A 280,281-nucleotide genomic window follows, 5' to 3' on the forward strand; every position below is an offset into this window, starting at 1 on the left:
TTGGGCATGCATTTTGTTAGCATTCAGCACAACGCTTATTGAAGGAAGAGTAACTTACATTTTATGTTGCTTTATTACAAAAACAGAATAATATCTAATCCATTTTCAGCTGTGTATTTCCAGTCAGGTTAGGTAAGTTCAAAAGCTTGTTTGCTTATCTCTGAGGGTTAAAACTCACTAGCCGATTGTTTAATCTCCATATATGTATTGCAGCTAGCTTCAATAGATCACAGCTACAAAGTCACAGCTATTTAGAGCTTCCCCATAATATCAGGGACAAACACGCATGATGAGTAACTAACTATGCCTATGGTGATGAAAAATCAGAATGCTCCTCCTAGGCTAAACAGCCAAACAAACACCCCCTCAGCCTAGATGACTTCCAAAACAGCCCTGGGAATGAATAACGGCAAGATAATCTTGCCCCAGGTCCAGCCAAGATACTTCCAAAATGCCCCAGGATGGCAGCAAAACTCAGGATTCAACCAGTCGGAAATGTTCAAGCTCATTAAAGAGGTACATGTTCTAGTATATGGTGGCTTTGAATGATTAGAAATACCAATCCTTGCACTCTCCAATCTGAGAGGTTTATTTTTTGTAGGCGCAAGTCAAAGCTAGAGTGGGCCATGATACCATGAAGAATCAGGTAACCCCAAAAAAAAAAAAAAGCCCCTAATATAAGAGACGACATGTGAAACACATTTAACAGAAAACGGAGGAAATCATTTGATAAATTGAATTAAATCATTGACCCATCATCACATCTCTCCGTCTATCATTTCTATCCATGCGTCACTGCATCTTACCTCTGTATCAGCATTTTAGTGACAAAAACTAAGGCTTTACAGTTTAAATTATTCCCTTGATTCAATGGTCGCCAACAGGCACATTGCTGGGCAGCACTTAAATGGCAATTTTCCATCCATCAAACTACAGTTATAGCATGAAGAATTATAGGATTCTTCGAGATTTTAACACATTACTAGGAGGAAGGGGGGTGGGGAGGCATTAAATTCAACAAACCCTAATAAAGATTTTAGCCTAATAAGCAAGAGCATAAAACAGAAACACAGAGAAAGGTGGATGAAAGAACATGTGCGGCACTTACCAATCCAACAAGACAAGCATTTCTTGAAAATCAGTATTATCCTTAATGATTTGATTTATAAGCTGGAGTACAGAACATATGACCTGCAATAATGTAGCATGTAAGACGTCTGTGCAGCGCCCACCAAGTACGCAAGTGTCATACATACAGTAATAATAGTCATATGAGGTAACATGAGAAACTTACACGAGTTTTAGGAACTTCTAGCAAGTCCGTAAGTGGAAGTAAACCATGCTGGGTAACAAAACCAATCTTCTGCTCTGGACGTTGGTGAAAGATAGTGATAAGCTTCTGACATGCAGTGACAATCACATCTTCAGATTCCTCTGGTCGCAATGACCCAACTAATTTGCTGAACTCAACAGCCTACAAAAGAATTATTACAGTAAATACATCAAATTCTGAGTCAAAAACTATGAAGCACTGGGGAACCATTTCAAATTTTGCCAATATTGAAGCACCCGTTAAAGGACAATTGTTAAAGATTGTAGGCTCAAATGAACAGAAATAGACAGATAATTACCTTGAAAAAAAAAAACTTAAATACTGAAGACTAAAAGCATGAGACACTTTGTTAAACACAATTGGGGACCCTATAGGTAAAGTTTACGAATATTGTTGGATAAGATGCCACTCAAAGGTTAAAGATGATGAACTCAAGGAGTTCTCCCATCATTAAAATTTGCTGATGATCGTTGTCCTTATGATATTGCATATTATCCTCTGCTTTGTATTCATTTACCAAACATACACAAAGCATGACAGATAAGGAAGAAAGATTTAGCATCGCCAAACATGACAGCTGGTCCAATATGTTTAAGTTCAAGACCTCCAATAGTGATAAGAGATTATCAAAAAAGTTCAAAACAATCAGTTGGATAAATTTGTTAAGACTCTGCCCAAGATAAAGTCAGTTTATCTTAAACGAAAATCAACAATGTGATCTTTACAAATTATATGAGGGAGTAGTTCTAACATAAGCAGTTAACAAGTTGAGTGATACGTAGTTGTTAGTTGAGCAAAGGAATAACATGCAATAAGGAGGCTTGACGTAAGTGCTTTTCCTACTTTCTCATGTATCAGTTTCAATTACTTCCTATCTTTTCTTTTTTCTTTTTAACTACTCTCACGGTGCTTGAGTAAACCACTACGGTCATGAACAAGTGCCATGTCACCAATTTTGAAGCAAAGATTTTTCCTACATATCCTCATTTCAACAATTATGTTTACCAACAACAAGTACACCTCCTCAAGTGAAAACCCAATGGGCATGAAGCACGGATGAAGCACAAGTCTGCCACACATTGTGTGGAAGTTTAACATAATTTTTGGACAAGTAGGACATCTTCTGCTGGTCCATCATAAAGGATTTAGTATCATGTTAAGGAACATTCATCTCAAAATCTTGTGAGAAAGAAGGTCCGAAAATAATATTACTAATATCTCTAACATTACTAGCAGGAAAATAAATCTTGTCAAAACATTCAAGAACATCCAAAACCAAAATTTAACCGAAGAGAACATACTGGCAGCCACAGACTAGGCATAACAGAGTATTTCATGCTGAAAAGGTATACCATTGTAAGAAGAAATATCGACATCATATTATCACAAAAAGATAGCTCAAAATATAACATTGCTCAGTACCTGAAAAGGGAAAAGGTTTTCTCCAGGCAATTTTTCATCAAAAACCTGATTGAAAGAATATAGCAAGTGCAAGGGTCAAAGGAATGAAAAAATGAATTATAAAGAAAGAACTTGATAGTCTAAACTGAATATCATACCAGACCATCTATATCAATTACATCATCTTTTATGACTCCCATCATTAAGGCTAAAAGATTCCCACCACTAGTATTCTTCCCATTTCATTCTCCTTCTCCCACGGCTTCCTAGCAATAGTTTCCCTCAACTCTTTCGCCAAATCACTTTTCCCACCATTATTCATAGATGCATTATCATTTGTCCTGTGTGATGTGGATGTAGATGTGGAAGCCTCAGCTGCAGAGTCTCTAGGGGTTTATCTAATGGATGAAATAAATCATCCAAAGAGGCATCTCCAGGAGGATCGCTAAATCTGCTCAGCTCATTCCCTTCCAAAGAGGGAAGCATCTTCATAGCCTTCAAACAGAAATCAGACAAGTCCAAGACTCTATCATTCACAGAAAACCAAAAACAAAATACATTTTCTTGCAGAATTATAGCAAATAATCAAGGCATATTGAATCTTGTAAGCTCTTCAGTGGACTTGAGCTCCAATCTAGGGACTATGATAGACCGACAAAGTTATGGCTATAATAATTCATACCGACCAACACGTCTTTTACCATAAATAGACTACAATGGCTGAGGCTTGGTTTGTCAATTCCATGGAACCACTTCTTTTTAGCACCTATCTACCCCCCAAAAGTGCCAAAGAAATATGAAATGCAGTAAAAGAACTGCACATAGACATGGGAGAACACCGGTTTTAAGATTTGTTCAGCAATCGAAAAGCACAAAGCAAGGGACACTATTGGTCACTGGCAATTATAAAAGACTCACCGAATTTCAGCAAGACCAATTCTATGAAATGAATTTGGTTGCTCAGGGAGAAGATTTTATGTATAAAAAATTAATAGAAAAAGGGAGAGCTTTCCACTTTCTCTTAGGCTTCAGCAAGAACCTTGATGAAGTGAGGGTTGTAGACCAAAACTTGTCCAGACTCCAGATATCAATAAACCATTTGACACTGTTTGGAGAGAGGAGATTTTAAATAAAAATAAAAAAAAAGTGATAATTCAAGAGCCAAAGGAATCACATCAGGAAATAACCAAAGTTCTGCTTTTGCCACCCAACATGCTTCTTGATCTAGTAATATAGGAATCATATCTGTTCCTTTCTTTCTTTTTGAATCCCTTGTATTATGCAATTATATGGTACTAGCGTTTACTTCCCTTCTTGCTAGACATTTGCACATATTCGAGTATCAGTTAACCAGAAAAATGAAAGTGAGAATCCAATTTGATCTCCTAGATTTTCATGATTCATGCAACCCACACCACCTCAAATGCAGCTGCATCAGCTGCTTCTGACAACACTGACCCTGAGGAATGCAAACTTCACCTCAAAGTGAAAAATAAAAGGTGCGTCAGAAGAACTTGCAGATTTTCTAACTCAGAGCACCCTATTATTGAATCAAAACGAAAAACATTTGAACGAAAGGGGGAAAAAAACAAATGGCAATGCAACATTTTTTTTTTTTTTTGTTACAAAGGAGGCATCAGACTGACAGTAGGAGGCTGGAAAAGAGACAGGGTAAGAATTGAACCGTTGCCATCACTGAGGCTGCTGCCATCTCTGGTATAAGCTCATTAGCGACATTTTAATACAGAACAATTACAAATTTCTTCTCTGACTTGATGAGCACATAGCATACACATCTTTAAAAGGGCAAACATGAAGAAATAACAGCAGTAAACAAGGCAACATAATACTAGAGAATTAGAAATGATATTCAATTAATTCTTAAAGTACCAGAGATGATTAAGCTTTATAGCTGACTCCTGGCAACATTTAAAATCAAGTAGCTACTTCAGTTAACCCTCTTTACCTTTAGGGAACCATTGTCCTGACTTCTTGGTCCAAAACAGAATGATATACTGCCACTGGTGACAGAACTACCCTTTCCCCCAGGCTTTCTATCAATCCCTCGTGATTCTGGAGATCCAACTTCTCCATGCATCATGACTTCATTATGGTCTTTTGTATTGGGAATGTCATGATCTGTACTCATCTCTGTGATAGCAACTTCTCCATTAGAACAGGGCTTACTAGATCCAGTTTGTAGAGACAGCTTCTCATGAATAGCTAAAGTGAGAACTTGATCTGAAAACACATCATCCTGCTTCTCTATTTTCTCATTCAGAAAATCAGAATCTGAACCTAAGTCCTCATGACGTTTGCTGCCACCAACAACCTCAATTGACAGCTCTTTCAGTGGGTTCTAAAAAACAACAAAATTGAAACCAGTAACATAGGCAAATATAACCAGACTGCTTCAATCACTGAAGTAAAGACACTAACCACTTTCTCCACAGATGAGCCTTCACCAGCACTCTTCTGATCATCACCAGAAGCTGCTACATCTGTGGAATCATCTTCCTCTATATTTCTGCATGAGGTAACTTACTAACTTTTTTGCACAACTCACAAAACTACAACAATTATATGAACTGGAAGTGAAAAACATTTTGTTATTATTCAAAGACAAACAAGTGCATAGTCATATGCACTGACATTAACACGTAAACTAAGAAAACTCCTGGTTCTAGAAAAAGTTCTATTCAGAAATATTACATATTTCAACAGAGCTGAAACAAATAGAACACGATCCACCGTACCCGCATTCATCTATAAGAATGAAGATCAAGAAAGTTTCAAAAATTTATTAGTAGCTAACCATTGATGTAACGTGATCATTACAAAGCAAGAATACTACGGCTAGGCTCAAAATCAGAATAAAATGATCCAACGCAATAGAAAGGAACATTCAAGAATCTTCGCATTTAAAATCAGCATTGCATTGAAAGGGGGGAAAAAAGAAAGTAGTATAAAAAAGAGCATTATATACTCTATGAAAAGTGAAGAGGCAATGATGAACAGCAAAATTTGGTCAAAAATGATGAACAGAAAAGAACATCAATACAATGAATGAAATTTTGAGTCTGACTTGCAGCTCAAACTTCTGGGGTAACCTGTCGTTACATATTGTAAATGCCAGTTTTCTTCTTCATAACTATTATGCTAGATCCATAGGGGTACCATAATTGCTTTTGGACGGCCTCCAACTGGGATGGGAACCACAAACCCCCCAAAAACAAATAAATAAAAAATAAAAGCTAGCCAATAAGGCAAAGAATCAACCACCAAAGCATCCTATAGAAAACACACACTACTCAGTGTTAGACTAGGAATCTTAAACTAGCTTGGTCTCCATCAAAAGTGAACGTCCTCAGAGAGCAACATACAGTTGCACTTTCTGCCACTTCACTTGAGTTCCTCAAGATCAAAAACTTTTACAAGTAGCCTTTCCTAGAGTCAACAACCACCAGCTTCGATACCAATAGAAGGGTAGCTTAGTGGGGTGAGGAACCTCCCCAGAAATTAAGATTTTTTTTTTTTTGGGGGGGGGGGGGGGGATTAACTACTTCATAAAGCAACCCACATTCTTTATATGGGACTGCAGATCCCGCTTGTTGGTCTCCACCAGTTTCCTACATATAGTGAAATTTGATCTAAGAATTATTGCATATTTGCATTCCAGATTGAATTTGGTTTGGTCTTGAAACCAGGTATATCGTACTTCTTTATACTTCTTCAACAGTTCAATGTGACTTTTCTTGAAATACTATTCAATCTTTTGCACTTATCACTTAGTTATTGACGTTGATTCACAATTAAGCTATTCTCTGTGCATGCAACAGTACAGATTCTTTTCTGATGACTCTGATTTCAACCAAGGTTTGATTGCAAAGGGCTTCTAAAGATTATCCTTCAATTTCTGAACATCTAAGTTCGAAGTCCACCCTGCCACCACAATGCTCCATACCTTTTCTTCGCACCATAAACTCATTTTTTCTGCCTTAGAGAACTTTCGCACGGAACCAACCGAGGATTGGGATTCAACTTCGCAGCTTCAATGAAAATCTGATGATAAGAAGCATGCCCAGAATATTCTAAGAAAAGTCATCACAAACATGTGTTGGCTTCCATTTTGTTACATATAATTGCTACTAGCTGGTATTATTTAGACAACTACAGTGGCCCCTCATACATGAAGTCAAAGATGAGCAACGATGTTTGTGATTGATGATTGATATAGCTCCCAATAAAATTTATATTACATATTGTTATTGGCATTAATTATATAATTTGCAAGAAGACTCCCAATCATTAGAGATGTTTAGGCCATAGCAAAGCCTTTCTAATTGTTTTCTCAATAGATATAATCATGCTTATCCCTTTTGGCTTCTTGTTGTGATCGCTTTTCCCTTTTGCATTGACTACTTAGGTGTATCAAAGCATTAACTGCATCCACTTATGTTTTCCTTCAAAATCACAGTAAAAAAATGCCACGTAATGAGCTGGTATAAAACTAAATGGCACACGCAAGTAAAACCTTTGGATAAACTACGAAGGAATCAATTAGCCTGAAATCATGGCTACCAACAACAACAAGAAGTCTTATCCCGCAAAGTAGAGTAAGTTATATGGATCGCACAACACCATTATGTTCTATAAGAAATCAATTCCTCTGGTAAGTCATTAATAAAAAAGATCTTGGTTAATGACTTCTTTAAGTGTCCTTCTTGGTCTCCCTCTAAATTGTAGGTACGATTGTTCCAAATTTGCCAAAGGCATCAAGCCTAACCTATTGCAAATGGAAGATTTTGCCCTTCTAATTCCAAAAAAAATAAAATTGACACAGATCTCAACCTGCAGGCTACTGTGTACTCCAAATCTCCAAGTAGAAATACACAACTAAGAAAGGTACCATTTTCAGCAATGAAAAATGAAAATTAAAACAGGAAAATAGAAAAAGCTTATCCAGCGAGAAAATAATCAATTTGTTAAAACTGATTCATTAAGCTGAAAGTCAGACGCCTTAAACCATGGAAGTCTACACAAGAATCCATGCATAGGCATTGCTCCAGACAGACTTCAAATTCCGATACAACAAAAATGTCAGCCGTAAGTTACTTTCAAAACACAGATAAAACTAGCAAAGTGATTTTACGGATCAAAACATTGGAGAAAGATTATGTAGCTTGCACCAAAAGAAATCCCAGAGTAACAGCATGATAAGGTCTCAAACTATCTACCTTAACGTTCCACTGTGTCGAAGAGATGACTGCAGCGCCCGCCTACAATTTTGTATCCATGGGTGCGATAACAGAGCCTTAGCATCAGGCCTTTGTCTAGCATCCTGAGATAAGCAACAGAGCCTTATGTGAATTCGAGATTTAGTTACCAACCAGATGTAAGCCCCCCTGGCTTTGAATGGAGTCTAAGAAATAAGTTGCATTATTCATAACTTAGGAGTAGAGTGGCTTCCTGTAAATTTTACATATCAGTGTTATGAATGTCGAATTTATCATTGAACCAGTAGGCAACAATTCAAAAATTCACTAATTGAACTATAGTCAAATGGTGGTCAAACTGATCATAATTAGATTAAATATTTTTAATTATATATATGCATAGTAATACCGATGGAAATTCATATTAATATACTAAATATATTATCTAAAAAAGAGAAGAAAACATCTCATCTTAAATTGAATTTCAAATAAATCCAATTCCCTTAAGCTTAACCTCTAATTTTTAATTGAGCTGGAGTTTTAAGCCAGTAGAGATATGTTATATCATTATGATCTCCCATGCGATATATCTTCCACCACAACAACTCTTCAATGTAATGGGTTTTCATAAATTTATAAAACAGCTTCAAGTTCTCTTCTATCAAAGCCTATGCTTTCCAATTCCACCTGCAACTCACTACAAAGCGAAGGAACCTACAATTCCATGCATGTCAACCTCTAGTTCAGCACACCTCCTACCGGCTACCATTTCTTCTTAAACCTTCATCCTGCCAACTCTCGCCCATAGCCCAACTCCAACGTTCAATTGCACTTCTCTGTACTATATCTCAACTTCCAATTTCTCTGTCCATGGAAATTCACGGCTTCACATTCAGGCTCAACTTTAAATACGACTTCTCATGGATGTTGTTTCTACTGATTTACAAGGAGGGCATGAAGCTGCAAATAGAGTTTGAAGGTTCTTGTTGTTGGATTTAACCAATGAAATCCATAGAAGTCATTAAGACAACTGTGCGAAAGGGCTAGACTTTTGGGTAAGCTTATGTCCCACATTCATTTAGAGAAGCGCAAACTGTTGTTTATAAAACATAACGTAGGCTGAGAGGCTGTCTGTTGATAGGTTTTGACTGTTTATTTTTAAAATAAAATGATTTAGTAACCCCAAGTTTTGCTTTTTCTTGACTGATTTTATCATCCTATTTCCTTTTTTCCCGCCCATTTTTTAGCTGGACCGGCCAGTCCGGTTCAGTTCTTATAACCATCTTATATATTGATATATTGATAAATAAATGAATACAATGAAATAAAATTTACAATAACTACCGGAAATCAACTATACTTTCATTTGCTACATACATTTATCTTTCTGATGTAATTTTTTATTTTTTTTAGCTTTTATACAATTGTTTGTGGATGCAACTGGTAAATAGGAAACAAACATATGCACCCCGGAAAATGGCCTCATGCAAGGCCAGCATAAGCTATGCAAAACTCCATTTGTTACATACCTTTCAAACAACATGACACATGCAAGTAAGGTAACCGGCAAGGTGCCCAATATGGCCAAAATTATCTTCAGGAAACATAATACAAAAATTTTTCTGGACATCCCTAGTTTCCAAAAGCTTTGTAAAGTTTGATTCAATGAAATCAAATATGTGTAGCGATAGCTTGAAGCCTTTGATGCAAAATAAAGTGTGAAACCAAAGCCATTTCAGTGCTGAAATTGAGGCAATAAAAGGGGGTAAGATTTAAAAACGATGATGGCCCTCTATGTTTTATCAAAAGGGATCGCACTGCATTGAGAAAAGGCCTCTAATTCTGATGTTGAAACCATAATGTGCTAAGATGTTGACGCTCTAAATCACAAAGTACTATAATGCATACTTTCCAAGCACAAAATACCTGAACAGAAACAGAACAAACAGAGTATTAAAATGTAATTTAGCAATTAAAGAAAAAGCAAAAGCAGGAAATGGAAGCATTTTTGTACCCGTTTTCTTCATTTTTATTGATAGACACTCAATAGAAATTTTTTATATCACTCCAAGTACGTATGATTTAAAAGAGGGGGTGTGTGTCCCAAATTATACCTACCTAAGTAGCTTGACTAACAATTCCTATTTCCAATAGGAAACAGGCATATTGTATAGTTAGTTCTCCATTCACAAATTTTAACAGTTGAATAATTTCTCAATTTTCCCATTTTATGCTAAAGGTATATTCAAGAAATTCCTAAAACAAACAATAGCAGCTAAATACTACAAGGTTTTGGAGTAGGCAATGGGATATGGAAACCAAAGACCCAAAAAAACAGGAAAAGTAATATGCAACCAGCAACAATCCCTTGATTACACAGCGCACACATTAAGAATCACCAACGAACCACTAAGATAAAAAACACTTACCTTCTTAAAGCATTGACGCAGAAAATCGGTAATATCAGGAGAAAGGCTATTAGGAATTGGAGGATGCTCATCCTGGAGGAACAGCGGAAGGGTAAGAGCAAGTTCGATTTCCTCACAGAAAATATTTGGAACCATGAATTCATTATTGATTTTTTTTTTTGGGTGTTTGGATAGAAACCAAACCATAGTTTCAGAAGTGCTTTTACGGATTACGAAGTAAATATGTGGAGGAGGTTACCTCATTTTGCGGAAAAGTGATTCTGAAACCATGGTTTTGGTTTTACCAAACACCCCCTAATGTTTATTCAATTTTCTTCATTACTTTAGCATTGCTTGGGAGGATTACTTGACCTCCATTGAGTCCTTCTATCTCATCTCATCAATCAATCATTTCTTCATTAAAAAATTGAGTATTTCAACAATACAAGGAAACTTTTGCTCAGAAAAATAAATAAAGCAAGAAAACCGCAAATGATCAAGTTCACAAATTAGACAATCAAGCGTCAAACTTTATTGATCAAATCAACGTGAGAAATCAAGGTTAGTGGAGGCACACCTGAACAATACGAAAGAGAGCTGGCATAGGCTGTAGATCATAATACGGAGGAACGCATGTAAGAAGTTCAATAACAGTACAGCCAACACTCCAAATGTCAGAAGCAGCACAAACCCCAGACATTTCTATAACCTGAAAAAGTAAATAAGATCCATCAATTGAGCTATCATATTCAAGCCATATGCTTCACAAACATGAGTTGCTCCTATGAGCAACCGATTAACAACTTTAAATAATGATAAAAACTGAAATAGATAACACAGTTGACCAAACACAGTGTGTAAAAAGCAACGCGCATATACATTGCAGATTGATAGTACAAAGTACACGAGTCAAGATAAGTAATTATCCATTGAATCAATGCCCAAAAATCAATTAAAAACAACCAGTTTTGTCTATTAAGAGGGAATAATACAAAAAAAAAAGAATAAGAGATAGTCCTCAATCAAAAGAAGACAACAGGAAAAGGAAAACAGCCGGTCAACCAAACCAGTGAATTTCATTTATGTTTTTAGAGAAGTGAAAATTTCAAGCTAATCCATTACTTTGACAGGTTAAAAGGTAAGAAACAGATGCATTATGCAAAGCAGATAATCGGTAACAATGAGGAAAAGGATCCAGAAAAGAAGAATTCCCAGTCTAACGGTCCTCCTCAAGCCCAAACCAAGTTTTGAATAACACCAGATGGAATAAAAAACATTGGCAGCATGTGCGTGTGCGTGTGTGTATAAGAACAAAATGATCAGTTAAGCATATAAGAAACAAATGCATAAATGTGTAGGATAAACCCTTAAAATGCTGGCACACCACTAAAGATAATTTAAAAGGCATCAAAATAACAAGGCATACAAAACAAGCAATTCAGGAACAGAATTGTGGTCAATAAGGAAATATTTCAATATCACCGAAATACTAGAAGGGTTAAGGGGGATCAGTTTTTTATTTTGAATTATTCTTAATATATCTCTCCCTAATCTCTCATGTAATCTTCATGATTTACCTCAATCCTATATATCACCTGTACAGTACACAAATCAATACATATGAGAATTATTCAAGGTTTACGAGTTCTATATGGTATCAGAGCCAGTGGACTCTCATCCTTCATCCTGTTCGGCCAAAACATCCTCATCGTCCTCCACATCGGAGGAAGCTCGAGTGGGGTCAAACCCCAAGGGAGACTTGGTCGCAATAGACTCCTCTCTTGGTGGCTCCCCAATGAATTCAACCCAGACTGGAGGTCCCCTCAGGTCGACCTCTAGTCACGATGGATCTCCTATCATCACGTCCCGGAGAAGTTGATTGGCTCTAACTACCAGGAGTGGGCCCAAGCCATGCGTTTGGCCGTTGGCGGTCGTGAAAAAATGGGACTTCTTACCGGCGAGTCGAAGGAGCCCAGCAACCCAGCATCTCCAGCTATGCAACAGTGACTAACCGAGAATGCATTGGTTTCGTCGTGGCTGATCAACGCTATGTCTCTGCAACTTAAGCGCAGCTTCATGTACCTTCCATCAGCTAAAGCCATCTAGGATGTCGTGCGTGATTCTTATTCCAACGGCGAAGACTTGTCTCAACTCTATGAGATTAAAACTCATATTTGGCAGTTAAAACAAGTACTCGTTCTTTTACTAAACATTGGTTGGACCTCGTTGCTCTGTGGCAGGAACTGGATTTGATTACCCAAGAGGAGTGGTCCTCTTCTGTTGATGCTACCCGTTATCGATAGAATGTTGAGAAAGAACAAGTCTTCCAATTTCTTGCTAGTCTCAACCTTGAGTTCGATTAGATACGAAGTCGTATACTGAGTCAATCAACACTCCCAACCACTCGTGGGGCGTTCTTGGAGGTCAGACGGGAAGCCTCCGTCGTCAGGTTATGTTATCTACTCCGTCTCATTTTGTTTCTGAGTCCTCTGCTCTTGTCAGTAAGGGTGCCACTTCTTCATCATCTAATAAGACTAAGGTCTCTTGTGATCACTACGAAAAGCCAGGTCACACCCGTGACTGTTGTTGGGAAATCCACAATAAACCAGCTGATTTGAAACCCCGTAAGGGTAAGCCCCATGGCTATTACGTGTCTCAAGACTCTTACTCATCTCCTCTGACAGCTGCATCAATTGCTCACTGCACTAAAAGGTCTTCAAACGCAGCAACAACCACCTACTGCCTCTGCCTCCATAGCCACAACAGGTAATACTCCATTTGCTCTCCATACCGTGTTGCCATCCAACAAATGGATTGTTAACACAGGTGCCACTGATCATATGACATCTGATGCTCGTATGTTTATTACTTACTTCCCCCATGCTGGCAATGAGAAAATCACCACCACTACTAGCACTGGTTCTACTATTGCTGGGAAAGGAATGGTTAATATTTCTGATTCTCTTCGCCTTGACTCAGTTTTACATGTCCCACACCAAGCTTGCAATCTTCTCTCTATTAGCAAGTTGACTAAACACACAAATTGTGGCTCTTATTTTTTTCCTACCTTCTGTATTTTTCAAGATCTCTCATCGGGGAGGATGATTGGCACAGCTAGGGAACATGATGGACTCTATTATCTTGACGTCTCCACGAGTGCCTTGTGTGCTCGAATAAGTGGTTTTGTCTCTGCCTCTGACAATAATAATATTTTATTATGGCATAAAAGGATGGGTCATCCTAGTTTTTCTTATTTGTAAAGTTTGTTTCCTCAATTTACCATTAATAAAAATTCTGTTCTGCATTGTGATTCTTGTGAGCTTGCCAAACACCACCGTACATCTTTTCCACCATCACATTACAAAACCACTCGTCCATTTTCTATAATTTTTCTATAATTCATAGCGATGTTTAGGGTTCGTCTCGTGTTTCAAATCGTTCTCATGCCAAGTGGTTTGTCATGTTTATTGATGATCATACATGCATGTCTCGGATCTACTTACTTAAAGAAAGATCCGTTGTTCCCGTTGTCTTTATCGAATTTTTCAACCTTGTCAAAAATCAGTTCAGCACCACCATTCAAGTTTTATTCACTGATAATGGCATCAAATATTTTAATCACCAATTAGCCACTTTTCTAAAAACCAATGGCATCATTCAATCCTCCTAGTCCACAACAAAATGGGGTGGTTGAGTGTAAGAATAGGCATCTACTTGAGGTCACTAGAGCACTTCTTTATACTTGTAATATGCCTAAACATTTTTGGGGCAACGCACTCCTTACCACTACTCACTTTATCAATCACATGCATAGTCGTGTTCTCTCTCTTGTCTCCCCCTCGGACAAACTCCGGGAAACTCATCTTGTTGCTCATCTTGATCATCACCTTCCGCTTCGTGTCTTTGGTTGTTCTGTCTTTGTTCATCTTCATCAAACTCCATCCAAATTTGATCCTCGTGATGTTAAGTGCATTTTCTTGGGGTGTTCCTCTCGTCAAAAGGGATATAAGTGTTATGATCCTGTTTCCAAGCGTCTATATGTTAGTCGCGATGTCACTTTCTCCGAACATGATCCTTATTTTCCTACGTCTTCAATTCAAGAGGAGAGTTTGAGTGAATTTCAGCCTATGGAACCCATACCTGAACCCATACCACCACCACTTCTTGAGTCTGCTCCATCTGTTGAGTCTGTCCCACAAATTGAACCTACTCCCTCCACCGTTGCAGAAGTGCCAGAGGCAAAGGGAGAGAAAACCAACAATGAATATCACAAGGTTTAGTCACAACGGGATAAAGAGACTATAGAGCTCAACAGGCCCAAAGCCTTGCCAGAATCTGACCAGATGAAAGATCCTAAACCCACAGAGGCAGTAAACGAAGACAATCTACCCATTGCCTTAAGAAAGAAGAGTTGTTCTTGCACCAGGCATCCTATCCAAAAGTATGTATCATATGCAACTCTTTCTCATGATTATCGTGCTTTTGTTACTGAACCTGATAACATCAGAATCCCTAACAATGTGTATGAAGCACTTGACCATCCTGAGTGGAAAAAGACCGTGATGGAAGAAATGAGGGCACTAGAAAAGAATGAAACATGGGAAGTGGTTGACCTACCAAAAGAGAAGAAAACAGTAGGATGCAAGTGGGTCTTTACTCCAAAGTATAATGCTGATAGTACACTCAACAAGTTTAAGGCACGCCTAGTCGCTAAGGGTTTCACCCAAACCTATGGGATAGACTACAATGAGACATTTGCCCTAGCAGCGAAGTTAAATACAATCAAGGTTCTGCTATCTATTGCAGCCAATTTAGACTGGTCTCTACAACAACTAGACATCAAAAATGCCTTTTCAAACGGTGAATTAAAAGAAGTGTACATGACGCTTCCTCCTAGTTTTGATAAAGAAAAACAAAATAAACTGTGTAAATTGAAGAGATCTTTGTATGGCTTAAAGCAATCTCCTCGTACACGGTTTGATACGTTCTCCAAGGTCCTAAAGAGTGAGGGCTATAAGCAAAGTCTGTCTAACCATAAAATGTTTGTTAGGAAAAATAGAGCACTAACAACTATCTTTATTGTTTATATGGATGACATTGTTCTTACAGGTGATGATGTGAATGAGATAAATAGAATAAAGACTGCCTTGAATCAAGAGTTTGAGGTCAAGGACCTAGGAAAACTCAAGTATTTTCTAGGCATGGAGGTTGCTCAATCAAAAAGGGGAATTTATGTTTCTCATAGAAAATATACCCTTAATTTGCTTAAAGAGACTGGCATGCATGGTTGCAAGCCAAGTAAAACTCCAATAAGTGTTTAGAAGTATTGTACCAAACAAAGCAAGAAGAAACCAACCTCCAAAGAAGAGGCAGAAAAAGAAAAGAAACGGCAGAAAGATGAAGAACCAGTGGACATTGGAAGATACCAAAGATTAGGTGGAAAATTGATATATTTATCACATACAAGGCCGGACATTGCCTTCGCAGTTAGTGTGGCAAGTCAGCATATGCATTCACCAAGAAAGAAACATATGGATGCAACCTATAGAATTCTAAAATATCAGAAAGGGACACCGGGAAGAGGACCCTAGTTCAAAAAATGTGACTCTAGAATGGTGGACATCTATACTGATACTAATTGGGCAGGTGATCAGGAAGACAGTAGATCAACATCTGGGTATTGTACCTTCTTGTGGGGCAATCTAGTAACATGGCAAAGTAAAAAACAGAAAGTTGTATCCAAAAGTGGTGCAGAATCGGAATTGAGAGCTTTGGCACAAGGCCTAATGGAAGGTCTCTAATTGAAAAGAGTAGCAGAAGAGGCACAAGTTCCTATCAATGAACTGATTAAACTATTTTGTGACAACAAGCCAGCTCTAAACATGGCGCTTAACCAAGTACAACATAGCAGAACCAAACATGTCAAAGTTGACCGACACTTCATTAGAGAAAAAGTAGAAGATGGGATTGTATGCTTATCCTATGACTTCAAAGCAGCAACTTGCAGACATGCTCACCAAAAGGCTTCCTGAAGATCTGTTCAAAAATTTCACAAGCAAGTTGGATATGATTAACATCTAGGATCCAACTTGAGGGGGAGTGTGGTCAATAAGGAAATATTTCAATATCACCGAAATACTAGGCGGCTTAGGGGGGATCAGTTTTTATTTTGAATTATTCCTAATATCTCTCCTTAATCTCTCATTTAATCTTCACGATTTACCTCAGTCCTATATATCACCTGTACAGTACACGAATCAATACATATGGGAATTATTCAAGGTATACGAGTTCTATAAGAATATCTTGCAATAAATACCTCTGGAGCCATCCAATATGGAGTTCCAACAACTGAATGCGTATTAACATCAGCCTCTGTCAACTTCGTTGCAACACCAAAATCAGCAAGTTTGACTAGACCCTACAAGCAGAAATTTGAAGAGTTTAGGAGAAGTAGGAATTGCAGGGAAATGCATGCAGTTAGGTAAAATTGCAGGGACTATGTAAATTTGCAGTGACTTTGTTTTAGCTTTGATATTTATATTGATAAGCCAAAAAGTAGACGATGTAACTGTGTCAAGTATAAGGGTGAAGTACAAGGAAACCGAAAGTGACAAAATACAAATTTACATCAAGTACTGAAATTATAGGCCAATAGCTAACAGCCATGATATGCTCACTGACACAGTGAAAACTTGTATACAAATTGCAGGGAGCTAACAACCATGTTATGCATAATATTCAATAACAGAACAACTCAAATACAGGACACGGACTTCCTCAACTTCTCTTCTATTTTTCACATTGTGCTATAAGAAACAACATGTAGCACAACGTTACGTTAATCCATAGAGATTGAATCATTTTGGCAGCTTGTCTATAACGGAACCAGCAGCCAAGATTGGGTAGTTGACTGAACCTTATTTTAAGTCTCAAGGCTACAAACAGAAATCACCAAGAAAAGCAAAAGGAATGTCAAAAAGGATAAAGAAATGCAACAATATGCAATATGCACTTTTGCAATCATGATAAAGAGGATAGAGTTAGAATTCAGTCACCAAGAACAACTAAATATAAACACAATAGCCCAGCAAAATCTTAAACTGAACAATTAAATTTAACTATGAAGGATTTTTTTTTTCCCTTTTTTGTTTAATCAATCTTCTGTACGTATTGTGGAATAAAGCATATTGATCAAATCACAAAGAAACAAAAAACATCACAAAAGCACAGCCTTTAAACATGAAGAACAAAGCAAGTAGGGTAAGTCAAGGAGGGAAGGGGGCCTTGCCTCTTTGGTTGTCAATATATTTGCACCCTTGATATCCCGATGGATGACACCCTGTTCATGTAGGTAAACCAAGCCTTCCAATACCTGTCTCATCTTAGAATTAATTCAGCCTATATTCCCTAAATTGTTAAACCCTACACAAATAGCAGAAATCAGTAATATTTGCACAAACCTGAGCGATATAAACAGCGACCAGTGATTCAGGAAAAGGTCCAAATTTATTTGGCTTGATAATATTAGCTAGTGAACCATTTTCCACATACCTATCAGTTGTAAACATATCAAATCCATTAATAGGTTTAGATAAACATCATATGACGTAACAATGATAGCTTTGAAAATAGAGTTGAGCTAACTTACTCAAGAATAATGTGAAGGTGAGTCTTTGTCTTCAAGGATCCAAGATATTTTACAATGTTTTTGTGGTTCAAATTCTGCAAAACAATAATTTCCAAAATGAGATTCCATAGATGCTATCCACCAAGAACGCATCAACAATTATGGAATGGTTGACATCAGTTTAATTCTCCCATTCAAAAAATTTAAGACTTGGTAGCCAGTACAATGCTTTATTAGCTGTAACTATTTGCCACAATTTTATCCCATGACATATTTAGAGGCAAAGGTAGGTCCCTGAAGATACACACATTCCCCTCCAGCCAGATTGAACAATCTTGAGAATGGATTGTGTGTCTGTTGCTAGAAAAGAACAAGCCAATATGTAGGGGAAGATGGGCAACGTTTCTGCCATTCAGTCCCTGTATATCAGCAAGAATACATTTGACAAATAATGCTGATAGAGATTTTAAGACATCAGGGATGATATGGTCAGAATACACCATAAATATAGGATAAAAACCAGAATAATATTTGAGGAATATTAACATTAATATTCCGCCAACACAGACAAACCAAAGAATCCCATAAACAATAAACCACACAGGACACATAGTCTTGTTATTCATAAGCAAAACATGCATGCGAGCAAATAAAAGATTTACTAACTAATGAAAAGCGTCACCTCAAAAACAAGGATAATAATGATGGAGAGAAAATATAATAATCAGAAAAAGAAAAAATACCTTTAATAAATCGATCTCTTGCTGAATATCACGCATCCACCCAATGATAGAGTAACCAAAGGCAAAAGAACAGTCAATCAGTGAAAATCAAAGTATGTCATAAAAGCAACAATATGACATTCATAATCAAAAGAAATTATGTTGACCACTAAGCATTGAACTCATATAACCGCTCTTCAGCCAGATTTATATTTGAAATAACTCAGTGAAAACTCAGAATTCATAAACCTCAAGCACCACAGGTATTACTTCTGATGACAAAGGAGTAATTGTAGGAAGTGACAGAGCTACACTTGAGATTTTCTAACATTAATAATCAAACAATAATTATGAAAAAATAAAGAAATATGAGCACAGTAAATTAGCATGAATTATTTGGGAGCTGAGACCCAATACTGAAGGAAAACAAAATTGCTTCCCGGCCTGCTTTGTAGTAGAAATACCCTTTTAAATACTTAATTATCTGTCAAGAATTGAACAGCCTCCAGCACTACTTACTTGTGATGATGAACGAGTAATAGTAGGAAAGGAGCAGAGGCAAAGCAACACTTGAAATTGTCTGACTTTAATGAGTAAGGATTAAATGAAATTTATTTTTGAAAAAGCCAAGAAAGATGGGCAGATAAGTCAGCAACAACTCCAATAATCAAATTTGCTTGCATCTATAAGTTATTATGGTAAATTAGCATCAATCATTCGATACCCAATGCTGAAGCCAAAAAAGTTAAAATGAAAGAAGTGAATTATTCAGTCTTAATAATCAACACGAATGAACTTGCCAGCTTGTCAAACATATTCTTGAGAGGCTACAATAGTTTCATTTTCTTGGCAGCTGGTGCAGAACCAATTACAAAGAAAAAGGACAAGAATCCTCGATATTGCATTACTTCAGCAAAACATTGAACATCCAAGAATAAGCGAAATTCATATTTAACAATGTAATTATTCATGGCTTAACCGTTCTTGTAACTACTTCTGTTAAAAGTTGGAAAACACCACAAAGTGTCTAAGTGGTAATTGAACAAACTACAACTCTTCAAGAAGTGAAGAATTAAATAAAGGTTAACTACAACTCCAGAAATTAGTCAAAAATTCCAATCAGAATCTTAAAGCAAGGTGCAAATGAAGATGCAACTCTAGTGCAAATGTGCATGTTTAGGTGTTGCTTTTGAGTTTCTCAGGCTCTCAATTCACTGCCAAGGTTTTTTCTTATTCTGCATAATTTTTTTTGGCCAAACTTATTCTGCATAATTTATGTTCATTATTTACAGTTTTATAATGGTCACAGTCACTTCTGCTCATATCAGGGGCCTCTCATCCCAAATCTCGCTTTGACAGACTCAAAAAATTTTCAGAGCCTTCAAGTTTTCCACAATTCGACACATACACAGACAACAAAGTAATGCAGGTTTAACCAGAACGGCAAGACAAAATCATCAAAAAAGCACAAGCACAAACAGCAACAAAAATAAAGTCTCAGCTCCCTGCCCCTATATCCCTCACTCCTACTGACCCTCTCATTTTCATCTAGAAAGGAGCTACTGCCTTCTCCCAAAGATGCTACCGGACAGTTCTTTTTTTATTTTATTTTTGTTATTAGCTCCAATACACACATACCACAATGGGAGAAAGGAGAGAAAAACAATTGAAACGTTCAAAAGTCACTTTTTTTACCATGATGATGTTGAGATCCTCCTGAGCAATATTCTCCAAAGAAACTTGCTTAATTGCAACAAAGTCTCCATTTTCTAGGTCCAAACCTTTGTAAACTCGACCGTATGCTCCTTTTCCTATCTCATCTCCAAGCATCTGCTCCAATTTTCACATGCAAATCAAAGATCATTTAAAAGAAAATTGAAGAACTACAACAAGCCAAGCGTTGATTGCAGCAGACTAAACTGACACAAGAGGCACAGTAGAAAGAACCAGTCAATTGATACAAAAGACATAGATATTTACCCATATAAATTATAGGTCGAAATGAAACTTCCTCTTTTTGAAATAGGCAATTGAAAACGGATATGCAATGTCAACCATCAATTTTCAGACTGAAGAACCAATGTCCCAAACTTCCTTAGATTGTATTGGTATCAGAAAAAATATATATATTATCAAATAACTTTGCAGTCGACCATATAATTGAAACAAACTAAAAGTAAGTCCATCGCTTGATTCAAGATGAAGGTAAAAATTTACAGCACATGATCCTTCTAACCACATTGCACAATGCCATACTACTAGCATGACTGAGACTAAAATTTAAACAATATTTGCCAACACAAGAAAGCTCAGCACTGATCACAAGAACTGAAAGTATCCAATAGCCTGTTCCCTGAAGAAAGCATCTCTGAACTGCCACCGTCGAAACAGGCAATAGCCTCTTTCACCTTTGAGTACTGACACAACTATCCGCATTGCCAATCAAATCGCACAACCTAGTGCCACGAAAATTATCACAGCAGCTGATGCCACCTCATTATTCGCCTAGAGCAATTAATCACACTATCAATATTCTAACCACCAAGTTCATAAAAACTTCGAGCCACCTCTTCCTACCCATCTCCTACCATCAACTCCATTTCCAATCACTACCGGCCAATTACCCACCAGCTTTCCACAATACCGCCACATGCTAATTCTGCCATGATTCCACTGTCAGATTTTTATTGTTGCATGATAGTAGTCAGAGTTCCAAACCAGTACTACCAAACAGCACGTGAATCCAAGACCATTCTGCATTCTGGACTCGGATAAAGAAGCAATGTCCCCTCAAAAGTTGTTGCATGATCGATTCACTAAATTCACTCTTGGTTTTGCTTGCCAATTTCCCACGAAAGAGATATAAATGCATATAATAGATACAAAAAGTGGGGAGAAGAGAGAGCGCGGACACGGGGGGAGTGAGATTTTCACTAGAATGACACTAGAACTAGAGTGCAGAAGCAAAAACAAAGATTACGCGAGACAGCCGCTAGACTGAAGCAGAATGAAAATCAGAATGCAGCTTAAAATACTCATTAAACAATATTCTTCAGGCCTCGAAGTTTATTGAACGACAGGAAGATACACAGCTGAAACTTTTACAGTGCTTTCTAACGCCACATTTAATTAAGATGAAAACAGAGGCTAAATCAATTCAGATCGGTGAAATCCAAAAGCAGATATGGAGAATAAAAGGCACAAAAGAATCAAATAAACAGAGATGTTAGAGGCACAGTGGTCGCGCTTACATATTTGTTGTCGAGGGTCTTGGATTTAAGAAAGGCGGAGGTGGGAGTCTGACGTGACATGACTGGGAAAGTGGAGCAGCTCCGCGAAACCCTAAGAGTAGTGCATGGGAGGAGGAGAGAGCAAGAGAGCAAGATTCCGGCGGGGAGAGAAAGCGGGAGCAGGGAGCCAGAGATGGAGGCTCCGATTGGTAGGAATGAGGTGGGAGCTTTGGAGAAGGAATTTTGAAAAAGAAAAAGAAATGATAATGAGGCCCCAAAGAGCGCCCCAACTCAGCAGCGCATGAGGATACTTTCGTGCCAAAATGGTCAAAATCGAATGTTCTTCCTGTGCCATGAGCTATATACAGCTGTTAATAATAGGCGCGACCGCGAGATCATACTTCCAAGTTCCAAATATCCATCAATTCTATTACACTGCAACATTCTCCTACTCGCGAAACTTGTGGCACCATTTCTCTTTTCTTTTTATCCTTCCTCCGTAATTCCTTCTCGTTTTTTATACGTTCCCGGGATAATCATAGTAATTAGGCAAGATGGCGGGTGTAAAAATATAGGACAAGTACTCAAAAGCATTCATATAAATTTGTTGGCGTACGATCATCGATTTCAATGGCAACTGAGCCCTTTTTCGGTGGGTAATGTGGTAACATTTAACTTTTCAATTATGGTACAATGTTAGTCGTTTGACATTTTTCAATTGTGGTATGTGGCATTTAATTTAAAAATACAATGTTTAATCGTCAAACTTTTCAATTATGGTATCATTTAGTCAACTTTGACATGAGAGTATTTGGATAAAACTAAACCATGATTTTAAAAATAATTTTACAGTATATGAAGTAAATAAATAATTTTAAAAACTTGCCTCAATTTACAAAAGAAAGTGTCTTTTTAAAGCACTTGTATCGTTTTTGAGACACCCCTTTAATTCCAGTGACTTGCTCACCAAATTAATCACCTTAAATAAATAATTCAAAAAGTGTTTAAGGACAAAATTTTATATAATCTTTTTTAATTTTTAATTAAGGGATTAAAGTGAAAAATTAATTAATTAATAACTATTTTTTAAAAAATAATAACATATTCTCAAAACTATCCTCCTTAAAAAGTGGTAAGCTGTTTTTCAAGTATTTTTAATAAATTAAATAGCGCTATTCTCGGTAATGTATATTGTAGAAAATATGGTGTTCTATTTTCCCATAAACACTTTTAAAAAAATACCACATCTGATATTTCATATAAGATCTCGTTTGAATTTTATTTTAATCTTAAATATAAAATCCCAATTTACTTTATCTCTCATATTTATATTTTTTTTCAAATGTCCTTCTAATAATGGTAATTATAACCAATATACTTGATTAGCAAGAAAATTTTAAAAAAAATAATACTTATTTATTACTCCTTCGTTCCTTATTATAAGAAACATTTGATGCTTATGGCATGTTCCTATATATAAGAGACATTTAAAAGTTGTCTCTACTTTTTTGTGTTGATTTCCTATTTTACCCATATTTATTGTCTCCAATTCACACTCTCTCTCCCTCCCACTTCTCTTTCTTTCAATAATTTAATTGTTCTCTCTCATGCTCTCTCTCCTTATTAATGAGGGTATTTTTGGAAAAAAGATTATATTTTTTACACATTGATTGTTCTTAACTAATTTTAACTGCTTTTTTGATCAACGTAATTCGGTTATTCGTCTCTTATAATAAGGAACGGAGGGAGTACAAATAACTAACTTAACTTATGTTATTAATCTATTCAAATTAGTCAATTAGCTCTTATATTTATGACTGAATATAATATTAAGCTGATATAAAACTTCTTTCTTATAAAATTACTTTTAAAATCATGGTTAATCCAAATAAACCAATGAATCAATCATAAATCAAGCTGGAATATTTTTGTAAAATTCTAATTATTATACATTGTGTACATTGTTTTTTTTTTATTTTTAACATTGTGAAATTGACCTTTCAACATACCATCAAACAAATTTATGTCAAGCTAGCTTTTTATTTTTATAAAAATACATTTAAATATAAATTATATTATATTTATTGATTTGGGTTAAAATGTAAATTTATCCTCGAATGTTAGGCACTCGAAAGTTTTTTTTAATATAAATTTGCCTTAAAAATTTAAAATAACATGTAAAAGAGAATATTATTATAATTTTAATCTTTTAGGACAAATTTATACCCAGAAAAGCTATTAGATGAAAATTTTTACAAATTTATATCTTCACCATGTCGATTTGGACATTAATTTCAGTATGGAAAAGATAAAAGTCAAGTTTGCAAATTATCAATTCGGCTCTAAGGAATGGAAGCCCTACCACTAATCTCAATTTAAACTAGTTCTTATGCAATTTTTAATGCATTGGCCGCAGAAAATTTTCAACTCTTAAAGTTATACTAGCTCCGATCTTTAATATAAGAGCTAGTTGACTAATATAAGTAAATTAAAAAATCAATTGGGTCAGTTATTTATAATAAATACGTGTTATCTTTCCTAAAATATTATTACTAATCAAGTGTATTGGTTAGAATTACAGTTATTACCAAGATTATCTTGAAAAAAATGAATAAATTTAAGATGCAAAGTGGATTGGGGTTTTATATTTATAATCAAAATAAAAGTCAAACAAACTTTTATATTAAGGATCAGAGGTACTAATTATATATGGTTATGTAAATGATTACTGTTAGTTATAACTTTTTTTTTTTAACCAAAATAGTTATAACTATATTTACCCCAAGTCTTTTTGGATAAATATTTAGAAAATGTTTTTATAAAAATACAAACAAAGTGAAATTATCAGAAAATCTTTTTGGATTATTAATAAATATACATTTGACTAACCAAACTAAAAGAATAGATTAAGAATTATCGCTTTGTTTCTTAACTATCAACAACTTAATTTTAACACAAGATTGTATAATAGTCCAGCGTCAGGGGTTTGAGTATACGTAGAAGAGATGTACAATATAAATTAGCAGAATAATGAACGTTAAATAATCGCATTTTGACTAATTATTGATACAAGACATTAATTTGAAAAAATGATAAATATAAATATTTTAAAGTAACTGAGTAATTTTTGTAACCTCTTCAAATTAATCAATAAGTAGTATTAATATTGAAAATGATGATGTGAATCTTATTTATCCAAACGTGGATTTTGGAGTAAGTGTTATTCTTGATCAAGAATAAAAAAAATTTCTGGGATCAGTTCAAGAAATGATCATGTATTCTAGGTAAATATTTTTTTTTCCCTCATTATTACATAATTTACTTTTTTTAGTACAAAAATTTTTTTATCCAGGCCTTTGGTCCTATTTAGAAATTGATTCTTTAAGTTGTTTTTTTAAATTAATAAAAGAGAGTTTTTTTTTTTTTGGTTGTGAAGAGAGACATTTTTATTTGCACCATTTCAAGGAAAGTTGATGAACTAGATGGATGCACAAAAGATATCCAATAAAGACCTAAAATTTTCAATAATAAATACAAATCTACTACTCAGAGTGTGTTTGGGATCACGGGGAAGGATCCCAGACTGACTTTTTTACTGGAAAAAACTTTAAAAAGTAACTTTTTATTTAAAAGAGATGTTTGGATTCACCATGAAGAGAGATAGACTTATACCAGAAACAGATTTTTTTTCAAAAGCTCCTGCCTTCAACTTCTTCACTGCTGGTCAAAAGAAGCTTCTCCACTACACACTTCGTGGGGCCCATGAGTGAGGGAGGAGAGACAATGCATGATGTGAGTTCTTTTTTTTTTTTAATCCAGCTAATTGGTTTTTTTTTTAAAATAAATTTATTATTCTTAAAAAATAACTATTTTAATTTTTTTGACAATTATTACATTATAAACATATAATATAAATATATTCTATTTAATAAAATTTATGTCTTTTTCAGTCATTTTATATCTAAACTTATTTTTTAATTAATCATCCAGACAAGTTTCAACTTCTTAAACTGATTTTTTTTTATAAAAATCAATTCAAATATAAATCACATTACACTACCTGATTTTTACCTATCTAACTTTTATAAAAATCAAATTGAAAAAAAGTAACTTCTCCCACCGCTAATTCAAACACAACCTCAATTAGTCACAAATGCTTTTTGACAAGCATCTGCCGCAATACGAGTCTTGCACTAAGGCCCTGTTTGGACGACACTGGAAACCATGGTTTGGAAGGCCAAACCATGGTTTGCACAAAATGTCATCCAAACATACAGGCATTTTGCATAAACCGTGGTCCTGCTTGAAACCATGGTTTCCACCGGTGAAACCATGGTTTCATCAGAAGCAAGAAATTCTCGCTTCTGGCTGAATATATGAAGGCAACGGCATTTGACCCAAAAAGACCCTTGTAATCTGCAGCTGGTCGACACCCAATAATTGAAGGCAACGGCATTTCACTACTCTGCTCGCACATTCTCTTCGCTCTGCTGTGCTCACGATTCTCTTCGCTGTGCTCTGCTCGCGTCGCGATCACTCTTCCGCTATAAGAAAAGAAGAGAAAAGAGAGGGAGAGAGGGAGAGATAATAAACCCGTTTTACGGATGCTATAAGAAAAGAGTAGTGGGAAATCCAATCACCGGAAACGGTCTGAGTCTGAAGGTTCCGTTGACGGAGAAGATGGCTCCGTTTTGTGCAACAAGTGCCGGGCGCACGGGCGGGAGAAAAACTCCGTCATTCCTTTCGATAACAACGGACCAAACAAGCACTTGTCGTTGTTGGCAAGTCCGAATGGGATTTTCAAGTCCATTCTCTTCATGTTGACGCGGAAGAGTCCCAAGCCCACCGGGGCTCCATCGACGACGACGGCGATGACGAGAGAAGAGCAGTGGAAAATTGCGGTGGCGGAGCTATCTCACAAACTGATTCAGGCAACTTGAAAGAGGGACGAGGCTCTTCTAGAAGCTTCGACGCTCAAACACTCCGTGCTTGAATTAGAGAAGAAACTCAACAAACTAGAGCTGTATTGCCTGAATTTGAAATCTGGACTTGAAGAATGCAGCAACTTGTCGCCTTACAGAATGGAGAATCCTCAAAACTCTCGTCAAATCAGCCACCAAAACACCGTCGTCGAACGTTTCTTGTGCTCTGTCTCTGAATCTCGGTCTTCAGTCCGGCTTCTCAGCCGTTCTCTCACTCTGCAGCTCCGGCACATGGGAGCTAAAGTTCACGAGAGAGTCTCCGTTCTTCTTCAACCTTATGATATAAAAATCTCATCCGCCAAGAACCCCAGAAGCTTGCTTTTCTACCTAGAAGCACTCTTGAAAAAAACTTTATTTGAGGACTTTGAATCTGTGGGGTTCCAAAAGAACTCGTCAAATCGCATACTGAACCCAATGGAACGATGCGAGGCGAACTTCACATCTTATAACATGCTTCATGGATTAACCTAGGAGGAAGTATTGAACAAAGGAACGAGGCATTTCAGTGAAGAGTTTAGTAGATTCTGCGATAGAAAAATGAGTGACATTAAAAAAAAAAAAGAGTAGTCATGTTTTATTTATTTTCTTTTATCATAGATTGTAATATGTAGTTAAAAAAAACCTATTACAAATACTCTGTATCGATACATCATCTTAATTATTATGACACTTCTTTATTTATATTCCTTTTATTAACATTAAATCTTATATTCTCATGCCAATTATTACTTATTTTAATAATTCATCTTCTCCAAAAATATTGTTACTATTATGTTTTATGAATATATATATATATATATGTGGTGACAATTAATTAATTAATTATATTAAACATCGGAGGTACTTTGTTATTACAAAAATTAGTTGTGAAAAAATGTTATGGGATTTCATGTTTAAAATCTTAAAAAAAATTTATTATTTTTCTGTTAGCCAAAAAAAATCATTTTTTCTATAAATATATTTAATATTATGTTTTATAAATATATATACACATATTAATTATTTATTAATTATATTATCTTATAAATTATTAATTATGTGAGTAAAAATTATTTCATTAACAATTTTACTTCTTCAAATCAAAATATATTATAAAAATATCCCTTATATAAGTATTATATTAACTTATACCCTTTTTGGTAATTTTCATATATAAAAAGTGTTTCTGGTAAAATGTCATCCAAACACTCTCACTTCTCAGAATCACTTTTTCACAAAATCTATTTTTCAAAAACTATTCTCCAAACCACGGTTTGGTTTTATCCAAACACACCCTAAGTAACGGATAATGCACGTGCTGACTTTATAATACGTATTACTTTCGACCTTCTCAGAGACAAATCAACACATGCGAAATTGTGAATTATATTAAAATTCCTTACCACAATCACAATCACAACCACTCAATATAAAGTTATAAAAGTTACACTATATTTCTAAATTGTAAAATACAAACGTCTAGAAGCAATATACAGAAAAAAACAGCGTCCAGTTAATTTAAAAATTAATTTGTTAGGACAAAATTAAGAAATTAACGATAATACTACAATTTTAACTCGACTTCAACTTCTTTAATTTTTAATCACAAAGCTTGAAAATTTTTGAAGATTGAAAAAACAATATATCTTCAAGTGCAATTTTGTACATTAAATATTTTCATTTATATAATGCTTATTATTCAGAATTTATGAAAAAAATTGAGCTGATATTATTAAACAATGTTGATTCCGAATGATTAATCAAATAACTAAGGAAGATGCCGAAATAAAACTCCTAATAGAAATCAAGTTACGAACTATAGTATCCATAGAGCAACATGAAAACGAAACCGATCGATTAATCACCCGAATAAGAAGCTAGAAATGGTAGAGTTCTAAGTTGCAAACACAATAAACTAGCGAGCACTTTTGGTCAAAAAAGAAAACCTAGCGAGCACCATCTAAGAAGGCCTGAACCTTGCCATTCACAGGGGCAGAGAGAAACTTCATGCAAATAGGAGCCCTAACTCCAGCAAGTGCCAGGATAGCCGCGGGAATACCCCACAAAGATTCACCACAGATGAGTCCAGAAGCCAAGGCAGGACCAAAATCTTTGGCCTTCTGCTTGTTCTTCCTCTCCCACAAGTAGAGTATTAAGCTGCCAATGCACATGTCAATGGCAAAGTAACCACCAAGATAAAATGGGATAGCCATGCTCATGGCATTGGGAATAAACCTATGTATCTTGTACTTGGTCTCGTAACGCGCCAACAGATCATGTATTATGTTTATGAGAATGGCGAGAAAGAAGAATATGATAGCCAGTTTAAGGCAGTTCTTAGGAAGGGAAGAGAAACCCTCTACTCCGAGAAGGGAAATCCCACGGTAGACTTGCCCAAAGGGTGCAGGGTAGGAGCCATCTGGGTCACCGATGGTATAAGCTTTGTAGAAGAACCAAAAAACCAGAGGCGTCGCGAAGCAACCCATGGCTGTACCTATTACTTGACTGAAGAACATGGAGCGAGGAGAAGCGAGCGTGAGATAGCCAGTTTTGAAGTCCTGCATGAGATCAGAAGCTGTGGAAACAATGCTCATCATAACACCGCAGGAAGCAAGGCCAGCAATTACACCACCCTTGTCAAGGCCAACCCAACCGCTGAAGATGAGGATGGCAATCTTGCCGTAGTTAGAGGCCAGAGACCAGTCAGTGAGACCGCAGCCATAGGCATTGCAGAAGGCCAGAACTGGAGCAATTAGATAGGCCACAAGTATATGGTACCATTTGAGCTGGGGGAAGATATGGGACACTGATATGATGGATACAACTGCAAGCACTACATAACCAGTTCCAGCAACCCACATGGGAATCTGGTCTTTCAAGAAGTAATCTTTTCGAATTTTGTCGTCGTTGTCTTCATTCTCGGTATCACTATCTCTTCCTTGTGGGGAATATGACACTTTCTTCTTCGTGAACTGTGCTACAAGGCTGCAACCTGTTTGGGTTAGCATGGAGACGCAGTGGTAAATACCATCACCAAGTATCATGGCAATTGCTACAAATACCTGTCAAGTTGCAATTCTGATTAGAAATCCTGGACTCCCTCCTTCAGGAATCATTAATTTGGCCTAGCTGCTATGCGTATCTTTAGCATTTTCACGGTGTTTTGATATTGATCCTATAGTTATTTTATAAAAGCCAAGAGAAACTACAACTTCGGCCTGTGATGTGAGATATCTATGGTTTTCATACGCCTGGCATATAACCATGCCTCTCCTAATATTTTAATTAAGCATCATATACATACTGATGCATCTAAAATGTTATAGGATCAAGATAATAGTGTAACCGGAAAATTTTCAATTGTTGTTATAATGTGTAATCTACCTTGTACCCTTGGAGGCCATGCAGACTTGAAGCCGGTAGATCTGTGCTATACCATATTCCTTTCTTTTGCTCAATTAAAGGCCACAAAATACCCCATGAGATTATGGATCCAATGAGCAAAGATATGTTGATGATGTGAGGGCAGATCATTCCAACACCCACATAAGTAGATGAGAAATCAAAGTAGAACCTGCAATATCACTTCAAATTATATCTTCATGTTGATGCATGCATTGATGACAGGATCGGATTTATTAAGCAAATGGCATATGCTAGCATTTTCAGTAATGGTGAACATTTATACATATATTCTTATGGGACTTGTGCGCGGAAGGGGTGTGTGTGTGTGTGTACGCATACTTTTGCTTATAGGCTTGGAGTCCAAATGTCGGAAAACTGGAAAACCCACATTCATCAGCCGTAGCAAAGAACCACTGGAAGAAGGCAAAAAGAAAGCTGCCACAAAAGCTTTTGAAGAGTAGAGAGACTTGTTTCCTGTATCCATATATGTACAAGATTGACAGGATTAATGTTTATGCTAGTGATATCAAATAACTGGATGACTCAAATGAATAAACTTCTTATAATTCGTTTTTATTACAATGAAGTTTCTTCTTTATGAACTTACTTTGCTAGCTTTGCTCCTTTTGGAGTGTGGAAGCTATTGATGAGAAGAGCTGTGGCAGTTCCACTTGGATACGTGAGCTTGTACTTCAAAATCATCATCTGGGAAAAGTACCCAATTCAATGTTAATTTTAAAAAGTCGCCATGCTTTTTAATATTCCAATTCTAGCACTTCAAAACTTTTTACAGGCAAACAGGTAAATCAATGTCAATGTAAAATGTAAAATTTATTGCAAGTTGTACTATTTAGTCAATTCAACAATACCTTTCGTATTAAACTATAATATCCAAGAAATAGAGAAGTCTCTAGTTTTATTAAAAACTGTCAGAGAATTATATTGTTTGTTTCTGGTATATATAAAATAGCACAAACCTTTCGTAGAGGGACAATGGAGAACAAGCCAACAAAGCTAACGGCAAAGAGGAAACCAAACATCCAACCAAGGCTGATAGTCTTTGTATTGATTGGCGTATTCTGTGCTGCACCTCCTTGAGCCGCAATATATGGACTCATCCCAAGTATGTAACTTGCCGTGCCACCTTTAATTTTTACAACTCCGATATTAAACTAAAAAAAAATTGGATAGCCAAAATGAATGTATATCAAATTTGAATGCTCTTAACGAAAGAGAGAGAGACACACACACAAATGATAGCCTCAACTAAGATTGTTTTGTTTTTCCTTTAAATAACCCATCATGTTCATATATAATTGTAACTTTGAAAGAGTGACGCATATCATTTTCTGAAGTTAAGAAATCAATCAAGTAAGTCTCAATGCACGTAATAAAATCCATAGTAAGTAATTGCGTGCGTTCGTCATTTTTGTATTCAGAAGCCATAAGTACATTCATATCACACGAAGAATAGGTTACTTAATTGCCTGAATGAAATCCTATTTATCTTGGCAATCAACTAAATTGTTGTATACATCAAACATAGATCTTTTTGATGTTTTGAAATTGACGCACACTGCGCTAACCGTGACATACATATGAAAAACATGCGATGATCAAGTGAAACGTTTTCAGAAATTAAGAAATCTAGAGAATCTAAGCCGCGGAGAAATTGATTATACACAGATAGAATGCGGAGAGAGACATAAAACTAATAAAGGGAGCAAGGCAGAGAAACGAAGATACGGACCGCTAAAGGCGATGCCGGAGGAGGCAACGACGCAGGTCTGGATAACAGTGTTCTCCTGGCGAGTGAAGGGCTGTTTGAGGAGGCCGAACTTGGAGAGAAGCGCAGTGTAGGACTTCAAGACGGCGAAGCCTAACAAGCCGGCGGCGACATTGAGGGACGGAATGACGCCGGTGGTGAGGTTGAGTTTGCAGACAATGAAGTTGAAGACGATGCTGAGCACAAAACTCGTCACCAGAGACCTAAGCGTTATCTGCTTCCGCCATGGCGGCACCTTGGTGGTCTTGAACGCCTCTTCTCCCTTCAACATATCGTCTTCTTCCTCGTATTCCTTGGGAACTACCGCAGGGCTAGGATCTCCGGCGGCCATCTCTTGCAGGGATCACTCTACGTCGAAATCTGTGGAAGCAATGTAATTATATATGCATATATATTCAGAATTATTATTAATGAGCGAAATAAAAATCAAGTGCGTGCATGAACATATATTAACTCTTAAACTGTTTTGCACTAGGAACCAAAAACAGGTCAGGCGCGACTGGACGGCGCAAAAAGCAAGGGTCAGTTGAAACGAAACACCTATACTGCAAATTAAAAGCTGGCTTGCTCAGAATAGGAATAGGACTAGGAATGTTCTCTCTTGCCTGATTGTATTCGCTTCCTTTTTTATTTTAAATTAATCCTGTACACAGTTTTTTTCAGAGTTATTATAAAAATAAGCGGGTTTTACAATTTTTATCTGTATATATCCTGCGATTAGTTAGATTTAAATTTAAATGATCACGATAATTGAAATTGTCAACCCTTTTTATCGAAAGTAAATCACATTTTCGTATCTTAATTTTGACCTCAATTAAATTATTTTGATAGGGTAGTTAATGCAAATAAAGTTTTTGACTTTTGACCTATGAAACAGCATTTATTAAGGTGATGGGGCCATTTTGCTTCAATATTTTATTCTCCTCCAAGCGGTAAAAAGCTTTTTTATTTGTATAAAGCATTTGTGAGGCTCTGGCATTGATGCTGAACCAGAATAATCTAAAATGGAAGAGCTCTTGGAAAATAGTACAATCAATCTAGCCCGATTATTAAAATATAGGCAGAAAAAGAATAAATACGGGAAATAAAATCTTATGTCATTGTTTATATCCTATCGTTAGTTTGTTTCCTTATTATTTAGCCAACAGTGCTTAATATCCGTTATTAATATAATTATAATTATAATTTTTGATGATGTTTGATAATTATTGTTATACTACCTCCGCTCCTTAATATAAAATCTTGTTTGATTTTTATTTTAGTTATAAATATAAGAACACAATCCACTTTGTCTCTTATATTTATACTTTTTTTTTCAGAGTAATTCTTTTAACAATGGTAATTCTAGCCAATACACTTAATTAGCAAGGATATTTTAGGAAAGACAACATTTATTTAGGACAAATAACTAACTCAACTTACTTCTTTAATCTCCTCAAATTAGTTAACTAGCTCTTATAATTAGGATCGAAAGTAGTATTATACTATAATGTGATTATACTTATTCATAAACTCTTTTACCGGTGGTGTGGTTATACTTACTTAAAAGTATAAATATTTATGTTGTTTGACCTCGTTAGTGTGGGTCTAATATTTTCATGACGTTGTTATATCATAAGAGAATTACAATGAGGTTTTAAGTAAGGAATACAATTGAAAAACAAGTCTCAGAGGTTGTCATTTTCACTATAGAACTTGTCATTATAAACTATTGAGATTGTTATTAAGACATTTTAGTAATTATTTTTTTTCTATGGGACTTGATTGTAATTTCCCCTTATATCATTGTCCATGCAAATATTTTGTTGCTCTCCTTTTGGATCAAACATCGCAATCACTTTTATAGGAATCCATTTTGATCTCAATATTCAAATATTTAAGAATAATTTTAGAAATTAGACGAGCATATAAATGACTGATTAATAAATTTTATATCGTTTTTTTTTTCTTTTTGTCATTCTCTAATTCTTTGCACTATAAATCGATAAAGCCCGGGTAGTGAAACTCTACCGAAAAAGTAGTTACTATTAATTTAAGTAAATTAAAAAAATTTATTAAGTTGATTATTTGTAATAAATATGTATTATCTTTTTTAAAATACCCGTGTTAATCATATGCATTAACTAAAGAATTACTATAAAGACTATTTTAAAATAAAGAAATAAATATGAGAAACAAAATTGATTAGAATATCTTATTTAAAACTAAATTAAAAGTTAATTAGCTCTTATATTAAGAATCATAAATAGTACTAATATCAAGGATAGTGATATTTTGTAATTTGAATTTTGAAAATGTGAATCAAAATTAATAGTTCTTGTTTAACATTAAAAATGCTTTTTAAAATTACTTTTCTACAAATCAAAATAAACTTATTCACATATTTATTTTGTATATTATAAAATTATTTTTAAAATCATAGTTTGATTTCCATTTAAATACTCCTAAGAAGGATAGTTGACCAAGATGAAGGGTTTTACTACCTTTGATTTTTAATACAAAACCTTATTTGACTTTTATTTTAATTCTAAATATAAAATCCTAATCTACTTTTATCCATCATGTTTTTTTTTAAAATACCCGTGTTAATCATATGCATTAACTAAAGAATTACTATAAAGACTATTTAAAATAAAGAAATAAATATGAGAAACAAAATTGATTAGAATATCTTATTTAAAACTAAATAAAAGTTAAATTAGCTCTTATATTAAGAATCATAAATAGTACTAAATATCAAGGATAGTGATATTTTGTAATTTGAATTTTGAAAATGTGAATCAAAAATTAATAGTTCTTGTTTAACATTAAAATGCTTTTTAAAATTACTTTTCTACAAATCAAAATAAACTTATTCACATATTTATTTTGTATATTATAAAATTATTTTTAAAATCATAGTTTGATTTCCATTTAAATACTCCTAAGAAGGATAGTTGACCAAGATGAAGGGTTTTACTACCTTTGATTTTTAATACAAAACCTTATTGACTTTTATTTTAATTCTAAATATAAAATCCTAATCTACTTTATCCATCATATTTATGTATTTTTTTCAATATAATTCTTTTAACAATAGTAGTTCTAACCAATATACTTGATTAGTAAGGATATTTTAAAAACACACCTATTTATTACAAATAACTAACTTAACTTTTTTCTTTAATCTCTTCAAATTAGTTAACTAACTCTTATAAATAAGACTAAAAGTAATATAATTTATTGGTTTGGATTTGTGCCGTAACGTTGTTTTAAACCTCAAACTCCTCTAGGATGGCCATTGGCCATTGACATGAAGAAAGCAAAATACTGGTGATATATTTTTATATGATATTTTATATAATTATCTTTCTATCATTTAATTTTGTATTGATTTATTGTTAACAATTATTTATTGATAATTACAAAACCCTCATCTTCTTCCCTGATTTCCCTTGACGAAATTTCCATCCCCCCTGCCTAATGAAGCAAATATCGTATTAATAGAATTTTCCCCCTCTCCTTTAAAAGTAAGCGGTTTGGAAGAATCATTAAAATCTCTCCAATATCCACCATCCACTCCATCAAACTGAACACTGTACGAGACAAGCCCAAGCAAAATTCGTCCAACCAACAAACCTCAAATTACGACTTAAGAAACTACGAAGAGCTGCATAGTCACAAGAGGCAAAACGTTATGAACAGATGCTATTTGCTCATGATTCATGTCAGCCAACAAGTGGAAGGCTGGAATTATGATCTGCAAAAGTCTATGGATATTTGAGTTGACTGATGACGACCGCGTGACCCTTCCTACATATAAACAGTGCCGACAGTCAATTATTATATATTAATGGGGTGAAAAACACTGGCTGATCACCAAAAGCTAAAAGCGAAAAACAAAAAAAACACTAACACTAACTTAAGCCCGTAGTTATTAGTTGATTTTGGGACTGGAGTAAAATGTTGGGTCCCTAAAAAACCTGGAAATAATCTCGGCCTTGTCAGTCGAAAGATCCGTGTTCTCTAGAATTTGCTCTTTTGATGCTTTGGCAATTGCTTGGACAGAACCAATGGCTTGACAAAGCTGAATCGAGCGACCAGAATAAGAAATAGGAAACAACTGAAGGTCTAATCTATGACTAAGTACGATTTAATCAGTGATAACATAACCTTGTCTCCTGGTTGCGAATATCGGTTTCAAAAAGAAAGCAATCTGTGATTTTTGCACCATCCTAAGCAAGTTCGATAACTCTACTTAACCAAGAGTCCTGCGCTTTAGCAAAGTGGGATAAGTTAGATATTTACCGCATTTGCATCATGACTGTCAATGCCGGGAATTGATGTAATCACTTTAAGGTATTGGTCCACTCCTTGTACTAATTGCCTCCTCTTCATGAACAAACAGAAGAGTCAGACATCAGCTGATAGCCTGATAGTTACGGACTTCCGTTAAGTAAATGAGTCGGGCAAGTGCAACTGACCTCAGCCTTCAATTTTTCTATAATTTTCTGCTGCTTGCACACTGCACTCCGTTTGCCATGCATGAAATAAGAAATAAGAAATACAAATATAAATTGGATCAACACACCGTGATTAGTTCCGGTAATGAGATCAAACCTCCCGAAGCATGAGCTACTTTGACCATCTTTTCAAAGCCCATCTCCAAGTCTTGAACTGGCACAAAAGTTGGCTTGGCAATCACCATATCGAATCTTCAAATTCCCACCAGCCATCCCATGATAGTTATATCATAATTAGGAGCTTGTTTGGTTTAAACACTGCCTGGTTTTTTCATATTAAAAAAAATACTGTTTGATTTTACTTCCATGTCCCCCCCCTTTCTGGGATAAAGCCTCTTTACCCTCTAAGACCACGCCAGGATTTGGTAAAAGTGTCCTTTATTTTGCCGGTAATTTTAAAATTTAAAAATTAAAAAATTAATATGTAATTATAATTATTTAATTTTAATTTTAGAATAATTTTTTAAAAATATAATTTAATAATTATTATTTATTTCGTTGTATTTCGAATTAAAAAATTTAACATCAAAATATAAAATCTAACCAAATCTCTCTAACAATCCTCAAAGTGTAACTATCATATCATATCCTTTTTGGTAATCACATATCCAAAAATAGTTAAAATATATAGAATCAGAACAAAATTATTTCTACCAAAATCACTTATTTGGGGGGAAAAAAAATCTCCAGATAGAAATCGCATTTAGCCAGACTTTTTAAAATCACGTTTATTCAAATGGACACTAAAGCCATAGTAAAACCCATGGTCAATTGTAGCAATATATTTCGGAACTCACTTGAAGTATGCTCGAAAAAATGATTCAATTTGCTCCTTCTCTGGGAGGATGATGACGACATAAAAACGTGCGAATTGCATCTAAATTTAATGAATATCAGCATCAATCTACCGCTGTAGAGGACACGGTGAAGACAACTTCAGTTAAGGATCGGAGCGTATGTGATATGCATCAAAAGCATCAGGGTGAAAAAAGGGCTAAGCAGAAGAGGTAGTTCATATTGCACCATGAAGACAATGAATAAATCCATGAATGCATACAAATGAATAGCTAGAATCCATTCCGTTTCCCTCATTTTAGTAAGGAAAGCACTCCGTTGAAAGTTGGAAGCACAGGATTGAAAGTTGGAAGCACAGGATCTTCAGTAAAGATGATTTGAATTGTAATCTTAATCCTAATAAACAGAATGCATGCAACCAAGAAATTACACACTGTTCACCTTTCGCATTTATTTTCCTTCCAAGTTCGAAGGAAGTACAGATAAACTTCATTCCGGAAAAGAGACAAGCTAAAACACTTTATAAAAATTTTTTGAAAGCAACCTTGATCAATCTGGAAATGATAAGAAGTTCTGCGTCTTGTTTTTCTAAACCAACTGACGGAGAATAGATGCATTGTCATTTACCTGTTATGTAAAAGGTTTCAATTCAAAATCATGTAGTTAATGGTTATTATAGTGTCCAGTTTTTCTTTTTTAATTTCTATTACTCTTATGTGCTGGGCAACTCTCCCACTCGTTCCCGTGTGTGTACATGATTGTTCGCGAATATCCGAGAGAGAGAGAGAGAGTGCCTCTATTTTGGACAGACTGAGACCCAAATTTTTGGTGTTTTAACATTGCTAAGTGGTAATCTTGTGTGTCTGTCTACACACACACACACACACACACACATATATATATGTTGCAAATCTCAGGTAAGTGCTATAAACTCTGTCACTAAACATGACAGGATGCAGGTCCCTCAGGAATTAACCCCATCCAAACACACATACTTAGTCATGATCTTAGTTTAGCCAAAGAGAAAGTTTAAAAGCAACAGATTCAGAACAATCAGAAGTCAAATAAAGATGAAGAGCAAAGAGCGGCAAACAGCTTTATGACTCTTTCAATCTTCGGGGCCAGAAAATAAGTGGATTAATAATCTTTCCTTTGTTAAAAGAGACATATACCGGATTGTGTCATATGGGGCGGTGTTGCAATGGTTGAAGCTTTGTAGCTAAATTGCAAATCCTTCATATCCGTATGCAAATCGTAGAGACCTGAAAGACAGCTGAAAAGTGAGAACTAACCATAGGCGGACCTACATTACACTTGCCCATTGTTTGGTTGAATTTTTTTTTGGGAGGCGAAGTGAGGTTTGGCGGAGGAAAAGCGCGTTTGGTTCAGTCCCCTTTGCTCTCCCCTGAAAATGGGCGAGAGAAAATATTCTCCAATCGTGACAAAATTATCCATGCCATATTTTTAATATTCCAGTGTTACCCTTCAGTCTTTGAAAACCCCTTTCGATCATTCTCGTCACCCGCGCCTGTGCTTGGTCGCATTTCCTCCTCCAGTCGTCTCGTCACGGGCGTCCCCTGGTTCTGCAGCTGCCTCCATCGCCTGGCTCTGTCACTCACTCTGGTCGCCGTATTCGGTCCATCCAGGTGAGTGTCTGAGTTCGTTCTCTGGATCCGATCATTCTTGTGTTCTTGATTCTTGTTCTTCATCTGGCTAAATCATCCTTTTTTGGTCCATTCTTGTTCTTCTAATCTACATGACAGCATCTGTCCATTCTTCAGTACCAGTCCTTCATTCTTGTTCTTCATTTGTTCACTCTCTGCATGCCAATAATCCTGTTCTCTTCAAACCGTGCCTTCCTTTCCTTCCATTAAAATCCCTCCCTTCCCTCCCTCGGCCGAACCAAACACTATTGAAACCTTTGAAATATGCGGAGTTAATATCATGCCCTTTTAACTTCTGTTCCAGGATTTAACGAAGATGCCTTAGTAAGCCAACTGATTCAGGCGACTCCTCCAAGCTACTGAAGAATGACAATGATAACACTCTTGCGATTTATGATCTTCCAATTGATTAAAATGAAAACAAAAAAGCAAAGCAGGAGAGCGACGGCGTCCGACGCAGGGTTGACAACCTCGCAGGAACAGATGGTGCGGGGAACTAATTCAAATATAGATTCAAAGCTTGGATTGAACAAATCAATATCACCGCATTTTGGGAGAAGATAAAGCCCAAGGGTTCGTACCTTCTTCAATAGTTATCTGAGGATAACCACGTAGGACTGATAACGGTGGAAGGCGTCCGACGGCGAGCTCGACCAAGTGAAGAATGCTTGTTCGTCGACGAAGAAAATTGAATTTGCTGCTGCTGCTGGGTACAGTGGCGTGTGGCGGCAATTATGTCTCTGGCGAAGGGCGGGGTGTCTAGTGGCATAGGCTGTTGGTGATGAAGTGAAGTCGGGACTTCTGCTCCGCAGAAGTTTAAATTTTTATGGGAAAACATCCGCGCACGAATGCCCGCGTGTGAATATTTGAAAAATCGGATGTTCATTAATATAATGATGAATATTTGAAAAATCAAAATTATTACTCGTATTTATGAATCATACTGATTGGCTATTTTACTGCCTTCTTAAAATTTACTTTTAGGCTAATTTGTCTTTTTGTGAGGATATTTTAGTTTTTTTTTTAAATATAATTTTTTAATTATGATATTTAATTTGATATATATTTGATATATTCTCCGGCCCACTGCGCCTCCCCTCCTCTCGGGCCGATTTGTGCGCAATCAGTTGGTAAGTGCTTGGGTAGTTGGGTTGAAATCGTGGTCTCGTCGCGGTCTGTTGCCTGTGAGATCGTGTTCCTAACTGATCTCGTCTGCTCGCTGGGCATACCCTGCGTCTTGTGTCCATTTGTCTGGGTTGCTTCCGTTTCCCATCTGATATGTAGGCTACCTGTTTGTCTTAACTTCTCGACAAGTCATGTGCTACTTGTAGACAAGCTAGTGACTCTAACTATTTCCAGTCTCATAATATGTGCTAGTTGACACTTTTTTTTTTTTGTTTCTTTATATATCGTTCATATTTTCTTTAATATGAGTATGATTAAGAGTAAATTAAGCCATGGGTGTAAATATTTTGTAACATGTGATTAACCAATGCTGCTCTATCATAAATACTTGCATACCCTTTTTTGGTCAGAGTGCACCTTCTTTTTCATCCATAGATGGACACAATATATTAGTAGTTTGGTAATGCATTTGTGCAGAAATGGCATACAGAGGACGAGGACGGGGACGGGGTTATGGAGTTTGGGGCAGCCCTTCATTTTCCAAACCTGAGGCATTTGTGCTTTTTCCTGAGGTAATTTGACCTATCTTTGAGACATTGACTATTCAGGTTTTCTTTCATTATCAAAGGCCAAGAATTTTTGCAGAAATTGAACTTAATAAATAAGGCGGACTTTATTAAATCTGGATTCTGGTGTGTCCTTGACTAAACAAGCATATTAGTGCAGATGACAGTTAACTTAACTGGGCCTGGCTGATTGGGCAGGGATGGATATTGTAACCAATAGTTTGACAGTGTGTGCTTTTGGTCATTTATGTATTTTTTGACTTGTTGATTGAAATCTCGACAATTATGATGAACTCAGTTTATACTTAACAAGTCATTCCAATGGCAGTAGACAGAAACCAAAAATTAAAACAAAACTCTAGTCTCTTCTTCCAGTCCTGTGTTTTATTATGGATTGAATATGTTATGGAGCAATACTGTTAAAAGTTGTGGGCATATTTATTTATACTGTCATCAATTGTTAGAACTAATAACTTACATGACTGTTCATCACTGTACTCATGAAACTGCAGGATGTTGTCTTGCCTGATGGTAAAGTGGATGATATCGATGCCAGCACGAAAAGGTTGCTTAACTGGAATAACAAGTTGAAGAATTACTGGAAAGCCTCTCCTTACTTTCTGGAGGACACTAACTCAAAGAGTAAGCATTAAAATTCCTTTTAAACAGTTTATGTATCATAGGAAGTCAATTATCAGTTAGATATGTAAAAGCCATGTTGACGACGATGACGATGATGACAAGCCTTATCCCATTATGGGGTCGGCTATATGGATCGTACGATGTCATTGTGTTCTATTAACAACCAAGTTTTTAGATAGATTGTTAACTAAAAAGTCTCGTTCAATGATCTCATTGAGCATTTTTCTCGGTCTTCCTTTGTCTCTTTTCAAAAGACTTTGAACTGTCTGATATACTTTTTCCACATTGCGCCTCCGATGGTCTTTTCTGCATGTGCTCAAACTGTCTCAAACTATGTTCAACTATTTTTTCTTCGATAGGTGTCACATCTACTCTTGTTCTGATATTTTTATTTCGAATCTTATCTTTTTTTGTATGACCACATATCCCATCTCAACATTCTCATTTCTGTTACCCCAACTTTATGCTCTTGTTTTCCCTTTTGAGCCCAACATTCACTGCCATGTAATAGAGCTGGTCTTATAGTAATCCAATAGAATTTTCCCTTATGCTTTGCAAGTACTTTCTTATCGCAAATAACTCTAATAGCATTTCTCCACTTTAACCACCCAACTTGTATTCTATGAGAAATGTCTTCATTAATTTCACCATCCTTATGTGTAATGAATCGTAGATATTTGAACTTTGACAATGTACCCTAATTGAAGTGAGAGGTGGTAGGTGACTAAAGCACCAGATTTCAGGTTGTGGACGTCTTCCAGAGTTCTCTTGCCTGAACTTTGCACTCTTGTTGCACCATAACTGTGGCACTCGCTTGACAAACTATGCTTATGCAGACTATTCTCGTGTCAAATTCTTGAAATGAATTTTAATTTCTTACACATATATGGCAAATGCAGGATGCCTCTCAAGCAGAACTGATGCTTCATTTTATAGATATAGAAGCAGTAAGCCAAGTAAATATAGTCTTACAACAGGAGAGTGAGAAGTGAGGCTAGATGCTTTGGACTTAGGGTTTACCATCTCTTCTGTCTGTATTGTATCTATCAGAACCTAAATTGCATTCCATTGTGATGTATAAGATAAATTCTTTTACCTAAGGAAGTGAATTAGTGCCACATATCGCATCAGATGGGGTTAAAGAGGTCTTGATATGTAATCGGGTTTGAGGTGCAACCAGATAGACCAGACATAGAGTTTTCAAAACATATTTATTGTCTATCGCATATTTGCTCCGTATTTGGCTCCAAAGATATGAAAATTTTCCTTCCTCAACTGTGCGCTAGCTTTTTTGTGCTAAGCTTCATTTGCACTATTCTAATATCTGTCCAAATGTCAGAGAGGAAAAGGTTAGACGTGGAAAGATTTTCTGACAGGCAAAAGGCTGTGTTTACTCGTGATTCTCTATCACAAGTTTTAGAGTTCAAAGATTTTCCCAAAGAGTTGATTCAAGGTGCGTGCAATGGAATACAAGACAATAGTCATATTTTAAATTCCACAAATATATTATGCTTTTAACCTTTTAGGTTCTTTTTGACAAAGATTCTCCAAATCTCCATATGGTATTTTCAGGTACGACACGACGTATACCAAAGCGGAAAAGTTTCCGGTGGAACCCAGAGTCAGGTTTGATGATTTCACATGCCTTTTATTTATTTGTTAAATTTGTCAGTTTTGTGCTAATTTGAGCCTGGTATTCAGTTTAATGTTTGGCTCCGAAGTTAACCTTTAAAGTGCAAATAGATCTCTCCCTCTTAAAAAATCTTTTTGAAACTTCTGTTGCCAGTTATATCCCATAGATCATTGGTTCATTCTGATAATAAACAGTATATTTTCATGGCTATTTTTCCATTAAAGATGCAACAAGATTACATGAATGTTGGAAAGCTTCACCTGCTGCCAAAATTGGTTTCTATTGAATGGATTTTGTCACATTGTGAAGGACTTGCATTTGGTGTGAACTTTAGTTTTGAGGCATATCCTTCTTAACTCATGATAGAATTATACGATACAGACTTGTGATATTGCACAAGACTTATTTAAGATGTTTGTGTGACAGATTTGAAGACGCTAGATTTATTTGAACAACTTGAGAAAAAGGCTCAGGTAAAATGCCTCTGCCTAAAATATCATGCCATCATTTTTCCATGGTAACATTACAGTGGTCACACTTCTGGTCCAACTTTCCTGGATTCCTTAATTTGGCATCAGTGGAGTCTATACTACTGGGAGGTGGTTTTGTAGTTTTCTGAATACTTTTTTCTAATATAATTTTGGTTTAATAAATGAAGGGGGACGGTTCACCGTGAAATGTAAACTTAGCTGAGTAATGTTCCGTTGACCACTATTGTAAGAATTAGCGGGTCTCATTAATGTAATATTATATTTGCATTTTTCGATATGGATAGTATAGGGCTACTTGCACTCATGTAATGGTTCCCAAATCATTTGTCAACGTTCTTTTTCCTGCAGGGCCAGGAAGGTAAAGGTGAGAAAGAAAAGAAAGAAGGGGAAGATGAAGATGAAGATGAAAATGCAGAAAATGAGGAGGTTGAGGAAGAACTTAGCGATGACGACTATAATCAGGTTCCACAATGCCTTCAACTGTGATGTCATAATTTTCTTACATGTTATCTTATTGACTCACTCAAAATTAGTCCGCTCTCTTGTTGCAAAAGTCATTCATCAGCAGTCACCTCAAACCCCCCATTCTCTTCTATATTGATCCTTGGGGTGACTTCTTGTTCCTTTCCATTAATTGACGGGCAGTATAAACTTGAAGTTTTTAACAATTATATGAGAGTGCTTGGCACTAATAGCATGTGTTTTACAATTTTCCTAATATGATATACGAGAGGCTTAACAACTTCCAGTAGTCTGTGGTTTATAATAGAAGACTGATGATTCAAGTCACTAATTTTCCTTCTTTTCTTCTTCTCGTTGTGTCACTGTGTTTTGCAAGATAAATTGTAAAATTGCGGAATCTATTATTTATGGTTGTGTTTTAAACTCGAACTAATTCCTTGCACTTCCAGAATGAATATTTTGACGATGATGAAGATGATTACAATGATGTAGATGAGGGGGAAGGTACTGTCCGCTTGGCATCACCGCATGTGCCATTTTTTATACGCTTTGATCATCTTCTATTTGAATATTTGGCCATGGCGTGGTTCAATGTAGTCAATTTCTAAATTATCATGCTAACCTCTCCTTTTCACTTATTGCAGATGAAGGCATCTACTAAGAGTCTCTGGAGAATGATTTTCTGCCCTTTGTCTGCCAGATTTTATGTACAGAGCATGCGGGCATGTGGGTTGGGAGATTATTTGATTGAGCAGGGGCTATAGGGAAAGTATTAATAGAGAATATCTGATTTTTCTCGGAATTTCTTCATTTGGAGAAGGCCACAGTGGAGATCATCAGATGCGTTTTGGTATTACAATAATTGCTGCATGAAAACACGAATCGCCCACTTTTCAAAATACGCGCACCATTACTCTGGATCTTGTTTCACGGTCATATTGTTCTCCCCCCCCCCCCCCCCAAAAATTTTTTTTCTGAACTACTGTTGTTTATCTGAAAAACGTGAGCTTACTCAGCAACACATTTTATACAAAATGTTAACAAGATAAGTGCGTAAACATAGCCGTAGCCCGCAATATTGTTCCGTCTTTTACAGTAAAATGCTTGAATCATTTTTTTTAAAATAATTATTGTCTTAATTACACAGGTTTTCCCTTCCATTTTAAAAAAACATTTTATTCCAAACTTTGTTGACAAGATTTTTGAAGTATTTCTATTAATTGAAAACTGCGCCAGAATAAATCTTATATATTAATTTGTTTTTCATATTAAATTTTTAATTTTTTTTGGGTAAAAAAATTTTTAATTATCTTTTGATAGTTATTTTAACATTTACTAGCTATCAGTTTAATATTCTAGTAAATTTAGAAAAATTTGAGCAAAATTTTACTTTTAAAAAATCTTAAATTAACTTAAGAGTGACTCGTTCACAAATGCATTCAACAAAATATATCTTAAAAAATTAACTCATATGGAACAAATCCGTTTATAATATTATTAATGTCAATATAATATTTTCACAATCACTATATCATTTGGTAATCTTGAAAAATAACTGAGTATATATTCTTGCATTACAAGACATTTTTGCTAATGCATGTATTTAAAGGATTGTCACAAAAATTAAATAAACAAAATTAAATAGGAAAAATTGCAATTAAAAAACCTGAAATTTAAAAAATATAAATAGGAACCCTTAACAACTTTACTATAACTTTTGACAATAATAATAGGCTATAAAGTTATTAATACCTATAGTAAAGTTGCCACAAATCCCTATCTACATTTTTCAAATTCCAGGATCTTTTTTAGTGATTTTTCCAATTAAATATTTCAAATTATTCAAAAAAATAAAATTTAGAATTATAAAATTTAACTAACTTCATGTAATATAATCCAAACTGATTATTAGTTCACCCTCATCAAACGCTCTATTTGTGTCGTAATAGCTTGAATATTGCCGTATGCGGGCAAGACAAGTGAATAACTAAAATGTTTTTTTCTTTTTTTTTGGGTGACGAGTTAAATTATGAAATATCAGCAAATAAATACGGTAAAGAACCAATCGTGATACAAGGCATTTGTTATACATGAAATTTATCAACGCTAAGACCAGCTTAAGGGGCTACCTATTGCATTAAAAATTACTACACTATATTACTCTCAGCTCAACATGGGGGTTAAAAAGAACCACCAAGGAAATATCCAAGCCCCCAAAGGAAGACCGTTTGAATTGCTAAAAAGTAGACAACATACTGGGGCGCCGGATGAGGTGGCAGACAACCGGCAGCAATATGGGGATTAAAATATGTTTCCTCGACGTGAAGTTCAGAGATTGGAAGAGAACGGGCAAAGTCTCTGTCTCTGAACTTTCCACCAATTTTGCTATCCCTGGGCTATTTTCCACTTCTCTGGTATGTTGCTTTGCAGTGTAACCTAGCTCATAAAATTAGTTAGGAAAATCAGCTTCAAAATCCAAATGGAGATTTTGTCCTGCTTCCACCTTCTCCGTACATTTCATTCCACTTCCTCAACTCATTCATGCTTGCCGCATCATAGGCAACTGATGGGCCAACCTACACGTTTCATCAGACCCGTTTAACATTTCAACTGAATATTTGGCATTAGTCCCAAAACCGAGATTGAACAAACTTTTCTACTTCGTATAAACATAACAATTAGAAAAAATGAAAATATATCACACACCTTTGATTTTGCCTGAATAAAATCATCCAATTTTAGAGGCCTTAATACGGATGTTGGACCACTGGAGCTCGCCTGTATAAACCAAAAAGATACATTATGTAACCTGGCAAAGTAATTCGATAAAAACCAAACATAAAATCCAACTGAATTTTAACTTTCCACCATGAAGCAAGGTGACCAAGGAAAAAATTGCACGACAGAGTAGACCAACTGGAGATCAACATGACAAGTAAGAGCAGCACTTGGCACGTGAATTTCATTCGACAAAGCAAAATTTTTGCACCAAGGCCAAATAGGCGTAACATAGTTTATAAGCTCTGTACCTTCTTTTCGTTCTCTAGCAGCTCTTGAACAGGTCTATATGCCGCAGCAATGCAAAGGTTCTTCCAAACAAAGTCATGAAGGAGTGTGAGATATATGGCAAACTGTTTATCCTTAAAATTGCTTTACATACAAGTTAAAGAAGAATTAGAAATATAACCGACACTACTCACCTTCAAATCACTGCCAGAGTATCCCTCAGTTAAGTTAGCAAGTTTGTCAAAGTGAAAATCATGATCAAGATTTTCTTGTGCAAGAAAGATTCTTAAGATCTTCATCCGATTTTCAGCATCTGGCAAATCCACATATATCCTGGACGGTGTAATAACATAATAAAGCTTAGCCAAAAAGTTTTTCCCCTAATTGATTAGAAGCTATAATATTGAAGCATAATTCTTAAGAAAAGTAGGGTAACTTATCACTAGGTCTATTAGAACATCAACTTTCATGCAGTGACCGGATAGCTATATATTTGCCCCATGAGAAGCCCAGAACAAGATTCAGAACCAAAAACATGATAATTGGATGAAGAAAAGGATGGTAAGCCTTCAGCAAATAATTATTACTCCGTGAAAGAAATCTAGTCATTTACCTTCTTGGTAAGCGGCGTATAACAGCATCATCAAGATCAAAAGGCCTGTTTGTTGCACCAAGAATGAGAATTCTTTGACTCTCTTTTGTCCTCAATCCATCCCAAGCCGCCATGAACTCATTCCTCATTCTTCTAGTGGCTTCATGCTCAAAAGCACCCCCTCGAGCACCAAGCAAACTATCAACCTAGAACACAGATTCAAGTCAGAAGCAATTTATAGAGCCTCTGGAGGATAGCTTGATGCCCTCACACAAATTGACACATTTTAAGGTAGCAAACGTGGCCCAAAACTTTGAGATTCAACGGTACAATTATGCTTAACTTTTTCATATTGATTAATCAATTAAAATGCACAACCAAGGTCACTGCAGAGAAGATACATTATTACACTTCTTACTTCCATTTCAAGAAATCATCTGACTTCCTAAGATATACTCTCTGTCAGTGGCATCAACATACAAAACACAAGAGAAACGTGGTTTACTATATCAGAATATAATACACCTTCTCCATTATAAAATGCTTGTTTCAAAAGCAGAATTTAAGTTAATGATATGCACTCAAGCACTCACTTCATCAACAAATATAATGACAGGAGCAAGCTTGCTAGCAAAGGAGAAAAGGGCCTTGGTAAGTTTCTCAGCATCTCCAAACCACTGCATCAACAAAGAACCAAATATGTCAGACATTGCATTGTGGACACACTTGTACAAACGAAAATAATCAAAGAATGTTAAACAACATAATCCTTCCATAAAACCACCGTCAAATTTATGATTGTCCGAGTATCCATGGCACTGATTAAAATGGCAAAAGTTCCAGGACTTATATATCACCTTTGATGTTAGAGTAGAACCAGTTATGCTGATAAAATTTGCGCCTGCTTCTGTTGCAAGTGCCTTGGCCAGAAGTGTTTTCCCCGTACCAGGAGGACCAAAAAGTAGTATTCCTTTGCAAGGCTGACAGAAGCATCTTCAATATCAGATAAATGAAGGAAAAAAGCAAGTTATATGTTTTAGTTGAAATTGCATACAGGAAACAAGAATCACTACCCGCAACAAGTTTCCACGAGAGAAAAGCTCTGGCCTCCTCATCGGAAGGATGACAAGTTCATTAAGTGCCATCTTCACATCTTCAAGAGCACCTATGTCATCAAACTGCACCCCAATTTCACCAGGAGGTACTACAGCCGAAATGAAGTTGCTCTCATACTCATCCTTTGCAAGGTTCTGTTGCATTTTTTCACAATATAAGGAACATATAAAATGGACAATGCAATAATAGAGAACTTTCAGAAAATAGCATAAATCACATGCCTTCAGACCCTGAGAGGGCTTCCGTGACATGGTTTCTTGATCCCTCAATCTTGAGATTGCAATTTCAAGACTTCAATCATGGAAAAAGAACAAAAACAATCAGCTCCAAAATATTGCCAAGACCGAGAAATAAGAGGATTTATGGTTTACCTTTCACGAGGCAAGCACAATCGTTCTCCTTTAACATATGGAAGTGGGCAAGATGACAAGTAATTATTTTTTGCCCATCCCACCACCTTTTCAGCCTCTGAAAGCAAAAGTAAATAAAGATCAAAACCAAAGCAGTGCGCTATAAAGAATTGCTACCTTGGCATTTCTATAGTAAAACCAGTAAAAACTGAAGAGTTGATTTTCTTCTGAAATTATTTTATTTGATAGAAGCAATGTTACATTTATAGACAATAAAAGGAAAAAGTTGACTTCTACTCCAACTATACAAGATATTGACGTCCCATACATAATGCTCAACTCCATAGCAACTACCTCTTGTGAGTTTACTTAATATTTCCATTAATTTATTTTTGACTTGAGCCATTCTCTGGCAGATTTTAGACAGGATAGGCAGCGGACCGTTGTAGCCCACCTGCACAGGACTAGGATGGCTTCATATAACGTGTCAAATGAAAACAAGCCTTGCAGTTTTACAGACATTGATTTAGTAACTAATCTACATATGTGTGTGTGTGTGTTCTTCCTGGAATTTGAGCCAAATAAACACCATTCTCTTTTTTTTTTTTTGGGGGGGGGGGTTCCAACTAGATTTGGTCCTTAATAACTTGATTTTGCATTCCCCCTCGCCAAAACACCCACTTCATTCAGTAAGTTAAAATCATGTGCATCTGCAGGGAAATAAATAGAAGGTACATATAGAAGGATGAAGGAACAAAGGATTATGGCATAGAGGATAAGTGGAATAACTTAGATGCGCATTCTTACTTTGCTTTGTCAGAATAACACCATCAGTATTTACTTGCAAGAGGTCCAAGCATGATAGCTCATGTTCTTCAAGAACCTGCAACGTGAAAATCCAACTATTATTGCCTGATATCAATGATGCAAATTGCATTAAGTGGAAGCATACCTGAAAGGAAAGATACATAATCCAAAGAAAGCATATCATCATTCATTCCAGAGTTACTGAAAAGTGCCACAAAATAAATTTTTTACCTTGTGTAATTCATTCAAACTACTACGTGAAATCACAATTTTCCTGTCTTCCTCAAGTTGTTTTTTAAAAGTTCCAAGCTGATCGTCCTCCTGCAAAGTGTCATAGAATGTCATGTATAACCACAACATAAATTATCAGGACTGAAAGGCCAATAGCTGGAGAAAACACTTCCCAAAATAATAATAAAAATAAAAAGATGGATAAAATGAAACGGTAAAAAAATGAAGTATTGGGAAAGAAGAAAAGAAAACTAAGGCTTACGAAAAAGAACTAGCATCTGAAGAAACAAACATAGAAACGAGAAAGGACTCTAGAATGGCGAGCATGTCATTTGTCAAACACAGTTCTTTTAATCGTCAAGAAGCAAAGATGAGAACAAAACAGAACCATAAATTTTTGTCATAATTAATTAATAAGAAAACATACTTTAGGCGGATGTATGCACAAAACATTAGTGAAAAGCTTGTGGAGTTCATCATCATCCGATCTCTTTGTTGCTCCAAGTCCCTCAGTCAAGTGTTTCAGAGAAAGAGGCTGTAAAAAATTACAAAAATCAAATTCATAATCGAATATAATAACAGTGATACAGGTGCACCAAACCCTGCCCTGTTGCCAGTTTATTGATTGCTGAGTTCTGTATCCAGAATCTAGATTCTGTTTCTTTATAAAAGGAGACAAAATCCAGATTCAATTTATAACTGGCAACAGGTAGGGTATAGTTGCTGTTGGGTGCCATAAACTGGACAAGTAATTTAAATTGAAAAGAAAAAAGACCAATCAGACCACTTGACATCGCAATTTATGGCCATCAAGAAAAGACCCTTTTACTATATCTAACTGAAAAAAACTCTACTCAACTACAAGAATGAGACAAGAAAAGGCCAGAGAACAATAAAACAGAAAATAGACATAAAAATGGCAACTTAAATTGAATGACCTAAAGGCCCCAAAAAAAAAAAAATCATTATAAAATGAATCATATAGAGTGATAGCATGAATTACCAGCTTACCAACGCGTCCAAAGTTTGGAAGTATCATTGTCTGTCAAGTATCACATGTGGTCAGAGGAAAATACGGTTACTACTTGCCGTAAGATAATTGAATGCAAATCACAATCGTGCAGTTAACAAGAAAATGTAACCAAAATAGCTGTTGATGCTTACAAATTGCTTTTTCTCTTTTGACCCTGATTGAATTTTGTTTTGTCCACAAATCAACACAACTGGACCAGACAACTTGTCAAACATTTCTTGAACCTTACGAAAGAACTCTTTTCTGTTTGACTTCAGGATTGATTTATGAAACCACTGTGTACTGTCTGGAAAATAGACAATAAGAGGTTGTTTGGAATCCAAAACCTGCAGAAGTCATGATTCATTGTTCTAGCTATGATCCATCTTACTTTAAGATCCAATGGAAGGGAAAAAAACTATTTCAGCATTCACCTCGCATAGAGCCTCCATAGCTATGTAGCAATCCTGTACTTGAGCATCAGGGTCATGCTCAATGTCCTTAACTGCAGGCAAATTTTTTTTTTTAAAAAAAATCTTGTCATGTGAAGAACATAAAGCATACTCCTTTTCACATACTTGCATAGAATCTTGCACCTTAACAACATTAATTATGTGCAAAGCTTTTTATTTCAAGTCCTACCAGAGAAACTACTTTACCTACAGAAGGAAAAATATAATTTCAATATCTGTGCGTTACAACATGGTACAATTTTCTCTTCTTTTGAAGGCAGCATTTGATTAATAGAGAGATTTTATGAGAGGGAAAGCGACAGGAGATCACATATAAATATATACACACAGCATGTTTCTGGAAATATAGGTTCAAGCTGATAAACTAAAGTTTAAAAGACAAAATCTTCAAGCAAAATCACCTAATCATAGAAATTCTAAAGACTGAGATTTAAGACTTCGAGGTTGCGTAATTCTATTCTAATAATTTGAGTAAGAAAACTGTACCATGTATCCAACAAAGTCGTGAATCCGTATGTTCATTAGATTTCTCCAACTCTCCCTCCTTTGTATCATCTTCGCTAATGTCCATGATGACAGCAGCTTGATCCCCCTCCACCTCATATACCTCTCCCCGTTGACCATTGGACAAAGATCTACAGAAATTTCAGATTTTGTTAAAACCGAATTTCAAAATCTTTATATGTGAGCTATTAGCACTTCCGAGACATGTATCTACTGCTACAAAACACCAAACTACATTGCATATATCCCCACAAACGGTTTCATAGGATAGAACTAAGTTAATCCAATACAATTTTAGACATTATCTTTGTACCGAAGCTCCAGCAAGTACATTAATGAGCCGTACAATATAACATAAAATACACGCAAACAAGATATATCAGGAAACTGCCCATGCAACATATCAGATCCATCACACAAAAATAATAAGGAAAAAAATAGATTGGTATGCAACCTTTCATTTGGGCACTGCTTAGTCATTAATTTCCAAAGAAAAGTAGAAGTGCTCAAGGCCCAGTCTAATAATCATCCCACAACCTAAGCCTAGAATCATCGCTAATTTGAGAAGTAATCAAAGGTCTAAAGGAGAGATACAACATAGAAAAACACTTCAAAAGGCTAGCATGAGTAGCCATGCCTCCAATGTTAACAACCACATCCTTTTTGATGCACACCATAGTTTCTATTTGTTCACAATCACTATATGGCACCATAAACTAGGTTCTAAAGGAAATTGCCAAAGCCATCCGCCCCAACCATTAAGTAAACCGATCTGTTCATGATGGACTCACGCTTTACTGCCTAAAAGGGAGGCAATGCTTCACAGTCCTCCAAAATCTCTCGTTCAAAGAACTATAAATGACTTGTTACCAACTACGCATACAATAGTTTAAAACCAAGCCACAATACCAAAGAATCATCCCAAAACTTGACCATAAGGTTCGACATCTTTTGGCCCAGAAGCTTCTTTTATTGAAATGACAGCCCCAAGCCCTTCTATATGAACTAATTTTCCTTTTTCATGTAACTGATAACTTTGTCCATAACTTTGTAACAACAATTAAATGGCAATTTTTCTTATACTTGATTATTTTCACTAAGAAAATTGAAAATCATTTACGCATGGCTATTGGGTACCAAAAGGTGGATGATAGAGACATCCCCATTCCATTCAATATCAACATAGACGGGACCCAAAATAATTTTTAGTAGTTGACTTAGATGCAATGATCTAAGAACCTGCCTATGGATCATGGATTGCCCATGGGTTAGAAAGAAGTTGACTTCAATTTGCAGGGAGCAAAAGTCAAAAAAGCAGTTTCAAGATAATGGCCCGAGGTGAGAGGCATTTATCCAATTGTTTACTACACATAGGGATGACTTACCAACCCACCTGCCATGGATGTTAGTGTAAGCATTAGTTGGGCCATCAGATGTCATTATCTTCCCCAGTATGATCCTGCTATAAATTACGTTGCCAATGTCAAATCAGTGCTCAGTCCAGGGGGATAATCACAAAAAGGGTTTAAAAGAAAGAGCAAGGGTGGCTGCCCTAGAATCACTCCAGCATCCTCAAAATACATGATAATCAGCCGGATCAAATATCTCATACCACTTTCTTCCGATTAATGAACTTTCTATTATTCTATATTTTCAAAACAGAAGTTCTAGAATCGTTTTCATTTTTCTAGACAAAGCCCACCCTTCAGCATTACTTAGATTCTAATTCAAGATGCAAAGAATTATAAGGCCCTAAATCCACATCATGCGAATGAAATATGTTCAAGATCACATGATCAACAACTTAAGCCCCATCCTAACAACCGTATCGAACACCCACCTAAAATTAAAACCCAAACAGCCACATGTATCTTTGGTTATTACCCAGTCAGTCACCATTTCTTGATCTTTCTCACATCCCATGATCCCACTTTATTCCTCTCTCACATGCCTTAATAGCTCACATCCCGTCAGATAAGAATCAGCTTTTGGCCTCTCTATGGTGCCTTCTGTTCAAGACTGTTCTGAATGAACTTCTTCAGAAATGCCAAGAAATTTGACAGCTTTGTCAGATTCTAAGCTTCCTTACCTCTCATTGTTTTGATTTTCCTTTTGTTTAGAACAATCATGAACTTCATTAACTCTTTGATTCCTACTTCCTCACATAATTTCTTCTCTATCATGTAAATAATTAGATGAGCAATACACTTTTTTTTCCTGTTGGATTGGTTAAGCTTCTCTTCACTTCGTCATATTTATAACAACTGGCTTAAAAATTTAGGGATCATATGATGTGAACAATAACCTTCACACGTTTCACAAAAAGGGTCATCTTAACCCAGCTTTTTAGAACAGGCCAGCACAATATTGTACACTAACATTATATTCATATGCCGAACAACCTCATATCCAACTCTCATATTAGTTTTGTAATGTATAAGAACAAAGCACAACCAATATCTTTCAAGCTGTACACTAAGCAAGAGTATCATGAAATTTGACACTAATGAAAGAAGAAAAATCATATGATTCAGGATGAAACACCAAATACTCACAACGTGGAACCATTGTAGGCACACCAATATATGCTTTTGAAAGATATGATTACAAGAAAAAGAAAAAAATAAATCAACTGAAACATAACGTATTGTACAGTTTAGCAGATAATTTCTCCCACAAGATTATTAATGTTCTCTCCACCAAATTTAGAGTTATTTCCTTACGTACAGAAGCACAGTGGCAGGCATATAACAAGAGTACCATGAAGCTTAGATTCAATGTATCAAAGTTCAAAGTAACAAAAAAGATGAACGTAATTTATGGAACATACAGAGAACAGAGAAACACGTTACCTATTGTTGACTTTCATTTGAACAGATGGCCCAATGTATTTCACACGGTCACCTAAGGATTTTAACAACACATTAACTTATATATTGAACAAAAATTTTAATACCAATTGGTCATTAATAAATAAGCAAGCAATACGATAAAAAAGCAATACAGACAGACAGATAGGCAGAGAGAGGGAGAGAAGGAAAAAGATGAATTATCAAAATTTAGCATACAGCCACATAGCTTACTCCAACATCACAGGCACAGCCAACGGCAATTTCAGTATTTTCCACAACAGAAACCAATAGAGAACTGAAATGCATGGGCAACCTCTTCCATGCCAAGGGTGATGAAAGTTTTGCCAATGGAATTAGTGCTTACTCAGATGAGAACTGAGAATAATTGATACCTTAATCTGCTTATATGCACATAAAGTAGGCTTCCATGTAAGAAAAGTTTCAGCTAAAGAAATAGTTAACCTTTCTTCAATTGGCATCCAGATGGGTCAGAAGGCTTCACAACTTCAGATTTGGTTGACTCAGAATTTTCTGACTCTTCAGATGACCTCTGGTCAGAACAAAGGAAACAAATAGACATGAAAGATCTGTAGTAACAAAATGAGTTCAAAAGTTGACTAAGAGGTTACACTTAGATATTCATGTACGTTTAAAATTCTTCAGAGAAGATCTATACAAGAGTTTCAATCATGATAATTCCCAGAAGGCATATTATAGCATAGCACTCTACTCCAATTCAGCTAAGGCTATTATGTTACCCTCATGAGGTAAACCATATAGACACCTTTTCAAAGTCTTCAACGTTGTAAGGAACAAGTTTCTGAACAGCTGCTTTCACCTTCTTTAGGGCTGCTTCAGCAGTTGCTATCGCATCATGTTCTTCGTTATCACTGGCATCTGACTTTGCCTCAGCACTACTAGTCCACTCTTCTTCGTTGTTATCATCTTCATTCTCGGACTCCAGAGAAGCCTCCTCCCCAGATTCTGCATTATCATCATCAGACTCGCATTCTGATGAAGATATGTCATCATCGATATACTGCATGACAGTAGGAAGAAAATATGAGTATTAGTAACCTTGCCTTGGAACCCCAAAAGCATTAAATCAATAATTAAATTGCAATTTAACTTCATCCAGAACTTACATAAGGAGCAAGGATATTGCTATCAAGCACCAGTAGGGGGACTTTTAGATCTTGTGCAAGTGCTCTAACTAATCTCTCTCGATATAGCTCAGTACCTGAAGAGAACAAGACAGCATGAACGTTCAGGAGAAAAAAATATGACTTAGGCAAAACAGATGCCAGATAAGCAATGAAATGTGATATATGTAAATAAAATAATAATGACTAAAACTGAACGAAAAAGATGGCATACCAGGCACGCTCTGAAGCAATATTCTCCCACTTGAAGATGAGAGGCGAGTCCCATAAGAAGAAGCAACCTTATTATGTCTCAAATGGGAAGCGGCACATTCCAAGAGAAGATTTTTGGTATTCTCACTATGAACGGAAACAGAAAATCAAGTCATAAATCTACATTAGAAAACCAAATAAGAGTAGACATTAAAGCCTACAAGAATGAGAAAGGATAGTAAGTAATTACTGAATATAGTAAGGAAATGTGTCCCATGAAATGTTTATTTTCTCCCAAGGAACAACCCTTCTCAGAAACTCATTTTTGAACTTATCCTTTCTGGTTAAAAAGGGTGATTCTCTCTTTTTATTTTCAATGGCAATCTTCTCATTCTTGAGCCACTCCTCTTGATCATGTTTCCCAAGTTGAGCATGAGCATTACAGAGTTTGGCATCTTCCCCAAACTTATCTTGCCAGTTCTTTTGCTTATCACAGCGAGCTCCATCATTTGCGTTTACATGGTTGCCCTCACTAGCATTCCTTCCATCACTTTCAGAACTGTAGAAGCGTAACTGAGTACTTCTCAAATATGAACTAGGCCTTCTGTTCAGATCAGTACAACTCCTATTAGATGATCCGACCCTAGATAAAAAAGATTCCAATAGACGTCTCTTTACTATAATATCATGTGAAACACATTCTTCCACGGTAGTCTTAGGGCACAGAGATTGAAAGCATGCATGACCATAGCGTCTTGGCCTAATTAAGTATTTGAGTGGCTGAAGTGAAACGCCCCACCTCCAATCTCGACATTGTATTCTCCTCAAGTACATTGAAATTACAGTTTTTCTCCTACTCTTCTAATGCTGCAGCAAGAGAACCCTTTCATCAGACTATATGCACGCAAAACCATTAATAGTTATGGTAACTACATTACCCAATAACTTTATGGTTCAGACTGCAACCAAAAGTGAGGATAAGCAAAATTAAATTCATTCATATAGACTATGCTAAGAAATTTTATAACATTCGACCAAAAAAATGGAACTCATGAGAAATCATATCTTGATGGAACTCCTAATGAATTTGAAGTTTATCTTTATCTAGCATGTGAGTTTATTGTTGTCTTAAGTCTTGAGTTCATTATTTTAGAGCTTAGCACCAACAGTTTGAGATGTATTATATCATGGAATTCCTTGTCAGTGCCAGCCTCCTCATTCAATGTATTTCTGCTCTTAACTTGAATTCACGGGATATACCAATATAGTTTACCATTTCAACAGAAATAAATACAACTGATTAATTCAGAAGTATCCTTCAAGAACAAGGTACACTAATGAATGAGACAAATATGTTAAATGATAGTGGATGAGAGAGGTAAAATATGATTTCCCTGAGTTTTTAAAAATAATTTTAGGTGAAATTCTTGAGGAGATTTTCCAAGAACACAAAGGATGAAACCCACGTATGGCTGATCATTCTCATGTCACTCCTAACTATTTTAGTCTTTGATATTAAGATTTAGATAGTCAGTCAGGTTTAGGCCTTGGAATATCATTTCACACAGTTCACATTCATGCAAATGGTAGGAAACGGGAACCGTGTCCCTGTCACACAATGTGTGCATTCCAACTGCATCCTTCACATAACTCGATAAGAACGATATGAACAAATTGAGATTAATATTCTGTTCATCATTAGTCATTAGAATAAAGTCACCTGACCAACATTATGCGAAACAATATATATCACTCCCTTCATGTATGGCTGGCCTAAATAGCAATATAAGAGACCGGATGCGATTTGTTCAAATACTGACATCATAACCTGAATATTAAGCATACACACACAAAGTATAGAATGGTACTTTCGTGATCAAAATGCACCGTACATAAGAAAACAGGTTAAAAAAAGGCGATTACTATGTATATTGGATTATGTGAAGGAGGGAACCGTTCAATTTAGCACTTTGCAATGAACAAATCCAGAACTGATCTACCAGAAAGGAGAGATGAGGACCTTACGAAGGTCATCCTAGAATTGCCAGCAAGCATGCTTATTTATTTACGCTTCATATCAGATGATATATATTCATCGTGCACCATTATGCAAACATTCGAACATGTGCATCGAAAGGATGAGTCTTCAAATTAGCGAGACCGGGGGGGGGGGGGGAAGGATCCCCCTGAACACTAGTCCCCAAGACGATAAACAGAAAAACGCAGATAACATAAAACCACAACAGATTGAAGAAAAACTCCTTTTTGTTAATAACTAAAAGTCCAGATTGTTATGCTTTCCCGTGGTCGGTTTGATCCAATCACATGTAGAATCATTCGCTCTGGTGCGATATACAGAATCAAATGATGATAGAGGGAGAAAGCACACCGTTTGCAAGTAAATATCCGCTGTACAATTTTAGGTGTTAGCCTGTGGCCATAAAAGAATGTGCGGAAGGAGCGCCCAGAAGAAGAGAAGGATGCGGGTGCTGTGAGGGACGAGGAGGCAAGTTATCAACTCAGATGGTGCAGCAGAACAACAGGAACATTGTTGGACACTTCGGGAACTAGCATCCGTCCTCGGACCTTGGTTCGTGCTTCTTAGGTTTTCTGGTTTCGCTGCTAAGGCCCATCGGAGGGCTGGTCCACTACGGCCCAAACAAGCCCATTTAATTAGAGTTTTAATAAGATAATGAAAGGCAATAATTAACTTGAAATTCTTTTTTCTTTTTGAAATTTATTTTAATTCGTCATAGATTCCAGCCAACCTTTTCGTTAGCTGGAACGTTTTGAGAAAATAAATAAAGAAAGTAATTTTTAACCGCACCAGTTTCTTGTATATCTTAGAGTTGATATCCAAAATTTATTCCTTTTAGCTAGTCCTCAAGAATCACTGTCCAACAACAGTAGCTCAAGATTACACATATAGCTTAGGAAAAGGGGAGCCTTATTGAAATGCTAATTAAGATGACGCATGTCTGCCATTATATATAACGGTGCTTAGTTATTTCTGAATAACGAATGCAGAGGGGTCATACTTAATATGGAATGAAGAAGCTTCCAACAGAGCGAAGCTGGATAGATCTTATTGCGAGAGGGGGTAGAGTGGATGGGATGTTCTATGTCATCTCAACTTGTGCAGCTGCGCGCTTCTTTCTGGCCTGATCTGCAGCCTCAATATCGTCGTACAAGGAACTCCCGTACTTGGAAACGGAATTGTCAAGCTTATCACCCTGACCCCATATGGCATACGCCTCTTCCCCGTGAGCAGCCTCGTCCCCTACCTCCATATCCTCTTCCGACATCCTCAAAGGCATCAACAGCCGAATGAAGAGACATATCAAGCTGGTGGCGACCACATTGAGCAGCGTCACAAACAAGATCCCCAGCAGCTGGACCCCCATCTGTCGGAGGCCGGTTTTGGCGTCTCTCATTTGGAGACCATAGAAGAGGCCCACATATTTGTTGTAGGCGCCATAGAACAGAAAGTTGAGCTTCGGCTCCGCAAAGAGGCCCGAGAGGATGCCTCCCAGAGATCCGGCGACGGCATGAGTGTGGAACACGGCCATAGTGTCGTCCACCTTCTGAAGCAGCTTAGATCTCTTGTGCACTACCATCATTGTGACCCAGGGAATGGAGCCCGAGCACATCCCCATGATGATGGCGGCCCATCCCTGCACAACACCTGCAGCAGGAGTGATGCAGACCAAGCCGGTGATCATGCCCTGAACCGCGCCGATCACGGAAGGCTTGCGGAAGAAGATGACGTCGAGGACGACCCAGGTGAGCAGGCTGGTGGCGGTGCATGCGTGCGTGTTCAGCACAGCCAAGGACGCGTCCATGCTTACCGAGTAAGGGTCTCCTCCGTTGAAGCCCGTCCATCCCATCCACAGCAATCCCGCTCCTGCCAACATCAGCAGTATGTTGTTCGGAGGAAACCTTTCTCTGTCCTTGTTCAGCCTCGGACCAACCTGCATGCAAGGCAAGCCACCAACCCACTTCATTATTATTCTTCATCCCTCACCTTCATCATATTTGTTAATCAATTAGGTGCTTACCCAATATGCTGCAGTGAATCCAGCAACCCCGGACGAGAGATGAATTACGTATCCTCCAGAGTAATCTATTAAGCCCATCTTGGACAGAAAGCCGTCAGGACACCAGATGCTGAAAGCTGTGAAGGTGTAGGAGAAAGTGAGCCAAAGAGGCACGAACAGCATCCAGGCGTAGAAGTTCATGCGGCCCAACACGGCCCCGGCGACGAGAATGAGGGTGATGCAAGCAAACACGCCCTGGAAATACATCATTGTGGCGTTTGGGAACAGGCCAAGAAAAGCCTGCTTGAAGAGGTAATTCTCGTCCACTGACAGAGCAGGCTTTCCCCAGAATGGCAGCAGCTTATCCCCAAACGACAGTCGGTAACCCCATGTCACCCAGCAGACGAAAACACAAGCAAAAGCATAGAGCGACATGAAGGCTGAGTTCACCGCCCATTTCTTCTTCACTGCCCCTCCATATAAGATTATGAGTCCGGGCACGCTTTGAATCCCAACTAGTGTCGCCGCCGTGAGCTGCCATGCATTGTCTGCTTTGCTCATCCAGTCGGGGCTTGCTGGGGAGGATGCGAGGTTTGACGGATATGACATTTTTATTAATTTATTCCCCCAGTCACCTATACTATTAAGACCAGCAGTACGCTGCGAAATAATCTGACTAGTGCAAGAATGGTTCATAAGAAGCGGGGTTTTATATGGAGGACTTCACTTTTAATTTGATTCTCACGCCTAGCTGTTCTCATCATGCTAGCTTTCTCCAATTGTCGTCCAGCTGCTTTGTCTTAGGCCACTTCGCTGCTAATACTATTGTTTACATGCAGACGGGTATTCCAACCATGTTTCTTAACGCTATATTCTATGCACGCTCATTGGTGAATTCATGTTATGATCGTCAATTTCAGCTAAAAAGCCCGTCATCCGTTATTGTCAATGTCATACCGACCTATTTTATATTTTATCTTACCTCTGATTCTTAATATAAGAGTTAGTTTAGTATCCGGTTTAATTCTAAATATAAAAGCCTAATCCATTTCGTTTTTCATGTTTATCCGGTTTTTTCAAAATAATTATTGTTAGGGGTGTTCACGGGACGGATCGGGACCGGGACAGGCCCGTCCCGGTTCCGTCCCGATGAACAGTAACAGGACAGATTTTCTGCCCCGTGTCCCGGCTCGTCCCGGGGTTGTCCCGGTCCCGGTCGGGACGGGACGGATCCGGGACGTCCCGAAATATTTTTTTTTATTTTTTTTATTTTTTTAAATTTTTTTAAATTTTTTTAAAAAAAATCTAATTTTTTTAATTATATTTTTTTGAGCTTAAATCTTATAAAAACATCTTTTTTATTTGTTTGGGCACTCTTAAACAAAAGCTCAAAATATTACATATAATAGTTATTAAAAACTCTAAACAAAAGCTTTTAACACAATAAAAACTTGCTAAAAATTCTAATCATCAATAATCTCAAATCATTAACAAATATAAAAACTCTAAATAAATATATCCATAGTTCCATACAATAGTCTCAAATCTTAAAAAAATATGAAAAAAATGATATTATATAAAAAATTAAAAAAATTAAAATTTTTTTTTAAAAAAAAAAGGAACCGGGACGGGACCGGGACGGGACGACCCCGTCCCGTGTCCCGTCCCGTCCTGGTCCCTTTTTTGTCCCGTCCCAATAAGACCGGGACCGGAACGGGCCGGCCTTGAACACCCCTAATTATTGTAGTAGTTGCACATGTTAAATGTTTCATCAAATGGTTATTTTACCAAGTACATATGACTAGAAAGAATATTTTAAGAAACATAACATCTATTTACCGTAAATAACTAACTTAATAAACTTTTTAAATTTACTTAAATTAATTAATTAGCTTTTATATTAAGTACCACGTAGTGTATAAGTTGTCCCCTCTGTTCCAGATTCAGTGCAGTACGTAAATTCTCTTCCCAATTGCAATATGTTTGTATGTACGGACGCATGTTGTCTCGTGATGCATTGACGAGGCCCCCCACTTCTTAATATTGGAGAATCAAACCCTTGTCAAACGAAAATTCATTTGATCTCAATTTTTAATTGACAAAAAAGAAACCCTTTACAGTTATATGATTTTTCCTCTCAAATCTCTAATTAACCCAATAAATATATTATTGTTACATATAAACATATATCTTTTATAAGTAATTCCAAATGATTTTCCCCCCTCAAAATCCGAATAATAAATATTGAGAAAATAGCCCCACGATGAATAAATATGTTTTATATTGGAGGCACTCTTATTTAAAATACCGTCAAGTACTAAACATGAGTATTTTTTTTCCAATAAAGATTCAAACCTTAATTCGCCTATCATATTTATTAATAATTTATGTTGAATAATAAATGTCTTCTGTAGGTTAGCTTAAATTTTTTTTTTGGCCAAAAGAATTGAGGTTAGCTTAAATTTGAGTTCAAATTCTTGCCCATTATATTTCATCAGGTTTAATGATTTATATATTTATTATACGTAATATAAAAATTCTAATATAACGCGTCACTCATGAGACATAAACAATATAGTCCTAATAGTAAATCATGATCAGTGCGATTCATTTATTATATTGCACGAGACACACATTAGTTTAACCCAAAATCAGAAAGTATTTTTGTATAGAGGACTAAATTTTGTGCATTACACGAGACATACATTAATTTAACCCAAAATCAGAAAGTATTTTTGTACAGAGGACACCAATGGCCTTTGACAATTTCCAATTTCAACATCATAATATCATCCACTAGATACTGTACACAATAATTATGGGGCTACAACATACTAGTTCTTTAACAACATTGCCAGGTTTATATAACTACAAAACTTCCCAAATCCAGCTGTAGCTTATGGTGCTCCCTTTGATTCTCATGAGAAGCAACAGAACTCGAGCAAAAGTATTCTCCTGCGCCGCTCGTCATCAGCAAAAGTAATCCAGATCCCCAGAATCGTATCCAACAGAATAAAATCATCTGAGAATGAAAAGGCACTTTGGCATAAGGCGGTGCAGGCACAAATATGCTAATCATACGTTATTTATACAAGGCAGACAACAAATACATACATGGAATTATTAACCTTTTTCGCATGAAATAGAATCTTCTGAGGCAAAGAAGTTAATTCGAGGTAAGGGCAAACTTTCATTTTTAATTCTTGAAGTAATACTCGAACTACCCAGAATTTATTTTTTTGGTGGGCAGCTATACCACGGACCCTTGTGCTTCATAATTTTCCAAAGGGTTTCTTTACAGTCCCTTGCATCTTCCAAATGGTTTCACGTTAGTCTCTAACGTTTTGTAATGTTTAGAATGTAATTCCTGTTGTTTCAACAGTCCCAAAATCTTCAACCGGGATTCTCCACCATTTGAGATGTCATTGACGCTGTGGAATCACCGCAATCACAGTATGCTTGAGAAGCACTGACCCTTTTGTTTCATGAAATTACAGAAGATGTGAAAGATTGAACTACCAAATCCAAATCTCAACTCTCCACTTTGAAGGTGTGAGTGAGGGATGAACCCCAAACTGTGACTGGGGATTACATGAGGGAAAGACAAAAGATGGTTAAGAAATAAATTATGATATAATTTTCATGTCAGTTCTGCTGCCATTCTGTCCGTAAGCAATGCCTGAGTCGGGTCAGACAATTCCTTAAATGGAGTTAACAAAAAAGAATGATATTGAACCTTGTTTGACGTTGAGAATTGCTATAATCAATCATTGAACCAAAATAAAGGTTGAAGGGCTAGTTCGAAATTTGAATAGAACTTCAAGGATCGGACTAACTTTTGCTAGAGATGAACAATATTAAAAAGAACTTCCTGACATCTGCAAAAGACCTGCTCTAAATTATTACTATCAACCAAATGACGCCATTATAGCTTCACAAACCAATGTGATTTAAATCAAATGATGCAGATACAAGAAAATTTAAAAACTCCAAAATAATAAGAGAGTAAATAAATTGAGGCAAACATGTTATCTGGCACCTCGTGATTGAGAGCCAATGGTGGCAGTAACTTATCTGCATACAACGGGGACAATGGAGGATTTGGAGGACACTACACAAGCAGAGATTTATTTAAGTTTTTGTCCAAATTCCACTAAAGATCCTTAGGACACACCTATAAATCAGAAGGAAGAATAACGAAGTTATACCTGAAGACAGGAGGCAGGACACGAGTCTTGCTTGTTGAATCATTGCGAGGGAATAGTCATATTACCTCAATGGCATCTACAGGGGTGGTTGGACCTCCCCTCCTCACCTCTGCCAGAAGAAACCTCAGCTGGCATGCCCAAGATTCTCTCCCACCCTCTCTTAAGTGATTTGACAGCAAGCAGGGTGTATATAATTTCTAGCTTCGCTAATTAATTAAACTCAATGTAATGTAATATAACTTTCTCGAGCTTTAATTTTTGGCCCATTGTTATTGTAGCTAATAATTAAAGCCAAGATTATTAAATATAATTCCACGGAACTTCAGTTACTAGCCTAGTCTGGCCGCGATTAATAATGAAACCCATATTTAAGCCCAACACTAAATATGATATTCTTTAAACTTAGTTCAATACTAAATAGTGACAATGAAATTATATTATGCATGCCATTAATCCCAATTACGTAATTAATTCCTGGTCTACGTCTACTCTTTTGTGGGACTATGAAGGTTCTTATTACATCAGCAATGATCTTTAGATTACAATGGGCGACAGCTAGCGGTATATTTCTGTTACCGAAGTGCTAGGAATGTCCATGATTCAACAAATCTAGTCCATCATTAGTAAACCATGTTCCTTATTCCCCCTTATTCAAGTATCCAGATTAAACTTGAGGCATGGAATGTGTCGTCTTTATGATTCAAGCTACATTTTTTGATCCCCAAGTAGACTGATCAAAACCAAATGAATCAATATCACTATTTCATTCATCTGAGCACAATCACGCATGTCTTTTCTTTCTTTTAAAAACTTTTTATAACCCACAATCATGCATTTCTTAGCTCTGCTAATTCATGGAACCCACAGATATCATTCTACATGATTTGTGATACATTCAAGTTCAACCACTGCCTTTTGGCCATGTCTATCACTTGATAACGTGACGCCAAAGTGTACAACTCCTATTGCAGCGAGTCATAGTGACTTCAACTCTAAGGTGACCACATGCATTATAGTTACTATAAGTATCATTGATGACACTTTCCATCAATCCATGCAGCATTATCATAGCGGATCAGCTCATCATCCTTGTTCTCCAACCAGCACCCATGTATTGATTTGATATCTCTCATATCCATGACTACAGTCATCAGCCAGCATATATTGATGCTACTAAGAATATATTCTAGGGGCAGTCATATGTTGATGGGACAATTGCAGTAAGGTCCCATGGAAGGAACATGTTCACAAAATGTGTCCCATAACAAGTGAGCAACTTGTAATAACAAGTTTCAGAACAAGAAATAATAACTGGTTTCAACTACTCACTCATCATTAGGACTTTCATAATAATCTTTCTTCTTTAGGACCTCACTATAATTCTCCCTGTATTGATTTTTATTGCACAAATATAACAGAACATAATAACTCGATTTTGCTTCTTAACAAATCTTAGTACAATGCATGTTATAACAATCATCTCATGATTGCTTTTTAGGACGTACGCTAACAGATAAATCGGAGGAGTTTCAACCCCCCCCCTTAAAAAAAAAAAAAAAAAGTTTGAATTCACGTTAGAGAGACTCTGGAGTTGGCATAGAAATCAATCAATTAATAATTCAGGGTACATAAACTATACCTGGGCCTCCTGCTACGAGGCTTAATTTATAGGACGTTCAATGCCACCTCCTGCCATAACCTCTTCCCTGATCCCATTGTCCAACTCCACGCCACCCACCAAATTGATCACCACCACGCCATCCACCAAATTGATCGCCACCACGCCATCCACCTAACTGATCACCACCACCTCTACCATCATGAATATAACGCCGAGGTCTTCTTTTCTCCACTGACAATACATAACCTCCAACCTCAGTTCCATCAAGTTCTAGTGCTTTGTTTAAGCCATCAATGTCCATGAAGTCTACCCAAGCATACCTGTAACGAGCACGCATTTACAACCAAGGTGGGCAATAATTATATATACTGATGATGATTATTCAAATTGACCAAGAATACAGAAAAATACTTCCGTATTCTAGTCAAATACTAAATTTTATATCATTATATTGCTGTTATGCTTTCTATATTGCCACTTCTATTTATCATTTTTCATTGCAATTCTTCACCAACACAACTTATATTATCATATTTTCATGTTTGCCAACACATAACTATGTCAAGTAATAAAAAATGTGAATACCACTCTTACTCTCGCCATGAAATTTATTCTTCTAAAACTATTCAGTAAAAAAAATTGATCATAAATTATAGGATTTCCTCTGACTCGGTTAGCAGTACAAAATAAAGCTCATTCAATTATAAAAGCATCTTATATAGCATGTAAGCTGTTATCTCTATTATTGTCATTTTATATGTTCGCACAGAATTTTGAAAATTATTAACAAACCTTTCAATGATCAATTCAACTACGATAAGTATGTCTTCATAAAAAAAAAAATATTAAAAGAGAATTTCACCATGATCGAACTCACCTCCAAAATTGATATTAAAACATAGATAATAATCCACAGAGTGATTAAGCTACAGACAGTGATAAAATAGAAGGCAATAGCCTGGACAATACCAACAGAAACATAAAACCACCTCTAGCATTCGAGTTCAAGAGCCTAGGGAATCTCCAACATTCAACTCACGTATTGCCTAACCTCCACGAAACTCTTCTCCCCAAGCACATACAGCAAACAAACCCCTCTATCTCCCACAGACCTTAAACAATCCACATGGATCAGCCTTGCCTATTAGACAAGGGCCCACTAGCTATGGGTCCCACACAATTTTTTTTACCAAACATTATTTTTACTCCATTTTTAACATCCGCAACATTCTTAGATTGATACCAAATTGTTTTTGTTCCCTTTATGCAATGTCAAGACAGCAAGACTGAAAGGCATATGCAAAAAATAACAGCACCCACTTATATGAGATAAAACTATAGAGGCTTGTTAAAAATTTTCAGAGTTTATTACTACATATTATCGAGTTAACTAAGACATTGGCCATTATAAACAATGAACAATGAAAGAAACATGCCCCTTAGTAGAACCAGTGTCATAATCTCTTGCAATTGATATCCTCGAAATTAGTCCACAAGAACTGAAATGCTCTCCCAGACTGGTCCTTATCTGAAAGAACAGAATTGGAGTCATTAGCAACTAAGAAATAAGAATACAAATTATGCCTTAAATAATGAGACGTGCATGCAATATTGTCCACAAGAAAAATAACAACATCAAGCCTTATCACACTAAGTGGGGTCGATTACAAGGATCGCACGATGCTATTATGCTCTCTGAACAACCAAATCCTTAGATAGGTTGTTAACCAAAAGGTCCCCTTCAATTGGAATCATTCTTATCCACAAGAAATAAAGCAAGAAATATGGTTGAGATAGAATTACCTCATCTTCTCTTAAAGATGTATCAAAACCCCTTACAAACACTGTTTGAGACTCAACACTTCCAGAGTTTTCCGTGTTCCCATGAATGCTAACAAGTAAACAGAGAAGTGAAGATGTGGATGTAAGGCAGAGAATGAGATGAAATATTAAGATAGGAAGGTATTGGTGAATACCCGCTATTGAAAGAATGCACAATCTTTTCATGAGCCAAATCAAGCCTTATATATTGTCTCAACAGTTCGCTTCCATTCAACTTAAGGGCCTAGCATTACATGATAAAAATTCTTCAGCTCAAAATGGTCTACAAATCAATGAAGCACACCATCTTTGAACATTAATAAACCTCAGCAGAAGTAGGGACAGAACAAGCTTAGAGGTATAGCAGCTCAGAAGCACAAAGGAGAGAAGTACCGACTTGTACCCTCTATATTCGTAATGGTCAACCCTTGCTCAAAGAAGACAGACTTGTAATGATATTAAATCCTATGACAAACATTTCCATAGAATAGACTCTATGATGGAATATGATATCAATGAGGTTGGAACATAAATGTTAGTTATGTTCAACTAGTTATTGCAAGCTGCTTTGTTGTCAACGAGATTTTTTAGTAATTATATTTCTTCTTGGGAACTTTATAGCAATTCTCCCTAATAATAATAACAATCTAAACCCCCATCATATGATTTTTAAAGGGTTCTGAATGATGAGCGAACTAGACATTATGAGGTAAGAGCTTACAGTTTGTGCCGCTTCATAAGTGGCAAACTCAATATGTCCGAATCCTTTAAACCTCCCTTCACGATCTGTAGCTAAACGGATATCAATAATTTCTCCACAATCTTTAAACAAATTTTCCCTGAACAATGGTGAAATCATAAGTAAACAATAAACATACAAACATACAATAGCAGGCCTTAACCCCATAGGTAGGGTTAGCTATAAAAATTACATGACACCGTATGAAATAACTACCGAGAACTTGCATATCAAATAGTACGTACAAATCAGCCCTTTCCACGCTATACGACAGGTTTCCAACAAATACTGTCTTTGATGTGGCATTTTGTTCTTTTGGAGCAGCTGGCATTTTAGCCTGTAACATTTCATAGAATCAAGCATGAGATCACTGACTGAAAGACAAGTCACAATTATTTCATGCCCTCATCATAAGATAAAGAAATAAACATTTATGTCAAAAATTTCCTCCTTGTACATGCGGCAAAACATTTAAGCCACCAAAACTGACCATCCAACGCCTAAAAGATTTTCAACCTATAGGTCCTAAGAAGCAAGGTTAGTTTAGTTTCTATGCACGAATTGAACTAAAGTAGTAGGAAGAAAAACAACATAAACCAATTGAACTAGATGCTACCACCCATCTAGCGGTTTATGAATCACAAATAAGCTAATAAAATTGATTAATTTTTATATGCATGAATAATATCCCATCAGAAAACAGGCAACTGAATAAGATAAAATTACCTCATTCCCTCCTAACGATTTATCCTCCTGGGATGATTCATTCCTGTTGCTACAATCATTAACAAACCAACAGAATAAGGAAATCATGGATACAAGGTAGAAATGGGGAAAAATTAAGGCAATCAAAAGGGCGTTTCACAAATACTTGCTACTGTGGGAATATACACCCCTTTCATGAGCTAGATCAAGCCTGAGAGAACGTCTCAACAGTTCTTTCCCGTTCAACATAAGGGCCTGATATTACATGATGAAATTCTTCAGCATAATGTACTTTAGGTACAAACAAATTAATGAAGCATGCCATCTTCGCACTTTATGAGTTCTCAGCGAAAATAACGAAAGACCAAACTAAAGCATAGCTGCACAGCCAACATTATAAATGAAAACCTGCTATGCAAAAATCAGGACAGAAATATCAACTTATACCCTTTATCATTAATATTTGAAAGGAATTATGTATAGATAAAGAGCTAAATATGATAGACACTACTAAAGCTATCATCCATGACAAGTGGTAATGGGAGATATTGATGTAAAGCAGCATGGGAAAGGAGGAGAAAAGAAAGGAGGAAGAAAAGGACAACTCAGGGGAGAGAGAGTAACTGAAATCTCAAATTTATTCAATTCATCAAAGAGGTATAAGAAAGAGCTTTCCTATAAGGATTGGCCTCTATCAAGAATCTTCTTTGAGACCTTGTTTAACCTAATTTTAGATGTTTTAACTAAGCTTATACAAGAAGAAATCTCTAAGTGTATGCTTTTTCATAATGATATAGTTCTTATGACTGAGTCAAAAGAAAAGATTAACTCTATACTTGAATTATGGAGTCGAAAGGTTTTCACCTAAATAGAAGTAAGACAGAATATATGTACTACAAATTTGACAAGAGGCAAGTTAGAAGTGATTTTGAAGTTAAAATGAGGAATCAAATCATTCCACAAGTGGCAAAGTTATATTTCAGATTAATTATACAAAAAGATAGTGAAGTTGATCTAGATATTAGACATAGAATACAAGTTGAGTGGTTCAAATGGAAAAAGGCTACCAAAGTTATTTGTAATTGAAAAATACCTAATAAGCATAAAGAGAAGTTTTATCAAACTGCTATAAGACCAACAATGCTTCATGGTAGCGCATGTTGGGCTTTAAAGGGCTAAGAGCAAAAAATTAGGGCAACAGCGATGAGAATGCTAAGATGGATGTGTGATCATAGATGAAAAAGGTAAGATTCATAATGAACATATATGAGGAAGTGTTGGTGTGGCTTCTATTAAAGAAATAAGGGTAAAAAATTTATTTTGAGATGATTCAGACATATACAAAGAAGATCATTAGAGATGTTAATGAGAAGGATAGATTAAATATTATAGAGTTCTCTAAAAAGGGAGCAGAGGAATATAGAAATAAACACTCAATGAAGCTGTTCAATGAGACTTTTTGGTTAACAACATATACGAAGATTTGATTCTTGATAGAGCATAATAGTGTTTTGCGATCCATGTAGCTGACACTACCAAGTAACTTTAAGGCTTGTTGTTATATATCCTTGTTCATAATCCTAGTTAAACTACCACAATCCTAAACAATAGGATTAAATTTCATTCAAATTTTGAGAGTAGGGAGGCAAATTTGGAGAATTCTATATTCTTATTCATAAAGCATATTGTACAGAGGTATACATACACTGAGTTAGAGAAGCATAAAAGGAAAACTAATGAAGGCCCTAACAGTAAAGAATCAAGATATCAAAAAATCAAATATAATGAAATAAAGTCTATTAAATTTTCCTGATTCCTAGGAGTTAATCTCGGGATTTTCCACACTCTTCCTCAAGTTGGATAATAGATATTAATCACGTCCAACTTGCCCACAAACTCTTCAAATTTCTCTTTGTGGAGTCTTTTTGTAAAGATATCAGCTATTTGTCTCCATGTGGGCACATGAATAAGGGTAACCAGTCCGTTATCAATCTTTTCTCTAATGAAGTGTCTGTCCACCTCTACATGTTTGGTTCTGTCATGTTGAACCGGATTGTGGGATAGATTTATAGCAGCCATGCTCTCAGTGTACAATTTCATGGGGAACTCTATTTGAATCTTCTGTTCTTCTAAGATTCTTTCTATCCAGATTATTTCACATGTCACTTGCGCTATAACTCGATACTCTGATTCTACACTGCTTCGTGATACCACATTTTGTTTCTTCCTTCTCTAGGTTACTAGAATTCCCCAAATATAGGCACAATATCCTATCGTGGATCTCCTATTCCCATGAGACCTGCATGGTCAACATCTGTGAATGTCTCAACACTTTGCTTATTGGATTTTTTTTTTTTTTTTTTGGTGAATGCTTATTGGATTTTTCATACAATATACCTTTGCCTAGAGTGCCTTTCAAATATTTTAGGATTTTATAGACTGCCTTGAGATGTTTCTCTTTTGGGGCATGTTGAGTGTTGGCTTACTACACTGACTACAAACGCAATGTTAGGCCTTATGTGGTAGAGATAGATGGGTTTCACCACAAGCCTTTAGTACCGCCTTTATCAATATCATCCCCTTCACTTTCGTCTTCTTCTTCTTATTCTTCATCTTTCCTCTTGGATTCATCCTTCTTCTTCTTCAATATTTGCTGGTGTTTCAGTGTTGTCTAGGCTACTAACAAATGCTCCATATTGAGGTGATAAAGCCTTGTAGGAAATATAGCTTTCAATTGGGTGTTTCGTGCAGCTTCTTGGCTTCTTCCTCAAGGCAATTAGAAGGTCCAGATCTACTCCTGTACTTTCTTCATAATCTGCATCATTTGCAGCAGACTCATCAAATGCCTTGGGGACAAGATCTGCCAACATCTCAAATTCCTGGTGATGCTCAGAACTTGAAGACTTGTTAGTTTTATTTCGTCCACTACAAAATTTGTTAAAGTCTTTATTGACCTTGGTTTTGTTTTGAGGTTGTCTATCCCCCTTGTTTTGGGTCTGTTTCTCATTTTGAAAGGTTTCAAAAGAGAGAGGAGGTTCTTATTCTAAGTAAGGTTGGGTGCTATTGTTCTCCCTTTTTGGAGACTGCAATTCCCTCACATTCTCCCCTTGAATTGTGGTCTAGTAAAAAGGTTCAAACTCATGGAAAGTAACATCACTGGTGATAAATAATTGTTTTCTTTTAGTGTCATAGCATTTGTATCCCTTACGAGAGCTCGAGTAGCCTATGAAGATACATTTGACTACTCATGGATCCAATTTTCATTGGTTATGCAGATGAACATAAATAGTGTAACCAAAAACTTTTAAAGGAAGGTTGTTTTGAAGATAGGGAACATAGTGCTTTTTTTGTAATACTTCAAGAGGTGTTTGAAAGGACAAGGGTCTACTAGGCATTCTATTGATGAGAAAAGTGGCAGTGAGGACGGCATCGCCCTAGTAGAATTGTGGTACGTCGTGTCTGAGGAGGAGGGTGCGTGCTACTTCCAAAATGTGGAGGTTTTTTCTTTCAACAATGCCGTTTTGTTGAGTAGTATAGGGGTAGGAATGTTTATGAATAATGCCATTTCGTTGTAAAAAGGTACCAAGAGTTTTGTTAATATATTCTGAACCATTATCTGTATGAAGGATTTTTATAGAAGTTTGAAATTGGTTTTTGATCATTTGAAAGAAATTTATAAAAACATAATAGACCTCGGTTTTTTCTTTTAACAAGTTCGTCCAACACACTCTAGAGTGATCATCAATGAAGGTTATAAACCATTTGTGATGAGTTCGATCAGGAATACAGCTAGGTCCCCACAAATCACTGTGAATGGTTGAAAAAGGAGTAGATGGTCGATAAATATTCCCATGATAAGTAGTACGTTGGTGCTTTGCAACTTCACAAACTTTGTAGTAAATTTTAGAAATGTCTTTATTTGAAAAATTTGAAGGAAACATTTAAACCAGATATTGAAAATTTGGGTGCCTAAGGCGTTTATGCAGCAAAAGTAGGCCACTATCACTAGAAAGGGAAACTTTAGTACTAGTATTGGGATGCATAGAAGCTTTATCACAATAGCATAGACCATCAAATTCCTTAGCATAACCAATCGTCTTCCTTGTTGATAGGTCCTAAAATAGGCAATAAGAATCATAAAAATCAGCATGACACTTCTTGGTTTTAGTGAGTTTATGAATTGAGAGCAAGTTACATTTCAGATTTAGGACATGTAAAATAGCAGAGTGTAATCTGGTCTGAAATTTTAATATTTCCTATACCCACTACTAGGGACATAGAGGCGTTAGCTCTCTTAACTTTAAGGGGCTCATCACAAGGAGTATAATCATTAAATGAAGCACGATTATCAGTCATATAGTCAGAAGCACTAGAGTCAACTATCCAGCACCTACCAGAGCATAGGCTTTGGATAACATTCAAAGCGTACATAAAGTTACCTCTATAGACCATAGTAGCAGTAGGTTGAGATTGACTGGGTGTTGCTTGTCCCGTGGGTTGAAGGTTAGAGAGAATCTCTATCAGCTTTGAGATTTGCTCGCTGGGTATGCTTTGGGACGTTAAAGGTCTATCATCATTTTTTTCGGTGACATAGCCTCTTCCTTTCCTTCTTCTGGGCTTCCAGCCTGCTTGTTTCCCATGAATATCCTAACAAGTATCTTTAGTATGGCCTGTCTTCATACAATGCTCAAACACAGGTTTAGTTTTCTAACTCTTTTGATTAGTGCCATGAGAGAAAAGAGCAGAGGAAGATCCAGGGTTCAGTGGAGAATCTGAGAGGGGTTTAAGCATAACCTTTTTTAGTGAGTCTTCCCTCCTTACTTCAGCAAAGGCTTCTCGGACAGTAGGAAGAGGGATTTGGCTGAAAATACATCCCCTTACAGCATCAAGATCATCATTAACTCCAACGAGGAATTCAAACAACTGTTCCTTCTCCACCTTCTTCTTATACTGTGCAGTATCCTCTAGGCATTTCCAAGACTCTTCACTCTAAAGGTCTAGCTCCTACCACAATGCAAACATGTTTAAGTAATACTCATTGAGATTTCCCGTACCTTGTTTCATCTACCACAATTTAGTCTTAATTTCAAAGACTTGTAAAACATTTTCTCCGTCTGAGTAGGCTTCGTTGACAGCGTCCCAGATTTCCTTAGCCATAAGGAGGAACATGAAGTTGCATTTGATAGTGAAAATCATTGCATTTATGAGCCAACATGCCACCATCAAATTTTTGGTTTCCCAGAGTCATGCGAGTTGTGAGTTGGCGAAAGTTAGTGAGTCGCTAGTGAGGTAGCCGATTTTGCCTCTTTCTTCGACTGTGAGTTGAAGTAATTGTGCCCATTCCCCATAATTGTCGCCAATCACCTTCTCTAGAACGATCAGAACGGCGTTCCCTTCAAAATTTAGTGTCGTTGTTGGTATCCTAGAATTCGATGGGTTCGAGTGCTCAGTCTCCATGTTCAACTAAGTCGACCCAGTGGGTATGTCTTTAGGCATCGTGTGTCAGGTCGGCAATTACTAAACAAAGTAATCTCCCCCCTCGTACTCTGATACCATGAGAGTAGGGAGGCAGATTTAGAAAATTCTATATTCTTATTCATAAAGCATATTGTACAGAAGTATATATACGCTGAGTCAGAGAATTATAGAAGGAAAACTAATAAAAGCCCTAACGGTAAAGAATCAAGGTATGAAAGAATCAAATATAATGAAATAAAATCTATTAAAGTTTCTTGATTCCTGGAAGTTAATCTCAGGATTTTCCACAAATTTAAAATAAACCAAATATTAAATAAGATAAGATAGGATAAGATAATAGGATAAATCCAATTCCAACTAAATTTATTTAAAAGAATATATATCCTAATTCAAAATAAATCAATATCCCAACTTTTAAAAAAAGATAACATAAATTTAATATTAGATTTTCCTAATCCTAGGATAGATCTTCCATTTTCCATCACAAATGCTTACAATTTGTGCTGCTGCCTCTGTGGCAAACAAAACGTGTGCGAAGCCTTTAAACCTCCCTTCACGGTCTGTAGCAAATCGAATATCAACAATTTCTCCACAATCTTTAAATAAATTTTCCCTGAACAAGAGTCAGGATCAGACTATATATATCTCTGCGTGTGCATGCGCAAAAAATATATGTGAAGCATTTGATAGAGAAATAATACATACAAATCCGCCCTTTCCACGCTATATGACAAGTTTCCAACAAATAGCATCTTTGATGTGGCATTTTGTTCTTTTGAAGTAGCTAACATTGTAGGCTGCAAAAGTTCATGGAATGAAATATCATATCAATGAGTCAACATTTTCATTCATGAAACGCAAGCAGTAATTATTGCAGCCCTCAATATAATGAAGCGAGGTTAGTTTAGTTTCTATTAAATTTATGGGGACACAGATTACATGAGTACCCCACAACTATATGTGACCATTTTCTGCTATATGAATTATTGATGGCTAAAAACACCCCTAATTATTCTATGCATGGCTACCATAATCATCACAAAACCAAACATATTTATTCATTTCGCTATTAAAAAAGTTTAATTCACATTTTTCATCATAATTTTTGAACAGTGCAATTATCTTAGAATTTATGCCCTGTCTATTTTATGTCTGTGTTGCCAAGGTAAGAAGGAATAACATCTGCCAATATATCAATATCCACTGACACTTCCAAAAGGAATCTTGCCAAATGCAATTTAGCCAGTAAGATATTATACATTAATGAACCTCCAATTGTTTTTAGGGAAGTTATATCTTGTAATCGCTAGAATTATGCTAAGAGGTGGAAATCCATCTCAAAATCGTCATGAACAATTTAACCACCATTATTGATCCGTACAAAATATTGAAGTGGGTTTGGAATTTTAAAAAAGGAAAAATACTTATTTATTAACCTTCAAAAAACACAAACCTAGTTATGGCATCGTAAAGAAGAAAATAGTTATAGCTTGTTGCATCTTGCGTCACTATTTGATGGGTGTAGATCCTGGTGAGAACTTATCACAAACATGGCACAGAGTACAATTTACTCATAATATCATTCAATACCATAATCACATCAGTTCACCCCTTATTTATAGGCAAGTACAAGTCATCTAATTCCTTTAACCAGAATCCTTTCTAATAGAAAAGAATCGCTAAGAAATTGTACTAACTACTGATCTTGCTTAACAATAATTCCTCCTAAAAAGTAAGAAAGTTCCAACCAGCAACCCTTGGGCCCATTGCCAATCTGCAGCAGCTGATAAGAAACCATATACCTGTTGTATAGTGACCAAAATACCCCAGAGACCAACACCCTGCTGCAACATGCCAATAGATGATTCTGGATTAAACCAATCCCCTCCCACTAACAACAGTATACCCTCAGCCATGGGGTGAAAAACCCTCCTTGAGATGTAGACCTTTCAACCTTCTTCTCTTGTATTTGACTTCGACAGTATATTGGAGACTCATCCCAAAAATGACAGCTGCAAGGATTGATTGAGAGGTCTAAATAAATGTGAAGGGCAACAGCAATAGCGGTGGACTTTTTAATCTTGCAAATAATCAAGGACAAAGTCCTCTGTAATAATGATTAAGCCATCACGGAATCACAGCTCTTCACCAGCAGAGCCTTTATGAGGCAGAGCAAAGCATGCTCCACATGAGTCTACATTCCCTGCCCCTCCATTTGATCATCTCATTTGAGTCAATAACCTTAAGGTTACAAGAAAAATTCTCAAACAAAAGACTGCATCAGGTCTGTCCTTGATGTTCCCAAATACTACAGTTCTGCAGATCAGTCACGATGCTGGATGATCCTGGAAAGTGCAATACTGTTTTCCAATGTTCAAGGGAGATCCCTTTCAAGCTGTGTTTCTGTGGTGATGCGCCACAGTGACCACTTAGACTGCTCAAGTTCCGTAACACTTCAAATGAAGTGTCTGTTCTCGTTTTTAGAACTTGCCACCAATAATTGTGCTCTAATGAATGCAAAGTGAGTAGAAATGAAGGAAAAAGAACTCATCAACGACACAGAAGCCAATCTTGTTAGTTGTGATTAATGAACAAAGACTGAAGAAAATGCCTTAAACTTATTTGAAACATTTTGTCAATTTATATACAAGGTTGAGGCTCCTGGTTTTGTTTTTACCTTTCTTTTCTTTTCTAAAACGAGGCTCCTGGGAGTTAATACTACTAATTACAAACCACTACTACAATTAAGCCAATAAATATGGCTATTAGTTATAGACTATTCTAACATACAAATTAGATATGTACAGAACACTGCCCCTCAAACTGGAGCATAAATATTAGTCGTGTCCAACTTGTTATAAACATAATCCACTAAATTTTTCTTGGAAAAAAACAGAATGTGCTAAGCCCAATTACAAGAGGGAATGGATCCCAAGCATAAGAAAGCACAGAGTCACCCATGAAAATGGAAGCAGTCTCATTAGACCAAAAATGATCATAAAGAGCACCTTATCTAGCAAGAGCGTCCACAACTCTATTTGCCTCACATGGTTCATAGCTAAAAATGGCTTCCCAGTTCTGAGACCTTGTTTAAAAGACCAGAAGCTTCAGTAAAAAGAGTACCAACATTAGGGCTGAAATTATTTCGTCAACTAATCTCCACAAGACTTTTTGCATCTTTTTTATCCACTTGAAGTTCACTCAAAGCTTTGGCAAAAATATACTTGAATTGATCATTGGTCCTCACATATCATGTAGAGGTAAACTTTCCTTGGATCTTATAAAGAACAAAATGACAATCAATCCCAATATAATCAGTTCATCCATGGAGCACTAGGTTGGAAGCAGTACATGATGTGATTAATTGTCACATCGCAGCTTTGCAAGTACTTAGGTCTTAAGATCAATCTCATTCAATAGTTGATACATCCACCCATCTTCAATAATGACTATACCATGCCACTATATGCAGACTGCACTCAATACAATTGGTTCATCCATGAAGCAATAGCTGGGAAGCAATACATAATGCGTTGATTAATAGTCACACCGCAGCTTTGCAAGTAATGAGGCCTTTCTTTCGGGAGATGTCCCTTGTGAGTCTTCAAAGTGATTGCCAGGCTCCTCTAAGTTAGAGACTGAAATGTTTTATTTCCTATTAGCGTTTTCTTGTAGAGGATTTATATCCTCTGTCTTAGTAACTTTTTTTTGCATTATTTTTTCCTCTCATCAATAGAGGAACCAGGAACATAGATGAGGTGCTGATATTTAGCTGGAATGGACAAGCCTATACAAAAATTACAACATGCCATTGAGAACTAGACACGCATGGAAAAGCAACAACCATATTTGCAAGAGATAAAATTACCTCACCATCTCCAGAGAATGCTTGAAAACCCTTCAATGTGTTGTTCCTGTTCATACAATTAAAAATTTATACCAAAAATACTATTAAAAATTAAAAAGTAAGATGTGCGAGCAAGATATAAAAAATTTAGACATGGAAAAAAAAAAAAGCAGTCAAATCATAAATACCTGCTATTAGGGGTATATGCAAACTTTTCACGGGCTATCTCAATTCTGACAAAACGTCTTAACAGCTCACTCCCATTCAACATAAGGGCCTAACATTATGTAAAGGTTCTTTAACTCAATAAGGTTTGGATACAAACAAATAGAAGAAGCTTGTCATCTTTGCACACTAATACAAGGACTCAACAAAAATAAGAACAGACCAGTCTAAAAGGTATGACAGCTTAGGCAAGATTATAAGTGAAAACTTACAGCATACAGCAAGAAAGAGATACCAACTTAAACCGTTATCATTTACTATTAATCTTTGTATAGGCTTGTCCATTTCACCAAAATAGCTTAAGCTATTTAGCTAGGATTGCCACAAATTTATGTAACATTCATTTTTCTTATTGTTTTTAGACGTCGGAATCCTTTCAAAGTTTGTCTTTGACATCAAGCAATATGACAAATGCCAACATGAAAAATGCTTACATTCTGTGCAGCTTCTTCAGTGGCAAACTCAACATGAGCAAAGCCTCTAAAAGTCCCATCACGATATAAACCAAACGAGACATCAACAATTTCTCCACAACCCTTAAATAGATTTTCCCTGAACAATGTTGGAATCAGAGAAAGAAATACAGAAAATATGTGAAGCATTTGCACAGGAAATTATACATACAAATTGGCCCTTTTCATCTCTAATGATAAGTTCCCAACAAATATCTTTTTCGATGTGGCATTTTGTTTTTCTAAAGTCAACGCTGTTTTAGGCTGCAAAATTTGAGGGAATGACATATCATATCACTGGTTGATCATTTTGATATACAAAGGGAAATAAGAAAAGAGATCTGTCAATTACAACTCCCTTTCTAGTTGCTCCCATTGAGGTAACATCAACCATTTCTTCATCTTTCACCTGATCCATACCAGCATCCATTATATCTACAAGTGATCATGAAGTTAAATAAATTTAGCTTTTAGCAGACACAGACAAATACAATGATACACATACATCTTTCTGAGTTGTACAAGGTTTCTCCTCGATCTCTTCGTTTCCTTCTGAAACCTGTAATTAACAAAAGCCACAGTCACTGCATGGCCTCAACATATAGCGAATTAGCTAGCATTATTACCAATTCTCAAAGTTTCATCCCTGTCAAAAGCAAAACATTTGAACCATCAAGACTGACTACCCAATATCAAAACCTTTACAATCTAGAACTAAGTCATGAAAAAGTGACATTAGTTCAGCTTTTATTAAATTATTGGGAAGATGAACAACAGCAGTACAGCATGAATTAAATGACATGTACCACTTTCTACATTGTAATTTACAAATAAACCAATGGAACTCTTCCCCCCCCCCCGGAGCATGTCTACTCTTTCATCCCTGTAAAGACATTTATTTAGTTTCTGCTTAAAAAATTGATTCTTATTGAGACAAGAAAGCATGTACAATACAATAAACGAAGGACCTTAGGTTTTGTATCCTAAATACACAAGCATCCAGCGACAACTACAAGAAGGCAGGAGCACCAAAATGGTTACTATGACTCACGGCTAATTACCCTGTAGAACTCAGGATTAGAACAGAAATATGACACGTGGGAAGACTTGTACACACATTTGTCATGTTGTAGCAGCCCCTCTTTTAAAACAATTCAGCTTTCAACGAACGAGAATCAGAGACCTATTAAACTCTAACATCTTCAGAAATGAATACATAATTGTACACAAGACAGTGTACCATCACTAAAGGGTCAAACGCTTATACTCAACTACAACAAATCTATCACAGCTAGTACTTCCTCTAATGACATCCTTGGTTGACAAACAACAAATTCCCAGATTCTTGACCTACTTTTCATGAGAGGCCTCCTCAAATTCTTTCAACTGCTCTCCTTGACCATGTTGTCTAATCACAATGACACAACTCTGATATGACTTTGATTTTTTACTCCTTAATAGTTTTCTTGACCATCTCTCAACTAGTTTTCCTCTAGGGTTTCTCACAAGGGCACCCATTAACACAATTCTTGGATTTCTATCATGTTAAAATGCTCATAAAATTTACTTGTGGCAGAATGATGATCATAACACTTCTTATTATATTTGAATAGGGAGCCAAAAGCCTAAACTTAAGACAACTTGCCTCATACTTGGACCAGAAATATGAAAAGCTGTATTCAAACAAGGACCAGTCACTAAATAGCTCATTAAACCATGATGAGCTTAACCAATAAACAACTTTAAACATAACAATGATGACCCAGAATCCAATAAAGATATTTTCTTGGGGTATTCATCAACTTCATTAAAGAGAATACTGATACAGGTGTTATTAACTCATTCATACTCCTACACAATACAACGTTTGAAAAATTGCAATCCAAGTTGGGCGGGATCGATATCTAGAATGCAAAACTTGAGGGGGAGTGTTGAGAGTTAGGATATTTCAACCATTATTTTGAGTAGTTTAGACACTGGAATATTTATTTATCTTATTCTTTTGTTGGATATAATTTCCCTCATCAGTGATTGAATAGTTTAAGCGCTGACATGTACCTCTCACCTGTTTTCCTGTTTTATAGATATGTCTTTATCTTCCCTGTATTTTCCGTAAAATAAGGCAGATCTGTGGTCTTCTACATAGGTTATTTATGTAAACCTAATTCCACAAATAAGATTATCACTGAGGTGCAATTTCATCAGCTGATTCTTCAATAACTACAGGAATCCTAAACAATAATAAATTCACAACTTAGATAACAACAGGCCCAAGACTCTACATAATAATTAACTCCAAAACAAAGGAATTCCATTTAGATAAATTTCTCAACAAAGCCCGAATTTACATTGCACTCATCAAATCCTTCTCTTGATCCATAGCAGGGGTTCTCATTTTTCCCAATTCCCTCCCTTTGAACAACTGCAGAAGCAAGCAGCTTCTTAGATGATGACGTTACGCGTGTCTTCTGAACCTGACAAGACAGTAAGAGCAAAGATTATACAACAAGTCAATCAATTGGACAAGAACGATCAGAGAAAAGCCCAATATAAGACTTACATCATCCTCATCTAAGCCACTATCCAGGGATGAGTCATTGCTTGACACAAACTTATGAGTGGATTTATTATTACCTGCAGCAGAAGTAGCAAGCGACTTCTTCGATGATGTGGTTACCTGGGATTTTAACCACTAATTCGTAAATACTAAATTGCAGTCAAAACATCCAACTATTAAACAGAATTCAGTAACCCTGAATTTACATTGTCCATATCCTCATTAGTTTTGCTGTCAGAATCTAAGCCTGAGGGTTTGCTTGAATCAACTTTCTTAGCAGGCTCTTTCTCACCAGCATTAGGCAATTTCTCACGCACTATGGTTGCTTCTATTTTTATATCCTAAAAACCATCAGCCAAATATCATCATTAGGATAAAATATTTGAAAAAATTAAAAATGAGTAGCCCAGAGGATCTCATTATTTACATCTTTATCAACTGAGCTACTCCCGGTATCTGATCTTGATTCGCCTTTCTTCCGTACAGCACTGGGCCCACTCTTACCTTCAGCAGGGGCTACGTTGGACTACGGAGCATAAAAAACAATGCCCAGAAAGTATCAGAAGTTTGAAAGGCGGCATTCAAGGGAATCCAATCAACATAAGAATATCTCCTTGCTATTTTGAAAACAGTCACTATTTATAGTGTCATAACTCATAAGCAACTTGCTCACTCACATCATTCAAAGCAGAATCTTCATCTGAGTTTGCAGAATCTAAAAAGGAGTCATCTGAACTACTTTCCTTCTTTTGATTTTCAGCATCCCAGTCTCTCTTCTGCTTCTTTGCAGTCACTTGCTTCTCAGGTTCATCTTCACTTTCTCTCTTTCCTATATCAATATCAAAGTACGGAAACAACCACATGAAAGTTTCTATCAAAAGAAAAAAATTAAAATAAGCTAAACTTACACCATTTCAAATCAAATCTTCAAAACAATTGAATCATTGAGACTTGAGAAAATTATAATCCTATCGTGTCAGGATCTCACACCAAAAGTTGGATTTATCAATTAAATACACCATAGCAGCAACGGTGTGGGCTCACTACGGTCATGGAAACGAAAGGAGAACAATACACACAGTTGAAAAGAAAAAAATTTCCCAAGAAATAATGTCGAAATACAAAATTGACGAAAAGAGCATCGAAGCACAAGAGTAGACGAATTCTCCATACCAATCATGGCAGACTTCGATGGTGAGACTCCAGCAACAGCAGCGTCAAACTATAAGTCATTGAAAACAATTAGCAGACAAGTTTCTCATCCTAAACCATAATTGACATTTCTGCAAACAAGTCATCCAATGGGGAAAAATGAACCAGTTCGCCAAATTTCATACACCGAGATCTGATTTCTTGCCAGACTCGCCCATGCTGGAGGCAGATACCGCAGAGACGAGAAGAGTAATGAAATACAGGGGTTTAAGGGTTTTTGGCCCGTGGGAATTTCGATCACTGACTGCCAGAGCCGCTCATGCTCCAAGTTTGCCTGGCTAAAAACCAAAAAGAAAAAGACCTAACAAAACAAAACAAATTCTTGATCATCGGACGCCAGGTAGACTCCACCTGGTTATCACCGCAGGATACATAAAAAAGAGTGCATAGAAAATGCTCCACCAGGTAGACAACAAAGGCGCAGGGCGTTGGGACCGGGGGACTTCAAAAAAAGTTTCAGTGTTAATAAAAAGAAAACTAGTTAAAGTTAGTTAAAAAAATTATATACCCCAGCCAGATGGGGTTTTTTGCAAGCTAGAAAATAGCTTGATACAAAATATAAGTCATTTAATAAGTAATTCATAATAAGGGTCCGTTTGGTATCATGGAATTGATTTTGATGGAAATTGAAATGGAGATGAAGATGGGTATAGAAATGGAAATGGAGATGGATATGAGGTTTGAAAATATGTTTGCTATAAGTATGGAAATCTAATTTAAATTTTAATTAAAATATATATTAAAATGTGTAAATACTAAAACACCCTCAAGAATTCAAAAAGAAAAAGCAGCTCCTCCGCCACTCGAATCTAACATCAAGGAGTCTTTGCCCAACATCATCAACAATGTGGCGTAAATAATCAATCCACAAGCATCGATTATCACCAGGAAAAAGAAACGCACATGTAGAAGCAAAAATCATGGTTCTTCTAACATGCAAAAATTGATGGAACTTCAACCAAAGAAGTAAAAATCATTTTTCTTCACAGATACAAAAATTGATCAAGTTTCAGAACAAACGATTTTTTTAGAACTGACGACCCATGTTTTCAAAGGTTAATTTTTCAATGATTTTGTCCATTTTGTTAGATTTGAAACTATAAAATCAGAGCTTACTTTGAAGATTAGGTGAACAGAGTTTGGGTCAAAAGATAAAGACTTCTAAAAGGTAGCCGTTGCTATCGCCTTCAGGCTGTCAGAACAAAGGTCGATAGTCGCCGGTGATGAGCTTAAAGGTCGTTGGAGCAAAGGTGGGTAGTCGCTGGCGATAAGCTTGAAGGCCTTCGAACTTTCGCTTACATCTAGTTAAGGAGGGTAAAAACAAAAGCAGGGAGATGGAATTACAGATCTTGGGGTGTGAGGGTGGAGGCCAATTCCATCACTTTTGGTGGAAATGGAATTGGAAAATTTTCCAATTCCATCATACCAAACAAACATCTTGATGGAAATCAATTCCATTTCCATTTCCATACCTCCCAATTCCATCATATCAAACGTGGCATAACTCTTTCAGCTTGTATTTATAAGTTTTAAATTTAAGAAAGAGTGTGACTCATTTTATAAGTTTCAATTTAGATTTGTCTTAGTATTTAATTTTTTTTTAATATTATCTTTAATTATTTTTTTCTTAACATATTTTTCTATACATTCTTTTTCATTTTATTTTCTATTTATTCTAAGAGTATATTTAGAAACAAAAATATATTTTAAAGTTATTTATTGCTTTTAACTAATTATTAGTTATTCCTAAATTAGTTATTTAAAGGTTATAATAAGGACTTAATAAAGTATTTATCAATTTTATTTCTATAATTAATATTTAAATATATCTTTTTGTATTAATTTTTTATGCCATCCGGATTTCAAAACTAAAGATACGGCCATACCGGCACTCTAGAAACCCTTTTGACTTTTTTTTTATTAACATTTTTTATGGTTGGCAAAAAAAATTAACATTTTTCATGTTAGCTCCTTTTATGATTAGAATTTGATAAAACTTATGCATTGGATGCTTAATATAATAGTTAGTTGTAGGTTCGATTTTTTTTTTTCAAAATACCTCTATTAATAGTAAAGATTCAAACAAATAAGTAATTTTAATATATATTATTAATAATATTAGTTTAAATTTACCCATTTTTTAAAATAACTAATTTAAGTCTTTTTAAATATTTTTAAATTAGTTACCTAATTATTACATTAAATAAGTATTTAATAGCTTTAGTACTACATGCATGATTTTAAATTTTGTGATCTTTCCCGAAAGGGGGAAAAAAATAGTTAACGAGTATGAAAGATTCAAGAGAAAATGACATTGAGGTCTTACAAAAGATAAAATATTGTAAAAAAAGTCTCTTTAAACTTGATAATTGCATGAAAGTCCCAAAGGGACTTGATTGCATTAATGAGAATATGAGTAGACACTATTGCCCTTCCTAATGAAGAGGCAAAAAACAAAGGCATAATTAATTTCCTTCATCTTTTTCATAAAGCTCCTGTATGAGAAAGAAAAGCTTGACAACAAAAGAAGCAAAGTGGTGGAGCACCTTCCCTATCACCACTATTAAAGTCAAGGCACCTTTCGCTTTATCCTCTTAGTTGATTTTGAGGTTCAAAACTTTCTTTCCTGTTTTCTCCTAAAATATTTTGGTTAGCATATTGGGTTTTTGTGTAGCGTATGTAGAAAATTGTTTCTCCCTTTAGCTATTGCTAAGCTTTTGTTTTTGGTCTATTATGAATAAGGTAACCAATTGCAGGGCTTATGGTTTTGGTTCGGTATATGTTGGTAATTTAATTTGGGGTTTCATCATGGGTTGGTAGGGTAATGATGGATGCTTTGTTTTTGGGCATATTATGAGTAGATTGATTGTGGGTTTGCTCTATTTGATCATGATTTAGTGGGAGTGGATGAAAAAGATGAAAATTCGTATGAATAGAAATCCTTACTACAAAAATAGGAGAATGCGTTTTCAATCCAAATCATGATAGTTGTCAATATAACTATTTGACTTATTATATAGATTTACATTAAAGATAATGAGTATGTCTTAAAAACATCTATTTTCTATTTTCATATAGGGAAAAGTTTGTAAATAATGGAAAAGATAATATGCGGTATATTGGGGATAGTGTGAGAATAAGAAACATAAAAGAAAACACAAGTGATGAAGAGTTAAAGACAACGGCACCTCTTTTTTTTTAAAAAAAAAGGTCTCCAAAGTTCAAGCACACTTGAAATTAAATTTTTGTTAAACTTATATCAGTGGATATATTAACAAGTGACAGTTCCAATATTAACAAGTAAGGAAAGGTGTATTGACAAGAGAGAGTGCAAATAATGACAACTAAATACATATCAAAATGTAACATTTTGGATTATACCAATCTCAATTGCATTGCATGGTGTTATTGTTGCCATTTGATTTTGTCTTACCCTGTCTTCTTTGTTATGTTTTTTTTTTTTTTGCAAAGTAATTGTTTAACTATAACTTGTTGCGTGTTATTAAGCCAAAATTATTTGAGAATGAGGGTAAAATCGACAATAAAGTGAAATCGGCCAAAGTTTATATCTAGTCTGATGCGTGAGTTTATTTGCTGTACTGAATTAATTTGTTTATTGTGGTTTTCAATAAGATTCGCATGATCCTTATATGTTAAATTTTGTTTACAGTGATTCGTGTAACATTCATGTCCTCTCATGACTACATGAGCAGAATGGCACTGTTCGTGATAATGCAGGATTTACTATGCCATGGTACTCGAAGAATGAACAACAAAAGCTTGAGGTCGGATGCCTATGATAGTTGGTTACTCATAAAAACGACAAACATAGGGATAAAGTGCTATCAGTGCTACTAGATTTCAACCAAAGCAAAAGGAGATAAAACCATTAACAATTATGGGTGTTAGAAATGAATAGAGCCCTCTGGTTAACAACCCATTTTATAGTAGGAATGAATTCAATGATATTAAATTATATATAATATGATTTAATACTCTCTTTTTTCGTATGTTAATCTTTTCATATGTTACGTGTAGAAGAACCAGTCCAATTACGTTGAATTTCATTTATTTCCTTACATTTTAAAAAAAAACATAATATATATCAGTAGAAAACTTAACAAGTAATAGTGCAATTACTAATAAATCAGGGTATAGATATTAATAACTAGTACAAGAAACATTGACAACTAAAGTATTCTTAATTTCAAATTTGTTATTGAATTATATATATATATCTTAAAATATAAATATCATGACACATTATAACTAATTATAACTAAAGTGTATTACTGAAAGTTATATTAATTGAATGCTATTAAAAAAAGACAGTTCCAACCATTGGCAAATGATGGTGAAGTCATTGACAAATCTAATAACAACCAGTGATAAGTTAAGGTGTAATAAATGACAAGCAATTATATAATTTCATATCAGTGATGATAAGCATGTTATCAGGGATTTTATATAACATCGTAGCCAACCTTATATCATATTATAGCTAACTTTATATCATATGACATTATAACTAACTTGATATCATCAGATAAATTGACAAGTGATAATGCAACGATTGACAAGCAGGGAAGCATATATCGACAATATAAGGTGTAAATAATTACAACTAATTACACATCAGAATCGAACATACCATTTCATAGCTAACTTTCATTCACATACGGCTTCATATACGTGTAATTTTGCTAATTTCACAACCCATCCCAAAAAACATATGGATTGCAAATATCCAATATCAAACTAATTGTTGGTGTGTATTGTCATATATATATATATATATATATATAATTCCATTCAAACCATTTACCAAAAAAAAGAAAAAAAGCTTCCATAACATGTTCTTAATTGAGATTTGGGTTCTTATATGTCTTGACAGTATGTTCAGCCTCATTGCATCTTTCGTAGCACATGAAATTGACAGTGGCCCTCCAATCTCATTAAACAAGGTAAGTAAAGACATAGACAATCCATTCATACCTCTAAAATATTGATTAATCTTATGGTAAATGACAAATTAGAGTGTATATAATAACAACTTAGCAGTGCATCAGTAACAACTTACATAGCAAAAAACGGTTCAGACTAAACCTACACATCTTACTCCTTCATTGCTCATCCCTTACTGCTTCTATATGGCCACTATTTTCATTCTCTTCTATATATATATGACTATTTTCTCCATTAAACTTTATTAAATGCTCCACCCCTCCATCATCTATTAACTCCATAAATGTATTCTTATGAAACATAACAAAGAATTTCAAATCAAAAGAATTACTTTTTTTTAAGAAATGATAATGATATAATTTTCTTCGATTCTTCATAACTTGTTTCTTTTTTTATACTTATTGTTTTTACACTACCCCCAATATATTACAAATCATATTCTCCATCATTTATAAATTTACCCTATATATGGGAAAAAAAACAAAATAGATACTTTCCGGACGTGCTTGCCTTCTTTAATGTAAACTTGCATCATATAGCCGTTATTAACAAGTGAATCAGCAATATTGACAACTATCATGGCCTCGTTTTTTTCATTTATTCTCACTAACCCATGCTCAAACAGAGTAACCCATTATCAACCCACCCACAATATATTCAAAAACATAGTATCCATCATCATCGTACCCACCTATAGTGAAATCCCAACTTAAATTGCTAATACATACCAAACGAAAAATACAAACGCTGATTTGCTTAACTGGTTCATATCGGACCAAAAACAAAAGCTTTGCAACAACTAAAGAGCAAACTAATTTTCAACATACCTATGCCCAAACCTAATTTGTCCATCAAAATGTTTTAAGAGAGGAGATGAAAGAAACTTTCAAACCTCAAAATTGGTCAAGAAGATAAAGATGAAATGTAAATGGCAGAATGATTTTTAACATACTCATACCCAAACCTAATTTATTAACCAAGATGTTCTAAGAGAGGAGAGAAAAGAAACTTTTGAACCTAAAACTCGACTGAGACAATAAAAAAAAAAAAGGTGCTTGAACTTCACTAACACGGATGGAGAAAATGCTCCATCAATGACTTTTTGCTTCTTTCTCATGCACAAGGTTCCAAGATGCACAGTTCTCCCTTTTTTTTTCCAGTGTTTTTTCTGTCTATATTACAAAGGGCAAAGAAGTCTACCCACATTTTATTAAATTGCACTACATCTCTTCGGGACTTGTGATTAATTAGAAGGTTTTTAGAAACTCTTTTGCTGTATTTTTTTCTTTTTCCGAAGACGTCAATGCAATTTTCTCAAGATTCAACGGGCAATGCACGTGCCGTTGAAATGCGCCTTCCCTGCATTTCGGCACTTGCAAAGCATCCCAACTATTGTTGCTCTAGTCCAGCCGGCCGCTGCTTCACTTATCGATCCCACAACCTTCACTCTCTGGTCGTTCTCCATCAAAACCTCTCATTCTTGGGATCTTCCTCTGTTCAACAAATTCCTGATAAGAACGACGATAGCCAACTTGGATAATCCATTACTCTCTACACCCAAGGCCCAACCCTCACTTTTCCTTCCACATTGGCGTTTATCGTTACCAAAAGGTAACAACCAACCTTCACTGGCAGCGTTATGTCTTCTGGTTGTCGAATTTCTGGATTCCCTTGTAAACTTTGTTCTGGGTTTTAGTAAGGAATGAACATTTTTAAGTATGCACGAGCCTTTTATTGCCTTTTCTCGATCGATGGCATGCGAACTTTCTTTCTGTACTTTGATGGATATTCGGTACATTTGCGTACTGGACCAAGTCCTTGTTACAAGTCTGTCTGCTGAAGATTTGCAGTGCCCAATGATTTGGCAGAAAGGTGCCCAAAGTAATTATGGGCTTGAATAATCACCCTTACGGGTTCTTTTTTCTTGTTTCTTCTTAACTTTTAGTGCTGTGTAAATAATGTGAGGCTGCTGCTTGATTGCAATGTAGCGTTGCGCTTGTGATTGAGTATAAGCAGATCTACGGAGTAAATTTGACAACTTTAACCAGATGAGTGCAATTAATTGCGGACGTCTTGTGAACTGATCATTGCGGGTTTGTTGATTGTCGTGAATCCTTGGGTACTTGCTCAGATTTTAATTATTCGCTGGAAGCTACTGAATTGCAGTGTTTCATGACGATTGATTCTTCTGTCCAGATGCCACAAATTTTTTAGATTTGTTTAATCATTTTCCTCACGAAAGTAAAACGTAATCATAACTAAGGATCTGTATAGATGATAGCAGCAGCAACAACAACAAGTCTTATCCCACTAGGTGGGGTCGGCTACGTGAATCACACGACGCTATCATGCTCTGTCAACAACCCAGTCCTTAGATATGTTATTGACCAGGAGGTCTTATTCAATGACCTCATTGAGCGTTCTTCTCAGTCTTCCTCTGCTCCTTTTTATGGGACTCCATATTGTCTGATCGACCCTCTTCATCGGGGACTCTAATGGCCTTCTCTGCATATGTCAAAACTATCTTAAGCGATGTTTAATCTTTTTCTCTTGGATTGGTGCTACACTGACTCTTGTTCTGATATTTTCATTTTGAATCTTATTTTTTCTCATATGACCACACATCTATCTCAACATCCTCATTTCTGCTACCCCAATTTTGTGCTTTTGTTTTTTCTTTATCTCCCAACATTCACTATCATACAACATAGCTGGTCTTATAACTGTCTGACAAAATTTTCCCTTAAGCTTCTTAGGTACTTTCTTATCATAAATAACTCCGGTAGCCTTCCTCTACTTTAACCAGCCAGCTTGTATTCTATAAGAAATGTCTCCATCAATTTCACCATCCTTATGTACAATGGATCCTAGGTATTTAAACTTTGATACTTGAGGAATGATCTGTATAGATGACGCGTTCCTTTTTTCCTGTACATTTTCCCTTTATGGCTTCCACAAGGCAGTATAAATCACGGCACAGCAGTAAATTTAGAATTTATTTAGTCATAAGTTCGTTAAGAACTGCTTATACAGCTAATTTAATTCAATAGAATTACCCTTGAGCGTCCTTAACTGTCCAAGCTCCTAAAATGTATGTAAAACTGGTATTTCCTGTTATTGTATTCTCTGTATAGTGTCTCAGTATTCAATTCAAAGAGGTGTAATTGACAATTATTGATACTAGTTATCATTTTTTAAATGTAGCTTTAGTTTTTCTTCTGCCATACTACATTCCCTGAAGATGGTGGCGACAGCATTTTCTGGCTTGCAATTGGCAATACCTACAGCCTGTTTTTGTTCATCACAAAGATTTGCGGATGCAGGCGCTGTGGTTCTTGGTGGCAAGTCCAAGGTGGGATCATGGAATAAACTGGCAAGCGCATGTCATATCGCATCATTGCATCCTTTCCGGCGAAGCTTTACATCATCTTCCATAAGATTTGACAAAACATGTACAAGGGCAATGGCTGAGTCTAGTGAAAACAAGCCAGTGTCAGGACTGCCAATTGATTTAAAAGGTTATTCTTCTTTTTGCTGAAAAATCCTTCTGTTAAGTATTTTGTTTCTGCATACATGTCTCCTTGAAGTCTAAATTTATATTGTGACAGCATGAACTGCCCTTTCCTCTATTATCTATTTCATGTATTCCTAAGAATGTTGAACATTGGTCTGCAAGTTGCTCAGAACAAAAGCAGTAACCTCTCATCGATGTAACAAATTGTTCTTGCTGAATGCTGATGTAGAAGTTATTGAAAGATGCTCTTTGCCCCTAAGGATGGTGTGGTATACGTTGCTTTGTTTTCTGTCATATTTATTGCCTGTAAATGGCTCTTGGTCTTTTTGTCATAGTTTTTCTTTCACACAACTTAACTAGGAACCCCATTTTTTTTTCCCATTTAGATGATATAAGTAATTTTCCACTGAAAGTAGTTATAATTATAGGTAAAAGGGCTTTTATTGCTGGCGTGGCTGATGACAATGGATATGGTTGGGCGATTGCAAAATCCCTTGCTGCTGCTGGAGCTGAAATTCTTGTAGGCACGTGGGTACCTGTAAGTCCATATGCAAATATGAAGGCTTTGTTTCTTTTTTTTTTTTTTTTGGGACATTTTTTTCTGTTTTCCAGTCCTTGTTTAATGATGTAATTACTGACCATAAAATGTTCTATAGGCTTTGAACATTTTTGAGTCTAGCTTGCGACGTGGAAAATTTGACGACTCACGCTTGTATGATGCCAACTGCTGTTGTTGAGTTAATGGTTGGTTATCTGAAGTCGGTGTACTTTGCTCATACTCAGTTTTTCAGATTACCCGGTGGTTCGATGATGGAGATCACTAAAGTTTATCCCTTAGATGCAGTTTTTGACAACCCTGCGGATGTACCAGAAGACGTGAGGGAGAAATACATAGTTCTTTTTCAAACTTCCAGACGCAAACTTTTATACGGTGTTATTTTATAAAAAAAATTGAATATTCTGATGCTTTGTCTGTTTTTGAACACTTGTGCAGATAAAATCAAACAAGCGTTATGCTGGATCCTCTAATTGGACTGTTCAGGTATACACCTTTGCATTGTCAAGATAATATTTTGACTGCCAACTTGATCTCTGGCCTTAATTATTCAAAAGTACAACTTACTATAAGTATGAGGATGAGCATTGTAATTTTGCCCCGCAAAATGATTTTCAAGATGTTTGCACGGCCTTTAACTCACCTTACATAGTTGAACATCTTGAAATTGCAGTGAAGGGAAGCCCTAACTTGCTAAAGTGACATTTTTCTCTCACATTTTATTTTTATCTTTCATCTTTTCCATGCTTACATCATAGGTGACTTTCTTTTGGGAAATGGATGTCATTGCGAAAATATGCTGTGCTGGGCTTGAATAATTGAATTGCATCTTTTGAGATAATATAAAAGTTTCACAATTTTTCAGTCACTCTAATGTATCGTTTCAGCTACTCTGCCCAATAAATTGTGAATTTTTTGTCATCTACTATGCTTTCTTTCTCCTTTACTTTTTTGTGTGGTCAAGCATCAAGCCTTTCTTTCTAACTTCATTTTCAAGTTATTTTTTCAAATTTAATTATATGAATTAATTCATCATATTACTTTTTTTTTAAAATATTTTGCTGTATACATTTAATTTTTCGTACTTGAGTGAAATGAACTCTTGTTCTATATTTCTCAGAGCAGGGAACTTTATCTTTAGTAAAGCATTCAGCCAATTAGTGATTTATGTACTGTCTTAATTTCCTGCATGACTGAATTGCAAGGTTTTGTTATGTGTCATGCGCGTCATTCTTATTTGCAGGAAGTGGCTGAATCTGTTAAAAAAGACTTTGGCAGTATAGATGTCCTCGTGCACTCACTTGCCAATGGACCTGAGGTACGGTAGATGCTCTAACAAAGTTTCTTTATGCTTTTTATCTCTGCGTTTAACAAGCAGTCAATACTCAATTTTGTTATAGGTGAGCAAACCATTACTGGAGACATCTCGAAAAGGATATCTTGCTGCATTATCTGCATCTAGCTACTCTTATGTCTCTTTACTCAAGCATTTCCTTCCCATTATTAGCCCAGGCATGTATCTTATTTAACATGGCTGCCATTATATTGCTTCTTGCTTTGGTATATCATTTTCTTACCTTTCTGTTTTGGTTGTAGGTGGATCTTCAATCTCTCTTACATACATTGCTTCAGAGAGGATTATTCCTGGGTGTGTTAATTATGCCTTGAAGAGTCTGTAATTATTATTGTCCTGATTTTGGTGTGACTCTATCGTTCTTGAACTAATTAATAGTAATATGCAGATATGGTGGGGGTATGAGTTCTGCAAAAGCTGCATTGGAAAGTGATACACGAGTAAGTGTGTAATCTATTTTTGGTATTTTTTGTTTGTTTGTTTGTTTTTTCCTTGCCTCTGGATGTTTGAACTTTTATATAATTGTATGTTCTTTCAGGTGCTTGCTTTTGAGGCGGGCAGAAAGCACAAAATCAGAGTCAATACGATATCTGCTGGTACTTGGGACAATATTTTTAGCGTGATATAGTTTTTCCTTTTCTATATCTAATGGGTCTTAAGATTGCTATAATTTGTCAGCCTCAAGTGAGTCAAAGATTAAATAGCAGCGGGCGTCTTGCTTTCTACATGAGCTATTTCATGAAAGGGCCTATGTTAAAGAATTTGATTTTATATTGCATGGACTTGCCAGATTCTATTATATGCTCACAATCTCCCATATATGTTTGGACTTGATTTGCATTAAGATACAGGCGCCTAACTTACTGGCAACATTTGTCACAACTGTATTTTTTGCTTCAATGAATACATATCGAGTGTTATATGAAACTGAATCCTTACAGAAAAGCATGAATTAAGCCCTCATGAAGTTTATTTCCATTCATACTATTGTATATGTCGCTCCCCTGCTGATGTAGAACTACATTTAGGTCCTTTGAGAAGTCGTGCTGCAAAAGCAATTGGATTCATTGACATGATGATTGATTACTCAATAGCGAATGCACCCCTACAGAAAGAACTATCAGCAGGTAATATTTTCATTTCCCTTCAATACTCTTCCTCATCGCATTGTACAATGTCTTTTTCCTGTCACGACTGAGTTAAAATTTCATATGACAGACGAGGTGGGCAACACAGCTGCCTTTCTAGCATCCCCTTTGGCATCTGCCATCACTGGTGCTGTTATATATGTGGACAATGGCCTCAATGCGATGGGCGTTGGAGTTGACAGTCCAATTTTCAAAGACTTGGATATTCCCAAGGACCAACACTAAATCCCTCAACTAGGAATCCAGGAGTTGATACTAGCTCCCCCTTTCTATTTTCCCCACCCCCAGATGTCGTTAGCACCGCCCCCCAAAAACAAAAATGAGTATTTGCTCTTTTTTAGGCTCCTTTGTTATTTTTCTCCCATAAGATTTCTCCCCCACCTGTATTGTGTTGCTCAGCTGCGCAAGTCCCGCAATTATGACCATCATAATCTATACATTGATTCCATCTGTTAGTGCAATTTGTGTTGGCTGAATGCCTGAATCTGTATATTTGTTTTCATCGAATAAAGTTAGCTGCTGTAATACGATCTTTGCCAGCCCAAAACTGTCATGCCGTAGTTCGTCATAAATTTATTAAATCTTTAAAAAAATATATAAATAAAAATGTATTCCAAATAAATTTTATTCCCATTATAGTCTATACATTGCAGGTTTGTTTCCGTCGAATCATTTACATGACAGAAACAAATAAACCCACGGGAGACAGGAGCTAAGCAGCAAAGATGCTATGGTCGGAAAATTCGAATGGTTTTAGTAACCTGGAGCCTACAAAATGGACACTTTGATACTGCAGAACAGCATCTATGACAAAGCACATGACCGCAAGGCACTATTGTGATATTAACTTCAGCAGTCAGACAAACCCGACACAGCCATGCTGCCTTTGCTGTATCAGCCTCTTTTGTCGCCGCTTCAACCCTTTCCTGTACAATTATCATAATATAACATGTCATCTCAGAAATGAAATGCGGTTTTACACTTTAGAAGAAAACAATTGAGCCAGGTATCACTTTATTTTCACACGAGTGAAGACATGACATGCATGTAATGAAAGCATTTATTCCATTAAAAAATTACACCAAAAAGGAAACCATTGACGAGTTCTCCCAAGTACTAACAAGTTCCCTCTGAATCCTCCCAAACTTGGGTAGATTATTTCAGTCCAAATATTCAACAAATACGTGATACCACAAACGGACCAAACAACTGCAACTAACTTTCATTAACTTCATTCCAAATCCCCTAACTGTAAACAGAAAAAGCGAACAAGTTAAACCATTCATTCCCAAAAGCATAGGGACAGGCAATAATTAAGACAGCCTGTGATATGATAAACCTTTTGACTGCTGAAGTTTCGCCGTATGTGTCCATTTTAAATGGTCAATTCATTCCACAGAATTGTAATTGATATGAAAGTTTAATGGAAACACTTTTTAGCACTAGTCGAGAGGACTAGGTTTGCAGAGATGTCTGGTAGAAGATTCGACATCTTTTAGATCGATCTGTTATATGTCGCAGATCATTTTTTTGCGTAGGGGCATGCCCCTTTTTATATAATTTTTTATTAGAGGAATAGAATTCTTTAAACTTTTTTTTCCCAAAAAAACAAAGGGTCAATTCACTCAAAAACAAACATAATATTACAAATTACAAAAGACCAACCTGCTCCAATAGGAGTGCTGCTTGAGATTCTCTGAGATTTTCTTGCAAAGCTATTGTTCTCTGAAGTAAAGCCTGCTTCTCCACATCAATATTCATTCCAGCAGCAGAGAGTATCTCATTAACCGCCTGCACCAGTTCTACGGCTGAAACTTTGCCATGCTGGACTTCTCTCGTTGGCTGCAGTATTCAGTTAAAGCATATCAAGACACGCAAGCAAGACAGAAGATGTCACAACACATCAAATACAAATAGGATATGAATTATGAAACAGTTAGTTCTTGACAAAATTCTAGATTTCCAAAGAGAGGATTCCATACAATTCAAGAAGTTGAAAAGCTTGATCTGGCTTATTTGTTTCTCTCTTTTTTTCCTCCAGTTTTATATTTTAAATACTTTACGTTTACATATACCTAAACAAATAAAAAAGAAACTACTTCCAGTATATTGATCAGAGAAATCCCAATCAAGCCTCTGGAGAAGTCTTCCACACAACATACATGAAAAATGGGTTGCAGAAGTAGGCAATCCATAAGAAAAAAACAATAATAAGCAGCAAGCCCATAGAGCTGAACCTGAGAGATGCTTCTGCCCCTTTGCGCACTCTCTGAAACCTCAACATGAGGCCTGTTACTGCTTACTACAAGGCTATCACCTACCAAGGTTTCTGACAGAGGACTGCTTGCTGCTATACTTTTAAATGAAAAAACTTGAGAAGAAAGTAGAACTTGGGTAACGCCTGGAGCAATTTCAATCTTAAATCTGTATAAAGCTTGGCCTGCTGATGGTCTGACATCCTCAGGAACTTTGCCATATTTTAGCTTCTCTCCATTTTGAGAACGCCAAGCCACTATTTCACCTGAATAAAAAGGCCTCAACGGATGGAACTGAATAAGACGAGCATCTTGAGGCAATATTTCTTTTCCCACCAAATTACTGCTTCCCCTTCCGGATTCAACTTCTTTCTTGTCAAAGCACAGGTTTAAAGCATTAACAACTGAAATCTCAGATCCTTCAGGACAAACAAATAAAGGTCCAATAGGCAATACAGTAGGAGAGCCTAAAACCTGGCTGACAACAATGGCAATGAGATCAAAAATCGATACATAAGCTGGTGGTTCTGCAATTAGAATACGGGTTTTTGATTTTTTCACAAAATAAAGAGTCTGATGTACAGATTCACCCTTCCAGTCTGGTATGATAAAGTCTTTACCAACACGAGTAATATCAACTAACTTGGGCAAGAGCAAAAACCTCGTTTTAAGATTTGCAACAAATTGCAGATTTTCTGCAGTTGATTTGAGTAAGGATTGTATTGTATCCAAAGCTAAGTTGTTAACCGCAGGAATGTAACAGCCCATGCTGTTAACAATGGTCCATACAGCAACCTGAAGCGAAGTGCTTGATAATTTCTGTTTGATAGTCACTAGTGAAACGCACCCCACAGAATCTAAAGTCTGCAACTGCTCATTCTCATCAAGTTCCTAAAAGCCCAAGCAGAAACTTTTCCGGTAAGTAACAACTCTGTTAACAAACTTGGCAACAAATAAAATTTAATAAAATTAAGAAAGCATGATAGCGAATTAACTTGAAAAGCAAATCAATATTTGAAATCATGCTACCTCTAGAACAACTTCGGACAACTTTTTAATGCCCAGCACACTACATACTTGCTCAGAGAGGTCTGGGTGGACAAATCTTATCTTGGAAATATCAATACATTTGATGTATCGAGAACCACAGGAATCAATATAGACACATGATGTTGAATGAACAAGCCTGCAGCCATCATCAGGAACTATGGCTTCAGATTTCCAGTTAGACCTATCGAGTGTGTTTCCCTCAATAATCTGATCACATATAAAATTCAAAATTTCCATCACAGCCCGTAGCTCATTTGGATTTAAATGCTGATATCCACAAGCTTTCTGAAGATTTAGGAGAAGATCCATTGCAGAAGAAAGGGTCAGTGTCTCCTGAAGACCCAAATCTTTTAAAATCTTCACAAATGGTAGATATACTGTAGGGAGCTCAAAAGCAAATGGAGATAAATTGATAATCAAACGCACAAAAAGAGCACTAGCAGTCACCAGGCGTGTTCCATTTGCAACAGGCAGAAATGCCACTTTCTGTAGCTCCAATAGATCTGCGGAAAAAAGTATTAGAACTTTGACAATCAAGTTAGGTCACTATAACATTAACACCGTTCATGTTGAAGCATCAATTTGATTCTGCAAGTTTTTCTGAAGATTGGTTTATAAAATTTGCAGTGATAAAAATATTTAAAGAAACAAATATTGGGGATCTCAGTAGCTCAGCATTAAACATGTTAAGCACCAAGAGCATAGCAGCAATACGTAGCAAATGGAAACCAATCTGCGTCAGACTTTGTGTAAAACCAATAATGCTTTTTTCACCCACCCTGGCCCACCAGATAAAAGCCCAAGGACACTTAATCAAAATGAGAAGTCCATGACAGAAGGAAGCCAAGGGAGTCACCTGAGGAAGAAAGGGAACCCCAAAGTTTCTCTAGATATTTCAAGATCTGACAAGTACATTGCTCAATGTTCATTCCTGATGCAATGGGCCAGTGAGCTAGGGTATCTTCACCTCCATTTTTCCCAATTTCCTGGGGCAATGACAAATATTTAGATAAATAATGCAGTTAAATAATTAAAATAGAAGTGTCATTTTTTACCTTCAGGTGCTTTAAAACCATGGAAAAGGGCGGAGGACTCCTTAAATGGAGAGCTCCCCAAGAATACTCTGGAAGAACAATCTGTGGTCTAGAAAGAATGGGAGCACAACTCCAAGCAAGAGGCCAATCTTTAGACAAAATAGCTTCACTATATGAAGCAAGTACCCTCTTGCAATGGACACTTGGAAACCCCAGCTCAGCAGGTACACATGCAATCCTGCCAAGAATGTCACAGAAGTTGTTGCTAAAATAGCGAGCAAAGTTTGAGGAAATAAATTCAATAACAGATCCTGCCAGCATCCAGACTTCCCTTGAAACTTCCTTATTTGTATTGCTCGAGTCTGATTCAAAATCATCCATATCACTTGATTTCAAGCACTCATTTCCAAGAAACTCAACTCTTCTAGCACAATCAAGTATTACATCTACTTCAATAGCAGTTCGAAGGCCAAGTTTCCTTAATATTCGAAGCCACCCATCTGTACTAAACCTTTCTCCTGGAAATTTCGTTCTCTCACCAGAGAAAATAGAGATCAACAGAGCATCACCAGGATCAAAAAGGTCTTTGGGTTTTAGGAGATCTGTTGAAAATTCATCTGAATTTTGCACAAATTTAGTTTCCATTAAAGTTTCAACAACTGACTGATTGGCTTGAAGATCATGCCAATTCGTATAAAGATGTAACAATATGCTCTCCTGCTCATTTTGAGGTTTCCTGTCAAAGCCAGGCAAGCCAAAGCGTACTAAGATCTGTTTGTCATGCAACTCCAGCACCCCAAGGGCTAGAAGAAATGAACTTTCAATTGAATCTGTGGCATAAGCAAGACAATGCTCATCATATGGTTTAAGAAACGAATGTGAAGGGATTATACATTGATCTTGACCCTGCAACTTAGTATAAGATCCAACAACTGTTTTATATATAGGCAGAGAACGTAAAACCTCAATTTCTTCTCGAGTAAAGCTGGAACCATTTGAGAACTCACTAGAAAAAAGGGAAAAAAGATCATCACAACATGAAGTGGAAAGATTAGTAGGTTCAGAGAGATATCCAGCTTGCTTAACTGCCACGAGTTTGGATGCAATAACTTGGCCAAGTGATTGACCAGGCATAGGAAAACAATTGCATGAAGCAGCACAGTCCATGAATGCTACGTCAAATATGGGTATATTACACTGGTTTAACCAAGGAAATAACCAAGGATACCTAGTTTTGGATCTTTCAAAAGCAGAAGTGTAGGATTCAATTAACTGAGCTTCAACAGTATTACCATCAGATGCTTCACCCAGATAACTGACGGCTGCTTCTCTTTCTAAAACACCACTTGTCAATGGTGGATGTTCCAAGGGTGGAATGAAGACCAGTTGTCGCTCCCTTACCCGGCATAAAACTGGCCTACCGAGAAAGGCAGGAATTAAGGGCCAACTTGAAAAAAGAGATAAATCTTCTTGTGAACCACTTAAAGTTTTCCAGAATGTTCTAATCCATTCAGGGGAAGGACCGCCTTGATCCACAGAACATGGTAGTTTCTTCCATGAAAGCCATGGAACCATATTTGATCCTGTTACATGATTCACCCAATCTTTGTGGAAAATTAGCTTCATATGATGGGCCAGAAGGTGAAGAGAGAAATTCTGTAACTTCAGAAGTGCCTGGATAGTGAGATTAGAGAAAAGTTCGCCGAATATTGGTTTGTCTAATAGTTTAGGATGCATAAACTTTGCTCCCAAGGGAACCATCAATGATTGCTGCTCCTTATTCCCAACCCAAAGTTCAGTAAAGCCCAATTTTATCAGATGGTTAGTAGCAGTTGGACATGGTAAACCTTTGAGCTCTGTAACAATGGATATAATTTTCTGGTCCCTATTTTGACCGTCTCCTGTCACAGCGTTCTTGTGAACCAGGGGTCCTCCTGCTCTACCAATATCTTCAACAACACCCCGCCCAAAATCAAATAAAGCCTTCCCTAAACTTGTCATCATTTCAAGTGCATCTCCTGAGCTGGCTGCACCTTGGGTGGCAGAGCTAAAGGAGTTAGGCATATTAGACTCTGGATGAGAACTGCTTCTGACATCAGTTTGTCTGGAACCGATTGTGACATCATCGGTTTGCAGAGAATCTGACAAGCAGTATTCAAGAACATCTATATACATGTCAACTGACCGTAACACAATTGATGTTGAAGTAATTTTTAGGAGATCACGAACCATTTTAGGTCTAATTTCACGAACAGGAAAACCCACAGCTCGGATTTCACTTACCAATTCCCATGGTACTGAAAATACAGGATAATGCTCTTTTACAAAGCTACAAACTGTAGCCGGAAGTATACTACCAATCATCCCATTCCCAGGTTGTGAAAGGAACATACCTTCTTCAGCCTTGACTAAATTTCCTGAATATAGTTGCCATACTGGAAGGTCAACAATACGGGAATAAAACGGATGCATCACCCGTTCTTTAAGGCATTCCCAATCTGCTTTGAGAATGGCTGCTGAACTTGCAGGAGTCGTGCTGCAATCACTAGGTTGATCACTCAGAACACCAGCCTTAGAACATGGCCAGAAGGAATAGATCTGATCTCCATAAGCCTTCATAGAGAGATTGATTGCAGGATAGGCACTGGAGTCAATAAAAGAACTCGGAACATCTTTTCTTAACTTCTGCATTTCTAAAACCATCTCAACGTAGGAGTCACAAACACAGGACATCAGCTCTCTGTTCCAAGATTCAACCAACTGATTTCCAGCATCGACATGTACATCAGCTAATGTTTCCCTGTCTTGATACTTAAAGAGGAAACGACCTCTGTTGTGACATACAAGGAAACACCCTAGGACCGTAACAGGCATGTTTATACAACCAGACAAAGGAAGAGGAGACATAATGGAGCTCAAGGAGAAAGGATTGGAGTGATGGCCATTTCTTGATATAAGTGCAGCAATTCCAGCAACAGGAGTCAAGTTATAGGCAAGATATCGCCTGAGAAGAAAAAAGTGGATGCTTAAATGATAAGTATAATTTGGCCGAAAAAAAAATTAGTGTAATTTATGAGGCACTGAAGTTTAAAAAAAAAAAAAAACGAAATTTGTTGTCTCAGACATTTATCAAACATTCATATCAGACATGACATGCCCTGCACGGCACTCCGTATTAAATGGGAGTCATGTCCCATGTCTCCGTCAGCATCCATACTTCCTAGGATGTTATCAAACAAACCACATCAGATCAAATAATTCATTACACGAGAAAGAACATTACAAGAAGGCAGACAAAGTATCCCATAGACAGGTATAATGAAAAAGAAAACAAGACCAAAAAGTTGAAACCAGAGTTTCCCTTTCCGTCAACAAGCCGCCTTGTTCCAGGCACTAGGTAAAAGCTTAGATGAATTGATGTGAATGAGATGGCATCTGCCTTTGAAAATTGTGGCACTCCTGTGAACTTGAATAATTACCAAAGTGTAGAAAGCATCATGCATCTGTGAAATTTCTTCCCCTTGTTTTCTTCTTCCGTCCTTAGCCTATGGAACTAGTCAAAATGACCTCAGCGAAGCTTAATTTGTTTGGCAATCGTGATAGTCAATGTAATAGCATAACATTTTTTATTTTGGCAAAGGAGAATTTAAATCCTTTTTTGTAAAAAACTGGTTCCTTTTTACGAACAAGTGACCATAACTTGTCACATTATTAGCAGACAATGATGTTATTGAAAAAATGACGCACATGGCTTATTTTCATTGGAGAATCTAATAGCAAAGATACAAAGAATCGAGTTTTTAAGTTTTTTCTTCCTAAATCAAAAATTATGGAGCAAGTCATTATAAGACATGAACAAGATAATGTCCACTACATACTTTGCATAGAATAATACCTATCAAGAGCCATATTTCTTGTTTGTCCAGAACCCAGGCAGAGTACAAGAAGCCACCGATCGATGGTTGTAACTCCTTCAGAATATGAAGTCACATCTATTATATGCATCTTAATAGCAGCATTAGAGCTGCTAAATAATCGTGATATTTGGAACTTCCTCCATTTATTTTCAGAAAAAGGATTTCTCATAAGAGCAGATGATGAGTCAATGCAAACTGAATAATTCTGGCATGGACGTGAACTTCCATCTTCCCATGTCAGTATTGATACCTGAGAGCATGAAAATTTTAAAAGATCATTAGAAGTCTGATGCTGACAGAACAGGTTTTATCATTGACCATAGGTCAACCACAGCTACTGCACATGTTTGGAGAAATCATATAAGAGAAGCAAAACAAGAAAAAAGGAGGAAAAAGTTGTTCAAAACTTGCCACGACCTAAATTTTTAGATTTATAATCTTGTGATTGTTTCAAAACTATTCATATAACTTCTAGCTGGAACAGTCTCAAAAGTTACCAGAGGAATCCAAAACCCAAATCCTCCTTATAGATTAGAATTTAAAGCACAGACCAAGACAAATCAAAATAAAAATCAAATCCATTTAAAATTCCCTCAGTTATCAAATCTCTCATAAAAGTGAAAATTCCATAAAACATTTGTCTTGTGAAATCTAGATCCTAGGATGGAGAATCAAACCTACAACTTGGGAAAACCTTGAAAGGAATGTTAACCACTCACAGGTCCTCCCCAAGATGGACAGCAAACCATCACCTAGATTCAAAGCAAGTGATTGCCAGCGCACACCAGTATATCATAGAGAATGAATTTCAAGTAACATGAATAAGGGGTAGAAATCACTAGATTGGCATCCCACCCATTCTATTGCAAGTTCTACACACACTGAAATGTCCAGTCTTGTAGTTAATTTGACTCCCAGTGAAGGATCATAACCATTTTTTTCCACTCAGTGAATTGTACTTTCTAAAAACACCTTTTGAACAAAGTAGGCAAATGAGAAAATGTTTTTCAAAAGACACTTTCGGATGAAGTGGTATCCAGGATATTATAAACTCTTCGTGTCGAGAGCAACTTTAACCCAAAAGTATAAAATATCAGGAGAGGGCCCATGAATATTTTTATTTCAATGTATATATCAAAAGAAGTACCGCATATGAAAGCCCTCTGGGGAGAAAAGGCACAAGTTTCCACCCAGAGTAAAACTATAATTCTGATTAAGAGAGTGGAGTAGCAAAACCAAACCCATTACCATTTGGTCATGAAAAACTGATAAAATGCTGACAGTCATTTATCCTAAAATCTTGAGCTATTGTGGGAAGAACCCTTCATGGTTTTGATGTGTATTTCTAGCCCAGCAAGGTCAAACGCACTAAATATATCCTCAACAGAAAATCATTACCTGCAAAACTGACTTCAAAAGAAGAAGTGCTCTTGATCCATGCTCTATAAATTTGTCAATGATTTGCCTTAACCTGTTTGATCCCAGGTTGGATCCATTCTTCAGACATTCAGATGATAGAGGCATTCGGATGATGGTAGAATCTGATGATGACCATAATTCATTCTCATTGATGAGCATTGGACTAAACTGATCACTAAATCGTCGTGTGAGGTCAGTACCTAAAAGCTCAATAATAAAGATGTCAAAACTCTATAATTCTAGACAAGAGGTGAACATTGCATTTCAAATTAATGAAACATCAAATATTTTCACATTTTCAAAATCAACCAGAAAAATGCCCTTTTCTTTCATAGACAAACTATCAAGAAAAGCGACAAATTTTTTAAGAAAAATGAACATGACAACCTCCAAGAAACACAGTAGGAAACAGAACTCCAAAGGAAAATATCAATACCAAAAAATTTCAAATTTTCTAGAATATCTAACAAAAGCACCTCTTGTGAACAACCATTAACTAAGAAACTTAAACCCAAAAAACAAGTATATGCTCCATATAATTTACTGGAAAAGTTCTTTGCGTATCCCACACCAACCAACGAGCATAGTAGCTGAAAGCAAACACTGAATTTATGATAGAACAAGTTTGCATAGAAGAGGCACAGAGAAAGCAAAACATTCTAATAGACTTCTGAGTACTAACTACGCAGCTAATGTGAAGTTGGAAACTTTGTTTGTAATGCATTAGCAGCTCAAGACTCAACTCTCTCATTAATAATATTAATAACTATAAGATCAAACAAGAAATATTGATTTCCATGTTTCCTTGCTGAGTCTAGTCAATTCCGTCTCTTAGCATTTGTTCCCTTATTTTTCTCTGGAGATATGATTAGTTGAGTTTTCTCAATGCCTGATTTTGTGGTATTTGATTGATCAATCTTCTATGGACATCTTCCCGTTGGTCTAAACTTATTTCGAAGGGGACATTAAGCTCATTGCTTCCCCATGAAAAACTTAATCTAAATAAGAAGGAATTGAACGGGGCTAACGCCATATATTAAGAATACTTAATTTCAATATGCATCGCAAAGAATAACAATCAACTTAATCTAATGAAAAATTTAAAACATCTTTACGTTTTTGTAATTATCATAAAACGTGCTACCAAATTTTACCCCTGTTTATGCAAAAGAACAAACGGACATAAACAAAATTTTAGCTCTTAGTAAGAGTGAGTTGCCCTAAACTACTATTAGAACCATCAGGCCCTGCCATCCAAGAGTGTTGGAATGTTTTTCCATAAGCAAAGATCCATATACAACTATGAATAAACTAAGAGTAACAGCAAAATTGCAAGCAATAATCCAGTAAAAATTCAAAAGGAGGTTGAAAAAGAATATAAAGGAAGCTCATTTAAATGAATTTACACGATGAGGAATATGTTGGATACCTATTAAGGAAAACATTTTAGCTGAAGGGAGAGATGTCGAAGGTGCAGCAAGTGACAAACCACGAGGATCAAACATGTAAAAGTAGCCACCAGATATGATTGAGAGGAGGACGCATATGGAATAGCAACAAACCAACCCTAAACCATAATTAAGTGTGTTGCCCCGTATTCTCCATGGAGGAAGGAGCTGGAGGTTACTAATTTCATCTCTGCTCAAGCAGGCTCCTTCAAAGATTGCTACAAGAGCAGGCCCTTGGAATTCCCCTGCATAAATCACACCATATAAAACAAAAGAACAAATTAGCTGCTCAGTATGCTATGAAATGTTTCATGAACCCTAAAACTTATTCTACAACGCACAGCATGAGTAATTAACATCTGAGCAACTGCAGAGACATTTTATTGCCTTTGGTTGCAACTGAACTATAGAAAGGTGTTCAATTAAAAGTTTCAACAGTTTGCCAAATAATATGAATGTTGTGGTTATCCGGTAATCAATATTAATTGTAATAATCAAATGTGATTAATTTAGGATTGAGTCAGGTAATGATCTTCAGAGATCAGATGGCCATTGTTAGGGAATTTTGCGTGACTGATTTTATTCTAATTGCATGAATCTTTCTTGGAATTCATGTTTCAAGTGTATGTAAGTCTTGACTCACTGTACAGCATCAACGTCAATAGATTTGGCTCTTTGATTGCAAAACTGTAATTAAGTTTAAAATATGTTTTTTGAGGAAAAGCTAAACTAATGGGAGAGAAAGTTAAGAATCCACCAAGGACGAATAATATTTTTTGGAAAAGCATGGCATCAGGTAAAAAATAAAGCCAATAGGTCCAAAATTATGAAACTTCAATTATGTTTTCTCATACAATTAAAAAAAAAAAAACAGTGTGCAATAGTATTACCGGCCCCTAAAGATCCCAAAAACCAATCATGTGCACCTTACTACCACCGCCATGTTATCTGACAAAATCTAATTGAAGGGAGGTGTTCGTTCATCAATTATCGTACTAGAAATTGGAGAAAAATTCATACAAGAAACTTGAGCTGTCCAAATATTGAGACCAATAAGGACACAATAAACATCAATAACGAAAATTACCTAAGTTGTGTTGCAGCAAAGACTGGCAGGGATGTTCCCTCTTATCATAAATCAGATGCAATTTCTTGGCTTTGCAACAATCTGCCAACTCAAGAAGGTCAAACAACAAAAACTCCTCATTTCCATACAAGGCCAACAGCTCATTTACTTTATCATAGTCCATGCACGGCATGTCTTCGGTCATATCTTCACTGACTAAAGAAAGGCATCGAATAGACAGTATGCCCAGCCTGCTAGCCAAATCATTGCTGATACTGGGATGTATAAAATGTTTTCCAACGAGAGAATTATTTTCCAGCCAAGGTGCATCATTATAAACAAGATCCCCCGAAGGCATCAGAAGTCCATGAGCATCTGGAATCAACAATGGACTGTCAAACGGCTCAATAAGTGGCTTCTCCGAGCAACATTCTACTATGGCTTCAAGGACACGATGGACAAAATTTAACTGATCTAATGAAAGAGGAACCCCTTTTACATCGTTCTGCAGCCGTTGTAATACATGAAGATAGTCCCTAATACCAAAACTCAGTCTGACACCCAGTTTTATCAGCAAATCTTTATATTCTGATAGTTCAGATGGAACAACATATAAATATGGAGTGAATTTTACAGGCGAGTCAAATGCAAGTGCATTTGGTGAGACAAATTCATCTCCAATCCAGACCCATGGAATATCATCCAATTCTGCTTCCAGTTCAACAAAGTCATCAGTATTTATATATTCTTGCAACCTTGAATAAAGGGACGGTATTTCCTTTTGCAACTGTACATCAAAATCAGGTTCCAGCAATGAATCAATCTTAAGCTGCCTATGGGATTTAGATAGTTCAATTAATTGTCTTGACAAAACACCCACTTCTGGGCAATCCATCCAACCCAGCTTTGCTTGCAGATATGGCAAGTGGCAATCACCATCTAATATATGCATCGAGGATGATACCATCCACGTCTGTGATTTAGGTCTAACAATTGAGGGGGATACCACTTTATTACTGGAATTTAACCATGGAAGTCCCAAAACAGGTGAATCAGACATTATTGGGCACCAAGATATTACCTTCATTTCAGACCAAAATTCTTCTTCTGAAATATCATCAATCAAGCTGCTTACAAATGAATCAATTTCATTATCAACTGTTTGGAAGTTCTCATCTGTTTTATGAAAGCTATCGTACATAACAGGACCATCCATCATGCTATTTTTTCTCAAAGAAACGTCGCTTTGTGGATGACCATAATTATTTTCAGCTTTACTTGAAAGCTTCAGTGATATTGAATCTAAAAAAATCAATAACTCTCTTCCATACTGCAATGCCTCAGCATCCCCCAAATCATGCAATAGAGAGATTGATCTAGCGCAATCAAGCAAACCAGTAAACCCCAGAGTTCTCCTAAGTCCAAGATTCACTAAAATATCCAGAATTGCAGGATCTGAGAATTTTTCAGAGGGAAAGAATGAATTTCCATGCAGCATCTTTTGTAGCAGTGGAACCCGAGGATCATAAAGCCTGGCATGATATTCTAATCAGCAACAAGAGCAATACTTGTCTATAAACATGTACGGCAGTTTTATTAATCACCAAATTGTAAATGAGCGTAACTCTTGGGAGAGATTGTCAATAATACATGACACATTAGCATGCATATTATTAAGAAAGTTCCTTATATGTATAAATAAAAGTTAGCCCAAAAACCAAAACTGCAATAATAATAATAAATGCTTCTGTGGGGCCTAGCAAACAAAATGTGCTATAAAAAGACTCAATGATGGACTGTAGAATTGCATACAAGACATAAATTTTACAACCCAAAAAAATGTTAAGCCATATTGTCCCATACCTGGAGGGCTGCTGCCAAGATCCATTGGCTGCCAGAACAAATGATGAAGACGAAAGCACAGACTTCATCGAGATATCCTCTTGAAGCAAATTCTGCACATCATGTAGAATGGCTGACACAGCTTCTTCCTTCAGAATAAACTCTGACATGTGGTTGAAAATGTGATATTTGTAGAATTCCACCTTGGTTGGTTCTTTTATCTCTATAGATTTTCCCATAATGACTCTTTCCATTTCAGATTCAGTTCTTATGAAGCTATCACTCAAAAGATCTTCACGGACACCACTGGGGCCAAGCCATTTCATAGGATTACTCAAATTTACTAGTTTTCTGCTTTTGTATGACTCAAATACTGGTAGGTGCTTGATGATTTCAATATGTTTGTCATCCATTTGCCCCTCTGAGAACCACTTAGACTGGAGAACAAAACTCCGAAGTTCATGAAGCTCTCCTTCCGATGCATTTGCAAAGATCCCCTCAACTTTCTGAGGCTCCCCAGCAATTGCCAAAAACACATTTAGTACACCTCTTGCTGTCGGTGGCTGAACAAAGTATTCCAGCTGCGGGTGATCTAGTTGCAGATCATGTCTCAAGAATAAGCACCCAACCTTCAATAACAAAGAAGACATCTTCTCACTCCATCCATCATTTTTTATCACATTCAAGTTCGGAGTCAACTGCATCAGACAATTGTTTCCAACAGGTAATATAGGCCACTTACAAAACACAGAGAGGTCATCACAATACGATTTCAGATAGTTCCACAGTAGTTGCAACCATTCTAAACTTGGGTGACCATGAACACCAGGAGTCCAACTAACTTGTCTTGCATGCTGCCACTGTATGGGGAGTAATTTCACCAGAAGCTTCTCAAGTAATTGGCATGATAAAAAGGAAACATTTGTGCTTTCACTTTGGGCAATGTAACAAAGTTTTTTGTGAACTTCTTTGGGAATTTCAAAGTCTACAAGTTGATGGGGAACAAAATCCTTGAGAAGGCCATACTCATCACCCCGTGCAATGTACACTCTTTCTCCAACCCCCTTCTTATCAATTGTTGTAAAGGAACCATCTGCAAGTGGCAGCAAGGGCAGACCAAAAAAAGTATCAAACTGCATAGACATTTGCAAATCAAGTAAGCAATATTCAAGAGTCAATATCATTGCGTTCCTGTCCTTGAATTCCCGTTTCCTTCTAATTAACAATGTCCTCAAGAACTTAGGTGACAGAAAATGCAATGATGGGCATATTTCTGTAAACCTTTCTACAAGTGACTGTGGAACCGTGACCACAGGTAGACAAGCACCTGATAATGCTTGTATAAGCTCAACTGCCTTGGGGAAGGTAAAATCAGGAAATATAGCATACTTGGAGGAAATCCACTGACCTCCTCTAGCTTCTGTATATAATACTCGGATACCAGATTCTGCAACAAACTGGTAAAGTCTTCGTACTACTGATGCCCAAGGCTCTAATCCTATTACCTTTGGCCAAAATGAAAAGAACAAATCACATGGACCAATCTCCAAGGCTACTTTCTCAAGCAACCGGCCATATGCAGGCGCAACAACATCATCAAGGAGGTAAATATTCCACTCTGAACGTTTTCTTCCACCCCCGGCCATATCTGAACCAAACCAGATGTCCCTGCGATTTGATGATAATTCAAAGTAGGCATTTACATGCACAGGAAGGCCAGTGCTAATTGGTAAGGGTAAGAAGCAGAATGCATGTCCTTCAAAAACATCCCATGCATGGGTAGGAGAACTGACAACTTGAAATAAATCAGGAGAGACTAACTGATCATCCTGCATTGCTGAAATGTGACTTGAATTTGTATCAAGCTTAACAGAATTCAAATATGCAGCAACACATGCCCATGGAATAAAATATTGCGAGTTATTATTGGAATCAGTAGATCTGCTTTTCTGAGCATTCCCGCCACCTATACATTCAGTGGTTATCCAACAGTGTAAATTACTACCAGTTGTGCCTTTCTCTGATATCAAAATCTTCTGGCATTTATAAGGCAAATCTCTGTCAATAGATTTGTTTAGTTTCTTCAGAAACTGATCTCTATTCAATCCTACTTGTTGATTTTTATTAAATAAGTTGAACATTTCTTGGGATGCAGTCGATCCAATATTAGGCTCACCAATACAAGTCCTGCGTACATGATGTAGAAGGTGCATTTCATGTCCTATTCCTTCTTTCACAAAAATAGAGATGCTTTTCACATTGTGCAGGAAGAGGAGTGTTTCAGAAACAACCTCTGAAAAAGCAGCAAAAAGAGATACAACATCTTCCGGTGCATATACTTCTTTCTTGATTTGGCTCCGGGAGGCAACAGATGCAGTTCTCAGCGGGAACCGGAATAGCGTACCAGGAAAAGAGTGTTGCAAGTCACACCCAAAATGAAGTAATGAAGAGAATTGATCAGGAAATTGCTCCAAAATCTGTCTTCCCACAAACTTAATTCGCAAGCCAGGGTGAGAAGGAGATATCCCGGGCAAATTATTAGCATGAGGATCAAACATTACAACATTTTCTCCAGACACAAACATGGGAACATCCGTAAAGTGATAGACACAATTAAATCCCAGCCCAAATCTACCAATAGCAAAAGGCTTCTCAAGTTTACTTTCTTGACCAATACGTGAAATTGCATAAAGATCTTGAGGACTGAAAACTGAGTCATTGAAACAGTATAATGCGGGGCCTTGCCAATCAGCCATTTCAGGAGAAAGAACAGAGGAAGTCCCATATTGAGATTTATCTAATAGAAGTATTACCTCTGAAGCACCTGCATCTTCTGCATTTTGGACCAGCTCAAATAGAGTACCAGGTCCATCAGCATACATTTCAAGTATATGCTTCAGCCTCGTCGTCAAAGCCTCATGCTGTCCAAAAGCCTCAGCAGCACCAGACAGACCTAAGTTTACTGAATCTGCACTCTCAGCTAACAAGGTCCTGCGAAGAGAACAGACACCAAGCCTTTCTGCAACATCATTGGAAATGTTACCATGCACAAATTTTTGAACTGTTTTCTTAGCATTCCAGGCTGCAGTTGATGCATTACCAAACGAGCCATCAGGATCTTCAGGGCCAAGTAACCAAGGCGCATCATTGTAAACCAAGTCTCCAGCAAGAAATAATCTCCCTGAGACATCAGGCAGATAGATCTGAACTTTTGGTTCATAGAGGTTCACTTCAGCCATATGATGCACTATTAGCGTAACAGCCCTAATTTCCTGCACATCAAGAGCAGAGGGACCTTTCCGAGCTGCCATTCTACAAAGAATATCAGCATAATCAGAAGGTTTCAAGAATTCACGGATACCAAGTTCTAGAAACAGATCTTTGAAAACTGCCAAATCAACTGGAATGACACGTATATAAGGAGCCAAATGAAGCGGACCATCAAGGACAACCTCATCAGAGGTTGCAAATCCATCCCCCACCCAAATCCACCGACAACCTTCAAGAACAGCTTTAACAATGTCAATCTCATCTGAACCAATCAAGCCTGTCAGTATTGAGTATATCCTTGGCATCACAATGGCTAACTCCTGCCGAAGAACCTGATCAGTCACAATTTCATTATTTTTTCCGAGCTCAAGTAATTGAGCAGCAATTACACTCCCCCCAGGTGGAGACATCCAGCCCAAGCTATGTGATAAAGCTGTGGAAGAGCATTCTCCATCCAATATCCGCATGCTAGCTGAGACTAGCCATAAATCTGTCTGTGGCCTTACAAGCTTTGGAGGAGCAACCATTGATGATGCCGCTGGCCATGGTAGTGACTGAAATGGAGCAGAAATTAAGACTGGGCACCAAGAAATCATCCGAAGGTCATTCCAAAATTTTTCAAGGTCAGATTTTGTGTTGCGAGACCTAAATGCAGTTGCTGCTCGAGATAATATTCGGTTCACTGTTCGTTTATTATCAACAACTTGATCAGGAAGCCACTTCAGTGCGTTAACTTCTAAGTAAGAGAGTAGCACTTTGCCTCTTGAATATGCCCTTTGTTGATCCTCATGCATTAGGTGCTCTATATTTCGAGCACTTTCTATGACAGTATCAGGAAAGACAGAAGTTCTGAGACCAAGACCTCGCAGAATATCAAGAATCTCAGATTTCTGGAAAGGACCTGAAGGGAAACAATCTGAATTTTCCAATAATGCAAATAACTCTTCATTACTGGGATCATATAAAACCGAAGGGCATTTGAGAGCACCGTGAAGGGTGGGAATAAATTCCAGATTTCTCAATAAGTCCCGAATAGTTATGTCTTCAAGGGACAAAAGTGGCAAATTTTGTAAAACAGATAACATAATGTTGTCCCGAACCTCAGACTGCAACTCCCCAACTCTGTTAAAAATGTATAGCTTGCAGAACTGTGCTTTCCCCATTCTCTCAACTCCATAATATCTTGACAGAATATCCTCTTCAATATTTGAAGATCTAACAATGAACTCCTTGCCAAAAATAAACTCAGGCACATCCAAAGGTGGCAAGTACTTTCGAGGATTTTCTAAGTCAGAGAAGTGGGAACCTTGAGCAGACTCCCCACCATAGACTTGATATATAGGTAATTTCCTGCAATAAGTTAAGATAAGTTCATCCATAGAGCACCCAACATACCATTTAGGATCAAGAAGAAACTCACGGAGCACATTTCGTTCCTCAGCTGTTAGATTGCCAAGAAAAGTTTGCAGAATACCAGCACCAGAAAATGTATTAAAAATTGATTCCAAAACACCTGCTGCATTACCATCATATACATAATTACATAAATCTGGATGTTCAACCACATAGCTGGGGTTCAATATATTGCATCCAATTTTCACGAGAATATCCTTTAGTGAATTAGAGAAATTGTCTCCTTTGATCAGTTTCAATTGTCTGGAAGGTCTTAATAAATCTCCAGATGTAGAAGGTAAAATGGGCCAATCACTAAATAGTGACAGAGTTTCACTCTGGTTTCTTAGATACTGCCAGAACAGCATAAACCATGATAATGATGGCTTTTGAGAGGATTCTGGGTCCCAGTGCACTTTCTTTTTAAACTTCCAGTCACATGGCATGAATGCAGGAAATAATTCAACGAAATGGCGAATGTTGAAAACTGTAAGGTTGGTCTTAGAAGACTTGGCAATAGCAGAAAGTCTGCTCAATATGTTGGACGGAATGCTTTGATCAATTACTCGACCAGAAACAGGCTGCAACAGCATGTATTCTAATTCATCACAAATGAAATAAGAAATTCCTTTTGAAGCTTCCAAAAATAAGCCAAATTCACCATTTGCCAAAGGAAGTAAAGGCAAATTGTATGCCTCCATCCCAACATCATCATCAACCAAATCCTCCAAGCAATATTCCAACATTACAACCTTGAAAGGTTTGCTCAAATTTACATAAGCGTTGCATTCTCTTATAAACTGGCGTACTGTACCTGGAGTAACCACCTTGCTGGAATCATATTTTAAAAGGGTTTCAAACAAAGGATTAGGCAAATGAACGACTGGCATTCCCAGTTGGATCAAAGCCAAACCAAGGTCCTTGGTTTTGGAGAATTTCTGATCATGTAGAAAGGCTTTGCCTGGTGATACCCATTTTCCCCCTTCAAGATTTGAATATAGAACTGGAGCATTACTTATATTTCTGTATATTTGTTGAACCAAAATGTTCCATGGCTCTTCAAAAGAACCAATAGGCCACAACGAATAGTAAGAGTCTGTTGGCCCTAGCAGGTCTTTGACATGAAGAAGCATATGCATAAATGAAGGAGCAACAACATCTTCCAAAAGAAGCCTATTCCAGATAGAACGAACTTTTCCACTTCGGTCCATGTCAGCCCCATACCAGATTCCACGACGATTTGATGAGACCTCAAAGAATCCATTGACTTGCACATTTAGTCCAGTTCGAACAGGCAACGGAAGAAAACAGAATGCCCGACCATTCCTAAGAACATCACTCTGAAAAATTTTATATGGCAACATGAGCTAATGAGACATAGTGCAAAAGAACTCCTAAAATAATAAGTGAAAAATACTAAAATTTATCATTTATTAAGGGAACCAACAGCAGTTTACTTTTCTCATTTGTTAAGTCAGATGCACGAGAAGAGCAGTGAGCTGGTGACGAGCCCAGGCTCTAAGTTGATGACGTGAACAGATATTCCTTAAATTTTAGTTCTCTGATGAAACTTACAAAAAGCATTAGAATACTATTCACATTACAGCGGCTCAATTTCTGCAGCAAGTTTATTTTACCTTTATTTAAGGCTTTTACTTGTAATCTATTAATTTATTGAGGAAGTTCAAGATTAGAATTACTCTAAGGATCTAAATTTGTTCTATGATAAAGACCAGCCTGGAAAGCTTCAAGATCTAAATGGTCAACATGCCAAGGAAATATCAAGGAAAACTTCAACCAAAAAACTTGAGTTTTTAAGTGAAGTGCTATGAATATTTCTATTATAAGTAGAGAATTAGAATCTCCAACATAACCTCTCACATGAAAAACCTTCAGGCTTGAAGCATGAAGAAAGCACAAGCTCATCATACCTTGAGTTTAAAATCCATTTTAATCAGAAGAATTCCAGCAGCAAGGACCAACCGATTGGTCTCTGAGCCTTAGATAATATGCTAAGGACCACTTAAACCCAAAAGTTTAAGCTGTTAAGTGAGGACTCATAAATATTTTAATCATAAACTCAAAAGGGGCATCAAATGATGCCCTGCTGGATGAACAAACAACTTGAAAAAATAGGGCATTAATTATAAGATGGTCTTCAAACTACTGATGCTTAATCTAAAGGAAGTGAATAAGAAGCAGAATACAAAAAGTAACAGGTTAAATCTTATGTGGCTGTGTATGAGAGGAGCATAGCAAAAGATATTGAGAATTACATTCAGAGAAAGTGAATTATCAGATATGCATGCTGCAACTGATGCCCATGGCAGCAAGTGAATGTCATATTCTTTAGATGCAGTAGCAGCAAAAGACCTAATCCTGCTAGAAGCTGAGGCCATAGTTTGCACCACGTAAAATTTCTCTGTCCTCCTGTCAGTTTCAATTCCACGCACTGCCTCACTTAAGAAGTCCAATGAGAATGCATCCACTTCACTAGTATTATTTAGACACTTCGACAATCTAAGTAGTGCCTGCCGGTGCCAAACCGTATCATCTGTTGCTGGAGAAACAGAGCATGAATAAAGTCTCTTTGGCTCAGTTTCTCCAGAATCCCACACGTACATTTCAATGCACAGTACACTCTTGAGAAAGAGTAGTGTCAAAACTCCTTCTTCAAAGAGTTGATGAAACATGGAGGAAACGTCATCTGGTGAATATGCTTGCCTTGAGAGCTTACTTCCAGCAGCTTGATCCACACTCCTCAAAGGGAATCGGAATAAAGTTCCAGCAAAAGGACTTTCCATGTCACAACCAAAAGCACAATATGGAAAAAACTGGTCCTTGTAGAAAGAGAGAGCAGATGAACTAGTGAAGTCAATCCGCTTCCCAGGATTTGCCGCAGACACTCTTGGAAGATATACACCCTGAGGATCAAATAATACAACATACTTGCCACTCACAAAGGAGGGAAGATCCGTCAAGTGGTAGACGGAGTTGAAGCCTACCCTAAAAACATGAAGAGAAGAAAAATAGTACAAAGTTAGAGAAATACTAGAACCCAAGCGATGTTAAATGTAAAAGAACTGAAAAAGATATTTACTGTAAGCAATACTAGCACTAACATTATCCTAAACGAAGTTTTTAAAAAAAAAATTATGGCAACGTATAATAATGAGTAGAAAACCACTAAAGTATTCCCAAATGACACTTCCACATTCTAAGAACTTTGGCATCGTAGTGTTGGGAAGTCCAGCCGCAGTCTACGCTACAAAGTTCTAGATGAATAGCAAATGTCGTAGCGAACATAGTCACGATAATACATAATGAGAACATGCAGGAAAACAAATAAGTGTAATATTAAGACAAATCATCTGCATTTTCCATCAACGACAAGAGCTGCAAAACTCAAGCTTGTCAAAATAAAATTTGACATCTGTCATAGATTTCATTCTATAGCAGTGAAGTCTTTGTCATTACAACACAAATTGTTCAAAGCTACAGACAACTACTTAACCACTTATCCGATGAACTCGGGATCAGATAAGGAAATTACCCAAACCGACCGGTCTTCCACGCCTGTCCATGCTTACTACTCCCTCCAATCCTGGAGATACTAATAAAATCCTCCTCCGTGAAAGCTGAATTGTTATAGGCCAAAAGTGCCGGGCCTTGCCACTGTGATAATGAATCCGATAATAGGGACTGGCAGCCATGGGACCTGCGGTCGAGACAAAGGCTCACCCTGGTGGCACCAGCGTCATCTGCGTTCTGTATCAGCTCCTTCAACACCGTCGTTCCCTCCGGATAATTCAGGAGAACCTCTCGGATACGACGGGTCAGGTCAACCGTCTGGCCAAAGTCTTCCAGAAAAATTGACTCCGGCACCGGAGACTCCATATAGCCCGGCCAATTTATAAACCCTTCTCCTGCAACAGTGGAGATTGGGAATTCTGGTGGTCTAGATCATGAGAAATTGGGTTCCCATTCTTGTCCAAGGTTACACGATGAATCAGTCGATGTTGTTCTGTTCCTTTCCGCCTTTCCCCGTCATTACCTGTCCCTTTCCTATACGGTAAGGTCGACGTAGCCAAAGGTTGACGGTATTTTTTTTCCCCCCGGACCGATGGCTACTTAGCCAAACTAAAGCATGGGAAAATGACGCTTTTTTACCCCCCCCCCCAAGCCAGGAGGATAATAATAATTTAAGATCTCGAAATTTAATATATATGTGTCAGTTGACACATAATTTAAAAATTATCATTAGCAATAAAATCAAGTTGAAAATGCTGGGTGTTACTTTGAATCGTTCTCAATTAAACATTAAACACCAATTTCTTCATATTTATAAGTAGAGGGTGTTTTGAGAGTCTTCGGCTGTTCGTTGGTCGTTGGGGTCCTCATCTGTTTGTAGCGGGCTTTGTGATTGAGTGCGCGCGTTCAAGCGGGAGAAACTGGTGAAGAACCAAAAAGCCAAAAAGAAGAAGAATGGATATATATAGTCCACAATGACAGTCTTCCCATACAACTAATCCTCCCTACAATGGCCAATTCGGGGAGCACGACATTATCCTCCAACCAATGTTCAGCGCGCCTCTTGTACGGAATATTTCCAAAGTTATTATTGTCTAGGGAGGAGTTTTGATGAAAATCAAATTATGTTTTTAAAAGTACTTTTAAGTCTTGTTTGAATGTCTCCTCAAACTTTTGGAAAAGAAGTTAGCCAAACAGGGGGAAAAATGTAAAACTATGGTTTGGGGTAAAACTATGGTTTTAAACATCAAAACCATGATTTCAGTGGAAGTGGTTTGAAGTTGTTTCTGATCCAAATTTTTCAGATCTTGGTGTGGGCCTAACAGCACATGACAAAACAGTTCTCATAATTGATACCTCACTATTCATTCCACACTTTGTCCTTCACTATTTAATCTTATAATTTATAAATTTATATACATATTAATTATTTATTAATTATATTATCTTATATATTATTAATTATGTTAGTAAAAATTATTTTATTAACAATTTTATTTCTTCAAATCAAAATATATTATAAAATCTATCCTTTATATAATTATCATATTAACTTATAACCTTTTTAGTAATTTGCACATGTAAAAAGTATTTCTAGTAACAATTATCTAGGGGGTGTTTTGATATAATCAAACCATGGTTTGGAGAATAGCTTCTGGAGAATAGATTCTGGGAAGAATAAATTTTTTGAAAAATAGATTTTGTGAAAAAGTGATTATAAAAAGTGAGAGTGTTTGGATAGTTGTTACCAAAAACTTTTTACATGTACAAATTACTAACAAAGGCATAAGTTAATATGATAATTACAGAAAAAATATATTTTATGATATATTTTAATTTGAAGGAATAAAATTGTTAATAATATATTTTTATTAACATAATTAATAATACATAAGATAATATAATTAATAAATAATTAATATGTATATATATTTATAAGATATAAGATTAAATATATTTATAAAAAATATGTTTATAAAAAAAACAACAAGATACATATCCTATAGGTTCTCACACTCTCCCTTTTTTTCCAAAAGCAAAAAATTTTTGTTTTTCCCAAAACCATGGTTTTGGTTTTTTTAAGGGTGTTTGGGTGATTTTTTTCCCAAACTATAGTTTGGGAAAAAATCACCCAAACACCCCTCTAAATACTCTCATTTCTCATAATCACTTTTTTACAAAATTTATTCTTCTCAAAATATATTCTCCAGAAATTATTTTCCAAATCATAGTTTGGTTTCATCCAAACACTCTCGTCTTGCGGAAAAGTGTTTTGGAAAATCACTTTTTTATTTTGCCAAACACCCCTTAGATTTTATGTTTGTCCTCTTTGGTTGGCATTTAGGTCCAGAGTGGTGTTGTGTAATTTAGATATCATAATTATTTATTTAAAATAATTAATTTTTAAAACATTTTGGAAATTGCAAAAGAAAAAAAAAATCCCAACACTGGCTAGCTAATGATCAGAAATTAAAGTCAAACTATGCATCTCATTTGCCGAATACAATTATATATGTAGTAGGCATTAATCAGTCTCAGTACTTAATTAATGGAATGTTATATTTATTATCTAAGCAAGAAAAGCAAAAACCCCGACCATGGGGGCATTAGTAACAGTGGTTGGCTCAGCCAGCCGGTAGTCGGACCTGGAATCATCGTAGTGATCAGCGGAGTCAGGGCTGACCATTGCTCCCTCCAACACATTAGGGTTGGCTTCGTTTCTGTTAAACCACTGTGCATAGCCGCCTTTGCAGGTGACGGGAGACGGATCCTTCTTCACCGATACAATGGAGGCTCCTCTGTGATGGATCTTCTGCGGGTAATTGGACCCGTATCCGACCATGTAACTCATTCCCCTGGGGTTTGAGCCCAATATGTAGTCAGCCTGCGACTTGACAAAGGAGGTGAGATCAGAGGGGGAGAGGGTGCCGGCATCGCACTGCACGATGGCGTTATGAGCGGCGAGATACTGGGAGTAGACGGAGAGTGAGAAAGTAGCAGTGGCGACGTATTGAAGGTTATCCCAAGGCAGAAACCAGAGGAGACCGCCGGGAGTTTTCTTGACGTTGCTGCCTCCTGCTGCCTTCTGAGCGCACGAGCATATGAATTTCTCCGCCTGGCTTTTGTAATCTCCCCACGTCCCTTTCCCATCCACTTTCCCTTCCAGCACCAGCTGCAACGCATATCAATCATCAAACTCTTCAATATCATCTCACATTTATAGTATTAATCAGCTTTTTATTCTTCTCCTTTTAGTTCACTCATACATATATATAAATATATATATATTTATTTTACCTTGGCAACAAGGATCTGGGCGCCCACGTACTTGTCATCCCAGGAGAAGGAAGATCTTTGGCCACCGGGACTATTCTGTGCCAGGTAATCCAAATACGTCTTCGATCCGCTCGCACGATGAAGCCATGCGGCCGCCCACACCATTTCATCCTGATGCCATCAAATATTGCCAAACCAATCACACATAATGCACGTTTGTTAGCTTCTCTTAATTACCATATGCATGAATGCAGTTAACGTAAATGCATGTGAGGGTGATACTACTACTACAATTATATTCGAGTTACTGTTATTGGGTCTTCAATTCGATCAATTCGGATGTTTATTTTTACAGAAGCAAATGTTTACTGAAATTTATATTAAATAACCTGCCAGGGTTTATCTTAGATAATAAGTTTCTTTGGTGCGTGCCATATTTTCATATAAATATTTAATATAGCTACATTACCTGATATCCGCTGCTGGCATATACTTTCTTTGCTGCTTGGATGCTATCCTGATAAATGCCTGGCTTGTCTCGTGCGAACTCAAACAGCTGCAACATGATCAGAACCCAGCAGTCATCCGTTTTTCTTTTTCCCTTTCTTGGGCCTAGAAGGCAATTATGGTGTCATGTGATTTAATAGCATGTATCTATACCTCTATACTATAAATGAATTATATAGACGAAACACTCATTTGACAAAATTCAGATCATTTAAATCGGATTGACATGAATCATTATTTATGAGAAAACACTAATTAACGGTCTTTTTTTTTTTTTTTTTTTTGCCAAACTAATTAACGGTCTGTTGTCGGTTATATATGGGCGCGTACGTACATGAGTTGCATGAGTGAGCGCAGTTGGGATGCATATGCGGCGTTGAGTGGTTGGAAGGCTATGGAGGCGGCGGCGAAGGCTGCGGCGGTCTCGGCGGCAAGGTCGGAGCCGGGATGGGTGGAGTCGATTCGGAAAGCAGAGCGAGGGGTGGTCATGTCCTCAGGCCTTTGCCAACAAGCATGGTCGGAATCGGCATCGCCAACCTCTCCGTACAGAACGTCTGGTTGGATGTGTGCCTTCACCAAGTAGTCAGTGCCCCACTTGATGGCAGCCAACGCATTTGAAAGCTCGTTTTTAGCCGCCAGTTTGTCTCTGAACTCTATCGTGCTCCATGACAGCATCGTTATTGTAAATGCCATTGGAAACCCTAGTTTCAGATTGTCTCCAGCATCGTAGTATCCTCCCACAAGGTCAATCTAATTATGTATTAAAATCAGGAGAGATTTAATTAGGTCAGTATCTATACATGCGTTTATGCATGCAAACAAACATAATGGTATGGGATGGGATCACAAGAAAGAGGAATTGTTTAAAATCCTCAGTCATAATTACTTTCAAATAATCCACATATGAAACAGATCATACAGTGCAACTGTGACACTGATGCGACTCTTTCTTCTACAGCGCACGAGGTCCTCCATTTTTAAAATTTCGTATGAGATATTGCATAAAGAACACGTTTAATTGATTGATTAGAAATATATACTACATAAATAATAATCTTGTCAGAAGAAAAAACATAAACAAACACGCATGCATAGTTGGGATGAAACGATCAGCTAAGAAATGATGCAGAGCATGTCTGGTGCAAGTATAATTAAAAAGAAAGGGGTCTCCATTTTGATATGAGAAAGGGAGGAACGGAGAGAGAAAGAGGGGAAATAAAAAATAAATTAATTAGAGAAGAATAAAATTACATTGACATCTTGACCGTCCTTAAGACCAGAATCTGCTCGCCATTGCAGTCTTTGGTTGGGAGGCAACTTTCCTGATCGTTGACCCTCGTAATACAACAGTGATTTTGTTAGCGCTGCTCCATAATCTGCAGAGACAACATTATGAAACATCAAACACACACGCACCCCAACCAACGCTGCCACGAGCTGCCCTCTGCCAAATCCCATGTTTGCGAGCAAAGCTTTGAGCTGCTACATTTTCTCATCACGTGCGCCTATGTATTTATAAGAAGAAGCATTTATCATCCTGAAGCAATCGCATTCATTTTTTCATTAATTTTGAAATTTCAAATACATGGACGTATCAATTCAATTAATTGTCCTGCATGCACTTAGTGAATGTGATTTCGTCTTGTCAACTTTATTTGACATAATATCCTCATTGCAATTTATACTACTATGAATTCATTTCCTGGCACTAATTGCGGCTTACTTAGGCAACTTAGTTATTGTAGAGGATAATATATAATTAATTACAGGAAATGTCAACTTTCCAATGTAGAGTTGACTTATCTCTTTTTGAATTAATCATCGTACGTACGTGCATTGGACATGATTTAAGATCCCTCGGCATCAATTAAGATCCTTTGGCGCAATTTGGATCATTTGAGAAATAATTTGATATCAAATGTCTCCTAAATTTTTCTTAGACGTAAAGTTGTAAGTTGTAACCTCTATAAAAAAAAAAATATCATCATTTTTCACGAATACGTGAATTATGATTAAAAAATATCCAATTTGACACAGTATGAGTATAAATTACAATGTTTGAAATTTTTTGTCATTGTTCATAGAATATTTAGATAGAAACAAAATTATGGTTTTAAAAGTGCTTTACTCCCAAACTAATTTATTAACTTATAAATAAATATATATTCTAATATTATGGCAAATTATTTTAGAGTCATATTTATTATAATTAATTAATAAGTAAAATATACCGACTATTCTTTTATTTTATTTCAATTACACAAATCTCTCATTTATTTTTGAAAACACACATAAACCTCTCTTAAAATTAAAACGTATGTTATATAGACCTCCATCTTATATTTAAGATTTTATTTTTATCTGTCCAAATCGTTATTTTTCTGTTAACTTTGATTTTAAAATTTTTTTTTTACCAAAACATCCCTTTTATCCAGCTGGCGAAGTTGCCATCGTTTGGGCCTATTTTTGTATTCAAACCAATGGGTTTCTGGTCAAAACACCAATGGATTCTTCCTGAGACGAAAACGACGTCGTATGGCGCAGCCGGAATTATGAGCGCCTTGCCGCCTGTCCACGTGTGCAATGAGGGGCCTTCAAATCACCCGCGAAGCCGTTGAACAAAATACGTTGTGGATAACAAAGACGGATAAGAAGCCCGAAGCGAGAGAGAGAGGGGGCGAGCAAAAAGCTCATTCGATAATGGCGACTCTGCAATTCACTGACTGCTCCAAGCCAGTGATCTTGTTGAGGTCCTTCACCTCTATCTTCTCCAATTCTCGTCGGCGCCATTGGCGAAAAGCTCAAGCTCCTGCTCGTTTCATTCCCAAGGCTTCCCTGCAGCAATTCTCGCTCAATCGGCGGCGCCTCATTGCTGAGACTGCTACGATTTCGCTGTCTATACCCTCATTAATTGGATTTGAACAACTGGCCAGGTCCGAAGAAGCACTGTCGGAGTGGGAAAGAGTTTACCTTCCTATAGACCCCGGTGTTGTACTCCTTGACATCGCTTTTGTGCCCGATGACTTGAACCACGGTCAGTTTAGTAGCTTCAGATTACTTCTCTTGGTCATCGCTGTTTGGGTTCTGACTTCTGGGGAACTAATGTACATGAAAATTATAGACCTGTTAGAGCACGGTGTTATTTGGCCATTCCACTTTTAAACACTGTCTTACTCTACCGTAGACTACTGGTGCTGGGTGCCTCTGGAATACTTCTAGTTTCTAAGGATATATTGAAGAAAAAATCTATCACCTTCTAATTATGTAAGTGCTAACTACCGATAAAATTTGCAAGTCTGGTTCATTGGCCTAGGGATTTCTTGATTAAAATCACCTAAAAAATTATGTAGTAAAAAAAATCCAATGCATTATCAGAATACAATTCATTATTTATTTTATTATGTAACAATGTAATATTATTTATGGATTAGAGTTTTTAATTGGGCAATCGAGGTTATTCAGGATTTAAAATGGGATTTCAATAATAGCTATTGTTCCCACTAGTCTCACAAGGACACTTATTGCCTTTGATTAGGTTCTACGTAGTTGTTGTTGCTGTTGTTTTTTTTTTTTTTTTTTTTTTTTTTGCCTTCTTGTTTTCCGTCACCTTGCTTAATGCTGCCACTTTCTTAGTTAACTCAAACAAGGATGACCTAAGCCTGAGTTCAAGAACAAAGGGCCTTTTGTATTATGTGCAACTTATGGAATCTAGATAGCAATAAAGTTATTTATGAGCTTTCGGTGAGAAAATATTAATTTGATTCAAAGTTCTGAGGATATAACTTTGGGAATGACAGGGGGGAAATTAGTGAGTTAAGGTCTTAGGCTACAATTGGTAGGGTGCTCCAGTAGTGCAGTGGCTCTCGGGAGTCCCCATAATAAGCTACAGGCTACAGGCGACCACCATACCCCCAAAAAATTTCTTCAAAGTTTGTAGTTGTTACTATTTGGGATCCTTAAATGTAACATTGCTAAATTTCTGCTATAATATGCCTTTTAGTTTAATTTTTCTTGCTATGATGCTCTTAATACAATGAATTACACTTTTAGTTAAGTTTGATCTTCCATCTAAAATATGGCCTCGCTTCTCATGGTAGGATTTCTTCTGGGAACCAGGCAAACCATTTTGGAGACAAAAGATGGTGGCAACACTTGGATACCCCGTTCAATATCCTCAGCAGAAGATGAGGATTTTAATTATAGATTTAATTCAATCAGTTTCAAAGGGAAGGAAGGATGGATAGTGGGAAAACCAGCAATCCTGCTGTACACTTCCGACGCGGGAGAGAGCTGGGAAAGGATACCACTTAGCGCTGAACTTCCTGGAGATATGGTATGCTTGTTTGGAATTTCTAGTATGATTTCCAATTTTATATGTTGTGCGCTATGTAGTCATATAACAATGATAATGGACACAGAAATAAATAAACAGTAAAACATAAAGACAAGCAAATAGTTGAATTATATATAAATATATTATAAAAAGCGTAACTTTGAATGTTACTCTGCATAACCATTATAGAACTATATAATATTTGTGAACTAAATTGACTTGGTTACATGTGCTGTTTTAATTTGATACTTCTCTCCGGTCTTACTTCTCTAATGTATGGCCTACATGAAATCTCTATTGTTCATTGCCTTGCAGAAAAGTTTGAAATTATCACATCCTCTTTATATGGTTATTATTGGTAAAGATTGCAATTCTGCTATCAAATCTGCAGGTATACATAAAGGCAACTGGTGAGAAGAGTGCAGAGATGGTGACTGATGAAGGTGCAATTTATATTACGTCAAACAGAGGTTACAATTGGAGAGCTGCAGTTCAGGAAACTGTGTCAGCTACTCTTAATAGGTGAACTTTTTGCAAACGCTATTTAATCACTATTCACTGTTTTGATGTTATTGGCTTCTTTGTTTCTCTCTCTCTTTGTTTTCTTTGCCCCCCTCTTTTGTTTAAATTCTTTTCCCTTCTTCAATCTTCTTCAACTCATATGCACGCATAAAGAACATTGACTGCAGCTGGAGTTGATTAGAGTTATGATTGTACTGAAGAATTACATTACAAAAACAATGAAAGATAATGAAGAAGTATGAAAAGTGAAAACAATGCTATACTTGTTTTCTCTAATCAGGATAGGATGATGAAGAGTCAAATAGAGCGCACTAATTATGCCTTTTCCTCTTAAAATTCCTCCTCTTTCCTGTTGGTGTTTTTAAAGTACCGTTGTTTTGTGTTCAAGCAAAGTCATGATGCAGAACATGACATTCTGTTTCTGTTTTTAATAATGGCAATTCATCTTTATAATCTCTTTCCCTCTCTCTAACACGCACGCACCCACCCACGCAAAATCAATTAACCAGCCAGTCCAGCTGCTCACGGGCCATGAACAAGAAATTTTCTCTTCTCGAATATTATTTCTTCCTTCCATTTGGTGATGCTCAAGTGGCTTATAGAGAATAAGCGAACGTCATTTAAAATAATGCCTCATTGCTGAAGTTATCATTTTTTATCCAATCCTTTTGCTTCCTTTTATTGTTTTTTCCCCCCTTTTCCTCTGTCATTTTGTGATGCTATTTATCAAATATGTATTTCTTCAAAATAGTAGATGCTGCATTGATGAAGGTGGAATGCTGCAATTAGGCTTATCAAATTTTTAATGCTTAAAACTTACTCAGGGAATCTCTTGCACATAATTTACATTGCTATCATTTACTCATTTGTGTATGTTGAAACATTTATCTATGTTGCCTCTTCAGAACAGTTTCTAGCGGTATTAGTGGTGCAAGCTATTATACTGGAACCTTTAATACTGTCAATCGCTCACCAGACGGAAGATATGTTGCGGTCTCTAGTCGTGGAAACTTCTACTTAACCTGGGAACCTGGCCAGGTGAAGTTTTTACTTATTGCTGAAATTTGTTCTGGCTCAATATCATATTGGTACTTTTGGTTAGGCTGCCTTACAACTATATTTATACTTTTGGTCTACTCTAACTTCGAAAGACAAAAGCACATCATTTTTTGCTTGACATAACGTCAAAGTTATGTTAAATGGATTGTAAAATAATGGTTTAAGCCTTCGGAAGTTTCTTTACAATATTAACACTGTATCTGGTTTGCTAGTGGACCAAAGAACAACGTAAACTATGGCAAGGAGTTTTATAAACCAAAAGAAAACTGCTATTGTAGCTTTCTGTTAATGGCTTACATAGCTCGATGGTTAATTGAAGATGCTTTTTTGTTTACCGATCTTAAGATGTTCGCCACCCTTAGATTTGAAGCATGTCTGATAACTGTCTTGTATTCATTTACCTTAACAATATGGTCCTTCCTTTTTGAAAGCATGGTCGGTCTAAATATAAAGTCTACATAAAATGTATTAGCTCTACCCTTAGATCTAGGACTTCATGATGTAAAACGACAAGGGAAAGGGGAGAGAGAGAAGAGAAGGAGGGAGATTTTGAGAAGAAAGAGGGAGAAAATAGAGAGAAATTGAGGGAGAAGGAATACTGCAATACTCAATAATTCAATCAATGGGTAATGGCGAATACAAATCAAAGGTGTAGGGCTTACTTATAGAGCTCAGATTATAATCCTAGCGAAACTTGTTAATCCTAAGAGATAAGATACTCTTTACTAGCAAAGATAAAATAAAAGATAAATATTGCTTGCTAACTGGTATTCCATCAATGTCATTTTGCTTGACTTTTCATCTGAATAAATATCGCTTACCCACCTTTTCATAACTTTCAGGCGTTCTGGCAGCCACATAATAGAGCAGTTGCCAGAAGAATACAAAACATGGGATGGAGAGCTGATGGTGGTCTTTGGCTTCTGGTTCGTGGAGGGAGCCTCTACCTGAGCAAGGGCACTGGGGTATGAAACACTGAGAATGTTATTCTAATGTATCAAGAAGCATGTTGGGGGTTATTCTGAGAGTACGGTAAATATTTAAATGCAAATAATGAAGGATTGGCCAATAACTGAAGTAAATGGGGTACATAATGTTTAAACAAAATTATTTTCACCCACTTCTTGGTCGCAGTGTAAAGCTTTCCCTCGACGAATATCTTTAATTTAATACCAGAAAACTGACCTTGCTAACTTTGGTGGGTTGGTCATATGTTGCTTTTAGATTTTTGCCTCTTTTGTAATTTAGTTGCATGCTTCTGAGAGGAAATATTTCATTGTTTTAGATAACTGAAGAATTCGAGGAGGTTCCTGTTCAAAGCAGAGGTTTTGGCATTCTTGATGTGGGGTATCGCTCAGCGGTAATGAATTCCTGCATGCAGAGAATTGCTTTATTGCTTAACCATTTCTTGTACATCAGTCTCATCACATGCTTATCACATGAAGCAAAAAGTTCACCACGTGACTAATAAAGCACCAACTCATGCAAAATTGATTGCCTTAGAAGGCTATATAAAATATGTTAATTTTCTTTGAATTATCATCACTTCTGTGATTAGAATAGTTGCTGAGTACCTGTGGGGTTACTCATCCGAGCAAGTTCATGAATATTGAGAGCTGTAAGGGGTCATGGCAACGTGAACTGAAGACAACTTCTAGTTGTTAAATTCTATGGCTGCAACATTTATATTATGGGTGTGTATTTCTCTTCTGTTTTGTCCATAAGTAGACTTGTTGAAAAGTAAAATGATACCCACTGATGCAGAGTGATAAGGAAAAAAGATTATTTAAATGAATTATATTAGTAATCGGGGCAAGTATGGTCTTATTATTATTTGAACAGGTAACTTTAGGATTAGTAATTGTTATCACTAAACGCATTTGATTGTAGGGATTGTTAATGGAAGTATATTATAAGAATTTGGGATTAATTATTTCGGTTTCTTATAAATAACCGTCTGGTTAATAAACATTCTCATTCCTTTTTTCATTGATTAATAATTATCATAATATTTTGATTAATTGTGATTATTGTTGTTTTGTGTTTTATACTGCATTACCCTCATTAATGCGAAGTATAGAATAATGCTGAAGCTTCCAGTTATAATTTTATCCATTACATATGCAGGAGGAGGCTTGGGCAGCAGGAGGAAGTGGTGTTCTGTTGAGAACTACCAATGGTGGCAAGTCATGGACCCGTGACAAAGCCGCTGATAACATTGCTGCAAATTTATACTCAGTGAAGTTAGTCTTACTGTTACTACAGCATATACACTTTTTATATGCGTCTACTAATTTAAAGCTGGCCACAATTCTCAAGTGGCTGACGTATTCTCCACTTTCATTTTTGGGAAAATAACTTGGACAATACTTACATCAAGTTCCCCCTATCCCTTATGTCAAGTTCTCCAATGACACATGATAATGTGTCTTATTTTTAAAATATTAGCATTTAATTATAAATTCACATTGTATGATTGGAAAACTTGACATAATGGATATAAGGAACTTGACCTAAGTTTTTTCGTTTTTTCTTGTCCACCTATCTCGTGATATTACTCCTTTTCATTTGTTAGAGAGCACGGAAAATATAACAGAAAGTAACCGGACCATAATGTTTAATCATATCACCAGATGGAAGGAAATCCAGCACATGAACTTCTATTGTGCAGAAGTTATGAGAATGGAAGAAGATAAATTTTTTAAAGCTTATAGAACTTTGATCAACAAAATCTTAATTTGAATGTGCTGCAGGTTCATTAATGATAAGAAGGGATTTGTGCTGGGGAACGATGGAGTCTTGCTTCGCTATCTTGGATAAAATTCTAATTTAACATGGTAATTATTCATGTTCTGTTTTTGGGTTGACTTGTGACATAAAACTGTAGGTGTTAGCCGTATCATCTAGCTCCTATTCAAATTTATGACGGTTGTAATGAGATTGAGAATTGTGCCTTAAAGGTGCTTGCAGAACATCTTTCTATGTTTCTGGATTAATTTATAGTCTAAAGAGAAAGATAAACCGGAGAGCAAAAATAGGTGGTGGGAGAGAAAAGAATAGATTGAGAAGAAGAATGGTTTAACCTGAACAAGAACAAGTTTGGAAGTAGCCTGAAAGCATTTTCAACTGTCAGGGACAGTATATGAAAATTACTCGCGTCATTTATGTTGATCTTTCTAAAACGTCATCTATCTTAGGGGTCCAGTAATGTATAGACGGGTTGTCCAGACCCTTAAACAGGGGATCACAGTTCCTCTTACTCAAAGTTGATCTGGATTGTTCGATTATCTGAATATAATTCAGAATTTGCAGTTTGTCAACTGAGTGCTTGCAATTTTGTGGCAGAATACATGTCCGCCCTTATCATCCGTTGCTGTGGAGGAAGTTCTGAACTGGAGTCAAGTTAGTGCAGGTTCTGCCCAGAAACCTTAAGTAAGACAAAAGAAAAACAAACTTCTGCTTTGTATTAGATTAGTTCAGTTCAATTTCCACTGCAATGGTTACTTTATTATTTTGGAATGCAATTCCACGTCAATGGTGCTGTACTGTAGAGAGGATACAATTAGTGGCGAAGTTAATGACTGATAGAGGTCATTCCTAGTCAGCATAAAAACTTGCGGGTGTTACATACTCACACGGTTTTTGTTTGAATATTGGTTCCTTTGCACCGGGTTATTCCAATCAACAGTACTTTTCTCTTCCTAACATTTCAATATAAATTACATTTATTTTTAGTTTATACGATTAATCTAGTTTTGTTTCTTTCTTTCTTTATTTGTTGAACTTTCGGTAAGGTCTCATTACTTAAACTCTTCAGTTGCGCAGCGGAGATCCTGATTCCTAACCCTGAAAATTGTCGGCGCAACAGCACTTTACTGGTCAATTTTGGGTTTTTTTAAAAAAAATAAAAACTACTTAATAATTTCCATTCGAACATTTTGCATGATATTACATTTAAGAGAAAATTGGAAGGTGATTTTAATTTGAAAATTATTACTATATCAGACCTTACCCACTCATTTTTAATGCAATATTTCTTTCCCAATTTAATGAAACATTTGAGACTCATTTCTCCTTGTATCTTTCTTTTCATCCCCTTCCTCTCGCAGAGAATTATACCAACTTATAAAAGGGATCCAAATGAGTGTTATTTAAAATTTAACCTTTTTAACTTACCAGACAAGCTCTTATGTTTAAAAATAGATCTACATAATTTTTATATTAGTTATTTATATTAGTTATTTAGATTTTACAAATTAATTTATAAGTCAACTTTTTAAATTTACAAATCATTTTCTAAAATTTATGAATTTCGAGAAGGTTAACTTGTAAATTTAAAAGTATTAATGTTTTAATAAAAACTATAAAATAAAATTATTTAAAAAATATACCATATACGTAATTTTATAAGAAAAATTAATCAATTATAAATGAGTCATTTATTTGAAACTCAATCATAATTTTGACAATAAAAACTAAAAAGTTGGAAAGAAATATTTCTCAACAAAAAAATAAAACTAAATTTAACTAGTTATTAAAAAGAGGGAAAATATATACACGGGTCCTTATAGTTTCATTCAAGTTTGAATCAGGTCCTTGAACTTTTTTTGCTTTTTATTAAATCCTTATACTTTACGCAGTTAAAGCTATCCATCCTTAAACGAGCGGAAGTTATAACACCGTCTACTTTGGGCAAGGTGGCAGATGATTATTCACAGGTGGCTTCTCACTAAGCCATAACTGGACTCCTCCAGGGCTAGGCTGGCATATGTTAAGTAGAGGGTTTGAGTTCAACATCGGAGGAGACAAGCGGGTAACTAAAGAGAAGGTCTTCGAGCATCATAAAGGGTGGTTCTTCAAGTCTTCGAGCTCGAACACACTCTCACCTCTTGCATCATTGTTGTGGCTCTATTTGCTTGGTTCTCCAACACTCAAACCAGAGTTGGTCAAATCTTCTCTGTCTACTGCAACTCTTTCATCAACTCCTTGTATAATCAAATTATCCATGGCTTATTCTACAAAAGCAATTGGTCTGACAGACTCTAAGCTCTTTCATCTACCATCTCTTACTCCGCTGATTTTGTTTTCCTTCAAAAAAAAAAACTACTCCCTTCCTTGAATTGTCTCTTTCATGCTTCTCTTTTCTATTTTCTTTCTAGACAAAATTGGAGTTCATGTCAAAGTTGAAATTCACAACATGAGTATATGTTGCTGGTGAATTGTGTTGAGTTGAGGAATTTACGAGGCAATATTAATCATCAATCAATTGCTTGGTATTTAATTTAACATAACAATGAGCCTCCATTTTCATCATCCACCCAAATCCATTTCCCTCATCAAGAAGAAGAACAAGAAGAAATGACGCCATAAACATTGAAGGAACATGAATTGGAGACTCATCAGATTGTGTGCTTTGATAGACACTTCAAAATCTATGTCAGACCTCTCTCTTGTTGAGACTTATGTTCGCTCGCTCATTCATATTTTGCTAAGGCTTGGGTGTTTGCTTTGCTGTTCTTTTTACTTGCTTCAAGTATTTGCCTGCTCCTTTCAGCATTGGTCCTGCATTTTGCTTGTTCACTCCCCACATATTGTTAAGTCTTGGCTAGCTCAATTGTTCTTCCAGACGTTTGCTTGTTCATTTGCTTCGTCCTGCTTTCTTCCTTTTCTATTCTATGATGGGAAGAGAGGAGTCCAGTCACAGCCTAACTGGACTTACATATCCACCTATATATATAGTCATTCGCCACCTCATTCAAATATAAACGGAGTTATACACAGTTAGTGTTTCAATAACAGTTTTAAACTTAAGGGATGGATGCCTCTAACTGTTTAAAATATAAGGACTTGATAAAAAGAAAATAAAGTTCAGAGACCTAATTCAAAAGTCAGTTAAACTATAAGGACCTGCATATATATTTTCCCTTAAAAAAAAGACAATACTATTTTCTAAAGGGAAAACCATATTGGAGGTATTTAAACTTTTTTTCAATTTTCAATTTGGTACCTATGTGTTTTTTGTTTTTAACTAAATCTTTAATTTTGCTCTATTAACATCATTAATCCTTATGTAGAGACTAAAAATATCAATAGAACAAAGTTATAAGAGCTAATGTTGCTAAAAAGATAAAATTAAATGTTTAATTAAAAGAAAAAAAAACACATAGGTACCAAATTAAAAATTGAGAGAAAGTATAGGTACTTTCAATATGGTTTTCTCTTTTCTAAACATTAGCATTTAATAATATTCAATTATAAACCCACATAAAACAAAAAAAATACATGTCCATATGTAATTGGAGAATTTGATATAATGAATATAAGAAACTTGATGTAAATTTTTTTCCTATAAAAAAACCTTTAAACTTAAGTTATTTTAAGTTAAAAATAGTAGATTTGTATCCCTTAATCTAGGGATACTAATGATTTATCGTTGAGTTGTGATGTGATAATAGTTGGCAAAAAATTGATCTAATAATAATATCGAAGCAAACACCTCTATTTATTGTCACCCAAAAAAAATATATTTGTTATTTTTGGATTAATATCATTTTGGTTTTTGAAATTTGAAACAATTGATTTTAGTTTCTGAAATTTGACTTCATTTGAATTTTATTTTATAAAATTTGAAATTAGTTATTTTCATCTTTTAAATTTAACATCATTTTGATTTTGATAACTGTTTCAAAGGAAAAAAAATACTGTTTTAGAATAAAAAAATCTTCAAGCAGACCAAAATGAGATGAAATTTCAGGAACTAGAATCATTAGTTTCAAACTTCAAGCATTAAAACAAAAAAAAAGTCAAATTTTAGGAATTAAAATTACTGGTTTTAGATTTTATTGCTATATCTCAAAAAAATAAAACTATTACTAAAAAATTTCATATAGTTTGTAATAACAAGTTTTAATGTAAAAAATAGAAACATATTTCAACTACTCACACTTGTCACGGAGACTTTGTCAATAATTATTTTATTTTTAAACCTCACAATAATTCTGCCTATCAAATTTCATGAGCATGGTATTAACTTTATTATTATTAAAAAAAATTGCAACGTTTTTTTCCCCCTCCAAAGTTGTAACCATCTCGGGGAGCCTGGACTAAAGCCCTCCATTCCTGGCTACCGAACTTTGAGCTTGGCGCCGCCGTCCTTGCCTCACCATCTGCGGCTTCTCCTGCGTCTTCCATCTTTGGTGTGTGTTCGCCCTCTCTTTCGCTGTTTGTTTTTAGTTTCTTCTTCACCACCCCAAAAACCCCTTCCTAGTAACTTCGTCCCCCCGCCCCCCTCACACGGAGGTGTCTAAACGGGGACTGCTCATTGTTTTTCTTTTTTTTTTTCCCCCTTCTTCTTCTCTAATTTATCCTACAACTAATTGAAACTTGTGCTTAAATGTTTAACCCAAACTTTGCTGGGTTTAATGGTGAGCTTGAATTATCTATTTGACAGTGTTGCTGCAACTCTTTTTGCACTATCAGACTCCATAAATACTGCGCCAAGTGGGGCTAAATTCCTTCGGGATCTGCAGAGTCATTCTTCCTCCAACCATGGTAAGATGAGCTATTCACTCTTGCTCTTTCTTTAGAACTGTTAGTTTGAATCTTTTCTTGTCTATGTACGGGTGTCCTTGTTACTGGATTGGGCGCTAGATTTTCTTCAAGTTTCTGGGCCATCCGACAGAAATTCATCCCCCCTTCTGGTTCTTCTATTTTATGGTCTTCAGCTCTGGCTTCACCGTTTGTTGTTACTCGTTATCCTTTTGAATGAAACAGAGGAAAAAGAAAAACTTCTTTAGAAAGCCTGTTGTCATCAAGAATCAGAAGCAGCAACAGCAACCGTCTGTGGATCCTATTACGGGAAAGAAAATCCCAAAGAGTTTTGTGTTTTCAAGAGGGAAGTTGCCTGGTCCTCTCAAGCAGCTTCAGATGGACCTGAGAAAGTTGATGCTGCCTTATACTGCTCTCAACCTCAAGGTAGATGTTTCTATTTTTTTTCCCCTTTTTATTGAGTTTCTATTCATATTCTGCTGTATATGTTATCTACACAAGATTAATCCAACTATAAGAATTTTTTTTTTTTAATTGTGAAGCACCATCTGTATGCTTGCCAGTCTAACAAATGGGCAGATCTCTATGAACATAATTAGAAGTGAAGCGTGCATTCTTGGAATTTACTATTATGAAGTGTCTACTTGATTGTAAAATGACTGTCATACCATGAAGGGTTTAAAACATGAAGAAAATTGCTTCTTTGACTGTCACTATTGGAAGTTAAAGTTGATTATTGGTTGCTTGACGTTTGCAAATGTTGATGTTTCTCAGCCAGATTATTGATTTGCAGCAAGTTGTAATTCATTAGGAATCTGCAGACGGCACTCTGCATGTATTTGCATATATTGCTCCAGTTTGAAACGTTTTTTCTTGAATATACATTTTTTCTTCTGTCTGTAGGAAAAGAAAAGAAATAATCTGAAAGACTTTCTGAATGTTGCTGGACCTATGGGTGTTACACATTTCCTAATATTGTCAAAAACTGCAACTGGATCTTATTTGAGGGTTGCAACAACCCCTCAAGGACCTACTCTTACTTTTAAAATAAATGAATACTCATTGGCAGCAGACATTGCTCAGTCTCAGTTGCGTCCTCGATGCCCAAAAGATCTTTTCAAAAATTCAGCTCTGGTAAAACATCTTATCCCCAGCCGTTCTTTGAAAGCTCCTTGCTTTTGTCTTCAATTTCCAGTTCTTATAGTTTGCTAGTAGAATGTTGAGAAATCATTATTTGCTATGCTGGTTAATTATTTGGTAGATTGTGCTTTCTGGTTTTGTGAGTGGAGACCTTCATCTACAGCTTACAACTAACATGTTTCAGAACATATTCCCAACAATTGATGTTAAAACTGTAAGTATTAAACCCCACAGCACGCTTAATGAATTACCGGACGTGCAAGTCCTTATTGTTGCTTAATGTTTTGTTTCAGGTTAAACTCTCCTCTTGCCAGAGAATTGTGTTGCTTAATTACAACAAAGAGACGAAGCTTATTGATTTTCGGCATTATTCCATAAGGTTACAACCTGTAGGTGTTTCACGCAGAATAAGAAAATTTGTGCAAAACCATCAGGTCCCTGATTTAAGGAATCTTCATGATGTGAGTGATTTTATCGCAAAGTAAGATATTTGCTTAACTCTTTTATTTATCTTGCTTTTTGTTTTTAATCTTTAAATAATGGATGTGAAGAGAGCTGTTATAGTTTATTCATGGTATTTGTAGTTAGGTTTTCCTGATCTGTTGCCCTTATGTTTTTTGAAGTACTTACCCGAGAACTTGAGATTGACATCTGAGACGGTTATGCAAATTAATTAACCAAATGGTCTTGGGAGAATGTCAGTCAGAACCCAAAATATTCATTTAATGACAGGTCCCAAATAAAATTTTCTGAAAAATTAATTTAAAAATATCAATCCAAACAATTACAAATGGGATTGTCATTTGCAAACTGAGAATTACATTTAAAACATGAAGGCCTGATTTGCTATTGAGATTCCTGAGTTTGTATTAGTCTGAAATTTTATTTCCGATTGATTTTCCGAAAAATTTTGTCAAGAACCTAACGGGCTTTATCCCAATGTTTTTTTTAAGGATTCTTCTCCTTTGAAATATTTCTTGAATTGTACTCTTGCTTAGTTCTTTTTATGAGAATCTTCTACATTCTGAGAAAGAACAGAAATTGGGAAATGGGAGAAAAATTGTGTTGAGAACAGAAAAGAGTTACTCATATTGGATATTCCTCTTTCTTTTTGTTCTTGTTCTAAGGTTTCGTTTATTTGTGCTTTGGAAGGGCTGGATATGGATCAGAGAGTGAAGCAGATGATGAAGCAGCAACAGTGACTTTGGCAAGTGATCTCGGTAGAGTTAATCGTGCTTCTACAAAAAGTGCTGTGAAACTTCAGGAGGTCGGGCCCAGGATGACACTCAAACTAATCAAGGTTGAAAAAGGGCTGTGTTCGGGTGAAGTCCTCTTCAGTGAATATGGTACAGTATCTCTTATTTTTCCTTCAGGAAGAAAATTATCTGTTACTAGGAATGGCAAATTGCTTAGCGTTCAGAGTCTTGGACGGCGGTTAATATTAATCCGGCCAGCGTTCTTTCATTGAACAATTATTATTGATGTTGAAAGAAATCACCGCTAGAGAGGTGACGATACTCGTTGTAGAGTGGAGATTGTCATTCTCCTCAGATGGTTGCTTGGTTTCATCACCTGTGGTCTATTTTCCTCTGACAGTTTCCTTTGTCTTCCTTTCTTCATTTCCCTTAATCACGATTTTTTGAAATCTGCAATTGGATTCCCCTCCCTTGTTAGGGAACGATGGTGGCAATGGAAAAAATGATGACAAGACGCGGGAGAATGGAAATAGTGGATACGAAGATGAAGATGGGAATGGGGAAGATTCAGAGGACATTGAAGATGAGGATGGTAATGAAGAAGATTCAGAAGACAAGGAAGATGAGGAGGATTGGTTGAACGATGCTGTTTCTTAAGAAATGCAGTATTTTGTATGGAAGCCGTTGGGTATTTGTGTGAACCGCATCGTAATTATATAGAAATTGCCACCCGAATTTTGTTTCATCGTTCATTCCGGTGGCTGTAGCTCACATTCTGTTTTTTCTTTTTTCTTTTTTTTTCTTCCCAAAATGGCATTAGTATCTCATTGTCGATGACAAACATTAGTTCCTTAAGACCTACGAAGATCACAAGAATACAATACCGGAGATGAAATCTGAAAATGGTCACTTCAAGAACTCCTGCAGTCTTTTATATAATTTCGCATGACAAATGAAAAATTGCATTACATTGAGCGAATTGTTATTTTAGATTCAATATGTTCTAAATGTTGAAAAAAAAAAAAAAAACTGTAGATTTATGTATCTAGTTCACTGGAAACGAGTTACCTAATTCCCTTTTTAAAAAAATCTTTTTGTGGTAATATTGGAGTCTTATTATCTGAGTGGAGGTGAGCCTTCCCCTCCCACAAACTGGACCGGCCGGCCCTCAGTGTAATGGGAAAGTTTGACCAGCCAGAGAAGTCTCTAATCTTCCGATGTGCGCTTTCAACGAGGATAAGATTATGTGACAATAATCAAGTACAAATAATTACTCATAGTTTGACTTTGATTATTAACTCAGAAAAAACTGAAGAACATAATTTTCATTTCAAATAATGATAAAAAGGAAAATATCACGATGATAAAATTAATATACGTCAAATAAGTAAAAATGGCTTATGGCTAAGCCTTTGACTGGATTTCGTATCTCAATATTTTATTTTATTTCATTTTCTCCAAAGGAAGGAATGGGAAGGAGCTACCCGGAGATTGGGGAAGAAACAGTGATCGGAATTGAGGAAGAGAGAAGAACACGAAGGAAATTCCTCCATTCCATTCTTTCTCGATAATCGAAATACCCTTTTCAATTCCTAAGGCTCATATCGCTCAAGTTACGATAACATTTCATATGGGATTCGTTTGTTGATTCGGGAAATTCAAATGGAAAGCTACAGGTGGAAAGAGTACAATGGAAATAATCATCAGTTTTTGTCTGAATATGATGATCTCGTCTTAGATCGATGCGTATCCAATAGAAAGCATAGCCCGCCCCTTCCACCCAGTGCATTTCCTCCTAGCCTAGGCTACATCCAGCATCCTGTCTCCAAAATGGACACTCTCGCTGGAATCGCAATCAAGTACGGCGTTGAGGTATTTCTTCAATCATTTCTTGTCCCCTTTTTTTATTCTATAATCTGATTTGATGCTGAATGATCATGTTCAAACAGTAATGTCAATCAGACCACGTGCAGTTTTGTCCTTGTTGAGGGTAGAACATCTTTCTATTGTGGTGCAAAATGTTTTGGGTTCAATCATGAAAGCTTGATGCAACGGAAGTTGACTGGGGGGAAAAATCAAACCACCTAAAGCATTTGAATCTTCTTGATGCTACCATATGAAATCCGTTTTTGACAAGTTACTAGTTTTTTTTTTTAACTAAATACTTTGCTGCATTACTCATCCGTTCAGAAAGGGGAAAATTGTGCCAAATTCCAAAGTTCCGTTCACTTTATAATATGAATCTTATGATGGAGTCCTTCTTTCTTCAACTATAACGCTTTGATCAATTGTAGGTATCAGACATAAAAAAAATGAATGGCCTCGTTACAGACCTTCAGATGTTTGCTCTTAAAACTCTTCACATCCCACTACGGGGAAGACACCCTCCGTCAGATGATTCCACTACAACAGGGTACGTATGTCTGCTGAATTGAGGAACGGTACACAGAAACCTCAGTCTATTGATTTTTGTTCATTTATGAATATAGAATCTTTTTGGTCAATAATGCAAGAACATAAAGTTGAGGCTGAAGTTTGATCTAAAGTGAGATGCTATGGTATAATTGTTGATATATAATAATAAATATTTTAATAATAGATATTCTTTAGAGCAAGATCTATTGAAAAAGAATGCTATACACACCAAAAATTTAAAATGGAGAAAGCAAAGTGAAAGAAAAGAAGAGAGCAGCTGGTCAAAAAAGAAAAGAAGAGAGCAAACAAGAGATATTATATACATTACAGATTTTCCTTTTTTCTGTTATAACGTTTATTATCATCTATTTTGAACCCTTCTATGTTTATAATGCTATTATGATGCCACTGATAAGAAAAAAAGACGTAGAAGAAGATATAGGAGAAGAGAAGGAATATGTAGGTAGACAGAATTTTTAGGGAAGCAGGAATAATGGAACTGAATTCTTGTTACGTCAGAACCTAAATCCCAAGAGAACCCCTCGTGCCTTAATGCACCCAAGGCAAGTCACTAGCGCCCGCCATCCAACTGCCATTAGTTAAAAGAGCAACTTCCTAACTATTTGTAAAATTACCGTTTCAAATTATTCCTTTATTCCAAATCCCTTTTACCAAGAAGTTGTTCGCATTACTACTGTTCATAATTCTATTTATCTAGGCTAGTAGACTAATATGACAGTTTAGTACGTGATTGGAATTTGCTGTTCTAGATATCTGATAACCATGATGCTGGTTTAATTTATCTACTTCATGTTTGAGAGGCGTATAGTGATGCAGTTGAATCGTAAGATTGTCGTTTGTCCAACAGGGTCTAATTTAAGTAAAGGTGTAGGAATTGTAATGCGGATAAATTGAGGCAATGACATTGATAGTGCCTGAGAGATTGCGTGGAATGCAGCAATGGCCAATGGTAAAAACAAGGTGGTGATAGTAATGGCTAGGGACATTTGGTGTAGCTGTCGCCCAGTAGGTATTGCCTCATGATTCTCACTATTCTCTTGAATGGTGTGCTTTCAAAGGAGTAGCCTTGCATCCTAGGTAGGATTTTTCGACCAATTGCTTGGCGACGCCATGGTGCCTGGCCACCTCTATAATGTTTTGCCACTGTTTTATTTACTATGGCTTAACACCTCGGAATATAAGTTGGGCTTATAAAGAAACTCAGTTACTAAACTATTGGAAATACAAAAGTTCTTCTTGCGTGTTTTCATATATGTATGCATAAATAATTTGGATTCCTTAGCATGAAAAGTAAATAAGAAATTAATTGTTTTAGTAAATAAAATAGATATGTCAATATATGTATGCATACAAATAAGAGTATGTTATTCTATTTAATTTATTTATCTCTTTCCGCAGTACTAAAACATGCATTGGAAAAATAAAACGAAAAAAAAAAGTTGCAATGCATCAATTGCGACGCATAAACATCTATTTGCACTTGCCATATTCCATTGATTTCTTTCGCCCATAAAGTTTATTAATATATAAAGAAGGCAAACATCGAAGGTAAGAATTTGAACTCAGGCAAAATATAAAAAAATGAAATAGTTTGCTGACTTGGCTAAAAGATAGCAAGCTGTGAAAACATAAACTACACAAGTATCCCTCTCCGCTTCCCTCTTAAATGAAAACTCTATAATAGTTGCGGTACACACAATCTGTTAAATGTTAATGGCATTTCTTTTGGGTGTGGGTGATTTTAACATATGATATAGTGATGACCAAAATGCTCCCCTGCTCTGCAGATACAGGACATCGGATGAACTGTTTGATTTGCAACATTTGACAACAAATTCTCCCCAGCGGAAGGCCTCCTCTGCTGGGAACTCTTTGCAAGGCTTCTACAGAATAAGACCAACGGATAAGAAAACCACATCCGATGACTTCCAGATGGCAGTGAACAGAAAAGGGGCTTCTGACTTCTCCGAAGACTCAGCTTCGCCCCACCAGCCCCTGAGTCGTCACCGAAAATCTAGAAGTCTAGTTGATATCATTTTGAGTGAGATTGAGGAACAGCCTGATATTGTGCCCGCCGCACCGGAGACACTCCTGAGGGAGGATAATAGCAGCAGCTCTGGGTTCCCATCAAGAACAGGAAAAGGCTTGGCTCTCAGACAGAAATCAGCAAGCCGAGCTTCACTGACCGCAGACTCAGAGGCTAGTGGCTCAAATTCCGGGCCAATTGGTTTGGAGGATATATTCCGAACTGATGGTCCTCTTGGTGTTAAGAAATCATCCAGCGCATCATGTTTATATGACGAGGATAACTCCCCATCATTTATATGGCCAACCTCAAAATGGAGTTTAAGACCAGATTTTCAGGCCTTTGCAGCTGCAAAACCAATGTTTGATGGCTTGCCCAAACCCACAACTGTTCGAAGAAGCAAGGCGGCACTCGATAAACATATATAGTAGCTTACACAATTTTGATCCTTTTACCAGGCTCTCCAAATCACAAGCAACTGTGTTAATGATGGATATATTGGGAGGTAAATTAGATTTTTCCTTTCTTCTTTTAGAAGAATCAAATATCACATATCACTCGTTAAACAGCTTCTCTTTTTTTTTTTTTTTTATCTACAGTTTCTCTTATAGTCTTGTTGCTCCTTCGCATTTAAGCCTTGAACAGAATGATCGAATTACCAATGACTCACCATGGAGACAAACTTTGCTCGATGGTCTTTTGTTCCTTAGCCACGTTGAGAGAATAGAAACGAAAGGAGTAGTCCCTGTAATTATGGCATTCTTGCTTTACACATGGTGCCCAATCCTGGTGATACCAACTTTGGTTCGCACAACTTATGGCAGAGCATTAGTTTAATAGCCCTCCGGTTCAAGAGGCTGATCTAATCACTGCACTTAATGATTTATTTCCAACTGGAAACAAAATAAAAAGAGAGAAGTTTCAACAGACATTATTTGTCAATTTGGCCAGGTTCTAGCTGGCAATTTTTTTAATCAACATTTTCACATAAATATACATAATTGAAGAGGGAGTACGTAACATGGTAAAAGGAACGCTCAACCGCCTAATCTATTCATCAGTTCAGAAAAAAGTAACCCTGTTAGTACCTTACAGTCAACTATTATTGAAGTTTTGAAAGTGAACGGAATGTCATCCATGAATCAACGCGTGGATATTACAAAACGATTTAAAATTACTGAAATCGTTGTGATGTTAGATTGAAGGAAGCTCCCATATACCAGAACGTTCTACTATACCATTTTCTCTTAATTAATCTTTATGAAATAAGAAACCGAAATATGGTTCTAAAGAACTACACCATTCAAACAAGGCACTAAGCAATTCCACAGTACATTAAATTTTACAACCAAAATTAATTTCTGCGTGTTAAATTGAAATGGAATTCCTAGTTAAGCAATACACAAGACGACGTTTATCAGTTTCTAATTTCTCAAGTGAATAATATAGATAAAGGAATTGATATATGGCGTCAAATACATTAGCTTGTATCCCCAAGTGAAAATGAAATGTTTCCGCGGCATTCCTCTTTTGCATACACAGCATGATTAAAACTGAATGTGAGAAGAAATGTATAAAATGACAACCCATACTTGCTCTAATCATACTTGTGCGCTGGGGTGCACATACTTCGCATCAACTACAAACCCATACTATAGCTTAGCCTTTATTTTCAACCATGGAGAAGAACCCACAACAAAATCTTCCATTCCTCAAACCTTGTCCTCGTCAATCTTAAAGATAGAATAGGGCGCAAAATTAACCAGTAATCCGAAGTTGACTAATTTCAAAACAATCGGTGCCAAATATCACCAAATCCAATATTAAAATCAGTGATCAGATGTGTTCCATAGTCATCTCATCTCCCACACCAAATGGCACTCAGTTCTCCCCCCCCCCCCACCCCCCACCACTTATGACGGAAAAAAGGACCCTATTAACGAGGAGAAAACAACAGCCTTTATGTCTTTTATTTAACCGGGTAAATACACGTCCTTAAACAACCCTTCTCAACACTTTGTCTTAGCCCTTTACTCATCTATCTCCGTCACGAGCAGACCATTTCATTTACAACTGCTAATATCATGCCTCTTTATCTTTCAATTATTAGTAAAAGAGAATCAGCATAATTATAACCTCCTTCAAATTTAACATGAGAGTAAAAAAGACAAGTACTGACAAACTCCTATCTTCCCCTCGCAACTAAGCACGGAAATTATGCATGTGAAATCTATGTGTATTGCGATAAATCAGTTGCTAGCTATTGTAGCAAGTCATCAGCATATTAGCACTCCAAATAGACAGGCAGGGCTGTGAACCAAGTATATTTAAGCAGCTAATGGCAGCTTTCTTATTTGTACTTTTTATAAGAACGCTAACTGCATGGAGAGACGGATGTATTATACAATAAAAAGAAATAACTTAGAATTGTAATGTACAGCAGAGTAAAACATTCACAAAATTATGTTTACCGAAGTTCTTAAGCATCAATCAGAACTATCTTTACAATGATAGATGCCCTTCCATAGAACTTGGAGTCAGTAAACTACATAATTAAGGTAATGTCTGGTCTAGATTCCGTGTCAGATATTTACCTCAATGATCAGCAGTGTTTGTATGTGATGAAGTTTGACCTTATTCCTAGGGTGGGTGATCACATTTAAAACCTGAGAAACGACCATCTCTCTGTTTGTTTTGCCAATACCTGAAGCAATCAACTTATTCAGAGACCAGATTCCTCCTCAGCAATATGAAAAGATTAAGGGGCAATAAATCTAATTTCATGTGTGCTCATTCCCATAAACTATCGCATGGCATCAACATTGAAATGTTTCAAAACCATGCACCAATCCAAAGGCAAGGCAGATTGATGCTTATTCTATCCACAAGTAATTTTTTTGCAGAAAGGCAAAAGAAAGTTAGAGGTACATAATTCATACAACACACGCTGCAAATGAAATTCTAAATGTAATAATGCACACACATTTCATGTATAACAAAAAATCATAACATGATATGCACGTCATTGGTGTGCACACTGCATTCAATACATTCAAGATAATATGTTTCAGCGTGCATAACAAGGCCAATACACTAAAGCATGTTGGTTGACTTGTATAAAAATTGGGTTCCCTTCAAACTCACAGGTCGGTGTCTATAAATTTACTTGACTGCTCCAGATTCATAAGAGATCGACAGGTTAGATTTTTGCACCTATATTTTAAGGCTGAGTGAGGCCGAGATCCGAACACCTCAATGCACCAATTTTTAAGCATTTTCCTGTAATGCAAAGCTAAGGCAAGAAAAATGCAAAAATAAAATGCAAGTGATCATGAGCATTAAAGAAAATGCCTGTTGATTATTTTTGTCATTTGTTGCTTATCTACCAAGACTAAAGTTTATGATGTTGAGTTATTTTTATTTTTGACTGTTTCACAAAATGATGCCAACAAAGACCTAGTTTCGGAACCTCAAGGACCACTAAATTTAGAGAAAACTACAACCACTGAGATATGACAAAGAATCTTTGTTTGAAAAAGACATGATGCCAGAAACCAAGATAGTATGAAATGCCTAAGCCCCACATTGAGCAATATAACATGCTCTAAGGGGCAATATTCTTGAACCTCAATAGCTAGCTCTTAGATGAGGACTCCCCACCCCATGTGGATGCCCATCAATTAGAATCAAAGTTGGTGGTCAGTAATACAGAGAACCTTGACTAGTAGAGAATTCTGACTAATGAGTAAGTTGGTTGAAGTGCAGACCGAGATGACTGCTCTCCATGGGAGGAGGGAACAATTAAGGATAACCAAGATATAATATGCTTAGGCCACACATTGAGAACACAATGTAATGCACTGTGTACATACCTAACTTTTCAGAGAGGGTTTCCCATCCTACTTATGTACCCGTCCCATCAAAACAAAATTTTTTCTTGATAAGAATTATAAACAAGGACCTTTATATAAATAACCAGAAGGGGTTGGCACCTCATTTCATTCATAACATAATAAACACAAATATTAGAAATTCATCATGCCGTGAATCCATACTCTAATTTTCGTTTGAAAAGCATGCATAGAAGATCTTAAATCTTCCTAGTATGGTTAATGTCCCGACCCAAAAAATAAATAAATAAATAAAAACTAGTTCATCATCACCCAAACTTGCAACAAAATTCTCCCTCAAGGGAAATAACAAAGCCAAGAATAAAGATCAAATATTACTATAGAACATAGAAATAGAGGCACAAATAAATCTGCTAAACATTATATACAATAATAATAACAATAGTAGTAGTAGGATTAGTAGTATTAATATCTTCATGCTATAAAGGTTCAGCTTGGTGGTGTTGCACACTCTAAAACCAGCTTTTAAAGTTTGTCGATAGAAAAGAAAACAAATAAAAATGTCCATATCTCATTGTTTGCAATGTCTGGCACTTTGGGTTTTTGTTCTATAATAAATCACAATTTAATCAAGTTAGATGAAATTAAGTGCCTACAACTAATTTCTCCATCTAAATATTATGTAATAATTACAATTTACAAGAGATGGGAAACAGATAAACTAACCAAGTCAGAAATACGGCCTATAACTTGGAAGCAAATGTTCCTGGGATACATTGTCAGGGAAAATTACAATATACACAGTCCTGCCAAAAGCCTCCACAAGTCTTCAAAATTTTCTGAGTGGTAGTTGTAGGTGCTCCACAGGTAAGTCTTACTGAGGCACAGAATGTAACCTTGCTTATTAACCAGCCACATCACTGAAAGATGATAAGCAGTCATAAGTCAATACAGAGAAGTAAATAGTCTTTAAAGTAAAAATTAACACATACTAACAAATCAAAATCTTTTTGGTTTTAACAGAAAATTTCATCCCATACAAAAAGGGACACATGGTTTCCACTGTCCAATATCTATTTTATACACTGGCAAGGAATTGCGTCCAAGCAAGTTATAACCGAGGAGATCTCCCAGAAGAAGCATATTCAAAGGTGCAGATGAAATATGCCTAAGGTGCTGAGGCAAAACAAAGTGATAGAAGCATCCTAGCCTCTGCTAACAAGTATTGCTTGAATGTGTGAAACACCACCGATGCCAACTTCACCTGAGTGAAACTCAAGCTAACTTATTTTATTTTTTGTTTCTGAATAGCTGCACATTAAGAGAAATTTAAAAGTCCACCCACTTGTCAAACCACAAGTGTTAGTTGCCAATTTCTGCCAACTCTGGTAACTACTACAATAGTCAGGCTATAAAGAACCCAGCAATTTTCTTCTCAATCATCTCCAATGAATTAGTCTGGCCCACCCAACCCATTTCTTTTCCACCTTTTCCTCTTACTGAGAAAATATTCCGATTTATGATATTTTATATAAAACCTCACCCATGTTCATCAAAGCCAAAAACTAAGAACCAGAATCTGCAGACAGACCCTGAAAGGGAAAACTGAATATATGAAATATCTTATTTTTCTCCGTGTGTTTTTAAATTCTAATTATGAACTAAAGCTTGAAAAGCTAAAGTTAATAGTGTGCGCGCGCGCGCTTACTTTCTTACATGTAATCATTCTCTCATTAGATATATGTTGATTCTTTTTCTCCACCACTTCAAGAACCTAAGTCCATTAGACAGAGCTCTTCTATAGCGCCCCATGCCAGAAAGCCTTACACATCCCAAACATATGGCACTATTCGCATTTGAGTAACTAGAGACGGAGTTGCCCCATGAAAGTCAGAAATTACGAGGGCACCAATTATTATTATTGCCCAATCTCATCTGTAACTGGAGTGAAAATAACTTTGATCAAGAAAAACACAAAAAAGAACAAAAGATAAGTTACTTGGATTTATCTGGCTATATAAGTTGCAAATGCTTTATACACTGATTTTGCACCATTTGCTATAGAAGGTATGAATCTAGCAGTCGCATCTGCTTAGGTTACATTTCAAAACACAGCGTTAAGAAAGGATAACAGCACAGTTGAGCTATGCCCCTTTCAATGGGAGAATGGTGCCACATGAAATTTCAGAGGTTCTTTTACACCTGCAACTTCTTCAAGATATGATAATTTTTTTCTTAAATCTTCATCAACATCAGCTCATTCATTTTTAGAAGGGAACTCTAGTAGGTGACATATATTTGCACAGAACCCAAGATGAGCTTGAATCTTCACAGCTTGCGGCTCTTTAGACCTTCTGTATTTTGCATTGATCTTCATAATTCTTAACGTAATATATGCACTGAGAAACTGGAGAGTCACCTTTGAGCCTCTGTACTTCCTTTTTCGTTCAATTATTAAATTATTCCCAAAAACCGTGGGTCAATTATACAAGTAAAAATCTCATTTTAAGCTTTGTAAATTATGACTTGCAAGTGAGATATAAAAAGTTTTTTATATTTAAAAAAAAAAAAAAGCAAGCTTATGTTTCAACCAAACAGTCAACCCACTATTATGCCAGAAAGCAAACCTCTAAAACATGAAAAAACTTACTTTAAAACTAATGAAAACTCCAATTTAGCGTCAAGTGGGTCTCCAACAACTAAGAGTGGGCATGTCTGGCCTACAGGGCAACATCTGAGGAACACTGTGTCCTGAATGGGAGAAAGAAAAGATCTTGATGATTCACATCTCATTAAAAAGGATGCTGAAGATAAAAAAAGATCAACCAATAGACAAAAGTCACCTGATATTGGAGGAGCAGCAGATAAGTTGCCTGGGTTAGAACACTGAAAACCCATGTTGTTTGGTGGCCTTTCAATTGGAGGTCGAAAGTACCCTGCCATTATCAAGGTAGAAGAAATCTGAAACACATCTTGGCTGATCTTATGACAATACCACACACAATTGAATAGCAACAGAAAAGCCAATTGCAAAACACAAGGACATGGTGGAGAACCAACGACCTTCACGAGATGCAACACCATGAGAACTATACTACAGACTAAAAGACAAAATCATGTTTTATAATATAGTCCAGAACAACAAAAAGAAAAAAGAAAAGAACTATAACAAACCTAACAGATTGTAACCTAAGATTATTCACGTACCTTCCTGTCCAAAGGGTGGACCTGGACACGGAGGGTTTCTCCCTCTCCATGCACCAAGTTGGTTAGCTGCTTTAAAATCGCTTGATGGCATCCTCCACTGTTCATCAGAAGCAAATTGCCTCCGGCTATCAGGAAGGGATGGCATAGAGTAGGGAGGGTGGAATGAATGAGGAAGTTGTTGAACTGTGGGCTTTGGATATGAGAACTGATTTGATGGATTTTGGGGTGGAGCAGAATGCATGTGTCTCTGAGCAAATGCGGGGTTACCCTGCTGAAATTGCTGATTAAGTTGAGGACCTTGACCACTTAGATACATATCATTCTGCCCATACTCTAGTTGCCTAAAGCCAGTAGGCTCCTGCGAACTGCAGCCAGCCGTTGGAGCAGGCGGTGGGAACATTTCACCCTTCACAACGGCATTATTAAGACCTCCAGGAAAGGAATTTCCAGTCATTTGAACTATTTGATTACCCTGTATAAAAGACTGCACAAGTCAACATCATGACTGCAAGGATGTTAATCAGACACGTGGGATCATAACTTCAAAAGACTTACACTTGTTGCGCTACCGCTATTATAGTCATGAGATACACTCTGCTGAAACCCCCGTGGCGGTGACGACTGGAGTGATGGTTGAGGTGGCATTATAGGTTGTGCAAGCATTGAAGGCCAACATGGTCCGGATGATTGAGGAACCAATGATGGTGGAGGACCTGCAGGTGGCAAGGGAGGAGGTGCAGGTTGCATCACTGGTGGTGGAGGTGGTGGCGGTGGAGGAGATGGAGATGATGGAGGCGGTGGTGGTGGAGGTGAGGAAGGCAGAGGAGGGAGAGGAGGGGGCGAATCAAGTGGCAATGGTGGAGAACCATCAGAAGCAGGTATCTCTGCAGAGACGTTAGAAGCAGAATCTAATTTCCTATCTGACCCCTCAAGTTGGAAGTCCATTTCTGATGAATTATTTAATATTACAGGCCTTTCATCCTTTGGATGACCTGAAACATCTTCCATTTCAAGCTCACCATCCACTTCCTCCAAGACACAGTGGCGCTTATCGCTAGGGGTAATAGTGGAAGTTTCTGATTCTCCGATAGTTGGAGTGGGATCTGCTGGAGATACATCATGTAAATCTTTAAATAAGCCATTAGGAAGATCGTCCTCCTCCTCTTCCTCAAATGCATGCGAGGATAACAAACCAGGCAACTGAAATGTAGCATTGCTGACATAAAGATACAGAAATATGGCAAAATCAGAAATATGAATTATTTAGCAAAAATGAGTATAAATAAAAATTAATAATCAACAAATAAAATTTTTCTTCTCAAACATACAGTATGAATAATAAAGGCATATGTTGCTGCTTACAAGTCCAAACAGGTAGAATAGGCAAATGCAAATTAGCACCTTAATCAAACCATTTCATACCAAATCTGTAGTAACAACTCGATACAAGACTTTTCAAAAGTATGGACACATTTCGTCTTAAATGTGTAAAGGGTAGCAAAATTATCACAACAGCAAATGAACCAGAATTGCTACATTTAGTTAGTCCACAACGTTATCATTATCATCATTCATTAAATATAACTTTTACAACATTATATTTAGCCAAAAAAAAAAAAAGGAGCCAAGAAGGACAGGACACCCTCCTAGAACAAAGTTGAAAACCATGACAAAACCAAAATAAAAGAAACTTAAACATGCAGCGAAGTCACCCAATCCCACTGCATATCTAATAATATACACTTGCTGAACCAGGCATTGAACCAAACATCACAACAAAGCACCAAACAATGTCCTTGACTGATAACAACGTAACTTTTTAACTATCATATGTAATTTTCAAAGATGATTCACCAAGATTGACAAAACTAAAGGGAACGTCATACCTTCCATACTCATCCACAAGCATGCCTTCCATTTCTCTAATAGGATCATCCACTGCCCGCTCTGCCCGAGATGGACGTCTAAAAGAAAAGCTAACAACCATATCATCATTGGAAACTCCAATGTCATCCATGTATCGACGAAGCACAGACTCTGGGAAGATTTTCCTCTCAAGCCACAGCCTTAAAACCTGCAATCAATCAAACAACAAAATAAAACAAATAAATGTCGCATAGACATAACCTCAATAAAAAAAGTAAAATCACACAAACCACTCCATCAAACAAAGAAGTTTTTAACTCTATAAAAGGAAGACTGTGATCAGCTAATTGACATATCCTACAGGAATAAGAAGAGCCAACCTTGAGACACTGACGGCGATTTTCTCGGGCACTAGCTCCAGGTGGAGCAGCAGCACCAAGTAGGCGAGGCAGAGCAGCTTGAACTGTAGGGATGTAGGAAGATCCTGCAATGCCTGAAATTTTCTCTACACTTAGAACTAATAATGCCACTAAGAGAACAATCCTTAAAACACATGCTTTCAGGTTTGAGAATGCAGGGTAGAAAACAGGCACATGCACAGCTACCTTTTTGATTGTGTGAGCACTGAGTGATAGAGTCAACGAGAAAGAACAAATCCACCTTACGATGAAAACTAGTTTCACTTTCGAGCTTTCGGATAAGAAGTTCAACAACCTGTACATAATGACCTTGCAAGTAAGCTCACTATAGGCATAGTAAAAAACAAGTGTAACATAAATACCAAATAAGTTCTACTGATCAACAATGTTCCCACTCCAGAATATTCTATGACAGTCTAAAATCTTTAAATATCCACACAGGCAAAAGGAAAAAATACAAAATGTATATAATTAACCAATATTAGTTCAAATTAAACTACAAACCACACAATGTTTGCAACACAAAACTATTCCCAACTCTCTGTTATCACTGAAGGATGAGCTTTTTCCATAGGTTGTGTTTCCCTTCAATATTGCAATGAGTATGGTTTGGATGACACTAACCAATTCGTTAAGCAATTTCCAAGACTAACTGTCACTTAACTGTCAAATATTCTCAAAACAATTCGTTGCTAGTTGTCACGTGATAGAAGGAATTTGATGGTTATGTTGTTTTTCTTTTTTCCTTTTTTCATCTTTATTCCACCAGATTAGGGCCTATTTGTTACGCTGTAAGATTACTGCAATCTTCTCTCCTGTTTCAGGGGTTACATAGCAACCTCTTATTTCCTTGTGTGTATATATTTCAACCCTATTGGAACACAAAGCAGGTGAAGAGTACAGTGACTATAGCAGGCCATTGTCCTGAAAATCTACAAATCACATGGAAGAAAAAATGATAAGCATTATAAATACAATAATCCTATGAAGTTTATTTCCTATGAGAATTGCAAATCTTCAGAAATTAGGAACACTTTGAGGGCAAAGATATTGACAAGAGAAAACAGGTCAAGCTTCATTAATTGAAGCCTTGATTTAAGAAAAAGCATAATTGATGATAGAAAGGAGCATACCTCATTTGCAATGCCATACTTGGCACAGTCAATGGCAAGACGAGTGGCACGTCCAATACTTTCCTTAGTCCTTGATAAAGTCTCTATCATCCCTTCAAAGGCATCACGAGCAACAGCAGCTTCAGTACCACCACTAAGTGAGCCACCCGGCCCCCTTTGCGCTGAACCAACTATTCTTTCCTCAGCTTCTTCAGCTTCATGTTGATTCAGAGAAGCAGAGTGATGTGCTGATGGAGAAGCCAATGTTGAGTGCTCATAGACTCCCAGTACATCCGCATGTGGAAAATTGCTTGAGACAGTAAGAAATGGCTGAACAGCAGATGGGCTGGGAGTCTCTTCCTGAACATTATGAATCCCAAGAGGAATCAGTTGAGAATGAGATTGCCTCCGCTTTGCCTGGGCAGCCGCAATAAGATGCTTCATGGTTTTTGCAGCTTCAGCAGTCCTTGAACCAGTGTACAGGCTATTTTTCTCATCCATGCCCACTTCTAATCTGTAATAAGCCATAAAATTTATTTAGACAAGGGAGGAGAAGAGAAACATAAGTAAACAGTTCTGAACAAATCAGAATCAAAAGCATAAGCAGCATAAGTACCTATCAACATGAAATCCATCATGCTCCTTTGAGTTTTCTGTTGCAGCAGGAACTTCAGCTCTCAAGGTAGGAGTAGTTTTAGATGCTTCCATCGAAGATAAGGGCTTCTTTTTATGAGTTGTCAAATGATTCTGAGAAGATTTGGTACTATTCAAACCCTTTGAAGACACAAGATCAGCCTTCTTTTGAGTATCATTAGAGGAAACTTTCACAGACTTGCAAGATTTGTTCCGCTCAGCATTTGACTTTGAAGAAGGAATCAAATGTGGTGATTTCATGGGAGATGAGGAGCTTACTTTTTTTGCCACTTTCGTTGGATGCTGCTTTAAATCTGAATGTTCAGGGCTTCGAACAATCTGGGCAGGAATACCTTCTTCAGTCCTCTCCTTTTTAACCTGCCTGGACAACGAATCATTTTCTACTTGAGAAGATGATTCCTTCAACCGGCTATCCTCAAGTCCACTAGAACTTCTGTTGGGCAGCTGAGCAACATCAGAATTCCCTGAGTGTGCATTGTTTCCCTTTGACTCTCTAAGAAACAGAGGTGATTTAATAGTTTTAGCAGTTCCTCCATGGACTGGCGTCTTAGGTTCTTCATCATCATCGTCATAAAGGCAAACAGCTCTACGTTTCCTCTTTACTGCCTTTTCTGTAACATTATTCCCATCACTTTCCAATCTAACCGAACTCCTATCCATTTTTCCATCTGAAGCAGGGCTAGAAGAATCTGACTTAACCCGTCGGACTTGGCTACGATGTTTTGCCCTTGGTTGCACTTCATGGTTAAAATCATCAGAACCAAAAACACCAGCTTGAACACTCGAAGAGAAATTCTTCTCTGTTTTCAAACGTGACGTTGACCTCCTCAAGTCTGATTTTTTAAATTCTTTTTCTTCAACAACAGTAGGTGAAGCACTCTTTGGCTTTTCAAGAGGAGATTTCTTGGTAGTATGTAAAGTTTCATTTGTTCCCACATTATGCTTTGCACGAACAAGTTGGGTCTTCTTTGGCTTATTAGAAATTCCACCATCAGCCTCGTCTGAATCAACCATCTCTTGGAACTCATTCTTCATCTTAAGACTTGTTTTAACTTTTTGCAAGTTCTTATCTTTTTTCCCTCCATTAATATCAGAGCCTGATTTAGGAGCATCTGGAGAATTTGATTTAACACCAAATGTACTCTTCCCCTTATTTCCCCCTCTTGATGACTCTCCAGACATGGAAAGACTGGCACAGCCTTCAGATTTTTCAGCCTTCAAAGGTGTTACAGCATCAGAGCTACCATATTTATTTCCACCATCTGCACCATCACTTCTCTTTGTCACAGCAACTAGCTTTTTTGATTTGTTCCCATTAGTCAATGCCTTCTGTCCATTGTCATCTTGCTTGAGGTCATTAACTTTGCTCATATCCTTAGAATCAGAAGTTCCCCCCTTCATACTTGATAAATCATTTAGACTAGATGTGCTAGCATCCTTCTTTAGCTCAGCACTAGAAGGTTTTTCATCCTGACCGCTACCTTCCCCACATCTCTGTGTGCAGCGCTCTAGCTTAGAGCTAGCATTACCCACACAATCATTAGCCTTTTCTTCATTTGACACAACATTATCGGTACCATCCTTTAAGTCACCTGTAATCCCATCAACAGAAGGAACCTCTGAGCCAACAAGTGAATCATCAGTGTCATCTCGCAAACTACTGGCTTTTTGTTTCTGTAACTCATCAAATGCCACACAGATTTCCTTCACAGCTTGGGCAAAGTACTTTGCCTTGCCTTGACAACGAGCAGACAACTTATTTTTTGCCTCAGTGGTGAATGCCTGAATATCCGCTGGGGCAACAAAAGCACTGAAGGAAAATAACCAAAATAGATGCTACGTAAGAACATAATAGGAAGGACAATCTAATGAACAAGAGCGCACAAGGGTATACAAAGTAAAGCATCAGAGTGATCACAAAATCAGATAACGAAGATATTTGAATAAAGCAGCAGATCTCTTTTTTATCAAATTATATTTCCTCCATAGAAACGAGATTATTTTCAACGACCTGATGGAAATACAGCATTAGTAGTTATTCCGGCTTAGCTTTGAGTTGAATTACAGTTTCAACAGATTCATATCATTCTAATGTCCTCTTGAACTTGACTGACCAAAGTGCCTCACAATAAATTCTCTTCCATAGCAAGTTCCAGAACTAGGGTATGCAATACGTTTATAAAATCTTCATAGTATAGGCATCACCCAATAAATGCTTGATGTATATGACATGAAATCATTGCTGATCAATGTCATTTTCTGCTGTCACTATAAATCCTACTTGCCGCCAGTAGAAAAATGTAATGTCTACCATTTAATAAACACCGCAACTCTCCCAGATTACTAGTCCTCCATCAACCATTTTCCTACTGCCAATCATGGATTAATACTAACAAAACAGATGTTGAATGATTCAAATGAAAATGGAGAAACAAGAAAGCAATAAGCAATAACTGCAAAGTCAACATTCTCTCCAAAAAAAAAAAAGGTATTTACAGATAGCATCACTCCACAATAGCATCCCCCAACTGAATCTAGCAATTAAGATTCCATATTATTAAACTAAACTAAAATTCATCTACAACATGTAATACTGTTTATGCCAGCACTCTAACGGCCCTACCATCTCCAAAACCTCTAAACAAATTAAGATATAGTACTGTTTATGCCAGTACTTCAACAGCCCTACCATCTACGCAGCCTCCCTAAGAGGCATAACAGACGATCCTCCAATCCATCAGAAAGTGAAACCAAAAATAGTGATAGGATCAGTCTATAAATGCAGGGAAGAGAGGGGAAGATGCTGTCCATAAATACCATATAAGCGCTAAAAGCACACATTGCTAAGGACCAGCGTTGTCAAGATCACTTGGAAGAAAATCAGATAATGATCTCACGCTCTTGCACCTCGAAACATGCAGGACTGAAAGTGGCAATACCATACTATGATCACTTGCGGTTTAATTCATTAAACTTGTTCAAAAATGCATTGTTTTGGAGGATAGAATTACACATTGTGGCCTCCCAAAAGTGTGTGCATTGATTAAATATTTCAAACCCCTCCCAAGTAGCAGAAGCATTATTTCATCTCCTACAAATTGTTCTCCTTCCTCTCTTCATTCTGCTGCATTTGTTAACACCTGCTAGTTTGTTCTGGAGTTTTGACTTAGGTTGCTTTCGGACCTCCATCCAAAGTTTGCAGCAGTATCCCTTCTTCTTGGTATGTAGTCTCCCATCTACCCTCTTCCATTGGTTTTAGTACGGCTCTTGTCTGTCCTCATGTTTGTTAGTGCTTGAGATTTATTGGAGTTTGATATTTGCTACTTCTAGGCATCTGAAATCTGTCGCATTTACATATTGAAAACTTGCATGTGAATGGATATTGACAGTTCGCGGATTTAGGTTACATTTATGTTTGATATTTTAATAGTTTTATGATCATTCATAAATTCCTAAGTACCATATGCTCCATCCAATCCTAAATGTAAGAGCCAATTAAATAAATCGAACAGGCTAAGAAAATGAGGTTAGTTTTTTGTTAAAAAAAAAAAAAAAAAAGTGTTGGTTTTGGTTTTCCTAAAACACCCTCATTTTAATCATTTACATTGAAGTATTACTAATATAGCTTATACATCATACAGGAATCTACGAGGGAAGTTTGGAAGGGGGGAGGTAAATAAAAATAGGAGGCAAAGATGATTGATGTCTTACATTCAGAATCAAAACAATCATCTAGTAAGCCCCTACATTTAGGTCTGGAGGAAATATCTTGTTTTATATTTTTTGGTCATAAGCTGTAGGCCCTTACCCAAAATCAGACAGTCCAATCTATTTTGACCCTTGTCCTACTAGCTCTTCGCAGCTTGGTAAGCAACAAAATCCCGCCATCTCAATTCCAATAACACTGAACTCTTTACACTAGGATAAATGACGCAAGCCAACACATAGAACCTTAAGTTACAATGTAATTTTTTAGCAGCAACTAGTCAAAGGCTCAGAATGAAGAGCACACTTCATAAACAGTAAGAAACTATCTCCCAGATACTACTTATAGGCAAAATTGCAGTTACGTCATTGTTAACATTTTCCCATCACTGATAACTTCTGCTTCTAGATATGCTGTTTAAGTTTGTCCCTCTAGCCTAACTCATATAACGGTCCTTGATTAGAGGCATTCCCAGAGAATGTTAGGCTAAACTTTACAGTCAAGACAGGAGAGAGAGACTTACATTTCTTTTGTACCAAAGAATTGAACAAAATATTTCTTTGGATCAGGGATTTTCTCCCAATCTTCCGGCCTGCTAATCTGGAGCAAAATACAAAAAGACCAGTGTTCCCGTTATTGATAACTAAAATTTATCTTCTAGAACTACCAACTCAGAAATGTAGCAATGAATAAAATCCAATGAAAAAATAAGAAGGAACGGGGACACAAGGTAATGATGCCGAGAATACAAATCAAATTTACGGAAAAGCTTAACAATGATTGAGGAAAGGAGTCTCTGTACGCTCTAAAACTGAAGTATATCACACATCAAGAATGCAAACTCCTCATCCGCACAATAATACCAACTAAGCTGACAGAAATTGGACGGCAATACTTGAATATTCAAATTTCCAGTAAGAATAACCAAACAAAGACGTTGCCCCGCAACTCAAATGATCACAGTTGAGATGCCAACAAAATTCGAAAATTAACTTAAGTTCACGGAACGAATTCCCACCTTGGCAGGCCAAGCTGGGAAGCCCTTGACCTTGGCAAGAACAAGATCCCCGAGACTCAGGTGCCCATTGGCCTTCGCCTTGTTCGCTCCGCGTCGACGTGGCGGAGCCATGACGGGGGGCGGATGCTGATAGAGAATGAGTAAAATCAAACAACCAGGAGTATCGTAAGTAAAACTTGAGCGAACCAGACAATTTGGAAAACCCTAGAAAAATCCAGCAGAACCACCGCAGGGGATCCTCGGCGGGGGCGTCTCCGGCGGCGGAGCACCGTCACGGGAGTCGGCTAAAGCATCGGAGGAACGGAGAGCGAAGGAGGACCCAGCATTGAGGATACGGAAGCAAAAGAATCTGAGCAAGAAGATGGCAGAGAGGGATTCGGATGGGATTGAGGCGGTGAAACAAAGAGAGAGAGTAGATTTTGTGAGAGGGTGGCTTCGGCCTGATGTCTGATGAGAGGGGGATTACGGGACCTAATGGAATTTTCTCATGTTTTTCCTTCGTTCTCCTTAATTTTACTTCTTTCTTTCTCTTTTCGCTGAATATTTGCACTTTCTGAGAAATAGAACCCGGACCCAACAACACGATTGTTATTGATTTCAATTTTTCATTTGTCACTTTGCTCCAATCATCCAATGAAAATTAAAATTGAACAAATCATCATTGGATAATCATATTTTCCTTAGCGGAAAACATCTAAACCTACTAATGTTTGAAAGATATCAGAGATCATCATATTTTGTATTGTTCGTTGTAATATAAATTTTCGTTGGCAAAAAAAATTATAATATAAATTTTCAATAGTAATAATATGATCATTATAATTTAATTTAATTAAATTAAATTGCATACAAATCACATCATTATTGGCGACAATTACATATTCTTTTTTATAATAAATACTAATATAAGCCCCTTAAGATCTGTAACAAATATCATCACATTTCTTATAATTGCTTTTTATAATATTTTGCATCTTTGAAAACAATTCAGTAATTGAGCTTGCTTTTGAGTGAGATTAGTTATGCTTGATCATAATTAAGTTTGAGAACTTACCCGCCATTACAGAAACCTATTTAATTAGTTAACTAATCGATTCATAATTAGCTTAATTCAATAAAATTATCAGGGAATAATGACATTAAAGCACTCAAGGTGTTTGTTATTTGTTTGTGAGATGCAATGTGGCCCCCTTTCACGACCCATGAATTTTTTTTTCAAACGGATTGCTTACCTCTTCTTCAAGATAAAGTTTAATTTAATTTGGTTCTTAAGCTCTCAAACAGCCATTATCCAATAACTTTAACACATTCAGCTACAAGTTTCTCAGCTTATCCTCAAATTATTCTTCAACTAAAACAGAAGGAGATGACACCTCACTAATATCCTAATAATGAAAATTAATCAAGGACTCCCATAATATCACTCACTTTTAGTTTTTAATATAAAAACTAATTTGATATTTAATTTGATTATAAATTTAAAACTCCAATCTACTTTATCTCTTATATTTATCTATTTTTTTCTCAAAATAATCCTTAAAATAGTCACACATTAAATATTTCATCAAATGATAGTTCTAACTAGCTAATACACATGATTAGCAAAAATATTTTTGTCTTATTTATTACAAATAATTAACTAAACTAATTTTTTTAATCCACTCAAATTAGTCAAGTAGCTCCTATATAAAAAACCAAACATAATAAAAGTTATTAACAACAACAACAGAGGAACGAGAACGATCACCCAAATTTATGCCATCAATTAATGACCAAATGAGATCCCCTTTTTCACTGAAGAAAAATTACTTTAATTAGGAAGAAATACAAATAGTAAATTATAAGACTATGCATTTCAAAAATTACATAACTAGAGGCATAACCTTTGAAAGACTAAATTTTAAAAACATATGTATCAAAAATCAGATCCAGAGGAAATTGAACTTTCAATCAATAAATTATTAATTGTTAATTAACGTATTTATAATCTAATTTAAGCCTCTAGGTAAAGTTAGGGCCCCTTTGGCTACCAAAAGGATGGCAATAACATGAAATGAACGAGGGCCGAATGAGAGAAAGGAACAGGTTCATCGCCACCAGTCGCAATGGTGGACTCGGCGAAGGATGGTGGAGGAGGAGGACAGTGTCAAAGAGGAAAGTGTCTCTAGGAAAAACAACTCCTGGTGAAAGTTTCAACTAGATGGTCTAAAAGGCTAGAATCATTGTCTTCCCTATTTCCTGCAGCCGAATGTACTTTCAAGGCCAGACAAGTATCAATTAGAGAGAGAAACTCTATTTCAATCCTCAATGAAGGAGTTAATTACAGATTTGACTGTTCACACATTTTGTTAAACTTATCTTTGCAATTATTGAAATATTCATAATCTAACATCTCCTTGATACCTTGAATTAAATTAGCCTTTTATTGCTGACAAGATGTCATCTTAGTGTCTCACCAAACAAAAAATATTTATAATCTAACCATGTAACCTCTATCTCCATTATACCTTCACACTTTTACTAACAAAATAACAAATTATTAGATTCAACATCAAATTTTGTGAGGCTACGAAGTTAGCATTTCATCGACTCATATGCCACATCAAGAAACCAGCATACAGACAAGCATGTAACATGAGAAACGAATAAAATCTCAGAATGCATCGGATAAATAGCAGAGTTACGGCTACAGTGAGTGGGAAATTAGAACTCCGATCAAGCTCATCGAAAAGCTGTAAAAGATTCATTGACATGCAGTAAACTTCAAAAGTTCCTTCGCCAGCATTTGCAAGTTCTTGGCAATGAGAATAAAGGTTAGATGAAGAACACAAGAAGAAAATAATCATTCATATGAGGCAAGGTGTCCAATCTATAGATATTAAACATGACAAGTTAAATCAGAAAGGGCTGAAAGAAAACTAGATAAATTAAATTACATACCGGCAAAGATTATATCAAATTGATAATGATAATGTTCTATCAACAGCCATGTATAACTTAGGCGGCAAAGAGGCATTTAAAAACAAAATGATTATTCAGAGAAATTTTACCCTACCAGTTCTAATTCGAACTTTTATCTTTGCTCTCATTACCAACAGCATCAGTCACCAAAGCCATTGGTCTTTGATCAATAACCTCATCAATAAGCCCAAACTCCTTTGCCTCCTCTGGAGTCATGAAATTATCTCTATCCATATTTTTTTGAACAATCTCTAATGATTGTCCTGTATGTTTTGAGTACAAAGCATTCAATGAATCCCAAACCCGAACAATTTGTTTTGTATGGATAGTAATATCCTTTGCCTGCCCAGTATAGCCACCTGAAGGTTGATGAATCATGATTGTCGCATTTGGAAGAGATCGCCTCTCACCCTTGGCACCTGCAGCTAATAGGAGAGAAGCCATAGATGCCGCTTGGCCCAAGCAAATTGTGTTGATGGGAGACCGAATGTACTGCATAGTATCATATATGGCAAGGCCTGCACATTGCATAGGATTAGGAACACGAACACACACAAAAGAAAAATAAGAATCTTCAAATTTCAATATGCAGGCCCTGTTAACTTCTACAAATCAACGAAGATTCAAAATACTTCGCAAATCTGTGTTTTGTACAGTGGTGGGGTAGACCAGATTTCAGGAATTATTTCTTGAGTTTCTTAGGGTTTATCATTGAAGGATTCTCAAGAACGAAAGCTTTTAGACAATAGACGGACCACAACTAGATTTAAGACAATATTGTAAACCTCTTAATCGCCAACTGTACTGTTAGACCGATTAAGTTAAAATAAGGGTTAGAAACTATTAAAAGAATGAAGATTTGGTACGAACAGCAGGTCACTGTGCTATAGTGCTAAAAGGCCACAACTCCGGCAGTAACGCATGGCATCAGATTCAAAGTTCAGAAATTCAGTTAGAAAATGTTGTCATTATTATTTTACTTTCTGAGATTACTTGAAGGAAAGGTATCATCGGTTGGAAGAATATTGAAAATGATGCACTCCATAAGTAAAAATTACTAAATACTTAATTTCCTCTGTTTTGCCAAAAATACTTAATTTCCACTATAATGCAAGGAGTCTGCAAAGTCGTATAATGTGGTAGGTCGTAAATAAAGCATATCTACAAAATGAGCACTGCCCAAGATTCTCTCGAGAAACAATGAGTGATAATCAGAAACAAAACCAGTTAGCACTCAGAATGCATGGTGCAAATCATAGTTGTCAAAATCGAGCAGCAGAATGCTGCAGGCAGGCATGCAGCTATAGCATTTAAAATGTTCACTTGGTATAAAGTGGCAATGCCATGAGTTCAAAGCGCACGAGAGATGGGCGAAATGAAAAGGGCCAATCTTAAGGGTCTTTCAACGCCAATTAGCTCCAGGCTCCAGTTCAAGCCTTTGTTCACCCTCTCTCCGAGCCTTAATGCATCAGGTCCGGATTCTCTTCTTTTTATTTTTCTTCCTCAGTTTTGCTTATTCCTATCTCCCTCCTAGTTCTTTCACCTCTTCTATGTGACTGTCAGTTAATTTCACATTATCTATTTCTTTCTTCTAATTCTCCATAAACGTTAGGATCAAGGGATACATTGCAGTGGCCAATATGCACATACAAAGATCAGATGAGACAGTTTGATGGAGTGGAAATAAGAGAATTTGCACGGAAAGCTGAAGGGCAGATCATACCAGAAGTTGAAAACTCGCTGTGTATTTTTATTTCTACATATATGCGTGTTATATTTTATCAGTCATTCATTTTCTTCTTAATTATACAATTACATGCGCCGAAAACAACTATGGCGGGTACATCACATATTCACATGTGCTTGTTCAGCAGCCCCATAAATCATCTACGGGCAATCTAATATAGCCAAGTCATTGTTTTATCGACAAATTCAAACAAACAAATGATAATAAACTTGAGAATTTCAAATAATCCTCGTCTGCAGAAAATGCCTTCACATCCACTGAAAGGTACATGTTAGCGCGCAGAGAATCAGGAGTTTGAAAGAACAGTCACAATTTTCACTCGCCCATTGCCATTCAATCCCATTGACGACATAAAAGAAGGGAATTTTATATAGAGGAAAAGAAAAAACATGTTGAAAGAGGACGTGCCTGCAGTGACAGCGCCGCCGGGTGAATTGAGGTACATGTGGATGGGCTTGGAGGGGTTTTCAGACTCAAGGAATAGAAGCTGAGCAACGACGACGTGGGCGGTGTCGTCGGAAATGGGTCCGTTAATGCAGACAATCCGCTCTTTGAGAAGACGCGAGAAGATGTCGTATGCTCTCTCTCCTCTGGAAGAGTGTTCGATCACCATTGGGATCAAGCTGTATGCACGACCCCATCGTGCGCTTTGATTGCTTCTTCCCAACAATGCCTTTGCGCTGCCAAACAGCTTGCTGGTGGAGAAAAGGCCTCTCATGGGGGGCAGCTCAGAAGATTATCAGAATTCGGAGGAGCGGGTAGGGCAAGGGTTTCAGTCTCAGAGATGGAGGAAACGCGGGCTAATCCGGGCTCTTGAAATGGACCATCTTGGGCCGAGGCTTTCTGGCTCGTGGCCTCGGATGTGTGAGAAAAAGGAGTTGGGAAAATTCAAATTGGAAATTTTAAAATGGGCTGAGGGCCAAATCTTTTTGAGTACTTTGCCAATCCTCCCATTAGGTTAAAAAAAAAAAAACATGAATTTTTTAAAATGGTATAAAAATATCATCAATCAATCTTTTGGCAAACATGTTAGTGAGAAAAATGATATAAAAATTAAAATGACATAATTATCAAGTCGAATAAAATTTGATTGTTTAACAAACAGTTCCCACATGTTGTGTTCGTCGTAATTTGCTCCCAGTTACCTTATCTATTACTGTGGGGTCCTTTACAAGATAGTTATACTTATCTGGTGCTCCAAGGTACTCCCCCATTGCCTTATCCACTATCATTTCCTTCTTTTTTTTTTGATGGTTTTGTTTTGGGCTAACATGTTACAAATTAATTACACGATTGTCATAAATTAGTCGTGTACTCGAAAGAGAGAAAATGACGGTTAAATATGACTTGTAAGCCGCCTTGAACATCAATACATTCAAATCTTTTGATAATATTTATTGACGATAACCAACAGAAGTTCGACCTAACAGAAGGGACTAGTCTCCCGCAATGTGGTGAATTAAGGTTCGAATCTCTGTTGGGAGAGATGTCCAAATTTAGTGTCTAACTGTATCTCGAATAGGATTGCTTCCAATAAAAGAATACTTATACTTTAAGAGAACAAAAATTATTGACGATGAAGAACCAAAGACAATGAAAGAATTGTGCAGCCAGTACGTTTTGCAGAAAACACCGTAATGATAGATAGGATTGTTAGGAGAGAGAACACCAAGCAACACATGCAGGGACTATTTGTTAAACTATCGACGTCAATTTACTCAACAATCGTGGCATTTTCAAGGTTAAAAAAAAAAAGAAGCAAAATCTTGACATTTTTAAATCAATTTAAAAACTTTATATATACTTTTACACTATTTTTCTTGACTGGTGTATTTGTAAGAAAATCAACGTTAATTGACTTAGCAGTTGTGCCATTTTTCACCATTTTGAAAATTGTGTATGTATTCATGCACTTAAAAAAAGCTTACAATATTCGTTGTGTATAACAGAATCCTTTATTTGTATTACATCTCAATCTTTTCAAGATTTTAGTTGTCAATTTTGTTAGTCAAAGAGTTTTGGTTGTAAGAGTCAGGCAATTAATTTATAAATATTAAAAAAATTAATTACACTAGTTATTTGTAATAAATAAATATTGTTATTTTTAAAATATTTTTATTAATTATGTGTATTAGGATGAAAACTACATAATATATACAATCATTTAGATTATTTAAAAAATAAATATAAAAAATAAAATAAATTTATAATTTATATTTAAGATTAAATTAAATTTATAATTAGTTTTTTATGTTTAGGATGGTACGTAGTAATACACAATTTTAAACTAACCCTCTCCGTCTTCATGTTAAAGTTTCGCTTGCCACCTCAGCGAGAGTCATATCAAATTATCTGACGTGGGTCTGTGTCAATCACGGTGTCCTGAATCCGGACGCCTTTTCTGCAGGGCATGGGGAGGACGGCAACCGAACTCCCAAAGTAGCTCTTTCCCCACGATAAAAAGGCAGACTGCTATTCTCATACTACACGGAAGATATGGCGAGGACGGAGACGGTGAGGAACGCTGAGCTGCTTGTGGAGAAAGCCATGAAAGGGAACGATGCTTCCCATGACCCAGCTCACGTTTGGAGGGTCCGTGACCTTGCTCTATCCCTTGCTCGCGAGGAAGGCCTCTCTTCCAGCCCGACCTCCATGGAAATTGTAAGCGCCTTCTTTTGGCCCCTAGTCTCTTCCAGCCACTGTTAGACATTGAAAATGTGAAACAGGCAATGGCACATTCCACTTCACAGTGGCGTTGAGTTGTAGGCTGCTGTATTGCTGAATCATTGATATTAGCGGATACAGAACCTGGTTGCCTGCGTTTGAGAATTACTGCTCCTGTGCTCCTATTTAAAAACCTTGAATTTCATTCCAACTTTATCCCTGTTTAAGATATAATATAAAGAAAATCAACGCAATAATAATAATAAATAATAAATAAAGTGTAAAATTATAAAATTTATCTTAATGTCTTGTATATTGTACATCAATATAAAGAATTTCCTTCGGTCTCTTATAAATAGAATCAAAAAATGTCTTCTCTCTTTCTCTAACAGAGGAGTGTGCAAATTTATCAATATCTCGTTTACATATTCTCTCGTGGGTCGAGTTAAATTAATATCAATAAATATTTTGTTCAAGATCAAGGTTTCTCGACAAATTAGCATAATAATCTGCTCTGAGCTTACAAAAGTTGAAATCTGACCACTCTTGCGTTACTACTGTCACAATGCGATTAAAATTCTGCACAAATAGCGGTCTATGATGTGATGGATTTCCTTTTAATTGTTACGCCTCAGTTGCTGACATTTCCGGGAGTTCTGAAATAAAAACTGGTGTGTGTGTGTGTGTGTGTGAACTATTTAAGATGAGGAAAGCATAGACTGCTTGGCAGATGATATTGAGTCATTTGGGTGAATCACTCAGTCTTACCATCATTCAGTCATGGATCTAATTCTCCTGTACTTGTCATGCTGTGCTTGATGATTTCGTTTATCGAAAAACCTATACAATGCAATATAATTGTTCATCTATCATTTTAATCATATTAGACAAAATTTCTTCCATCAAGAGTAAATTTTTTAATTAATCTCGTTTCTTATCAGCATGTTGTGCCATTCTATTTTGAGCTGTTGTTCTCTTTAAACTATTGTATTTATTTCTAATTTAAAAGGACTCCAAGAATTATCACCCAAAAAGAAAAAACGACTCGGAGAAAGCTTTAGCATTTGTGTCTGTAACATTTTCTTTACTTGCCATCCTCACATCATTCTAAATCTTGAAATGGTGCCTTGCAGGTAGAGCTTGCTGCCTTGCTTCATGATATAGGTAATGACCTGTCTCTTTCTCCATACAAACAAAATTACATTTATAGAACGGCATTTTATATTTTTATTGTGAAAATTCTGAGGACCTGTAGAGAGTATTATGAGAAGCTTTTCCTCAAGGTAATGTAGAGATATTAAATTTTATCTTTATTTTGGTAAGATTTAGGACTGACATTCATTCCTTTCTAAGGGTAAAAAGTTCCAGCTAATGCTCCCTATATTTAAGGCCTGTCTAGTTTTATGGTGTAATTTACACAAGGAATGTCCACTATTCAGTTAAATTGCTGAATCTGATACCTCTGATGTTGTCACTCTGGTTTCTTCAGTGTAAATATGCTATTGAAAATAACAGTTTGATGTAGAACCAGGATACGTGGAGAAGTAATGAGAAGGGATTAATCATGAAAATAAGTGCTAATAGAAGTGAGAAGGGGTTATTTGCAGATACGGTCGCAAAACTGGAAGAACTCTTTTGGTGTATAAATAAGAGATTCAGGGTGTGTTTGCCTATGTGATTCAATGAAATAGGACGTGGGTGGAATTGTGGAAATCTGAATTGTCAGCTTTTGTGAATTCTCTCCGTACCAAACCAGTGGCAAGAAAATAGGGAAAGTGGGGAGAGATGGAGAATGAGGGAGATACAGAAGGAAAAGAATGGGGAGATGTACAACAACAACAAGCCTTATCCCACTAAGTGGGGTCGGCTACATGAATCACACGACGCTATCGTGCTCTGTCAACAACCCAGTCCTTTATCCTTTTTTATAGGACTCCATATTATCTGATCTACCCTCCTCATCGGGCCCTCCAATGGCCTTCTCTGCACATGTTCAAACCATCTTAAGCGATTTTCAATTATTTTCTCTTGGATAGGTGCCATACCGACTCTTACTATGATATTTTCATTATGAATCCTATCTTTTTTTGTATGACCGTACCTCCATCTCAACATCCTCATTTCTGCTACCTCAACTTTATGCTCTTGTTTTCCCTTTATTGCCCAACATTCACTATCATACAACATAGTTGGTCTTATAGCAATCTGATAAAATAACTCCGGTAGCCTTCTTCCACTTTAACTAGCCAGCTTGTATTCTGTGAGAGACGTTTCCATCAATTTCCCCATCCTCATATATAATGAATCCTAGGTATTTAAATTTTGATACTTGAGGAATGATTTGATCCCACATCTTCACCTCCAAATCCAATGGGGAGATGTATAGAGTAAAAATGAGAGAAGGAGAAGGAAGGACAGGTTGAGATGGCTTGCAAACCAAGAAAATTTTGTTAGAGGCTATCCTAATCCTAAACTCCTAATTACCGAGGGCTTTATATAGTGTCCAAACCTAATCACTTTTCGAGTCTCTATAATATTGCATACTGATGGAACTCATAATTTCACTAAGACCTATAAGAGGAAGCCAGAGTAGAAGAGTAGCTTTGAGGGAAACACTCTGACTAGTATACATGTTTATCCTTTCGATCCTGGCCATAAGGAAAAGTAAATCATGGTCTAGTGATGTGCTGGAGTCTATTTTGGGAGCAGGGGCTGTATGAGAGCCAGATTTTGGGTAGTAGAAGCCTTCTGCGTTGTGAGGGAAGACAGAGATGTATTTTGTGTATTGAGTGTGGCGAGGAGAGCCTGGCCTCTCGAATGTCAGTGAGTGTATGTTGCTGCAAATGTTTCCTTGAGTTCTGTATTTCTGTTGCTGTGTTAGTTCTGTATTGATTATAGAGGGGAATAGGGTCCTGGCCAAAATCAGTGAGTGTCTCCACAACACTGATTTGGTTTCTTCGAGTAATTATTATCAAAACCTGAGGATTTCCCCTTTCATAACTTCTACTGCTATATTCTTGTACTTTTCATTTATTATTCTGCAATTTTCTATTACATACAAAAATAAATCATGTTTCTGAGTAATGCCTATTCACTTTTCCATTCCTATTTAAGGGTTGCAATATTAATAACGTTACTTTCTGGTTGATAATTTCAGGTGACTACAAATACTTGAGGTTTGTTATGCTTGTAATTTTCTTCATCTCTTATTTGTGGAGTAAGACTCCTAACTGTTTTTCTGTATGTCCTCGCAACATTATTGTATTAGGTTAATGTTGAGAAATCTTTTCAAAATCTTGCAAAAAGTCTCTTAGTTATAGTATGGTTTCCTTATTTTCAGTTATACTGTATCACTAGTGGTAGAGGAATATCAAGTAATATATCATATGTATGCAGACTTTTCTTGCAACTATTTGCTTGATGAAATTTGTTCTTTGCATATCCATAGATGATGTTCTTATTCTTATATTGCATATATATAGGGACTTATAACCTCCTTATTATTGTGTGCTGGTTGGCATCCTTCAAAATTTGTAATGGACCAGGAAACATCTCCACCTTTGAACGACATGATAAAGGATGAAGGATGGGGTGTTTATGTCATATTTTCAATATGTGAAACATGCTTATAATATGTTATAAAATTAGTTATATGTGCCCAATTGCAACATGTGGATAGTCTCGGGTTTAATTTTCTTTAAACATCCTTGTGTTCCACTATGTGGCTGCTCTATTTCTTTAATGCCTCCATCCCATCCATTCTTTTAATTATTATAATTTTGTACGTTCCATCTTTGCATTGTTGTTCCTCTTTCATTGTGTTTCCTCTTACGCAAGCTTCTACATTGTAATACAGGGATCCATCTGAGGAAAAAATTGTGGAGAATTTCCTTGAGGAAGAGGGAGTTGAGAAGGACAAGAAGTCGGCCATTTTGAAGATAATAAAGGGAATGGGTAAGTTAGGATTTATGGGGTTGTTTTAATTATTTTTCTCTATATTTAACATGTTAGACAGAAGGGATACGTTGGAGGAAGCTAGTTTTGGCAGGTAGGTTATTGATAAGTTGATCTGTTATCAGTACTTAATAGTTGGTTGCTTCTAGTTGCCCATACTAACCTAGTTGTGTTAGCCACAAGAAAAGTTATGAATGATGTCATCAATGAGTTCTCTCAGCTCTCTCTCTATTTTCCTTGTTGATGTGGGCTTATACCTTATTGGGCCCATAACTACATAACCATAGTTTATCCTTTTATCTTTAGTCTTAGCCTTAGATTTAACTGTTATATTTTAGAATTTTCAGAAATTATTGTTTTCATATTTTTTTCCTTTATGGAGAGGCATGTCCGATCACCCTCTCACCCTCTCTCGATATATGCACACTGCTTTTCAACTATCAATGGAAGGAGCATTTTCTCATCTGCCCACTCGCCTTCATTCCTAGTGTTTCTTCTATTTCCTTCCCCCCTATCGGGTGATTCAGAGCAACAAATCCTGTGACCATGGCTAATGCCACACATTTGTGACCTCACATTTATGTTACGGGAGACGACTTTTGAGCAAGTATGGACCAAATAATGGTGTAGCTTGGTTGATCAGAGTGTTTACATGGAACAATGAATCTCCGGCATTCATGGGAATGATGGATTCTTGAGAAATAAACAACACCAGAGTAGAATGATGAATCTTAGACTTTTCACATTGGACTGAAAAGTGTGAACATATTTCTTACTAGAAGGAAAATCAGAGGCGATAAAAGTCATGGTTTTGAGTCTGCATTTGGATGAGGGGAGTTTCAGGTGCATAAGACTTGAAAAACAATCAAGAAGGCTGGCAAATCTCGGGGGAGATATATGCAACTGCCATTAGAAAAAAGTTAAGGCCTTCTTAGTGAAGACCAAATGGAAGAGCTGATGCAACAAAGGCCAATGGTAAGTGTTGGTGACTACCCCGATGCCTTTGATCTTCTTTTGTAGAAGAAGCTATTTGAAAGTCGGCCGATTAGTCGTTTTGCTTCGTGGTTGAGGATGAGATCACAAAACGTGTAAGGTTGTTTAGATTTAGGACTTTCCTGGGTACTATGAGAATTGCAAAGTTGCCAGAACTGAGTTCTCATCAAGCAAACTAGAAAGGGAGTGGCAAGAAACCAAGGGCAGGTTCATTTGGGAGGTCATGCTTTCTGCAATCTGGAAAGACCATCTTATGGCAAAACCTTTAATGTCAAAATTATGAACAGTAACTACTTGGAGAAACAAGCCAGTAATAGGAGTGAATTCAAGTGGCAGAAGATCCTTACACTCAAGGTCATGAGTGTCCCTAGTGAAAGAAGTTATGGTTCAATTCCCCCCTCCCCCCCGGGCCCAAATACAGTTACACTTCATTGAAGGTGGTGGAACACGTAGGGCAAGAAGAATTATTCATAAAAAGATGTGAAATGATGAAAGAATGCCAGCACAAAGCCGAAACACCGCCCCAGGGATGGGGAAAAACAAAAGAAACGTAATTGAAGCTGTGGATTGTAACACTGTTATGACAACCATAAAAGAAGTTACCGCATATTTCTTTTCTGGGTGATCAAGTTACCGCAGTGTTTTTTTTCCCAGTTAAGAGTGATGTTTGGGGAAGGCATTCCAAAAAACTGCTTCCAAGACTTGCTCATGGCAGTATGAGTTTGGGGCGAAATTTCTTCTTTTCTCAATAAGAAAAGATTTTTATGGTGTATTTTGAATACTTTCTACTGTTAGCATGTGCAGAAGACCTTCTGTCCTTTTATTAATTTGAGACCTCTTTGAAGGGCCCGTTATTTTCTTCATAATATCTTAAACCACTTTAAATTTCGTTATTCATTTCAGTTTAAAAGTTCATTCTGGATGCTCGTTGCCAAATCCAGGTTTCAAAGAGGAACTGGCAGGACATGCAAATCGTGAAGGGTTTCCTGAATTCGGGGTTGTGCAAGATGCTGATCGACTTGATGCAATTGGTGCCATAGGTAATTTGTGAGGTATCAATTATTCCAATTGTAATGTTATCATATAGGTTGATTTTTCCTGGTACTTTTTTTTGGACCCTGTCTTAATATATTATCATAGATGCAAAGGTTTAGAGGGAAATATGAATTCTGTTTTGACCTTCGAGTGTTGTCCCTTCAATTTTAGGAGTTGCTCGTTGTTTTACCTTCGGTGGAAGTAGGAACATAAAGCTGCATGATCCTGCTATCTTGCCACGGTCTGAATTATCCAAGGAGCAATATGTGAACAAAGATGAGCAAACTACCATCAATCATTTTCATGAGAAGCTTTTGAAGCTTAAAGATATGATGAAAACCGAGGTACAACAGTATTTTCGATCTTCATTTGCCCAGACGTTTTATTTTATCGCCCAAACATGCTTCGAGTCTGAGCTATAAATTTCAGGCTGGGAAGAGGATGGCTGAGAGAAGGCATAAATTCATGGAGGAGTTTCTGAAAGAGTTTTATGAGGAATGGAACGGTGTGGCTTAATATAAGGAACTTGTTCTTTCCCAGATCCATCGCTTAATGTATGTGTGCGCGCGCGCGCGTAGGCATATGGCATTGGTACCTTGGAAAGAGCTAAATGGTTATAAATTATCACATCTTGGGACAGTATTCTGATTATGGAGCACGCAGACTATGGAGGCCACTACAAAAGCTGTTCACCCCTGCCGTTCAATATCCATTCATGCTTCATTTTGCAATTCACCAAGTCTTTTCTGAAACTTTGTAAGGATGCTATGGCCTATAAATATGTTAAAGAGAAATTGAACTCTGCCCACGTCATTGACGAAGGTGCTGTTTAGAATGGCTTGCTCAAGAATTATAAAACTCGAGTTCTGGTAATGTAAAAGATTTACATTTTAAGGGCACTTACACCATCAAAACTGGTTATTAATAAGATGGGAATTATTAAACTTGGTATGTAGAGGCATTTCAAGCTAACCAGTAGATGTGACCATTTTTCTTTGGAGCTATCTTGTCTTGTATACTACGGTATTTCTAGTTTTCTGACAAACCCATTCCGTGCAATCCAATATTTTACCTGCACAATCATCAGTATTAATGGATATTATATTGTGCTCACATGAAACTGGTGTACTGACGAGAACAGAAAATATATTATTGACAAAATGATTCTTAACAACCCCAAAGTTTTCCAGCATCACATTCAACGTGAACATTATTTAACTTCATCTCCCTAGAACACAAGAGTAAATACAATACTATTTCTTTATCACTCTGAACAATGCACCCTCTCAGTACCTATGAATCAGAAACAAGAAAGGGCCGTAGAATACTTTTATAAACCCTAGCAAGCCAATCCATCATGAATTCAATCTTTAGCGTTTTACTGATCTGAGAAATGTTTCCGAATCTCTGCGGCGTCCCTCCTTTCAAGACTAACTTTCAAGCCATGCTTCAAGTACATAGTTAATGCAAGCTTGGGAAGCACAGGGTGATTGTGAGCCAACCTCACATGGTAGCGATAGATGATGCTGGCAGCGACATATTTCATCTGGTAATAAGCAAAATCTTTGCCTAGGCACAAACGAGGACCACCATTGAAGGCAGTGAACTTGTAAGCGGATTCACTCATGAAATGGCCATCTCTGAGCCATCTCTCTGGCCTGAACTCTCTGCAATCTTTTCCCCATATGCCTTCCATTCTCCCCATCGCATAAATTGCGTATATGACTTTGGTGCCTTTCTTTAGCTCTGTTCCATCTGGGAATGTGTTGTCTTCAACTACCTGAAAACAATAGCCATTATTGAACGTTATCTTCGGTTGACTTCAACTCAAGACCCTAGATAGCTGACTTAAATGCCACATTGGACTGTGTGATATGGTAAATTAAATTAAATAAGGGCGCATGGCTGATTTTTCTTCTGGACCAAAAGGGAGGGGAATGGATGTTTGATAAAGAGTAGTAATTGATAGATTGCGAAGCTATTTGGGATTTTGGAAAGAACTAGCACTCTATCAAAGGTCATTCGGTGCATTAAGTAAAAGACGTTTAAAATTGAGAGAATTCAAATTAATGAAGTCAAAGACAAATAAATAAAATTTGGCACATACTATTTTCAAGGTGTAATTTCTGTATTTGTTACTCTTCTGGTCATATTTATAAGTCATTTTCAACATGTTGCTTACAAACTAAGAAAAACCTTAAATTTTATTAACTCTTATTTAAAATTCAACAACTTTATCCTTATTTAATATACATTATACCTCATGTAAACAAAGTCAGCTCTGATAAATGAAAGGTAAAATATACATCAATGCAAAAAATTTCTCTTAGTACCCTATAAATAGAATCAAAAGATATCTTCTTTCTTTGCCTTATAAATAGAACCAGAGGAGTATGTTACTTCACTGTTTTTGGTCACCTGAGTCTAATTTTTTTCCGCCAAAAGGAGAAGACGTATGTTTGGTAACCAACACAGTTGACCATGGCGATCTAATAAAGTAGCAAAAGGAACACCTGTATAAATTGGTTAAATTGGTTGGAGGAAGGAGAACTAACTGCTCATCTATTTGTTCCCAAAAGGCAATTAATGAATCATTCAACAGAAAGACTCGGTGATTCTAGAAAGCAGAGTAAGGATCTTGAGATATGCATGCAGCCATAAAAAGTTAATGATTCATAAGTTATAATTAATCTTTCAAATATTTTCATCCAAACCGTAACTTCAAGAAAAATACTCGGTGATAATCTTATAAGCTTGAATTATCATTAACATGCTGGTCAACAAAAAAAAATCATTGACATGAGTTATGAAGCAAACAGAGTGAATGAATGAATGGTAAAAATTAAAGAATCGGAAAAGTTACCTCCTTGTGATCCACAGGGACGGAAGGGTAGAGTCTGAGTGACTCAGAAAGAGCAGCCTGCAAATAATCCATCTTCTTAATCTCCTCCGCTCTAAATCTCAACTCTTGTCCCTCCTTCTTCTTCTTCGCTGCTTCATCTTCTTCCCTCTCATTCACTATCTTGCAAATCTCTTGCAGTATCTTCTCCTCCACCTCGGGATTCTCATGAAGCAACCAGAAAAACCAGCTCAGAGCCACTGAAGACGTGTCCCTCCCTGCTAATATGAAGTTCACACATATATCTCTCAAGAACTTATCTGAATATGCCTCCCCTTTCTCATCCTTGAGCCCCATGAATATTGTCAACAAGTCTGACCTCGTATTCTCCTCCTCACGCTGCAAAGCCAGCTCCTTTTTCCTTGTCTTAATCACGTTCTCTGCGAATTCGTCCACCTTCTTTATCGACTTCTTCAGCTTTCTCTCCATCCCCAGGTTGAGACACCTCATGGTTTTCCACACCCATGTTGGCGTGACGAAGCGAAGCACCGTCGCTTCTGTTGCATCTTCAAACGCTTTAGCGAATGGGATTTCCGGCAAGTTCAGGCTCAAGCAACCTGGATCAACACCGAAAGCTATCATACACACGTTGTCAAACGTAAGCCTTAATAGGATGTCTTGTAAGTCAATGGACGTGGATTTCTCAAACGATGCTTCCAACACAGGCAACAGTCTCAAATGGACTAGCTCAAACAATGACTCTGTGGTCATGTTCCTGAATTTTGCAGAATGAAACTCAATGCTCGCCGTTTTCCTCTGTCTCTGCCATGTCCCATCATCTGCGTTGAAAATACCTTCTCCAAGAAGGTCCCTCAGATTGTCCCTAAAGTAACTTCCTTTCGGAAAAAGAGGGAACTTGGTCTTGAGAAGATGCTCCAAGTTGCGAGGATCAGACGTGACGACGCAGTTGAGGCTGCTGAACCAAGGCCCTCTGAATTGAAACGTCCAGTTTTGCCGGCTCAGGACATCGGTGACCCATTCATACAAGTTGGTCCTAAGCCCCGTGAACACCAAGGAAGGTAACATTCCAAAGACAGGCCAAACGGGCAAGCCATAGCGTTTCCTCTGTCTCATGGAATGGATGACTATGAAGACCATAGCAGCAAGGAGGATCTCCAAGACCTGGACATCTCGCAAGAAGAAGAGCCGGCCGGAGAAGGAGTCTCCGGCGAGGGCAAGGGGGTGAGAGGAGAGGGTAGAGTTGAGAGGTTTAGGTTGTGTCATGGTGGGATGATGATAGGGATCCATACTGTGGGAATGCATGAGCATGCTATGCAATGTGTTTGAAGGAACAAGTGTAAAATGGGGGTGAGGGTGGTGGGGTGGTCATGGGGGATATATGTGGAGGGTGGGAGTGGCTTGTCTTTGTTGGCTTGCTTAAACGGTTTTTGGTTTGGTAAGCTGAAATCCAAGGAATCATCAAATCAGAGTCTTTTTCAAGTGACCTATTAATTACTTGCTACTTTAGCGATTGCTTGGCACTAATATTTACTAGAACTAAGGATTTTTGTGCACTTGAAGGGTGAAAAGAAGGATGTGAGCATGCAAGAGGGTTGAGTGTCAAATGGGAATTTATTATATGAGTTGACACATTTCTGTGTGGTAAACAGGAGGATGAGAAGTGGGTGTGGGACGGTAACCTAAGTAGCAACTTTTTGTTCTGTTTTTAGCGTCCTAAGTTTCCTCCTCATATCCTCATGATTAAATTCCTTTGTCTAATGTTCAGCACATAGGATTACCCAAAACAACATAATTCTCTTCGTGCTTCACGGGACTCCAGCTGCTGCTGCTATATCACTCACACTTGTGCCATTCTGTTGACCACGATTCTCATGTTAGGCTCTGTTTCGGTCACAACGTATGCATGTCCACTGTGCATAGTTGAACTTATCAAATTTTTATGAACTGTGTGATCTGGTGATCAATAACTGTTTAATTTTTTTTGGTTAATTTTGAATTTTGTTTTATGTATTATATTTTAATTTGAAGATTTGTTTAAGTCTGACTGGCACTTTTTCTGTGGCTTAAAAATGAATATACGTGTTTGCTAAATTGATTGGATTGGTATCTTATTAGAGAAGAGAATTTCTAACGATAGTTAAGTACACTAGAAAAGGCCTAATCAATCCAAAAATTGCAATGACATACGAATTACCGTGTAGTTAAAAGTCAAGAGATTTCTTAAATGGGTTGCCCTTGCAGACGGTACATTAGGAATTTCTTAGAAGAGCAGCAAGATGAAAAAAAAGCAAAGGGTAAGAAATACTCCTCCGATATTAATGTAAAACTCATTTTGTAATGCAAATATATGTTTTTTTGTCTGACTGTATAATAATGTCATTGTTTTTTACCTATAACATTCAAACTTATTGCCTTACTTTGAAAAAAATAATAATCATAAAAGGCATGGAATGATTGGCTCTCATAAATTGGTGAGCATGGGCTTATACAGTAACAATCAAATTTTGTAAGTGCAATAGGTCGGATTGGTTGGACGTTGGTTAAAGAATAGTTTGAATGAACCATACACATACATGGATGTGGCTCAGATTTCACTCTGCTGATGTACAGATTTAGAAAACAGAGGAAAACAGAGGAATGAACACAATACAAGAGGCGGAGTTTGTTGCTCACCTAATATCACAAATTAACAATGCAAATTCGTTAAGAAAGCGTGTCACATTTTTCTGATTAATTAAGCCTCTAATGACTTATATTGTGTTTACTATTTAGGTACGACAGTTTTTCATATGTGCATGATTACGAAATGAATGAACATTTACTCTCTGTTTGGATGAAAAGAAAAGTTGAAAGGAAAGAAAATAAGAGGAGAGAAAATAGAGAGAAGAGAAAATTAGAGAAAAAATATTATCACCTCTCATGGATGGACAAGAGAAAACGGAAAGGAAAAAAAATGAGTAAATATATGAATAACTAAAATACTCGTTCTGTTATAACAAAATATATCTTGATTAAAATCAAATTAAATATCATAATGAAAAACCATATTTACATTAACATAATCATATAATTTAAAATCAAATTATTTGATAAAGATACATTATCATGTTATTATATTTTAATATCAAATAATTTTGTAAAAAAAAGGAAAAAAATAACATTATGTGTAATGTAATGCTAAAAAAAACAATACAACAATTCTACTTGTTTTTCCTTTCAGTTCATTTTAGAAGGATTTTTGTAATTTTAGTCATTTTGTTTTTTAATCAGGCAAACACAAAAGAAAGACTTGGTAATAATAAATAAAGTGAAAAGATGAAAAAAAATAAATATGTATTATTTTTCTTAAAAAAAACATATGTAAAGGTAGAGAGTAAAAATATATTTTCTTCTCATTTTCTCTCCATATATGAAGAGAAAAGTAGGGAGAAAAATAGGCTGTGGGACTCACCTTATATTTTTCCCAACTTTTCTTTCCTCCTACTTTTCTTCCCTCATCCAAATAGAAGAAAAACCACTTCTCTATCCATTTTCCTTCCTCCTTTATCTTCTCTCCATCCAAACATAGCATTAGTCTAATCCTAGTTTGGTTTGATGTGCTCTTGAATCCATTTCTTTTAAAACATTAAATTTCAATGGTTGTGCTTCTTGCACACATCTGTAGGAGAAACTATATGGACGGAACATAATTGGCACAGGATAAGAATGTCCCATTTCTTTTTCTTTTTTTTTCCTTTTTTAGTTTAAAAACTAATTATACATAAAGTATAAGAACTTATGATAAAAACTATATGAAGAAAATCGATAAAAATAAGGAACCAATGGCAAAGAAAAAAATATTTTTTTAATCTTGAAAGACAAAAAATAAACAAACTTAAAATGTTCACTACAAAGAATATCATATAACCCGTATGAAACAACCTATAAACAAATAAAAAAATAATAACTGATAAATATCAATTCCAAAATACTATTACTTACAATAATAAATAAAATAAATTTATAATAACTAAAAATAAAGATAAGATATTGGCACAGGACACTCGCGTCCCGCATCTCGTCCCATCCCGTTTCGAAATAATTTTGTCTTGTTCCCCTTTCATTCCATTCCAGAAACTTTTAGGACGGGATTGTCTTTTTCCAAAATGACTGAGACAAAAACAAGATGTTGGGACGGGACATAGTGAACACTCCTAAGTAAATTGATGCTATTAATTTGGTTCAATGAATTTCATTCATATTGTATTATATACATCACGTAGTGATTGATTGTCTTTTTATGTAAAGGGAAAATTAGTTGGATTAATAGTAAAGCTTCCATCCACAATAATCACATTTAATAATTGGAAATCTTGTTAAAAATTGAATAAAACAAGAGTCGTGTTTTAAACTTTTCCTTTTCATGGCCCTTGGTGCAAGATCTTATTATTAGTATTATTATTGCTACTACTGTTATTATCACTACTATTACTATTATTCCTCTAATAAACTGTTGTAGATTCTTATTAAATTTTCACGTTAACCCATTTAACAATTCAAATTTATTTAGAGGCAATTTAGGGTTTCGTCAAATCATTTTGGGTTAAGATTAATTCCTATCAAACCAAGAACGTTTAAGATTAAAACCATCCTAATAAGCATGTCTGTCGAAATTCAAACAGCTTGTTAGTTAATTAATTGGTCATGCAACTGCAGAACAACTTGGCTCATTCCTTGTTCACCATAGAGACGGCCTCTGTGGCTATCACCTAATAGATGATATTACTTCTTATTCTTAATATAAAAATTATTTGACTAATTTAAAAAAAATTAGTTAAATTAATTATTTGTAATAAATAAGTATTGTTTTTTCTAAAATACCCTTACTTGTGAGGGTATTTAATATGTGCAACTACTACAAGAAGTTTCTTGTGAAGAATGGATAAATATAAGAGAAACATAAATTAAGATCTTATATTTAAAATCAAGTAAAAAGTTAAAATAGCCATATTAACTACCAGAGGTATTACTTTAATGTGGGCAACCAGCCTATTACGGCCCATTTGGTTAATCATAAGGAATTTAATAGCATGTAACATAATGTAAATAATATTAATATTAATTTCTAAAATTTAATCTCATTTTAATCTTAATTTTAATTTTTAAATCTGAAATTAGGGGCTTTAATTCACAAAACCTTATTTTAGAACAAAAACACTGTTTTAAGGAGAGAAACTTTAAATTGATAAAAATGAGATCAAATTTATATGGTATGTCATTAGAAAAAGAAAGATGACGCATAAAGTATAAAAATCTTGGTTGAATTTGGAAAAATAAATGGGAATAGGTAATTTGATGATGAGAGTTTCCTAAACAAACACTTAACAGAAGTTTTTCTAAACAATTATGCATTTAAAAATTCGTTTCAAAATTAGGGCCTAGAGAAAACAAGATATCTGTTGGCTCATATCTGGCTCCCCCCGCGTCATTGACGCCGTTAAGACGAAGCTGAACTAATTGAGAAGAGCCATCCGGGGTGGCTGCTGACTCCCACGCGCGGCGGAAGGGGGCTAGGCTAGGGGTAGGGCTCGTCGGCGCGATTTGAAGAAGGAGGAGGCGAGATCACTGCTGAAGCAAGCTCCGCATCTTTTCATTGCCGTCGGCGAAGATAATCCGGTAAGACAGAATCAAGGGAATTGAATGGGCGGGAAAGTGTGAGAGATTTGCGAACGTATTGATAGGTGATGGGAGTGACGGTCAAGCCAGGTGCCGCCCTGCGGTGTATCGTCGTCTCGGGCATCATCTTCCACTTTACTTTCTCCATTTCTCTCTCACATTTCTGCTTCTCTAATTCCACTCATTCTGGCGATATTGGCCATCTGGCTGCTTTCTTTCCAACGATCATGCTTCCATTGAGTCGACTGGATTGGGCTGGCCATACAAGTCGCTTCAATGCTGAAACAAATTTCAAGCTAGCTTCTTTGTGCTAACTAATGCTGATCCTGCCTTTTTTTGCTGTTCATTTCCAGCATCTGAACTTCGTTATTGCTTTCAACTTATATTCAGCTCTGAATAGCGCCGTCTTTTCCATCTGAACGCTCATGGCTTTCCTCTTTCAGAAATTTCAAGAGGTTTCTTCCTAGCGTATGATCATCTAAAATTATTATGCTTGTTCTTCCCGTGAAACTCACCACAATAATTTGTCTGATCTTTTTAAGGCTGTAAAAACCCTTGCAAAAAGTCCTACTTTTGCTAGGGATCCTAGACATTTGCAATTTGAAGCTGACATCAATCGCTTGTTGCTTTACACAAGGTAAGTACTTTTATATACCTTAACCAAGCTACTAATGGCACTCGTATGCCCCAGACGGATATGTGGATTTTCCCCTTTGTATCTCCATCTCTTGACTTTACTGGCAGACTCAAATTTCCGTCTCTTGTTCGTTGTCCTCTTCTCTTTCTACCCTCCCTGTTTGATAAAATTTTCACTGTCTATAATTTTTCAATTTGCATGGGTTTGAAAAATGAACGCATGCAACAGATTTTAATATTGCACATGTGCATCTGTTCAATATAATACTTTTATCAGTCTGTCACACTCTTTTTCTATTTCGAAAATTTTTCCATTGCATTGGATAAGATATAATATCTGCGGTCAAGCAACATATTCACTGTCAACAAGATGTTGAAATTTGTTATCTGTTTGATGCTGTTGTGGGTTCACATATTGTAATATCTCCGGCTTCTCTTGTGCAAGCGTGACTCTTCCCATTTTTAATGTTACATGTTTTGCTCATGCAAAGACTTGAATATCCAGCTACAATCGGTTGGGGAAGAATGCTGTTGAGGCCGATGCAGAAGAAATTATTGAAATGGCGAGCAAAGCTTCTGTTGCTGATCAACAAGCGCAAGTGCAAGAAAATGTTCATTCTCAAATTAAAGTTTTCTGCAAGTTCATGGATGAAATTCTTCTTCCTAATGATAAGGTGATGAGCGGCACTCTTGAGTCTTGTCAACAAGCAAGCGATTTGCCCCGCCGAAGTGGGCTTGGTTTGGCTGTGGGTAGGAGTGCCCCACCTCCCAATCATCCTGGTGAGCACCACACCCCCCTCCCCCCCCCCCCCCCAAAAAAAAAAATCCCAATCTTGGCTGATGTCCAAGATTTTTCCAACAGTCTGCCACTACAGAAGAGTTAGAACTATATTGTTGGAGGGGTCATTAGTCATAAGCTAACTTGAGAGAGGAACTCCTTTCAATTTGTACAATTAATGGAGCAGAAATTCATCATTTTATCAAGCCTTAGGAATCGTTTCACTTTTACTTATTTGTCATTAAATAATTTAACAATGATAGAACATAAGCTCCATTAGCGCATCTTATATATGTGGTTGACGCATGGCCTTATTGCCTGTAGGATCTAAAGACCTAGCATATGATACTGACCTTGGCTACTTATGAGTTCGTCCTTTGTGAATGAGTGTGTGCGATTATTATGGATGAGGAATACCCTTCTATGTATAACTATAACATGCTAATGCTGCAAGTTAATCTATGTTGTTTGAAGTTTGGTCCTCTTCTACTGACCTTTAGATCTATTATTGAAATGAGAAGGCTAACTTTAGTAACAATGACTACTTTACCATTATAATTTCAATGTTTTTGAGGTATTCTACTTGCTTTCTGTCTACTGGAGCACTTGTCAACAATGCGTTTTGAATGCAGCTATCCCTCAGACAAAACCGTTAAGCCAAGCTGAAGTTTCTCAGAAGCTAAAGGATCTTCTTGGCTACACACTTAATGTTAAACCTTCAAAAATATTCCACAAAGAAGCTGGCCAAGGTCTATTTTTGGATGGGGAAGCTGATGTTGGTGCAGTTGTAGCCTTATATCCTGGTGTAGTATACTATCCGGCTTATTACCGGTATATTCCAGGATACCCGAGGGTTGATGTAGAGAACTCATATTTAATTTCAAGATATGATGGGGCCGTCATCAATGCCCAACCTTGGGGTTCTGGAGGTGACAAGCGAGAAACATGGAGTGGCACAAAAATTAGGGAAATCCAGTGCGACAAGAAAGGAGTTGAGAAAGGTTCAGACCGGTTCTGGAAACTACTGAGTAAGCCTTTGGAAGGCACCGTAGGAGGCAATACTGGTGATGTGCTAGAGCGTAGAAACCCATTAGCTTTTGCTCATTTTGCTAACCACCCGGCTAAAGGGATGCTACCAAATGTGATGATCTGTCCTTATGACTTCCCATTGACCGAAAATAACATGAGGGCATATATTCCAAACATATTATTTGGAAATGCAGAGGTAAATATGAGGAGATTTGGCAGCTTTTGGTTTAAATCTGGCATGTCGAGAAGTAGCGATTCAAATGTTCCTATTCTCAAAACCTTGGTTTTGGTGGCTACTCGGGCTCTTCAAGATGAAGAGCTGCTCTTGAACTACAGACTGAGTAACTCTAAGCGAAGGCCAGAATGGTATGCTCCGGTGGATGAAGAGGAGGACAGGAGAAGGTGGAGTTAAACTTAAACATGCCTCTTCTGTTCTCCTGCCGGCTTTATGAAGACACTATTTTAACTGTTGTCTTGAAAGCTGCTGAGTTTCATCCTTACATGTTAATCTCTTGTGAGAAAATAAAGTGAGGTTTCCCTTCCCTTTTTCAGGAAGCTAGGGATGATGAAGTTTTGCTGAATTATTTTATTTTATTCCCCCTTATAGACATCAAAATCCCAGTCATTTGTTGACATCCCGAGTTATAAACTAGTTAAACTTAAATCGAACATGCTTATTGAAGCTTGGACGGTTTTCTTATGGCTAGTCCAGTCCAAAGCAGAAGTTGCTTCTAACTTTACTCATTCAAGATATGATGTCAAACATTTTTCTAATGTATTGCTGGCTATACGAATTTGGCGTTCTTTTTTTTCAAAGGATGTCAATACTCAATACTCAATAGTGAACATTTTTTGTGAAGGGCCTTAAAAGTTACAGTTTGATTTAAGCACCAAAATACAATCAAATGACCATAGAATACCTCCATAATTTTTTTTTTCTTTTCTTGTAACTTTTTCCCCTGTCACAGAATCTCATTGTTTTGCACAATAGTTGCACTGATAGCCACCCCTCTTTTTTCAAATGGAGTGCCTACCATTGGGTGTTGGAAGAAAATGAAAAACAATAAAAAGAGAAATTAGATGATAATTTTCTATCAGGTAAATATAGTTATTGATTTGTCTTTTAATCATTTACTTTAATCATGGTTTTAATAGTTTCTCAAATTAAATATTAACTCATAGGTCCTTCAATTTATTTCTTTTTCCTTTTTTTTTTAGAGTACAGGAGGATAAAAGAATGAGTCATCATTTGACAAGCATTGAGCAATACTCTCACAAGCATTGAAATTACCAGTAATTGTTGGTTAAAATTCCAATAAAAGTTTGAGTGGAATCCAGTGTTAAAAGGCTTAGCATTTCGTAAGTGCCTTCAGTTCAGGGGGGATGAAAACACGCACATATATTGGAAAAGCTTTCTTTCAGTTTGAATTTATCCTGACACAGTGGTAGCAACACCCTTGTATACGACAATTTGGTGCGTTTGGGAAAGTACTTTGTGCTTGTCTTCCAATCATGCTTAATAGTGTTGCGAAACTGGACGCACTATTAACATTTTCTAGAGGCTGTTACATTAGGTAGCAAATGAAAATACAGCCATATCTTCGTTCGAAATTGTTGTTCTAGATAAGCACATAACCCGAGGCATAAAAGTGACTCCATGGGCAACAAGCATGTTTTGCACACCACGTAATAGGAAAAATGGGAAAAAAGGTCTCCATTTACAAGGGATGTTTGAGTCAGGTGGCCTGTGATGAGGGGGCTCGAGCAGCGCGCCTTTCTAGAGCCTTTAACCTATTTGCTTCCATACGAGTCCTCTGCTCTTCTGTTATTTCAGCTTTGCCAGAAGTTTTGGTTCCGCTATTTGAAACTCCATTTGATGTTTCCGCGATGGAATCTATGAACTGAGAAGGTTCCTGTAACAACAAAGGCAAGGAGTCTCCTCATCTACCGCATCATCAATAGCTTCTGTTCATTCTTTTCTTTTATTAGCCGTTAGCCTTGTTTAACTAAACATTGCTTTTCGTACACGGCGGGCCTCAGAGTAACATTCATAAGGACATTCTCTGAATATTTTCATGGAAATCCCAATCAAGCATTCATCATTCATAGTATCATTTTTAGCCAGAATAAACATTTTTCCCATAAAACAAAATCAGTTAAAAAAAATTCAGCGTTACTATCCTGATTTTGAAGCATTTGAAAAATCAAAACATCCACAAAGCTTCTAACCAATCATATCATACTGAAGATACGCAGCAGAAGGTTATGGCTAGTATCCTTCGCAAAGCAAAACCGTCAAACGTTTCCCTAGTAATAGATAGATCGTTTTGCACGACAGTGAAGAAAATTGATTTAGAAGAAATTGAACTTACTGCAGTAGCCTCTTCGAAAACTTCGTTAAGAATATCTTCTTCAGTGTTCTCAGCATTTTGGGATTCTGGAAACACGTCTGCCTCTTGATGACTGGCTTCCCCAGTTTCTGCAAATATAACCAGAATATAGAGATTTGGCATAAATGCTTGACAACACAAAATGAACGATGCTCTCGTCAATCGGCAAAGAAACGATTCTATGAAATGCATTGAATGATTGCATCAAGCCAGCAGGGTATAAAAGCTCGCAAGTTTGTCACAGGATCTTACCCAGGATCAAATCAAAGATAATAAGCTCGTTCCACTTATACAAGTCAATAATTGAAATATAGATACAGGAATAAAACTAATCAAAATTACAAAATAGCATTAAAACCAATATCAATTAGAAAAAAAAAAAGGATCTAAGAAATAAACGTACTAATGAGTTAATAAGACGAAAATGGATACATTTCATGCTAATAATGGATATTTCCGAAGGAAGAGAAAAGATATTGCCATCTGTCATACCAAGTTGCAACACTGCGCATCTCTATGGCTACGTTTCCCCTTTTTCTTTCTCCCCCCTCCCCCACTCCCCCCCCCCCGGGGGGTGGGTTTGTTTGGAGGGGTTTACGATCAATGGGCAAGAGGTCGAATGGCTTGAGCAACCAACACATGATAAAGTGCATTATAACCCTTATGCACCGTTAGATTTCGTTCCGCAAGATTATAATCACAAGTTTCCGGAAAGCAACATTTAACACAATGAAACTAATGCGTCTTGAGAACTTAATACCAAACTGTAAAGCGAACATCATACCAGCGTTATCAGCCGGAAAATCATGCTCAACTGGGTGTTCACGCAGCCTTGTTGGATCCCCACCATTAGCAACTCTTTCTCTCAATTCCCTGAGGCAAGTCTAGTTTCTCCGCAGTGGGTAATCAACGTGAGAACCCGTAGAATTTTAACAAGCATGAGTAAGAAGCATGCATGCAGGCAATCACACAACACAGACATTGCTATGATTGCAGTAACAAGGACAAAACTATCATATGCTTAACATGCATTGTAGTCTGTCTATTGACATGTTCTTCGACCAAAAAAGAAGAGTAAGTGCTAGTAATTGAGGAGAGCGAATGGATCAAATTCCGATAAATTATACTGATACAACCTAAATTTCTCCTTGCTTGCTCTCGTTCGATTTGAGTCACTTTGCAAACTTGATTGTCTTGTAGGAAAATATGGACGAAATTGACTTCTTAAGAAAATTGTTACTTTAAAATGTTAAAACTAAACCAAAATATCATGAAACGTTAAATGATGGTTTGCATATCATGTGAGTAGAAAAGTGACAGAAATGGGACCATGGGGGATCATAATGCAAAGAGGTCTACTACATATTTGGGCATACACGCTCGTAGATAGTTCGCGAAATTTTTGAAGCTGTGAAGGTAGAATTTACATGATTATCAACTTTCAATATGCAGAAGTATCGCCGTACCTTAACACGCTTCGTAGTACCAACTTGCTCCACTTTGTGAATAAATTGATTGAATGAGTAATAGGGGAGCAAGCGAGAGTGCCATTCACAGTATAACTCAAGAAGGTTACCCAGATCACGAACCTAAATAAAGCAGCATGCACAAAAGACGTATAAGAAAGAAATTGAAATGCCCAGTTTTAAGTTTAAACAGCTTAAATGTAGATGAGAGTACAATAATATCATAGCGTGGATAGTCTATAAGGAGAAAATTCTTTATCAATTCGGATTTTTCGTTTGATGGATCACATCTATTGGTCAGGAAAGTGGTTGATGTCAACTCACCTCAAAATATCAAAGTTACAAATATGTTTTATTCCAAGACAACTTGTGCCAAATGATGTACTATCCGTCACCAAAGACAGCTTTATGAATTTCCTTTTAATTGATGATTTTTTATAAACCGCATTTATTGGTCAAAAAATGAGGTAAACATCGTTGATGCCTGCTCACCTCAGAGCATCGAGTTTGATGGCTATAAAAATCATGTCAACATGACTACTTCACTGAAACAAAGATCAATCTTCGTTCATTCAAGAATGCTCCTCCAGAAGAGGACAACCATGACAAAGTCTTTGTGATTACAGAATCTGGTTACCAAATAAAAAAGAAAAACAGAAAAGAAAAGGAATCCAGCGAATACCTCATTCCCGCGGCCACGGTACTTGAAAGCGCGAGGGAAATAGCGAAGAACATAACCAAGGCCGTCATCGGAGAGAAGAAGATCAGGGGTGAGTTTAGGCCTGGATCTTGGGAGCTTCTTGGGCTTATCGGCCGGCTTGCGAACGGAAGGGGCTCCATCGCCAGCGGGAGTAGGCTTGTGAGAGGAAGATGAATCAGGGTTTGAAGGAGAAAAGGGGCAATCACGCGACCAGTGGCCTGGTCGGCCACACTTGTAGCATCCTGTTGGGGCCGCCTCCATTTCACTCTTGCCTTTCGATTTTTTCTTCTCTGTAGAAGTTCTCCTTCTCCGAAAATATATCCCCCCCCCCCCTTTCTTTTGGCGGGAAAAACTGGAGGGAACGAGGGATCGCGTACCTCGCCAAAACTTTTCTGTTCAAACTCGATTAGTTTTAAATTTTTTTTTTTTTGCCAGCGGTTTTAAATGTTAACTTCTTTAAGCCAACCAATCAATTACTCCCTCTCGTTTCTTATTATAAGAGATAAATAACCAAATTATGTTGATAAAAAACAGTTAAAATTAGTTGATGACAATTAATATGTAAAAAGTATAATGTTTTTTCTAACAATACCCCAATTAATAAGGAGAGAGTATGAGAAAGAACAATTAAATTATTAAAAGAAAGAAAAGTGAGAAGGAGAGAGAGTATGAGTTGGAGACAAAATAAATAGGGTTAAATAAGAAATCAATACAAAAAAAATAGAGACAACTTTTAAGTGTCTCTTATATATGAGAACATGCCATAAGCATCAAGTGTCTCTTATAATCAGGAACGGAGGGAGTAATAATTAATAATTAACATTGGTGTAATATTTGTGTCTATTACAAACAAAACTAATGTTGCTGTTTCGTTATTTTTAATATTAACCGGCGGGGAGATATTTAAATCTCCTTTTTAGATGCAGAATTTACGGTAATGATACTATTTTGTGGGAATGAATGAATGACGAGGGAACCATCCCCATCAGGCATCGGTTAACTAGAACTGTGGCGTGAACACTCTTTATGCTTAATAATGTGACTTATGACGAAAATTCAAATGTTTATTTGTATTCTCTTTCTCTGTGACTTCTAGAAAATTAGATCTTTTTTGGGAAATTCTTGGAATCTATTCCAGCTAAACATCTCACTTAGAAACTCCTGCGTCATTTGAATATAAAGAGCCTTTATCTTTTTTGGCGACCGATAAGAAGAGTCTCGGAAAAAAAATTATTCCTTCCTTATCCTCATTCAGTTTTAGCTTCACATAGACAATGAATCATCAATCATTAATACAGTTTGGTATGAAAGGAATATTGTCTTGCATCAATGTAAAAATTCTTCTCTCGATTCACAATTTGGTTTCTCTTGCAGCTCTAGCTTTCTCTGTGAGTGGTTTAAAGTTCAGCACTTCCACTCCTTTTGCTTCTTGCAGCTCAACAATACGAGTAAATAGAAACGGATGGACCACTATAATTCAAAAGCAAAAGCACTTTAGGCGTGTTTACTTTCACTTGGCAATTGGCTGCCATGATTTGTCAATGCAGAACAATCTTATGAACAGAAAGAGTAGCAAAGAACGATCTCTTCCTCATCCACCATTTCCTTCTGCACTTTGCTGGTTACGTAAACAGAGTCTTCCGTTGGCATTAATAGAGGTGTCCTGGTTATTTTTCGCATCGACTATCAATTCATTCATCCCACCCGCTCTTAGGGATCCTTTCAATCCTTAATACTCATCCGGTCTTAAATATAAGACTCTTATACTAATATGTATAATAGTCTTATATTTAGGACTGGAAGAGTATAAAAGTTTGTTTGATTTTATTTTGATCATAAATATATGCAGCAAATCCATTTTGTCTCTCATATTTATCTTTTTTTTTAAAGATAATTACTGTAATAATAGTAATTCTAACAACTACTATTGATTAGTAATAATATTCTAAGAAAAACAATATTCATTTATTACAAATAATTAACCCAGCTAATTTCTTTAAGGAAAAATGACATTAAGGTCCCCTGCAATACAAAATACTACAAAAAGGTCTCAGGAAATTTGGTAATGATTCTGAAGTCCCAAAGGGACTTGAGTGCAATTTGGTGAATTGTAAAAGATACCTCTGCCCCTGGTGAATGCATCTAAACTAACTAAAAGCTGCTTTATTTTTCAATCTGAAAATCAGCACTCTATACGCAATAAGCAAAAAGAAAAAACCCAAACTTCATTCTGCTTCTTTCCCCATTCCCATCTGAAAATCTCATCCACTCTATTAATGTCAACACTGGCAAAATCGTTTGTGTTTTTGGTTTGGTGTGTTTGGTCATTCAAGTTGGGGTTTTATTATACGTGGGTAGGGTGATTATGGGTGTTCTGTTTCTGGGTATATTTGCTCTGTCTGGGCATGGTTCAGGGAGAATTGATGAGAAGATGAAGGTTGGTGTGATTAGAAACCCTTACTGCGCAATAGGAAAATATGTTGTCAATAGGGCCGCGACAGTTGTCAATATAACTCCTTGACTTGTCAATAGTAACAGCATTGTACAGATTTACATTAACTGATTTTTTAAATTTTTTACACAAAGGTCATGACCTTCTGTACCCTGGACTCATTGGTAGAGGTCACAAAAAGAGGAAGAAGAGGCAACAAAGAAGGGTGAGTAGTTACATGAGGCAAAAGAAAAAAAAAAAAAAGCCACTTTGATCCTAGACAAATGATGGCAAAGAATTTTTTCATAAATAGAAGTGACATAAATTTTTTTTTGTAGATGTCACAACACACACAAATAATTAGTTTAATACTGAATACATGCAACTATATTTTTTTTTTAATGGGGTTATAAAATCGGTGTATTACATGTATATGAAGTTGTAAATGAAAGTTAACTGTGTATTACATTCTGATACATAGTTAGTTGTCATTATCCGCACCCTTCATTGTCAATATATGTTTCGTCACTTGTCACTCACTGCACCATCAGTTGTCAATTAATGTGCTGATATAAATTTAAAAAAAATGATTTTCATTACATAATGTTATACAACATCATACAATATCACTAATTCCTCAAAACTAATCTATTTTTTATATATATATAGAATAGTTATTAAAAGTCAATCATCACTGATATGAAGTCATAAAATCACTTGTCATAACAACATATTCACTTGTTAATGGTTTCAGTGTAACTTGGCATGTTAGATTCTGCTGTCATTTCAGTTGTCATTATCCGCACCCTGCATTGTTATTAGACTTGTTATAACTTGTCAATGGAGCATTGTGACTTGTCAATTAATTTGCTGATGTAAGTTGTCAACAATATGAATTCAAGTTACATAACCTGTTTTAGTATCATATGATATTTTCAATTACTCTGTCATATTATATTTTGGTTATATTGTCATATATAATTATTATAATGAAGTGTCAATGGTGGCACTATGACTTGTCAATGGAAGCACTATGATTTATCAATGGTGGCACTATGACTTATCAATAATGGCACACTGACTTGTCAATGGTAGCACTGTGACTTGTTGTTCACCGAATAACTTCTTGAAAGGTTTGGGCACTGCGGCGGATATGATTAGGCACCCGTGGTGCCTTACACAGAATGGCAACTCCTTGGGACAGATGGGGGTGCCACGACAGATATGGTCAGACGCGCAGCAGTTATCAGTTGTCATGGTGGCACACTAACTTGTCAATGGTGGCACTATGACTTGTCAATGGTGGCACTACACTGTGACTTGCCAATAGAGTATTGTGACTTTTAATGAAGGCACTGTCTCTTATCAATTGAACATAAATTTGAGTAACACCTTCTTAATAATTATATTTTAATGCAAATATCACTTAACATTATAAATAAATGACACCTTCAGTTGTAAAAATTTTGAATATTAATTATTAATATCCACATTCATTTGTTATGAAATTGTTATATCACTTGTTATTAACTCTTGTTATATTACTTGTTATTTGGATAACTCAGGTTGTTAATTTCTACGCGCTGGATGCTGTTGAGCTATACACAACTGAGAATTTCAAAAGAAATGAGTTACTTTTTTTTCAGCAATTGATGATATAATTTCCTTCAATTCTTCATAACTTGTGCCCTCCTTTATATTGTTGTTCTTACACTACCTCCCACATATCTCATATCATCTTCTCTATCATTTATAAACTTTCTCTCTATGTGAACAAAGCAAAATAGATGCTTTCCAGATGTATCTCGCCATCAGTAATTTAAACCTGCATCAAGAATCACGCAACTGTCATTGACAAGTCAAGGAGCTACGTTGACAACTGTCGTGGCACACATTGACAACTATCGCGGCCTGATTGACAACACAATATCCCATTTCGTGCTAAGAGTTTCTACCCACACTAACTTCATCTTTTTCTTCCTTTGCTACTAAACTAACATCAGAACAGAGCAAAACCATTAACAAGTGAATATGTTGTTCATGACAAGTGATTTTATGACTTCATATCAGTGATGATTGACTTTTAATAACTATTCTATATCACATTATAAAAAATAGATTAGTTTTGAGGAATTAGTGATATTGTATGATGTTGTATAACATTATGTAATGAAAATCATTTTTTTTAAATTTATATCAGCACATTTAATTGACAACTGATGGTGCAGTGAGTGACAAGTGACGAAACATATATTGACAATGAAGGGTGCGGATAATGACAACTAACTATGTATCAGAATGTAATACACAGTAACTTTCATTTACAACTTCATATACATGTAATTACACGATTTTATAACCCCATTAAAAAAAAACATAGTTGCATGTATCAGTAGTATTAAACTAATTATTTGTGTGTGTTGTGACATCTACAAAAAAAATTTATGTCACTTCTATTTACGAAAAAATTCTTTTGCCATCATTTGTCTAGGATCAAAGTGGCTTTTTTTTTTTTTCCTTTTTGCCTCATGTAACTACTCACCCTTCTTTGTTGCCTCTTCTTCCTCTTTTTGTGACCTCTACCAATGAGTCAAGGGTACAGAAGGTCATGGCCTTTGTGTAAAAAATTTAAAAAATCAGTTAATGTAAATCTGTACAATGCTGTTACTATTGACAAGTCAAGGAGCTATATTGACAACTGTCGCGGCCCTATTGACAACATATTTTCCTATTTCGCAGTAAGGGTTTCTAATCACACCAACCTTCATCTTTCTCATCAATTCCCCCTGAACCATGCCCAGACAGAGCAAGCCCACTTCAATCCACCCACAATATCCCAGAAACAGAACACCCATAATCACCCTACCCACCTATAATAAAACCCCAACTTGAATGACCAAACACACACCAAACCACAAACACAAGCGATTTTTGCCAATGATTGACATTAATAGAGTGGATGAGATTTTCAGATGGGAATAGGGGAAGAAGCAGAATGAAATTTGGGTTTTTTTTCTCTTTTCTTCTTGCGTATAGAGTGCTGATTTTCAACTGAAAAACAGGACAGCTTTGAATTAGTTTAAATGCATCTCACCAAGGGCAGAGGCGTCATTTTACAATTCACCAAATTGCACTCAAGTCCCTTGGGACTTCAGAATCATTACCAAATTCCCTGGGACTTTTTTGTAGTATTTTTGTTTGCATGGGACCTTAGTGTCATTTTTCCTTTCTTTTAATGGACTCAAATTAATTAGCCAGTTCTTGATTAAAAACCAAAGTTAGTATAAGAGTTTATTCAGGGAGTTAGATTTGGTCATAAATACAAGACTTCACTCCATTTATCTACTAAATTTATATTTTTTTTAAAAAATATTCCTATTGATCACAAGAAGTTGTAAATTAATCATCTAGTTCTTATATCAAGGGTAAAATGTTTAACTACTACTTTAGGGATGCTTCACCTTCCGAGTTTGATAACTTTATTGAATTCCATAATTGCTCTATTTCATTTGCCGTTGTAAATTACATCTCGTAAACTCTCATCTCCCTTAATACTAGTATCATTTTGTTCTTGGATGACAAAAATTACGTTCTTGTTCAACCATCTGGTTCAATTCTCAATAGAATTTTTGTGATACGTGTTTAATTATTAGAGGCAATCCTATGCAATTTTGTTCCGACCCATAAAATTTGAAAACCATTAATTTGGTTCCGTTTATTGCAGTAGTATTCTGATCATAAATATAAAACCCATTTTAATTTTACATTACAAAATGAGTTTTATATTTAGGATATAAGGAGTATTGTTTTCAGAAAAAAAAATGTTTAGAAAGATTAAAATAAAATCAAATTTCATGACCAAAATTACTGGTTTAAATTTAAATGACTAAAATTAAAAGATATCAAATTTTAAGAATTAAAGACGACATCTTTGGTCAAAAAAAAAAAGAATTAAAGACGACATTAACCTCTATCAGAAAATTGATGATGTCCTCTGTGTCAAAATCACGTTTTCCTTGAGAATGAAGGCCATTTTGATTATTTACTATAAAAACATAATTTTATTTTAGTTTTAAATTTCAGATTTTGTTTTGAAGGATTGATAGAAATAAAATCACTTCGATGTATCTTTTATGAAATTCTCCACCCTCTTGAGTTTTTTTCATACACCACAAAATTCGCTTGTTCTTGACAGCGGTCGCGTTCCTAATCGTTATACCCTTTAGGGCTTGTTGCGTTCGAAACTCGCAGTGCGTCGCGACAGAGATGGGGGGAGGCCATGGTGAGGGCACAACCTACAAAGGTATGACAGTGCATGCTCCGAAGCGTTGGCATACCGTCACTGGCAAGGGGCTTTGCGCTGTTATGTGGTATGCGATAACCCTCATTTCTCCATCTCATCTGGCGCGCTGTTTTCATTCAGCAGATCTATTCTTTTCAGCAAAATTAAATGTTCTGTTCATTTGATTTTTGGCTACATCGTGGATCTCTTGTTGATGAGGGATCTAAATATTTGGCGGATTGCCCTCGTAATGACCGAGGAAACGAGTATTTTTTGTTCCTGTTTAATTCATGGAATTTGTTATTGGTGAGGATTTAGGCATGTTTGGTATCCAAGTTACATGGTTAATCGTTATTGAAATTAAACTTTGTGAGACTGTTTTCATTTTTCCAAATCATTCTTGAGAGCGCCGTAATGTAATTTGACTGAATCGATTCTGACTGCTTAGGAACTTACCGCGCGTTTCAAAATTTATTTTTCAGGTTCTGGGTATTGTACAGGGCAAAGCAAGATGGCCCTGTAGTATTGGTAAAACTCTGAAAGTTAATTTTGTTTACCTGTATTTAGCCGAGTCATATTTTGGTTAAGTTTTACTTTTTCTGATACATTCTCCTGTTCTCTCTGGTGCCATCCAGGGCTGGAGACATCCTTGGGAGGGTCATGATGATCATGGCCATGGACATTAAAATTAGGTACCTTCACTTGATTTATATGATCTCACTTCTCAGCAAATTTAGAACGAGCCATTAGTTGTCAACCACTGCTTTGCATAGCTTCTATTGAATAAACTGGGGACGTTATCATGACAAAAGGTTGTCTTAACTTAGTTAGGGATAAGGTCTATTTTTGTCCCGGAAGTGTTCACGGAGTAACATTGCTCCCACTTCCGGATACTCAGATCCTCCGTGAAAACTTCCAGGGCAAATGGACCTTATCCCATTTAGTTATGTGGCTCTTAAGCATATGTCAATAACTTTACTGAGGTTTCCATGTTTCTGTTAGTGCTAACTTATCTATCATATTGCTGATTTAATTTCTTTGTAAGTTTGATCTGGAATGGAAAGGATTCTTTTTTCCTGTTCTTTTGATGAAGTACCTTGAAGGACGCACCTCATCATTTCAATTTCATATAAATTATATACAACTATTTTGACGACCCTAGAAATTTTTTCTGCCAGTGCCAAAATCTTGATGGAACTCTTGTGAGTGGCATGTGTTAAATAAGCAAAGCAAGATGGCCCTGTAGTATTGGTAAAACTCTGAAAGTTAATTTTGTTTACCTGTATTTAGCCGAGTCATATTTTGGTTAAGTTTTACTTTTTCTGATACATTCTCCTGTTCTCTCTGGTGCCATCCAGGGCTGGAGACATCCTTGGGAGGGTCATGATGATCATGGCCATGGACATTAAAATTAGGTACCTTCACTTGATTTATATATCTCACTTCTCAGCAAATTTAGAACGAGCCATTAGTTGTCAACCACTGCTTTGCATAGCTTCTATTGAATAAATTGGGGACGTTATCATGACAGAAGGTTGTCTTAACTTAGTTAGGGATAAGGTCTATTTTTGTCCCGGAAGTGTTCACGGAGTAACATTGCTCCCACTTCCGGATACTCAGATCCTCCGTGAAAACTTCTAGGGCAATGGACTTATCCCATTTAGTTATGTGGCTCTTAAGCATATGTCAATAACTTTACTGAGGTTTCCATGTTCTGTTAGTGCTAACTTATCTATCATATTGCTGATTTAATTTCTTTGTGAGTTTGATCTGGAATGGAAAGGATTCTTTTTTCCTGTTCTTTTGATGAAGTACCTTGAAGGACGCACCTCATCATTTCAATTTCATATAATTATATACAACTATTTTGACGACCCTAGAAATTTTCTGCCAGTGCCAAAATCTTGATGGAACTCTTGTGAGTGGCATGTGTTAAAATAAATGTACAAAATGATGAATAACGTGCATCTGTTGATTTATCAGCAAGCGTTGACACGGAGATCATGCACGAGACAAGCTGAAGGATCCGCGGTGGGCGTATGTGATACGAATGTTCACTTTGCTCAATTCCTCCAATAAGTTTGCTGTGGAAGAGATTTCCTTTTTGGACGTTTTCCTGAACATATGTTATGTTACAACTCTAGACCCTGTAAACTTGGATGACAGCTGTGGTTGTTTAAATAAATTGTTCATGTCTTATGTTTTTAATAGAGCTATTTACCATGAGAAGACTCAAAATTCGTGTGTTCTTGTGCGGACGCCAATTTTGGGTAAATTCCTGTGTTTGGATGGGCGGGTCAAGACAATTTTAGCCAACGATGTTATCATATTGGCAGGAAAATAAACCGGTCAGTTTAGCTTGGTATGGGTTTTTACAGCCTTGCGGGGTATGAGCTGAACCAGATATGAATTACATATTTTTTCTGTATTTTATGTATTTTCTCACCCCACCATTGATACTAGGCCCATTGGAGCTGATCAAGATTTACCCCGGAAAAAAAAAAATCTGTACTTATTGGACATGATGCAATACGCTAAGTTGAATTTAACAGACTAATAATGTACACTATGACAGGGATATATTGGCTTGAAGTTGAAAGAAGTGAATAAAGATTAAAAGGAAAAAAAAAACTTAGCGATCATTATTTAAAGAAATTCAATATTAGTTAAATTACTATACTTTAGTATTTGTGGGCATATTGATTCTCTTTACCAAATTTTAAGTAATTTTTTGTGCGTAAGCAAAATGCTGGGAGGAAAAATAGTGCAACTAAAATGAAGAACTGCGATCAGCCATAATCTGTCTAGTATATCCTCAAATTTCGTATAGTCTTTTGCTCATCTCAGGCACCTCCATCTTGGCGAATATCCTGATGAAAATGAAGATCTACGCCTCAAATTATTATAATTATCGTTTGAGCTAATATTAATCTTTTAATTTTCAACTGTAACTATTTAAAGCAAAATTATATGATTCTTTAATTTGATTGTTAATAGATATTTTAATTTTAAGTGCCAATTTTTTTATAGAAATTATAAGTGCCAATTTTTCTTGTTAGTGATAAAATAAAAAAATAAATTTCATTTATTTAAAATTAGTATTCACCTTAAAAAAGAGACCAAACGAGGAGACCTCATGGATGCAATACTCAACCGTTGGGTCGGGTCGACATAATAGCAAAACTCGGATTGTCACCTGACGCCGATTGCAGATTTTGAATTAGCCCTAATTAGATTTCAGGCAATTCTCTCGTTTTAGCTCGCGGGGAGACATGTCGTACTTGCTGCCTCACCTTCATTCAGGATGGGCTGTAGATCAGGCCATCCTTGCTGAGGAGGAGCGTCTTGTCGTCATCCGATTTGGCCATGATTGGGATGAGACCTGCATGCAGGTATTTCCTTGCCTGGTTCTTCTTTTCTTCTTTGATTTTCACTTGCTCTATATTTCCGTCTATTGGAACCCTAAACTAAACTGGATTTCAGCCTGTTTGTTAAATCAAAACATTTTGTTTAACCTTGCCATTATCCGGATGTATTATTCGTGCAAAGTGCCGCCTCAAATAGTGTTTTTTTTTTTGGGACCTGAGCGTCATATAGTATTGACTTTTGCAAATTTGTCGACTTTTTGTTCGAGGTATTTAGGTTAACTGAAATTTTTGTGGTGCCTATAGTTAATAATCCTCCGGTCCTAAACACTACAAAAGGGCCTTATATTTAGGACCGGAGGAGTGATTTGCTCACTTGGCATCAGCATTAATTTTAAGTGAGTTGATACTGGAAGTGATGTCTGGCTTTGGTGCTTGTCCGCCTTCTACTACTCTCCCCACTTTGTCTGCTTCCCATTGCCTGAGAGCCTCGTTTATGATTAAGAAAGAAAAATGGTTATTTAACCGTGTAATTTCCAGAAGGATTAACCATCAGTCAAACTTATAACCGCATGCATAGTGTAAACCAATATTAGTAATCACAGTTTTCCTTATATTGAGGGATTATTTTATCGAGCATTCATGGCCACAGGAATCCAGATTTTATATTAATCCTAATCCTCGGGCGCTAATGCCTGCACATGAGTCTTGCTGTTTTTTGCCCGCCCTGCTCTAAACGATCTTATATCTTCTTTCCAATGCCACCCTTGCCTATTTGATTTATGCAGATTATCTGATTGTGCAATGGATTTCTATTTCCTTTTTATGAACATAAGCTGCCATCTAAATTATAACATGGTGTTGTAATATTTTTCTTTCAAGTTTAGATGGATGAAGTGCTGGCATCAGTTGCTGAGACCATAAAGAATTTTGCTGTAATTTACCTCGTGGACATAACTGAGGTTCCTGATTTTAACACCATGTATGAGCTGTATGATCCCTCCACGGTTATGTTTTTCTTTAGGAACAAACACATTATGATAGATCTTGGCACTGGAAACAACAACAAGATTAACTGGGCTCTTAAGGACAAGCAGGAGTTCATTGACATTATTGAGACAGTGTACCGAGGTGCAAGAAAGGGACGTGGTTTGGTGATTGCTCCCAAAGATTACTCAACCAAATACCGTTACTAAACCTATTGTGGAAAGTGCTCTTTTCGTATTTGTATGACTATCTTTCTCTTCCAAATGTTAATGCCAGAAGAACAATTCGTAATGGGTTGTCTTCCACCGACTTTGTATGGGCAACAATATTGTATTATATTGAAGATGAAACTTCTAGACTAGATTGTGCCCGATCCGATTATTTGTTTTCCACAGAACCATACAGTGTTTTGGGTATTTTATGAAAGGAGAGAAAACTCTGGAATAAACTTTAAATTTTTGCTTTCTTAACAGAAGCATGGTTAGCAATATGGTTCTTACAACAACATTTTGCTACGAATTGAATTGGCCAGTTAATTACTTCTATTTCCTCAATGTCAATACGTTCTTCCCCGGGGCTTTTTCTCAGCAGAGATGGACAATAAAAGAAGGCTGTACTTTAAAACACCATAGAGTCTTGATTTAACACTTAACAATGCGGGAGGCGGAAACCGTGTACCATTATATTTTTAATGAAAAACTTACTTTTTATATATCCCAATCTGTGTTTCATGTTACTTTATACATTCCAAAGTATCTATGGGCTACTTGCCTAGCTTGGCCATTAAATTTACAAGCATCTAATAGAGGCACTATCTATTTTTTCTGCCGATAATAGCCACAAGATCTACTACTGCCAATCCAATCATATACCATGTAGCTGCAGCAAGAACACCCTGCGACCAAGGGCTGTTAACAATATCCAGAGCTAGAGAGCCTCCAGCATGTTGATTCAATTCATGGACTGACCCCCCACCATGTAATCGAACTGTAGCTACAGCGATCATGGCAGTGACCATTGGGAATGCCCATCTGATTGGGTTATTTTGATTCTCATATATTTCAGACTCCCTCTCATTTGCTTCTTTCTGTTCGAGAGGAGATGACGAGGGCTTTGCAGCTGAACTTGGAGTTGCGGTATTCTCAGTTGAGGACGGAAGAGCATAAGCTGATGGAGCCCAATACTCCTCATCAGAACTCTGGCACCTGGTCCTTTTGCTCTCGCTGAGCTGTTTCCTTGCAGCAGCGTCTCGAAGCTTATCGATGTTTGGTTCAGGTAATCTACGTGCAACGCGTGTGAGGCTTTTGTCGGGTCCTCCTGATGACGCCCCACTTGCAACAGGCGATCGCCAGTATAACCAGTTAGAGATTGATCTGATTGCTTGAATTGCTGATATCCTTGCTTCTCTCTGAGGGTCTATTACCTGCTGATAAAGAGGTTTCTGGTTAATCCGTGAGAACTAATTAGCCAGTTCATTGCAGCCACCATTACTTGTCGACACAGACTAACCTTAGAAGACTTGTTGGAAGCCTTCTCCATTGCTTCCTGGAATCTGGTTTGGAATTTCTGCACTTCTGTAAATATGTTAGAGACGCGAGCACCGACCGTATTACCTGTGCCGACTCTTACATTGCCTCGTGGCTGCTTGGACATCAAGAACTCCAGAGCTGCAAGGTTGGACCTTTCAACAACTCTATATTTACGCAAGCACCGAAAGCTTTTGTCAGGTTCAGAAAAAATCTTGTATTTTTTACCCTTTTAATGCCCAGCCACATTGCCAACGTACGACAACCTATCTTTCTTAGCACAATACGTGATATTCTCACGGCCTTTGTTTCCTATCTTTTGACTTGAAAGATCATCTTCCCTCTTAAGATCTAATTAAACAACTGAAGCAGCTCGTTTAGGAACTAAATCAGGAAAATGAAGTGACATAGGAGGAACTTGAAGCCATTAAATTTGGCTTTACCTCCATACAAGGCAACAACAGTGCTGTACAGCACCAGAGATTGATGACAATTAAATCTCAGAGAAATGAAGTGCATGGCAGGCAAATGCAGTATATATATATGCACCTTGCATTTGTACTTTTATTCTGATCTCCGAATTTTAGTTATCCCGCAAAAAAAAAAAAAACAAAAACAAAAAAGTGCAGAATAGTAACATAACTTACGAAATGCAATTGACAGGACAGGAATCTATGGCCTCTTGGATTTTGTCTTCAGAATCAGCCCACTGTCCCACAACCCTGGCTCTGCCATAAACTGATTCAATCGCAAACGTCTTCTCTGCTAACAAAGCACATTTTAAGCAGCCAACGCATTTTATTTCATCCACGAATATTGCTCTCTGCTCGCTTTCCGACCCGAACCAAACTGAGTACACGGGCCTTCCTGTGAAACCCTTGAACCCTTCGATCTTTTTCTGCTCCTGCGCCATAAGAACTAGAACAACTTGAGAGAGTTTATTTTACTATAAATGTGATGATAGATGCGCTTCAAGATCAAATACTGGAACACACCCTTGTTCAAATATATGTCATCTCGTCTCTCAATTTCCAAAAACTGTTATTTCTCTCTTCTATAGCACCAATCCTCGATAAGATTATGTTACATATCGACATGTACTCTATGATCGGGGATTATTACGGCGTGGAAGTGAACAGGGGAAGGAGTCAGTTAATCTAGTTTATTTGTTATTCTATGTGAACGACACAAACCTTGTCGTAGGCCAAACGGGAACTGGGGTCAGAAAGCACTGCGTAGGCTTCATTCAGAATGATGGCCATTTGATGGCCAGCGGGGCCAGCAATGTCAGGGTGGCACCGCTTCTGGAGGGAGCGGTAAGCGAGCTTTATCTGGGACTGATCGGAGCAGCTATCGATGCCCAGAAGATCATAGAGGTCGAACTCTGTGATGGAAGAAGCCGAATGGACTGCCCTGCACGTCAGAATTGAGCCTCTGGAGCAAGACTTTGGGGTTGTTAACTCCGTTCTGGTGACGCGAGAAGAGAGGGGAGAGGGAAGCGGAAGAAGACGTGCAGATGCAGTACAATGCATTTTGCAGATAAAGATAAGGTATCAAGGAGCTCTTGTGGGTCTTATACGATGTAGTTAGTTACTACAATATCATACTGCTAGATATTTTTGTCTCAGATATTTTTCCTTTCCACTTTTTTTCGCTTCATCAGGTCAGGTCACTTTCCCGATCATCGTCTTTCATATAGATTGCGCATCCTGGCTGACTGGCTCACATCTGCGGGAAATCTTAAAAAGGATATTTATTTTTAATGATCGATTTATTATCATTTTCTGTAAGATTTAGTATCGGTTTTTAAACGAGTTATCGCTGAAAACTCTTTTGAAGCCCCATCACCAAATGTGATTCTGAAATAACTGCAAATTTTTTTACAAACCAAGCATAAATATTTCAGATTGTGAATCTTTTAATCCATATGATTTTTTCCTCTCATTACTTCGCAGTAGACTAGAAATTTATGAGCATGCACATCATTTATGTTTTGAGACACGTCGTTTAAGAAAATAAGACGATGGAATCACCATACAAATTTATTTACAGGATATGGAAATTCATTTGACAATCATAGAAGGGTGTTTACAAGATACACTTAAAACAATATCCGAAATCATAATTGTTTTTTTTTTTTTTACATTTTTGCCACTGTTAATTATACGCTATATCATTGTATTATTCCTTCTTCTACTTAAAGAATGTTTGGGCACTATAAAAAGTGCTTTTCAAAAGCGCTTTTTTATAAATCAAATTTTTTTTTTACATATTTACTTTGTATACTGTAAAAATATTTTTAAAAATTATAGTTTTAATTCTATCTAAACACTTTTTTAGATCTCTCTTTCTCCTACCCGTCTCTTCACATTTCGCAAATCCAGAGTGGTTTTGAAAATAGAATATATTTTTCACACATTCTTTTTGGCCTGAACTTTACACGTCGACCTCAACAATTTTAACTGCGAAAAGGGTCTGTGGTCCGAGATGGGAAAAAGGGGCTGACTGTGGGAATGACGGAAGCAAAGGCGGCGGTCGCATGAAGCCTGGCGAAGAACGGAGCAGCAGTCTGGTGGCTTTCATGACTCTCTGTTGCCAATATCCAGTGGAGACGGTCACGTTCGATTTATTAATGACCCTGTGGCCTTCCCCTTCCCAGGTAGTTACGTACTACTCTCTTTTATCACCCCAGAAACAGAAAAAAAAAACGTAAAAAGCTTTAATCTTCCAGTGTACTCCGTTTTTTTTTTCCCCGGCCAGTTCCAGTGTACTCCTTTAGACGTGCAAGTACGGATAATTCTAATAATTTGAGCTATTACATGGAATTTATACTCTGCACTGAACTTAGTCGATTAAAATAATTTCAAAACATGTTTAAGGGATAATGGCAATTAAAATCATTCCTTACTTCCTGGCCCAAAAAATCTGACTTTATCTCTTCACGTCATTATCGTTGAAAGATTATCTGAATTTTCAAAAAATTACTGCTTATTAACTAATTTAAATAGATTAAGATGTTAGTTAAATTAGTTATATGATTTTTTTATGATATATTTTTTTCTAAACTTTAATTATTATTTAAAAATTTCAATAAGATTAATTTTAAAAAATTTACAGACATGTGAAATAAGTTTTCTATACAACATTAATATTAACTTCCTAATTAGTTTTTATCCTAATTAGCTTTATACTAAGCATGGATGAATACTTCACACCGGGTCAGACATCCCACGTAAGAACAACATCTGTGACCAAAACCTGCCATCAAAGGCACATTTTTTTGCCACTTTTGATTAGTAGATTGTAGATGCCGCGCAAAAACTCTCCTTCATTCCTATAATCTTTCGAAAACTTCCCCGTGACCGATAATATTTTATTTACCTTGGCGCCAGATTTGAAAATCCACCATTATTACCCATTGTTTTCTTTCTCTGTCGTCAGTTTCTCCCCTATATATAAGCGACACAAACCCCTACTGCCTAATGTGCTTTCCAGTTTCCACTCGATTGTACCCTCTTCTGCAGCTTTGGGTTTTGTAAATTGATTCTGTTCTTTGTGACTTTGAAACCCAAGTTTCCATGGCTCACGGAAGCAAGCGGCTGCAGAATGACGACGCACCTCTGCTGCCGCAGTATCACCAGTCTGAGAAGCAAGACGGTGACGGTGATGAACAAGAGGGAATAGGACAGGAGGAACGTTTCAAGAATCAGCCGTCGGCGGAAGGCGCGGTGGCGGTGGTGGAGTTCTTACAGGTGAAAAACGAGAAAGTCTCGATCTTGACACCGAACCAGCGAAAATCGACCCACTAACGGAAGGCACGAAGTTGTCAAGAAAGGCCGCGGCAGAAAGCGTAAGCTAGAGACGGATGCCTCAGGGAACGTGGTCTTGCCCGAGGCGACGAGGCGAAGTGCTAGAGTGTCGCGGCAATCGTTCTGTTATGCTTTCTTTGATGACGAAGAAGAGGAAGAAGGACGTCAAAAAAGGAAACCTGGGAGAGGTCGTAAAAGGACGAAAGTTGCGGCAAATAAAACGTCAGTGGTTGAAAAAGGTGTAGGAGCCGAGGACAATGGTGATTTAGATGGGGAGGAGTTAGGACATTTGAAGCAGAGTGATCCTGGGGGTGTTGTGAAGGACTGCGGTTTCGAAGAACTGGAAAGTGGTGATAAGAAAATTTCAAGGCGTGGGAAGGCGGCTCATGATGCGAAGGCAAACCATGAAGTATCGGAGGCTCATGGTCGAATGCAAACGGCTAGAGATTCTTCAGAAAGCAGATCATATAAAGGTTATAGTCGCAGGGCTTCAAAATCTGAAGTTAATAAGCAGGGGATGCCCAAAGTCAAAAGGCGCGATCCTGACGTAAGAAATTTCCTTCTCTATGGTTTGCTGTGCTTGAGATGTGCATTATATAGAGCTTGCAAGTCGTGGTTATAATTTCTATTTCCTACTTAACAGTGGATTGAAAAGGAGTGCTTAATGTGCCATCAGTGTCAGAGAAATGATAAGGGGGAGGTTGTTAGGTGTACAGAATGTAAGCGGAAAAGGTTTTGCATCCCGTGTTTAAAGAGTTGGTATGACTTACCTTCCTTCTACTTCATTTTGCTTATTTTTGTTCCATTTGTTGCACTTATTTTGTTGAGCAAGATGTATACTGTTCATATTTATATGCCTACTCATACAGGTCAGAGTCCATTATTAAACTAGATTTTTGGCATCATAGCGTGAAAGCATATGCGCTGTATGATATAGAATATGAATGTACAAACAATTGTTCTGTTGCACGGAGTTGTATGAGCTGCTTCTTAAATAACATGATTTGGCTTAGTTAATATGCACCAAGATTCAGGGTTACTAGGCACCAAGATTCAGGGTTACTACTTAGTTGGAACTTTGTAAAGGTCATACCTTATGCTTGGATAAGATCGAAATAAAAAATTGAAGTTACTGGTGAGTTTTGACCATTTACCTTGGCATTAATGGTTGATTTTGGTCCTTCATGTCTATGTTGTATTGTCAAGGTATCCTCAATTGAGAAAGGAAGATATTGCTGAGAAGTGTCCTGTGTGCCGTGGAAACTGCAATTGCAAAGCATGTCTGAGCTCTGATAAATTAATTGAAGTCAGTCCTCGACTTCTAAATTGCACCTTGTGATGATTTTTTTTTTATTTATTCTGCATTTAAAATCTAAACGAATTCAATTTTCTATGGATGATGAAGGACCGAAAAGAAGATCGACTTAAATGAGGAAGACCGTAAGCATTTGCTAACGGTGCTTCTTCCATACTTAAGGCAGCTACATGAAGAACAAATGATCGAGAAGGAGACTGAAGCTAAGAGACAAGGTGTCTTCTCATGAACTATCTTAATCAAGATTACTAGTTGATAACAATGCTATTCCTCTTTCTAATGTGCGTAGTTCATGAAAATTAAGTATGATTTGTGTCTGCAATTGGATGGTAGTGATTTCCTTAAAGAACTTTTATGCAGAGTGCCAAAGGGAAGACTTGCATAGAATTTTATTGAGCTGCAAACGTCATAATACAATAAAGTGCATTTTGTTGCTTCCTTTCTTTCTTGTTACTAAAGCCTTTTAAAAGAATTTCCAAAGTTGCGGGACATGCTGATTTCTTGGCAGGAATAACGTGTTGGCTCCACAAATAACTTACTGCTGGACAATGGATAAATAAGTGGGTCTAAGTTTCTGAATCGGATTAATACATTAAAGAATTGTCAGGATAAACTGCTTTATGGGGCCATCCAACTGGCGACATGTATTTCTATCCACACATTAGAACTGAGCATTGGACGAGCCCCAAATTGGCTCATGAGGAAGAGAGACCTCTTGTTTGTGCTTGTTGGAAAACGTCTTAGCTCTGGATCTCTATTCTATAAAATTTGGGAACTACAATAAGATGCTCTAGTGAATCATAAGTATCAGTAAAATCTTGGGAACTAAAGGGGCTGACTAGTGCAATAAAGCTGTCTCTTTACTTGGTCGCAGATAAAGCTGTCTCTTTACTTGGTCCTTAAATTGTTGATGGTTGTCGGTCTAGATTTGGCAACAAAATATATACATATTTTGTACTGGTTACCCCTTGGGTCACTGACCTTTTTTATTTCTGAATTAAGCCGTAATTTTCTCTAGCTATGTATTTTTATTGATAGGTTCTGAATGTCACGGCAAATCTGATATTTCTCATTTGGCCTTAGTGCTGATCTGACATCATTTTTATTCTTCAATCCTTTTCTTTATGTGCAATGCAGGCATCTCACTTTCAGAGCTCCAGGTAGGGCAGGCAGACTGCTCCCATGAAGAGCGTATTTACTGGTTAGACTCCCCCTCCTGGGTTATTTTTCAGTTGTGAATGTCATATTTGGTTATTAGTTGATAGTTGCTTAATTATTTGATTATTAAGTTTTTGTGCAGTGACAATTGTAAAACTTCAATTTTTGATTATCACCGAAGCTGTCAAGAATGTTTTTTTGACCTCTGTCTAGTCTGTTGCCGTGAGATTCGCCAAGGAAAATTGGTTGGGGGTGCAGAGCCAGTTGAGTTTGAATTTATCAGTCGGGGGCTGAAGTATATGCATGGTGGAGAGGAGTCAACGTCAAAAAAAATAAATGTTGAGTCAAAAAATGATGATCGTGACTGGTCAAGATCTAGTTTGAAGGTGACAAGTGATGGTAGCATCCCTTGTCCAAGGGTTGATGGTGGTTGTGGTCATAGTTATCTTGAACTTCGATGTATATTTCCTGATGACTGGATTTCTGAACTTGTAAAGAAAGCAGAAAATATGGCTAAAGCATATAATCTTGATGATGCAAGACAGACAAGTAACCAGTGTGGTTCATGCTTTGAACTAGATGGTAACAACAATAATGTTGGAAATGAGAACAGGATAAAGGCTGCTTCTCGCGAAGATCCTAGTGACACTGACAACTATATATACTGTCCAAGGGCCATAGATTTAGGACTTAAGGATGTGAAGCATTTTCAGTGGCACTGGAGTAAAGGAGAGCCAGTGATTGTCAGCAATGTGCTTGAATGCACATCTGGTTTAAGCTGGGAACCACTGGTTATGTGGCGTGCTTTCCGTAAGATAAATAATAAAAAGCAAGAAACACATTTGGCAGTGAAGGTCATTGATTGTTTGGACTTGTGTGAGGTTGGTTTTACTTGCTGTTTGTAATTCTTTTGCCATTCGTATTTTACTTGGTATTTCTTCTCTGAAATTAGATGCTTGCTGGACAATTCTCTTCCAAAGGTTTTGCTTTTCTGTTTTTCTTATTCTTTTTGGAAGGAACTTTCCTGTGTATTGCTCACCAATGTTTGTATTCCTGCTGTTTGCCTTTTGCTGTCATTTCCATTGTTTTTGTCTATTGCATGTTGCCTCTTCGCTTGCTTTCACTCTTGATATGCCTTCCTGGCATATTTGTGATCCTCTGTTTTTAATTTTGCTTCAGTCAGTTTCTAGTGCTTTCAAGTAATTTCCTTCATCTAATTGCATGTAGCTTGACATGTAAAACATGTTTGCCAGTGGCTTCTGACTGAATTTCTGGTTTTGAATGTAGGGAGACATCAATATCCACCAATTCTTTACTGGGTACTCTGAAGGTCGAAAAGATTTTGAAATGGGGCCTCAGTTATTGAAACTGAAAGATTGGCCTCCTTCGAAATTATTTGAGGAACGGTTGCCACGTCATTGTGCTGAGTTCATTTCTTCCCTACCATTCAAGGAATATACAAATCCCTATAATGGTGTTTTAAACCTTGCTTCAATGCTACCAGATGGAGTAATAAAGCCAGATATTGGTCCAAAGACATATATAGCATATGGAATTCCTATGGAGCTTGGGCGGGGAGATTCAGTGACAAAGCTTCATTGTGATATGTCTGATGCAGTAAGCTGTTTCCTTAACACCTGTTCGCTTTAAATTTCTCCAAATGGTTTCATTAGAAATGGTATCCAGATGGTTTGTGAGCGAGTGCAATGCTTTGAGAGTCCTTTCTTCCTATTTGTCAGGTTGTGGCTTGAAGCCCGTGCCTGAAACTTTGCTCTTTGTAGCTGTTACTTTTTAGTTCTCTCCAATTTACAGTTAATTTTAGGGTGTTTATACTTGATTATCAATCAACTCTTTGTCATTCTTACTCTGGAGAGCTACTTCATAGTAGCACATATTGAATTTTGCAGTTTGCTTGCTTCAAGTGCAGTGGTTGATCATATTATTCCCTCAGATAGGGTGGTTGTTGACAAATACTGATGAAGCATGAGAAATTATAAGATTGAGGAATGTTGATTCCTTTGTAGTTCTAAAATATGTGTTTCATTGTGCATTGAAGATTGGCTAAATGGGACTAAATGCTTAGGATAGTTAGCATTGTTTTAGCTCATTTTTGGATGTGTGGTCTGTTTTCTGTTTTAATTATATTAATTTTTCATAACTAGTTGAATTGTTGTGTTATTGAATTCGTGAAATCTGTTGCCCTTCCTGACAGCTGTGTAATGCTAATGTGATTTGAATGGTCGTTACTATTTTGTGCAGTAAAGTGCATATTATACATAATGAATGCATTTTTATATGCCTAGTTTTCCCTTTGTTTTATGGAGATTTGAGAGTTTTGATCCATTGAAATCCCTTATTTTTCTGGTTTTGGTGCCTTGGAGATCTTTTTGTTTTCTGATAATAACTATCATCATAGATGAACCTAAAATTGTGGATGCTAGACTGTTCTTTTTCCCTTATCATATTAGTGAATGCAACATAGGTTGCTGTCGTATTACTATGTTAAAGATTTAATAGAATTGTGACTTTGTTGGTTCATTTGATTGTGCTATATCCCTATTTTTAATTACATGCTGGCAAATGAGGAATATGAACACTGTCTTTATTAACCTTTTTCTTTTAAGGTAAATGTTTTGACGCATTATGAATACTGTGTTTATTAACTTTTTTATTTTATTTTTTAGGTAAATGTTCTGACACATACTTTTGAAACGCCCCTTGATGCTGATCTTCTTGCACAAATAAAGTATTTAAAAGGAAAGCACCTTGAACAGGACAGAAAGGAGCTGTATCACGATGGTCAGGGGGAAGAAGCTAATGCTGAAAATGGAAAGATTACAGATCTCGAAAATACCTTGCTTGGATATGATTCTGTTGAGGGAGGTGCTCTCTGGGATATTTTTAGGAGACAGGATGTGCCTAAACTGCAGGAATACCTTAAGAAGCACTTCAGAGAATTCAGGCATGTCAACTGTATTCCTTTGCATCAGGTAAGCTTGAATAAAAGATGGCTTTTTCTTGTAAGTGGTCAAAATGCTGTGTTCACTTGAGGTCAGCAATAACAGTTATGCTTGATTCCTTGCTAATGATTGCTTTTTTATATAAAAGTAAAATGTTGTGGTGGGAAGAAAAACATCTATATTTTAGCAAGTATGCAATATTTTCTTTTTGGGCGGGGATAAGAACCAAAATTTCAATGGGTAAGAGGGATGTTTGAATATCTCAGAGTTGTAGTTGTGAATACTGAATACATCCTTTGCTGTTCTTGAATTTTGAATGGAAAATAAACAATGATCAAATATTGTATATATGGTCTGGAAGGACTTAATGGGGTTGGTTTTTTTTTGGTTGGTGGAAAGAAAATTGTTTGTATAATCTGTGTAGTTGGAAGTAGGTTCAAATAAATGTGGTAGCTGGTTGGTTGAGTTTGTATAAGTTGTACTGTCCTTGAACTTGACCTAATTTATGATTGTGAGGGGACACATGATAAGCCTGGCTTAGCAAGTTGTAAATTTCATTTATTTGTGTTGAAAACAAAAGGCATGCCAATAGTCTTGCAGGCTAGTGGCATGAAAGCTCTCTTATGAGTTGTTAGTTGTGGGTTTGATCACACTTGTATTCTCAAGCCATTAGTGTTTGCCCCGTTAATTCAAAAAAAAAAAAAAAAGCCACGTTACAAAGAGCCTGATCAGCTCTCTCCAACTCATAAATTTCGATAGAACTCTGAACAAGCCTAGGGGAACAAAAAAAACAGAATCAAGCATATGGGCATTTCTGGCTAAGCTGTCAGCCTTTTAATGGTGTCAGAGGGGGTATAATAGATAGAAATAACCCATCCCTCCATGATTAGTTCACATAGATCCTGTATCTCCCTTTGAGACATGCATTATTGATTGTTGTACTTACTATCCTTGCATGGGCAAATAAAGAAGTGAATTTTGCAATTATCGCATTATTGATCATTGATATAGGTGTCTATTGTTATTTCATGCTTATCACTGAAAATCTTTATGGTTTTTTCTTTTTGGTGAATATCTTTATGGTTATTTGCTTCTTTGTAAAAGGATTTGCTTTGTTTTAATAGGTTGTTCATCCTATCCATGATCAGACCTTTTATTTGACTATGGATCATAAGAGGAAACTGAAGGAGGAATATGGTCAGTTATTCTTGTTCTTTTAATCATCACATAATATCTGTCTTAATTGTTACTGCTATAGTAAATCCCCAGTAATGCAATTTATTTTTGTTTATGGGCATTTAACATAATGGCAACACTGCCTTGGCTTAATTAAATTCAAATATTGTAACTGAACATCTTAAAACTGCCAAGAACATATCTTGTTTTCATGACAAGTGCTGCTGGTTTGATTGGCAAAGATACCGAACAGCTCATCCCCTCATTTTGGGGGTCAACTCTCTGACATCTACTCCCTTTGTCTTAGGCCTATCATTACTGATTCCTAGTTACTATTGTAATTTGTTTCCTTGTTCTTCCATACTTTTTTAATTTCTGACCTGTAAATATAACTAAGGACACACTCACTGTAATATGTAGATTATTCAAATGAAATAAATAGAATTTCATTATTTAGTCTGCTGATCTGTGCCACCCACCCCCCGGTGGGGAAAAGAACCTAAATCTAATCCAATCATCCATCTTTGTGGTATTAGAGATCTGAAAGTTTAATCCAACATGATCAAATTTCATGAGAGCTTAGGTTTGAAGGACTGGCTAGGCTTTGAGGAATTGAACCTTGGGAACCCAAAGCTATCCGGCAGCCTAACCAAAAGCATCTCAGTTTCTTTTAAATTTGTCCATGAGCTCGCTGTGATCATGATTACCAGACATAATTACTTAGAGTGGTTTCAAAGTGCTCTCATGCTGATGAAGGGGGAAGGCAAAGAAGATTTTTTTCATTGGTGAATTTGCCCCACTACCGGTTTCAGACTCAAGTTATAAACAATGGCTTTGGAAGATAATATGTTAACTTCCTGGCTTGTCAACTTTGACTTTGATGGTGAGGAAAAATTATGTTGCATGCACAATTGCCAAGGAGAATGGGGACAATGTTCATGAGTCCTTGCTTGAGGAAAATGGTAGTATTCTTTAATTTAGGATTTGTCTATGACTTCAAATGAGGCAATCCCAATGTCATAGACTCTAGCAGCGTTCTTTCTTGTTATTGTTAACAACAAGATCTATATGAAACTCATGTATTGTCTTGTGTTGAAGATGTCAAGAACTAGCACAATTTAGTTGACAAGAAAAAAAATTTCAAAGTGTTCTTTGGGTCTCATTCTAACCTTTGAGAAACTAAGGGGGTGAATCACAGGTGTTCTAACCCCTCCTTTGCTTCATGAATTTTCTCCATGATTAAATTGAAGAAAGTTGAAGGAGGGTTTCCCAAACTATTGTTTAGGTCCACACCAGTCACCACCTCTACTGATGTTGTTGCTCTTGTGGTTTGTGGCCCTAAAACTAATAAGTACAAGGGCAAATGACTAGGGAGCAAGTTTTGCGATCATGGTAACAATCTGGTCACACCAAAGACAAATGCTTGAAATTACACAGGAAGCCATGTGCATAAAATGAGAATCGCAGCCTCATGACTACAAGTGAAGAGAAACCGAATTTGAATATATCCTAGAAAGAACAAATGAGCCTCTATGGAAATTGTTTGCTAAAAATATACCTTATAAGGTGAAGAGTATCAAAATGGTGGCTCAAAGTGGCGACAATTTCCTTCTTGTGTGGTGCCAACAAGTGTTTTTCCATTTCATTCAAACAAATCAAGCTATTCTAAGCATTCCTTATTCTAGAAATCTACACATTGTCTCTTTTGTAGTCCATTATTGTCTTTAGTCTTTCATCACATATTGATGCTTTCATTTTTTGTTTTTGAATATTCTTTTGTAGGAATTGAACCATGGACATTTATTCAGAAACTGGGAGATGCAGTTTTGATTCCTGCTGGTTGTCCTCACCAAGTCAGAAATCTCAAGGTATAATGAATACAATAGAAAGTTTCCTTGGCTTTTAGGTTTTAGTTTTATTGTAATCATGTAATGTTTTAATCATTAGCTATGCATTCTTGGCCCTTAGTTCCTTGAATATGGAAGCATATGCAGGACATGTTTGATCTTTCCGTTTATTGTTGGAAGACGCGAAACATTACTAGGGCAGCAATATGTCTTGTTTTTATTTATTTTTTCCCTATTATTTTTTATTATTATTTCTTTTATGAAACGTAGAATTAGTCATTAGTTTCTATTTAGATTAGATTTTAGCTTTTAACTAAAATCTTCCTAATCTCATGGCTATTTGAGGGAGGCATGTTGCCTGCTTCTTTATTTTAACCCTAATAAGGAAAAAAACATGACTGCCAATAATTATTTGTGTTGGCAAACTATATGGTATCAAAGCCATGAGCTCCAACAAACTTCCTCTCCTATTCGGTCGGATACCAGGCCTTTGCCACTGAAACTCTTGGTGGCTCAAATACACACCAGCTGAATTTTCTTACAAAACCCTACAAATGATCTCTCATCTTTAATGATCACTAGCCATCGCTTTGATGGAGACCATTATCTCCACTGTTCTCAAACCTTCCATGTGTTTATTAGAGGAAGGGGAAAGGGAGATCACATCAACAAGAAGATTTTCTCTTCTAGCCCAAATACAAGAGTTGTTGCTTTGATGGCTGAAAATATTTAGTTTGATGACCCTCAAGATTGGATGCAACTTTGAATATAAAAATTTTGTCATGTACACAGACTCTTTAGATGCTTCTAATATGTGAAGGAGGGACTGCCATCTTGAACAACCATTGAGACATCTTGTCTTGGAGATTAGAGACCAGCTACTTAGCTATGACCAAGCGGAGTTACGCAGAAACTCCAGAGACGATATTTGGTGTGCTGACTACCTGGCATGAGAGGGTCACTTGGAATTGACAGAGTAAATTTGGGTTCAACTATACATGAAGGTTGCCTAAGCATGGTTTTGGAGGATCAGCTCGCTATTAGTTGTTTGCTTCTTCTTTTGGTTTTCTCTTAAGCTTATTGCTTGCCTTTGTATCTCAAGATTGGGTGCAACTTGGTACAGTACAAAACTGCTCGAGATACATGGGATGCAACGAAAGAGGTATACTCATTAGTGTTGTTTGAGATCGACGGTCAGCTACATGATTGAAGAAAGGTAATTCAAGAGTGGATGTTTTGCGACTCACAAGTACGGCAATAAAATTCACCCTCTTCACCCATTTAACACCTATTGCTTTCCTGAACCTTTTAAACCTAAGCCTGCAAGAGTCAAGATCTGTGCAGAATGTCCAAAATAACCAGAATGAAGATGTTACGAGTGCTGGAATTGTACCGGAAGTTGTTACGGGTGCTGGAATTGTACCAGAAGTTGTTACAGGCACTGAAAATATACCGGAAACTGTCCAGACTGGTGCTGCTATTGGTGATGTAGAACAGAATGATACACACTTTTATCCAGCCTCCTCACTGCAAGTCCAATCATCTGAACTTAGCTCAAGTCCTGCACTTGTGATGGATGATGACTTGAGTTGGCCCATTGCATTGAGAAAAGAACTTAGGGCATGTACAAGATACCTAACTGGTAAATTATATTTCTTATGAGCATTTATCTGCAAGACCTCGGCACTCAAGTCATTTTTCACTCTCATTTCCAAGCGAAAGATTTGGTTTGCCGAAGTACGCTTTCTAGGAACTAAGGTTATGAGGAGTAAGAAAGGCATTCTCTTGACATAGGAGAAATATGTTCTTGATTTACTAAAGGAAATTGGAAAGCTAGGATCTACACCATGCAGTTTCCTCATGGTCCCTAATCCATTACTAGATGCTAACAAGAGCAGTCTATTGAAAATCTTAAGAAGTATTGGAGATTGATTGGGAAATTGATCTATCTCGTGGTGACTCGTCTTGATATCACTTACGTAGGCATCGCCAACTGTTAATCAATATGAGGCTTTATAAAATGTCACCTATTAAGGGAACCCTGGGTCTTCGCATCTTGTAGAGGAATCATGGTTCTACAGATATTGAGTACTTGTTTTTTTAATGCAAATTATGGCGGAGCCAAAACTACTAGATGATCCGTTGCAGGATATTGTGATCTTGTGGGTGGACATTTGGCATCTTGGAGGAGCAAGAAGCAAAATGTGGTATCATGGTAGGGTGCAGAATCAAAGTACAGAGCCAGGCACAACCTGTGTGTAAGATGGTATGGATTTATCAGTTATTGAAGGAAGTTGGCCTCTAAATCTTGTTACTAGCAAAGTTGTGGTGTGATAGTCAAGCTGCTTTGCATGTAGCCTCCAATTTTATATTTCATGAACATGTAAAACATATCGAGATTGATTATCACTTTGTTCGGGATAAAATTAAAGAGAATTTTATTTCTGTGAGAATTGACCAGTTAGGTGATGTGTTCACAAAAGCCCTTAATAGGACTTGGGTTGACTATCTGTGTAACAAGTTGGGCAAGATTAACATCTATGCTCCAACTTGAGAGGCAGTATTAGAATATTCTCTCATTAATGTAAATAGCATATAATTTTTATGATTAGTATGGAATCAGATATTATTCTGTTAGGGTATTATTAAGCGATTATGAGCCATTAATAGTGAGACTCATTTCTCTTGTGTAAATACCTCCTTTGATCATGAATAGACACGAGAGTTTCATATTATATTTCTCTATATCTTTATAATATGAAAGATAATGTTACTCATGATATGCCAAAGGGGATCATTTGGATTTGTTTTCAAGGTGCGGAGCTATTAGAATTTTTTTTCTTTTTTCTTTTTTTTTTGGGGGGGGGGGAGATGTTGGTTCTTCTTGTGTTCTCCTTTTGGAGGGGATATTTGTAGTAATAGAAAAACATGAAGAAAGAACCACAAAATATGGTCACTCAAGTTAAACTATAGATGATCCTAATTATTTGACTTACTAAAATAATAAAGTCAAATTGAATAAATAGTATACAATATAACAATTAAAACAGAATGTAAAATGTCTAAAGCAGCATGTGGTAGACTACATGTAACACTGATGGCATTGCATCAATCATCATATTATTTTATTGAAGATTTTAGGGGAGGTACATGTAATTCATTTGAATAAGTATGCTGTCCTTCAACTTCAGTAAACTTATTAGTTCTTGAAAGCTTTGCAAGAATGGTAAATACTTTTTCTTGACTTCGGTAGTTTGGATTCAAATCTTTGGAGACATTTTATATACAATAATCATCTATAGGCAATATTTTAATTGCTGTAAATATGTGTCTCGCTCTTGCAGTCATGTATCAAGGTTGCTCTCGATTTTGTGTCACCTGAAAGTATAGAGGAGTGTATTCGTTTAACACAGGAATTTCGCACACTTCCCATAAATCACAGGGCTATTGAGGACAAATTGGAGGTATAAGATTTTTTCCCCCATTTTTGTTTGGTGGGATTCTCTCTCTCTCTCTCTCTCTCTCTCATTTTGCCTCATATCTGCGCCTATGTAAGCATATGTTGTGATCGTGGATGAGGAGTAATTATCCTTGGTAGTAATTGTTATGTTGTGTTATGATGGTTGTTTGTTTAGTTATAATTTGCAATCTGACTTGAGAGGAGTTGTATGATTGAGGATGAAGTTCTGAAGTCCACGTTCCTCTCTATTCTCTTATTCTTTCTACTTCTATTCTTTCTTCTCTAATTAGAATACTCCCACTGCACTATTGCATTAACCTTTGTCAAGAGGTTTTGTTTAGGAGCTTTGTGATAATTACACTGTTTTGTGTAATGGCTTAAAGTATGTAATTGTTATTTGTCTTATTTATTTGAAGTATATTTAAGAAATGTTGATGAAAAATGAGGAATCAACTTGCACAGTGAAGACTAAACAAACAAATTTGGGTGAAATATACAAAGCTGTCAAAGTTTGTTACAATGAAAATGTTGTCGATTCCATTTTATGTAGACGATATAGTTGAAGGCAATGAATGCCTAGTCTATGTGGACGTGTGTATTTGGTCATTCCATTTGCTAATTCGGTTCATCACAAGTTGAATGGATGAGATTGTGCCTAGTCAAATTTGGTTGGTCAAAACATTGAGTAGACGTTCAGATGACTGAAATGAGCAACGTTTATCTGACTCTTGTGTTATGTGAAAGCATATATTCTAAATCTCTATGAGAATGCAGTTTTTGATTGCTCTTTTAATGGGAACAGGTCAAAAAAATGCTTATTCATGCAATGGGCAACGTGGTGGGGCAAACATGGGGGAAGGAAGGTTAGTGATACTACTCGTTAAGCTCTAAATTTTTCTGGATTCACCTTGGAAGTGAATAGTACTTCTATTGAGTTTGTTTGTTCTTATAATTCTGTGTCCATATGTAATATTATAAGTTCTTCTCAGGCCTATTGCGAACACTATTAATTTGTGCATAAAAGGAAATCTTAGTGGGCCTGTTTTTAATTCCACATACCTAAGTTTCTCTTTTATCTCTGAATGCACGTGGCATAATTTGTTTGTATTTGGCTGCCTAAGGGATTAAAATCATACACTATCCCTTGTTAATAATTTTTTTCCTGCTACTATGTCTCATGTTTAATAATACAAGGTAATGTGCTGTATGATTTTTTTCTTTCTCTTTTCAACTTAACCGTATATTGTTTGCTGTTTGAGGCTAAATTTAGTGAGGCACAGTATTGCGGTAATAGTAACTATGTTCACAAACCGCAACAATTAGGAAGTATTTTTCTCTCATGGGTTTTATATATGGTAATTTTGGCTACACTTGTTAGATTTGGGTTGCATGTGCTGTGTGCAATCTAATCTGGCAAGTATTCAAAAGCAAAATTTTTAAAATTTTGAGTGACACAAAATGCAAAAGATAAGCTTGTATTTGAAGCAATTTTCTACTATCATCTGCAGAAGTCGTTTTGAGTTTGTCATGAATGGATCTGACCGTCGTTCATTGAATTTTCAGGAACAGAGCTACTTGATCAAAAGAAAGGAAAGAAGAAAGCTAAGGCTAAATTGTAACGAGGATCTATTAAAATGGAAGCCTGTGGAAGTTTGCTTCTTTGTTTTGTAGTGGCAGCCATCCTCTTGTAAGGCCCTCTCCATGCACCGTGTAACACCAGAATGCAAACTCTGTAAATAATCACATGGATGGTGATATGTACAAGCAACGATGCTTTTTCAAAAGTGCATTTTTCTCCGATCGCTTTTTTTAAATCTCGTTGCCGTTACAGAAATGTGGATAGAATTATTATTGTTTGGTTAAAGGGATTTGGAAAAGTGTGACGTTCGTGAATCAAATCACTTTCCCCTTTCCTACCATAGGCCAAGTTTTGTGCCAATAGAAACTTGCAAGTTTTTTTTCTTGATACGAGTTATAAGAAGAGAATTGAAATATCAAACCAGACAAAAGAATTAAAAAAAGAGAGCTTATAATCAATGGACGTATTGGCATTTCACAGTTATTTGCAATCGCATTAAAAAGAAAATTTATTCCTATTTTGTATAAATTTAGATTTTTTTCCATGATAAATATATTCCCTTATATATGTCTTATATATTTTGTATAAGAAAATTTATTCTTATTTAGTATGTAATATTTTTCGCATAGCTCAAAATTATAAATTGATTTGTTAATTTAATATAATTTTATTTTTATTTATTAAATGAAAATTATATATTTTTGGGTTACCGAGAAGAGCTAAGCTCAAAATATTGTCAAATTATAGTTTTAAAAATAATTTTATAATATACGAAATAAATATATGAATGAATTTAATTCAATTTATAAAAAATGTTTTTTAGAAGTATTTTTATACGATGCCAAACGCGTCTTAAAATAAAAAGACTAAAAGTGAGCGTTTAGATTAACTTTTTCAAAAAATGATCTTACGCGATTCAAGATGCTTCAAACGCTGCGTTTTTGGTGCATTTATGTAGTGCCTCGGTCTGGGATTTCCTTTCATGACTCAGAAGGCCCCAATTGCCGTAGTGGGACGGCCGTGCGTCTCTAATCTCATCCTGCAATTCCTTCGCTGTTGCTCAAATTGCGTGTTTTAGGAGTTAGGAGTAGCAGATTCAGGGTAACTAATTGTCTGCGATACTTTTTATATTCATATCTTAACACCAGTGGGAATATGCTTTCCTTGATTGAAAATCATTCATGTTCTGGATGATTCTTCCGCCTCTGGCATTAGCATGGAAGTTTAAATCTTTTGTGTACCGTTCCTTAATCAGTTAACCAGATGGAATCGTTGAAAGAGAAAAGTCTTGTCTACAAACCACAAAAAAACTAGCTCTGCATTGAGCACATGTTTAGACGCTCTCATCGAAATATGAAGTTGAAGTAGGGATTGGTGTTTTTCTTCTGCGCTATTTTGTAGCGTTTCCTTTTCTCTTCTTGTCAATACCATCAGGATATCGAAGAATATCGACCTTTTTTTTTTTCTTTTCCTTGTGAAGCCAAAAATGATACAAATAATTTGTCAGTCAGTTCGAGTGGTGACTGGAAACCCTAGGGAGTAGTCGATATTTCCTGAACTGAGCTAAAAGGTGAAATGGGCAATATTTCTCATTTCAATTCTCATTTCTTTTGCATATCTCTTTTTCTCAAGGGACAAGGAATGCTTTTTCCTCTGACTAGATGCACTCGTTAAGTATTCTGGATGCAATCTCTTTACGATGAAAAGTTGCATTCCTCTCACCAGTATTGTCTCTAAAACAAAGCCCCTTAATCACTCTTGGCGGGTTCATCTTCAATCCCCGAGGCCTCTTCCTTCTCATCTAACTCTTTCGTCATCCTCTTTGAACAAGCAGCAACAAACTTCCCTCATAATTTCTTGCACAGCTTATTTGGGCTCCATTTTACAGCTGGTTTGTTGGTCTTTCTCTTTCCCTCTCCCTAGTTCTCCTGAGTCCGCATCTCTCACGTGAGAAGGATCATCCACTTCCAAGCACAGTAGCATTTCAGTGCTGTTTTGGCACCATTTCGTCATGAGTCACGTTTGGAAATGTTTCAGAATGCACTGAACTGGAAAAAAAAAACCATTTTTTGTGTACATTCTTCTTCAATAAAAGGATTTGATATGGTTTGGATCATTTAAAATTCACTTCTTACTTGACATTTTAGGAGCTCTATTCTTTTATGCTATTGCCATCTATTTGATGCGGGTTTGGTCTCTTTTGATCTGCGATATTTATGTGTGAATATAACCTGAACAGTAAATATGACAAATTAGTAGCATTCTTACCCATCGGGTGACTCCTTTCTTTTCTTAACCTTAAGGACATCTTGTTTCTTTCACGTCTTGTACGCGCTATATCTCCTAATTGAGTAATTGTAATCTCAGATGGCACTGCAAGAACAGTTAGACCGATTTAAAAAACAGCAGCAGAAGTGTCAGTCAACCCTCACGAGCATTGCAGCTAGTAAGGCTGCAGCAAGTAAAAAATCTACTCCTGCAGTTGCATCTGCATTGGCCAATGGGAAAACTCCAGCTCCTGCTGTCAAATTTTCAAATGATACAGAGAGGCTTCAACATATTAACAGTATTAGGAAGGCCCCTGTTGGAGCTCAGATGAAGCGTGTTATTGATCTGCTGCTAGAGGTATTTGTTCTATTTACTCCCTTCGTATTTCTTTCCTCTGTTAATGACCTTATACAGATTTCTGTATCATATTAAGTTATTATGGGTATTGACAGTTAGCTGTGATAGAAAAATGGGGCATTTCTTAAGGTTACAAAAAGCTGAACCCTGGATGATTTTTCATTTTAGTGTATGCTGCAAAATTATGTACTTTCTGAGTTGTCAGAGCTAACAACATAACGGTATTAATCTTACTATTGAGATTTCAAGGGGAAAAAAAAAGTTGCGTTGATGTCTTGTTCTATAATGCTGCTGGGGTGATTATGGTGAAGAATGGGTTGAAGTTCGATGTTGATCACCAGAAAGCCATTTCCTCTATGAATGACATTCTAGGCTCAAGGTAGTGTGAATAGTAGATGATAGAGCCAGTAAACCGAAACTAAATGAACTGATAAACAATGTTGAGTATCCTCTTTACAGCTTTACTGATTGAAAATGAGAGAATACACTCACTAATAGATGATGAAACGGGTTAGATACTAGAAACTATTACGGGGAAATAACTACCAATGAAGAAGAACACTCTCCATGGTTTGTTGTTCGAGAGAACAGACCCCCTCTCCTGTCTAATGCTCAAAATTGTCTGCCTCGCCACTCACTCCCTCCTCCTTCTAAACGCCTCCCACTACCTGACACTGTCAGAAGTTTGTTATCCCCTGTTTACCGTTTGCATTCCCAGTTTTGCCCTCCTTACCCAGCTCACCCTGAATAATGTTGGGCTTGAGGCCCTGAGTCCTTCGCTTGTATTTCCTATCCCAATACCTATTGGGCCCATCAGTAGACATAGCAAAGTGAGTGACAAGGTATGCTTATCAGGACTTGTTGAATGTTTGAAATTTTTGTACATCATGATTAGAGCACTGATTTGAACGTTTCCCATTATTATTTCACGTGATCTACAAGTGTGTATATATTTTTTTCAGCCATCTGTAAGTGATATTGTTGCTGATGATAAAAATGAAAGGGTGGTTAATACACTCTTCCTTATTTGCAGACCAGACAGGCTTTTACACCTGAGCAAATAAATGAGGCATGCTATGTTGACATGAAATCTAACAAGGACGTTTTTGACAGCTTGAGGAAAAATCCGAAAGTACATTATGATGGAGAACGGTTCTCTTACAAGGTTACATTTTCTTAGCATTTATTTGGACTTTATATTCGAATGTTGCTTTAGATAACGACAACCTCTCATGTTGTGCCAGTAATAAGGACTATGACATTCTGCCTTTTCTCTTTGGTCTATAGTCAAAACATGACCTGAAGGACAAAAATCAACTTCTGTACCTGATTCGCAAATTTCCTGAGGGCATTGCTGTTATTGACCTGAAGGATGCCTACCCGACTGTGATGGAGGACTTGCAGGTTGAAGAACATTCTATCCGTTTTTTTTTTCCTTTTTATGAATTTTAATTTTTTATTAGTATTTGTGGAATGTTGGTCATATATATATTTTGCTGATTCCTACATTGCTTTGGGTCCATTGTGCAAAACTAAACATGTTCTCAAAGTCAATAGTTTCTCTATGCACAATAAGTTACTGGGACAACCATGAGCATGTTCTTTACATTTTCGAAAGAATCTCATGCCACAGTGTAGTGCAGTAATACTGGGTTTTTCAAGTCAGTCAATTTACTAGTTTAGATTTTTGGTTGTTGCTGACTTCTTATATTCAGCATAAAATCTTACTGTTCATGGTTTTACTGAGGGTGATTATTTTTTTTTTATACTTCTATCACCTATTAGGTGGTTAGAATTGTCTGGTAAGGATCATCCTCTTTTGTATATCTGCTCTCTATCATATCGAGTTTTACATGATAAAAAGGGGATGCTTGATGTTTGAGACGAACAAAGTTCTGTTACCAGGATGAGGTTCTATTAAATGAGTTGTTAGTTCATCTACATATAAAACTGAAGAGGCTTATTTGAATAAGTTGATCTACAATGCTTATAATCAGATGATATATAGTTTAGGAGGTAGGTGACATTTTTAGTCGGGGAAGAACGGTCAAAATCTAGCCTAATTATTAGTTTTGCATGGAACGAGACCTTATGTGGATTTCTCTCAACAGGTTCTGAAAGCTGCGGGGCAGATTTGGCTACTGTCCAACTTTGATTCGCAGGAAGATATTGCATACCCTAATGACCCCCGAGTGCCTATTAAAGTAGACGACGACATAAAACAGCTTTTCCGGGGGATTGAATTGCCTCGTGACATGATTGACATAGAGAAGGATCTCCAGAAGAATGGGATGAAACCTGCTACCAACACTGCAAAGAGGAGGAGCGCAGCGCAGATTCAAGGCATTTCTTCTAAACCCAAGCCTAAGAAGAAGAAGAATGAAATCAGCAAGAGGACCAAGCTTACCAACGCTCATCTTCCAGAGCTTTTTCAGAATTTAAACAATTCCTGACTTCACATACTTGTGATCATTTGATAGTGTAAGATATATCTGTGTAGAAAATATTCAAGTAGTTCATTAAAGTCTCTCCCTTTCATCTTACGTTTGAAGCGAAAAAAATCTTGCTTTCATTGTATAAATCATTTTATTGTTACGAATCTAGGTTGGACATACTTGTTCAGTCCAAACCCTGGGCATTCTTTCAGAACTTGAGGCCCATTTTGGTGTTTTATACCTTAGTATTACTCATTCAAGTAACGACATGATGTACATTTTTCGGTTTTCCATTTTTCATTTATCTTTTTTTTCTTTATGTATAAACGAAAGACGCATGTACTTCAGGATGTATATTTGAAGATTGTTTTCTCAACTATTGTGAAGGCATGCATCTGTGATGATCAATGGATTGGGTAATCTTCTGCTATCATGCTTGGAGCTTCCTTCTCATGAACAGCTTCCAAATTTTAGAACAAACGTTGCTTGTTATAAATTTAAAGGGAACATTGAAGAGTTGCTTGTGAAGTTTGTAAATATCGTATTTTGTGGTCTTTCCGAGTTATCAATCACAAATTCACAATACCACAAGTGGGCCTAAGTATTATCCTTATCGCTAACGAACTTGTTACACTGAATAACGACATACTTTGTGAGGGGAAAAAAGGGAAAAGGAAGAGAGAAAATTAGTTAATTAATCAGTATAATTTATTATATCTTTGTCTTTTCCCAATAGGTTATCTGTAGTTTGAAAATCTTAGAACAAGTCCCTCTAATTTTAGCTGTATCCCTAGTCCATGATATATGTGAAACTATGATGAGTTGATGACTCGTCCTATCAAGTCCACCGCGGAAGACTAACTATTGATAACATAAAAATTACATGTTCTTTATGCGTTCCAGGTTGATCCTAGGGTGCATTTTATATTATTTAGGTTAGGCTGAGCTTAATAATTTTTAGTTGCATAGCCAGTGAATTTGGGTTTATTTACTATCATTATAATTATATTTTGAGTTACAGAAGCCTAATTAGTAATTACCCACATTTTGTTTTCTCAGGGAATCATAAATGATTTTTTAGATATAATAATAAAGAAACAGACTAAACCTAGTACAAATTACATGTTACTTAAAGATAGGTATAATCCCCACTCTTAATGTCATTTTGCACAGTATTTATTTCTCTAACAAAGACACTGCAATAATATCAACAACCATATTAGATCTTCTAAGAATATATTATATTCTAACATACCAATTAGGTCTCGTCATTTTCTTAATACATTGGACTTATTATGTTTTGTGCTGGACATATTTTAATAGTAATCTATTTTCATGTTCTAAAATAGGGATGTAATCCTCTGGTTCATTTAGAAATTATTAGCTCCGATTCTTAATATAAGAATCAATTATTTAATTTGAAAAAAATAAAGAATGTTAGAGTGCAAGTTTTGACTTTTCTCTGTAGCATTCTAGGCATACTCATAATAATACATACAGCAACATTAAACCCTATCAAACATAAGCTCAGTGGGTTATTCTCCTATTTTCTTTGAATTATTCAATGATGAACATTTCAATATAAACAAATACAAAACGCCTCAGGGACCCTCCATGCAGGCGTGCTTAATTGTCTCGATCTCGATCGTAAAAGAGCAGGAGAAAAAACGAAGGAAAAAAAAAACGAATATGTTCACTTCAAAGGAGGAAGTTTTAACCGGGGAAAAAGGAGAACATGATATGTTCTTATCTTTCTCTCTGAATTCCTGATAAAATCTCTTCAATAAAAGTGGCTATAATTACAATTGAGAGTTAGCTTCAGATATCCAAAAACTCATGCCGCTCTTCATCGATCATTCGTGTGTCTTGATTATTTTGTTAACGATTGAGTTGATACCCATCTCCTATTTTCTGCCACATTGGCCATAGCATAAACGTACGTGCATGCCTCTTTGAGGACATGAAGGCAAATCAAAACCAAAATGCCTCCAAAAGCAGCAATTCTCAACAATGCTTTCTCTGGTGGTGATTTCACTGTCAGATAAACACAATCAATGGCTATGGATATCCAACTCAACTTCTCCATCAGGCCTTTGAGCAGCAAAAGTTTCCCATTTTCACTTTCACCCACTATTCTGCATAGAATCCTCAAACACAGAACACCCACCACCAAAAATGTGGTCACAGACCAACCCCTATACCTCACCAGCTTCCCTCCCACAACCAAAGCCTCTCTTCTGCACACACAAGTCTCACACTCACCTGAAAATGTGGACGACACCAGAGCATCAAAACCTGTGTAATAAGGCAGCACAACTGAATCCAAGTACAGGCTTGCATGAAGAATTCCGGAAACTGTGGATGCAGCAAAAAAAGTATACTTTAAGTCCTTATCAGCTCCATAGTCAAAGGACAGTGCAGAGATTAGAACTAGTTGAAGGATTGGAGGACCCATGTAAGAGAGCGGAAATATTGTGTTTATCTGAGAGCCTTTTGCAAAGGCTAAGATTATCAAAGGGAGGAGAATTGGGCCAGAAGGTAGTAAGTATCTGTTTGGGGATCTTATCCCCCTTCTTCCTGAGCTCAAATCCATTATCACAGTGAAAAGGGTCACGAGATAAGAAGCTGATGTGAAGAGGAGGACCAAGACATCTGCAGCAAGTGGGAAATTTGCAGGGTACTTTCTGTCGCAGACATAGTGATAAGGGCAGTTCGTGGCATCCAAGGTTTCTTCCACTTGCCAGCTTACGCATTTGAAGAATGTGTTTTGGACGTCATATAGATTCCATTCAGGCTGGAATGTTGAAGATTCTGGGAGCCAGAGAAGCCTGTTCATATTTTAGAATCGTTGATCTTTTGCAGGCAGTAAACTGAGTTTTGATCTCATTTCATTAGTATGAAGATATTTAAGAAGAGAATAGAGTTCTTGTAGTAGTAGGTTGAGATGTTCAACTTGAAGCTGCAACGGATGAAGAAAGACCAACTAATCAGTCTTATTTTTTCTCACTTCAAAGACAAACATTTTGCTTTGTGGGATTGAAACATTGTGGCTCTATTTTATCGACTGTCTGTTTGTAATTTCCCTGGCAAATCGCCTTTGGGATGGCTTTGTGAGAGACACTTAGGGTCTATATGAAGCAAATAGAGTAGTTGAATGGACGCAAGTTTTGTAAAGGGATGTTGTTTGGTGAGTGATGGCCACTGATTGATAGAATGATAGGCTGCCAAACTCAGTGTGTATTAGCTTTGTACCAATAGAAATTGGTATACCAACGACGAGACAATTAAAAATCTTGCGTTATAGTAGATTGTAGCTTTACTGGAACAGTGGCGTGGGTCTAATCTCATCCGGCATTGTTTCTCCCGTTGGACCTCTCCTCGAAGGCCTTTGTTTGGGATACAAAGCGTTGGGTCTAATTTGATTGGGATTATTCATGTTGTGGATGATCCTCTCGCGTTTAGAATTAGCATGCAACTTCAAAAGCTTTGATCCTTTTCCTTATTTCTTCGACTCGAACCCTAGAGAGAGATGAGTCCATTGTCCATATTTCCTGAACTGAGCTAACAGACGAAATGGGCATTTATTCTTTCTTTTAGCCTCGTTGGCCGTACGCCTCTTTGTTATGTTGGGCTGATCTGTTACTCCGTCCGGCCCACTGATGCTCACAATGAGGCCCAAAGTTCTCATGTTGCATAATATCTCCGACAAATTTCACTCTATATTATTTCTATATAATCCAACATATTATTCTAATTATTCTCATTCTAAAATAAAAGTACAATACTAGTCTAAAATTAAGAAGAGTCGCACTATCACAATTCACAACATTTTAACTTGTTTTTAAACTAACGTGCAACACTCTCTAATGTTGACGTGCCTTTTATGCAAATAGATACGTATATAGATTATATATTTTTTGAAATTTTCGTTAATATATTAATTTTGTGCGCCAACTCAACGTATCAATAGCGATCAGGTCAAAAAATCAATATTAATTAATAATTACTATCAATATATTTATATATTGTCTTTTTTTTTTCAAATTTACATATATTAAGACGTAAATAACAGCTTTGTATAATTAATTTTAAAAATAAAAGATGCGGAGTACCTTTTTTTCAAAGGGAAAAGGTGCGGGTATCGTTGGTGTTCGGGAAAACAGACGCATGCTGCTAACGGCCCAGATTCACTGGGGTGTCCCCTATCGACGGTCGAATTCAACCGGAGCGTCCAAACTTGTGGAGTCCCAACGCCGTCCCTCTTCGTCCAACCTTTTCTTTTTCGACAAGACTTTCGTATCTTCTCATTCGATCTTCTCCACTTCATTCCCTCTTCTCCGTCGAATTTCTGTCTAGTGTTCTTTCTTTTCCATGGAGAATCACACCGCCAACAACACCAAAGCAGTTTCAGGAGGAGCCAAACCCATCAATGACAGCGAAGAGCGTTCCAATTTGAATGAAGAGGAGCACACAGAAGAAGTGGATGTAGATGAGAATGGAGGTGCGGATGAAGAAGACGGAGAGAGGACTGGATCTGGCTCCGTCCGGTCTCCTCATCGCCCCCCTTCCAGAACCCCTTTCACTAATCTCAGTCAGGTCGATGCTGACCTCGCCCTTGCTCGAACCCTTCAGGAGCAGGTTTACCTCTAAATCTTCTTCTCACTTGGCTGTTATTTCTTTTTTGGGATTTTCCTTTGTTGTGCTTTGTGTTGTTGAAGATTTTGTATTTATTTCGAGCTTCATACTCGTTTTGGTGGGGAAGAAAATTTAATGAAGAAAAGAAGGGTCTAGAGATGGGATTATAAGCTTTGACACTCATTCCTCTTTGTTGTGGTTTGGGGTAAACTGAAAAAAAATTGTGCACAATAAAACAATTCAACTTGACCTCAACTCCTCAAGTTGCTTTCGGCTACCTTTTGGAGTTCTCCCCCCCCCCCCCCCGGGGGCGGGTCAGTTATAAGTTTTGGCGTTGCTTCATATCTATTTCACTAATTATTTTCTTTGATTTTTCAGTAACTTGCTACAATTATTGTTTTCCCCCCTTCTTGTTTTCTTATGCTTCTGAATTATGCATATCATTTATTTGTTAATGCTTGAATAGGAAAGGGCATACATGATGCTGAGAATGAACAACGAAGGAAGTGATTATGGAAGTTGGGAAGCTGGCAACTATTTGCATGATGACGTTGATGATTTTGAGGATATACGTGATGGTACTGATGACGATGAAGACAATGACCTTGATGATGATGATGACGATGATGACAATAATGATGATGATGATGATGAAGATGCGTTTGATGTCCATGCTCATGGTAGTTCTGGTGAAATTGATAATACCAGCATTGAATTTGACCCTGATGCGTTCTCAAGTGATGAAGCCTATGCAAGAGCATTACAAGAGGCTGAAGAAAGGGAAATGGCGGCTAGACTATTCGCAATGGCTGGGATAAATGATCGTTAGTTTTCTTGGCCATGAATATATAATCAGTTGGTTTTCTTTTTCCTCAAAATTATCTGATATATATGGCTGCTAATCACTCTTCACTTTGCAGGGGAAGCTGAGGACACAGAAGACCATGGTGCTAATTCTCAGGTGGAATATTTTTATTTCATGTGCATTTGCATTTAAATTTAGTCATGGGTTTTGTCTTTGTGCAATCCCACGCACTTGTGGACATACGAACATTTAAAAGTATATCTAGGAATGTACCATATTTGCTAAATTTCTTCATCTCAAATCTCATTGTTTAGTTTTGCAATCCTAGTGGAGAAACATTGTAACTTAACATTTACACTTTTTTTTCTATTGGAGCTCATTGAATACTCCCTCCGTCCCTTATTATAAGATCCAATTTTTTGAATAGGTTTGTCTCTTGTTATAAGATCATTTTTGAGTTTGTCTGAATATTTAATACATTATTACCTATTTTACCCCTAGTTTAATGCGTTTAAACCTTATCTTTCTTTATTTATCTTACTATTACTATCTCACATCTACCCATTGATATATAGGGGTATATTTGGAAAAAAAATTGTATTTGCTACATATTAATTGTTTTTAACTAATTTTAACTGTTTTCTTAAATTGTGCAATTTAGTTAAAAGATCTCATAATAAGGGGCGGAGTAGTATCACTTAGATGAGTTTCGCTGGAATCTGTGTGGAATTGGTTTTGGATTAGACAAAGTTTAAGTGGCATTAGCTTAAAAATGATTTATGCACTTTATAAATGTTTTAGAGTGTAGATTGTAGATGCCATGGCTAAAAATATTGCTTATTCCATTCCACATGGTTATTAATAATTTTTGTTTTTCAATCATGTTTATTTAAGTCTAAAAGAAACAGAATTCCCTTCAACTCTTTCACTTCAGCACACAGCACACAGCCTCATATTGTGATAAGCAAAAAGTTCTCAGATTGTGGCTAGAAGGGTATTTATAGCCTTTTATACAGTCATTCCTATGAAATAATGTAGCTGTCTGACAGGCAGTAAACTGGAAGTAATAATATGCTTTCCAACAAAGGATATAATATTTAAATGAAAAAGTTTAAGGAATCCTCATTAAAACTTACATTAACGCAGAGCAACCCTGATTTCCCTTGTTAATCCCATTCTTCACCATTCCTCCCCATTTCCTTACTGGGAAGAACTTTCCTCTTGAGATTTTAAAAGAATGGTACTATGGTTGTGTGGATGAACATTGTGGATGTCTTTGTCTGTAATAGCTGAATCAAAGTAGGTTTATCACTGCACAATGTGGTTGGGTGTACATGGTTTGGTTGATATGGGTTGAGGCAGTGTTTTTAGTGCGAAATACATAATCATTAGATCTGGTTTGCCCTCCTCTTGAATCTTTTGAATTTTCTTTAAAGCCAAAGGTGTTTGAAGCTAAGATATCATTAAACCGAATGCCATTCTAGACTTGATGCTGATGGAGGCTAGTGCTCAATCATAAGTGTTCCAATATGCGATATTTAGCTTTTTTTGGAGCAAAAAAGAAGTTTTATTGACGAAGAAAATAGGTATATTATTGAAGAAGACTTTGGTTTTTATAATGGAACTCGTATATTTTGTATGATCTGACTGGATTATTTTTATTTAAGTCCAACAACCTTTTCTTATTTATTCATTTTTTGGTGACCAATTATCTTTCCAGCCACTGTCCACTTTTTCCTAGGTCTCTTTGATTCTCTTTAGAGCTATATTTCATTTTTGCAGCCATTGTAAACTTTATCTTAGAATGCTCACCTTGTGGACCTCTTTCCCAATTGTCCTCCAAAGCTTTTTCCCTGACTCTAGTGTCTCAGCTAATGTATTGTTGATATTGAGTTGTATTAAGTTTCTCATCAGCCATATGACTCTACAGGATGCGTGGGAGGATGTTGATCCTGATGAACTTTCATATGAGGTAAATCTTTCAGGCTTGCTCTGTATTCTTGTGATGCTGCCCACCCTTCCTTTCACCTTCTATTTCGCATATTAAGAGCATACTTCAAATCTTCAATTATATCAGGAACTCCTGGCATTGGGTGAAGTTGTTGGAACTGAGAGCAGAGGTCTTTCTACTGATACTATAGCCTCTTTGCCTTCGGTCAACTACAAGATCGGAAGTGATCAGCATGGAAGTAACGATTCGTATGTGTGGAATTCTGTTACTTCTAACCTTACCAGCTGTTATTTACAATATACCATTGTACCTGATTGTTATGGTTCCTTTTTAGATGTGTCATATGCCGGGTAGATTATGAGGATGGTGAGTCCTTGACTGCACTTTCATGCAAACATTTGTACCATCCTGAGTGCATTAACAACTGGTTGAAAATAAACAAGGTATGGTTCTGTCCTTCGCCTACATGATGCATGTTTTGTTCTGTACATCAAATGTGGTCTTGTATTTATGGTGTCACATTTTTATTTTTATTTTTTGTATTGCTTAGAGAAAGGCTTGTTTTTCTGCTTTTAGAATTCCAGCTTCAGTAATTTCTAATTTCCACAGGCATGTTCTAATATATGGATGTTAGATCTGCCTTATTGTCACTCTTTTAAGAGAGTTAACGAGTATCTGTGATTCTTAGCCTTGGCCTTCATAGGGTTCCTAAAATAGCTTAGAGTTGAACTTGGGTAGTAAGACATCGTTCGCACTCAAATCTGAGTCTAAATTTCTGTTGGTAAATGAGACTCACTTTCCCAGATATGCCTGTCAAGTGACGAATAATATTTAAAGATTTAGTTAGGAAATAAAGGACACATTATCAACGACCTACATGGCTACATTGTAGGCCAATCATCATCCAGCAGGGTAGGGTGTTGTTCCTTTTGGTTTAGTAGTGTCCCCCCCCCCCCCTTTTGCAGTATTATGTGGGGTGTTAGGAGTGTTATTTGGAGGTAAAGGCTCTGATTTGAGTTGCCTTGGGAGAGCATATCAATGATTTCACCTGGAAGTTTCCGTAGTGTAATAGCAATGGTGTAATAGTTGACTCCTTGTGGTGCAGGTTTGCCCTGTTTGCAGTGCTGAGGTGTCAGCTTCCGGAAGCAACTTGTAGTGTTTATTGCTTGTTCGATGCCACATTATGGAGAAAAATTGTACAAGTTGGGAAGCTACTTTCCCTTTCCTTGGTAGCTGTGCCTCGTGGGGAAGTAGTGTATGAATCATTGGGTCCAAGCTGTTTCGGTTTTAAATGTAATATCGAAACTTTGGAATTAGATTACTGGATTGTACATGCCTTTGGTAATGGAATGATTGGCATGAAAGCCAATTCTTTTTCCTTAATTTCTTTCATTTTGTGGTGAGCTGAGGGGATCAGGATTTAAGTTCAAAATAACATAAAAAGTAAGAATGACTGATAATCCAATTTATTTTCATGTCACGGGAGTAGTTGTTTTTTAATTGGAGAAATAATTTAGCTCCAAAGGGGATATCAATTTGATTTTCCAAAAATTTAGGTTTTTAAAATTTGATTCTCCCTCCTTCCCTCTATTTGTTGTTAGTTTAATAATAATAGATAATCCATCTCATTGTTGATCTGGCTCCTGATTTTGTAGCCAATCAAAACATCCATTAAACCTTAGAACACGCGCACAAATGGGTAAGTTGAGACAGGTTCCTATCACTTTTATGCCCGTCTTTAATGGCATGCATTATTCATTAAGCTCCTCCAACCTGGTTGAGTTTGTTGAAACCGTCACGCGACAATTTATACAAACTGGTTTCTTCAGGCTGGCCAAAAAGGTTAAAAAGTTTCAATATGTGATCAAATTTTTCGCTTTTCCTGGGGTTAATGCAATTATTGTACTAGGTTATTTTGTTAAATCTAACAATATACGAAAATTTTTTAGGGGGCCAAACTGTTTTTGCTGGAGTGATTGAAGTTCTCTCTCCTTGTTAGTGGTAAATACGAAAAAGCGTTGTGTAAAACTAAAGTGAGCCATTGTGATCAGCGATGGATAATTGGAAGTGTGGATCGAATGCAGATGGTTTTGCCCAGCAAGATATTTGGGAACTTGACGGGCATCAGCCTTGTGGTCGTGGAGTTCTTTGTTTGTTTTTAGCAGGAACCTCGTGAATTTTTTTTTTAAAAAAATTATAATAAGGTTCTACTCAAAAAAATTAAATACAAAAAAGTCCTTTAAAATCATTAAATTATTCTGAAACCTCAGTGGATCCCATTGCAATAAACTCTATTTGTTTTAATTACCAAATTGTTCTTGTCTTTTTTTAAAAACATGTATTGACAACTAAAAGTATAGTTGTTAAAAACTTAAAGTGTAACGATTAATAACTATCTCGACAGATATTGACAACATATTTTCTCAGCGCATCAAACAAATAAAATTTATCATAATAAAATCCCTTGAAACTTCAGATTAATTTGATGATTTAAAAAGATTTGTTTTGTATTTAATTTTTTTAGGTGAGAGTTTATTACAATTTTCTCTTTTTTTTTAGCGGCGAAAAGTCAATTATGGAATCCCGTGAAGTTGAAGCCGCGATTTTCCATTAAACCAAAATTAACAACTGAAATTGATTGAATCGTTAGGTAATTTAACATTGGGAACTAGCATAACTGATAACTTGAAACCGCACCAAGCATTCGTGACATCATATTTCGGAACGAACCAGGAAAGATAACAGATAATACGAGCTTTTATTAGTGATTTATTTCCGACCTCCATGTATGCATATGGACCTATGGCAAAACTTTTGTTTTGCTTATCCTGGTGCTTGGCAGCGTCAAGATTTTTATTACAGGAACAAACGAAAGGGAAATCAATGGAACCTTTAGGTTATACCGGTGACCAGAAATGTTAAGGGCCTATAACATTGTTTCATACAGGACATATGAACAGAAGAAGAGATCGGCTCATGTGCGGCAAACTTCTCTGGGTGGATCAGACTTCAGAATTAACAAAGCTTATGATACTTACAGCCACAAAAATCACTATGTAACTGATACAGATTCCAACAAAGCATCAAGATGCTCTTTCAGTTTCACTTTTGTAATCGCACCTTCCCTCCTGCTTTCTGGGACTTCCTGCCCATTCTTGAAGAGTATTAGTGTTGGTAGTCCATAAACTTTAAACTCTTCTATCAATTTCGGGTTTGCATCATGGTCAATCTTTACAACTGTTAATCTGTCTCCGTATTCCTGCAAGTTATAACATAATCCAGTCAAGAATAATCAACATCCACACAAACACTTGATAAGAAGGCTTATGGACATTGTCATTTGTAAGAAATAGCAAAAATTCTGTTCCTTGATTCCTACCAATACTACTCATTTCCAGACTCCTTGGGGGATCAAGGGATCACACCCAAAGATATTGACTACGGCAAAGGGGCCATGGAGTCAATCCAGCAATGTCGGTTCCAAACTTTTGACCAATGTTTTCTAAGAAACTTGGGCTTCATACTGTCATTTAGTTGCTCTTGAAAATTTCACATTCAAAAGCGCTCTATTATAGGATGCTTGGTGAATTCTAAAAGATAATTGAGTTCGATGACAAGGCATTCTTTTGAATGTTTATTGCAATACTACAACAATAACAATAACAATAACAAAACCTTATCTCACTTAGTAGGGTCGGCTCCCTGGATTGCACGATACCATTAAGTTCTATCAATAACCAAATGGTTATTGCAATAAGAGACCAAAATGTTCCAAAATTCATAAAAATGACTGCAGCTCAACAAGATTGTTTTAAATCTTATAACTCAAGCTTAGAACTCCTGCCATGAATAAATCTTCAATGCAGATGAGGCCTTAATGTACCTTCCTTGATAGAAGAAGAAATTTTATTTGAGAAGAAAAAATGCACAAGGGTGGGGTAAAACATTCCCTGAAGAAAAGTCAAAACATACAAAAAAGAAAAAATGAAAAGCATGTCCATCAAGCAAAGTCCTGCAATCTCTCTGCATATTCAAAAGAGAAACCTCCCTAAATTAAGCGGCAGCTGAACTGATCAGTAGTCATGCGCTACGACCCACTGTATCCCAATAAAGAAGCATCAATCAATCCTTAAAAATTCTAGTATTCCACACTGATCATATGCATTAAATAAAAGCATACGCTGCACACCAACAAGAAGCCTCATCTTTAATCCCCTAGAACCTCTGAAATGACAGAGACAATCTCCCTTGTGCAGAGGAACGGAAGTCTTGTCCACACAAAACAGAAGCTAAATTCTGACGGTGTAGCATAACTAATTTGCCCCACTAGATTTTGCCACTGTACCATCTTGATACCATTCTCTTTTTTCCTTGAATAAAACAGTAACTATCATCCACGGGAAGGAATATATACAAATACTAATTAAAAAAGGGGAAAACAAAAAGCAACAGAAAGGCTCAAAAGCACGCCGCCCAGAAACCTCCATCTCCTATCCAAGATGGTGGTTGACCAGAAACACAAAAGTCATCAGTGAGAAGTGGGTATGTCTAGCTATATTACTCTCTCTGTACATGAATTTAAAAGAGATGATCCAAGCCCTTCTCAAGATAAATTTGGTATCTTGGTACAATTTTCATGCTCTCATTTTAGATGTTCGGGAATGCGAATGCCAAAAATGCCTAGTCCGACTCCAAATTAGAAAGAGAGGGAGGGAGTGGAGAGAGAGAAAGACCTGAGCAGCCCATTCCATTATGGGAGAGATTAGACGACAGGGACCGCACCAATTAGCAACGAACTCAACGAGAACCGGACGGTCTGCCTTCAAGACAGCGTCGGAGAACTGGGTCTCATTGATCTCGGCAATACCAGCACCGCAAGTAACCCTAAACTGAGGAACCGTATAAGAATTTGGGAGCCTCAGTCTTGTTCTCAGGCACGGAAAAGAAGCAAAGGAGATCTTGACGGAGGACGGAGGGAAGGAAGCGGAGGTGGAAGCAACTGTACGAAGTGTAAAGAGGGGGGGCCTGTTGGATAACGAAGGTGAATAGGCCATGTGTGGATTGAGAAAGAAGAGTGACACAGAGGAGGGAGAGAGAAGGGCTGCATGCTATATATATTATGTGGATGAGATTCCTGAGGGAAAAAAATTAGAGAGACAGAGAGCAGAGAAGAGATTGAGAGGAGGAAAATGCGCCTTCTCCGATCGGGACCCAACCCAAGATCTCATTTTCATCCCCAGTATTTTATTCGCGGATCTGTGGCTCCACCCACACCCCCACCTTGAGCTCTTGATTTTATTCGCGGATCTGTGGCTCCACCCACACCCCCACCTTGAGCTCTTGATTGGCGCCTCGTTAACATGATCTTTTCTCTCTCCAATTCATAACAGGGAAGTTTTACCGATTGGTTTTGGCTTGTTCCCTGTACATCGGCATGAATAATGTTAGTTCTTATTGTGAGACCCGAAATTACCTAAATAGAATTGTCTCTGTGTGCCTGTTGCATATGAGCTACAATTATGAATGATATAATTTATTATATGGATTAGAGATAATTAAACGTAGCTAGCCCAAAAAAAATAAAAGAGGGAGATAATTAGGTGTAGAATGATGTATATCTACAGTTATAAATTAGAAAATATTTAAATCAAGTTATTTATTTATTTATTATATCTAACCCATGATGATGTGTGATTATAGAGCTTCACATGATATATATATAGAAGTTTAATACAAGTTTTTTTTTATATCAACTATTGAACATATTGCGAATATTTGTTTATACAACAAAATGATGGATGTATAAAAAAAAACAAAATCAGCAGAAAAAAATGGTCAATTGTTCATACATAATCTAAAGGCAAAAAAATATTTGAATACATAGTCACTCCACTGAGGTGAAGGGGGTTTGGATGTTCATTGCACAACTAGGAATTCGTTAATGGCTCCAAATTCTCCAAAAGAAAATGCATGGTTTAGTTATATTTAAATCACACGCTTCTTTAACATGGGAAGAGAATTTATAATATATTACCCCATGTCTTTAATATAAGAACAAGTTTAACATTTAATTTAGTTTTAAATATAAGAGTTAGTTTAACACTTAATTAGTCTTAAATATAAAATCTCAATTCACTTTATTTTTTACAAAATAATTTGTATAATTATTGCATATATTAAATATTAGTTCTAACTAATACATATGATTAGTAAAGATAGTTTTTTTCAATGTATAGTCAAGATATTTTAAAAAGGACAACATCTATGTATTACAAATAACCAATTTAATTCATTTTTTTTAATCTATTCAAATTAATTAGTTAGTTTTTATATTGAGCACTAGAGTTAGTTATCTATATTTTTTTTTTTTGGCCAAAATATGTTCTATATTTATGATCTATGATCTTTATCTATAAATAATAATACTATAAAATCTATCAACTATTTATAAGAGAAAATTTTCTTTCCCTCCTATTTCTTTTTGCCAAACAACGGTTTTTGTTTATTTTAGCGGAAGGTCCGAAGAGGTTCGCCGAAGTAATCCCCCTTCACCCCCTTCTCTCCCCATCTCTCGCAGCCTCTTTCAGTCTGGGAAACATGTCTTCCTTCCCTGGAAGCGATCATGACGGCGGAACAAAACCTTTTTTTTGCTACAAATGCGATCGCAGAGTCAATATTCCCGTCTCCGATTCGTCCGACCCCTTCTGTCCGTTCTGCTTTCAAGGCTTTCTTGAAGAAGTCGAAAACCCTAACCCTAACCCTTTTGGAGACCCAGAGCCCTCTTTTGGCTTTGATCCTTTGTCCTTTCTTCCCCTTCTCTTGTCCACTGCTTCTCGCACCAGGATTCGACCAGATTCTGTTGATTCTGACATATTCGACCCTGTTAATTTTCTCCAGAACCACCTTCGTGATCTTCAGGCTGATGGCGCGAACGTCCAATTCGAGTTCAATCATCCTTCTGAACAAGCGTTTCGGCTACCCACAAACATTGGCGATTACTTTCTTGGTCCTGGCCTGGAGCAATTGATACAGCAGCTCGCGGAGAACGACCCAAACCGTTATGGCACCCCACCTGCCTCGAAATATGCCGTGCAGAATCTTCCAGCTGTTACTGTCACTGATGAATTGTTGAACTCGGAAATGAACCAGTGTGCGGTATGTCAGGATGAGTTCGAGAAGGGCACCCAGGTAAAGCAAATGCCTTGCAAGCACGTGTACCATGACGGGTGCTTGCTTCCTTGGCTCGAACTGCATAACTCTTGCCCGGTATGTCGATATGAGTTGCCCACCGATGACCCCGATTATGAGAACCCAGCCCAAAGGGCTCAGGGGAATGCAAATGCCGGGTGGAGATCTGTTGGCAGTGCCAGCAGCAGCGGAGGGGGTAGCAGGCCTGTTCAGAGGACTTTTAGGATATCATTGCGGTATCCATTTGGCTCTCGTGAGTCTGCTCAGGAGAGCAGCGAACGAGGATGGGGAACTATGCAAGAAGATTTGGATTGAAGCTGTAAGTAGTTTTCCTCCTTCTCTAATATGTTCTATTTCTGTCCTATGACATTTCCCTTATAGGACTGATTCATCTGTAAAGCGTGTACTAAAGTTGATGAACGGGTAATCTACATTTCTGTTCAGACGGTTCAACATAGTCCAGCAATAGATCGCATTTGCATATACAAAGTATGAAGGTCTCTGTCCAGGAAAAATTATAAACCTAGTCCTCATAATTCGCTTCTGCTATTAGCTTACTTTGCTATTCAGTAATCGACATAAAGGAAGTATCATTTTGGTGTTAATATTGACCAAGATTTACAGAGGGAAGAGTTCCATTTTCTGATTGTTTGTTATGAGACATACTGAGATGTTTTGGACTGTCGAGGTTAAATTATAATTTGCGACCCATATCCAATTTGTTCATCACCTGAGATGCCAATATAAGGGAGCAAATGATGAAAAGGGGAGGAATTATTTGAATGATGAGAGACTATAAACTTTTTGGCACTTTCTTTTATTGTTTTTTCTTTTTGGCCTTTTTAAAAACTCGGTAGATATTTGTCTTTGCAGTTTCGATATTCATATTGACCAAGAGAGAATGCATGATTATGAGACGGGTGCACAAAGACCGGGTTGGACCAGGTTCCACCCAACCCGATGTCTGGTCTAAAATAATGCCGGGTTTAAAACTAGTCCGTGGTCTAGTCTGACCCTAACACAACCCGGTCCTTATCTAGACCAGACCGGGTTATACAGACTTTCGAGTTGGTCCAAGTAAAAACATAACAAAGCAAAAATTCTAAAAAGTTCAATAGCCCAGCCCAAACTTAAAACGTATTTGTGCTACGTCATTAACACACATTCTCATTCTTCATCTTGGTTGGATGAATATGGAAAACGCCGAATCCATATCCTCTCTCTCCTTCATCCTTGCGACTAGATCTAAGAAGCAAGGTTTGATTTATTTGAACCCACATCATCCTCTCTTTTCCAAAGGCACAACTCTTCTTCCATTACACTGACATTTATTTGAAATTTGAGATGAAGTTGAAGAAAAGCCAAGATCTGAGAAACCCAAGTCGATATGCTTAGCGTCACAAACTAAGAAGATAGGAAAAGAGGGTTGGAAACTGCAAAACAGCAACTGAGGAGGATTGAACTTGAAGGGACTGCTTAGGGGTTTGGAGATATGAATGGTAAAATGGGCAACGTCACGACACAACATTGAAGAAGAAGACCTGAAGAGGATATGACCAGGAACAAAAAAAAGAAGAAGAAGAGATGAGCAGGAGGACTAGGAGGCGGAGACGTGAGGAAGAGTTGAACAAATGGGTTCATTACTGGTAGAGGAATTGAATTTTTTAATCATAAGTAAATCTACACACCAGGTCAGACCAGACTATTTAGTCTGAAGGGTTAGTTTGGAACCCAGTCTGACCCGATGATCAACCCGGTCTGGTCTAGTTCTTTTTTTTTTTTTTCAGGTTACTTTTTTTCGGTCTAGACTAGACTGGGTTCTTTCGGGTTGGACCGGGTATTTTTTGAACAACCCTAATTACGACATCTCTTTGACATCAAATGAATTCTTGAGAATGAACACTTAATTCTGGCAGGATTTGAATACCATATAGGTCTGAGTTTTTCAAAAAAGGAGACTTGAGTAATAATTTAATTTAAGTAAGATTAGGTATCTTTTTCCTATTCAATTCATGGGATAGATAATAACATATTAGAATATTATACTTATATGCTTATTTTTTCTAATATTTAAACCTTGCTGAAATGCGTAAAGAAATATTGATAGAATAAACGAAGTTACACAAAGCTCAATGAAATATATCAAGTATTAGACGAATATAATTGCATGGAGTCCAATAGGAGCTACACTATTCGTGGCTTATGAATAATGCACCTGCTACAAATTTTATATTTTGTATTGATACATTGATAGTTACGAAGAAGCAGAAATAAAATAATGAAACTTTTCAGCCCTATTGAATTGTCAATTTGTAAGTGTTTCAAATGCACTCAATGAAAGTTGGTACATTTCTGATACTGGCAAAGCTTTCCTCATGCCGGTTGATTCACATATCTTCTGCTTTGGTACATTAAACTTGCAACCAGAATGAATGTTCACTTTTAGGGCATCAAGAATTTTGGTTAAGCTGTATAAAGGTGATTATACATACTGAGTACTACGCTTACTTTTATAGGGAACGGGTTTCTATTATGTTTGAAAGAATATGTGGGTTAAGATTGTTGTATATAAAATATTGTTAGAAGAAGAAAAAATAATTGAAGAAGAGTATATGGACAATGTTTTGAAAATTGGTTTGGATCCGCTAGTTCTATAGAAAAACCAGTGAAGTAGCGTTTAGTCCTGCTTGCAATAAGACATTGAAGAAAAGCCGCTGAGTTAATTTGTCTCAGTCCGATAATTTTATTCATGGATTTCTAGTGCTTATATAGACACAATTGAAGCAAGCCTCCCTCCTGACCAAGATAATAATCTAGATGAGGTCTATCTAAATCTCTTAAAGGATAGAACAAAATAACTTTTATATGTTGTTTTCAGTTAATTTGTATACATTCAGTATATATTAAATCGGTATGAAGGTAAGTGTTGTTTGATGTTATGTACTAATAGATTGTCTGGCCTGATCACATTTGCAGACCCCGATTGATGCCTGAAAGATCGGAAACTTTCTTGTGCAGCGTAAAGTTTCCGCCAATCATTGGGCATTGCTGCGATTACACGAGTCTTTAGTGGGGATTGGGAGATATTATCTATGAATGGGAACCTTGTGGAAATCAAAGGTCATTTTGTCTTGTGCATTGTCAGGAAATGGAATGGGATTGCTTTACGGGACAAGGAAGACAGTCATTGAGATTTTAGGCGTTGTTGTTGAGTGTTTAGGACAATTTGTCCCTTATCTTTACTGTACAGATCATCTTCAATTGTTGATTGCCATCTCTTCTCTTGTATGCTTTCTAAATTTTCATGACTATATTTGAATGAACTAGTCCACATGGTTGGGTTATGAATTAGATCATATTAGAAGCAATTTACTGAGATAAAGGAATGGCGTTAGTTGTATTCTTGTATCTTTAAATAATCCATATAAATTAAGTGGCGCTGTAATTGTATGGCTTTGAAAAATTTGATAAGTGGAATCTACATATGTGGCTATGTTGCCATGGTTGGAGATAATGAATGGTACTTCGACCGTGCACGCCTAGATTTAGTTCTTGTACTTGCTGTATGGACTTTCTACGTGTAATTTCATTTCATGTCTTCTGAATCTGAACCCAAAAAATTTGAAACCAAGTCATACAACGAACCCAATTTTATTAGCCATGTCGATGTCTAGGTTCATCATGTCTTGTGATTCGAGAGTGTAAATGAAGTATAGGAACCTTAAAGTAACTTGCAGAGGATTGGGTAACCATGCGTGCTAAGGTTCACATGCGTTTTTCTGCAGCGACTAATGCTATTAAAAATGAACAAGTAAAATAAATGAAGCTTCAGTCTGGCGCCAAAACGGGCTTGCCTTTTGGAGCCTTTCTTCTTTGTTGTTGTGAACAGTACTATGATTTTTAATATAAAAGTTAGTTAACTAATTTGAGTTGATTAAAAAAATTAAGTTAGTTATTTGTAATAAATAGGTATTGTGTTTTTTAAAATATCTTTGTTAATCAAATATATTAGTTAAAACTATCATTATTATAAGAACTATTTTAAAAAATATATATATAAGAAATAAAATATATTAAGGTATTATATTTAGGATTAAAATAAAAATTAAATGAGCTCTTATATTAAAAGCAAAAGGTAGTACTACCTTCGGTCCTAATTATAAGAGCCAGTTGACTAATTTGAAGAGATAAAGGAAGTAAGTTGAGTTAGTTATTTGTCCTAAATAAGTGTTGTCTTTCCTAAAATATCCTTACTAATTAAGTGTATTAACTAGAACTATCATTGTTAGAAGGACTATTTTGAAAAAAATGTATAAATATGAGAGACAAAATGGATTGGGGTTTTATATTGAGGACCAAAATAAAAGTCAAACAGAGTCTTATATTAAGGACCGGAGGTAGTATAAGAGCTAGTTGACTAATTTGAGGAGATTAAGGAAGTAAGTTGAGTTAGTTATTTGTCCTAAATAGGTGTTATCTTTCTTAAAATATCATTATTAATCAAGTGTATTGACTAGAACTATCATTATTAGAATGGTTACTTTGAAAAAAAAAAAGTATAAATATGAGAGACAAAGTGGATTGAGATCTTATATTTAGGATCAAAATAAAAGTCAAACATAGTATTATATTAAGGACCGGAGGTAGTATATGATAAATTACACTGAGGATTTTAATCTCAAACTAGATTGTTTTGCCAGGATCATGATCCAAGGAGCTCTGGAATTTGTACTTTCAAAATTGTGGAAACCTCAGAACAGGAGAGTTGACGGCGTACTCAACAAGACACAAGGTGTTACCTAAATTAATTGGGACGATGTGGTTGTTAAAACCGTGCCCCTCAAGAACAGTTGTATAATGGCGCTACTAAATTGACTAAAAATAAATAAATAAGATTCTGTTTGCTATGTTATGTTAAAACGATTGGCCTAATGCAACTGTAGATGTCAACGAGCCATTACTGTTGACCGTGCTCTACAAGCTTTGAGGGTCCTATATAAACATGGCCATTCATTCTTGTGTCTGGCCAAAACTTGGGGCAATTTCAGAAACTGAACATGGACAAAGCTTTCTGTCTTCATGCCCTTCTGGGGCTCTTTGCAGCCTCCATCTTCAGCTCAGGCACCCATTCCATGTCACAGAATGAATGCAGTTTCTGGGGTGAGCTCAACTTGTTTTAATTCCCATTTTATGTCTCCAAATATGTAACGAGTCTGGGTTTGGTTTCAGGAGTGAGTACAGGAAGAAGCATTTATAACAGCATTCTCATTCTGCGAATCAAACTTCTGCACAGCCTTGTGCTGAGCTTTGTGGATCAGAAGGAGAAGGCAAATGCAAGTCACAGCTTGAATATGGTTGTGCCATTTTGGGTGGCATTTACACTCTCCCTCCCCTACACGTCAACTTATGACGTCTCGCCAACAGACTCACACGTGCGGTGACATGTCTGTCTGTGTCTCTGGTGCGTGAAAAGGGGGTTCCATTTCAAGCAGCCAAAAGAATGATGAATCATGTAAACTAAACATAATCTGTTTTTTTATGTATGTATATTTCAATGAAAGCTGCCTTGTAATCACTTGTAAAATTCACAAAACTTTGCAAATATATCAGTATTCATTCGTTTTAATTGCACAGACTTCTGCTGTTTAATATCTCTCTGCCTTTCAATATAAAAAGGCTTATCACAAGAAAACCCCAAAACATTGTCGGCAAGGGTCTTTTTTAAGAAGCCTTTCGTTTTCAATCATGCTTAATCTCGCTGATGAGTTCTTTGGCCCAACAAAATCAATCAAATTTCGCACAATTTGTGAGAAAAATACTGAGCCCCCCATCACAATGCCTGATTCTCTGTTCCCCGGGCTTAATAAGCCCACGTCTTTGGTGATGGGCCGATGGCCCTGCTTGTTTCTCCCCAAAAAAAAATCTTCTGACACTGTTTTTTTTTTTTGGGGTCTTCGGTGGCTGTACTTATACTCATACCAATTTACTTAAATGTTTTATTACTCAATTATTTATTTTATTTTAAATAATAATAATAAAGCCTTCCCGAGAATTATTTAACTTACAGTCGTCTGTGTTGGTCCCATTCCTGTCGTCGTAGGTTGATCGAGGGTTTGTGTGCGACAGTGCTGTGCTTAGCCTGCGATTGTTGAAGCTAGAGAGAGAGAGAGAGAGAGAGAGAGAATGGCTTCAGGTATAGAGAAGATGAGCATAGAGCAGCTGAAGGCGCTGAAAGAACAAGCAGATCTTGAGGTCAATCTTCTTCAAGATAGCATCAACAATATTCGCACTGCCACTGCCCGTCTCGATATTGCCTCTTCCGCCCTCCAGGATCTCTCCCTCCGCCCCCAAGGTCTCTCTCCTTTCTTCTCTGTTTCTTGTCATTCTTCTCTTTTGATGCTATCCTCACTGTCTAACCATGGTTATAACTAATAGCATTCTGCTATTTTGCCATTCATGATGGTATCATTCATTTAGAATTTATCGTCGTCGCTTTGTTTGGTTTGCTAGCATGGACTTACTGAAGTATCTACTGAGTAATTAGGAGGGGCTAAATCCACCGAGTAGGTTTGCTCGGGAACTTTTCTTCTCTAAGCTTGATTGGGTGCCAGTAGAAAAATCGAAACTTTTGGAATTTCCGTTCATGTATCAGTATAATCTAGGGCTTTGGGGAGCTTAGATGAATATTGAATAAGTGTATAATACGAGCATTTTCATTTTGATCAAGACCGTGATAGATTCTGAGCCTCCCTGTGGAAGCGTTGAGAGGGTTTATTTACGGTAATGTTTACAACTAGAATAATATCAATATCAGTTTTTCAATAGATGATGTAAAAGTTATAGGGATCCGTATGATTGCGCATGATTACATAATGCTAAATATGTGTGGATGCATATCTTCCCATCTGCTTACTTGTCGTGGGTCTTTAATTTTATTGTCTTTTTCTTTTCTTAGGAAAGAAGATGCTGGTACCTCTTACTGCATCACTGTATGTGCCTGGCACTCTTGACGATGCGGATAAAGTTTTGGTTGATGTGGGAACAGGGTACTTCATTGAGGTCAGCTTGTTACTCTCTCTTTACATGCTAAAACTTGTAGTTTTGCTCTGTCTTCAGTTTTAGCACTATAGGTTAATGTATCGCGTTTTAGGCACACAAATAAAACACCTAAAGGGAGTTGAAAATAAAAAGAGAATCATCATTGACAAGAAATGGGGACCTTGTTGAAACACGAGAACAGAATGAACAATAAGATATGAGGTTCCGTATAAGAACACTTTGAAAGGGCTGTAGTCAGCTTGAGGCTGACTTAGGAAAGAATAAAACTGTTAAGGAAGAGGAATTGCTATTTTTATTATGTATTGCTTGGGGTGAATCTATAACAATTTTTTTTTTATTTAAATGGCTGGAATAATGTTAATTATGAATTCTGATTTATTATTTATTAGTCTATGTTACATTTAAGTTTTCTACTGCTTCACATGATATATTTGTGGAACAAAACTGGATTTTCTCAAACGCTTTGGCTTAAACTCCAAGGGCGTTCTACTACTAGTTTCTTTCACATTCAGCCCCAAGAGCTTGGCTGCTGGAAAGAATGATCAGTTCTCTCAGCTTATCGTTGGCCACTATTCATCTGTTTTGGTTCAAATAACAAATTCATTTATAATGTGTTATTTTCTTCGAAATTGTTGTGCTGAATGAATTTAGCTTACTCTTGAAACAAATAGAACCAAGAAATATTCTTGCTGCTATCCTCTTTCTATCCCCATTACACTAATATATAAGAGACAAGAATAGGCCGTTCTTCTTTCCTATATACCAATTAACTTGTGTTCATGCTCTAAATAGAAATCAATGACGGAAGGAAAAGACTACTGTGAGCGCAAAATCAACTTACTGAAGTCCAACTATGATCAACTTGTTGATGTAAGTTTCCTCTAGCAAATCTTTATTTTAATTTTTATGATATGCACTTGTAGTTTCTATGGCATCCTTTCAGAAAGCATTATTTAGAGCATGTTAGACGATTCTGATCTGAATTTAACTACTCTAGTGAATTAAGAACTTTCCAGTTTGGTTTGTGGAGATCTCTCGCCTTTTGCTCAGGATGATTTTACTTGTGTATTCATAACTCGAATTTTCACAAGACTGAGCTTTATCTTATGCTCATTATTTTCTCAATTGAATATAAAGTAGAATTGACATATTCATGTTCTATATTAGTTACCTATTTATACATAGCTGAAGATGCAAAATACAAAACTACAGGTTGCGTCGAAAAAGAAAAGTGTAGCAGATGAAGCCGGGGCAGTTTTACAGGCAAAACTGAAGCAATTAGCTTCTTCTCCATAGCTAGTTGGTACAGAATACAAGTATTTTCTGCCAAGACAATGTACCATAGATGTGCAGATCAGCAGCATGATTCATGATCTTTTTGGTTGACTTGCTTCAGAATTATAGACAATGCTATAAGTGGGTTCTGGGAAGAGAACTTAAATATGCCGGTGATAGTTCCCACTTTCTGTGGAGGAAAGGCCTGCCCTACTGTTACCAACAAAGCTGCTTCAAGGACCCCTTGAATCTCATGTATCAGTAGTCTCCTACTGTAGCAGCATTTGAACTATAAATTCCCCCCAAAGGGCATTTCATTATTGGAATGTTAGAATTCGTCTTGCTTAATTTAATGTTCTAGATTAAATTATGGTCTTCTCTCCGGAAGGATAAAATGCTTCGAGTCTCAGTTTATACTGTGGCTGCTGTTCTCGTAACTGTGATTACATCGCAATATATTTTTAAGATAATGACAATCATCGCCAATGATTCTCCGTGTTAAATAAAAATCTGTTTGAAATGACTTGTAAGTAATTTTTTAATTGTACTTTACAATATCTAAAACAAGTATTGAAAAAAAAAATATGCCTCCACTTACATAAAATGTGTTTAAAAATATTTATAATCATGCTTCCAAATGAGGCTTAAGGCGTGGGTTCAATTTTTTTACAGTTTTATTCAACTTCAACCCCAATGCGTGGCACATTTGCAATTTAACCTTTTTAAGTCGCATGGAACCTGGAGTTGATGATCAAGTTCAATATTGTCTGTTTCGAGCTCAGATTTAAGAGGAGGGAAAGGAAATTTAAAGAATTTTGTGAAATTGAAATATTGATCCCACTTCCATAAACCATATATGACCGAATTTATATTTATAATAAACTGTAAAATGGGTTAGACACAATAATTTATATTTCATCGATCAATATGGCATTCCTCGACTGCTAACAGAAACCTCAATCAACCCTCAGTCACAAAGAAGGGCTTCCCCAACATAAATCATTTGTTTATTTATACAGAAGACTTGGATTTGGATTACTCCTAGAACCCTTTGCCCAGCTCATGAAAAGAACAGCAATGAACTTCAATCAGGAATAAATGATACCAAAACTTTTAAGTTACCCTTGCAACTTCAAGAATTATTCAAGGAAAGTAACACTGCCGCAGCTGGCATTCAATATGGATCAAAGTCGTCAGCAATCCACACCAACTGCATCCAGAATGGATTTGAAACCATCTCTCTCCAAGCGCTCAGCTAATTCAGCCTAGAACCGACAAAATAGGAATGCGTTAAATTAACTCTGATACCACCTATGCGCTCCAAAACTTCCAAATTAAAAATTGGTAACAATGATATGAGAAGCAATAGTATTCACAAAGGATAAATTCCAAGATGTCCAAGCTGTTGAACAAGCGTTGAGGGATAACTCTAATACCTTTATTTGAGGGATAAGTGCAGGCCCTCCATAAGCAAAACCTGTATATAGTTGAACAAGTGTTGCTCCAGCTCGTACTTTCTTGTATGCGTCCTCACCACTAAATTAAAGGTAAGGATAAAATTTTATGAACAGAAGAATTATACAAGGCTCGTTGAAGGAAATCTACAAATTAATTTCCTGTGTAATACAATTATATACATTATATATATCACACTAAAACAGATAGCTAGAAACCAATTATGCCCACAACAGAGGACTTGGGCAGTTTTACCTGGCAATGCCTCCACAGCCAATTAAAGGAATCTTGCCCTGATAAACATGAATTAACAGAGTCAAGTTTTCAAGCATGCTACTGGCTACTCATAAGTAGGCTAACCACAAGGGCTATACAGTAAAACAGAAGTCACTAGATAACAGAAAGTTAGAGTTCAAATTACTCCAATGGGCAATGACAAGATTATTAAATCAAGAAATATGTAAACTCGTTAGCAAAGAACCCAAGCAAACCAGTGAGATACCCCACTGAATACAGCATACTGCTTGTTACAGCTGTCTGTAGATCATATAGTTATAGCCCATATTTTCATCACACTCCGGAATGGAATGGTTGTTTCTTACTTGCCTCTATGATACAAATGTACTTGTGTCAGCACAGATATACTAAATACAAATGTACTTGTGTCAGCACAGATATACTAAATCTACAACTAAGACATTGAAGAAAAATTAGAGCTCAAATAACTTGTACAGCCATTAGTTAGACAGTCAAACGGGGAAGTACAATGTTTTCCTTGCTCAGAAAAGAGCTCAAGCAAACCATCCCTTAACTGCACTGAGTACAGCTTTGTGCTTGTTACATGTATCAATAGACAAAATTCCAAATCCAATTTTCAAAAAATGAGGGAATGGAATGGTTGTTGCTGACATTTCTACAACAACTACAACCAAACATATTGAAGATTGACCCACAGCAATGAACTACACTTCAAGGAACAAATTTCAGGTTATGGGTATCTTCTACAATGCCCCCTGTTATTCAGTGTTTAAAGGTGAGTAAATAAGTGATCTCGAATGCTAATGTTTGCTTCTACAATCCTAAGTTGTAGTCAGAGAAGCCCTTAAACAGAAAAAGGATTCCGCGCAGGAAAAGCATTTGTAATTCAACACTGTTTTAAGCAAATCTCCACTACAAGAAAAATGAGCATACCCTTGTCAAGATATACATCTCCTTCAAGATATTGGTAGAGAGATCAAAGAGAGGCTTCCCACTCAAACCACCAGTTTCTGCAGCCACCGGATTTCCACTGACAGCTTCTGGCCTTGAAACGGTTGTATTTGATATAATCTAGATAAATTAATGCGTTGTGAGCAAATGAAGAGAGACTCACAAAGTACTTTGACCTCTATTGCATAAATGAGTTGCTAAGCAAAATGAAAAGGTGGGAATGGGATAAGGAACTTATCAAACACTCAGGCAGTACAAGTAATATGAGAAATACAGTTTTTTCTTTTTTTTAAACTTTCGCAGCTTATTTTATCAACTAACTGTGGGTAGAGAAGGGATAACAACATCCACATACACAGAAGGTATACAGAGGAAAACAATTATGTACTAAAGACGAATAATACAGGGAAAGTGTATTCAAGCATCCTCAATGAGAAATGGTCCACTCGTAAGAATCCAGCTCTTCACTCATGCAACTAAATTCAGAACGCACTGAGGCAGCTGACACTTTCTCCTCCTCTTAGTATAAATCCGGCAACTGACACTTTCTGCCACCACCCCAGTATTTGTTAAAGGGAAACACTAGAAGTACTCTGTTTTATTCGATGATGTTTACTCCCGGTGGTTTAGTCCAAAATCAGTTATCCTGATATCTCCTGTGGCGATATTGTTTTATATTAGAAGCCTTATGAGAGAATAACTTTTGCACCCTTCTTAGATGTTCAGCTTATGGTTCTTTTCAAGGGAACCCCTTTAGAAGATATGCGGAGGGATTGACAGCTTAGTAGCTTGTTTAAGTTTTTTTCATTCTTCCCTGTTTCTATTTGGTTTCTAGTACTTTATCTTAGAAGGATACTTTGGTACTCATCTCATGTATTTTTCTTCCTTCTTCAAACCACTGATTCTTTTATTTGAAGAATCATTTAATCAACGCACAATGTGCTTTAATATTATGTTGTGTGCAGGCTCCAGTACCCCTTGAAGCAACTGTGAGCTATTATACCTTTGGAAAAGCTGAGAAAGAGACAGCAAAAGCAGATGCAAAACAAGCAGTGAGCTGAAACTAGTCAAAAGGAAGAAAAATACCAGTCCATCCAGGCGAAGAGCCAACGCAACCTATGATCAGAGCATAAAATGTCATACACCATCTGAGATGATTGAGATAAGAAGAAAATTTATTAGCATGCACATGCTCACCGCTGCAATATCTTCTAGGTCTTCTTTTGACAAGTCTGGGGCAATCTTAACAAGCAATGGAGGTGGACCCTCCTCACCCCATTGCATTTCATCACGAGCAGCTTGAACCTTCAAGAGGAAGCAAATTTGGCAAGAGCCAATCTCAATAATGCAATAGGAAAACAACTATGGAGAAAGCTTCACATCATTAATTCTACCTTCTTCACAAGATCCTTTAATTGCTTCCTTCCTTGAAGCATGCGCAAGCCAGGGGTATTGGGTGATGAAACATTAATCACCTAAAAGGGACCGCATCATGCATAATTAAACAAACTTCTTTTTTCCTTTGGAAAGCAGATAAAATGCACTCCTCTTAACAGTCCACAGTAAGTTGCACAAAAGATCCTAAAATCAAATATTTGTGATCCCCAGATCGGTCATCGTGCACCACAATTGCCATATAAAGGTATGTTACTACATCTACCAAGATTTCCTCCCAATAATTCAGATTCTCCTAAACGAATTTCTTTTCACTTATCCAAATCAGGGTATTGAAATTTCTAGATTTGACATATCTAAACCATATAAACTTGACATCATAGCCTTGTTTAGAATGAACGTCTACCTTAACAATTTGCACCCAAAATTTAAAAAAGTGAATCGAAGATTCAATGTAGGTTTGGCTTATCATGTTATCTTTCTCAAAGCACAACTTGAATTTGGACTCAAATATGAGCTTCATTTGCTTTTTTTTTATCAGCTTGGACTGTTCACCAACCAACTGTAGAGTTTAGCTCAGCATCTACCAACCATTTATATTTTTTCGTTTTTGCAAAAGTATTAGCGTAAAATAGAACTACAATAAATGGAATACTTGCAAGACCCAACACATCATCAAGTAGCTTCCTTTTTTTTTTTATTTATTTATAGTACTATGAAATCAAACATAAACCACAGGACAAACTCCTGAAGATAGCTGGAGGAGATAGCTATAAGATAATAACAACTCCAAGACTCCTCTTAGATAATTATGAACTAGCTACACTGACTGCCCCCATCTATCTTGACAAAGGAAGACAACTAGTATACATGATAGAGATGGAATGGTGCAAATTTTTTGTAATCAATTAAAACCAATCATGAAAGAAGAGTAATGGAAAACAAGCTTCATTTGTTTGTAGAAGGCATGTAAGAAAAAAGACACTCACCAAATAATCAGCATACTGGGAGAGTGTATGAACACCTTGAACATAATCTGCTCCAGCATCTTCACTTGTTTTGTTTTTTCCAAGATTGACACCAAGAATGCCCGGGCCAGCTTTTCCACCATGTTTGACTTCATCACTGGAAGAATTTGAAGCACTTGAAGTTTCATCCAACTTCCTCTTACCATGCTGTGCGCCCAGCCGCTTTGCAACAGCAACAATTCCCTCACTATTAAAGCCACATCTATTTATGATAGCACTGCATATTAAATAAATTGATCAAGCAGCAAGTTAAATAACATGAACAACCTTCAAGAAGTCTAGGCTATTTGAAGCAAAGCTCATTCCAAAAAACTTTCTTTCAAAAAGTGACCATAAAAGTTGACATGATATGACAGGTGCAGGGCCTTAAAAGCAGCAAATGAAGTACAAAACAATATGCAAGGCCATACCCTTCTGTGCGCAACCTGAAGATGCGAGGCTTTGGGTTGCCATCTTGGGGAACAGGTGTAACAGAGCCAACTTCTACAAAGCCAAAACCCAAGCCAAGTAAACCTTCAACAGCCTCAGCATTTTTATCAAAGCCAGCAGCAAGACCTACTGGGTTAGAGAACTTTCTTCCCCAAACTTCCAGCCCTAAGATTGATGGATCCGGCCTCTTCTCCCTAGGAACCCAACCACGAGCTGCAGCTGAGACAGCAAGCCTGTGTGCAACCTCTGGGTCTAATAGTGCGAAAAAAGGATTCACAAGTTTTGTTGCAGAGAACAACCATCCACTGCCAAGAAGATGACAAGAAACTAAGATCACACACTTAAGTATTCTATTATCAGAAAAAGCAAAGCCCCATGGAAGGCAACTTGTACTTCTATCTATCTATTTCTCCCCATGTCAGAAGTAAGAATATATTCTATACAAGAGCAATTTCTTGTTTATTTTTTATAATCTTGCTAACCCTATCTACTCAACATTTCCACCAAACACAGTTCCTCTTAACATGGGGAAGACATTTAAGCACAGATACAGGAAATAATATACTCCTTCGGTCCTTAATATAGGACTCAATTGTTGAGTTGGTTTTGGTCCTAAATATAAGACTCATTTCTCATATTTATCAATTTTTTCTAAATTACCCCTATGGATACTCCCTCAACCATAATCAAATAGAAGAGGAAGAAGGGGTATTAAGAAAGATGATTATGGTATTTTAGAAAAAACATGTTACATTTCTTATAATTAACTAACTTGCCTAACTTTCTTAATCTAATCAAATTAGTTAAATGGGTCTTATATTAAAGATCAGAGGAGTACATGATTTAAGTAAATATCCCAATATGTTGACCATCAAAAATTTGTGTTCCGCCAAGATTGCGGAAAAAAGGAAAGGAAAGGATTCCCTTTTTTCCCATCATCAACCACTTTTCTCTTGCAAAGTAAATAACTTGTTGGATGCCATAAAAGTAGAGGTTTAGAATATATTGACAACTGATAAAAATATAAGTATTTAGCCAAATAATTTCTTTCTTCCAAAGGAAAAGGAAATCTACCATATTGAAAGCATAATTAGAGAAGCAAAAGAAAATGAAAAGTTTCACTCAAACTCCCAAATGAAGTACCAGAAAGTAGCTTCATCCACAGTACTCACATAAGCTCCACTGGCTATAACAAGGCCTAGGGTTGCTCCTGTCAATAATCTTCCCTACAATTTGAAGTGATCAAAGCGAATACTTCAGAATCAGAGAAATGTCATCAACACGCAGAGAGAAAATAAAAATATAGATGAAATCACGGAGGATTGTCAACTTCCCTGATCAAAGAAAAAACGAGGCACAAATCTGTAAAATGAACAATATTATGATATATCCATTGCTTAGACAGACTTCCCCAGAAAAAAAGAAATGCTCATACAAGGAAAGAATGGACAATTAATTACTGATAGAAAACAAATCCAGAGCAACTAAACTTTACACGTCCATGAAAACTACCAAACTCATTTGAAGGATATATCTCAGCATAAAAACCTAGATTATAAAAAGATGAAAAATGCAAATTTAGCATATGATCCCGCTAACGCGTGCCAAGATCTAAGGATAGCAAGGAATAAGCGACGGGAGAAGTCCACTTTCTGACATTGGCTTCCAGGAATTTTCACAAAAGATATTTATCAAACATAGGTACAATAACACACGAACGTAACCGCTACGATGACTACATGTCCACATATGCATGTCGAGATGAATAAGACTTCCTCCAGCCAAAAAGGAAAATAACATCATCAATATGCAAAAGTTGCGAACTTGAATAGATTTTGCGAAGAGGTTAAAAAGCTTACTTTCTTCGAAGAGTGAGTAATCTTAGAAACATTTTCTGCTACAGAAGAGTAACATCTGGAGCCATGGAGAGGACGTGAAACTATCCTTTTAAGCACAACATCTTTCAATAGTTTTCTCGAGAACCATGCAGCCATGAGTATAGAGAAATTGCAAGTAACTCAGAGTAATTGTAACTTAAACGCAGTACCCAGAAAAGCAATTCCCAAAAGGCTTAGAAGCTGAGCAGGACAGAGAAGTTATCATTCGTTATCGAGAGCTTGTAGGTGGACAGTCCAGTTCCCGTTTCTTATGGAGGGAACATAAGTACAGTGAACTCAGGTTTCAAGCAGCACAGAGCACCACGCAGAAGCTCAGGACAGTGGTGGCTAGGTACGAGGTCGACAAACAACAATACGGTGGTTAGGCGGGCAGGCTTTAGAGGAGGATGGAGCCGGCGGAAGAAGGTAGAAGTGGAGAACTGCGGCACTCTCCCGCGAGCTTGGTTCTTGAAATAAGGCCCCCGTGCGCTAATGTTACGGCGTCGTTTCCAGCGAAATATTGCACTTTTCCCTGGATTCTCAGATCTCGCAGGCCCACAAGAAAGGCCCTCGTGGAGGGATTTTTGATTTGGGTGAAAGCGGACAGCTTGGCTAATAACCCACAACCCAAAAGTGGGCTCTGGTATGAAGCCCAAGTAAACCAAGAACTGGATCTTATTTATATGCTGCGGATTAAGCTACAGTTAGAACCTTTTCTTGACAAATAGCACTCGTATTTTACGCTCCTGAGGGTGAACAGCTTAACTTAACAGATAAAGCCCACCGAATTTTATATAAAGATTATCAATAAATTATAAATAATATTTTAACTCACTTCAAACTTTATACAACACATGAATATAAAACAAAGCTATATTATAAGGACTTGTTTAGAGTTCCGTTCAAAACGGACTTTTAAACAAATTTATCTAAGTCGAGACAATATTCTCTTCACATATTTATTTCATTAAATCAAGTTTAAAAAACTACTTATAAGTCAATCCAAACAAATCTTAAATAATTATATTTATAGGGAATATAAGTATTCAGAAGTTCCAAATCATTTGTTTTTAAAACTCGAAAACGAACAGATATTTATAGCAGAAAAAACTAATTTCCTTTGCCCAAAAATTATGCATATTATTTTCAACTGATACTTTTGAAGTTTTGGCTTTTTTTTTAAATAACTTTTTTGTTTTTTTTTACATTGCTAACATTATTAACACAAATAATCTATCATCGACTAAATATCTTAGATTTTATTATTCACTGATCGGAAGCAGATATACAAAATGAAAATCTAAGTACTTGTGATAGTAGTATTTAATTCGGCCAAGGTTCGTTAACAAAACGGAGCAAATTCAGAACTGAAAAACAAAATAAAAATAATGGAAAGGAAACGTAGGGGAAAAACTCAGCGGGGAAAGGAAAGGGGAAAACAACTTCATTCGAGCGCAGGCACGGCACATCATGGGGGCATCGATCCGGATCCCTAAGACTGTAAAGAAAATTATTTTGTTTTTATATATTCCCCCCGATTTTTGAATGAATTTTCCTCGCCCCTGAACTCGTCTGGATCCATTTCCGATCAGAGCAGTTCGCGCCAGTTCATCCATTCTCGTCGCTGGTCGCTTCCTTCCTCCCTGCCGCTGTGAAACTCCCATCTTCCTCTGCTGATTCCGCTTTCGGTGTCAGCGGCGGCGTTCTCGGACTGTTCCCGGTTTTCATTTCCTTCTGGTGCGTCTCTGATATGTAATATTCTCGTGTTTAATGCATTTGTAGCTGCTGATGAAGTTGATTTTATTGCTTCATTTCAAATGTTTTCATGGCTTCTCTTGATTTTTTGTTCTGCCCTCACCCCGGCTCGTGCCACTGCTACCGTGACCCTGTAACACGTCGAACCAGGGCTCCATTGCATTTACCTTTCTCTGGGAGAGGTCGAGATGGTGTACGACTAGTGCAAATGAAGTCCTTTCTATTTGTTTACTGGATAGTCTCAGTGTGGTAACTAAATATGTCTAGAGAGTAGAGACTGAATCTTTTAAAGTAAATTTTCTGCCGTTTCTGATCTGCGTTTCTTGCATATCTAGTATTTGGCATTGTTGTTATCAGGTTCTAGGAAAAAGATAAATAAATTAGGTGGCTATAACAGAAAATGCATCTATGTTTTTATGTTTCTTCATATGGTATGAATATCTGATATGTAAAGATAATAGTATTACTGCCCCCCCGGAGAGGGGGAATATTTGACATTTCTCGGTCCTCGTGATGGAGATATTTCTAATAATTACATCTGATCGTTTTCTATTATAGGGTGAGATATATGGTTATTTCTGCTATGCGTCTGTCTATAATTTTTATTAGCTACTTTCCTAAATTTGTTGTGACCTTATAAGTAATTGCAGCTTACAAATTGAATTTGCAGACTTCAGTTAGCCTTTGCTATCATGTCTGAAGTGTTAGGTGCACCCACATCAACGAGATTTTGGTTATTTTCTTTTGTTGTATCAAAACAAAACTTGTAATAAGCCTTAGTGATGGTTCAAATACTAGACCACATCATGTGTGAAAGTATTACCGGAGAACTTAAACAGTTAAAGGGAATTGATTAGAAGCCTAGAGCACTCAAGAAAGCAACTATAACATCGTGAATGTTGGAAGATATATTGTCTGGCTTGGAAGTGTTATGCTTATGGCTAATTTTATTATTGTGCTATATCGAATTACTCTGGAGTTATATTTAGTGTCCTAGGCTTGTGCATTTTGATCTGTCCCTGTTCATATTTTAAGAGATGACCCTCTTGAAAAATTTTCTCGGTGACAAAACACATCTTCCCATGCTAGTTTCACAGTTCTCACCGTCCTTTTCAGGTCTCCTAATCGGAAAGCATTGTCATACAAGACCTTCTGACTTACCGTGGATTACTTGAGAGCTGATCACGTTGCTGCCCTGGAGAGGCTGGTTCACTTTATTGGACCAAAAATGACGGAAATCTATAGTCCCACAGCTTGCAGACAGTTATCTCAGATGGCCATTGCAATCATCTTCTTTCACGGTTCTGAATATCTCTTAGCCCTTTCTATTCATGGGAGATCGAACGTATCTCTTAATTCTCTTTTGATTAGCAAAAGCTATCTTCTGGCAATGTTATTTTCATTGGTGGAATACGTTATTGAGGTTACTTTATTTCCCGAGCTAAAGGAATATTGGGCGATCAGTAATTTGGGACTCGCCATGGTTGTGATTGGGGAAATTATACGGAAGATGGCGATTATAACAGCTGGGCGGGCCTTTACGCATGTTATAAGAGTTCATTATGATGAGCGTCACCAATTGATTACGCATGGGATATACAAGTTTATACGTCATCCAGGGTACTGCGGTTTCCTCATATGGTCTGTGGGCACACAAATAATGCTCTGCAATCCCTTATCAACTATCGCATTTGCAGCTGTTGTTTGGCGCTTCTTTGCTAAGAGAATAGCATATGAAGAGTTCTTTCTGAGACAGTTTTTTGGAGCACAGTATGAGGAATATTCTCGGCGAGTTGTGTCTGGTGTCCCATTTGTAAATTGGAGGTCAACCAATGTTGTGAACTGAGATGTATGCTCCGCTTTTCAGTGTCTCCGAGTTCCCTCTCATCGCGTTCTGAGACTGACTACACTGCACGTGGCTGGAGATATTTATAAAGTTGGGGCAGGACGTTTGGTTTGTACATGTGCTTGTTCCTGAGCGATGATGCAGATCGTGGCTTCGCGGCCTCAACAGTCATCACAGAGTTCGGGGAAACCGAGTTGATTTCGTCCAAACTTGTACTAAATTATTGCATGTCCTGTCTCAAATCATTACGTTTTCCTGTGGCGGGTGCTCTGATGTGATTCAGCTTAGGCATGTCCAATCAAACGATGTCCAGCGTGGCATCCATTCAATTAGGTCCCTTTGGTTTGGCTGTGCGCTTAAAATGCAAGGTATCCGCTACTTATGACAATGATGGATCTTGCTCCGGTCTTAGTCCTCCTTTTAGTAATTATTATCCCTATTTTATGAAACAAAGAAGATAACCATCAATACTAATGTGAAATACAAAATCTGCGAAGAGCAATACGGTTACAGATCATTTTGATCCCCGTGCAGATGTATGGATCCATTCTATGATAATATTGGCGTATTTTTTACCTAATTTGTATGACTATATATGCATATGGCTATATGTATATATTATGAAACTACTCTTGTTCTCCGGTCAAAAAAAAAAAAAAGAAACTATTCTTGTTGGCCAAAACAAAATATAATCTTGGATTCCCTGAAAGTATAATCTGAATCATGAACGCGTCAGCTAGATGAATTCTTCTGTGCATGATAAAGCATATGTTTAAATTTGAAAATCTTTATGTGAAGTGTTTACAATCTTTACCGCTAACATCCTTGGCTACTTTATGAACTTAATTTTTTATTCAAAAATCAGAACTTAAAAGAAATAAATTAATTCATTGTATGAAAACGACACGAAAAACAAACTCCACAGTATTTTGTTGTGGATCAATCAATCTGTGTGCTTGATGAGGACCAGTAAGGCTTTACAGTTAATCTCCCATTATCAGCAAGGGTAGTACTCTTTCTCTGAAACCGTCACACGATACGCCTCTTGATTATAAGTTTCTTTTTTCCTAAATCGGAATGTCGAGAACCATACAGTGAAAAACAAACAAATAATACTTCATCTGATGCTATAGTTAATACAAAAGCTACTCAACTACAACTAGTTTAGGTAAATTAAGGAAAATCAAAGCTGGTCAAAAAAATTAAGGAAAATCAAATAAATTAGTTAATTATAACATGTGTGACATAATCTCTTTAAAATATATATGTACAACATTATTAGTTTATAAATTACGTAAAGTGCTAATCTAAGTTAAAGTTGAGAGGCAGTGCTAATTTAACCCAATCAGCTTCTTAAAATACAAAGATGGATCACTCAAAAGCTACTTAACTAGTTTAGCTAAATTAAGGAAAATTAAATAAATTAGTTAATTATAACATGTGTGACATAATCTCTTTAATATACGTATGTGTAACATTAAATTATATATTAGTTTATAAAATACATAAAGTGATAATCTAAGTTAAAGTTTAAAGGTAGTAGGGGTTTGCATGAGGCTTGTGTAACATCCTGAGTTTTATCGGGTTTTAATAGCCTCTTTTGGTTGATTTTGAGGATAGATTAGCAATTTAATCTTGATCTTGGTGTTTGGGTTGGATTTGAGGTATGTTTGAGGAATAGGTGAACATATCCCTCTCAGGGTATGTTCGCCGCGGCGAAGTTTTACTTCGCCGCAGAGCACCGGGAGTTCCAGGAGAGAGTATCCTTTCGGGAATGTTTCGCCGCGGCGAAGTTTTTCTAGGCGAGCGAGAGTTTCCTCTCGGGAAGCTTTCGCCGCGGCGAAGTCAGGTTTTCAGGCGAGTAATCCCTCTCGGGATTAGTTCGCCGCGGCGAAAGGTCGCGAATCTATATAGACGCTGGAGGGTTCAGTTGTGCGAAAATTAGAAAATCTGAAGGAGGAGAGAGGAGCTCTGCTAGGGTTTCAGTGTTGAGGCTTGGGAAAGACATTTCTAAGGATCCATTACCTCAAGTAAGTGATTTTAACCTCTAATCTACTTTCTTTCTTGGAATTTATGAGGATTTTTGGTGGAACCCTAGGATTTTCTAAGTTGTGATGGAATTGAGGTTTTTGACCGATTGTTTTGAGTTTAATTGATTGCTTTGGATTAGTTTAAGTTTTTAATCGGTGTAGTTTTCTTGGATTTAAAGGATCTTGAGTTTTTGAAGCTAGGGTTTATGGAAATGGGAGGTTTGTGATTGAGGTTGACAATGTAGAGGTTGATTCTGAGTTTTGTGATTTGAGTTATGTTAAGGAGGGTTAAATTGGATGTTTAATCGGTTTAGATTGTTGTTAGAACCTCAATTGTTCAAATGGGATGTTTGGGTGTTGAATTCCTATAGTGGGTCCTTGAGGTTATGAATTTTAATTGATGTTTGGAAAGGAATTAAGGTTTTAATGGATTGGTATGACCATGGAGTGTTGCCTTGATAGTTATACCCTTTGAGTTGGGTAGAGTTTTGATGGGAGATAGGAATTTTGTGTCCCCAAGTGTTGTTTTGGCCACGTTATTAGTTTGAAAGCTAATATATGATGGTTGTGTGTTTGTGTGCTTGTGTAGACCGATTGTGAGTCTTGTTGGTGCACGGGGCCACATTGTTGGTTGTTATTCCTTGCTCAGGCGAGAGGTAACCACTTTCCAATCCTTAGTACTTGCTTCTGTGGTATTGTGAGTAGATTTATGTTTTGTGCTCCAAGTAGTAATTATGTTCAAAGTGTATGTTGTGTAGAAAAAGGAAAACCATCTTGTGGGGTTTCGATTGATAATGAATGAAATCTTGAAATTGTGAAGGATATGCCACTGAATGAAGTTACTTATGAAATGTTCAATTACTATTTGATTATGGTTTGAGCATGATGCATGAATTGAGAATTGGTGAGAGTTTTTGATAGTTACTACCACGTGGTAAGGCCTCCATTAATGCATGATGGTTGGCTCAATACGTCCCCCATAGTGAGGGATAGGCCGGGTTCGGCTTCTGAAAATCCCCCAAAGTGAGGGATATGGTTGATGGAAATTGCATCATCGTACTTGCATGACTTGTAGTGGCTATCAATATATATATATATCACTTGTGAACTGCCCCACTTGACACCTCACGAGCACTTATTTAGTAGTACTTTGAATTGGAATGGTTGGTTACTGGGACTTTGTCTCACCCCGTGGTTTACAATGTTTTCAGGTGAAGGTGCTAGGCGTGCGCCTTCGGGAAGAGACGCAGAGGTTTGAGCTTGGTTAGCTTTAGGCCTCTAGCCTTTGTTTATGTATGACCAGTTGTATATTGCCACAGTAGGGTCTTTTGAAATATTTTGATTGCCCAACTTTATTGTAAACCGGAGGAAGTGTATCTTCTCACTTTTAATTGGCCGGAGGCCCTTTCTATTGTTTGTGGAACTTTGATTTACGTTGTTGGAAACCATTTATATGGGCTGATTTTGATGAATGTTGTTACCCGGGCCGGATGCTCGGAGGCCCAATGGTTGTTGATGTTTGATGTTAGTTGCATGCAACTGAGTTTGGGTTTGACTTGAGTTGAAAGCCAATTTCAATTTCTAAAATTATGCAAATTTCTTTCTACTATGGTAGTTCATTTTATCAACGCTCCTTTTCTATCATAGTAGTGGTGTTATAACCAGATTATAAAGTTTTGAAGGTTAAGGGCTTTACAGCTTGCATGCCCAATATGCCTGTATGAGCCCTAAAAAAAAGGCCCAACCCAACCCAAGAAAAAGCTACCCTAACAAAAGTGGGCATTTTTGGACAGTGCTGATTCAGGGGCAGGGCCGAGGCATGGGCAGGGTGTGCTACCTTACCCATTTGGCCCTGTCCAAAAAATATATAATTATATATATTATAATATTATTTTTAGCAATTATCTCCTTTTTTTTTACTAAAAAAAATTAGGTAACATTAGAGAAAGGAACATAAAAATTATAATTATATAAAAGAACCAAATATCAAAATATAAGATTAAATATGCTAAATTGTTCCTAGTCAAATTTCCTTCTTTTCCTCTTACCTCCAATTTTTTTTTAAAAAAATAAAATAAAACCACCTTTCAAATCTTGGGCTTTTGCATGACTATAAAAATGCTCCAACTACATGAATGAACTAAAGAATTGAATTACAGAATGAGATCAGTTATTAAATGTTTTAATTATTAAATATATTTTTTTTACCTCTCATAAGAAATCAAAGGCTAAAGAACAAGACTACATAAGCCTTGCATATATGAGTGATTGAGTCTTCTGTAATAAGCTTTTTCCTTCTCATCTTGTCTCAAAGCATGATAATTGAATTTTTTTTTTTTACATATGATATGGGCAAGGTGTCACTAAGTTGGGTAGGAAAGCCCGTCATGCCCAACCCAAGATGATTTAGGCTTCTATTGGCAGGGCCGGACAGTGAGCTACCAAATGCAGCCCGCTCATCTTTTAGGTTGAGCATCAGGTAGGGGGTTTGCCCTCTCCAACCCAGCCCATGTGCAGCCCTAAAAGATAATGCCAATTTAACCCAATCAACTTCTTAAAATATGAAGATGAATCACTCAAAACATGTCCTTCAATGCTACTACTTCTAATTCTTAATATAAGAGATAATTGGAGATCTCAATCCATTTGTCTCTTATTTCTTCCCAAAATATCCATATTAATTGCAAGAGTTTTTTTACAAGGGAATAAATTTAGTCCTTTAATGCACATGATTGAAAAATATACTTCAAGAAAATGAATACATATTTGTGACAAATAACCAATTTAATCAATTTTATTAATATTTTAAATAAGTTATCTAGCTTTTATATTAAAAACTGAAAGTAATATATACATTTCTTGCCTAAAGGGGTGTTTGGATAGAAACCAAACTATGGTTTCAGAAGTGTTTTTACGGTTTACGAAGTAAATATGTGGAGGAGTTTGCCTCATTTTGCGGAAAAGTGCTTCTGAAACCATGGTTTTCATATTGCCAAACACCCCCTTGGAAATTTATAAGCTTTACGATGTATTCAACCTGAGTTTCAATTTGGAGATTATGAGTTTTCTAATATCATGAGTTGCGTTTTCTAAGAGAATGCTTACCACACTGTATGTGAGTACAATGTTTGGGAGAGCTCAAATGATATTACTTAATTCCGCGGCAATAATTTATAACTGCCACTTCTTATTTATTTCTTGCTAGATTTTGTATGACTTATAACACACAAATGCTTCTCTTGGAACCTTAGATACCTCTGGAAGCTTGAGACTTATGGCCCCATTTGACTAGCACTGGGGGGAAAAGAATTTCATCACATGATAATCAAAATGTAAAACATCTATTATGTCTCTATAATCATCTCTTAATTATTTCATGCCTTCCCTGAGCAAAGATGATATCGATAAAGAATAAGGAGGTGTTTGGAAAGCTATAAAAATACTTCTCAAAAGTACTTTTTTTATAAATTAAGACAAACTCCTTTATATATTTATTTCGTATATTGTAAAATTATTTTCAAAATTATGATTTTGTTTCTATCTAAATACCTCTAAGTGGGAAAAGAAAGGCCGAGAGAGAGATACGAGTAATGGGGGATGGGACTTGGGATCAGTCGAGACCCAGTGGGGACCAGATGGGGCCCAGTTAATCGGGTGCACATATCTCAAAACTTCCATCCGAAGGAGACAATTCCCGTGCATTGCACACTAAAGCAGCGAATATTTGCCGGCCTTTCCAGACAGGTCACCGGGCGGGAGATCTAATCACCTGCTTCCCGACCCCGCTTAAGGTCTTCTTTAATTGGCTCGGCTCCATAATGAAAATCTTGCGTGGCACGAAAATGATCTCCGAGTTTGGCTCGGCCGCTACTGCTGTCCGACGCCATTGGTGTGTTGTTGGTATGCACCAATCATCCTAATATTATTGTTTACACCTTACCATTTTGCTTTTTCTTTTTCTTTCAAGCGAAAATTATTATTTCCATTTAAAAACAATTATTTTAATTGTAAAAATTAAAAATAAAGCTCAGGCTCTTTGCATCTCCAATATCTTCTTTTTCTTCTTGTTTTCTGGATAAACATCCTATATCCTCGTTTATTCAATTTATTCTTTTGAATTGGGTATTAGTATTTCTCTTTTAGTATTGGTTATCTCTCTTTGATCTATTCAGAGTATTTGGATAGAAACAAAACCATAATTTTAAAAATATTTTTATGACATATAGAGGTGTTTGTCTCGATTTATTAAAAAAATAATTTAAAAAAATATTTTAAAGATCATCCAAACGCTCCCTGAAACATCCTTACGTGATGTTTTACTTTTTGACCGTAACTGTTCATTGAATGAATTTTAAAGATTTCATTTTGTTTGTTATTTTTCAGCTACAAATCTCAGAATACATTCAATAATTTACAAAGTTGTAGGTTTCAGAAGACAAATTTTTTAAAGAATTATCTGGCTTTCTTCTAAAATATTAACACCAAACTTGCCTTACTAGCAAATTTTCATTTTTCAGGGCAGTAAAGAATTAGGGAGGGAAAATTTCTCACTGCAAGACTTAACGCTGCTGATTAATGTTCGTACGCGTAATTTGCTTTATCACCAAATTTTCATTGTTATGACTTAAAAGATTTTTTAAAAAATGTTGAAAAATTACCCGTCATTGAAAAAGTGCAACTCTTTTTTCGACAACATGCAATATTTTCCACATTCTCCCAAAATTAAATCTTCGAGATAGATATCAGAAAACCAAAAGAAGAAATTTGTGCTTGTTATTTGTTAATGTATTCACTTCCATTCAAAAAAAAAAAAAACAAAGAACAAGAAGAAAATTATGGGTAACGTAAGATGGCTGGGTGGGTCTTTCCATGGCATCTTCTCTGCAATGAACCTATCATATCAAAGAAAGTGTGCGAAGATAAGAATAAACATCTGCTTAATTAGCAATTTCTCATTTTAAAAAATAAAATAAATACGCTTCTAAAGAAAATAGCCTGCTACCATAATTTCAAAAAAAAACTTTATCATTCTTTTGCCAACGAATGTCAATTAAATGTAAACAATAACATAGTTCCTCCGAAATGACATTATAATTATGTGTCATGATATAATACTCCTCCTGTTATTAATGTGGAGTTGATTGGTAAGTTAATGCTAGTTCTATATGTGAAACTTATTTTATATGTTTATTAATTTTTTTTCTTAATCAATACTATTAATGTTTTCTCAAAAATAATCAAGTGGGAGAGGGATGGAGGGAATCAAGGAAGATGCCGATAATTTTTTTTTTAAAATACACCATATTTACTAATTTAACTAATATTTTTAATTTACTTAAATTAGTTAATTAAACTGGAAAGCATGAGAATATAAACAAATATACTATCTCTGATCTTGATTATAAGATTTTATTTATAATCTATAAACAAAGTTTTGTAATTATAATTTGAAGCGGATGTAGCATTTGCTTTGCTAGTTGAGAAGTAATGGAATGTAATACTCCTCCGATCCTTAATATAAGACCCATTTAACTAATTTGGTTAAATTAAGGAAGTTAGGTAATTTAGTTAATTATAATAAATGTGAGACATTTTCCCTAAAATACCATAATCATCTTTCTTAATACCCCCTCTTTTTTCTACTTGATTATGGTTGAGGGAGTATCCATAGGGGTAATTTAAAGAAAATTGATAAATATGAGAAATGTGTCTTATATTTAGGACCAAAACCAACTCAACAATTGGGTCCTATATTAAGGACCGGAGGTAGGGGTGTTCACGGGACGGATCGGGACCGGGACAGGCCCGTCCCGGTTCCGTCCCGGTGAACAGTAACGGGACAGATTTCTGTCCCGTGTCCCGGCCCGTCCCGGGGTTGTCCCGGTCCCGGTCGGGACGGGACGGATCCGGGACGTCCCGAAATTATTTTTTTTTAATTTTTTTAATTTTTTTTTAAAAAATCTGATTTTTTTAATTATATTTTTTTGAGCTTAAATTTTATAAAAACATCTTTTTTATTTGTTTGGGCACTCTTAAACAAAAGCTCAAAATATTACATATAATAGTTATTAAAAACTCTAAACAAAAGCTTTTAACACAATAAAAACTTGCTAAAAATTCTAATCATCAATAATCTCAAATCATTAACAAATATAAAAACTCTAAATAAATATATCCATAGTTCCATACAATAGTCTCAAATATTAAAAAAAAATGAAAAAAATGATATTATATAAAAAATTAAAAAAATTAATTTTTTTTTTTAAAAAAGGAACCGGGACGGGACGACCCCGTCCCGTGTCCCGTCCTGTCCCGGTCCCTTTTTTGTCCCGTCCCGGTTTGTCCCGTCCCAAAAAATTTCGGAACGGATCCGTCCCGTCCCAATAAGACCGGGACCGGAACGGGCCGACCGGGACGGGCCGGCCTTGAACACCCCTAACCGGAGGAGTAACTTATTTGAGGGGGTGAGAAGGGAATATAATGGAAATGTCAATCCAATCCATGGATCGGATGGCGACTATGAACCTTCTTTAAAACTCACTTTTTTAATCTTGTGGCCAGCTTTATAACTCAATTATTAGTCCCACATGATTAGGTTATCGCCATTGGACCACCACCGCCCGTTCCTTGAACTTTCATTATTATTATTATTGTTTTAGGGATTTAATTTACAATTATAATTATGAAAATTTCATGTTTTCTAGATCAAACATCTAATCAACAAGTTTAATTAATCTCAGCATACATAAAATTTTAACGTTTATTCATTTAAATATCATCGTACCTTAATTAATAGGCAGATTTGTGTTGTTTTCTAATGATCAAAAACAAAACCAAAGAAAACACCGATAGTTATTTAAATAACCTCCTACCTAGCTGCAAGCGCCGACATGAATTATTCTTTCCATTCGTAATATATATAAGTATGCTTAATTACCGCCAGGCTAAAAACATATAATCGTCAAAAAGAAAATTAAGAATTTTGTTAAACTCTTCGAACATAATGCTGTCAAAATTCATTACACTCTCAATTATAATAAATCAGTTACTTATAAAGTTTAATTGTCCACAAAAACAAACTACTCCTTCGATTCTTAATATAGGACTTAGTTGTTGAGTTGCTTTTTGTCCTAAATATAAGACCCGTTTTTTATATTTATCAATTTTTTCTAAATTACCCCTGTGGATACTCCCTCAACCATAATCAAGTAGAAGAGGGGGATGGGGTATTAAGAAAGATGATTATGGTGTTTTGAGAAAAACATGTCACATTTCTTATAATTAACTAACTTACTTAACTTTTTTAATTTAATCAAATTAGTTAAATGAGTCTTATATTAAGAACCGGAAGAGTATTAACTACTCCTCCGGTCCTTAATATAGGACCCAATTGTTGAGTTGGTTTTGGTTCTAAATATAAGACCCATTTCTCATATTTATCAATTTTCTCTAAATTACCCCTATAGATATTCTCTAAACCATACTCAAGTAGAAGAGGGAGAAAGGTATTAAGAAAGATGATCATGGTGTTTTAGGAAAAACATGTCACATTTCTTATAATTAACTAACTTACCTAACTTTCTTAATCTAATCAAATTAGTCAAATAGGTCTTATATTAAAGACCGGAGGAGTATTAAATACTCTAGGTATTATCAAAATGTGCTTATTCTATTTTTCAGCAAACCATTCTGAGAGAAGAATGCCCATGTCATGAACCAAGGAATGCCTATCACGGGTCCTCATTTATTAATGTACTATCTCGGACCCTAAACATAACATCAATAATCCGTAAGATACTTTTTACTAGTTTATACTTTTAACGAACTAGTTAATGCTTTTTAAAACTACACATTATTCAGAAAGAATGTTTTTTATAATTTTGAATGGACGGACATGGAGCACATGTTAACGTTAATCATGTTAGCAAGAGTTAATTACTCAGTCTCAAGAATACAATTAAAGGGGTGCTTAGAAACACCAAAAGGTGCTTTTAAATTTTTTTTCTTCACAAAACAAAACAAACTTCTTCATATATTTACTTCGTATATCGTAAAATTATTTTTAAAACAATGATTTTATTTCCACTCAAGCACCTTCTAAAAAACAAATATTAAATAACTATCTTTAAATACCAACAGAAGATTATACTAAAAAAGAACTGATTAAAAATAAGTATAAGGTTGAAGTTTGGGCAAACACAGAAACTAAATTAGATATATAGAGTAAGTATGTGAGAATAATTTTATTTCGATTTGCATAAAAATAGTTTTTTGAAAAGTGCTTTTGAGTGATTTGAATAAGAAATAATAGCATGATTGCTGGCAAAATATAAAAAAAACACATGATTTTAAATACAAAGCGTTTAAATACAATGCGGACAAATACTTTTTTTCCTGGGTGTGTGTAAACAAATACTACCTTCAGTTCTTAATATAAGAGTTTGTTTAACTTTTATTTTGATTCTAAATATAAGATCCTAATTCATTTTGTCTCTCATATTTATTTATTTTTGTTTTCAAGATAGTCCTTGTAATAATGGTAGTTCTAGCCAATATATTTGATTAGTAATGATATTTTAAGAAAGATAGCATCTATTTATTACAAATAACTAATTTAACTAGTTTATTTAATCTACTCAAATTAGTCAACTAGTTTTTATATTAAGAATTGAAAGTAACAGGTCAACTTTATGGACTGATGAAACATGAAGTTCTGGCACAGTAACTACTAACTAGTATCTTATGTTTGGTGATTGCTTTCTTTGTAAAAAACATTTTAAAAAAGTATTTTATCTAAATCGAAATAAATTTTTTTCTCATATTTAATTTGCATACCATAAAATTATTTTTAAAATTATGATTTGGCTTTCTTTAGATACCCCTAAATAATGTACTTTAAAATGCACAATATACTACGCGTTTGTCCATATAATTTAAATAAATAAGACTGGGTCATCAGGTATGGACTGCATCAGGCCAAAAATAAGGACATATTTACAGCATATGGGATTAAGATCATTGTCTCTTTCAAACCGCCTGTCCACCAATAATATTCTTTGATTAAAAACACCAATACTATTTGCATTTCTTTAAGTAATTTCACAACACATACACTTGTCCGCCAAAACCTCAGAAAAGACCTCTTGGCAAAAAAAAAAAAAAAAAAACCAAAAACCACCTAATTTCGCCCAAAACCAAACTATCCAATATATCATGGTTGTTCCAAATCTTTCAAAATATCACTTTTTTTGTCAGCATAAGATTTTATTTTGTATTACAATAATAATGTTTTTAAATTTAGTACTACCTCCGGTCTTAATTATAAAAGTCAGTTGACTAATTTGAAGAGATTAAGAAAATAAGTTGAGTTAGTTATTTGCCATAAATAGGTGTTGTCTTTCTTAAAATATCTTTACTAATCAAGAATATTGACTAGAACTATCATTGTTAGAAAGATTATTTTGAAAAAAAAAATATAAATATGAGAGACAAAGTGGATTAGAATCTTATATTTAAGACTAAAATAAAAGTCAAATAGAATTTTATATTAAAAACCGGAAATAGTAATTGTTTTGAAAAAAATCAGCCATTGGTCTTTTTTCCAACTTACGCTTAAACGGAAGAACACGAGTCAAAAAATTGGTGGGCACAAACACAACGAGCATTGAATTGAAAGCACCCGCCTCTCGGAACCGCCATTTTCCCCAGATGGGGGTAGTTCCGTCATTACAACCAGTTCAAAGTTTCCAAAGGTATTGGCGTGCTTTGAATGTCCCTTTTCAATTTGATTTATTTATTCAATTTTTTTTATTTCATTTACTTAAAACTTCATTTTTTTTTGGTTAACTGTTTTCAGCTCTGAGAAGAAGAGAAAAGGCAAAGACAAAAAAGCTGCTGCTCCTTCCCTCGCCTGCGATCGTTTGCATATTATTTTTTAAAAATAATTTTCTTCTCTCAACTTTCCATCAGCCAAACACCTCCTGTCAGACTCTTCCTGCCTCAACTTCACCTTGCACAATTCTCCATCCTTCAAGATCTTTCTCTTCAAGTTCTTGCTGTCATTTGATCTTCTTGGCCATGCTCTCTGAATTGCTGTTGCAATCGTCTTCACAGATTGTTCGCAGCTTCATCTGCTTTTTCTAAGGCTGGTAGATCGGCTCAAGCATAATCGGACAAATTAGGTGCGTTTATGTGTGTCTTTCAGCTTGCTTTTGCATTGTTGCTTTTTCTTTTTTCTATTCCAGTGTCCTCCTGTTGCTGAGAAAAAATGATGGAGAAAAAATTGGAGCGGTTGAGACTTGGTAACCTGAGTCCCTTTTGTTCCTTTTTTTTTGCCCCTTTGGTCGTCTGTTTTGGTTTCAACTTGGGGCATTGGAATTCAAGTAAAGTTTTTTGCTTTGATTGTCTCCTGGAGGAAAAAAAAAACTTAGATCAAAATTTTGGACTTTGTCTTGACATGCTCAGTTCTAGCGAAACAAAAGATCAGCTGGAGCAATTTTTTCACCATTTTCCAAAAAGGGATTGCATCTTGAAGACCATTTCGACTTTTAAACGTGTCAAGTTTTAGATCGTGAGGTTTAGATTACGTGATCTTCAAGGTCCTTAGACTAGGTACGTTGGGCCATGGCTGTGTCAGATTGATAATGTACAGCTTAGGATGAGGTTAGAAACGTGCCTATGACAATTCAGGAGCACTAAAGAGTGGAGTCTGCATCTTGAATGGGACCTTGTTAGAAGTGGGGAACGGCCTTTTTGCTTCAAAAAGTGAACCCTTTTTAAATAATAATCTTTACCTCATTTGCAATTGTCGAGGGTAACTATTATTTGTGGTGGCAGGACTCTTAAAGGAAAATGTCTCAGACATCTGGGCTATTCCCTGCTTTCCAGTCCTTCGAAGCATTGCAACCTAATGTCAAGTTCACAACTGACCCAACACTTGCTTTTGGGGAAAAACATGAAAATGATGCACTAGGAAGAGAGGTTTCTGAGGAAGTTCAAGACCTTGCTGGTGATATGGATCTTTTTGATGAGGATTCACCATATGGTGAAAGAACTACGTCGTTAGAAAGCAGGCCCTCACCTGGTGATGATGGCGCAGAATCTGCTTCCCATCCACTCCCTTCAATCTCCCCATCGTCCAATGACCACAGGTGGAGTGATACTACGCCTTATCCTTCAAAGAAGGTATTTTTGGCTCTTGATTCCAATTTCACTCTCCTTGTTTTCTAATCAGTTAATCACACTTGTGTTATAACGTTCAGCACCCAAGTTTGATGAATAGCTTCATTATCCTGGAATAATGTCTCAAACATTACGGAATTAACTCTACTTTTGTTTTTATTTGGGTGTAAACATCTTTCTGTGATTATTCTGTATTATCGGTGATTAATTAATACTTATTTCATATATACACAAATATTAAGTTACTTCTTCATGTATTTATGCATGTTTCCGTCAGTTTTTCTACTTGCTTAAGGAAAGCGTACAATTGAAGAAGTTGTAGGTTATTTATATTGCTTATAAGATCTCACACAACTGTGTTACTTGTGTTCAGGAGCCTTTCAGTAATCTTTAATTTAAACTACTGATATCTTTCCCATAAAATAGATGCTTAAAACAGTTGTTGTACGTGCCTCCAAAGTCATAGGAGTTATAAGTGGTTGAGGTTTGTAGGTTGTAGAATATCTTTACAGCGAGGCAGATGCTTAGAACCGAGTGAATTCTTTTTAGACCTGAAATTGTCTAAGATGTAGAAATAATGGTGGTAAACCACCATATTCATACCGGTTTTTGTTCTTTTGATGAAGTGTCAAATTTTGTTTCAGATTTGGAAACATGGTCAGAATAAGTTGTTTATTGAAGAATGAAGATAAATGTTAGATTAAGGAAACGCATGCTTAGCCATCATTAAAGCAACTGGAGAGTAAAAAATATAGTACTCATGAAAGTTGTGGCGATGTGTAGGAAACAAGACTTTTTGACGGTTGATATTCACTGATATATGATGTAGCTTTATCTTTCTAAATGTTCAGTTGGACTGGTACTTTGAAGGATGTTGAAATTTAGAAACAGCTGATGGAAGGCTTACATATATATTGGGTTTATTGCCTCTAGCATTAGCATCAGAAATCAGTGCAAATTCCCAGTAGGAAAAATCCTTGCATTTTGTTGAGTCAAACTATTTTGTCTTGTCTGCTGAAATTTCATGGAAAAGAGTAATTCTTGCAAAATTAGATTTTCATATCTTATATTTCTTGTCAGCATTTGGTCGTCAAAGAATAATATCTGTACCCTTTTCCTTTAAATCCTTAGTTTCTGAACATTTTTGGATGTGCGTAAATATTCTTTTCTCAGGGAAGGATGTGCTATTCAATGCTTTATATGTTTTTTTTTAATGTTAATTATTTGTTTGTTAGCCAGAAAGAGTATTGTTTTGTACGCAAGTCATTATTAATTGATAATCAAACATTTATTGTTCATCTTCCTTAGTTCTGAAATTCAATGTTTCAGAAGATTCATTCTTGGTTTCAACTTCCGAATGGGAATTGGGAGCTGGGGAAGATAATATCCACTTCTGGGGCTGAATCGGTTATCACATTGCCTGATGGAAAAGTAAGCAAAGCTTTAAAAATTCAAAAGAGTGATGCTCTTTATTGTTTATCCCCAGCATCTGATTAGTTATACTCCCTTTCTCCCTTAATTGTAGGTTTTAAGGGTTAAAGCTGAAAGTTTGGTTCCGGCAAACCCTGATATTCTTGATGGAGTGGATGACCTTATGCAGCTTAGTTATTTGAATGAACCATCAGTTTTATACAATCTGCAATACAGATACAACCGAAATATGATTTATGTATGCGTTTTCTTTTCTTTGAAGTATTTTCTTGAATTTGTGAGCTCCACCTAATTTAACATCTTTGTTTGTATAACTATCTGCAATTCAGACAAAAGCAGGGCCTGTTTTGGTTGCAGTAAATCCGTTTAAGAAAGTTCCTCTGTATGGAAATGATTATATTAAAGCATATAAGAATAAAGCTATGGAAAGTCCTCATGTATATGCCATTACAGACACAGCCATCCGGGAAATGAGAAGAGGTTCTTTTTTGTTTTACCCTTCCATATATGTGCATACATATCAGCTGTAATTGTGAAGAGCTCTGTCAATTGTCTTAAGCATGAAACACTTACTTGATCTTTGCTTTGTTTTCCAGATGAAGTGAATCAATCTATAATTATAAGGTCAGTAAATTACTGGACTTTTGATAACCTTCATGTATCCTTCTTATGAATTCACTTTTATACGTTGCTGCTTACCACCTAAACTACATACAGTGACATGATAAGATAAATGCCTGGGATTCTGTTTGATGTGTTGTTTCTTATTTGAATATGATTATGGCTTTTTTCCCCAGAAGTATCTGCTACATTCTTCATCTCAAATTGTCGGATGTTTTAGTTATTTTCTTTGCTAGAAGCTTATGCAATCTGAGTTTTATTTTAGTTGCAACTTGAGTGAGCAGTGGACCTTTCCATTTGCGATCATTAGTTGTCTATGCAATTTAAACTGGGGTCAGTAACAAATTTTACGGTCTACTATTCAGTGGTGAAAGTGGAGCAGGCAAGACTGAGACAGCAAAGATAGCAATGCAGTACCTGGCTGCCCTTGGAGGCGGAAGTGGAATAGAATATGAGATATTAAAGACTAATCCAATACTAGAAGCCTTTGGCAATGCAAAAACATTGAGAAATGATAACTCAAGTCGTTTTGTAAGATTCCCTATTCATCATATTGGTTCTTAGTGCACCCTTCTTGAGTGTATGGAGCAGTAGCGATTCTCTTCGTGCTTAACTTTGATATTATATTCTTTGTCGTAGAAAGTTCTCATAGTTTAACCAAATTTGTGACAGGGGAAACTTATTGAGATTCACTTCAGTGAAACTGGAAAAATATCGGGTGCAAATATTCAGACATGTAAGTTTACTGCTGCATTTGTGGTTAAAGCACTGTCCCTGATTCCGTTTGAACTTTCAAGGTTTTAACTATTATGTTTCTATTCACATGTCGAATCTATGTGGTGTTCCCTGCATAACCATAAGCAGTTTTGCTGGAAAAGGTACTTGCTCGTTTCTGTGAGCTATTTTAAGTTTTATATTCTGCCCGTAGTACATAACCAGGCGCTGTTTTGATTTGGTATTTGAACAGTCTAGAGTAGTCCAATGCAATGAAGGGGAAAGGTCATATCATATTTTCTATCAGCTGTGTGCCGGGGCTTCGCCTTCGCTGAGGGGTAATTATTGGCGCTTAACCTGCCTCTTTTTATGTAGTAGTTGCATATTGTGGACAAAAATAGTAAGAGGCATTTGTGCAGACATGTTATCTGAGGATGTTCGTGCAGAATATAAGTGTGGCTGCAACATTTATAATAGTGGTTGTTTGACCCTAAAATTTTCTATACGTAGCCATAGAGCACTTGTAGTGCACCTAAAAATTCTACAGAAACAGGTTCATTTTGGCGTAGGTGACCACAGCAGACAAGACAGAAACCTCCCCTGTAATATAGTATTTCCAGAGCTTGAGAGAGCTTTTCCAATTTTTGAACATCGAAATTATCTCTCAAGAGTCAAAACCCAAGTCACACAAGGAATCACTAAGAATCTATCACTGGAGTGATGAGTCCCCAAGCTTTTCGGAATTTATTCTTAAAATGCAAAACTCTAACGAACTGCAGAAAATAAGCCAATGCTACCAGCTATGCAGATTTTACCATAGAAACTTAGCATTTTGAAGACCACCACTCGATGTCTAATAAGAGTTATTGCAGTTCTTGAGAAGAATAAAGACATTAGCTTTTTGTCATGTCTTAAGAATCCTACCTTCCTTGTCTTAAATGACAGACAAATTTCTTGCTCCCAGTCTATCAACTTACAAGCATTTGGACTCAAGTCACAAACTAAAAAGAATTCTAAATAGTCTTCCATGTGCGGTATTATTGTAATTGATTTTTTAGTTTTCAAGTTTTGTGCCTTTTTATCTTTATTTTCTTCGCCACATTATTCTTTCAGTAAGTTAACTTGGTATATTTGTCTAACCTATTTGTTATTATTGCTCTTATTTTATAACTCAGAGAAGCTAAATCTACGAAGTGCGGAAGAATACAAATATCTGAGGCAGAGCAATTGTTTCTCCATTACTGGTGTTAATGATGCGGAAGAATTTCGCATAGTCATGGTACCCTATCTTTTGAGGATTACAGTCACAAGTGATTTGACCTTCTAAAAATGTGGTTTAATATACATTTGAGCTCATCATAAATTCCAGGAAGCCTTAGATGTTGTCCACGTCAGCAAAGAAAATCAGGAGAATGTATTTGCAATGCTTGCTGCAGTGTTATGGCTAGGAAACATATCATTTACTGTGATTGATAATGAAAATCATGTTCAACCCTTAGAGGATGAGGGTAAGAAATTTCCAGACTCTACCGAAAGCATCTACAAACATATATTTTCTGCATGATAGACTACAGATCATGATAGCGATGCCTTTCTGGCATTGGAAATCCTGGATCTTACGTGGCAGGCATATAAACATATATTACGCTTACATGGATTGTTGCCCAAATTCGTTTGTTGCCTAATATTTAAGTTTTGAAAATATTTTATATCCTTCGCTTGTTATTAGTTACTATTAATTTTTCTTCTAAAGCTTTCGTCACCTCACCTAATAGTACATTTTTAATTGAAAACTTTTAAAGGTTTGTTCAACGTTGCTAAATTGATTGGCTGTGACATTGGAGATCTGAAGTTGACTTTATCAACTCGCAAAATGAAAGCTGGCAACGACAACATTGTCCAAAAGTTGACGCTACCACAGGTAAATTGAGTGTCAAATTTCCTTTGCCTAAATTATTGTATGGAGAAAAACCCAAACTTGTTTGGAAGGATCTAAACAACGTAATTCTTGCATTCTCCAATCAGCATACGGAATTAGTGGTAATTGATATCAGAATAAATGGAAGTTAAACGAGAATCACTGGTGATGAGGGTGCTTCATATTTTATCTTTCTCAGTAGTCCAGCCGACATTCGAAATGTGAATACTTTTGCAATAGCTCATGGTTACTATAGCATTATTAGGGCTGTGTGAGGTAGCTTATTGGATTTGTAAAGTTCATTTACGGGGCCTAAGTTCCCTTTGCTAAGAAGGCTTAAACACATTGGGAAATTTGTGCGTGACTTTATTACATAGGTCATACTGATTAAAGGAGGTGCGAAAAGAGGAAAAACTTACGCTGAACCTCATCCATAGGCTATATTGATCAAATGAAATGAAAAAGATGAAAACGCTAGCGCTGAACCAAACCATGACTTCATTTGGGTATATCAAAACTCCATGGCGAGTTATGCACAGCATAGATGGATTGGACTATCATTGTTTCTGTGATATTCATAATGAATATACCTTAATGATGCTCTTTGTTTTCCTCCTTTACTTAAATTTTACATTTTTCTTCTAGGCAATTGATGCAAGAGATGCTTTGGCAAAATCAATATATGCATGTTTGTTTGATTGGCTGGTTGAACAAATAAACAATTCACTTGCTGTTGGTAAAAGACGCACTGGTAGATCAATCAGTATTTTAGACATCTATGGATTTGAATCTTTTGAGGTATGTTAACATCCTTGTTTGTTTGAGTTTTGAAATATTTTCCCTCTTTATGTGCTACTCATTTGTCTCTTATATCTGCAGAGGAACAGTTTTGAGCAGTTCTGCATAAATTATGCGAATGAAAGATTGCAACAACACTTTAATCGTCACTTATTCAAGTTAGAACAAGAGGTATGGAACGCAAGTTTGTGTTTTGCTCATATGTCACTAATAGGAGGATATGTGAGATCATTCGATAATTTGTTAAATTCTTTAACACCATTTAGCAGCCTCCATGGCTATGGAAACCATCCTATTGAATGCTTCCCTAGAAAGTTGAAGGTTTATTTTTGTTTTTGAAAATATTGAATGCTTATCTTTAATCATAATCTTATACTTGTGGATTGGATGCCGGTGTTTCAGGAATATGTACAGGATGGCATTGACTGGGCTAAAGTTGAATTTGAAGACAATCAAGACTGCCTTAATCTTTTCGAAAAGGTATGCTTAATCAGAATAATGTGCTCTAAGCTTTCTTTATCAACTAAGTTGGAAGTATTTTCTATAGGGGGAGTTGGGTATAGGAATGCTGCTGGTTCAGAGCTTGGTGTGTGTGTGTACTCTAAATCTGTCTGTGTAGTTAAACTAATCTTGGATGTAATTATGGGGAACTTCCTCAGGAGGATTTTTCTTTTTTGGATACTGAATTCTGAATACTTCACCTGCATTCTTTTCAGATCTGATTGATCTTGTAAGGCGTTTTTGTCAAGTTTGTGATGCTTTGGTAGAAATAATTCGTCCTTAGTTTTAAGTAATGATATTACAGAAATTGTTAAGAAATAAAATTTTCTACGAAAATTATACTTTAATTCTTGACTGACGTAGCATGATCTCCAGATTGTAAGTGACTCTGGCCTACTTAACTTGAGCCCCAAAGGTTGGACAGTGCACTAGTTAGCTCCAGAAAGAGGCAAATTTGTCAATTGTTATTTCTTTCCTCAAGTGGCCCAACAAGGCCCGAAGGACTACCGTGCAACAAATTTGTCATTTCCCATAACTAGCTTTTCACTTGATAATCCAGGACCAAATTGTTCATCTAGCATTTATTATTTGCTTGGAACTTCGGTCATTATGGTTAGAAATTTGCATTATTTATTTCTTATGTTTGTGCAGAAACCACTAGGGCTGCTATCCCTTTTAGATGAGGAATCCACTTTCCCAAATGGTACAGATTTGACATTTGCTAACAAGCTTAGGCAGCATCTGAATTCAAATTCATGTTTCCAAGGAGAACGAGGCAAGGCCTTTGCTGTGTGCCATTATGCAGGGGAGGTATTACTCTAGTCATTGTCATGATTTTATGTATATATGTCTGAGAGCCCGTAAGTTGCCGTTATATTTGAACATGATTTATATTGTGGACTTCCAGTAGCATTAGGTTTTGTCATCTGGTTTGGGCGTGACCAGTATGGTTTGATGCCTCTGGGATTGTGGACTTTAATATTAACAACTGTATGAGATGCTAGATTCCACAAGATTTGGATCCACGCATTGACTAACCATAATTTTGATTGAATTTTCATATTCTATGACTCCTAAATGCCATCTTTATTCTAAATCCAAAACAGTTGCTAGGTTTGCTGATCCTAACGCACTGATAATTCCACCTGTTTCCTCCCTTCAGGTCACCTATGATACAACTGGATTTTTGGAGAAGAACAGGGACCTATTGCACTTGGATTCCATTCAACTTTTATCCTCATGTACATGCCATCTTCCTAAGATATTTGCAGCCCATATGCTTTTGCAGTCCGAGAAGCCTGTAGCTGGTCCCTTACACAAATCAGGCGGAGCAGATTCCCAAAAGCTAAGTGTTGCCACAAAATTCAAGGTGCGTTACCAAATATAGAGCTTTCCAGTACTTGATTGATCGTGAAATAGTTTAATTCTTAGCAAACTAATGTATTGATTCTTCCAGTCTTCAATTCACTGTCAATGCAAGTTCTTATATGCTGTTGAAGTATTCCTCTTGTTCAATGTTTAAACCTTGCATTTTCTAGGAAAAAAGAGATTGTCTCGTAATTTGTTAATGGTACTTTTTGAGATCGGACTTGTGAGTTCTCCAGCATAGGAGAGGGTACAATAATGCTAATGGTGACCGTTGTAGGAATGAAAATAGAAGTACTGGTGGGGAGTGGAGTGAAAATTGCCAAGTACCAAAACCATAAATTATCCATAGTTATTCCTTTCCTCCTCCACTCTGTCAATTTTATTGGGCGCATCTTTTGGTCTTTAATTTTGTTTTCCCCTTCCGAAGTGGTGATATTTTCTCGCTTGAATTGGCTATAAAATTTATTTTTTTGGCATTTAGGGTCAGCTGTTTCAACTTATGCAACGTTTGGAGAGCACCACACCACATTTTATTCGATGCATTAAGCCTAATAACTCCCAGTCACCGGGATCATATGAGCAAGGGCTTGTACTTCAGCAACTGAGATGTTGTGGAGTCCTGGAAGTGGTTCGAATATCAAGATCAGGTTTTCCTACTAGAATGTCTCATCAAAAGTTTGCCAGAAGGTATGAAAGAGGATGTATATGATAGTTCGTATCCTTTCAACTCCCTTCCGCACTTTCTCTACACAGCTAACCTTTCTCTTGGCTTGTGATTGGTGAATCAGATATGGTTTTCTTCTCCTTGAAAATGTTGCATCTCAGGATCCACTCAGTGTTTCAGTTGCAATTCTGCATCAGTTTAGTATTTTGCCTGAGATGTATCAAGTTGGGTTCACAAAATTATTTTTCCGAACAGGACAGGTAAATATAGATTTATTATCATCATGTGTGTAGTTTTTCCCCGATTGTTCTGATTTCATTTTTAGTGTATCTTTTAAGGAGAATGATTTAAATTTTTATGACGATCATGAATGTGTTGGAATTGAATTCATACCAGAAGTCTTCTTGGTGATTCTGGACACTAGTTGTCATGGCCAGCTTAAAATGGAATTAGACTGCATTTAGGATTTAAAATCCTATATTATCTTCCTGTACTTGGTAAGCATTGTATTCGACATGTTACATTATTCCGGTATAGGTAACAATTCTAGAATGGGAAAGGGGAGGTGTATTGATGAAGAATTATATGAATGATATCAATGGATTGTTTTTTAATAGAAATACAAAATAATTTGATTGGAAATATGTGCTTCTGAGTCTTGCATATTTGTGATTTTGGTTTTTTATCTGAGCTGGTATTTGTTTTGAAACTTGCATCAAGTTGCTAGAAGAATGTTGTTTTTCGCTTGGGACAAAAGAAAGTCCCTATTACATCTAATCTGGAGCGGCTTCATCGGTCCTGGGAAATATGAACTGGCTACGAAGTTGTCAGATCGTTTTTGGTTATCTATAGAGGATCCAAAGAGGCCATAAATTTGAGGAGGGGGTGGGGTATGAAAGAAGAATTACGTTAATGATATTTCAATATGGCCTTTAACATGCCTCTTGAACCCACTGCAGATTGGAGTGCTTGAAGATACCCGAAATCGTACCCTCCATGGCATCTTACGCGTCCAAAGTTGCTTCAGGGGTCACCGAGCACGTTGTTATCACAAGGAACTTAAGAGAGGAATCACTACTCTCCAGTCATGTATGTCGTTTTTCTCCTCACCATTCTTTCTGTTTTTCATTTTTCTCTGGAACTATATTTTCTTACCTATCCATGCAGTTGTCAGGGGAGAGAAAACGAGAAAGGAATTTGCAGCTTCACTTCAGCGACATAGAGCTGCTGTTCATATACAGAAGCAGATGAAAGGAGTATTTGCGAGAAACAGAATGAAGAATATTTCTGATGCTGCGATAGTCATTCAATCAGGTGACATTTCGTTCCCTCCCCACAACCGAACATCTGCCTGTTTCTATGAGCTAGTGCCATCTGCTTTTAAGTGCGACGAGCACTCATATTTCCATGCCTTGTTATTTTAAACAAAATGAATCTTGAGCTGTAGGAGCAATCACAATTACTTTGATTCATTTTAGAAATACGGTACAAAATTACAAATTAATTATGCATCAGAAAACTCTCTTGGGAGTGTGGACTGCCTTTTCCAGCCAAATATGTTGTTTTTTGTCTTTAAAAAGATGTTATTATGGGACTTTTCTACAGATAATTCATATAAATATTTGGTTAAATTTGCAGCTATTCGTGGTTCGTTGGCCAGAAGATGCTCAGGAGATATGGGATTGTTGAAATCTATAGGGATGAAGGTATCCTATTTTTCAAAATGAATGCTTTCATGGAATGCTTGTGAATTGCATCGTGATTATTGAAACTTGAGATTGTGAACTTGAAAACAGGCCAATGAATCGGACGAGGTGCTAGTCAAGGCATCTTTCCTGACTGAATTACAGCGTCGGGTGCTCAAGGCTGAAGCTGCCCTGAGAGTTAAAAAAGAAGAAAACGACATTCTTCACCAGCGCCTCCAACAGTATGAGAGCCGTTGGTCCGAGTATGAATCGAAGATGAAATCAATGGAAGAAGGGTGGCAGAAACAAATGAGATCCCTACAATCTAGCCTCTCCATTGCAAAAAAGAGCTTAGCAATTGATGATTCTGCAAGAAATTCGGATGCTTCTGTCAATGCAAGTGATGAGAGAGATTATAATTCAGATATAGGAAGCAACCATAGGCGCCAAGAAAGCAGCTCAAGTGTGGGTAATTATCACAGACGCCAAGAAAGCAATGGGTTTAGATCAATGGGTGCAGGCTTCAATGTCATAAGTGGGCTGGCTAATGAATTAGAGCAGAGGCGTCAAGTATTTGGTGATGATGCCAAGTTCTTGGTTGAGGTGAAATCTGGTCAAGTTGAAGCAAATTTGAATCCAGAACAGGAGCTTAGAAGGTTGAAACACACGTTCGAAGCTTGGAAGAAAGACTATGCGGCAAGACTGCGTGAAACGAAGGCAATTTTACATAAGCTTGGAAGTGAGGAGGGTGCAATTGACAAAGTAAAGAAAAGGTGGTGGGGAAGAAGGAACAGTACGAGGTTTAATTGATTCTTTTTCTGTATTTTTTTTAAAAACATTTTGGTCTATGCATTGTTTCCAACGCATGATCAACCATTATATATTGAAATATCAGGGAAATTACAACAGGGAAGATAGAATAGGATTGGCAGGAAATATTCGAGTTTTTTTTTTCCTCCTTTTTTGGTCTTCACTGTAATTGGGTTAGTTGTTGCTAGCCGCGTGCCTTTCTTAATTTTGTTTTCAAATTTTTTTATTGAGAAGTTACTGCACGAGAGGAATTGGCAACAGCGAGGTGTTCATTGGAAAACAGTGATTCATGTTACATCTCTCCCCCTCCCCCTTTTTAAGAATTCCCTGTCAAGCATGGAGAGTGTTCGAATGGTGTATGGGAAGTTAGTCTTTGTATACTACTTATAATATATTACATATAGAAAATGGGAATTCGTATATTGTATGTGCCCATATGAGATCATTATTCCCATTGCCGCAACAATTCAATCCAAACAGCAAACAAGCACATGAATACAATTGATGACTAAACCCCGAAAGATTTTCACGGCAATACCAATCTGGAAAGATTCCCAGAATACGACGATATGATTTTCGAATGACAATGTTTATGATGTAACGAGTTTTCACTTACGGTTACGGATTAATGTTATGCTGTGTTTTTGAATACAATTTCCCGTTTTGAATAACACGCGTATTTGCTTTCACAAGAGCGTTTCTTCTGTTCAAAGTCGTGTTTACACGGTTCATCCAGAGACAGGGTCCATGTACGAACAAAACGCGGGGAGATATAATTTACCCCAAAAAAGAGAGGAGGGACTTTTTTTTTTTTTTTTTTGGTTTTGGCCCCCGGGGGGGGATAAGCTGTAATGCGGGCGAATTCGGATGTTTGACTATAAATTTGATGATTAGGTAAGCTCACGGGTGAAAAGTTTCGTGAAAACAACCTCCACAGAGGCGAGGTCCAAGTCAAAGCCATAACTCTGGCCACCATACTGGACATACAGATACTCCTTAGGGGACGAAGGAGGAGGAAGAATTCGAGAGATATGGGGTAAATCCGATGTTGGCGGGAGCAACATATCTGTCTTCCTCACAGTGTAGTAGACATCAGCTAAGAGAAGCCATATAAGATCAGGATCAATAGACGCAAGTCCACGAAGAGCCCTCAAAGAAGCATCACGAAGTCCCACTACCCCACTGCAAGCTATCCCCACCACCAGGCCACTTACCTTCTTCACAACATTATCTAATGATGAGGCGCTCCTCTTATCAAGGCATAAATCAGCTATCATATTGAGTACTCCGATCTGAACTTTGAGATTGGAACCCTCAGCCACAGAATCCTCTGAAGCTGGGGAACTGCTTCTGTAAGGGAGTTGTAAGTGGACCTTCTCATCTCTGACATTGGCTTTTTTGTGAAATGGGGATATGCTTAGAAGCTTCCAGAAGTGTGTTCCGTCAGTGTGGAGGCGACGCGTGAAGAAATCTCCACCACAGATTTGCACCAAGTTACTGATAGTATTCAAGCATCTCCGGACAGCCTGCCAATTGGTTAAATACAACAAATAGCAATGAGCAATCGGTGCCATATAACTTGGTCAAAAGCATACACCAAGGAAGTTCTGTTATGAGGAGGGGAATCACATGCAAGAATGGCTAGATAAAGAAAAACAAGAGAATGAAGTCATCCTTTTCATTAAAAAAGGAAATTAGATTCAAAATCCTCTTTGCAGAAACAGATGAGCATGAAATAAGTATTGCTCACCACTGGGTTCTTGTTCCGAATACAAGCAACCAAGAATGGCCATATTTTGTTCATTGCAGGAAGCAACCTGTTTTCATCAGTCCCTTCTTCAGCGGCATCTAAAGTATCCTTCAACTGATACAATAATTGTGACTGCAAGACTTCATCCAATAATTCTTTGGTTTCTCTTTCATGTTTATATGCAGCTTCCACTTTTGCCAATGCCAACATGCCACCCTTGGACCAGAAAGAATAATCGAATTATACATCTGAATTTTCATCATTTTCCTTT

The 280,281-nt window shown here is 36.6% G+C and overlaps 32 protein-coding genes, 2 long non-coding RNA genes and 1 pseudogene across 58 annotated transcripts in view; 18 read left to right on the plus strand and 17 right to left on the minus strand.

The window, feature by feature from the left end:
- Positions 1-1,108: 1,108 nt before the first annotated feature.
- Positions 1,109-22,360, minus strand: LOC114724771 (MAP3K epsilon protein kinase 1-like; the record flags this gene model as incomplete). The annotated part of the gene is given in 19 exon segments (XM_028911221.1): positions 1,109-1,134; positions 1,137-1,191; positions 1,295-1,474; positions 2,756-2,800; positions 2,893-2,976; positions 2,979-3,127; positions 3,130-3,229; positions 4,701-5,093; positions 5,174-5,261; positions 7,972-8,075; positions 10,380-10,451; positions 10,936-11,067; positions 16,678-16,779; positions 17,650-17,733; positions 17,822-17,912; positions 18,010-18,083; positions 18,732-18,752; positions 20,406-20,540; positions 21,962-22,360. Coding segments are annotated over 19 exon segments (1,995 nt in total), but the record flags the coding sequence as incomplete, so codon positions are not given.
- On the plus strand, positions 22,020-27,489 carry LOC114724743 (IRK-interacting protein-like; annotated as a pseudogene).
- Positions 27,490-28,847: 1,358 nt separating this feature from the next.
- Positions 28,848-39,822, minus strand: LOC114724744 (probable metal-nicotianamine transporter YSL7). Its single transcript, XM_028911185.1, has 8 exons — positions 39,672-39,822; positions 39,174-39,208; positions 32,057-32,384; positions 31,284-31,450; positions 30,914-31,011; positions 30,646-30,780; positions 30,286-30,475; positions 28,848-29,963 (listed from the first exon to the last, which is right to left on the minus strand). Exons 1-8 carry the CDS (start codon positions 39,820-39,822, stop codon positions 28,848-28,850), a joined length of 2,220 nt encoding a protein of 739 aa, XP_028767018.1.
- On the minus strand, positions 36,530-37,469 carry LOC114724731 (uncharacterized). Its single transcript, XR_003738348.1, has 3 exons — positions 37,392-37,469; positions 36,692-36,786; positions 36,530-36,596 (listed from the first exon to the last, which is right to left on the minus strand). It is a non-coding gene; the product is annotated as an uncharacterized LOC114724731 (long non-coding RNA).
- A 333-nt stretch (positions 39,823-40,155) lies between the features above and the next one.
- On the plus strand, positions 40,156-45,034 carry LOC114724730 (DNA-directed RNA polymerase III subunit RPC7). The gene is made up of 9 exons (XM_028911166.1): positions 40,156-40,183; positions 40,656-40,750; positions 41,257-41,386; positions 42,726-42,839; positions 42,959-43,012; positions 43,446-43,492; positions 43,859-43,972; positions 44,422-44,476; positions 44,617-45,034. The coding sequence occupies exons 2-9, from the start codon at positions 40,658-40,660 to the stop codon at positions 44,631-44,633; spliced, it is 624 nt and encodes a 207-aa protein (XP_028766999.1). The 5' UTR covers positions 40,156-40,183; positions 40,656-40,657; the 3' UTR covers positions 44,634-45,034.
- Positions 45,035-45,999: 965 nt separating this feature from the next.
- Positions 46,000-58,818, minus strand: LOC114724718 (uncharacterized). Of its 6 annotated transcripts, none has more exons than XM_028911145.1 (25): positions 58,660-58,818; positions 56,521-57,137; positions 56,293-56,417; positions 56,061-56,155; positions 55,754-55,954; positions 55,378-55,465; positions 54,916-54,967; positions 53,457-53,525; positions 52,046-52,194; positions 51,521-51,591; positions 51,239-51,433; positions 51,078-51,116; positions 50,502-50,609; positions 50,075-50,164; positions 49,844-49,919; positions 49,058-49,154; positions 48,908-48,977; positions 48,644-48,820; positions 48,428-48,550; positions 48,164-48,247; positions 47,592-47,776; positions 47,173-47,311; positions 47,002-47,061; positions 46,679-46,750; positions 46,000-46,548 (listed from the first exon to the last, which is right to left on the minus strand). In XM_028911145.1, exons 2-25 carry the CDS (start codon positions 57,102-57,104, stop codon positions 46,441-46,443), a joined length of 3,057 nt encoding a protein of 1,018 aa, XP_028766978.1. In that variant the 5' UTR covers positions 57,105-57,137; positions 58,660-58,818; the 3' UTR covers positions 46,000-46,440. The 6 variants fall into 6 exon arrangements, with proteins under 6 accessions (XP_028766978.1, XP_028766977.1, XP_028766975.1 ...); XM_028911144.1 differs by having other exon boundaries at positions 53,457-53,522; positions 55,700-55,954; XM_028911142.1 differs by having other exon boundaries at positions 55,700-55,954.
- Positions 58,819-59,389: 571 nt separating this feature from the next.
- On the minus strand, positions 59,390-60,916 carry LOC114724745 (ammonium transporter 3 member 1-like). The gene is made up of 2 exons (XM_028911186.1): positions 60,329-60,916; positions 59,390-60,241 (listed from the first exon to the last, which is right to left on the minus strand). The coding sequence occupies exons 1-2, from the start codon at positions 60,914-60,916 to the stop codon at positions 59,390-59,392; spliced, it is 1,440 nt and encodes a 479-aa protein (XP_028767019.1).
- Positions 60,917-62,946: 2,030 nt separating this feature from the next.
- Positions 62,947-83,537, minus strand: LOC114724720 (nucleolin 1). 7 transcript variants are annotated; one of them, XR_003738347.1, is made up of 25 exons: positions 83,298-83,537; positions 83,134-83,182; positions 82,638-82,789; positions 82,388-82,486; positions 82,167-82,301; positions 81,964-82,080; positions 81,752-81,877; positions 79,909-79,962; positions 79,756-79,812; positions 79,576-79,667; positions 79,386-79,503; positions 78,915-79,003; positions 78,748-78,793; positions 75,585-75,676; positions 75,375-75,492; positions 69,568-69,656; positions 69,423-69,471; positions 68,942-69,033; positions 68,679-68,796; positions 68,113-68,201; positions 67,940-68,027; positions 67,573-67,664; positions 66,155-66,456; positions 64,516-65,656; positions 62,947-63,329 (listed from the first exon to the last, which is right to left on the minus strand). XR_003738347.1 is itself a non-coding variant. In XM_028911149.1 (24 exons), the coding sequence occupies exons 1-23, from the start codon at positions 83,328-83,330 to the stop codon at positions 66,192-66,194; spliced, it is 2,253 nt and encodes a 750-aa protein (XP_028766982.1). In that variant the 5' UTR covers positions 83,331-83,535; the 3' UTR covers positions 62,947-63,329; positions 66,155-66,191. The 7 variants fall into 7 exon arrangements, 6 of the variants coding, with proteins under 6 accessions (XP_028766982.1, XP_028766981.1, XP_028766984.1 ...); XM_028911149.1 differs by lacking the exon at positions 64,516-65,656 and having other exon boundaries at positions 69,423-69,465; positions 83,298-83,535; XM_028911148.1 differs by lacking the exon at positions 64,516-65,656 and having other exon boundaries at positions 83,298-83,534.
- A 5,926-nt stretch (positions 83,538-89,463) lies between these two features.
- Positions 89,464-95,234, plus strand: LOC114724722 (enoyl-[acyl-carrier-protein] reductase [NADH], chloroplastic-like). Of its 2 annotated transcripts, none has more exons than XM_028911156.1 (13): positions 89,464-89,748; positions 91,461-91,655; positions 92,080-92,189; positions 92,308-92,363; positions 92,443-92,527; positions 92,646-92,693; positions 93,451-93,525; positions 93,608-93,719; positions 93,804-93,855; positions 93,950-94,001; positions 94,100-94,157; positions 94,590-94,688; positions 94,780-95,234. In XM_028911156.1, exons 1-13 carry the CDS (start codon positions 89,469-89,471, stop codon positions 94,932-94,934), a joined length of 1,377 nt encoding a protein of 458 aa, XP_028766989.1. In that variant the 5' UTR covers positions 89,464-89,468; the 3' UTR covers positions 94,935-95,234. The 2 variants fall into 2 exon arrangements, with proteins under 2 accessions (XP_028766989.1, XP_028766990.1); XM_028911157.1 differs by having other exon boundaries at positions 89,621-89,748; positions 91,342-91,655; positions 94,780-94,934.
- Positions 95,235-95,316: 82 nt separating this feature from the next.
- On the minus strand, positions 95,317-128,389 carry LOC114724716 (sacsin). The gene is made up of 15 exons (XM_028911137.1): positions 128,383-128,389; positions 122,979-122,984; positions 116,956-117,322; positions 115,679-116,408; positions 108,762-114,742; positions 106,920-108,430; positions 105,814-106,077; positions 104,364-104,584; positions 102,944-103,215; positions 99,070-102,052; positions 98,871-99,000; positions 97,994-98,517; positions 96,947-97,855; positions 96,375-96,551; positions 95,317-95,635 (listed from the first exon to the last, which is right to left on the minus strand). Exons 3-15 carry the CDS (start codon positions 117,297-117,299, stop codon positions 95,438-95,440), a joined length of 14,244 nt encoding a protein of 4,747 aa, XP_028766970.1. The 5' UTR covers positions 117,300-117,322; positions 122,979-122,984; positions 128,383-128,389; the 3' UTR covers positions 95,317-95,437.
- Positions 119,503-122,174, minus strand: LOC114724746 (endoglucanase 15-like). The gene is made up of 5 exons (XM_028911187.1): positions 121,968-122,174; positions 121,047-121,466; positions 120,679-120,765; positions 120,231-120,380; positions 119,503-120,105 (listed from the first exon to the last, which is right to left on the minus strand). Exons 1-5 carry the CDS (start codon positions 122,172-122,174, stop codon positions 119,503-119,505), a joined length of 1,467 nt encoding a protein of 488 aa, XP_028767020.1.
- On the plus strand, positions 123,350-130,369 carry LOC114724723 (photosystem II stability/assembly factor HCF136, chloroplastic). Its single transcript, XM_028911158.1, has 9 exons — positions 123,350-123,750; positions 124,814-125,049; positions 125,441-125,571; positions 126,477-126,609; positions 127,473-127,595; positions 127,916-127,990; positions 128,758-128,873; positions 129,384-129,467; positions 129,976-130,369. Exons 1-8 carry the CDS (start codon positions 123,417-123,419, stop codon positions 129,448-129,450), a joined length of 1,215 nt encoding a protein of 404 aa, XP_028766991.1. The 5' UTR covers positions 123,350-123,416; the 3' UTR covers positions 129,451-129,467; positions 129,976-130,369.
- Positions 130,370-133,721: 3,352 nt separating this feature from the next.
- On the plus strand, positions 133,722-137,427 carry LOC114724724 (peter Pan-like protein). 3 transcript variants are annotated; one of them, XM_028911159.1, is made up of 8 exons: positions 133,722-133,826; positions 134,081-134,181; positions 134,404-134,604; positions 135,082-135,312; positions 135,440-135,532; positions 135,612-135,799; positions 136,471-136,664; positions 136,993-137,427. In XM_028911159.1, exons 2-8 carry the CDS (start codon positions 134,179-134,181, stop codon positions 137,169-137,171), a joined length of 1,089 nt encoding a protein of 362 aa, XP_028766992.1. In that variant the 5' UTR covers positions 133,722-133,826; positions 134,081-134,178; the 3' UTR covers positions 137,172-137,427. The 3 variants fall into 3 exon arrangements, with proteins under 3 accessions (XP_028766992.1, XP_028766993.1, XP_028766994.1); XM_028911160.1 differs by having other exon boundaries at positions 134,110-134,181; XM_028911161.1 differs by lacking the exon at positions 134,404-134,604 and having other exon boundaries at positions 133,723-133,826.
- Positions 137,428-137,969: 542 nt separating this feature from the next.
- On the plus strand, positions 137,970-141,746 carry LOC114724727 (uncharacterized). The gene is made up of 3 exons (XM_028911162.1): positions 137,970-138,386; positions 138,809-138,927; positions 140,738-141,746. Exons 1-3 carry the CDS (start codon positions 138,177-138,179, stop codon positions 141,402-141,404), a joined length of 996 nt encoding a protein of 331 aa, XP_028766995.1. The 5' UTR covers positions 137,970-138,176; the 3' UTR covers positions 141,405-141,746.
- On the minus strand, positions 141,568-157,287 carry LOC114724717 (ENHANCER OF AG-4 protein 2). 4 transcript variants are annotated; one of them, XM_028911139.1, is made up of 14 exons: positions 156,810-157,230; positions 156,315-156,391; positions 152,048-153,895; positions 151,453-151,945; positions 150,506-150,614; positions 150,281-150,393; positions 149,921-150,108; positions 148,590-149,250; positions 148,035-148,506; positions 147,671-147,763; positions 147,478-147,578; positions 145,554-145,747; positions 143,571-143,680; positions 141,568-141,869 (listed from the first exon to the last, which is right to left on the minus strand). In XM_028911139.1, the coding sequence occupies exons 1-11, from the start codon at positions 156,918-156,920 to the stop codon at positions 147,508-147,510; spliced, it is 4,236 nt and encodes a 1,411-aa protein (XP_028766972.1). In that variant the 5' UTR covers positions 156,921-157,230; the 3' UTR covers positions 141,568-141,869; positions 143,571-143,680; positions 145,554-145,747; positions 147,478-147,507. The 4 variants fall into 4 exon arrangements, with proteins under 4 accessions (XP_028766972.1, XP_028766974.1, XP_028766973.1 ...); XM_028911141.1 differs by lacking the exon at positions 141,568-141,869 and adding an exon at positions 142,260-142,529 and having other exon boundaries at positions 156,810-157,287; XM_028911140.1 differs by lacking the exon at positions 141,568-141,869 and adding an exon at positions 142,537-142,709 and having other exon boundaries at positions 156,810-157,287.
- A 2,336-nt stretch (positions 157,288-159,623) lies between these two features.
- LOC114724728 (ATP-dependent Clp protease proteolytic subunit 2, mitochondrial) lies at positions 159,624-162,291 on the minus strand. Its single transcript, XM_028911164.1, has 2 exons — positions 161,926-162,291; positions 159,624-160,288 (listed from the first exon to the last, which is right to left on the minus strand). Exons 1-2 carry the CDS (start codon positions 162,233-162,235, stop codon positions 159,870-159,872), a joined length of 729 nt encoding a protein of 242 aa, XP_028766997.1. The 5' UTR covers positions 162,236-162,291; the 3' UTR covers positions 159,624-159,869.
- Positions 162,292-163,867: 1,576 nt separating this feature from the next.
- On the plus strand, positions 163,868-171,208 carry LOC114724729 (uncharacterized protein YpgQ). Its single transcript, XM_028911165.1, has 7 exons — positions 163,868-164,178; positions 165,315-165,345; positions 167,339-167,357; positions 168,038-168,135; positions 170,070-170,168; positions 170,335-170,507; positions 170,593-171,208. Exons 1-7 carry the CDS (start codon positions 164,014-164,016, stop codon positions 170,677-170,679), a joined length of 672 nt encoding a protein of 223 aa, XP_028766998.1. The 5' UTR covers positions 163,868-164,013; the 3' UTR covers positions 170,680-171,208.
- An 81-nt stretch (positions 171,209-171,289) lies between these two features.
- On the minus strand, positions 171,290-174,360 carry LOC114724721 (cytochrome P450 86B1). The gene is made up of 2 exons (XM_028911155.1): positions 173,027-174,360; positions 171,290-171,943 (listed from the first exon to the last, which is right to left on the minus strand). Exons 1-2 carry the CDS (start codon positions 174,329-174,331, stop codon positions 171,542-171,544), a joined length of 1,707 nt encoding a protein of 568 aa, XP_028766988.1. The 5' UTR covers positions 174,332-174,360; the 3' UTR covers positions 171,290-171,541.
- Positions 174,361-178,529: 4,169 nt separating this feature from the next.
- LOC114724759 (uncharacterized) lies at positions 178,530-181,933 on the plus strand. Of its 2 annotated transcripts, XM_028911202.1 has the most exons (5): positions 178,530-178,678; positions 179,032-179,133; positions 179,221-179,315; positions 179,820-180,094; positions 180,725-181,933. In XM_028911202.1, exons 2-5 carry the CDS (start codon positions 179,104-179,106, stop codon positions 181,531-181,533), a joined length of 1,209 nt encoding a protein of 402 aa, XP_028767035.1. In that variant the 5' UTR covers positions 178,530-178,678; positions 179,032-179,103; the 3' UTR covers positions 181,534-181,933. The 2 variants fall into 2 exon arrangements, with proteins under 2 accessions (XP_028767035.1, XP_028767036.1); XM_028911203.1 differs by lacking the exons at positions 178,530-178,678; positions 179,032-179,133 and having other exon boundaries at positions 179,232-179,315; positions 179,806-180,094.
- Positions 181,934-182,781: 848 nt separating this feature from the next.
- On the minus strand, positions 182,782-185,960 carry LOC114724760 (chromosome segregation in meiosis protein 3). The gene is made up of 5 exons (XM_028911204.1): positions 185,660-185,960; positions 184,978-185,100; positions 184,296-184,395; positions 183,494-183,600; positions 182,782-183,034 (listed from the first exon to the last, which is right to left on the minus strand). Exons 1-5 carry the CDS (start codon positions 185,936-185,938, stop codon positions 182,858-182,860), a joined length of 786 nt encoding a protein of 261 aa, XP_028767037.1. The 5' UTR covers positions 185,939-185,960; the 3' UTR covers positions 182,782-182,857.
- Positions 185,961-192,279: 6,319 nt separating this feature from the next.
- Positions 192,280-193,359, plus strand: LOC114724762 (NADH dehydrogenase [ubiquinone] 1 beta subcomplex subunit 2). Its single transcript, XM_028911206.1, has 3 exons — positions 192,280-192,478; positions 192,873-192,918; positions 193,026-193,359. Exons 1-3 carry the CDS (start codon positions 192,375-192,377, stop codon positions 193,074-193,076), a joined length of 201 nt encoding a protein of 66 aa, XP_028767039.1. The 5' UTR covers positions 192,280-192,374; the 3' UTR covers positions 193,077-193,359.
- A 248-nt stretch (positions 193,360-193,607) lies between these two features.
- Positions 193,608-194,813, plus strand: LOC114724763 (uncharacterized). Its single transcript, XR_003738349.1, has 3 exons — positions 193,608-193,641; positions 193,749-193,805; positions 194,374-194,813. It is a non-coding gene; the product is annotated as an uncharacterized LOC114724763 (long non-coding RNA).
- A 773-nt stretch (positions 194,814-195,586) lies between these two features.
- Positions 195,587-197,207, plus strand: LOC114724761 (thioredoxin-like protein YLS8). The gene is made up of 2 exons (XM_028911205.1): positions 195,587-195,782; positions 196,643-197,207. The coding sequence occupies exons 1-2, from the start codon at positions 195,663-195,665 to the stop codon at positions 196,949-196,951; spliced, it is 429 nt and encodes a 142-aa protein (XP_028767038.1). The 5' UTR covers positions 195,587-195,662; the 3' UTR covers positions 196,952-197,207.
- Positions 197,208-197,427: 220 nt separating this feature from the next.
- On the minus strand, positions 197,428-199,815 carry LOC114724737 (chaperone protein dnaJ C76, chloroplastic). 2 transcript variants are annotated; one of them, XM_028911175.1, is made up of 4 exons: positions 199,462-199,815; positions 198,916-199,172; positions 198,252-198,435; positions 197,428-198,165 (listed from the first exon to the last, which is right to left on the minus strand). In XM_028911175.1, the coding sequence occupies exons 1-4, from the start codon at positions 199,798-199,800 to the stop codon at positions 197,554-197,556; spliced, it is 1,392 nt and encodes a 463-aa protein (XP_028767008.1). In that variant the 5' UTR covers positions 199,801-199,815; the 3' UTR covers positions 197,428-197,553. The 2 variants fall into 2 exon arrangements, with proteins under 2 accessions (XP_028767008.1, XP_028767007.1); XM_028911174.1 differs by having other exon boundaries at positions 197,428-198,168.
- Positions 199,816-203,095: 3,280 nt separating this feature from the next.
- Positions 203,096-215,874, plus strand: LOC114724747 (lysine-specific demethylase JMJ25). The gene is made up of 11 exons (XM_028911188.1): positions 203,096-203,157; positions 203,483-203,607; positions 204,530-204,593; positions 204,693-205,431; positions 205,838-206,167; positions 207,235-207,540; positions 208,635-208,707; positions 210,469-210,554; positions 213,878-213,997; positions 214,796-214,856; positions 215,557-215,874. Exons 1-11 carry the CDS (start codon positions 203,096-203,098, stop codon positions 215,610-215,612), a joined length of 2,022 nt encoding a protein of 673 aa, XP_028767021.1. The 3' UTR covers positions 215,613-215,874.
- Positions 215,875-216,565: 691 nt separating this feature from the next.
- On the plus strand, positions 216,566-220,959 carry LOC114724748 (transcription initiation factor IIE subunit beta). 2 transcript variants are annotated; one of them, XM_028911189.1, is made up of 5 exons: positions 216,566-216,673; positions 217,940-218,197; positions 219,231-219,362; positions 219,485-219,601; positions 220,309-220,959. In XM_028911189.1, the coding sequence occupies exons 2-5, from the start codon at positions 217,940-217,942 to the stop codon at positions 220,648-220,650; spliced, it is 849 nt and encodes a 282-aa protein (XP_028767022.1). In that variant the 5' UTR covers positions 216,566-216,673; the 3' UTR covers positions 220,651-220,959. The 2 variants fall into 2 exon arrangements, with proteins under 2 accessions (XP_028767022.1, XP_028767023.1); XM_028911190.1 differs by lacking the exon at positions 216,566-216,673 and adding an exon at positions 216,701-217,142.
- A 1,143-nt stretch (positions 220,960-222,102) lies between these two features.
- On the minus strand, positions 222,103-223,553 carry LOC114724773 (uncharacterized). Its single transcript, XM_028911223.1, has one exon. It carries the CDS (start codon positions 223,466-223,468, stop codon positions 222,503-222,505), a length of 966 nt encoding a protein of 321 aa, XP_028767056.1. The 5' UTR covers positions 223,469-223,553; the 3' UTR covers positions 222,103-222,502.
- Positions 223,554-224,921: 1,368 nt separating this feature from the next.
- LOC114724705 (E3 ubiquitin ligase BIG BROTHER-related) lies at positions 224,922-229,406 on the plus strand. The gene is made up of 7 exons (XM_028911121.1): positions 224,922-225,270; positions 225,734-226,091; positions 226,188-226,228; positions 228,003-228,044; positions 228,150-228,271; positions 228,358-228,466; positions 229,129-229,406. The coding sequence occupies exons 1-7, from the start codon at positions 225,004-225,006 to the stop codon at positions 229,177-229,179; spliced, it is 990 nt and encodes a 329-aa protein (XP_028766954.1). The 5' UTR covers positions 224,922-225,003; the 3' UTR covers positions 229,180-229,406.
- Positions 229,407-230,893: 1,487 nt separating this feature from the next.
- Positions 230,894-233,079, minus strand: LOC114724707 (thioredoxin X, chloroplastic). The gene is made up of 2 exons (XM_028911123.1): positions 232,757-233,079; positions 230,894-231,282 (listed from the first exon to the last, which is right to left on the minus strand). The coding sequence occupies exons 1-2, from the start codon at positions 233,075-233,077 to the stop codon at positions 231,076-231,078; spliced, it is 528 nt and encodes a 175-aa protein (XP_028766956.1). The 5' UTR covers positions 233,078-233,079; the 3' UTR covers positions 230,894-231,075.
- Positions 233,080-234,536: 1,457 nt separating this feature from the next.
- LOC114724706 (E3 ubiquitin-protein ligase RING1) lies at positions 234,537-238,656 on the plus strand. Its single transcript, XM_028911122.1, has 2 exons — positions 234,537-235,530; positions 238,188-238,656. The coding sequence occupies exon 1, from the start codon at positions 234,621-234,623 to the stop codon at positions 235,524-235,526; it is 906 nt and encodes a 301-aa protein (XP_028766955.1). The 5' UTR covers positions 234,537-234,620; the 3' UTR covers positions 235,527-235,530; positions 238,188-238,656.
- A 2,636-nt stretch (positions 238,657-241,292) lies between these two features.
- Positions 241,293-243,982, plus strand: LOC114724709 (probable prefoldin subunit 5). Its single transcript, XM_028911124.1, has 4 exons — positions 241,293-241,563; positions 242,167-242,270; positions 243,063-243,140; positions 243,483-243,982. Exons 1-4 carry the CDS (start codon positions 241,395-241,397, stop codon positions 243,564-243,566), a joined length of 435 nt encoding a protein of 144 aa, XP_028766957.1. The 5' UTR covers positions 241,293-241,394; the 3' UTR covers positions 243,567-243,982.
- Positions 243,983-244,439: 457 nt separating this feature from the next.
- Positions 244,440-251,410, minus strand: LOC114724772 (dihydroorotate dehydrogenase (quinone), mitochondrial). The gene is made up of 11 exons (XM_028911222.1): positions 250,921-251,410; positions 250,205-250,287; positions 249,043-249,366; positions 248,594-248,849; positions 247,604-247,684; positions 247,407-247,514; positions 247,296-247,325; positions 246,192-246,329; positions 245,256-245,293; positions 244,982-245,081; positions 244,440-244,810 (listed from the first exon to the last, which is right to left on the minus strand). The coding sequence occupies exons 1-11, from the start codon at positions 251,053-251,055 to the stop codon at positions 244,739-244,741; spliced, it is 1,365 nt and encodes a 454-aa protein (XP_028767055.1). The 5' UTR covers positions 251,056-251,410; the 3' UTR covers positions 244,440-244,738.
- Positions 251,411-252,438: 1,028 nt separating this feature from the next.
- Positions 252,439-255,119, plus strand: LOC114724704 (protein-S-isoprenylcysteine O-methyltransferase A). Of its 3 annotated transcripts, none has more exons than XM_028911118.1 (2): positions 252,439-252,675; positions 253,810-255,119. In XM_028911118.1, the coding sequence occupies exon 2, from the start codon at positions 253,922-253,924 to the stop codon at positions 254,537-254,539; it is 618 nt and encodes a 205-aa protein (XP_028766951.1). In that variant the 5' UTR covers positions 252,439-252,675; positions 253,810-253,921; the 3' UTR covers positions 254,540-255,119. The 3 variants fall into 3 exon arrangements, with proteins under 3 accessions (XP_028766951.1, XP_028766952.1, XP_028766953.1); XM_028911119.1 differs by lacking the exon at positions 252,439-252,675 and adding an exon at positions 252,701-252,942; XM_028911120.1 differs by lacking the exon at positions 252,439-252,675 and adding an exon at positions 252,962-252,984.
- An 11,322-nt stretch (positions 255,120-266,441) lies between these two features.
- Positions 266,442-278,680, plus strand: LOC114724703 (myosin-1). 3 transcript variants are annotated; one of them, XM_028911116.1, is made up of 24 exons: positions 266,442-266,762; positions 267,417-267,753; positions 269,080-269,181; positions 269,276-269,419; positions 269,511-269,661; positions 269,778-269,805; positions 270,168-270,333; positions 270,475-270,538; positions 270,667-270,680; positions 270,770-270,854; positions 271,692-271,795; positions 271,886-272,024; positions 272,319-272,437; positions 273,080-273,232; positions 273,314-273,403; positions 273,635-273,712; positions 274,385-274,543; positions 274,896-275,102; positions 275,583-275,788; positions 275,890-276,025; positions 276,725-276,854; positions 276,933-277,079; positions 277,404-277,471; positions 277,562-278,680. In XM_028911116.1, the coding sequence occupies exons 2-24, from the start codon at positions 267,421-267,423 to the stop codon at positions 278,258-278,260; spliced, it is 3,522 nt and encodes a 1,173-aa protein (XP_028766949.1). In that variant the 5' UTR covers positions 266,442-266,762; positions 267,417-267,420; the 3' UTR covers positions 278,261-278,680. The 3 variants fall into 3 exon arrangements, with proteins under 3 accessions (XP_028766949.1, XP_028766947.1, XP_028766950.1); XM_028911114.1 differs by having other exon boundaries at positions 266,442-266,750; positions 267,406-267,753; XM_028911117.1 differs by having other exon boundaries at positions 266,442-266,750; positions 267,406-267,753; positions 269,083-269,181.
- A 442-nt stretch (positions 278,681-279,122) lies between these two features.
- LOC114724702 (uncharacterized) overlaps positions 279,123-280,281 on the minus strand; it is a 9,988-nt gene continuing 8,829 nt past the window's right edge. The window contains exons 16-17 of the mRNA XM_028911113.1: positions 280,011-280,226; positions 279,123-279,786 (exon numbers count right to left, since the gene is read on the minus strand). Of these exons, the coding sequence (XP_028766946.1) occupies positions 279,151-279,786; positions 280,011-280,226 (852 nt within the window). The 3' untranslated portion in view covers positions 279,123-279,150. The remainder of the gene's footprint in view (positions 279,787-280,010; positions 280,227-280,281) is intronic.

This window comes from Neltuma alba, unplaced genomic scaffold (genome assembly GCF_004799145.2).
Source record: "Neltuma alba isolate B1F8T4 unplaced genomic scaffold, ASM479914v2 tig00012197_pilon, whole genome shotgun sequence".
Lineage (NCBI taxonomy): Eukaryota > Viridiplantae > Streptophyta > Magnoliopsida > Fabales > Fabaceae > Neltuma > Neltuma alba.

Coding starts and splice junctions, on each gene's coding strand:
- LOC114724744 (XM_028911185.1), bottom strand. CDS start 39,822: ATGCCACTAGACACCCCGCCCTTCGCCAGAGACATAATTGCCGCCACA. Junction 32,385..39,173: donor AGAACAAGAATGAAGGACTG/GTACTGAAGAAT, acceptor GTAGTTCCCAAG/GAATACGAGGAAGAAGACGA. Junction 30,476..30,645: donor CTCCAAGCCTATAAGCAAAA/GTATGCGTACAC, acceptor GTGATATTGCAG/GTTCTACTTTGATTTCTCAT.
- LOC114724730 (XM_028911166.1), top strand. CDS start 40,658: ATGGCATACAGAGGACGAGGACGGGGACGGGGTTATGGAGTTTGGGGC. Junction 41,387..42,725: donor GGAGGACACTAACTCAAAGA/GTAAGCATTAAA, acceptor TCCAAATGTCAG/AGAGGAAAAGGTTAGACGTG. Junction 42,840..42,958: donor TCCCAAAGAGTTGATTCAAG/GTGCGTGCAATG, acceptor TGGTATTTTCAG/GTACGACACGACGTATACCA.
- LOC114724718 (XM_028911142.1), bottom strand. CDS start 57,104: ATGTACTTGAGGAGAATACAATGTCGAGATTGGAGGTGGGGCGTTTCA. Junction 48,821..48,907: donor AGCCCTCTCAGGGTCTGAAG/GCATGTGATTTA, acceptor AAAATGCAACAG/AACCTTGCAAAGGATGAGTA. Junction 46,751..47,001: donor TGCTAGAGAACGAAAAGAAG/GTACAGAGCTTA, acceptor TGGTTTATACAG/GCGAGCTCCAGTGGTCCAAC.
- LOC114724745 (XM_028911186.1), bottom strand. CDS start 60,916: ATGTCATATCCGTCAAACCTCGCATCCTCCCCAGCAAGCCCCGACTGG. Junction 60,242..60,328: donor GATTCACTGCAGCATATTGG/GTAAGCACCTAA, acceptor CCTTGCATGCAG/GTTGGTCCGAGGCTGAACAA.
- LOC114724720 (XM_028911148.1), bottom strand. CDS start 83,330: ATGGGCGAGTCTGGCAAGAAATCAGATCTCGGT. Junction 82,790..83,133: donor ATCGAAGTCTGCCATGATTG/GTATGGAGAATT, acceptor ATATTGATATAG/GAAAGAGAGAAAGTGAAGAT. Junction 69,472..69,567: donor GTATATTCCCACAGTAGCAA/GTATTTGTGAAA, acceptor TAATGATTGTAG/CAACAGGAATGAATCATCCC.
- LOC114724722 (XM_028911156.1), top strand. CDS start 89,469: ATGCACGTGCCGTTGAAATGCGCCTTCCCTGCATTTCGGCACTTGCAA. Junction 92,694..93,450: donor CCTCTAATTGGACTGTTCAG/GTATACACCTTT, acceptor TCTTATTTGCAG/GAAGTGGCTGAATCTGTTAA. Junction 93,526..93,607: donor CACTTGCCAATGGACCTGAG/GTACGGTAGATG, acceptor ATTTTGTTATAG/GTGAGCAAACCATTACTGGA.
- LOC114724716 (XM_028911137.1), bottom strand. CDS start 117,299: ATGGAGTCTCCGGTGCCGGAGTCAATTTTTCTGGAAGACTTTGGCCAG. Junction 108,431..108,761: donor TCTTGGCAGCAGCCCTCCAG/GTATGGGACAAT, acceptor ATATCATGCCAG/GCTTTATGATCCTCGGGTTC. Junction 106,078..106,919: donor TTTGCTGCAACACAACTTAG/GTAATTTTCGTT, acceptor TGATTTATGCAG/GGGAATTCCAAGGGCCTGCT.
- LOC114724746 (XM_028911187.1), bottom strand. CDS start 122,174: ATGGGATTTGGCAGAGGGCAGCTCGTGGCAGCGTTGGTTGGGGTGCGT. Junction 120,381..120,678: donor ATGCCAGCAGCGGATATCAG/GTAATGTAGCTA, acceptor TGATGGCATCAG/GATGAAATGGTGTGGGCGGC. Junction 120,106..120,230: donor CCCAGATCCTTGTTGCCAAG/GTAAAATAAATA, acceptor TATGCGTTGCAG/CTGGTGCTGGAAGGGAAAGT.
- LOC114724723 (XM_028911158.1), top strand. CDS start 123,417: ATGGCGACTCTGCAATTCACTGACTGCTCCAAGCCAGTGATCTTGTTG. Junction 123,751..124,813: donor GCCCGATGACTTGAACCACG/GTCAGTTTAGTA, acceptor TTCTCATGGTAG/GATTTCTTCTGGGAACCAGG. Junction 126,610..127,472: donor TAACCTGGGAACCTGGCCAG/GTGAAGTTTTTA, acceptor CATAACTTTCAG/GCGTTCTGGCAGCCACATAA.
- LOC114724724 (XM_028911159.1), top strand. Junction 135,313..135,439: donor TTTTCAAAAATTCAGCTCTG/GTAAAACATCTT, acceptor ATTATTTGGTAG/ATTGTGCTTTCTGGTTTTGT. Junction 136,665..136,992: donor AGTCCTCTTCAGTGAATATG/GTACAGTATCTC, acceptor CTCCCTTGTTAG/GGAACGATGGTGGCAATGGA.
- LOC114724727 (XM_028911162.1), top strand. CDS start 138,177: ATGGAAAGCTACAGGTGGAAAGAGTACAATGGAAATAATCATCAGTTT. Junction 138,387..138,808: donor CAATCAAGTACGGCGTTGAG/GTATTTCTTCAA, acceptor GATCAATTGTAG/GTATCAGACATAAAAAAAAT. Junction 138,928..140,737: donor GATGATTCCACTACAACAGG/GTACGTATGTCT, acceptor CCTGCTCTGCAG/ATACAGGACATCGGATGAAC.
- LOC114724717 (XM_028911139.1), bottom strand. CDS start 156,920: ATGGCTCCGCCACGTCGACGCGGAGCGAACAAGGCGAAGGCCAATGGG. Junction 149,251..149,920: donor CTTGTGGATGAGTATGGAAG/GTATGACGTTCC, acceptor TCTTTATGTCAG/CAATGCTACATTTCAGTTGC. Junction 147,579..147,670: donor TGCTGCTCCTCCAATATCAG/GTGACTTTTGTC, acceptor TCTCCCATTCAG/GACACAGTGTTCCTCAGATG.
- LOC114724728 (XM_028911164.1), bottom strand. CDS start 162,235: ATGAGAGGCCTTTTCTCCACCAGCAAGCTGTTTGGCAGCGCAAAGGCA. Junction 160,289..161,925: donor CGGCGGCGCTGTCACTGCAG/GCACGTCCTCTT, acceptor TGCAATGTGCAG/GCCTTGCCATATATGATACT.
- LOC114724729 (XM_028911165.1), top strand. CDS start 164,014: ATGGCGAGGACGGAGACGGTGAGGAACGCTGAGCTGCTTGTGGAGAAA. Junction 170,169..170,334: donor TGATGCAATTGGTGCCATAG/GTAATTTGTGAG, acceptor CTTCAATTTTAG/GAGTTGCTCGTTGTTTTACC. Junction 170,508..170,592: donor AAGATATGATGAAAACCGAG/GTACAACAGTAT, acceptor TATAAATTTCAG/GCTGGGAAGAGGATGGCTGA.
- LOC114724721 (XM_028911155.1), bottom strand. CDS start 174,331: ATGCTCATGCATTCCCACAGTATGGATCCCTATCATCATCCCACCATG. Junction 171,944..173,026: donor TCCCTGTGGATCACAAGGAG/GTAACTTTTCCG, acceptor TATTGTTTTCAG/GTAGTTGAAGACAACACATT.
- LOC114724759 (XM_028911202.1), top strand. CDS start 179,104: ATGGCTTTCCTCTTTCAGAAATTTCAAGAG. Junction 179,134..179,220: donor TCTTTCAGAAATTTCAAGAG/GTTTCTTCCTAG, acceptor GATCTTTTTAAG/GCTGTAAAAACCCTTGCAAA. Junction 179,316..179,819: donor CGCTTGTTGCTTTACACAAG/GTAAGTACTTTT, acceptor TTGAATATCCAG/CTACAATCGGTTGGGGAAGA.
- LOC114724760 (XM_028911204.1), bottom strand. CDS start 185,938: ATGGAGGCGGCCCCAACAGGATGCTACAAGTGTGGCCGACCAGGCCAC. Junction 185,101..185,659: donor ACCGTGGCCGCGGGAATGAG/GTATTCGCTGGA, acceptor TGCTTTATTTAG/GTTCGTGATCTGGGTAACCT. Junction 183,601..184,295: donor TTTTCCGGCTGATAACGCTG/GTATGATGTTCG, acceptor TTATATTTGCAG/AAACTGGGGAAGCCAGTCAT.
- LOC114724762 (XM_028911206.1), top strand. CDS start 192,375: ATGGGGGGAGGCCATGGTGAGGGCACAACCTACAAAGGTATGACAGTG. Junction 192,479..192,872: donor GGGCTTTGCGCTGTTATGTG/GTATGCGATAAC, acceptor TTTATTTTTCAG/GTTCTGGGTATTGTACAGGG. Junction 192,919..193,025: donor AAGATGGCCCTGTAGTATTG/GTAAAACTCTGA, acceptor GGTGCCATCCAG/GGCTGGAGACATCCTTGGGA.
- LOC114724761 (XM_028911205.1), top strand. CDS start 195,663: ATGTCGTACTTGCTGCCTCACCTTCATTCAGGATGGGCTGTAGATCAG. Junction 195,783..196,642: donor GGGATGAGACCTGCATGCAG/GTATTTCCTTGC, acceptor TTTCAAGTTTAG/ATGGATGAAGTGCTGGCATC.
- LOC114724737 (XM_028911174.1), bottom strand. CDS start 199,800: ATGCATTGTACTGCATCTGCACGTCTTCTTCCGCTTCCCTCTCCCCTC. Junction 199,173..199,461: donor CCCGTTTGGCCTACGACAAG/GTTTGTGTCGTT, acceptor CTTATGGCGCAG/GAGCAGAAAAAGATCGAAGG. Junction 198,169..198,251: donor CTTCCAACAAGTCTTCTAAG/GTTAGTCTGTGT, acceptor CCTCTTTATCAG/CAGGTAATAGACCCTCAGAG.
- LOC114724747 (XM_028911188.1), top strand. CDS start 203,096: ATGCACCAAGATTCAGGGTTACTAGGCACCAAGATTCAGGGTTACTAC. Junction 204,594..204,692: donor CATGAAGAGCGTATTTACTG/GTTAGACTCCCC, acceptor GTTTTTGTGCAG/TGACAATTGTAAAACTTCAA. Junction 213,998..214,795: donor CTATTGAGGACAAATTGGAG/GTATAAGATTTT, acceptor TAATGGGAACAG/GTCAAAAAAATGCTTATTCA.
- LOC114724748 (XM_028911189.1), top strand. CDS start 217,940: ATGGCACTGCAAGAACAGTTAGACCGATTTAAAAAACAGCAGCAGAAG. Junction 218,198..219,230: donor TTATTGATCTGCTGCTAGAG/GTATTTGTTCTA, acceptor CCTTATTTGCAG/ACCAGACAGGCTTTTACACC. Junction 219,363..219,484: donor GAGAACGGTTCTCTTACAAG/GTTACATTTTCT, acceptor TTTGGTCTATAG/TCAAAACATGACCTGAAGGA.
- LOC114724773 (XM_028911223.1), bottom strand. CDS start 223,468: ATGAACAGGCTTCTCTGGCTCCCAGAATCTTCAACATTCCAGCCTGAA.
- LOC114724705 (XM_028911121.1), top strand. CDS start 225,004: ATGGAGAATCACACCGCCAACAACACCAAAGCAGTTTCAGGAGGAGCC. Junction 228,272..228,357: donor CAGCATGGAAGTAACGATTC/GTATGTGTGGAA, acceptor GTTCCTTTTTAG/ATGTGTCATATGCCGGGTAG. Junction 228,467..229,128: donor ACTGGTTGAAAATAAACAAG/GTATGGTTCTGT, acceptor CTTGTGGTGCAG/GTTTGCCCTGTTTGCAGTGC.
- LOC114724707 (XM_028911123.1), bottom strand. CDS start 233,077: ATGGCCTATTCACCTTCGTTATCCAACAGGCCCCCCCTCTTTACACTT. Junction 231,283..232,756: donor TAATGGAATGGGCTGCTCAG/GTCTTTCTCTCT, acceptor TATAACTTGCAG/GAATACGGAGACAGATTAAC.
- LOC114724706 (XM_028911122.1), top strand. CDS start 234,621: ATGTCTTCCTTCCCTGGAAGCGATCATGACGGCGGAACAAAACCTTTT.
- LOC114724709 (XM_028911124.1), top strand. CDS start 241,395: ATGGCTTCAGGTATAGAGAAGATGAGCATAGAGCAGCTGAAGGCGCTG. Junction 241,564..242,166: donor TCTCTCCCTCCGCCCCCAAG/GTCTCTCTCCTT, acceptor TTCTTTTCTTAG/GAAAGAAGATGCTGGTACCT. Junction 243,141..243,482: donor ACTATGATCAACTTGTTGAT/GTAAGTTTCCTC, acceptor ACAAAACTACAG/GTTGCGTCGAAAAAGAAAAG.
- LOC114724772 (XM_028911222.1), bottom strand. CDS start 251,055: ATGGCTGCATGGTTCTCGAGAAAACTATTGAAAGATGTTGTGCTTAAA. Junction 247,685..248,593: donor CCCAGTATGCTGATTATTTG/GTGAGTGTCTTT, acceptor GGTCCCTTTTAG/GTGATTAATGTTTCATCACC. Junction 245,082..245,255: donor GGCTGTGGAGGCATTGCCAG/GTAAAACTGCCC, acceptor CCTTTAATTTAG/TGGTGAGGACGCATACAAGA.
- LOC114724704 (XM_028911118.1), top strand. CDS start 253,922: ATGACGGAAATCTATAGTCCCACAGCTTGCAGACAGTTATCTCAGATG.
- LOC114724703 (XM_028911116.1), top strand. CDS start 267,421: ATGTCTCAGACATCTGGGCTATTCCCTGCTTTCCAGTCCTTCGAAGCA. Junction 269,182..269,275: donor TCACATTGCCTGATGGAAAA/GTAAGCAAAGCT, acceptor CCTTAATTGTAG/GTTTTAAGGGTTAAAGCTGA. Junction 273,404..273,634: donor TATTCAAGTTAGAACAAGAG/GTATGGAACGCA, acceptor CCGGTGTTTCAG/GAATATGTACAGGATGGCAT.